This window comes from Hermetia illucens, chromosome 4 (assembly GCF_905115235.1).
Source record: "Hermetia illucens chromosome 4, iHerIll2.2.curated.20191125, whole genome shotgun sequence".
In the NCBI taxonomy this organism is placed as follows: Eukaryota; Metazoa; Arthropoda; class Insecta; order Diptera; family Stratiomyidae; genus Hermetia; species Hermetia illucens.
The window spans coordinates 156,235,938-156,524,295 of record NC_051852.1 but is presented as its reverse complement, the minus strand read 5'-3'; the positions used below and the strand labels follow the sequence as shown (position 1 = coordinate 156,524,295).

Here is a 288,358-nt window from a genome sequence, read left to right as displayed (position 1 = left end):
TGTTGTCCATATTCCAACAGTTTTTCCATCGCTTGCCGCAGAGAGAAAATCTGATCTGTTGCTGATTTCCCTGGAGTGAAGCCTCTTTGGTATGGGCCAATGATGTTCTGAGCGTATGGGGCTATCCGGCCTAGCAAGATAGTGGAGAATATCTTATAGATGGTACTCAGCACCGTGATACCTCTATAATTGCTGCACTGTGTGATATCTCCCTTTTTATGTATGAGAGAGCATTGAGTCGTTGTCCCATACCTTGAGCACAAGTTGATGAACCACTTGGTGGCACTGGACGCCTCCATATTTAACCAATTCGGCTGTAATTCCATCGGCTCCTGGCGACTTATGATTTTTTAGCCGATGAATTGTACGGACTGTTTCTCCTAAACTTGGTGGTGGCAGTATTTGTCCGTCGTCTTCAGTTGGCGGGACCTCCAACTCGCCGATGTTCTGGTTGTTCAGTAGCTCATCAAAGTACTCAACCCATCGCTCTAATATGCCCATTCTGTCGGAAATCAGATTTCCCTCTTTGTCTCGGCAGGATGAGCATCGAGGTGTATAAGGCTTCATCCTGTTGACTTGTTGGTAAAACTTCGTGTTTGGTACGGCTGCTTCCTGTACTTTTCGAGTTCACAGACTTTCTCCCAGGCTGTTAGCGGGCGACTTCTTATCCACGATGATGAGCAGCTGAAGACATGGAAAGAACAATTCACCACGATTCTTCTGTAACCGTATCACTTGGGCTGAAGATTCTTCCTTTGTGGATGAAATGGTTAGTCGACGTAACGGTTGCTCCCTGTACTTTTCTAGTTGTAGTTGTAGTTAGACTTGTTGATTCTCCCAGGCTTCTGTGAAGTGGCTTCTCCACTCGACGCGATAAGTCTCTGCGCGTGCCCGCGTTCTTTGAGAATGCAACATTACTCGGTATGCGGCATTCTTCCGTTCCGTTGCCAGCTTACATTGATCGTCAAACCAGCCGTTCCGACTCCTTTTACGGCTGGGGCCAAGTATGTTTGTGGCCGTATCCATCATAACGTTCTTCAGGTGATTGTGAAGATCATTTGTTGATGCTTCATCTCCAGGTGCGGTTATTGCGGCATCCATTTCCCTCTTATAGGTGTTGCGGAGGGTTGTGTTGTGGATGGCTTCAGTGTTCACTCTCACCTGATTGTCAGAGGGGATTCTAGGTGGTATTGTTATTCGAGCTCGGAGCACCATGCCAACGAGATAGTGATCCGAGTCTATATTGGCCCCCCTAAATGTTCTGACATTCATCAACGCTGAGAGGTGGTGGCGTTCGATCAACACGTGGTCAATTTGGTTGAAAGTGGTGCCGTCTGGAGAGGCCCACGTATGTTTGTGGACCGCTTTCCGCGCAAACCAGATACTTCCAACAACCATTTCGTGTGACCCTGCTAATTGAATAGTCCGCAGTCCGTTATCATTTGTTTTTTCGTGTAAGCTATGGGAGTCAACGTATCGCCTGAATACGGGCTCCTTCCCTACTTGGCTGTTAAAATCCCCAAGTACGATTTTTGAATATCATATCTGGGACAGGTTTCGAGGGTTCGTTCTACTGCCTCGTAGAAGGTATCCTTCTCCGACTCTGCAGTCTCCTCTGTAGGGGCGTGAACGTTTATGAGGCTTATATTTCTAAACTTGCCTCGCAAGCGCAGAGTGCATAGCCGTTCGCTTATGTTTTCAAACCTCTGCATACAGGTAAGCAGTAATAGACAGCCGACGAGTCACAAACTGCGAAGCCCTTCAGCGACGCATCCAGGAGTCACTTACGTATGGCGCTGGTGGATGGCAATTCCGCCAGCGGTAAACTAGCGCCGAAGGGGTGGACCAGTGTTTAGGCGAGGCTGATGGAGTCAGGAACGCAAAGGTCAAAAACCGGACGACGACCTAGATCGACGGGCTCTGATATCTCTTTCTACGCAAGCAGATCATGCTGAGGGTAGTGCAAATCAATCTGCAGTACCCGAGGTGCGCCTCATCGAATCTTTTGATATGTTATTCCTCCTTGAAAGCGACATCGACGTCACACTAATATAGGAGCCCTAGATCGCAGCCAACCGAACCATCAAAAGGCTCCAAAGTAAATATTATAATTTATTCCACAATACAAGAGACGCTGATCGGGACAGACGTATAGCATACATCCTAGCGAGAAAGAGTCTGCAAGGTTTTCTGTGTTCGCACCTGAGTTTCAGTGACTTAGTTGTGGTCAAAATAGAGTAGGCGAAAGCGGAAAACGGAAAAACCTGGCTCTCAACCGATCAGCTCCGCCAGAAAAATTGCAACATTTGACGTATCCTATAGCAGCAAAGAAGGACAACCTATTGATAGGCAACGATGCCAATGCAAAGCGTAGGCTTTGAGGCAGCTCGGAAATAAACGAAAGAGGTGAGTCATTTGTTGATTTTATTATTAATACAAACTTATTGCACTAACCTTCCGTTTTTCCAGCTCGGAGAACTGTGACGGTTGGATAAAGGTGCTTGATATCACCTTACTAACCGACAATGAGATTCTTAGGGGGTGGAGAACTGGTCTAACCAGACATCGTTCTCAGTTCCCAGTTGGACATTTTTCAGAATTGATCCCGCAGGGGTCTCCAAACCCTTCACAGACCTCAGGAGAATCATCTGGAGAAAGTTTGGTCAAATTATCAATAGCAAACTCACGGTGCGCAAATTAACTGCCGAATTTTCAACGGCGCAACAACCGTTATCGGATCTAGGCCAACCTTAATAAGGAACTCCAGACATCCCGGCATTACTCAGTGATCCACCAATTCGATATCCCTAAAAGCTGTCTGGTATCCTGGCCTACACCTGCCACGTCTACTTTTTCTACCATCAGATATTGCCATTATAAACTTTCCGCACTGCATCATTCTCACTCATACGGATCGGATGACCTGCTACAACCAAGCGGTCATGGTATCGCTCATCAATTTCATCGTTATCGTTAAAAATTCTCCAGAGGAAAGATGGCGATCAGAAGTTCGCACTTTTTCTTGTTAAGAACCCAGGTTTTCCAGGAATATATATAACGCTAAGAACACTTGTACACTAAGAGCTTTGATTCTGTGCTGAGACGTTTCGAGCGGAATAGTTCGTGATAGCTGCTATCGGTTGTAATTTTCGACCCTACTCTCAAAGTTATAGCCATCTATCATTATTATTGTCGTCTGACCAGTGCGATTCGATGTTGCTCGTTCTTTGGTTTTTGGCGCTGACGTTGTCACCATGACGTTCGCTCTGGATTTAGAAAGAGAGACAAGAAGAGTTGGACTTAAGAAAACACCAATAAAACTGATATTCTCATTCTGATGGGTCATCGCACTCTACCTATCTGCATTAATGGGCAGAGCATCGAAGGCGTCGATCAATTTGAATATCATGGAAGTATGGTTTCTGCCGACAGTGGAACCGAATTGGATGTTGCTTGACACATTTACAACGTCCACTTTTGAATAACGAGGGGTTTCAATCAATTTTCAAAAAATACAGTAATATACTATTATTAACTACATTTGAGCAATGTTGGTAGGAGATAGTATTTTGAGGACTAGATGTCGTATAGGGGCAACTTCGGGGTTTTTGTCAGATTTTTAGGCTGGCTCGAATGAATCCTTGAATAAGTGACCACTCTATTATACGCTTACTCCTGCCCCCTCTTTACTAGAGAGGGTGTTTGACCGTTTGACACGAACTCATTTGGCATCCTCTTCTTTTTCTTTAGCCTTTCACAAGCGGTTTCGGCTCGTCATGATCGGTTTCGCTATTTGCTTCTATCAAATGCCTCATCTGGCTTTTAAATCCCCATCCAGCGTATCAAGCTACCATTATTTCGGTCGGCCTTTTGGCCGCTTACTATCGACTTCCTGACAAATGAATTCTCGTTAGCGAAAATTACGTGACTATAACATCGAAGACGCCTCTCTCGCAGTTTTTCCACGCTCCGTGCAACTCTATATCGATAGCGAATATCCTTATTTCGGAGGTGATCAAAGCGTGTTACGCCACTAATCCAACGCAAAATCGTCGTCTTCATTACCGCAAGACGCCGTTTATTGCTTTCTATAGTCGGTCAACACTCAGAACCATTGAGAGCCACAAAACGCACGACATTTCGGCAAATTTTAAATTTGAGACATTCGCTGATAGGTCGATTACAAAGAACACCAGTTCTAGAATACAACTTCATCCAGGTTGCGTTAATGCCTGAAGCCATTTCATTACGCAGTTCTCCATTGGGCAGGTCACTGCCGCTAACAGAACTGAGCGATTTAAATATCTCGAGTCAATGCTATCTGCCAATGGAGAACTGCGTTATGGCCCATTCCATAAGAACCTTCCACAAGGTATTAGAAAACTTAAAAAAAGTTGAGTGAAATCCGTAGTCATTCCAAATTATGCCGTGATTAAGGGAAATAAGGGTCCGTTTGTACGTATATAGATTGGGTAAAGTTTGTAATAAACACACAGTTCCATCCCTCGGACCGGTATCCAACTTGATTACAGGCTAGGTATTCGTGGGTTGCCAGGGCTATATTTGTAACCGATGCACATCAACACGCGGTCGGCATTCAACCTGTTAATATTTTTGCAGCTTTTAGATGACTGTGCCCCTAGGATCATTTTCAACGAGGCTCCTGGGGAAGTTTTATGGCGAGTGCCGTGTATGGTAAAATTGCTAAAGAAATCATGTAGACCCACAAGAAAGACCTTTCGAAGATATCATAATGTTAGTAATTAAATTTAAAATAAATTACAACAAAATTTTCATGGCTTTATACCAATCTTACCGATACTGAGAATTATACCACAGAAAATGAATTCAAAGACCACAAATGAAGGGAAAACTATGGAAAAATTAATTTTTTCGGCTAAAATAAAAATTCCGAATTTATCTATTGTTTAGTAAGAAGCAATAAACGGCACAATGTGTATGTTCTAAATTGTATCGAAATTCTTATGACTAAATATGAAAGTGCATAGTGGATAGTCTCAAATCAGAAATTACGACTCACGCTTTTGTATTTGGAACAAAGCAGTAATTTCTTCGAATATACACAAAAGATGGCAGGGAAGTACCAAACAATCAAAAAAACACAGAACCCTCTAAATCAGCACCAAAGTATAGAATCCCCTCTCGGTGTGATTTTATTAGATGATGCAAATACGTACTATAAATTGCTGAAAATGTTTACTTCCAGTTGGATATACATTTTGAACAGAACTACAGAATTTTAGAATAAACTTTAATATTGTAGTTCATATACTTTCTCTCAGAAAGATATCTATTTTGGAAAAGAAAGTTCTTTTTCAATTGAAGAAAGATTACCGCGACTTCATATAACAATACTTTTGTTATTAATACTTGAGCGGTGGCACCCAGATGAAAATTGGAAATGCCCGCACCTCTTGAGTAGTTGCTTTTATCAATTTTGGTACACCAGATGACCCACTTTAACAGTGTTTTCCCCAAACACAATATTTCTTAGTTATCGTGGAAGATGACTGGAGGCCATGAAAATGTATGCGTCACTAACCCGCAAAAGTGCAAAGTAGCACAAAATAAAAATGGGTTGCCTGAAAATATTGGGTTCTAGAAAGTACCCCTTAATAGAGTCTTGGCTCATTTGAGCGAGGGTTGTGATTGTGACTCCAATTGAGAAATTTCTCTGAATTATTCGATATTGGGCATTGGTGATGGAAACTGAGTCCCTGTATTGATTTTGAAGGTTATATGGGTCAGTGATCCTTTCCGAAGGTATGTTGAATTGCTCTAGAATCCGTAGTGCAAAATCTCCAGTTTTGTGAAAATTGAGAACGAAATCACTGCAGGTAGTATATCGACTTTAAAGCTTGCACAAGCGGAATTTTGCATGGATGCCTGTTCAATATGAGCGAAATTGCCTACGGTGTCCTTCATGGTACCCCTATCTCTGACATACATTTTCTTGTTAAATTTGTATTTGCATTGGAAATTTTCATCCTTTTGCACCTCGCATCGTTTTCCGACACTAAAAAGCTCCATGATTGCTTTTTGCTTTTGTTAGATATTCCGTCGATATAGTCAAGGTTAGTTATTATTATTATTATTGTGTTAAGGGAAAGTCGCACCGCTTCCTTGAAGAACAATTGTGCCCCTTTTACTGGTTATAGTGTGACAGTTATACTATATTAACGGTACGGGCATGTCCCGTGGAACTTCCTGAGATCATAGTTGATTGTTCTGCGTCCGCATCTTGATCCTGGGAATAAATCTATGGGTCCATGGTCACTTTGCTGATCATTCTCATCGCTGCTGTTCACGTGCCGATAAGATGAGGGACGGACCCATTAAAGAGGCGCATCATCTCATCAACCAAAATGTTGGTTGGCATCATTCTGACTATCGCGACTATCAAGCAGGCCTATAACCGTTAGGAACTTTAGTATGTTCTCTACTTCCAGATTTTTCAGCTTTGCATCTGGTATTAAGTGTTCTCCCAGATGTCTCGACCTACTTTGCATAAGTGCCGGACACTGTCCCAGGACGTGTATAGAGGTTTCGTCCTCCTCCTCACAAAACATGCAGGCAGTGTCCGTAGATATCCCTAGCTGCCCTAGGTGATAGTTCAGCCGACAATGACCAGTGAGAATTCCCACTATGATTCGGAGGTTCTTTTTGGTTCAAGATTAGTTAAAGTCTGCTAACGTCAAAAGGGGGTGTGTTGATGTTTTAGTGGCTGTTAAGTAGCGCATACTACTTGGTTAGTAGACCAGATCCTTTTTATGGTTTTGTCTGAAACAAAACCTTATTAAAATGGATTCAATGTCTGTCCGTCCGTATGTACGCCTGTCCGTCTGTCCGCCTGTCTGGCTACCACACCCGATTTACTGGGAAATGGCTGAACGGATTGTCACGAAATTTGGTGAGAACATGTCGTCTGTGTGTCCTTTTATATGCAGTGAGCGACGCTATTCTGTGTTGAGTTTGAAGGCGGGCTTTCCATGCATGCAAAGGGGGCGTGATTTTTTTTACAGGATATAGTCATGTGGGCTACCAAATTAAAAGGCATTGCCCTCGCCCGAGAATATTATCCTGATATGACTCAGGTACTCATTCACAACTAAGTAGACTGGTGTCCAAATTCCAGTCACAATAACAAATACCTCTGCTCTTTGCCTCTGAGATTTGAATATTCAAACGAAAAATCAGAAAAGATTGTGTGGAGTTGCCAAATCTCCCATCAGGCGCGTCCCTTCCTGCGGATAAGGGAATGCTCGGCGAATGTGACATGAACATGCACATGCACGCATCCGGAGATGTGCATGTATGGGCATGCTTATGCGCAGGCCGGGTAGGTGGGAAGTAAACGCCCACCCGTGGATAAAAATTGGTTATGGGAAGGACACCCAGAAATTAAACCAAATATGGAAGAGGAGAAAAGTATTTTTTTTACGGTGCAGGGCTTCGGAAACCCAGTGCCGGCGGTTTTTGGGAGTGAGCAAGCGGGCTCCCGGCCGTCGATATCCAACGACCGCAGTGCCTCAGTAGTGGGAAACTTGGCTACTGTGGCATCTAATGCTACAAGAGATAATGGTGGAGTGGAAATTAGGTCCACACCGGATCCTTTTAGGAGGAGTTCGAAGCTTGGGAGATCACCACCGAGAACAATGGTTCTTTTTGGTAGTCGAGATTCGTCGGGGGACTCTGAAAGAAATACGAATAGTCCCTTAATCGAGATCATTCCTTGTGGCGCAAGGTGCGAAAGTAAACGGGAACATACCGGAATGGCGTTCGTTACACTCGGGGAACGAATAAATGAACCGTGCGAGTTCATCAAGGAGAGGCGGAATATCCACCAAAATATTCGAGTCTTGATAAGAGGCATTAAATTGTCTTATATCAAGGCACTCGAAGAAAAGAATTCCCAAGCATCAGTTGGCAAGGTCACAAGGGAAACGCAGGAGACGCCTCCCCGTGATAAAGCAGGCGGGAAGACAGGAAAACGGGCTAGAGACGGTACCAGCGAGCCTCTTGGACCACAGCAAGTCCCGAAGAAGAAAAAAGCCTCTTCACCAAAGAAGGCGGAGCCGGCGAGAGTACCCGCGAAAGTCGGTAATCTCACGATTGCAGCCACAACACCTACAAAAGTGGAAGAAACCAACGCCCGGAGGCCCGAACAATGGACTAAGGTGAGCAACAAGAGGAAAAAGGACAAAAAGAAGCTCCGCCCCGAAATAATAATTACTTCCAAGAAGGGAAATATGTCCTATGCCGACATCCTCCGAAAGGTAAAGTCAGACCCGGAATTGAAGGATTTGGGGATAGTGTGAGCCGTATCAAGCGAACACAGAGAGGGGATCTGATGCTGGAGTTAAGTAAATCCTCCGACAAGTCGGCCGATAACTTCCGCGGAAAGGTGGAAAGTGTACTTGGAGGGGAAGCTGAGGTAAGAGCTCGGAAACAGGAGATAGGGGTTGAATGCAAGGACCTAGATGAAGTCACCTCACGGGAGGACATCTGTGCTGCGCTAAAGCAGCAGTTCAACCTTGGCGATATAGACCAGAGTGCCATAAAAAGGATGAAGAAGGCGTATGGTGGCACACAGACCGCTATTATCAGTTTGCCGGCGGAATCAGCTATTAAGTTAATTACTGCGGGCAAGGTAAGAGTAGGTTGGGTCGTGTGCAGGCTCAGAGAGCAAATATCTCTAAACAGATGCTTCAGATGCCCCGATTTCGGCCATTTTGCGGCGGCATGCACTAGCCAGCATGATAGGTCGAGGAGTTGCAGGAAGTGTGGGGAAGAGGGCCATTTCATCAAAGATTGCACCGGAGATCCACGGTGTATGTTATGTAGTGGGAAAGAGGGCGTGGACGGCCGGCATATTGCGGGAAGCAGCAGATGTCCGGTATATAGGAAGGAGCTGAACCGCACAGGCAAATGAGATTGATACAAATCAATCTCAATCACTGTGACGCAGCTCAGGACTTACTCTCGCAAACCATTCGAGAGTCGAATGTCGATGTCGCGGTTATTTGCGAGCCGTACAGAAACTACGGCGGTGCGACTTGGGCGGTGGATGCGTCTGGCAACGCCGCAATCTGGGCGTGCGGAAGACAGGCCATTCAGGAAGTCATGGCCCCCCCCGGCAGCCGGTTTTATAAGGGCGAAGGTCAACGGCGTCCATATTTACAGCTGCTACGCTCCTCCTAGTGCAACCTTAGCACAATATGAGGAGATGTTAGACAGTCTGGTGTTGGACGCTAGAGACCGCAGCCCTAAAATCATTGCGGCCGATTTCAACGCGTGGGCCCTGGAGTGGGGAAGCCGATCGACGAACACCAGAGGTCAAATTCTGTTGGAGTCATTTGCGGAGCTGGACATCGTGCTGGCCAACGTTGGATGCGTGCCCACCTTTCGAGGAAGAGGGTCGGGTTCGATCGTTGACCTGACATTTGTTAGCACTTCACTGGTGGCAAGTGAGTGAGCACTACACCCACAGTGACCACCAGTCCATCTTCCTCCGCATTGGGAACCGGGGAAGCAGTCAACGACGCTCTGGAGGTGGAAAGGCTAAGGCGGTTCGGAGCTTTTGACGAGGAGACATTCCTGGTCGCATTGGAGGGAGCCCATGATCCGGATGGAACAGCGGTGGAAAGGGTCACACAGCTGTCTCAGCGTGTAACCGAAGCATGCGACGCTATGATGCCACGACGACGTTTGCACCACGGCAAGAGGCCAAACTACTGGTGGAACACGGAGATCGCTGCCTTGAGATCCTCTTGTCTCCGAGCGAGGAGACTTTCCCACAGGACAAGGGGAAGGCCGGAGCACCAGGAGCGTGAGGAGGAATACAGGGATCTGCGAAGCAACCTTAAGAAGGCCATTCGGAGAAGCAAGCGGGAATGCTACCAGAAGCTCTGCATGGAGGCTAATACGAATCCGTGGGGTACAGCCTACCAAGTTGTAATGAAGAAGATCCGCGGGCGAAAATCACCTCAGGTGACATGCCCACGGCTCTTGTTGCAAATAATTACAACTCTTTTCCCGCAGCAGGAGCAGGACGAAAGAGAACCCCAACTGGCAGCTCAGCAGGACGTCTTCTCGATCCCTGATGTTACCGAAGAGGAACTTTGGGAAATCTGCTGACGTATTGGGGGCAGCAAGGCTCCGGGATTGGACGGAATTCCGAACGGGGCTCTGAAGGTGGCGGTCAAGGCCAGACCAAGGTGGTTCGCAAGCACATTCGAATCGTGCATGGCGGAAGGAGTGTTTCCCGCCCAGTGGAAGAGGCAGAAGCTGGTCTTGTTACCGAAGCCCCGAAAACCACCCGGCGTGCCTTCTTCATATCGCCCTATTTGTCTCTTAGACACCATGGGGAAGATGTTGGAGAGGGTGATATACAACAGGCTGCTCCCGTTCATCGAGCTTGCGGGTGGTCTTTCAGAGCGGCAATATGGGTGTCGGCGAGCCCGTTCTACGGTCGATGCAATAGCAAAGGTCGTGGAACTGGCTCGAAATGCAATGGCCATGGGCAAATGCTGGCTCTGGTGACGCTGGACGTCAAAAATGCTTTTAACTCAGCCAACTGGGGTTGGATTAAGGGCACTTTGGCCAAACTGGGTGTTCCTAGCTATTTGGCTTGGCACATCGAGAGTTACTTTTCGGACAGACTTCTCTGGTACGAGACGGACGACGGGCCGAAGGAGTACATTGTGACAGCAGGTGTGCCTCAAGGTTCTGTATTGGGACCACTGCTGTGGAACATAATGTACGACGGAGTGCTTGGCCTTCGCGTGCCGGAGGAGACAACGCTGATTGGTTTTGCGGACGACTTGGCGGTAGTTGCAATTGCAAAGCAAAGACACGGTGGCTATAGGAAGTACTTGCATCGCTTCGAGTTGGACGAGTCTCCCAACTGTCCTGAATGCGGTGTTACACTCGAGGACCCGGAGCACGTTATGTTCCATTGTCCCAGATTTCTGCAGCAGAAAAGGAGGTTGAAAAACATCTTAGGGGCGGACATCGAGCCCTCCAACCTGGTGGAAGAGATGTTGAAGTCGGAGGAAAACTGGAAGGTGGTAAATGAGGCAGTAGCCGTGGTGCAGACAAAACTCCTGGAGTTGGATCGAGCTCGGAAGGCGGCGCGACGGAGACGTGACATGGACGAACTGGTATAGCGAACCAGAGCCTCCCCTACGAAGTAATACTTCACGGTGGTCCCGCGGAGAGCGGCGGAAGAGTGGGGGTAGTTTTAGTGGGTGTGAATCCCACATACTGCTGCAACCTGGCGCAGCAGCGTCTTTCTAAGATTTCCACCTCCATCCATAAAAAAAAAAAAAAATAGAGATAAATACAGGGTTAGTGATGCGTTCCCTACCCTATACATCACGTATTAAAAGTTTACGAATTGCTACCGAATATGTACGTTCGCACCTAAGTGAAACTCCATAAAAGCATCTGTGGATACATGTTCGCTTGCCAATTTGAGAAGCAGAGACCACTACGTGGTACTTCGGTCCCCCACATGTGACTAACAAAATTTAGGTAGTAAAATTTTTGGAGTAATGCATCAAAACTTGGAAGAGGAAGGAAGTCAGGGGTTGGAATAGGGAAGGGGAGTTGGGGGTGAAGGAAGTTGCGATGCGCTCCTGTATCTGAACGTTTTAGTTAGACGGGAAGACAGAAGATGGTAGTCTGTTCCACATTCGTATAGTTCGAGATAAGAACGATTCGTTGTATTTCACGATACGACTAGCACTGACCCTTAGAGTATGGGGATGGTAGCGGCTACTTAGCCAGATGGTATGTTTTTGAGATGCTGTACAAGGGATAAGACCTGATGTTTCCTGAGAACAGTGAACGTTATAAAAACGATAGAGGAGAGAAAGACATCCAACATTTCGTCTGTGCTCAAAGTGCCCAAATTGTAATGTAATGCTCATATCACCGATGAGTTTGAAAGCTCTTCGTTGAACTTTATCAAAAGCTGACAGTGCAGTTATACCTGTACCCGCCCAAATGTGGGAGTTGTATTCGGGTCTAGGTCTAACGTGAGTCTGGTAGATCTGCGCTAGGTCGAATGGTGGAAAATATTCTTTGCAACGATTCAGAAACTCCACCCCGCTCTCGGGGTGCAATACCACAGATGTGGTCGGTCCAGCTGACCTTACTAGAGATATTAATACCCTGTATGTTGAGTGATGGTGAGTCGCAATATTCCCACCATCAACAAGAATAGATTGTGAGAAGGGGGAGCACACAGATTCTTCGAAATGAGACAACATTGGGTTTTAGAAGCATTGAACCTAACACGATTTGCTTAGCCCCAAGCAATAATAGATGATGTGTCCTCATTCAATGACACAAACATACGCTCCAGGTCTACGACGAGAGTCAGCTAGCGAATCAAACGAATACGCGAGGAGACCATCAACGAATCCGAGGTAGAAATTGCCATCATTAGCAAACCTTATAGAAACCGTAGGTGGCGTATGGGTTACAGATTTGACGGGTGGAGCGACGATATGGGTATGCAGTCGACGGGCTATACAATGTACTGGGAGTCAGACAGATAGCGGGGTATATGTGTACAGCTGTTACGCCCCACCAAGTCTGACACTGTCCGAATTCAAGGAAATGCTTGACAGTTTTATTCTCGATGCAAGGGTTGGTAGTCCAACGGTGATTGCTGGCGACTTCACTGCTTGGGTGCGTGAGTGGGGTATTAGAGAGACAAATGAAAGGGGCCGCAGCCTATTAGACCCTTTGCCCAGTTGGATACAATTTTGGCCATCGAAGGTTATGTAAACACCTGGCGAGGGGTGGTCTGCCTCAATCATAAACTTTACCTTTGCAACCTTGCACTGGCACGTGGTATGTTTTCGTGCGTCAGAAAGGAATACACCCACAGCGATCACCAGGCAATATCCTTTTTGAGGTGTTTGTTGAGCCACAGGGCAGGAGACCATAATGCCCGAAATCGAGAAAGATGTCAGGTTGGTCTGTAAAAGCTCTGGATGGGCAGGCCTTCATAGACGTGTGGCCAGACCAACCTCATAAATGAATCGGAAATGGATCGAGCGACCTCACGGCGAAGTAGGTTTCGACCTAACTCAATTCTTGAGCGATTTGGGCGTGATGATTCGCCATATTGCCCACAGTGTGCAAACATTCCAGAGGGAGCAGAATACGTCTTTTTTCACTGCCCCAGATTCGAAACCCAAAGAGCTACATTAGAAGCTACAACCGGGGAGCACTTTACACCCGAAAATATCATGGAGCTTATGGTGAACGCCAAGGGGATATGGACCGAAATTGAAAAAGTGATTACAGCCATCGGAAAGAAGCTTAGGCAGGAGGAAGTCATTCGAAAGAATGAACGCGAGGGGAACACGAATGTTGACATGAGCGCAGAATTAATTTTGATCCAGCCCCGCGACGTAATACTAAATGGGAGTCCCGCGGGGAGAGTGGAAGGAGAAAGAGGTGGTTTTCGTGGGTAAGAGTCCCACATAACCGTGTGGCAGGAGCCTGCGGTAGCTTTTGAAGCTTCCATCGGGGAAAAAAAAACCAACCTAATAAAGCAGGCGCCTCTACGAAAAGAGCATTTCATTTGGCCCAACATTTCGCCAAAGCATGTGATGCGTCCATGTCTAGGAGGTTCTCATTCTCCAGTAGAAGGTCAAACTACTAGTGAATACTGAACTGGCCAACCTTTGATTAGCCTGCCACGGAGCCAGAAGAGTGGCTTAGAGGGCGGTAGGCAAAATGAACCAAGGGCAAAAAGAACGCGCCTGTAGGGGAGCCCGCAGAATCCTCAAGCTCGCCATCCAACGGTGCAAGAAGGAATGCTTTAAGGAGCTCTGTTCGGAAGCTGACGTAAACCCGTGGGAAAGCGCTTACAGAATTGTGATGGGGCGATCCAGAGGGCGCTTATCTCCGCAAATCACGTGCCCTTCACTCTTTTTAAAAATTATCCAGGAGTTATTCCCCCGGCAAGAGGAAGGTACTGACAGTTTCCAGTGACCTCTGAATGTGACGGCAATACCGCCAGTCATCAGTGACCAGTGAGTTGCTGGAGATCTGCAATTGAATGGGAGATAATAAAGCTCCGGGTCTGGATGGCGTGCCGAATACGGCCCTTAAGGTTGACGTGAAATCCAGACTGGGCATGTCCAGTGAGTTGTTCGAAGCGTTCATTTCCGAGGGGATATTTCCAGCGGCAGAAGTCGGTATTTATGCCTAAACTTGGTATACTTCCAGGTGAACCATCTTATACAGGCCCATATGTCTTTTGGACACTGTGGGGAAAATGTTAGAGGGCGTAATCAATAATAAATTACTCCCGATTGTTGAGAGCCATTGCGGGCTAAGAGTGTGTTTGGCATTCAGGACTGTTTTATATGATGCAGCATTCGTCGTCTCAGGAATGATGCTGGTTGACATCTTGACAGATGCGATGAAAAACATAAACAATACCAAGCCTATCTCTCTTTTATTGCATACGAAGAACGCCGAAAGGGAGAAATCTCGAAATAGATAGCAAGAGCATTGGGAACGCTCGGGAAAGGGTCAGTGGACACAGAAGCTCATCTCTGCCATCAAGGAGTGGTTGTAGAGACGGTACAGGGAGATTAACTATAATCTCACCCAGTTTCACACGCAGCATGAAGGATATCACCAGTACTTGTGCAGGTTTGAACTAGATACCTCACCCGATTGTCGAAACTGCAGTGAAGTCTCAGAAGAGAGCACTGTCCAAAATTTGCGGAAGAAAGGAAGAACCTAGAGAAGACTCTAGGAGAGGTGTTGGTACTGGAAAATCTGTTGCGAAGAATGCTAGCATGTTAGGAAGACTGGGATGCAATCAACTCCATGGTCGCATCTATCCAGAGCAAACTGCGAAAGGCAGAGGAGACTAGAAAAGCGCGATTACGTACGACGCGTAGAGACGAAAGATGACCAAGCTAAAGAGAGCTGACTCCGCTCCGTGATGTAATAACTTATGGTGGTTCCACGGGGTTTGGGGGAGTCGGGGGTGGTTTTAGTGGGTAAGAATCCCACATAATGACTTGTTCAGACCAGTATTTTTTTGAGATTTTGACCTCCCCAAAAAAAAAAGATAGACAAACCGACAGATATCGACTTGATTCTAATAAGGCCTTGTTTCACCTTAGAAGAACCTTAAAAATTCTCTAAGTGCCTTGTTCCGGAAAATACATATATACGTTGGTTTTTCCAACTGGCGCGGCTCTCAAACTATGTGCATCCCTAAAAATACACTTTAGCAGCAGCAACTTCAGAAATGCATCAATTTATTTCACTCAGCAATCTCAATATTACTCGTTCATCCATATCTGTTCACAAGGTAAAAGTATTTTTTCAAAACTCATTCAATATTCACCAACATTGCAAACAAATAAAAGCACATTCTACAGAAATACCGCGACACTTACCTTGGCAAAGGCATCAACTCTCAGCCTTAACAGTTGAGGTCATGAAAAGTTTTCTTGAAACCGCCGGGTAACTACCCAAACCTACGATAACGTCATGAAGTCACTCACGAATATCAACTTTCTAGTAAACTCGTTCATTCCGTCATCTATCTCCATTACTTCCGTTTTCCGGATCGGCAATTAAACATACATACATAGCGTCGATAAAGTTTTCTGCACTATTAGCTCAGCACATTCCGCAACTTGTAGGCATGTAGTCATCTTATTAGCTCATATGCGTATCAATCATGGGCATTTAGATACTCAGGTAATCGAAGGAAATAAAGTCGCTATCAGCCTTATCACGGGGAATACTCTAATGCCAATATCAGATATGTTTAGATTTCTGCTTGTAATGATGACGAGGAAAAGAACGGGATTTCAGCTTTTTTCAGTCGATAAGCGTGATAAGTAATAAAATACTAAAATGCACAAAAAGAGTGAATTACCGTCAGCGAACAGGTGACGCAAAAGCAATGAAGTGTCATTAATCGTAGCAAAGGTGACCAAGTAATAGCAGGTGGTAAGCTAACAGCACACATTACAATGTATGTGGTGCTTACCTGAGCGACAGATGTTAATTACAGGTGAGTTACAGAAAGGTTGTCATTTCAATGATTCCGTAATGACAGAATTTTTTCCAGAGAAAAGCGAAAAGCTATGCGACATTCACATTAATTCAATTAACGTTTATTAAGTTATGATGGCAGCAACGTTTTTTCGATTAGAAGAATTCAAAATAAATTTCTGTTTTTGCTTTAAATATGCTTTAGAGTGTTGATAGAGTATTTCGGAAAATGGTGGTGGTGGTTTTTGAATGACACGACCGAGAAGAAATAATTCAGAATAACTATCGTATGAGGGGGAGCGATCTAGCTTTTCTTGCCATTTTTAAGGTGGAGTTGCACTGTAGAACTCTAACCCAATAAAATCACTTCTCCTTACCCCCGATATGCCCAACGAAACTATCTGTAGATATTACATGGTGTGGACGGTTAAAGTCCTACCAGCTTACTTCTAGGGTGAGAATTGTTCCCTTCCTGTCGCTTTTTTGTAAGTGCTCTAACCTTCGAATCCCCTTCTGAATACAGCTTATGGTGGCATGGTACTTATTGGGATTCAATCATTTGCGGAATGAAAGTTTCCACTTGTAAGGGTCTCCTCAAGATGACTTCAAGGTGTTTATTCTCATTATTAAATCTCAGGCACAGGAAGAATATATGCTCCAGGTCCTCATATTCTATGGCATTCAGGACAGAAGGTGGAATTGTCGTCAAAACGATGTAAATACCGGTGGTATCCACCATGTCCTGTCAGAAAGTAAGTCAAGTGAAGTGCACATCTCCAAAACTATGCATAAACAATGGTGGATATTTATCGGAACGTTCCTGCCACACCCTGACTGTGCGTGTTCTCCCCTTGTCGCGTTTCGGCATTATAGTCACTGAATGCTTTCCAGTTGTACAATCTTCGCATCCCCCAGCCAAAATGTCAGTAAGTACCATTCCCATAGTTGCGGGAATTCGTTTACGTTGTTTGGAATACACTAGCGACTCTTAATGTGCTCAGACGATTTACTGTAGATGAGCCTTTATCTAAGCTGCGACTGCATACTTTAGAATGAATGAGGACAAGCTGGCCAGCAACAGCCTTGTTGGTGGTTCGTCCAATATTGAGCATGGTGCCAGTTAGTGTAACTAAATAGAGCTCTCCTGGCTTTCTCGCCCGCGTAAGTCAGCTGTCCTTTGAAGGCTAATCGATGATCTAGCATCACACTGAGATATTGACGGACGTGTACAATAAAATGCTGTTCTGTATGAAGAAAAGCTTTTTATTCACGAAATAGTCCCTGATGATTAGCTGAATATATGTCGACGCATGCTGCCCTTGCACTGAATAGATAGCATTCCCCACATCGACGCGGATGGTTGCGCAGTACCTTTTGGTACCGCCATGCAATTGCTTCCTCTGCCAGATGGAGCACCGCCTTGATAGTATCCATCGTTGACCGGCCAGCGAGAAAATCATAATGTTTTGGGAACATGCCTCCTACTCTCTCTACAGCAGCAGGGAGAATTTTGTTGCATAAAATATACTCCAACAGCTTTTGCAAACTATTCAGTAAATAAATGGAACAATATGGCAGTGGCTCACCAGGTTGGTCACTTTCCGACAGGAGCACCAGCATCTGCTTTTGCCAGTGAATCAGAAAAATGCTCTCTCCCCAACAGGAACCACATCGATCTTGGTTTTATCGCGCCCCCTTGAAGGCCACGTTCGGTATTCCATCCAGAGCGGGTACCTTTTTAGCCCCTGATTTTTCGCAGGCATTAGTAAACCCCTCTGGTATAGTTCTGATATCCTTTGGGTTTTTTTATCGCAATAGTGCTTTCCTGTGGAAGCAGAGTGGCCACTATCATTCACACTAAAACTAAGCACTTGATCTTCGGGACCGTACTTCCTTTCAGTTGAGACAATACCGTCCTATTGCTCTCCCTGCCGTCGCAAAGATGATACCGAATATAATTCTAAAAGCCTCAAGAAACATCTCGGAAGATTGATCGACAGATAGCAACTAGGTTCCGTTCCGGATCTTCCTACATTAACCATATCAACACCCAAAGGATCACTTTGGAACAGTGTGCGGAGCTTAGATCTTTGCTTCACCTGCTCTTCATCGATTTCAAGAAAGTTTTTGATAGCGTGAACAAGGAATATGTCTGCATTCTGAAGAAACTAATGGCTATTGTTAGAGTGAAAAGTGGAGTCCGCCGGGGTTACATTTTGTCACCGATATTATTTTTTCTTGTTAATGGTGGCGTTCTTCATGCTGCCTTGTCCGGAAGGCATGGAGGAGTTCAGTGGACTATGATGACTTTCCTCAAATACCTCGAATATGGTGATAACTTCTATCGCTCTCTCTTCGGATCATGGGTCTTAGCCAAAAAGCTCTGGATTTGGCAAGGCAGGCCAATAAAGTTGAACTGAAGATAAAAATCAACAAAATCAAAGTTTCCAGTGTGAAAGTCATCACAAAATCCCTATCTACATTATCGGACGGAGCATCGAAGACTTCGGTCAACTTGGATATCTAGGAAGGGTGGTTTCTGCCGATGGTGGCACCGGACTATATGTTACCCGACGCATTAACGGCGTTAGATTCGTCCTCGCTGCCTTGTCTAAAATTTGGAAATGTAGTTGGCTGTGTTGTGTGCTAATGTTCTTTCTGTGTTGCTAAATGGGGGTTGCATATGAAAAGTGACCACCATTGCTACTTGAATGCTCCAAGCCTTCGTCAGCACCTGTCTGCAACATATCATTGAAGTGCACTGGCCTGATACTATTTCGAACAAAGGACTTGGCCGGCGTACAGGCATGACACACCATGGTTTTACGTGAGTACCTGAAAAATTGGCTTGATTCCATGGTTTTCTTAAGATACGGACGTGACCATAATCAGAGGCCCATTGAGGCGATCAAAAAGGTACCAGTACTGGTGGATGCAAGACCTACCTTAAGCTTTACCGAACTTTGGTGTCCAGCAACCCTGTTGAAACACATCATCACGTTTGAAGCCCGAAGGTCTCATGTCCATTTAAACGTAACCTCAACCCTCATGAAGCTCCCGCAAGGTGACCAATCGTTACAGTCAAGCTAAAGGTACATGAATCAGGAATTCTCTTGAAACATGTAAGTTCACAGGGCTATCCCGGTTCCAGTATACCCCTGGTATACTGGTGGTGGTCATTACAAAATAAGCACTGAAGAAGGACACATGTTGTGTCCGAAACACGTGATTGCTACCGCAACATAAATAAAATTCAATAGTTTAATCGGAAACCTTTCATTTTAATTTTTTTTTTTACCTGGTAAGGTTTCGTGACCGAAGTCACTTCAGTCTCTGTGCAGGATCGGATCTGATGGCCTATATAGGCCTTGGACCAATCGCCTACCGCGTGACGACCAGCGGGTTAGAGCACCAATGTGATTGGAAGGCGGAAGTAGCAGCGGCATAACGAGAAGGGGCGACAATTGCATTGCTGAACGTGAGGAACGTACTGCTCCCGCCGCACATTTAATGGTGGCGATTCCGTGAGAAGAAAGAAGAAATGATCTCAATTACGCGATTATCAACCACTGCGAATATGGAAGAATCGTGGAATCAAATGGAAGACATGATCCACAAAGCGGCCTCTGCAACCCACGGGGTTACCAAGCCAGGTAAGCGGTACATCACCCGATATACTTGGTTGTTGAGTGACGATGTTGAAATGAAGGTCCATGGAAAGAAACGCCTCTACCACAAATTTCTCGACGATAAAACGCCTGCTAATTGGCAAATTTATAAGAATGCCAACCGTGAAGCAAAGAAAGCGGTCGCTGTCACCCGAGCGAACCATTTCAAAAATCTTTACGTTAAACTGGACACTCGGGATGGTGAGAGAGATCTGTATCGACTTGTTAAAAGCTGTAATGAACGCACACAGAATATCGAACACAAGAACGGTACTTTGCTTACCAACCGTCGAGCCGCAACGGATAGATGGCGAGAATACATCGGGCAGATTTCAACTGAAGAATTTGCTCATCCTCCACTTCCACAATCATTGCCGACATTTGGAGCAGTTCCACCAGTCAGCGCAACTGAAGTCGAGGAGGCAATAAAACAAATGAAATCGGGGAAAGCAACAGGACCTGACGACATCGCATCTGAGCTCTGGAAAGCGAAGAGCTGGGACTCAACACTGTGGCTCAGTGAATTCTTTAACCGAGTTATTCAGGAAGGAAGAACACCATCTGACTGGCAAGAAAGTACCACTGTTCCAATATGGAAAAAGAAAGGTAGCCCAGCAGAATGTTCAAATTACCGTCCGATCCGGTTACTTTCCCATACCATGAAGATTTTTGAATGCATTCTTGACAACCGTATTCGCGAAATCGTTGAAATAACCGTGAATCAAGCCGGATTTGTCAAGAACTGCGGAACTACTGACGCAATACACGCTTACTCATGGAGAAACACCGTGAAAAGCATCGTCCTCTTTACATTGCCTTTCTGGATCTAGGGAAAGCGTTTGACCGTATACTACACGAACTCATCTGGTATGCTTTACGACAACACTTCGTGCCAGAAAAACTCGTGCGCTGGGTTCAATTGCTCTACCACGATCCGAAAAGTAAAGTTCGAAGTATGGCGGGTGTATCAAAACCGCTTCGTGTCTCTGTTGGTGTCCATCAAGGAAGTGCCCTCTCACCACTCCTCTTTGTCCTTGTTATGGACACCGTCACACGGGATATCCAACGTCCAGCGCCCTACACACTGCTTTATGCAGATTATGTTTTCTTAGCATCTGATAGCAAAAATGATCTCAAGCAACTTGTCCAAAAATGGAATGATCGCCTCATGCACCACGGTCTCAGATTGAATCTAAACAAAACTAAATTTTTGACGATCCCCATGAAACAGGCACAATCACTGTCAGCGGCAGTGACCTGCCCAGAACTGAGGGATTTAAATACTTCGGGTCAACGCTATCAGTCAATGGAGAACTGCGTTATGAAATTGTTTGAAGCATTAACGCAACCTGAATGAAGAGGCTTTCCACAACTGGTGTTCTTTGGGATCGACGTATCAACGAATGTCCTGTTGCTCTCTATGGTTTTAAGTGTTGGCCGACTATAAAAAGAAGATGTCACGTTGGATTAGTGGCGTGGCACTTTTTGATCACATCCGAAATGATTATATTCGCGATCGATATGGGGTTGCACCGATGGTGGAAAAACTGCGAGAGGGGCATCTTCGATGGTATGGTCTCGTAATTCACGTCGAGGAGAATTGACTTGCCAAGATTGGTCTGAACATCGAAATCGATGGTAAACGATCAAAGGACCTGCCAAAACAACAGTGGCTTGATACGCTGGATGGGCATTTGAAAGACTCGCGACTGCATCCAGATTAGGCGTTCACTCTAGAACCCTGTTCGAGTCAAATTCAGATACTAAGTTATGTCAAAACTGCCAATTACATATAGATATAGCGTGGCATTATTAATAATTATCCAAGCAGCTTTACTTAGCCAAACTCGATTTTCACTAAATTAAGTTAAGCGTTCTTGGGAGTTGTTTGTATTTAGATGGGGGACCAGTAATATATTTTGTTTGTGAGCTTTTTTACACTTCTTTAGTAGTACTGAAGACTTCATGTTATTAATTAATTAAATTAATTTTGAGAACAGTTTAAAATGATGCGATTTAAACTAATTTTTTTCAAACGATTGATTTATCAAATCAAATGAGTTTCTGCTTAGCACTCTCAGTTCCGCCATAAATTAAATCCCTGCAGTAGGTTCACCCAAGTACTTGGAGAATTGTTTCTCTATTAGAGTACGTTAGAAAACTTAATCATTCTTATATTGAAAAATTCAAATCATGTATTCTCATTCCATATGAAAACTAATGTTTATAATTAAATCTATTTTGTTTACGAAGTACGCTTTTGCAGTGAAATCTATTACCTCAGATACCCATAACGTAACTGCAAGACATCATACAAATAAACATTTAGGGGATTCCACTATCGAACGAGAGCATCCACCGTATTTTTTCACGCCCCATTTAACATATATTTGTAAATTGTTGGAAGATTAGACATTCCAGAGTTTTAGACTTTTTGGAACCAATAATGCTTTTGATTTTTATACAAAAATTCGGAAATTCAATCTAAACAGATTTACTTTGAGAATATTTCAAATTTTAAATGTTTATAGTATTTCAGTGATTTTAAAGAATAATCAGAAAACTGAATAATGATTTCCTCTAATCTTCCCCATGGTTTCAAGACCTCGTTGCACCCTAATTTGATTGTCAAGGTTATACTACTAAATGATGAAATAATTACTAGTATTATGGGGCTAGAATCAGACATTCTATTGTCACTAGCATTACGTATTCAGTGAATTATAAGTATACCGTGCAATACTTTTATCTTTTTTCTTCAATTTTATGAAACAGTTATGTAATTCGATATATTGCAATAATTCTCACTGTACACGATCAGGGGATTTTTTTTTCATTCGAAAACAAAGAATTAGATGGAAAAAATTTTGATGGATTTGGTGAACGAACGTCAAAAGTGTGACTTCATGAAATCTCTAAAAAAACAAACAATCTCCGTGTTGTTGATCTTAAAGTGCGGGTAGATTCCCTGAATTGCAATTATCGAACATATCGTACTTTCGCCACTGGATTTGAACAAATAAGCTATAAATATTGGTCGATGAATGAGAAAGTCTAAATAAATCCGATATGATTATAATTCCAGTGAATATTAGAAAATCTGAGACGTAATGTTTGCATACAAGTGGATAAGAGTATTACGCAAATCCAACAAAAGTCCCCCGGCCAGAAAAACAGGGATGAAGGAAAATTTCATTGTGAAAATTCAGGGAAATATACAAAAATTCATATCTAAAATTTAGAAATGAAATAAGTCCTCAAAAACGAGGGGGGCTCTAAATATTTGTGTTTGTAGCAAATAGGGAACATTCTTTGTATTTTGGAAATTTAAAAAAATATTTGTGGAGAAGTTTTCAATTGGAATTTAAAATGAATCCGGCGATACTAGGTAGTATCCTTGAGAAAGCCTCTCGGTGAAACTAGCCGCGAATATTTGGTACACGCCGGGACACATTGGGAGTCCCCGGAGCAGTCGACAGCTTTCTGCTGACATCGATGGGGTGATGCTTGCCTAGCCCTGTCAAGGTGACAGTTGTGAGGTGTATCAGGGGCCAGCTCCTTGGGGGCGCTGGTCATGTAGTGTGCATTGAACCTAATTCGTCCGTAAATTCCGGGATCAGTTAAGCGTAGGTCAGGCTTCAAGTAATCGGGGAAGGGACTTTGTCCCTGAGGGTACATTCATCCCTGATCACTGCGGCCCGGTGAAATTCTTAAATCAAGATAAAAAACAAAAAGAAATCGGAAGAAGGAATAGCTGAGTACGTTTGGGCGCAGCATCAAAATGCGCGCTTCCTCACCCGATATGTCATCGGTGACACCCAGATAAAAAGCAAGCCTTTCAAAATGACGCAACAACCGGTGCGACGACGGAAACTCCAATACCTTACGGTGCTCTGGTTTCGGACAAAAAACCCAGTCAAAATCGCTAGACCTGAACAGGTGGTTTCAGACATTAATCGAGTGCAGTCTGCTGCCCTAGTTAGAGCCGATTAGGAAATGCGTGACAGTGGTGAAGTCTATGCGGTCGGCTACATTCCTCCAAAAGAACATCAGCAAAGACATCAAAAACGAGCTGCCTTCCAGGCAAACATGGACAACAGCGGAAAGCGCGCGTAGAGTAGAGTAGAAACAGTCACACTTCCCGCTGCGAACACTGTAAGCGACAAAGGGAATGCAAATAGCCCACTGCAAAGTGAACTGAGGAAAAGCAGAAAGAAGGAGACTTTATCGAAGTGGTTTACAGGGCCCAAAGAAAAAAGGCAAAGAAGTGCAAAATGGAAGAACACGCTACAGGTTCACAGACCCATCTATTCAAAGCCAAAGAGACTACAAATTGAAAACCAGTGACAGAAGAGGATACGAAGAAAGGCAAGACCATCAGTTCAGCTCATTAAGCAGACGAGAGACAAGACATTTGTGGAAGTCCTCATTGAAATCCGCTACAAGACGAAATGCAAAGACAATGGAGCAGAAGTGTCTTGCATGCAGAAAACGAAGGATGGCGGAGTCCTCGTTGAATTAGGCCCGAAGACGACTAGGGAAAAATGCTTTCGTTGCTGGTCTAAAACCTATGTGCTCTCTAGAAATCTGAAATCTTGATTGCTGCACAGAAAAGGTCGAAGTGGAAGAGACTATAAAGCTTGAATGTCCATAGGTGACCGACTCCCGGATAGGTATCACTTCTGTGAATGCTCGAGGCCAAAACTCCATGTAGTGAAGGTCGCTGAGCAATATGCGAGGAAACTCCTTAAAAGATGGAAAATCGAAATCTGGTTGGTAATATGCAGAGTACGAATGCGACTAACCTGCACCAAGTGCTACAGGTGTTTGGATTGTGGGTGCACGTCAGCAACTTGTAGGACATCCGACAGGGGGACAGCACCTGTTACGAAAGTGAAAATTTGCGTTCTCTTCAAGGATCGTAGCGAGGTACCGCTGCCATCTGGGTTCGGGACAGCGTTCGACTTCATACCCTTGCCCAATGCTGAGGAAATGGCTTTATTGCGATTCGGGGTTTAGAGATAACGTATTATAACACTTACCTAACGCCTAAGGAGACGATGCCGTAATATCGGCGCAGGGTCGATGATCTGGAGGACACCGCTTCCATGCTCCGGAAGGGCTCCAGCCGTGATGAACCAGCCATAGTGATGAACGACAGAAATTGGAAGGAAGTGTCATCAACTCCACCGTTTGGCATAACGTTTGCACACCCGAGAGGAGGCATGCACTGTAAAGGCAGAGTATGGATCAGCAAAAATGAGACCCCGCATGCAATAAATACGACCAAATTTTACAGCTAGCAGGACCTAGCTAACGAGGTAAGTAGGGACCGTGGGGGTTATAAACTTGTCATCCAGAAAATCATGCCCTTGCGAAAAGCCTGTATGCTAAGTATTGGCCACATGGACCGCATTGTACAGGCATGATTCGTTCGGGTTGATGTCACCAGCGCGAAAGGTGACGAACACTGCCTCCTTTTCACAATAAAAGGGCTCGAAGAAGTAGTTCTCCCCATGTCAAATAAGAAGGCACCAGGTCCTGACACTATCCCGGTTCTTGTAACGCTCGACATCAGAAATGCCTTCAATTCTGTAAGATGGATATATATGCTAGGCACATTAAAAACCGCATTCCACGTTTCGAGCTGTTTCCTGCGGATATTAAGGGATTATCTAAGAGACCACACCCTGCTCTATGGAATGCTAGAACACAGAGCTGGATTTAGATCACATCGGGAATAGCCCAGGGATTGATTCTACGGCCGAACTTCTGGACCGTTTCCTACAATAGTCTGCTAAGATTCGACATGCCAGAAGAGTCACGCCTAACCGGTTGTTGGACGTACTGTTGAAAGGTAAAACAGATTTAGCATGTTGATGCCACGGGTAAGCGGATGAATGGCCGCTCATGGTTTCAGCCTTGCGCTGGGAAAAAACCAAAGTAGTCATCTTGACCAGAAGGAGAATCCTGACCCTGCGTCCCATATCGATCGGCGAGTTGACAATGACTTGTCAAAACCAGCTGTTAAATACCTTGTTAAGATGCTCGGCTCGAAGATGAGCTTCTTTACGCAAACCAAAACAGCAGCGGACAGGGCTGCAGCTGGAGTCTTGGTCTTGAGTCGGCTAATGGCGAATTTTGGGGGCCCTATATCTACCAAGAGACGTCTTTTTATGGGAACAACGCAGTCTATTCTTCTCAATGGCGCGGAGGTATGGGCTGATGTCCTTGACAAGGAGGTCCATCATAAGCACCTTGCCGAAGTGCAGAGATTATGGCTGAACCGAAAACATAGTGATATTCATTATTTTCTTACCTAACTTCTAAGTGGGTATGGAGGTTTCCAGTCTAACCTATACAAGATTATTGGCAAGGCACGATCTACAGATTATGTGTTCTGCAATGAAACACACTTTTTTCTCTTTTGAAAGGTGGGATGGCTTTCATCAGCAGCTTTACGCAGCGAGAGGGAGCTTCAGACAACATTGTCAAATAGATTCTGAGAATTGCTTCGTTTGGCTTCTTGTTGTTGCGAAGAATTTTAAGCTCGACTAGTGGAAGGAATGGATAGAAAGTTTCTAGAAAAGTGCAAGGCGTGGAAAACCTTTGGAAAACGCTGGCGCCACGACTGCCAACAAGTATTTCGAACCAAGTAGGGGAGGCAGGACAGACTAGAAGCTAGCGACGAGAGAAGTAAGAAAGGTGAATCAAAGATTCGCTTCTAGTGCAAGAAACTCTCCAAGAAAATAGTGTAATGCAAAACCCTGAAAAGTACGAACCAGTCGAGAAATTGTCTTGAGAAGTATTCCTGAAAGCAAATTTCACAAAATTGCTGTACTGTTCTTATATCGTTTGTAGTACAAGAGCCATGATTTTAGTCTGAGAAAATATACCCTTTTTGATCAATGAGGTGAGGTGAGATTTAGCAGAATTAAATGGTTTAAAACTCTTAATAGATTGTGATGCGAAACAGATTCCTCGTATTGAGGAGTAAGTTCAGCAACGAACGAGTGAGATTAACTATTATCTGACCCAATACCTGCCAGGGTATGGTGGTTACAGGAGGTTTCGGTACCGATTCAAGTTGAATGATTCTCTTTTTTGCCCTTAGGCAAACCTAAGGATCGCTAGCACATCTTGTCCTACTGTCTACGATATGTCTCACAGAAATGAACCCTGGAATATTGGGATAAGCCTTGAGAATATCATCGGAGAAATGTCAGAGACAAGGTGGTGCTCGGTGAACTTCATAATAAAAAAAATCAGGTAGAACTTGGGATAGCGGAGGATGTAAAAATAGCGCGGAGGGCAAAAGGATTGGTCCCTTAAAACGCAGTCCACCTACTAAGTAAGGCTTTGTGACGGAGGGGGCGGGGCGTCGATGTCGTAGTGTCTACGATGTTCACTTCCAGCCAATAAAAAGAAATACAGAAAAAAGGACGGACAGACAAACAATTACGAATTATTCAATCAATGATGACAGTCCTTTATTGATTAACCGATTTCTTTCCGGCGAGTAGATACACGACAGAGCTTTGCGCTTTGAGAGCCACAGGATGTTATGAACATCGCTGAATTTTCAGCCAATATTGTCACTCGGAACAATTCGGTATACAATTAAATTATGACTGATGTAAAATTTTGATTGCTTTCTATACCTTTCAAAGAAAAAACGCGTGGAAATGGACATCACCACCTCAAAATCGTTTCAAACTTGCAACGAAAATCTCTAGGAATTGTTTATTTCTTAATTTTGCTCATTTCAAACCATTTCAGAATGGGAAGAGCCTTGAAAACCCATAACTTCTTTTTTAATGGATATCCTCACCAACTTTCAATTCTTCCTGTTCACTCGCAAAAAATAAGAGATCCGCAGCGGTACTTACATCAAGAGAGCCTTCCAAAATTATCCCCACAATCTCAGTCTGTATTGTCTACTTCTTTCCCAACAATCCTGACATGCATACATTTTTCGTAATTGCCCAAGATGTGCCGCAATACAAAATGCGCTTGCTAGTACATTTCATGGGCATGTATATGGCCGGACCATGCAATTCATGGGGAAAGTATATTTGAAAATTTCTGTATTATATTTTAATAGTACTTAAAGAGGTTTTAGGGTTTGGGAAAATTTATAGTTGAGAGGGTATTGTGATGGAAGTTTCGAATGGGAATTAAAGTGATTATTTATAAATGAATGCTGCCCAAAAGCAAATGGATCTTCTCAGTATCACGATGCCGAACAAAGGCGAAACGAGATTATCTGTATGTTGCGAAACCACGAATATTACAGGGTCTCCTAGACTCGCTCGGGGAAAGACAGCTCAGGAAGAAAGTAGTAAATACAGTTCTTTTGACTATTATGAACGAACAGAAAAAGAAAATGGATTGGGCAAAGTTCAATGAACTTCTAGGTAGTATAGTACGGCCTTCCCACCCCTCAGAGGAACTGGACTCCAAGCACCTGGAACGAATGGTGTCTAAGAAGCGGTGTTACATACAACGACTTCTAGGAACATTTTCTGATTTCTGATTCGCGTCTGGTGGTTTTGACAGAAATCTAGGGTAGTTTTCGAAACAAAGGAAGAAAGGATAACTATTCAAACCCAAAGCTCAACGCCATTCATGCTGAAGTTCCAGGAGTGACTGGCTGAGTGTTATATTCGTGAGAAAGCGCTTCTTCATTTCTTGGTTTTTAAGATAAAAAACACAATTCTGAAAGGCGAGTATGCGATAGTGGTGAATGTGGACTTTGAAAAGACCATTGACTGTGCTCCTTCCAAACACCTTACGATGCCACTTGAAAGTGTAGTGTTAATGGTTCTTTAGTTAAGTGGATCTATCTCATGCTAACGCAGAGATTGCTGTGTGCTAAAGTAGGTGTCAATCGCTACAGGGGTAGGTGTCGTCAGTTCGCTGGGGTATATTGACCTGCTCTGTAAACTGCAAGAATCGCCAATATTCGCTCAAAGGTATGCGGATAATGTGGTTTTGCAGGCTGTTGGTAGAAACGTCAGAATGGTGTGTGTATTCCTCAGGCGGAGACTTCACTACAGTGGATAAGGGAGGCACAGAGCAATGTTTATACAAGAACTGAACTTGGTTCTTGCAATGCCGTCAGATTTTTGGATCTCTATGCGTCTATACGGTATGGATATATAGTTAAACTGAGAGGAAACTTGGGTAGACCACAAAAATTTGTGGCAAATTATACTGATATCGCAGATCACTTAACAACAAAATAAGTTTCTGAGACAGGGATCTCACTCTGAAATAAAAAATAGACTGTTTTTTTTCAGTGGGACAATCTGCAATGGTCTTGCAGACTTCAGTATAGGCGATCCTAAGAATGACAACTTCGATAATTGACGAACCATGAGTGAATTTCCACCGCATATCATTATCTTTCTCCAAAAACATCTGTATATCGTCATTTCCCAAACCTAATCTCCAAGAATAGTTTTCTGAATTCATGGAATAGGGGTTTTTTCTAACGAAATAGTAAAGGATATAAAGAAATTCCCAAAAAAATGTATAAATTGGCTATCAATTAGAACATTGAATTCATAATTAAACCGTACTTTCAAACCAGTTTTACGATGCCAAAATCGAAATGGAATATACCTCCCCCAGACAGTTTTTTCATTCAGGTTCTCAGATATTCATTTGCACCTAAATTCTAATCCACGCATATAAGCAATCTTATAAAATTTATCCATTCTATCGAAAATCTATACCTCCAACTTGCGTGTAACTCTAACTGGCTTACCCAGCTTTGCTAATATATGCAATAAATTAACATATCTACAAATTTATTCAAATTCTGCTAAGTAAAACCTAACTTCCGTATTGATCTAAAAATTTAGATAAGACTGAGTTTCTTGCTCTTGACAAATAGCAACAAAATTTTAACATTTCGGGCGACTTTGACCGTCCTATGCATACATACCTATATACGTATTTTAAATAGGATACAAATTGAACCTATCACTCAAGTTGAAAAACAACAAAAAGATTTTGTTAATGAATTGCGCCGATCGATTATACACTTTTGCCAATCTAAGTATGCTTGGTTTACGAGCTTTGGAAGATTAGATATTTGACTGTCACAAAAAGATATTTATCATTGTTGATAGTAAAACTTTCGATGGTTTAAGTAGCAGGTTTAAGATTACCTGGGAAGTCCCTTGTGAAGCTTATCAATATTAATTTTGTATCTAAGGCTTAATCTTGATTATAACGATAATAAAAAAAAAAGTAAATTTTTACTCAAACTGAAAAGTATTGCAATGAACTTTTTTGGCTGATTAGATGTTATCTTAGATTTCCTTTATTCATCCATTAGAAATGTTGGTCAAAATATAAAAATAAAAAAAAAATACTAAAGGTTTTGAAAAGAATGAAGAGAAAATAATCGAAAATAGAAGGAAAGTTAGGCTAACCCTTCCCTGTATCTTAAGCGCTTTAGTTTAGATTTAGAAACGATAATTTTTCAAACATTCAAAATTTCCTGACTGTTCCCTCTTCTGATATTGATAGTGGGAACTGTGAACGCTCACGCATACAATGAGTTACATCCTTTTAGGTCGAATTTAAGGGGGGTCCCCATACATGCAAAACATCAAATATAGTCATGTGGGGTATCAAATTAAAGGTCTCGGTTAATACTTTTCGAAGCTGTCTTAGTTTTGACATTTTTAAGAAAGGTGTTGAGTGCGGGGGTTGAAAGTGATATTTTCTTTAAGGGGCCACTCTCAGAAACTACTCAACCGAAAATCTGAAAAAAAACAGGAGGCTGCCACTATATGGTGCATGGGCTCCGAAATACCTTCCATACCGATATCTGTTCAAATAAAGTTTATAATAGTATATTACTATAATTTTTAGTAATTGACTGCAAAACCCCCCTTAAATGCCTATTAACCCACGAAATTACACATATATAGGCTATAATATACACCATGATCTCACCAAGTTTGGTGGAAATTGCACTATTACTAACAAAGTTATAATACGTCAAATTGTTACTTCTTTGAAAATTCAAGACTATGAATGTCAATATCGAAAGTGGATATATTACCTGCTACGTACTAAGAAATTCACAAAACCTTTCGTACCTGAAGCGTCCAGCTTCCGGTCTCCCGCCTTATTAAAGCTTGACGGGCTCAATTTCAATCGTGTTGGTTCAGTGTACAATTTTAATTCAATGGTTGGTAAGTCAAAGACTGTGATCCTGAGCATTGACCAGCGTGTCTTTTGAAGATAGTCCTGTTATTCTGATCTCCTCTAAGGTAAGTATCTCTCGATGGATCCCGATATGAAAGAATCTATGATACATTTGGTGCGGTACACTAATGTACACCTTCGGAATAAGAAATGCTAAATACCCTATCTAAACCATGTACTCTCCATCTACCCAAAATTCTAAATAGACATGCATCTGTACCTATAATTCTCGCTGGAGAATGGTAGGCGATAAATATATCTACGTCCTCCTCTTTCCGGTTGATCGGGCTGATTGGAATTCTTGGCCTTTGAAAATTTGGTAAGACTTGAAAGAGACCATCATTTTGAGGAAGTTGTCATCAAGAATCTGCTTGGCCCTTCTGCTGCGGCGGCAATAGTAAGAGCAAACGATGCTAAGCGGATTCAGGCAGTTATCGTCTATATCAAATGTAATTCTCCGATTGGGGTAAAATCTAAAAGTCTTCGGCAATTTTCAGTCAAAATCCAAGCACTTAATTTCAGTCATGATTTCAGTTCAATACAGCAGAAATGAAAATAGGGAAAGTCCAATAGAATAGATTCAAGATCCTTATTCGCTAGCTTAACTTTACATGGCCTTACCACAGTTACGGATTAGACCCGAAAGTCAACCCATTATCGACTACCTCCTGCTATCTGGGAAAACCTCATTGCATTTCCGACTGATGTCATGTCGAATTAAGGCGCTTGAAAAAAAAGCTCGGAATTGGCCATCCATCGAGCACAAAAATTCACGAAGGTATAATTTTGGCTACACGCAGGAATACAAAGCCTCTAAAAGTCACTAAGTTTCAGTATATCTTCCCACGTGATATCATGTTTGGCAGATTTGGCACTGTAAATCCAAGCGGATTATCTGACAAAGGGTGTCGAATTCCCACAACGAAGAGCTTACTCCAAAATTTGCAAATATTAAACCTGGGTCAAATATGTTCCAAAATATGAATAGGCTGGCTGGAAAACGTAAATCCCCCAACTTCGTCTTTATCAAGAATCGAAAATCCATCTGTAATGACGCTAGCAAAGCGCACGTCCTTTCGAATTCTTTTAAGACTCACTTTAATATCCCTCTGTTTCAAAACAACCCGGCTATAGCTGTCATAATTGGATGAAAACCAGATGATCAAAACCTTTGCCCCTGAGCATTCCAGAATTCCAACTTCCTATGAAAGGTTGCGGTTCAAAGCTCACTGGTAGCAGGAAGGAATCTGTATCGTGACTTGAAGTCGGATACCAGTCGACTCAGCTGTGAATGAGCACCTGAGTAATTCTGTAGTCTACTGTTACGCTCTTGAACGAAGTGCTCTAACTCACTTCAAAGCCCTGATCCAAATGGATTGATGGCCAACGATTATTATTTCAATGAGCTCTCAACTGCGCCTTCATCGAACCTTTCGATTAAGCCGACGGATTCATAGCATTTTCTGACTTTATCCCAACTCACCAACAATTGTGCTGGTCTACCATTTCAATCAATGTACAATGTTCAAAAGCATTATTTCTGATAACCAATTCAGGTTCTGCTTCAAACATGGAACCCAAGACGTGCTAAGCCACTTGGTGACTGGGTCGGACTCCCGTAATGGAGAGCATGGCGTCGAAATCGGTAATCATGGGAATAGTTTCAGTACTCGCCGAGGCACCCTTCCTCACCGTCCAGTTGAAGTCTCCCCTGAGGTTCGGGACGAGCTCCAAAGAGCGTGTATAGAATTCTCGGAAATAAATCCTGTGCATTGACCAGGTATTCCTAGTCTCTATGTATCTCCAGCAACTCCGAGAATTCTATATCGAATCAATGGTGAGATTGCATCTCCATTGTGTGCTGGTATGTCGCTGCTGCAACTACAATTCCTTGTGCATTGTGGTGCAGTTACGGCTGTCAGATTGTACGGTCAAAAGATTCGCTTTCACATTATTGGTTGAGTGACCAAAGAGATCTACCGTGGAAAGTTCATCTGGAACGTGGGTGGGACTCTCTAAGTCAAAACATTGTTAAACGGACTGAAATTAACTCTGGCAATACTAGCAGAGGGGTGAAAAATAAAGCTCGCAGAAATGGATGTGCCCAGGTCTGCATCGGGTGCAAAACTTTTGGTACAAAAAGTACACCAGTATACACAATTGATGTTCACGTAACATACCTTAATCAGGTCATGAGTCGGACGGAGGAATACATAAGGCGACTACCTGGGCGTTCGAACCTGAACTCGAACAGCGAATTCTAGGAAAGCTGAGCTAACGATCTATCCTATAAAAAAGTCGCCTCTGAAACCCTCTTAATGTGATTTGCCCCCTTAATGGATAGTGAATTACCAATTTCTTTAATGATATGCCTTCTTTCGTCAACGTTGCAAATGAATTCTCCGATCTCTTGCCTATGATACGTTTACCTTTCCATTGAGCCTTCACATTGGTAGAACAGTCAGAGGGTTTGAGAACTTCGTGGCAGTTGATAGTTGGCAATTCAAGATAAATGAGGCGAATACGCAAAGCAAACACTTTTGGCAGAGAATTTTACTTAGATTCTGGAGCAAGAAGACTGTATATAGGAGGGCCTTCTTTCGTCAACGTTGCAAATGAATTCTCCGATCTCTTGCCTATGATACGTTTACCTTTCCATTGAGCCTTCACATTGGTAGAACAGTCAGAGGGTTTGAGAACTTCGTGGCAGTTGATAGTTGGCAATTCAAGATAAATGAGGCGAATACGCAAACCAAACACTTTTGGCAGAGAATTTTACTTAGATTCTGGAGCAAGAAGACTGTATATAGGAGGGCCTTCTTTCGTCAACGTTGCAAATGAATTCTCCGATCTCTTGCCTATGATACGTTTACCTTTCCATTGAGCCTTCACATTGGTAGAACAGTCAGAGGGTTTGAGAACTTCGTGGCAGTTGATAGTTGGCAATTCAAGATAAATGAGGCGAATACGCAAACCAAACACTTTTGGCAGAGAATTTTACTTAGATTCTGGAGCAAGAAGACTGTATATAGGAGGGCCTTCTTTCGTCAACGTTGCAAATGAATTCTCCGATCTCTTGCCTATGATACGTTTACCTTTCCATTGAGCCTTCACATTGGTAGAACAGTCAGAGGGTTTGAGAACTTCGTGGCAGTTGATAGTTGGCAATTCAAGATAAATGAGGCGAATACGCAAACCAAACACTTTTGGCAGAGAATTTTACTTAGATTCTGGAGCAAGAAGACTGTATATAGGAGGGCAAAGCCAGCGGCAAAGGGGCACGAAATGTGATTGTGAATCATTGGGAGAGGACCGAGGTAGAGATAGGTTGATCGTAGGCCCATGTGGTTAATGCGTTGGTGTGTCGGTGTGCCAAAGGCGCTTAGATGGTTTTCTTATATGTGCTCCCTCTTCCAAAGTGACAAGTCGTAAACAACTGTACAATGCCAAATATCCGCAACCATATGTGCTTGCAATAACGTGGGCGCACACTAAGCCACTGCATCTCATAGACGGCATTAACGCCGGACCTTATACGGAGAGTAGCGTTTCTAAGGCTCTGCCAAATTATGAGTACTAATTTAGTACCATGGATTATTGTAGGTGCTATTTGTATAGTAGCGTTAGGGTAAGGGTTATGGTTCTGAGTGTTGGCCGACCATAAAAGACAATGAACGGCGTCTTGCGGTAATGGAGACGAAGATGCTACGTTGGACTAGTGGCGTCACACGTTTAGATCACATCCGAAATGAGGATATCCGCGATCGTTATGGGGTTGCACCGATCGTGGAAAAGTTGCGAGAGAGGCGTCTTCGATGGTATGGTCACGCAATTCGTGCAAACGAGAATTCACTTGCCAAGATTGGTCTGAATATCGAAGTCGATGGTAAACGACCAAAAGGCAGACCTAAGCAACGGTGGCTTGATACGCTGGATGGGGATTTGAAAGCCTCGAGATTGCACCCAGATCAGGCATTCGATAGAGCCAAATGGCGAAACCGATCACGACGAGCCGACCCCGCTTGTGAACGGGACAAAGGCTGAAGAAAAACAAGAATAGCTTTAATTAACTTTAATTAATTTTTGGAAGCAAAATTAACCTTCTACGCCTTTGGTGTAGGAGCCTTTCGCAAAAGTTAGATTGTCTCGAAGTTGAAACTGTCAGGATTGATGTATATCTTTGAATATGCACAATAAAGTAGATGAAAAAGAAGGTTAGATTGGCTCGGCTTTTTCTTTGAGCTTGCTTATGCAAGGAAGCACTTGTTTTATTCAGATAAGAAGCCTAAACTCCGGGACAAAAGAAGCAGGCGGTAAAACAAAGTCATCTAGCCAACGTTGAGGTAATTGCCACATATTTGTTGATATTAGAAAACATAAATTGTCGCTCGGCGCATCCACTGAAAGAACAACTATTCGAACTAAAATTAAAAGTAGCCTCAGTTGATTCCGCCTCGATCGATTTGTCGAAGCTTTTCTTAAAACTGAGGCGCAGAAAGAAATGCAGCCAATAAGCACCAATAGCTTCCAAACTTTCACGCCCATTGAGAATGGGGGAGAAAGAGGAGGATCCACGTTGTCTTGAGCAACGTCAACCTCAGTCAAAAACTATTAGCGGTAAACGAAGAGACGATCTTCTTAATTTTAAACTTTGCCTGTCTCAGAGAGAGAATCAGGTTACCACTCACATTGTTGAATGACCTGTAAAATTAATGAATTAATTTTCCTCTGAAATATGCCCTTCATAATAATCTGATTAAATATTATAGTGTATTTGGCTCCTTTTCCCCTTCCACTTATCTATCAATAGAACTTTGAAAAAATGCATCTCAAATTTGTAAACGTGAGATCCCAAGAAAAAGTGAGAACATATATTTTCAGCTGCTTTACTAATCACCATTGTGGACAGAGGAACTTGCAAACTTTCACAGATGGAAGCAAGTGAAGTCGACTTATCGACTGCTGGCTTTGGGGCTTTAGAGCGCTTTTAGAGCCACATATGAAGCAATATTGTTGGTGGCGGGCAGGATCCCTGTCGACAGTCTGGCAAAAGAAATGAGTGTCCTGTACCACGCAAGACGTATGAAGGAGCACACAGAACGTTACCGAATGCGGCAAGGTCAGAGTCGCATAATCTCTGGCAACGCAGATGGGACAAGTCTACAAATATGGGCGCACAGGCTCATTCCGAACATTAAGGTGTGAATGGAATGGAAAGACGGGAAGACCAACTAACAGATTACCCAGTTCTTCACAGGACACGGTAGTTGCTATAGGCAGTATCAGCACCGCTTTGGGTTGGATGATTCTCCGAATTTTCGAAGATCCAGAGGGAGAGATGCGGAGTATGTCTTGTTTCACTGCCCAAGGTCAGCAATGGAAAGGAGTAAACCAAGTGTTAGCAGGGGTATGAGCCGGAGAACTTTGTTGCGAAGATGCTAAAGTCGAAGGAGATCTGGCTTCCGGTTTCCTTAGCAGTCATGAAAATACTGGAGGAGTTATTGAAGGAGGAAAGAAGAAGGAAAGCCAAAAGGAGGAGAATGACGAGTGCCTCAGGCCAAACCTACCCCATAAAGTAATACCCAAATGGTGGTCCCGCGGGAGTGAGGCTGGAGGCGCTAGTGCGCCGGAGCTGGAGCGGGTGTGTCTTTTTAAGATTTTCTACCCCCGTGTACGAACAAATCAGCTGAAACCTAAAGGGAGAATATGAGTTGTCGAGGATTTCAGCACCACGTCCGGGGACAAGCTGCTTATTTTTGATCCTTTGTTACGTTATTAAAGTTGGCCGCGGCGCATGTATATTGATAGTTTAAAATTTTTAATTGCATTCCGGTGGCCTCGAAACGTTGTTTCCCTAAAAGTCATATGCATTTTTCCAAAGGAGGGCCAATTACCCAGAATGAATAGACAAGGTAGTGTAGTGGTATAATTCAGCCCTCTTAGCAATAGCTGAGTAGGCTTAATCTTTTCACTATTCCCTAACTAATATATTTTTAAAAAAAATCGAATAAGTGACACAAGCGTATGAGATTCACATTGGGCACATCGGTGAGATTTGCCTATTTCTTCAAAATAGATTAAACGCTTATTTCTTTAAACATATTTATCAAATATCTGAAATTGCGGCTACTGCGTAGTAGGCGCATATATATATGTTTGTTTATATTCATTGCAAATAGCAAGTTAATATGCAAAACAACTTTGAACTTGATTTCAACAACAAATTTCTTTATCCTAATCGATTCGAAGAACTTCACATTCCTGTAGATATTATGCATCTATAATAGATATCAATGTAAACAAACACGAATAATATTTTCATTCATATCTACGTTGTTTTGATACTTAGAAATACGACATATTCATCTACACATCTGTGTTTATATATACTAATTTATAGTTACGAGTAGAGGCCACAAGATACAGATAACCAGCCACAATTTGAATTTGATACATTTCGTAGTAATATTTCACTCACTTGATTAGTTTAGATGTAAAATAAAGCGTTCTAGTTTCCTCTATCCGCTCGCATGGCCGGAAAAAGAAATCTGAAATAAATTAGCACTATAGGAAAATGTGCTGATGTATGGTCGCAATTAAGTATCAGATGTAGAATTATGTTATATAAATATTATAACGATTAATATGTAAACAAATAAGATCTGAATCTGACGCCATCTGAAGATATGTACTATGTAGATATATTATAAAAGTAATTTTTCATACAGAATGAACATACATATGGACATATATTAGAATATCGTCTGTTTATGTTTTTTCCTCTCCAAGTCATTTATAGTTAACAAAGATAAATCTCCTGCCAGATGCGAAATTTGGACCGGTTCCAAACGCCCCTTAAATTGGCATCTGCCTAGATACTCGTACATATATTCATCCATATTATGTTTCTATTTCGCATAATAAAAACCATGAATGAAATCAGAATAACAAAGCGTTAATTAACACGACTTCGGGGAAGCACCAGGAGAATTTTTTTGGCGGACTACATATTAAGCTCATACATACTAATGATACAGTAATTGTTGAGGAAATTAAAATTAGAAATGTGGAAGGTGGTCAAGTGCTCTTTCTCGATGATATTTCTTTTACTATATATTTTTATACGAGTTTGTATATAACGTACTTTGTATCTGAGTTTGGTAAACTTCTTTTCGTTTAAAGTAACGAAAAGAAAAGTAAAGTGAAATGTATATATATGTGGGCAACTTGTGTATATGTTATTTCCTGACAGCGATAATTGTATATGCGTACTCTCGAATTGAATCAACTTTTTGAAAGCATAAGATTCAATCTCAGATTCAAATTCAAAGAGGAGAAAATGGTGTAATCTAGTAAATGATAATTAATTAAGACATTAGATTTTTGTCTGCTGTTGGTAGTCTAGCCTAAAATTGATTAACAAGGGGTAGCTTCCTGCAAACTACAATTTTAAGTTTTCAATGTAAATATATATTTCGAGAGCAACTTACCACCTTCATCAGTACAAAGCTACTACTAACTTGAAAACAGATGCTTAATTATTCAATAATAATTGAGGAAAATGTAGTTCTGAATTTTAATGAAAATACATATAAAGAACTCTCTCACAGACGTCCCAATTCCGTTTGTGATAGAAGGAAGGAAGAGTCACTAAAGTGTGAATGGCCCTGTGGCACCTTGGCGTCTCAAGGAGTACGCGTGGGCTAACCTCACAATGACTAATAGTACTTTTTTTCAGACGGGAAGTCGGTCCTCCGTTGAGTTAGTAATTACCCTGTAAAATAGGGGTTTCCACAAATATCGTCAAGGATCCGCTGTTTTCGGTAAAGAGATTTGTGGGCTAGCAACATGCAAATCTCGCTTACTCTGCAGAAACGCCTCGAAATCGGACTGATAGTCCGGCAACGACCTTTTGCTTTCGTAAGTGTTATCGAGACTCTCCAGAATTTCAGCGATACAGGCTGGACATTCTGAGGTTAAGCGAGTAGGGCCATGGGACTCTGAGGAACACTTTTCCTCCTCCTGCATCACTTTGCTGTTGTATTCCTACATGTTTGGCCATGCTGCATACATCATACGCACCATCTTGTCTTGGTTACTGTGTTATACATCAACGAATACTTCTGATTTACGGAAAGGGATGCTTTTTATCAGAAACTGAATCAAGTCCAGGAGAGATTTCCGATCCGACAAGATCGTGATGGATCATCTGAATGCCAAGGGCTTTGGTAGCACCTTGCTCCAATATGCGATGTGCAAACACGGTCTTGAGAACTGCAACGATAACAGTGAGAGGTTTTCACCTTTCTGCAGTTTTCACCGATTCATGATACCGAAAGTGTTTTTACTCCAGTGTAGGCGAGGTTGTTGGCCAAAAGGGCTCTATGAGATCTGGCCAATTGGCGGGGCATGGAAGTTAAGCGTGGCGTGCACCGCGACAAAAGGGAATACATTATTGAGCTAGTCAGGAAAGCAAAATACCAGGTCACGAAAAAACTTGTAGGTGGTCACAAGTCTTTTGATGGTCCTGTGAGGGACGTCAACGGTAGACTCTTTATCTACGATATCGAATAGCCTAACGGCTGAAAGCACGATTTCACAATGGTTTACTGTCTGTCTGTATTTTCTTCACGGAGGTGGTAATTTCCTGGCATGCAAACATTTTCCCAATTATATTTTCCGTTGCTAGTGTTCCTTTCAATGTCTCCTCTAGACTCTTCCTTTCCTCAGCGAAAATAGGACAATAGAAGACAACATGCTCCGGGTCCTCCGGAATACCATCGCAGCTGGTACAATTGGGTTATCTGTTCAGTTTAAACCTATAGAGGTATTAACGGCAACCGCCATGTCCCGTGAGAAAATACGTTACATCTTAGCTTATCCCACCATGCGTTCTCTGCGTCCACACCTTGATGCTAGGAATGAATCTGTGGGTCCATCGGCCCGTTTTCGCCTGTCCCCACCGTTGCTGCTACTAGTTAAGGATTCCTCCCTTTCGGCGTTTTTCATTTCCCGATAATCGGCCATCTCATTGAACAAAATGTCGACCGACATGATTCCGGCTACTGTATAGGCCGTTTCGTCCGAGATGGTTCTATAGCCACAGCAAACTCTTAGGGCGGTCTTTATACACACCGCGCTTATCTTTTGAGCGTTGCATGCGGTATGCAGTTGACCAAATTGGCGCTGCCTAAAGCAGTATAGAGCTCACCACTCTAGCTATAAGGATCATCCTTGCCAGAATCACGCTAACATTGGACGCCTTGGTGGAAGTATTTTGTAAGTTCTGCTTGAAATTCAACCTCGCATTTATCATTGCTCCAAAGCATTTAATTGCTGGCTTTGAAGTGATGATATGCTTCCCCATTCTGATACGAGCAGTGGTTTCCTTACGCCGCTTCGTGATAAGCACAGTCTCTGTTTTATCCTCCGTGAGTGCAAGACTTGCATCTTGATGATTGCTTCGAATGAATATAATTATACATCCGCCAGATCTTTTGCAACAACAATCACCGCTATGTCATCAGCGTAACCCACTACTGTTACCTCGCTAGCAACTGGGACATTGAGGACATCATTATACATGTAGGAAGATGGCTCACCAGGAGGTTTACCGGGTTTAGGCAACAACACTAACCTCTATTTTTCCAGGTCTCAGGAAAGATCCCATCCGCGAAGTATGTTTAAAATAACTCTGCAAATATGTCTGGCATCGACTTAATGGGCAGCTTAGGGGGCTTGTTTGGTATGCTGTCGAGGCCGCGCGCTTTGTTGTCTGTCAGTCTACCGCAAATCACCAGCACTTCTTTCGCCGTTACTGGGGGTATTACAGACACATCTCAAGATGTCTGTTGACTGTAACCCCTTGTGTTCTCCTGAGGGAACAAACCCTGAACGATTTTCAGTAGGAGATCGGGACCTGTAACTTACGGCGCGGACTCACCACTAATCTAAATCTCCGCATCACAATCCCGTAGGCGCTTCGTCACGATTGCTTGAAGACCCTCTTGCTTCGTTGTACAGCTGGCTTGAGGTTTTTGTGAGTTCACTTATAAACACGCTGCTTCACGTCTTGGTGAATCCTACCAATTGCTTTCTGGGCCGAAGATCAGGCAACTTATTTTTCCACTAGCAGTTGGGCCTTCACTGGGGAAAGTATAACGTCTCGGTATCGACAAGTTGCATGCCTTCGTGATACACTCCGTGATATGGAGGGCGCTTTTCTTGTGTAGTGTCCTGGTCCAACCACATATCTATGAATGTTTGCTCGTCAATTGTTTTCGCAGACCAACCTGATGTTCTGCGCATTTTTGACGAGCAGATTTCCAACCACTTGACTTGCTCTTCAGGTCAAAGACTATTACCTGGTAATCACTGTGGGGGGTACTGTTTACTGACATTGCAGAACATATCGTGAGCTAGTGAAGGACTTACAAAAGTCAGATCCACAACCGAACCCCCCCTTTTCGGTAAGTATTAACCTGACCACCGTCAGCCAATATGATATTTAACTGCGCTGTCTCCAAGAGACAGCGCTCTCTAACATTTTCCAGTGAACTCTCCCATTCTGTGGCCCATACATTGAAATCACTGGCGATGACTTTTGGTTTCCGTCCTTTTACATCCAAAACCAACCTTTTACATCCAGCACGTCTTCGAATTGGGCCAACGTCAGGCTTGGACAAGCATAGTCTATTTTTGTTCATTCGAACCCACTTGTTAACTGGCTCATACGTTCCTGTATGGCTTGGTCCCCGCATGCCCACAAGGGCGTCTCATCTGTTAGATCGGCTACCCATATATTATTGTTAGGGTTTCTGTAGGTTTCGCTTATCATAGCCACTTGCACCTCCGACTCGTGGGTGGTCTCTGGTGGGAGACCAAGTCCTGTGCGCGTTTCACCACAATGTCTACATCGACTAGACCGATCAACCTTACTTGTGCACACTCTTGTTAGATGTCCGTACAAGAGACACTTGAAGCATCTCTTCAATGAGATTTACTCTTTAAGGTAACATACTACTCATCCAATGTGGACTTTCCCGACATCCAGCAGCTTGCGTGCTGCTTCTGCTGGCAGTCGGATGGTGGCCTTCTGTGTATCTCCATACGCCTTTCTAAGACTTACAATGGATGCCTCCGGTAAGTCGTGCAGCTTGAACTGCTCCGTTAAGGCAGAGCAGTCATCTAAGTTCTTGCACTATATAGCGATCTCATGCAGTACTTTCCCCAAGTAAATTTTTGACTTGGCTGCGGAACCTTCGGCTCTGCTCTCTTCAGTTCCAGTATGAGATCGCCCTTTTGGTTCTTCCAGATCGTGCTTAAATTCCCCCTCCTCCACCAAATCTTTGAGATCAGGGTCAGTTTTCACTCTTCTTAGTATGTCTGCATGGGACATACAACTCGTACTTGACATGATGATTGCCTTGGACGGATCCTCATTCTCTCCTTTTTCTTTTTTAGCTTCTTTTGTCCTACCTTATTCCAATCGTCGTGTACCTTTTGAGACATTGACCGTTCTTCAAAGTGGGAAGTACGCCTTTCTGTTTTTGGGAACTTGCTGATTTTCTGGATGTTCATCTTCCTTTTCCCGAATCCTCTTTTTCGTCTGCCCATCCGTGAGTATACGATTGAATGTAACCTGCGTTGGCTGCGGCACTATCGAAGAAGTAATTTTAGGGCTCTCCTTCAAATATTTCTCATCTTCCCGGGGTTTTTTATATAGAGCCTTGATGGCTCTCGCCATATGCTTGATTGCTTGGTACACATTGTGTTTATCTTTAATGAATTCCGACAAGTCAATAATTTCCAAGCAAAATGAAGTATGACTCTTGCAGCTCGGGCTTCTGTGTAAAGCTCACTCTTCTTTCCGCACATTTTCTGACATTAACGGGATTCCTGTGGCGCAGGTCCTTTTTCACCTTGGATATTGGGGGAAATCTCATAATCGTCGAGTTTCTTCTAAACGGATCCGGCTCTCGATACTGGGGAGCCTCTCTTGACTCTTTACGCTCGGATGCGGTTTGTGTCACTGCGACTTCTAACGACCAAAGGTCTTCCTTAAGCACCTGTGGGTACAAGTATGTATTCGGACGCATCCATTATCCGCACGAAGGGACGCCCCTGATGGAAGTTCTGGCAACTCCTCACACTATATGTCCGTTTTCTGTCTGTCTGTCTGTCACACTCGATTAATTCGGAAGCGGTTGGATCGATTGCCACGAAAGTTTGTGACAACATGTGGTCCCTTTACACATAGCAAGTGGCGTCATTTAATGTTGAGTTTAAGGGGGCTCCCCTGTGAAAAGGGGGTGCACATTTTTTTTCACAGTGTGAGGCTATGCGGGTATCAAATGAAAGGGCTCAATTAGTACTTTTCGAAACTGGTGCTTGGAACAGTTGGACTGGCGGGGGAGATAGAAAAGAGTTGAGGAGATTATACACTTTGTGCGGAACGAGTTGAAAAAAATAAGTTTTGTCTTTGATTGGCGCCGGGAACCACCTGAGATACGTTAGGCGGAATTAATTATGAATTAGGGAATCTCGTCCGTGCTGTTGGTTCGGGCAATCAAAAATCAAACCCAAGTTTCAGGGTTCTTGTGCTAGGAGAAAAATCGCTCGAGGCGGTTAACGGTTCGACGGTGTAGTTCGTTATTTGCGGAACAAGCAGCTAACCGCAAACCAAGTGAATTGTCGACGGTTCTAGTAATCTCCTAGAAGATTTCATTATGCAAAGGAGTTTACACTAATTAAGATGGACTACATTTAGGAACTCAAAATTGGAACTTAAAATGACTCATTCATTTTCACTTTGTCGCAATATTGTTGACGTAGTAGGATCGGACCGAGGAAAAGCGGCGACATTATCGAAAATGTTGCATTCTGAATAATTAAGAAATTTACACATTGAATACGTAATTATTTACAGCGAAACTAGTCGAGCAACTACACGCCACGTCGAGCTCGGAGTGAACCATCGCCCGAGTTTTATTTTTGATTTTAATTTCTTTTAATTTTGTTTCTTATTTTTGACCTGATTTCGTTTCTTGTTTTTTTTTTTATATATTTTTTCTTTTTCTTTTTTACTTTTGGATTTTTTTTTGCTCTTTTTTATATATTTTCTTATTTTCCATTTTTTTTTGCTTATATTTTTTTTCTATGATTTTTTTTTGAATGAATATAGAATATAAAATGAACTGTAATTAATTTTTTTTTATTTGAGGACCTCCTCCCTCTCTCTTCCTCCTTAACCTCGCAGAACTTTAATAGGGACATCTTCTGAAATAATGGCCTGAGGATGTCAAGGTTGGGAGGGAACCTCAGGGGCCGCGCCTGAATCACCATCTGAGACAGAATAAACTATGATCGGGATTGCGATCCGTCGTGGATCTTTCCTCTCGATCGCGGCACTCGGGTCCGGAGACTTACGGCTCCACGTGCGCGGTTGAGAGGTTTTTCTTTTTATTTTTCAATTTTAGCTCGCGTTCTGGTTGTTATTCGTTAGGCCGTCGCGAATTCCTTGTGTTGTCTACTTTGAAATCCGATGCGGACCTACGCATCGGAATCGACACGTTAATTTTGTATAATAGTAAAGAAGCTTGAGGGATAAAAGCGCTTAAAGGACCCCTCCACATTCCCGAGCCTGGTTAGCACAGAGGCGTGCAAGAACGTGTCGACCGAGCACTTTGATGGAGCTTCAATCTTTGTGGGCGAACTTTCACGGTCATTTTCGCCAATTTTTTTTTAGGTTTTTGGGATAGCTCTGCCCTCTAGGTCGTTATCGGCCACTTAGGTTGATCGTTTGATCATCCTATATCCATTAAGTTCATTACACATTCTACAACGTGTATGACGTCGTCATCTCTTATCAATTCATCAATACCACATCAAAGTGAGCTCTTATGAATGACGCTACTCGTCGCTTAGATGCCAGAATCAGATTTTTGTGATTTAGTCGCCTTCCCTTATTAGGCCGTTTTGCATTCTAGCTCCTTTGGAAATGAAATCTTCGGTGGTATTTCTCAGCCTCGAGACTGCACGTCTCTAGTAGAGTAGTTTACCCAGGGTGGGTTTAGTTTTGTTGACTCCTGATTCAAAGAACGTTATAAAATCTCTGTGTCCTGACAGGGAGGTAATATGTGAGAACGCCGGCCACATCTCGCCGAACTGTTAGCGTTCTGGTTAGCTCCAGCACGTGTCGTTCAGTTCCCTATATTGTCTCGCGTATTCGGTGTTCACGACTGGTAAACCTGTTAGGGGAGTTTGGTTTGTTGACAGCCTTGGTGACTGTGTTGGTGCCAAGGTGATGCAACTGGATTCTCATCGCAACAGAGTTGGCGCCCAACGTGGAGCCACGGTTGTTGGGTACGGAACAATTCCTAGTGTAGAAGAGAGGAAAAACCGAGGATGGGGTGGGAATTATGCGGCCTAATAGCCTAATTTAACTAATTTTATTAAGGTTTGTTAAGGAGAGAATCCCCCCCTCTATCCACGGATCATATTCTATATTCAGAATTCAAATGTTCTACAAAACAGGAACATATAGTGATTTGGTGGAAACCCCAATCGAAACGCTTGGTAAATATGTAGAATAATTATTTTTTTATGATACAATATAAAATGGTTACCTGGAAGATACAATTAAATTCTCAACAGATTCTTACAAAAAAAACTATTGCTCTTTCTTATCAATTTTCCACTATGACCCAGGAAATGTAAAAGTACATTTGCTAAATTTTCAAATAAATAAATGAAATGAAAATCCCATTTCACGTTCTTAACCCACATTTGCAAATTACGGGATTTTTTTCTGTTTACTTCAGTACCAATGCCATTTCTTGGCATATCTAATAAATATCTATTTATAATAAATTTATTAATGCTACCGTGCTGATGTTGTTATTAAGATAAACTGCAACTCCAACGGAACTCCCTAAGTTCAATAATTGTTTGTAATTGAGTAATCAGGAATGACGGCATTAAGGCAAAACTATTGAACTAACCAAGCTTCAGCTGGAAAATATATTCCAATAACAAGAGTCTGACGTACAACTGCTGACCACATCTGCTTATGGTAGCCCAGAGAGTAAGCTCATTCATTGATATAAATTGAAAACGCGAGTCGTAAGCAGAATCATCAATTACTCGCTCAGATCGTTACTGATTGGCATGCATGTTTGTATCTCGTCAACAATAACAATTCAAAACCTAATCCAAAACATGGATGACCAACTCAAAATTACTGGGAACAAATTACTAAACGGAAGTGGGATATGATTCTGTGTTTTGTTTTCGAAGAGAATTCAACAGAAATCACACGAGACCAACATTAATTGTTATAAAATTCTGAAAGAAATGTTTCATCATGCGCCAAAGGTGCTAAGTTATTCAAGTAATCAATCAAACCGAAAACTGCGTAGCGATAAATCACAAAAGATCCCCCTGAAACTTTCACATACATCAACAATTAGATTACTCGAAGTCACGCTTTGGAGTCGTATTCTGGGTGATTTATATTTCGACTTTGAATTTACGAGGCCAAATGTGCGCAAATTGATACCAAAAAACATCGACCTCTTCTTGATAATGAAATTATCAGTTTTTTGTTCTGCTCAATACGCTTTTATCTGTCGAAAGGTGCTAATCAAAATGGGAATTTATTGGGTCATATCTGGTAAATAGTCCACCCCTAGACAATCGAGCACATGTACACATACTCAATTTCTAATGTTTGTACTATTTATTGACTATCATTATATGCTCGTACATAAAAACGTGTTCATTATCTAATGATCGAATTGTAAATAATATTGTATGTTCGCTTGCAGATACATATGTGTGCACAACCTTACGGGCACCATATGCTTTCTGAGGGGTTCCCCGGAAGGTTATTCAACAACCCATTGCCAAAATTGCTAAAACAGATGGCCTTATAGCCCCCATGAGGAGTGCGTACGAAATTTTCCACACTAGAGATTTTTAGAAAGATAGAAGGCAACGGCAACTAACAGTTTAGATGAAACTAGTTTTTATCTTGTGAGTTTCTAATACTTGAACCCGGTAAGAGCAAAGCTTTCGAGTGGGTCTTCTGCTGTAACTATTTGAACTGCTGAAGTTTCGACAGATTGGATCATCCGTTCTTTATTTTGCTGATAATTCCGCATACTCAGTGTGAACTTCGGTTTTTAGTTTTTTCAGATACATTTTTGGAGAAGCGTGTGACTGATGGGAGCAGGTCTTTTACATGGGATTCTCTGCAAAAAAGCACAAATGAGTGTCACATACCATAGTTACTCACATTTTCATCTGAATTGTCTGATTCAAGTTATGCTGGTTAATAGATGATGTAGGTATGTACATCAGTTGTGTATAAAATTAATAATGGGTACATATGCCCTCAACATCTTGGGAAAATACTTCGTCGATGAACGAACGATCTAAAGACGAGAAGGTGTAATCACTAAGGTTTTAGCGGTTGAGAAGTATCTATAGGTCTCGGAGAGAAAACTCAATCGAATGTTTGACATTGGAAACCTAATCTTAGTGCAGGATACTACTATAAGGGGGGGGGATGTCGAAGGTATGACCCAGCTGTTAGGAAGCTCTAGACAGTAAATCGTTTTGATTAAAAGATTGAGTCAATCGATTGAATCAAGCATGATTGGCCGTTTAGAAATCCGTTTGAGGCTTGAGCCAAGCGTTGGCGGTGGTTGGTAGATAGTTTGATTGAGTCAATCGTTGAAGGGGCACTAGATCGTCTAGGACGGTTTTGATGAGTAATCCATCCATCGCTCAGCAGAAGCAAGGCGAGCATGTCATTTGCTTCCGTGAATATACTAACTTCAGCAGAAAATTCAAGTCGGGAGTTTACTAGCTTGTTCAGGGACTTGTACCGGGATTGCTTCAAGTGGTGGAACGGGAAAAGCACTAGTCTACTTTAATATAATAATAATAATAATCGTTGGCGCAACAATCCATATTGGATCAAGGCCTTGAAGTGTGTTAGAGCACTTCATTCAAGACCGTAACGGTACACCACAGTACACTGTGGGAGGCAATGTGGTCAGCATTGCGCTCGCCCGAGATTATTACCCTGATTTCACTCAGGTACTCATTCACAGCTGAGTCGACTGGTGTCCGACATCCAATCACGATAACAAATTCCTCTGCCCCCAGCGAGATTTGAACCGCGACCTTCCGCTACGACAGCCCAGCGCTCTAACCACTTGAGCCATCCGGACACACAGTCTACTTTAAGAGAAATAAAAGGAACCCAGCGGATTTATGAAATGAATTTGCCAGCTTGGCTTCTTCTGCGTAAATACCAGATCTAATCAGTATCAAACTGTACAAATTAAAGAAATGTGTCTCAATATTTGCGAGGAAGGAGCTCAAGTTTTGCAGCAGTTGCCGCCAAGATAGAGGCAATTTTTCAGGTGTTGTTTGTTAGGTATGCAGCAACAGTGGTCCCACGTTGGACGCCAACTCCGTTCCGATAAGATACGGTCACTAAGGTTGTCAACCAACCAAAATCCCCTAATAGGTTTGCCAATCGTGAACACCAATCACAGGAGATAATATATGGAACCGGACGGCATGTGCTGGTACTTACCCGAATACTAGCAGTTCAGCGAGATGTGGGCCGGGGTTCTTGGTTCCCACATATTATTTCCCTGTCAGGACACAGATTTAATCACGTGCCTTGGCTCAGGAGTCGACCAAACTAAACCTACCCGGGGTAAATTACCCTATTAGAGCGGTGAAGTCTCGAGGCGGAGTGATACCACCGTAATTTTCATTCACTGTTCGTGGAGTCATCGTGATTTTTGTTCTCTAAGTGTGAGGAATTATGTGTTTGCTACCCTAATCGACACAGCTTCTCATCTGCTCAGCACATTGAAAATTGTAGTGTAAACTTCGTCCTTTGGAACATATCTATAGTATGTTTGTATACAGTTGCTGAATGTTTCTCAGGTCTCTAGATATTTCTTCGGTGCTTAGTTCGATGTTGACCCTTGATTGCCCTCGTGAAAGTTGAACGTCTCTCAAATGTTCTACGAAGATTCCTCCGCTAAGCTGCTTGACAGAGTATGCAGCTGTTATGACGCCAAGGCACAGAAAGAGAGTTAATAGAGTGGCCATGGCCTTTGAAGAGGCCTTGACAGTACCCTTTCTCCCAAAGGGTGCCGTTCGCTGTTCTTGGTGGTCCTCACCTTGCTTGCACCGGGACTTTGGGTTGATCATCCTTTGGGAGCGGACATATCTTTGAAAATGGTCGATCAAGTGTTGCCCTTTCCAAAATGGATTGCGGCTATCCTGCTCAATGGCCAGTAGAGTGATGCCTGCTTCTCATGTTTTATTAACACTAAGTCTCCCACTTTTACTCGTCGATTTTTCATGATTAATTTATTTTTCTGCTGCATTTGCATCAAATATTTAGGACTCCATCGTTGCCAGAATACTCGTTTCATGCTTTAAACTATTTGCCACTTGTTTGACAGCTTGTCTACCGTATTGCCATCCGGAAGTTCGGAGAGATTTTGAGCGGTGAGAAAATGACCTGGAGTTAATACAGCGAGGTCGTTGAGGTCACTGGTTATTGCGGTTAAAGGTCGGGAGTTCATACACGTCTCAACTTGTGCAAGAAGCGTGTACATTTCTTCAACGTTGAGTAGTGTGCTACCGATGATCTTGAGTAAATGGCGCTTCATGGACTTGACAGCGGCCTCCACCAAAATGAGGGCTTCCAGTTGATGTTGTTAATCGCTAATGTTTCTTCTGTTGTGTTTTCAAAATCATGCTTGCTACTTCACGTCTTAATATTTTACCTGTGCTGACAAAATTTGTTCCGTTGTCGCTCATCAATGTTTGTTACATGCTCCGTCTTGCGATAAATCGTCTTATCACCGCGATGTAAGCCTTTGCGGTGAGATCACTGGCTACTTCTAAGTACACTGCTTTTGTCGATAACCAGATGAATACAAATACACCATAGTTCTTTTGGCCCCTCTTCCACTGCTCCACTTGATGGCTATATGACCTGCATAATCAATGCGGCTTTTTTCAAAGGGTTTTCCAAGAGTGACACGTTCACTAGGAAGCTGGCTCTAAACTGTTGTTCAGGTTTGGCTGTTGTCTTGAAACACTTCACACACTTTTTTGTTACTATTTTGATTGCCGCTAAGCCATTGATGATCCCCCGTGTAATGTTAAATGATGGTTGCGTTTTATGATCAAATTTGCGAAATTACCTCTGGGCAATATGATTGGATGATTTTTGTCTGGATCGCTGAAACTATGTTGAAGTCTTTCAGTCATCCTCAGTACATAGTTTCAATTGATAAATGGCGCTGATAAGCGTATCAGCGAACTTGATTTCGGCAATGAATGTCCCTTTGTTAGTGCCTTTATTTCATTTGAAAAGGTTTCCCTCTGAACATATTAGTTCGGCTTCACTTAACTCCTCCGCACTTAGAAAAGAAGTACTCGGACGTTTCATCTATCTCTTGCAATACGCTATAAGCCATACTAGTTTCGATAAGTTAAAAAACTTTTCAATTAGGTCCCTTTTTTCTGCTCCTTTGGTGGCGTGAAGTTAGATCATAGTTCCAGGTCAACTGCTGAGTTATTCTCGTAGCACTTATCATTTGGAAGACTCTTCTCGAAACCATGTTGGACGCTTCCGCGGGAGGCAATGTCTGCTGGGTTTGAGCCGCTTGGCACATGTTCTCATGGATAGAGGTCGGAATCAGTCTGAATTTGACTCACACGAGTGACCATTAAGGTTTTCTATTTAGCCGGTTGATTTTGAATCCACTGTGAGAGTCTGTCCAGTAATAATGTTTGACGTGAGACCAAACGTATGCCTTCAAAGGAGTACCACCAAAGTAGCTTTCATTAGCTGCGTTAACATAATTGCTCCACAGAGTTTCAGACGTGGAATGAACAATATCTTTAAGGGTGCCACCATTGATTTTGACGTTAATAGTCGTATAGGTACATAGGTCGTATAATACAACACTCGGATGGCAGAGTGTTGTATTCGAGAGTATAAAACGACGGCCTATGTTGATTCGAGAGACGAATCCTCCGAAGAATTTTTGGCTCCCTACATGACGACGAGCGTGAGATGGAGCGATGGCGAAGGTCAGGACGCTAGACTGTTTTTAGGGATATCGAATTGGTGGACCTCGGCGCAAAACTGGGGTGTCGGGAGTTGCTTATTAAGGCAGGCCTAGACCGGATACCATTCCACATCAAATACTGAAAATCAACCCAGCTAAACATTTTTTTGTTTTAGATAAATCTTCCTTGATTGAAAAAAAAGGAAAATCGCGGAAAATCATAGGCGCTCCTACCATTCGATGTGCATACGTTTTTACAGGACGTTAGCGGCTCCGATCCGTTCGGGCACCGTTCACCGCAAGCAGTTCTTCTATCGAGTTAAAATCAGAGTGCATCTCCAAGAAAAAAGTCATCGAGCTATATTTTTGAAGACTTTAATAACTTCACGACTCCTTGTCCCATGAAATACCAACGCCGTCCGACAGCAAATGTGATTCAAAAGAAAATGATCAGTTCTTCTACTGTCATTTTCCGAACCGCATCGATACCGCTCAGCTTTCCCTGACCGTGAACTCCAAAGTTCATGCCCTTTCAGTCGTCTCTATCGAGACAGCCTAACGGCTTTACATCTGAAAGTACTAACCGAGACCTTTCATTTGATGCATCACCGGACTATATTTGATGGAACAAAAATTCACTGTTTGAACCGTAGAACCGTCTCCGAGAAAACTGCATATGACGGACAGACAGACAATAAACCGACTGTAAATCGGCCCTTAAAAATGGGCTCGACTATTTCAGCAAGAAAGTGGCTCGGGTGGTCCAGTGACAGTAGTGACCGAAGAAAATGGTCAAAAAGTCGAAAAATTAGTACTGACTGACCGAAGAATTAAATTCTGACAGATAGTGGAGAAACTGCAAATTAGCAAAGAACAAGTTCGAGAGATTTTGCATGAAAATTTACACATAAGAAAAATTAATGCAAGTTGGGTACCACGAATGCTCCACCGCTCAACAAGTAAAGACGATTGGAGAGTTGTAAAGATTTTTCGGAGTTGTGTCAGAGAAATTTAGATGAAAATTGCAACCATATTATGACCGTTGATGAAATTTGGATTTGTCAACATGATCTGGAGTCCAAACGAGAGTCGTTGCAGTGGATGAAAAAGGGAGAAAGGCCACCAAAGAAATCCAAAGTGAAAAGTCGGCATCGAAGATGATGGCTACCCTTTTCTGGAACGGTGAGAGAATTTTACTAATTGATTACTTGCCTAAAGGAACTACAACTACGGTACCTAATTTAGTGGGTCAGGAACGTGAAGAAGTCGTACAGAAAAGACGTGGCAAGTTGGCGTAGGGAGTGTTGTTTCTGAAAGACAACGCGCCCGTTCACACCACTCATTTTGCGAGGGCTGCCCTAAAAGCTACAGGATTGACAGAATGTGATCACCTATCTTACAGTTCGGACCTAAGACAGTTAAACGAAGGCGGGATTGAAAAATGAAAAATGTGACATTATCCTTTTCTTTTACTAAGCACCTTAGGCCACAAACTTATCAATCGCTGCGCGGTTACTTATGGAGAAACATCGTGAGAAGCATCTAGAGAAAGCGTTTGACCGTGAGTCACACGAACTCATCTGGTATGCTCTGCGAAAACACCTGTTAGTGGCAGACGAACTCGTACGCTTGGTCCAATTTCAATACCTCGGGTTAATGCTATCAGCCAGTGGAGAATTGCGCTATGAAATTGTTTGACGCATTAACGCAACCTGGATGAAGTGGCGTTACACCACTGGTATTCCTTGTGATCGACGTATCAACGGTGGTTTGATGCGCTGGATGGAGACTTGAAAACCTAGCGATTGCATCCAGATCAGGCATTTGATAGAAGAAAAAGAAGAAGAACGAAGCCAGTTTTCTAGAAACAACATGAATTCCTATAATGTTATTCGCAGCTTAGCGTAACGGCTTAAAATCTTTTATTGACTGGGAGAATCCGTTCTCAGGGTATTTAGGTTGCCTGATATGTTTTCATACATCACAATAAAAACCCTTTTAGTGTTCGCTTACGGTAGGAATATTGATGTGGTTCTGGCTCAGGGAAGGGCAGGTCTTGGATAGCTCGACAATTATTCAGAGTTTATTAAATTAGCTGGGCGTTTACTTTATCATCTTCAATTGATTTTTTCACTGCTTTAATTGAAGGACTAATCTGTGTGTCACAGTATGATTTCCTAGGTCGTAACACTTTAGAATCGATCCCCAATTCTAGTCTTTATTGAGTCTAGAAAGCTTCACTTATCTCGGATTTAGAGGAGATTTCGTCCAAATCCATGCATGGGATCACTACCATCATTTTATTCGTCAATGCATCACCTAAAGGCACTTGTCAGATAGATTCCTGTTTTAATTCCGTGAAGGCAAGTCTGCGTTTTTTGCTATAATAAGTGGGTTGGGTGTGACTGTCTTTTGCATTCGTTTCTTAGGTTCTACTCTGGTCTGGCCTTTGGAAGCCGTTGAGGAATTGTATCTTCAGCCTTATTTACCTTTTTCACCTCAGGTCATTAAGAAGCGCAACCTTGGTGTTCTCGTCCTTCCTCGGAATTTCCGGGTCATTTTTTAACAGCTTTTGACAGCTTCTAGGAAGTAACAGCCGGAATTTTTTTCAAATCCCCTAGACCGCTTGTAGTTCTTCCTTCTTTGCCCCCGAATCGTAATAAAAGCATTCAATTTTTCAGAGTCCAGAGTCGTCTTAAAATCAGAATCTGCTGTGTCCAGCTCTGACCACTTTCTAGAGTAAAAAAGGGGAAACCTCCAAAATTTTTTGGTTTTCTTTTTATTTCATGCATTGTAACCTACAGATTTGGCCGAAGTTGTCCCACTTGACTCCACTGGAGAGAGATTCGGGTTGGTGCGTGCACTGTTCCAATGTCAAGTGCAGGCAGACCTGGTTTTGAAAAAAGATCGCGATTAGGGAAGCTAAATATTGTTATAAATTGCATATTACTTTATTTTATTCTTTTATTCAATATATTCTAAAACTAACTTTATAATGAGTTATCTTTTAATACTTTAATGTATCAATGAAGATCTTAATTACAATGCTTGTGCGGATAATCAGATATTCTGGAGATCCCGTCTCCAATTGCAAGAAATTAGTCAATTAGAGCATTGTCTCTTCTCTTAGTTCTTGTAATATCGACTCCGAAATTTAAATTATTGTCCACCACATTTCACCATAATTTCATTCCGTGACCCACATTTTACAGCATAAATTGTCCCATGAACATATGTTTCCTCAAAATATTTCACATGATTCATCTTCCCGATAAATAAGATATTGAAATCGGTATTTTTTAATGACTAAGATCTGCATCGTCCGGGTAGTTTTTCTAACGGCAAATGAACAATGTTGTATGAAAGTTTAACCGAATATTTTGATTAGATTAGTTGACGTTGCAATTAGAAATAGCAGAAAATCATGAAATTACATATTTAGCAGGAATACGCAGTGATTATTGATAGGAAAAGTGATTAAGAGACCATTTCAGGAAATTTTTTTATTTGCGCAATAGTACTAAGATTAGATATTAGATATTATCTATATATTCACAGATTAACGAAGTCTAACAATTAATATAATTGTATTTAGTCATAAATTTATGCTTCGTGAACGATTTATTAATAAATGGGATGAACCCAATAGTTTGGTGGTTTGTTTCTAGCAGGGATTCATTCATGAAAATGATTCGGTGAAAATTAGTTTTAACAAAATTTATTATTTTGCTTTGGTTAAATATCCTGTGAGCCACTGTAATGAGGTCGCAATTCAATGACTGAACACTACAAGATTAAGATTCTTATACTCTGAAGTTGATCAGTTAGATTTTTCTGAAGATCATCAGATAATATCTACTACTCGCAAATTTCTCACTCTAACAGTAAAGTAAGGTTGATGTTTCCTCCGGGACAGAGACCCATCAAATGCAGCCGAACCTCTGCCAAAGGAGCACTGTCACCAAAAGTAGTAGCCAGACGTTCGTTGCTATTGGGTGAAAATTGTCTGTCATCAAATGGACTCAGGACTCCTTCTACCTAAAACAAAATTAACATTGCGAAGAGCGTCCACCCGAATGAGGACCTGTCTACCTGCCTCAAGCTTCTTGGGGTGTCGCATGTCGCGAAGGTGGAGTCAGTCGCAGCTTCGAAACCGCGTTTCTGAGCAGACGCAGCATTCCAAAGTCGTTTAACTCCCTCCTGATGTTCAACACAGGATCGGCGGGGAGGCGTAGACTCTCTCTGTCTCTTTCGGCTGTACGGAGGCCGAAAAGAACAAAAAGCAAGAAAGAACTGTGACTACGACGGATCGTCGCGAGCCATTAAGACGGTTTTTAGCGTTCGGTGCCAACGTTCCAGTAAACGATTGGCCTGTGGATGGTATGCAGTAATCCAATGCCGTTTGATGCCCAGGAGTTTTCCTAACTCCGCGAAGAAAGTTAACTCGAATTGCATTCCTTGGTTCGTGATGATAATGGCTGGAACACCAAAGTGCGGAATCCGCTCTCGACAGAAGGCCTCGGCACTTGATTGTGCCGCAATATCAGTCAGAGGTATTGCTTCAGGCCACCGCGTAAACCTGTCGGTAATTGTGAGGCAATACTTGAATCCGTGCGAGTCTTGCAAAGGGCCGATGAGGTTGAAATTGATGGTGTGGAAGCGCTTGGTTGACTTAGGGAATACACCTACTTCCTTCTGAATGTGTTTGCTGATCTGGCACTTCTACCACGCGATGCACTGTCTGGACCAAGAGTTTACGTCCTTGTTCATGAACGGCCAGAAGTGTTTATCAGTGACTAACCGGTTGATGCGCAGGTGCGCAAGATCTTGTATGGCGTTAAATACCCCCCTGCAAACCGAAACCGGAATGAATGGCCTTTGTAATTGCTGTATAATCAACGGTGGCGGGGACTGTGACCTCCGATCTTCGGGACGAAGCATCTGTAAGAACATGGTCTTTTCCAGGCAGGTGATAGATATCAGAAATAAATTGGCTGATATAACTCAAGAGCCGAAACTGGCGAGGGAACCTTTTGTCTGGGTTTTGTCAACGCGCAAAAGTAAGGGGCTTGTGGTTCGTGAACACGGTGAACAGGCTACCCTCAAGGGAGAAACGGAAGTATTTTATACCGAGATGCGCGGCGAGTAACTCACGTTCGTAGTCACTGTAGTTGTGTTAAGCTGGGTTGAGCTGATTTGAAAAGAAGCTCAACGGTTGCCAGATTTTACTGAAGAGCGGCGGATATCGTTGTATCAGAGGCATCAACGAAGATAGCTAAGGGTGCATCTGGCTGAGGAAATGCGGGCAGAGTTGTGTTAACAAGCTGTTGTTTGACCGACTTAAACGCGCGCGACGATCTCAGCAGACCATAGAACCCTGTGGGAGTCTTTAGTTTTGGGTCCAGACAAGTAGGCGTTCAGGATTGCTTGGTGATGAGCGGCTTTGGACAAGAAACTACGATACAAGTTTAACATGTCCAGGAACCTTCTCAGATCCTTTACCGTGGTTAGTAGATAAAAGCTCTTTATCGCCTCAACCTTGTCTGAGTCAGGTTGGATACCGTCAGGGTTTATAAAGTGCCGGACAAATCTGCATTTTTCAATGTTTAGGACAAGTCCGGTCTCAAGGAGACGTTGAAAAATGCACTCTAGATGTTCCAAGTGCTCAGATTCTGAGCAAGAAGCGGCCAAAGCATCATCCATGTAGATAAAAAAAATGTTTAGGTTTCGAAAGACAGAGTGGATGAACCTCTGGAAAGTCATCCCGGTGAACTCGAAGAGTCCGAAAGGTGTGCAGCTAGCCCTTTTTGGAATGTCTTCGGGAGCGACAGGGATTTGGTGGTACGTCTTAGCTAGATTCAAGGTCGTAAAAACACGGCAGTCCATAAGTGATTGCGCAAAATCACGGATGAGTGGAATGGAGTATCGGTCTGGAACTGTCTGAGCATTCAGACGCCTATAATCTTCACATGGCCGCCATTCACCGTTTGACTTAGGGACCAAATGAAGTGGAGCGAATTTTCCCTGACGTTTATAACAAGGTTACAGGGTCTATCAAAGCCTTGTTCTGCAAGTCCACCAGCAGCCCATGGTGACATAAGAAGTCTACGCCTAATATGGGGATGTTAATGTCCGCCAGAACGAAACGCCACGGAAACGATCGGCGCAGTCCGAGAATCACGTCCACCTACCTGGTTAGAGTTTGCGGCTGCCAATCGTAGGTTTTGCGAAATTAGAGTGTTCGCATGGGGTACCTCAGCGCCCGTGTCAACCAGAAAGCAAAGTCTGCTTAGGGAGTCGAAGATTGCAAAAAGACGTGGTACCGCGCTTCGGGTAGCCGACGCGTTAAACTTGTATCCGTTGATACATTCAGCTCCGCATTTACGATCGTACCAGCAAATCGTCGAGACCGATGAGGGTCCCGGCGAGCGACTACCCGAATGCCCATTTCGGGTTATAACGAGGCTGTTCTTTTCTCTTGCGGTTGGATTCATCTTCAAGTGAAAGATGCTTTTTTATCAATTCAAATCATTTCATTGGCATTGGCGTTTGAATTGGACTGAAAGTATTTTTTCCCCAATTACTGTGAAGATTGAGATATCGATAGACAAACATGTTCATCAAAACACCAATGTAGTGATAAATTTCAGCAGCATCCGTTGTGAATTGTGTGTTGATGGTGTCTGCTATTCTGCTCTGTTGCTTTCTTCGGCAATCATTTTCACAACATTTACAGTAAAGAAATACAGAAAGAATTCCATTGGTGTCTCCAATTTTGTGATTGTCGGCCGCAGCTTCGATTTGCCACGGAATACAATGTCATTTACGGGCAAAGATATGTTTTTCTTTCTCATAAAATGTTCCTTTGAATCGGGCGAAATTGATGTAAGAGAGAAACAAGTCGGGAAACCGGAAGCTGGACGCTTCAGGTACGAAAGGTTTTGTGTATTTCTTAGTACGTAGCACGTAATATATGCATATATTATGTGAGAATATCCACTTTCGGATGATATTGACATTCATAGTCTTGAATTTACAAGGAAGCGACAACTTTGACGTATTATAATAGTGTTAGTTAGTAATAGTGCTATTTCGACCAAACTTGGTGAGATCATGCTCTATGTTATACCCTACCGTTTCCGAGAAAAATGCTTGTGACGGACAGACAGACAGACAGACAAACGGACAGAGAGACAGACAGACAGAAGATTGGAGCTGCGTATCGCATAAGTGTACTTCGAACATGCTGCGCTTACAGAACAATTTCTAATGAAGCAGCTTGCGTGATAGCAGGAATGATCCCGATTGAGATTCTGGCGAAAGAAATAAAACGACTTTACGATCGAACGTACCTCACCGGAGAATCTCCTGCCCGTCGGCGACAGTTCGCACGAGTTGAAACTGTCGCGGAATGGCAAGAGAAGTGGGACGAATCAGAAAAAGGCGGTTGGACTCACAAAATCATATGGGATATCCGGAAATGGATGGAGCGACCTCACGGCGAAGTAGGTTTCGACCTAACTCAATTCTTGAGCGGACACGGAGGCTATCGAGCATATCTGTATCGATTTGGGCGTGATGATTCGCCATATTGTCCACAGTGTGCAAACATTCCAGAGGACGCAGAACACGTCTTTTTTCACTGCCCCAGATTCGAAACCCAAAGGGCTACATTAGAAGCTACAACCGGGGAGCACTTTACACCCGAAAATATCATGGAGCTTATGGTGAAAGCCAAGGGGATATGGACCGAAGTTGAAAAAGTGATTACAGTCATCGGAAAGAAGCTTAGGCAGGAGGAAATCATCCGAAAGAATGAACGCGAGGGGAACACGAATGTTGACATGAGCGAAGAATAAATTCTGATCCAGCCCCGCGACGTAATACCAAATGGGAGTCCCGCGGGGAGAGTGGAAGGAGAAGGAGGTGGTTTTAGTGGGTAAGAGTCCCACATAACCGTGTGGCAGGAGCCTGCGGTAGCTTTTGAAGCTCTCCACCTTCCATCGAAAAAAAAAAGACAGACAGACAGACAGACAGTAAACCGATTTTAATAATAAAAATGGTAAAAATAGCTATCGAAACGATGAATTTTGATGACGGAAATGAAAATAACAGCGAAAATTCTTTCACCAATAAATCCATCAGCAGAAGGAAGCCTCTACTGTTGGCAGTGGCGATTGTGGTCTTTTAGATGGCTTTTCCCAACCAGCTGAAGTGGATGGCTGTGATTGTTCAACAGGAGTGTCAGTCGTTTTATCAATTGACAAATTTACAGACAAATTTATCGCATCAATCAATGCTGCTGTTGTATCACCACATTTATCAAGGTGTTGTGAAATGGCAATATCATCTTTTGGAGCGATTTCATCCCAATTTGGATCGAAATCTGGATCACGGACGCTATCATCACTGCTATAATCTTCTCTTTCCACTGAATTTAATAATTCTTCCACTTCTTCGGCGGTAAAATCTGGTAGTTTGATCTTTTTGCGTTTAGTCCAATCCATTTTCTAAGCTAAGGTATCAAAAAATAGCAAAAACGTGAGAAAAAAATGCACATACATGAAAAAGGTGCAACAAAAAAAAAAACAAAAAAAGCTTTGTGCGGCATAAGGTCCCTGAGAACACCATCAGTTTTACTCACTTGGCAGGTAAATTATAAGACCAGATCACAAAATTTTACTTTTATTTGTTTCTTCATCGAGCAGTCAGCGACATATAAATGTTTTGTTCCATTTGCAAAGTTAGAAACAATTATTTTAAAATTTGGTAAGTTTGATGGAAAGAGCAACAACTTATGGATGTTGTTTTATTGGCTGAAATGTAACCTAGGGAACTCAAATTCCTGTAAGCCAAAAAAATTCTTACCTGCGCGATAAATGTCATCTGCGCGGTAAGGTCCTTGAGGACCACTTACAATCAAGTAAAAATACAAAACCAACTCATAAGATGTTTCGGCATGGCCCCCTGTTTGTAGGTTTACCCCAACATTATTTAAGACAATAAAGCAGAAGCAAAAACTACCAAAGCTTTACTCAAACCCTCTATGTTTTGTTAAAAGGTGCCATCTATTGTTTATCAAGATTTGGAAACTTCAATGGGCAGGCCATTTAAAACGGACAAAGGCAAGATGAAAGGAAAACCAGATTTAATGGACAACTTAAGTTACACGCTGTTCTTTTTTCCAAATTGGTGGACGCGATCTCTCTTCCAACCATACTTATATTGAGGCTCTGACAAATATATCAGCGAATAATCGAGCACTAGTAAATCAATCACCATAAAATCACTGAACCATTGTTAAAGTCCAGCCCAGTTCAAACCAAATATTCAACGCCATTGGATCTCTCTGATCGACTCCTATAGATAAAATTAAAATAATTATGAATATCTTCTATCTGATATTATCAACATTGGACTCTACATCCCATGAGCATATAGAACTCATTCATTGAGGGGAACTTCTTCAACTATGTAAAAAGTTTTTGCACTACAGGTTCTAACTGAACCTAAAGAGTAGATTTCTCAGCTACCGCAAACCTGTTTTATCGGAATCTATCTTAGAATCTTTGTTTAATCTCACCACCCCCTGTTTGGGAGTCGAAAGATTATTGACTTGCTGACTACTATTCATTATTATGGTTTACATGATCGCCAAAAAATGCAGTTGTTGGACAACCTTCCTAAACTTATTCAGTGGAAAATTTTGGCAATTTGAAATAGAGTTGACAGGGTGTCGATGCCGTTAACTATTATAAAAAGTGATGTTAGAAGCTCGTAAGAATCAATTTTCGATATAAATGAAGTTCCTTCTTTTAAGTCTTTAAGTCTTTTTTAAGGTTTTGCGTAAAAAGAGGAAAATTTTCCTAAAATCGGTTTGCTGCCTTTCTATTGGCCTATCATGCGTGATTAAGGGGTGTTTTTCGATAAATTTTTAAAATATGGTAATATGCTATTGTTAATCTTATTTGAGCAGGTATCGGAATGGAGTGTATTTTAAGGCCTGGATTTTGTATGGATACAGCACTGTGATTTTTTTCTTGGATTTTTCGGTTGGATTGGTTTTGAGAATGAGACCTGTTACACTTTTCGGGCATATATTTTGAGCTCTCACTCCCCTATGTTTAACTCAATATCAGAAATAAGACCAGTTCCACGAGTCTTTTCTTTTGATACCCTACATGATTGAAACATATTTTGTGAAAAAAAATTTGACAACCCCTTTCACATGTATGGGGACATCCTCTTTAAATTCAACTCAAAATGGTGTCAGTTGCTGTATATAAAGGGATTCACAGACCACATGTTTTCTTCAAATTTCATGACAATAGCCTTAACCTGAATAAATTCTGAATAAAATGAGTGTGGCAGACAGACAAACAATCAGACTCACTGGTTGTCGGATAATAGACTTGTTTAAATGATTGTCTGTAGACAGAATATCATGCTGCAGAATGGAATGCAACGAACGTTCTAAACTCAGCATTCAGACGCCGGAAGATGTCGCAGTTTTGAATGCGTTGTCCACTAGTAAAATAGTTAATGGAGAATCACCTTTAGTAAATACTGATGTGAACGACGCCCTTACAGGTGATAGAGTGATTGCGAATGTCAGGGCACATTCACAAAACTAAGAACGAAGATCCGAGAACTAATCTCCGCCATAATGTACACAGAGCAATTAAGGGCTATGATGGCTACTTTTACCAAAGCGAGAGAACAGCTGGAAAATGGGAAGCATTAGCGGGATATGGTTATGGCTACCGCAACAAGAAAGTAGTTCCCTCTCTCAATAATATCAAGGGGGTAGCAAAAGGCCTGATAGCAGAGGATGCGAATCCAGTAGGGAGATCACTGAAGAAGCCTCGAAGAGAAACAGGAGCAAAGTGCCTCAAGGAAGAAACCAGAGCAAAGCGCCTCAAAAATAGGTAATCTACCTCAAGAAAGACCAGTCATCGTTGCAGTAAAACCTGATAGGAAATTGGAGGAACAAAAAACTTGTAAGAAGGTTGAAAACAAGAAAAGATTTAAAAAGAGGGCGCGACCCGATGCCCACCGTATTACTAGCAAAAGCGAACGTACTTATTCGGAGAATTTACGCACAATAAAAGCGAATTTTTCTTTGAAAGATCTAGGGGAGAACGTAACGCGTATTAGGTGAACGGAGAAAGCCGAATTATTGCTGGCGCTTAAACGCAATGAAAATAAGACGAGTGATCTCCACAAAAAAAATCGCGAAGTAAAGTTGGCGGACGTAAAAATAAATAGAAACTTTGTTACAATCGAGTGTAAAGATCTGGACGAGGTCAACAAAGCTGAGTTATTTGAAGCTCTACGGTTGCAACTGGATTTACAGCAAGGCAAATACTATGAGGATGAGAAAAGCTTATGGAGATACTCAAATTGCAATGATAAACGTATCGTCCGATGCTGCGAAAAAAGTCATCTTCGTAGGTACACTACGAGTCGGTTGGATTGTCTGTCGACTCCGCGAGCAAATATCGCTAAGACAATGCTTCAAATGTAGGACACAGCGAAAAATTGCAACATCCTATATGACAAATCTGACCTATGTCGAAAGTGTGGAGGGTTAGGACATTTTACCAGGGATTGCGAAAGGAACCTCATCTGTCTTCTTCTCTGTAGAAGCTCAAATAGTAATGACTGTGCTCATGTCACAGGTAGTGTCAAGTGTCTAGAATTTAAGAAGGCGCTATATACAATGCGGAAATAAAGTTCAAACAATTTAACCTTAATCATTATCAAGCGGGACAGGATTTGTTTAGCCAGAGCATATATGAAAACAAGGTCAACGTTACTACAGTATGTGAACCATATAAGGACCTGCTATTCGGCGCATGGACGCGCGGCAAGAGTTGAAAGGTTGCAATTTGGGCTTGTGGAAATCGTTCTACAAACGGAACAAATAGGAATGCGGAAAATGGATTTACTCGAGCTAAGATAGCGGGGATATATATATCTATAGTTGCTACGCCGCGCCAAACCTCATACAAGTACATATCGTTGATCGAAGGATTGGTTCGAGATGCAGAATTTCATCATCCGAAAATCATAGCAGGTGATATCAAAACTTGTGCTAAAGAATGGGGCGGCCGCGAAATAACTACAAGAGGATCAGAGTGAAATTATGCGGTGTTTCCAACGATTAATTAATTGAAATAATAAAACTTGTTGTTTCTTTTTCGTTGGTGTGGGTATTTATTCTTGCAAATACCGATATTTCGGGAACCACTTGTTCCCTTCATCAGTGCAAACAAGTTCAACAACTTGTTATATTGTTATTTGTAAGAATAAATACCCACACCAACGAAAAAGAAACAACAAGTTTTATTATTTCAATTACAAGAGGATGCATACTTCCTGAAGTTTTCTCGCCCTTGAACGTCATTTTGGCAAACACTAGAGGACCAATACATTCCAAAGAGAAGCAATAGGTTCTATAATATGCATAAAATTCGTCAGTGTTCCCCTAGCTAAGGATCTTCAACGGTTTGTTAGCGAGCGACTATCAAGTGATTGTCTTTCAAATGGGACGCACCATTAGACCAAAGGCGAACTCCATACATAGGCTGGACTTCCAAAAAGTTTGATGAAGAAGGATTTCTAGAGGAATCGCTGCAAGGTACACATTTGTCAGGAAATACAATGGACATGGCTGTACAGATTCTGAAGCGAATGCTTCCATGTCGTGGCAAAGGCGATCCTTGAAGCGAAGACCAAATTTCTGATAGAATGCTGAAATCAATGAATATCAAAAAGTTCATCTAAATGCGAGAAGGCGATGTCAACGCCGCAGAACCAGACCAGAATATAAGAAGCCAACGGTTGTCAGAAATAACTCCAAAAAGCTATCGCAAAGAGTAAAGCCATGCTTTTCAAGCAGGTCTGTAGAGGAGCAGACTCTGATCCTTGGGGTGGCGCATACAACACAGTTTAGACACCAATCAGGTATAAGTGAAGAAGAGGTATTGGAAGCGGTCAAGAACACCAAAGACTTAGATGGGGACTCAAAACAATACCGATCAACCTAAGCTATACCATAATGATCAGTTCTCGGCCCTTTATTGTGGAACATAATGTATAATGAAGCGCTAACGTTGCGTCTACCTGGCATTGGATTCGCAGCTGACGCCGGAAATGCAAATATGGCAAACCACGTTGACGGCATCGAAGTATAGGCCACCGAAACAACATGGGAGATAAAGTCGGTTTGAAAAATGCTGAATTGCTGGTCATGTGTTAAGGGCAAGTGAATCTGGCGGAGGATGAACCGAAGCAACAGCCCGGTGTTCGTCCTCCCTACACTGGAGTAGGTGCTAATATAAACCCAAACCAAAGAGGAACAGCAACGCCCAGGGCTGCGTGGCGAATGGGGAGCTTGGTATTTGTATACAAACTCTGAATACCTTGAGTACCTTCAGTTTCAGAGACAGAGTGGACATTCTTCTCAAACTACTCGTGGTACCATGACATGGATTCAATTAACAAAGAACAAAATAAACAGACGAGAGAAGAAAAGGTGGTGATGCCGGGCCGCATTATCGGAGGGTGAGCTGTTGGCATTCAGCCAGGAGACAGTAGTCGTCGAGAGCAGTGCAATGGGGAACAGCCGTAGCACCGCTGTGCTGAAACCAACCGCAGGGACCTCCTCCAAAGGCAAACTCACCGGATCCATCCCTTGGTTTGATTTCTCTCAGGTTGTCCGTGGGATCCACGTTACAGCGACTTTCTCGGGTCGTGCATCGCTAGTCAGCGACGCTTGGGCGTAAAGTTCAAAGTCATCCCCGACTGGGTTGTTATTGAGGAAGAGGAACCCCAGACAACCTTTCTATTCCCTTTTCTATTCCCTATAAATGGAGAGTGTCTGAAGATATTGGGAGAGGTCGATTATAAAGTACGGTTCGACGTGAGGAACCCAAAGGTGAAAGTATTCCGCTCTGGAAAACCGGATGGTCTGGATCCAATCGACGTTGCCAACGAGCTGATGGAGGCTCGACGTCAATGCAAGGCATAGGCTTTGGGGCAGCTCGGAAATAAACAAGAAAGGTGAGTCATTCTTTGATTTTATTATTACTACAAATCTATTGGCATGGAATATATTGGTATGGAACAGGGACAGTACACCAACCTTTTATTTCCCCAGATCGGAGAACTGTAACGGTTGGGAGAAGTCCTTGCTATCGCCCCACTAACCGACAACGGGATCCTTAGGGTGGAGAACTGGTGAGTGTCTGACTAGAGCTCGAGTAACAATCTCGGGCGACCGCAATGCTCATCACATTGCCTACTACAGGATTCTGTAAGCCTGTAATATACCGTTACGGTTTTGAATGAAGTGCCCTAACACACTTCAAGGCCCTGATCCAATATGGATTGTTCCGCCAACGATTATTATGGGCTGGCAAACTGCAAATTTTGAAACTTTGTTGCTACCGAAACGCCAAAAAAGCCTCGGATGGGAACTGATCTCAACGCAACGACCTTTGAGTATCGAAAACGAACTATGATTGATTTCTGGAATGTGCACACGCTCCTCGACAATGGTAATGAAGGTTCTCAGAATGCTCGCCTTTTCTAACTTGAGCGGAATTCCAGAGATATAAACGGGACATTCTGGACTTAAGGGAGATAAGATGGTGGGACTCTGTAGAGTACTCCCCTCTCTCTTGCGGCAATGTACTTTTGCACTCTGGAAAGTCAAGAGGCAGCAGACGCAAATTGTGTTGCTTCTGGGGGTTACCGCAAGGGGCGCTTTGGTGACCTGAGAGCCGGTTTCTGACAGACTTCTAACTGCAAAATTTCGGTCCAGGTTAAGGAGCATCACAATTGTATATTGCTGTGTACCGACGAAGACTTCCGATGTAATGCGGAACGATGCTTTCTACGAGCAACTAAATGCGATTCAGGGGAGGCTTCCTAAAGGTGACATTGTGATGGTGATGGGTGATCTGAATGCCAAGATCTTGCTTGGGTAGTAAAGGTAGGAGGTTCGTTGATTTCCGCAACTTCCACTACTTGGTCATTGGTAGCACATTGTTCGAGTACAGAGCCTGGCATAAGGTCAGTTGCGGTTCAACTGACCGATGCCTTACGAGCAATTAGATCGACCACTTCGCGATCGGCAGTAGATTTAGGAGATGTCTGCTGGATACGCACTGGCATCGGCTCGCTTACGTTCGCTTGCCTGTTGCATCCTCCATTTCTCTCAGGATTGGGCAGCTGCGCCCGCTTGTACCCAACAGTCGCTCGACAGTGGGAGATCCATTTTGCTGATCGAGCGGCAGATCTACTGGGTAACGTGCATGAGAATATCGGTGAGCTTTGGGTTACCATCAAAAATGCTTTTTTCTCGCTTGTTGGCCACGTCCCTGAGAGAACCGTAAGATCTGGCTAACTGCGGAATCGTGGAAGTGTATTGATAAACGGATGAGGTTGAATGTTCTATTGACTGAAGCAAGTCATGGTGGGCATGATACCCTCGAATTCCGATACCGAACGAAATCCAGAGATCAGTCTAGTGTACATCATGAAAATAGAGGGTTTACTATTGCACCGGTCATGGAAGCGGAAGATGCCGCAGGACGCAATGATTTCAGAAGTCTATACCGCTTCACGAAAGAACTGTGGTTCTGTGAAAAACATCAGCGGTCAACTTCTTATCCGCTATGACGAGTAACTGAAGAGGTGGAGAAAACACCACCACAGTTCTTAACCATATCACATTCGGTGAGGTTCTTCCTCTTGTGAATGAAATGGCCAGTCATCTTAACATGCTGATACAGACTGCTCCTTCAAGCAGAAAAGAATTGATTTCGACCATCAATGCACTCAAACGGGTTAAAGCCACTAGGGTTGACGGTCCCCCCGCAGAGTTATTTATCGCTGTACCTGGAGTTCCTGCAAGATTTGCTCCTTCCTCTCGTGCAGAAATCCTCGGAATATCAGACATTTTCCTGAGAGTGGGAGCTCGTTAAGGGTTTTGAGTGAGACAATTGTAGGGGTATCTACTGGTTTGCTCTCCGAATCCTTCTGCATTGACCACATCAACACCCTACGGAATATTTTGGAACAGTGCGCGAAGTTTAAATATTCGCTTCACCAGCTCTTCAACGATTTGGAGAAGGCTATCGTTAGTCTGAACAGGGAGTGTATCTGGAGTGCTGTACGCAGGAGGTGCATTTCGGAGAAATTAATAGGTATTACTAGAGTGGCATATGACGGTGCAAAATGTCACGTGCTGCACTGAGGTAAAATCTCGAAAGATGTTGAGGTCCAAAGCGTAGTATGCCAGGGTTGCATTCTGCCACTGATATTATTTCTTCTTGTTATCGGTGACGTTTTTCATATTGCCTTCTCCGGAGAACGTGGAGGAATTCAATGGACTATGCCTATTTCTTCAAATACCTTGACTACGTTGATTACATCGGTTTGCTGTCTCCCCGTTCTCACTGGGTCGTGGACCTTGACCAAATGGCTCGGAATTGGAAAAGAGAGGTGAGTCCAGTTGGATTGAATATAAACACCAATAAAATCAAGGTTCCCAGTGTGAAGAGTCATCGCAATCTCCTTTTCAATTTTAATGGGCAGAGCAGTGACAGCGACGATCAATTTGTGTATCTAGGAAAGGTGGCTTTTGCTTACAATTGCTTCGAACTGGGCTTTGCCCGACATACTAATACCGCTAGATCCGTTTTCGCTGTCTAAAAATTTGGAAATGCTGCTATCTCAATACCAAGATCAAGTTGAAACTGTTCTGTGCTGGTGTTCTTTCTGTGTTACTATATGAGAGTAGCACATGGAAAGTGAACCCCACTGACACTCAAAAGCTCCAAGCCTTCGCGAACACCTGTCCGCGCTATATCATCGGAGTACACTGGTCTGATTCTATCATAATTGGGATAGGATTATCATAATTGGGATAATCGACAAGTGGGTCGCCCCAAGGGTACTTGCCACAAAACAGTAGAGGAGGAATGCGGGCATCTCGGGAAGTCGTGGTGGGAGCTGAAGCTTACAACTACGAACGATGGCGTGTAGGTGTCGTTGACGTTCTACACCCCTAGAGGGGTAATTGGCAATCATATATATATTTTCTAATGCCGCTTCTATTCTACATGACATTCTGTACTACTATTTAGATATGAAAGATACAATTTCCAATTAAACTTATGTATCTTGGGTGAAACTCTTCATGATCACACATTGCTAACATTACTTGAATTAATTCGGGGTGCTCCTAACTTTCCCATTTTCTTTGACCCTGTAATGCCTCCGTTCTGCTTACTTCACCGGCGTCGATTACAAATAATGGCATTTAAATTATGGTTGATTACCATAAAAAAGTTTTTTCTTCTTATTCCTGTTTTGAAGTTTTTAGCAAGTGACTGGACAAGTTTTTGAATTATGAATGCGACAGCCAGATTAGAGAGAGATTGTATCTATAATTTTAGATATTTTTTGATATGTGTGTATATGCAGATGAATATATACTTGATCGAATGTACATATACTCACGATTTTTGAAGATGATTTGCAATTTGGTTTATTAGGTGATGGATGGATGACCGGTATTAGCAGATTATAGATACATCTAAGTTGTTCGTGACTGTCTAACTTATAGTCTTCTCTGGGTTTCTTGATCAATAGTATTTTGATTAAGATTAAGCATCAAATAGACTTATTCAAAAGAGAGTGATGAATACCTTCAAGTGTTCTGTTACAGATAAAGTACGGATTTCGGAAATCAGTTGTTCCCCCCTTTAGTGTTTTCCCCGAAAAAGGAAACAACTGATTCCCGAAATACACTTTTTTTTCGTTGAATAAATTCTTTTTGTAACCGAAAAAGGAAGGAAATTCTTTAAATTCACCAAATGATGAATACAATTTCTATTCGGTGAATCACTTTAAATCTCAAAGATGTATCTTCCAATAGAATTTGCCGGGATACCTATAGATGGGTCAGAGGCCTCTCAACTTTCAAATCGGCTAAAATTCGTACACCTCTTATATACTAGTATATTCTCGTACTATCTACAAAGTCATGCTCCCAAATGATGCTCGTGGATGCTGACTTGAGATACTGGCAAAGCTTGAATGGCTAGCGGATATAAAAGCGTTTTTGTTACTGTTCCGTCTGGTGAATTGGCGCTCGCGCGGTACCTTGCGGGAAAGAACCGTGATTTTCGCGTTTGGACAATCGTGGGACTCACACGGCTATTATCACTCAGCCAAATGAGGAAAACATTAGCTTTATGGGGAGATCGGTGTCAAAACGTTTGAGATTTGTTTGATGGTATCTTTTTGTTAATAATCAAAACTGTTGATTCGCAAAAAGGAATAGATTGATCCTGCTTGGTTTTCTTGGTAGTACTATATGAGGCGGGCTTAACTTGGGGCCGAAAATGAAATGCTTTACTGTTTTTGGAGTATCTTAAGGAAGGACAGATTCTATGCTTTAAAATTGATACTGATGATGTTGGCTTAGTTGGGTTCCTTTTATATGATATTATAAATACTTGCTAGATTTGGATGTCCAATTTGTACTAACGTTTTGGCACGGAACCTGGATCATAAAATCCGAATTCGTACAAAAATTATGCGAGAATTGCTTGGAAACTTCCATATTCTGATATACGACTTTATTCCCACTAAATTTCGTCACCACTTAGCCGATAGTCCCCCCATTCCCATTAATTTCTTCTGACCACGTATATATACCCACATGCTCAGCAAGCTTAGTCAGTCTTGAGAAACATAAGCTTCTGCTAGCTTCAGGCGCTAGTGGGGCTAGCAATCGTAACAAAATATTTACATTAGTAATACTTCGTAACTAGGAAATCTAATCCACAGTGAAAAAGAGTCTTCCGACTGAATTTCGTTATCTCGTGATAAGAGGCTCTAATCTACGAATACGCTTAATATCTATTAAATACATGAGTGTATAAAATCTAAAGTATCCGCCAGTTGTTGTGATATTTCGTGAAAATGGTTATTGCTGTTAAAACTAACCCCTTGAGGTTCATGATGGAGAAACCGGTCAATAGTGAAGAACCCAAGTCCCCTAAAAAACGTCCAGAAGATCAACAAAGCAGTGACCAAATATCAGTGACACCTACAACCACGGGAAAACAGGAATTCGTTGGGAACTGCAAGGAATTTCGAATCGGAAATAACAAGAACCATTTGAAAATCATTGGAAATTGTAACAAAATTCGATTAACACATAACAGTGGACACCTGGAAGTGATTGGAAATTCAACGCGTGTGAAAATAGTTAAAAATGATGGTACAATCAGCTATACCGGAAATTGTGGAAAAGTGTACCTCGGAAAAGGCTCCTCAAACAAACATGTGGATTATATTGGTAACAATGGAGTGCTCAAAGTGGTATCTGAGGAAAACCTGAATATCGGTTGCAAAACCAGGGCAAAGGATTGTGAAAAAGTACCATTAGGAAACGGAGGATCTTCAGTTCAAACCGAGCAGAATGAAAGCCCTCGTAGTTCAGTGAAAATTGAAGCTGGAACAACGGAAATCCATTTCAATCCTAGTGGAGGAATATGTCTACAACTAAAGAACAACATATCTATACCAAATTTGAACGCCAACTGTGCTAATGGAGGCAGTAATAGTATCACTAATTCAGTACGAATTGCAAGCGGTACTGGTAATATAGTGGTTAATAGTTCTTATCACGTTTAAAACCAAATCTTATAGCAAATTTGTCAAACGAAACCAAACCGTTTTTGAAACAGGACACATAGTTCTGGTATATCCAAAGAGTAGATGTGGTTCATACCATGACATAATCATCCCATCGATTCAGATTTAACTCTCTTTCGGGAGAGTATGTTCGCGGTTTTTCATTTCCTTCCAATACATGGTTGGTTTCGTTATATATTTATTGAAATGTAACAAAAAATCTAAACTTTAATCATTCTTATTTAAAAATCATATCTTCATTAACTATCAAGTGTATAGTTCTTGCCAGCAATAAAGCTAATTTAGAAAAGATTGTTCCTATACTACATACATATATCAATTTAGAGATCATTCAGATACTTTTATTTTCTCCCATAATTTATTTTAAAGACTAAATAGATATGAACGAGACATCTAATGATCTCCAAACCAATGTTGGATAGATTGCTATCCTTTATTTAAATATAAAGCAAAGCAAAAATGTTAAATTAATTTGTTATTTATTAAATTAAATCTTATTTGTTCTGCATTCTGTGAATGCTTCATTGGTAATTCTATACCATGAATTTATGTATATGATACTTATAAAAATGTAATAAATGTAAAAATGTTGCTATTTAATTGTTGGTCTTCTGTCTTTGCCACTCTCTTCATGTTTTGTGGTAATTTTCCAGGGGGATTTTGGATGTTTTGCTAGTTCATGTTTGTCTAGTTTTTGTCCCAAGCCACAGTTTAAATAGCAAACTCATGAGCATCAATTAGCGCTCAAAGCAACGGAAGTTCTTTGTTAGATACTTGGAGAAAAAGCTCGGGTTTTGCGGATAAAAGTTACTTGATTAGTTCCTCAGTAAAAATTACCCAACCAACCTAAAACAAGGATATGAACTGTTCATTTCAAAGAACATCCCACCCCCACAAGCTTGCACCATTCCCAAAAGATTTTTATCTAATCTCTTCAGAATTTATCTTCTTCGGCTCAATTTTGCCCGCGGTTCTGACAATTATCTTTTCCCGAAAGCTACCTCACTTCACGAAAATGGCATGCGCCTATACAAGTTCATAAACCCGCCGAGGTCACTTCAATGATAACTGGACCTATGATGATTCTAAAGACATCTCTGGGTGGATCTGGGTTTATTAAGCTTTTCCAAAAATCTTGGTATATATATGTTAGTGGACCAGGTCTCTCCTGGAAATATTCAAGGTAAATGTGCTGGAGTCGTACTTTGCTTAGTGACCGAGAGAGAGTAGCCTCAAAATTTTATAGTTGGCATACTTTTCCAACATCACCGACTTTTCCCAGTAGGTGACTCGGTAGTACCCAATTTTATAGAAACCTTACCACACTTTTCTGTTTTCAAAGTTCGTCTAACCTCATTAGAAATCAGGTCCCACTCTTCAGTTTAAATGTTGGGTGCTAAGTGGTCTGATCTGTTAGATATTTCTTAGAACTAACCATTGTCATCCTGGGGGGGACCATCTTTACTTAGAAACTGACTATGTAGACGTCGCTCAGTTACGTTGCTATGTAGTTACATAACACCATGTAGTCCCATTTCCCAGAGGTTTTCTCATTTTACCACTCGTTTTCGTGCTTGAATTTGTTGGTGTTTTTAACCATAAGACAATGGGTCGAGAAATTGGACGTTATTATCTCGGTAGTTTTATAAAAATGGGGAAAGATAAAACCAGTAACCAGCCGCTTGGGGGTCTGTTAGGAAAGGGCACAAACAATTTCATCGAACCTACAGTAACTTCTCTTTTTCAATAGTATGGACTTCTCGCTTTGCCTGGTAAACTCCCTGTTTTATGTGAACACTATAGTAGGTCACATTAGGTATTCCATTTTCCAGTCGAACTGGAACTGACTATAAGAATTCATAGATGTGAAGCAAACTATTTTCCTTATGATTGGGTTGCCTTATGTGTCTCCCCATCCAAGTCGCGCCTCTAAACACTTTATTCGCGCTTGCTCCTCCCACCAGTATGGAGATTGTTTAGCAGTTTGATGAGCTTCTTATTGTCAAGTTCGCTCCTTTCCCTTTCTTCCTCTGCAGCAATTTCAACCTAAACTGGCCTAAAGATCCCAGCTTTCTAATTTCTACCAACAACTGCTTCTACCCTCCCATTATATTTTCTCCTTTTATGAATGTGTGTGGTGGGGAAAAGCTACAGCTTCTAAACACTCAGGCCGTGTTGGCCTATTGTACTCGCCAGCCCCGTCTAACGGTATATTCCGGATTCGTTAACGTATCGCAGGATTTCCGTTAGTGGATGTGATGCTACTCGTCGCAATTGGAGAACATCGGCACCAAAGATCTGATACCTGATGCGCTCATAGACGAGGCATTCACATAGGAAATGCTCCGTGGATTCCGCTTCCTCATTACAGGAGGGACACGTATTATTTTGAATAATTCCTATTCTGAACATATGCCCAGCTAGTGAAATATGAGCTGTCAGAATGACTACATTACTCCTGCAAGTCCTCCTGCTTTTCGACAGGATAAATTTTGCGGTCCTGCTGGCAGGAAAAGTTTGGTGTGTCTAGCAGCATTTAGGCTCTGCTATATATGATATTCCAATTGCTGGTTCCGGTCCCGGCATAGGGGAGATTGACCACTCTTTCGCTAAAGCATCCGAGATTTCATTTCCCTCTACGCCACAGTGACCAGGTACCCAGAGTAGTTCCATCGTATTGAATCTAGAGATAGAATTCAAACGGTTTCTGCATTCCTAGTCGATTTTCGAGATGATCAAAGGACTACTCAACGCCCTCAATGCAGCTTGGCTATCACTGCAGATTGTGATGCGCTTGCCCTTCAACCGCTCGTCAATCACCCAGTTTGCCACCCTTAGGATCGCATAAACTTCGGCTTGAAAAACCGTTGCATATTGTCCCAAAGGAAAAGCCCACTTCTCGTTTTTATTCGAGAGGTAGACTCCGGCTCCAGAAGCCTCTTCTGTTTTTGAGCCATAGGTGTAGAAGACTTCCGTATATTCCGCCACACCTTCCTCTGGGACTTCCCAGTTCTCTCTACGCTTTAGGGTAACTTCATATCTTCTACCAAACAGATGTATGGGGACACGAGAATCGAAAGACATTGTAAGAACTGGGTTCAGTCCTCCCAGTAGCTCTTCCAAAGCTCTGTGCCCCTCACATCCGTTGCTTCCCCATAGATCTAATCGAATTAGTCTATGAGCTGCTCTCATTGCAGTGTTTTGAATAAATATATCCAGGGTCTGCAAATTGGGTAATTCATTTAGAGCTGCGCCGGATGTCGTGCTCGTGGCACCAGTGATACCCAGACACACATGAGGCCTGGGTCCTCATGTCGAGGCAAAGGTCCATCTGCACAGCCCATAAGCTGTGAAAGCTCGTTTCATCTTTACCTCTACATGTTTTTTCCAAAGAAGTTTTTTATCTAGAGAGACTCCCAGATATTTCACTTCTTCGGAGAGTTGAAGGGTAGTACCCCTCATCATAGGGAGGCATAGTCCTTCCAGTTTTCTCCTCTTTGTGAATAAAACCATTGTGGTTTTATTTGGATTAACTCAAAGACCATGTCTGAGGCACCAAATGGCTATCAAATCAACGGCACGTTATATATTTCTACACATCGTTCTAAGATCCCGATCAACAGCAAGGACAGCCACGTCATCAGCATAAGCTTGAGCGTGTATTAGCAAATTTTGAGTTCACATAGTAGTGAGTCGATCAACATACTCCACAGAAGTGGCAAAAGCACACCTCTTTGGAGGCAGTCTTTCGTTGCTTCTGCAGTCAGATAGCGATCGGCACCCACTTCAGCACCAGCAATCTCTGCGTTAGCATAGCATGGATCCACTTAATTAAAGCATCATCAACACCATGCGCTTTGGCGGCATTACAAAGTTTTTGAAAAGGTGCACAGTCAAAAGCCTCTTCAATGTCCACAAACACCACCATCGCGTACTCACCATTCAAAGTTGCATCCTCTATCTTTGTGACCAAACAATAAAGAGCAGACTCACAGGACTTGCCACGCTGGTAAGCATGTTGGTTTTCATTAAGTGGGTGCGACCTAAGTGCGTTTCCATGAATGTGACGCTCCTCCAGTCTCTCCAAACCTTTCAGCAAGAATGAAGTCAAACTGATCTGTCTGAAGTTTCGGTATGAAGACTACCTTAACCTTTTGCCAAGAGAAAGGCACGTAGCCCAGACAAGACATCCTCGAAAAATATTTCTTAGAGATTGCTTTAAGTGCGCTATACCCTCTCTCTCTCTCACCTTTTCATGGGTAAAATTGCGCAGTTTAGAGCTTTAAATTCATCTTCCATTGAACTTTACCCATTCCATTTTCCTAGGGTTCCGCCTTTGTAACTAAGTCCTGGGAACAGAGCTACCTCAGAATAGTTGCCTCTAATCGTTTTGACATCAGAACGCCAGCTCTCGTTCTTATGGATCTTTCATCGTAGAAGATCGTAGCCTCTTTTTCTGATCTAATGCCTGCAGAAGTCCTGCAGCTTTGTTAGTCTCGCTGCCAACAGGAGTATAGGATTTGACCAATGTTTATGTTTCTCGACATAAACTTAGTCTATTGTGTTATAGAAAACAGAAGCGTATGCGGCAGTCCGCGTATGACGGGGTTTCCCCCACACCGTACCACCAGAGACTCGACCCACTCGTGTTTGATTTCCCTTAGAAAAAACCGCATTTGGAGGTGCCGCAGTTCCCATGTCCTCATCCATGAAAAATCTCATCTCATCCTGCAGAGCATTCGTCTGTTTTCCCCTTAGCACCTTGATTGGTTTGCAGTGTCCGGTTTGCATAGATTCGATCACTCGAACTGACATCAAGTCAGTTCCGTTCACGTCTCTGGCTTCCCTTTCTTCCGCCTATTCCTTGGAAGGTGTAGGAGAAGTTACTAGCAGGTAGGATTCACTCTGTAGTCCCTTCACCAGCGCGAACCTCCATACGGAAATTCCGCTCCTGTATGCACTATCCTCCGCGCGCAGTTCCATAGTGAGAGAGCGCACCGAAGATGCTGCAATTTGCCCTATATTGTGTGAGTCGAAGACCATCATTGTTTTTCGCTCTCAAATGGAAATGATGCTCTACAGTTCCCTGATATGACTGAATTTCAGTCTAAAGTGGAGCACCATATGGTGACTTGTTCTGAACGCATTCAGACTCTTTTGGTCCAGTTCGAATATCAAGTTGAAACCCGTCACATTTGCAGATTTGTCCTTCCTGAACTTTACCCTCCAGTGTCCAAAGTCCATGCCCGCGTTCTGTTCACCCAACATGCGGATGATGTTTTCTGCCTTCCTTCGGGGGCCTGGTAACCAACATCCGATATGTTCTGTCCTGTTCACAACAGTGAACTTGGGCCGACCGCTGGAACTCAAAGCCGGGATTGCCTGCTGGAGCCACTTTAAGGCAGCCTCGTCAGTGCACTCCAAATGGGGAAACCCATCGCGAAAACCTTGATTGTTAAATCGTGGCTTCGTTCCAGGCTCCAGCATTTTTTTCTACAGGCATTCCCGGAGGATGGTAAATTGTCCCTCTGACATTTTGCCATCCTTGGAGGAAACTCCCACGGCAGCAGTCAGAACAGAGGCTGCAGCTTGCTATGGAAAGGACCAGCTTCATTGAGATCTCTCTCGCTAATTTGATCATCTCTCGGCACACCGGTCCTAATCCGCGCGAGATGCGTGGATGTAGGCCTTGGTGCGGGGCACAATAAAGTGTTGGCCACAGCAAATATGTTCGTCATATGCTTTTTGCGCGCATTACCGCTGACAGAAGAGTCAGGTGCGTCCAGTGTGGATCTTACCGGAGTTTCCAGTTTATCCCCACCTTCCGCCGGAGATTCCGCTTCCTTGCGTCCGATTTCTCTGGGCGTTACCGCGCCTAGTGGTACAGCCACGTCCATGTCCTCATTCCCAAGGTGCTTCATCTTCCTTTGCAGTGCTCTCTTCTGCCGTCGGCTTAGGGCCTTTCCAGGTTCACGGTGTCCGGACCGCTTGGATCCATTTCCACATACTGACGTTAAATCAGTAGCGTCCACGTCACCAGCTTCCCGTTCTTCCGGTCTTCCCGGTAAGGATGAAGGAGAAGGTTCTGACAGGCAGGATTCAGCCTGTAGTCCCCCTCCTTAGTGGCCGAAGTTCCCTTCTTCCGGGCCTTCCTCTTCCGCTTGCGGGTAGATTTGGGCTGTAGTACCGCGGACGGGCCGGCCGTAGTCGGATTTCCAGTTGAAAGTTACCGTACTTTCCTTTCTGGCTAACTTCGCGTTATACACTAAATGCAAACTTTCCGCTGAGTCGGAAAGCATGCCTTCTATATATTTGTCTATAGGGCCCGCCTCGGCCCCGGCATGATTGCGGGTGGATTCGAAGTCCGTGACGTCTTAACACTTGGAGAGTTTATGGTAAATACTTCGTTTCCATATTCATAGTAAAATACTACAGGCTCCACCACCACGACAAGGTGGTGTCCGAGGGGGAGGCAGGAGCCCGTTGTAGGCTTTGAACGTTCCCACCTTCCAACGACAAAAAAGACAGGCAGACAAACAGACGCACTGACAGATAAACAAACAAACAGACACACGGACAAAAACCGATTCCAATAAGGTTTTATTTTACGAAAAACCTTAAAATGGGGATATCGCGGGACGCTTGCAGAAGGCATACGCTAAGTTCAAACTGAAAATAAAGAAAACATACCAGGTGAGCCTACGTGGAATCGTGAAACTCTACAGCTGCGGGCCCTGATCGAAGGGGAAGGTCCGCGACGGCCCACATATCCAATTGATGTTGTCCCTGCCTCAGAATTTCAAGGCTTTTGGAGTTCCTCCATATAAGTCGGGAAACCAGATGCTGAATGCTTTAGATATGAAAGTGTTGCGCATATTTTATATAAAATTATTTGAGTGTTCGTTTGTCTGATATATCAGACATTGACAGCTTTGACCTATTATAACGTTGTTAGTAGTAGTACGATTTGTACTAAACTTGGTAAGTTCATGCCCTATACTACTCCACTTTCATGATTCTAGGGTGAACTGAAGGGGTTTTTAGTAATATAAGGGTTCAAACGAACCCCCACACATCCTTAAGCCTGACTAGCACAGAGGCGAGCAACTGCTTATCGATGGGATACTTCAGTGGAGCTGTAGCATTTTTGGGTAGACCTTCACAGTCACTTCCGCTTCCCTTTTAGGTATCTGGGATAATTCCTCCCTTTTGGCCGATTTAAACCCACTAGGATGCCTTTCTGGCCTCCAGTCCTTCTAGTCTCCATGTCCTTCCAAAGGAAAACTGCCATTCTCAAAAGTGGAATGATGATTCAATGAGGACCCGAAAATTGTAGATTTCCGTAATTCATATTTGAATAGAAAACCACGAATCTAAGAAAGTAGTAATACGTCTACATCTCCTATATTTTACGCTGCCTCAAATGAATCATTTTGAAAAAAATCACATTTTTTATTTTATGCTCCTCAATTATGAATGGTGTTTCATAAATTTTGGATTTCAGATATCTGTCCTAGGAATGTTAATAATTTCCGGACAAATTGTGTGCGGTCAATTGCCAGATATTTTCGAAACTGATTCCATTTATGATTTTTACTTCCCACAAAATATCCACATATGAATTGGGTAGAAACCAGGAGCTTGATGCTTCAGGTATTTATGTATGAAGCTTTAAACAACCTGAATCTAATCTGACATCGTAAAATTCACATAATAGATGCTAGTCCACATATGCTTGTTATTTCCTTCTTAAAAGTTTAATGAGTAATTTGAGTTCCGTTGAGATCGTGGCACTTGTGGTTACCGAACAAATATCCATTGAAATATAAGTTTGAAAGAAAATCCCCCGGTTGAGGTGGTGGACTTTGCTCCAAGTTCCATAGGTTGATGATGATGAAGATTTTCAAGATGGAATTTGGTTTCATAATTATGTATTACTGCTTATATACTCGTATTTGTTGCGGTGGAATATATCTGAAAAATTTCGAGTTTTTTCGGTACTGCCTTTCAAAAAAAAACAAATAGATTTGAGGTGGATAATTCATTTAGGTCAATAACGTCTTGGCCCATTTGAAAGAGACCTTCTGGAGGACAGTCGCTCTTGGGAATTCAAACACGAAATTTGTTGCATTACTTCGGGCTAGTTCCCGAACTCTCCCACGTTGCGAAGCCTTCATATCTGGGAATTCCTTTCACCAACGGGTGGGGAGAGGAGGAAGGGAACTATTAGTTCAAGGAACCCGCTGCTATCCGACTCTTCTACCGGTTGAGTTCTATCTTCTATGAAACAAGAAGGATCCGAATGTAATGGGGAACATGACTCCACCTGTCAGCGCTTCTTGTCTGGAGAGAGATCCCTTGCGTTTAAATAGAACAGCTGATGAATCCCATCCCATCCTCCACAAGAAAAAAGGTGTGATGGGCGTCGTCCAGAATTTCATCGTAAAACACATAATCCGGGGATCGTGCCTTTCCAATCTTGAACAGGTGAGATTGAAAACCTCCATGCCCACTTAAGAATTGGGTAAAGAAATTGTCCCACTATGTTTCCAATTCAACCATGCACATAAATTGCCAATGAGCCGCGCAGTCCATCTGCCTCTAGTTTTATTTTGCCAAGAAAGATGCCACTCATCTAGGGTGCGTTGTCGTTCTTTACGAACAACCATCTTCCTTGGCTTTTTTCCCTTGCACTGGTGTATGACTTTGCGCTCCTTAGCAGGAAAGGCAACGGGGATCACTCCCGCGATCACCATCATGGTCGGTTCAGAGACAGTGTGGTACGCAGACGTCACCCGCAAAGCTCCCTGTCTCTGCACCTGCGCGATACGTCTACGATATGCCTCCTTGCCAAGAGTGTCATCGCATACCTCTATGCCGTAAAGCAGCACAGACTCCGTTGAACTCATCAGGAGACGTCGCCTGCTGGACGTAGGACCCCAATATTTGCCATTAGCGTACTTAGCGCCGCAACTTCAACTGCAACCTTGCTCGCTGCTGCTTTGATTTGCTCAGAAAAGCTAATTTTTTTTGTCAAATGTCAGCCCAAGGTGATTTACCATTGGTTTTGACTAAATTATCAACTTCTGGAACGATATGAGACGCAGGGTCGGAATTTCCTTTTCAGTCAGGATGACTATTTCGGTTTTTTCCAGTGCAGATTGTGTCAAGCGACGGAGTCTGTGGCACTCCATCCGGAGCTTGCCACGTCTCGATGCCCTCCTGGCACCGCAGGTCGTCGTTATCAGGCTCATAACTGCGACAGTATCAGCTGCAGCGCCACCTCCCGGAGCACCCTCCAGTGCAGCCTCACCTGTTCCAAGAGTTTCAGAAAACTTTCGCGATGTTCAATGCACAGAAAGAGCGCCTGGGTGGCACACAAGGAGAGTTTGTGTCAACCATTCCGACAGCAATGAATTGATGGTCGCTTGCCGAGAATTCTTTCAGAACTCGCCACCCGTGCACCAGTGACTTCGACGCGAAGGTTACGTCTGGAATGCTTCCCTCGCAGCCTGAGCTGGATCCGGTGGCTAAAACGAAAATTCCTTTTCTCGCCGCTAATTCGAGAATTTGTTTTCCTCTGGAGCCTGAATGAGGCATGCCCCATTGAAGTGCCCTGGCATTGAAGACACCCCTAACCAGAATCCGAGTCTCTGTGCCCAAGATAGCATCCTCCAGAGCATCAAGCCTGCGTCGAGGCTCTGAGTCCGCAGTTTGCGCAACGTTCTTATTAGACGCGCCACTGTCCCTGCATAGGACACAACTTTCCTTTTGTAGAAGCTCGCTATATGGCTTACCTGACCGAAATTGAAGTATGTTGCTGTTCTGCCAGGTCCCCGGCAGGTTTCAGACGTGTGCTCATAATTCAATCATCTGTAATATTTGGTTAGGGCAGGCCGAATTCTTATCCTACAAACTACCCAACCAATTCAGTTACGAGTTTTTGGCCTCGGGAGTTAGCGGAAGGTATACCAATCAAGACATTGGTTACCCCCGAACAGTCGCGTTTAATGGCCTCTTCTACCTCGATCTTTTCTGTGAGGCAGTCAAGGGCTCGGATTTTCAGTAAACAAATGGGTTTCAGGCTAGAAACCAAAGACTTCTCTTCGAGAAACTCCTTGACTGCTTCTCAGAAGGCACCTTTATTTGTTGTCTTTGGGCCTAATTCAACTAGGACTCCATCACCCTTCGTTTTGCGAATGGAAGACAGTATTGTGTATATTATTAAGTAAGATTTTTTTGTAACATTTCTTGCAAAATGATTTTTTTTCGAAAACTGGAAAACTCGAAAAATCGAATAAATTAAAAGAGCTGACCCGATCATAACATTCTAGTCGGTCCTTACGAGATAGGAGTGGGAAAGGAGAGGGGTTCCCCCAAGGCCGGAGTTTTTTGGGATTAGAAATTTCAATGAAAAAATGAAAAGAGGGGCGAAGATGGATACGGTTTTTTACCAGGGCAGAAGCAAATCCTCAGACGCTGCCTCACCTCTGCCCTGGGAGCAGCGTGATCGAAGCGGCTCCCAGGTGTTGTACGCTCCCTTTTATAATTCCTAAAAGACAACAAGAGTAGGAATTATATTCAGCGTAAATCCGCCCATAGTTCGGACCAAAACTTGACCGGAGTTAGACAATTTCTTCTTAGGGATTGAGGAGTTCTAAGTCCGCATCCATTTAATGTCGGACCATACCAAATGGAGAACAACTTGCTCCCACTCTTTATGGTCCACGGACGCTTCTTTGTGGGTTAACATCCAAAATTCAAAAAAAAAAGAGGGACGAAGATGGCTACGGTTTGAGAGGACGAGGAGAGGATTTGCTTCTGCCCTGGTAAGAACCGTAGCCCGGAGCTTAGGGACTTGTTCACTCATTACTCACTTCTGGTGTCACTAATATCTCATTTCATCGATTTTAGTGCCTTATGTTCTCAGCTAATATAGTCAAGCTACGTCAACATTTTTGGAAACTCTTAATACTTTTCAACAAAAAAAATATGATGAATAAAATGGAAGCTAGGCCTCAGATGAGAAGTCATTTCAATATTTGTTCCAATGGTCAAGAGAGATAGTATAGAGTACGGGGGGAACTGATAATCATTCTTTAAAGCAGTGTAAATCTGAAAACTCATCTGCACCCCTGGGGATTACGTGACCTGTCCACCGCAATCAGTTGCTTTTATCTGGCCCCGCACATTGGTCAGGATTAGCCTAGTCAGTCTTATCAGCTTTGTCGGGATACCGAATTCTCTTATGTGCAATTTTACCTTGACTATGCTATCATTGGTGACCTTGAATTCGATGAAAAAATGGTGCATGGTCATATTCCAGCAGTTTCCCCATTGCTTGCCGCAGAGAGAAAAACTGTTGCTGATTTGCCTTGGGTGAAACCTCTTTGACATGGGTCTATGATGTTCCGGGGCCAAGTATGCTTGTGGCTGTATCAATGTTAAAGTTCTTTAGGTGGGTGTGAAAATCATTTATCGATGATTCATCTCTAGGACCTCTGTTGCATCCATCCCCCCTTATACGCATTATGTGACAATCGCCTGATTGTCAGAGAGGATCCTAAGTGGTACCAGCCCTATTTTGGGGTAGGGTATCGGCTAGCTGTACAGGGAGCGCACGGTCCTTGAGAAAATGCGCACGGACCATGAGAAAATGGGCAAATCGGTAGTCCGTTTTCGTTGCCGGATTTGTCGTTTTAACATCCATCCAGTCCGAGGCTTCTTTTGTGGCTCTGCAACAAGTTATTTTCCTTGTAGGGCTGTCATCCCTACCCAACCTCCAACCTGCAGGAAAATGCAAGGAATTTGCTGTCTTGCAGATTACTCACTGATGAAGCTATCGCTACATCTGGTAGTTAGATATAAAATGCATCACCAAAAAGAAGAAGGAGGATTTTAAGGTCCGGTGCGGATGATCGGCGGTAATCGTCTGACTTAGTGACTGGGTCGGGCTTCCGTAATGGACAATACGGCGTTGAAACCGCGAATCATGGGCGGTTCGTTTAGGCCCCATGATGCTCAGGAGTATTACTCCGCCTGATGAAACTGTTTCATCACAACCAGCGACACAATCTCGGTCATCATCAGAGAGCGTGTTCGACTTGAGGTCATCGCGGAAACTGGTGACCAAGAGTCGATGGGGGCAGAATTGGCGGCATCAACAACACGACATGCCACTGCAGGCAAGCGTTACAATATTCGCCGAAACACTTTCCTCTACCGTATGGCGAAAGTCACTCCAGACGTATCCAGAATGCAATGTACGCGAGGAACCAACGGAGTTTTTTCAGATTACTCAAAGAATCCCAGCAGAGTGTCCAGATAGTACAGTTTTCAGTTATGGAAGTGAAAGAATATTGGGGTGGACTTTGGGGGTTACTCGTCCCGCATGCTGAGCATACTGAGCGGATCACCGCCGAAGGCTCTCGCTATGCCACTACGGCTGGCATGAATTTTGCGGATATTACCAAAGAGGATATTCGATGAGCCATAAACAGCTCGAAGAACTGGACTTCTGGAACAAAAATTTCACCAGTAAACATGGTCGGTTGGCACACAGCATAAATCAGTTCATGAGTCGGCCGGAGGAATTTCCACCCTTCCTCCCTGCAGGGATTACTTACCTTATCCCTGAGAAGGACAGGGGACATAACCCCGCAGGCGCAAGATAGATTTCTTGATTACCAACCCTCTACAAATTCATAACGTTCATTATTAGTAGCAGGGTCAATGCGCACTTCGAAAATAACAACATTATGACCGAGGAGCAGAAGGGGTGCCGAGTAGGGTCAAGAGGCTGCAAAGAGCAACTCATTATCGGCTCGGTAGTTGTAAGACAAGTAACTAGAGGCCAAAGAAACCTCTTTAGTGTCTATATGGATTATGCCAAGGCTTTCAACAGCGTCCCGCATATCTGGCTAATCGATGTTCTACATCTGTATTGCATAGATCTGAAACTAATAAAGTTTTTGGCGAGAATCATGGAAGGATGGCATACATCTGAGGGTGCTAATATCTCAGAGCCTATCCATATACGGAGGATATTTTCCAGCGGGATTCATAGCTAGTGAATGTTGCAAGAGGGCATAGTTTCGCAAAAAAATATGGCATACGTGCTAAGTGCGAACTGACACACTTGATTTACTTAGATGACATCAAGTTGTATGCTGGTACGGACAACCACCTGCTGTCTGCTGTGAATAGCAGACATGTTCATTCGTGATATTTGGATTAGACAGGTGTCAAATCTAAGTCAATCGCAAAGATTATAACGGGCCGTATGTCGGACATAGCACTGGTGACCTCCACATCGAAGCTTTGACCTAGACAGATTTCTACAAATACCTAGGAATTCTATAAGGAACCCATGCTCGAGTAGGTGATCTGAAGGATCCTTTGTTCGAATTCTCGCGACGTGTAAATCTGGTACAAAAATCGCATCTCTTGGGGAATGTTTTGGATATTCTTTCTCTGGCCGAATGCATAACATTCGGAAGATTGTCGTGGACGAAAACCGATCTGGAAAACGTCCAGCGTGGATATGGTCTACTATGTCCAAATTCCGAAAGCATCATCCAAACTCTGCCGTGGAGCGGATGAACCTGCTTCGTGACATCGGAGGTAAGGGAGTGGCTCACGTGGTGGTACAACATCACCGTCAAGTCGACCCGCCGCGCGCTTATTTTTACAGTAAACAGCAGGCAAGCCTCTTGCATGCGGCTGTTTGCAAGGCAGACTGTGGATTGACTCCACTTAACTTGAAGTTCGATCTTTCAATCCTCTGAGTGCGTTGAAGTCGGGCAAAGAGCGATTCGATAGATGGAAGTCAAAGGCAATGCACGGTAAACCCGTGAATTGTCTTTGGCAGCCATTTGTGGATTTACATTTTTCGAACAGATGGCTGTGTGCTGGGGAGCTCTTTGCTGAGATGCGATTCAGGATGGAGTGGTCGCCACCCGAGCTTATAAAAAGCTCATCATGAAAGACCGGGTGAAGAACGACCAGTGTGTGGTTCGGCGTTCGAGACGTTGGAGCATCTCATTTCTGGCTACACTGTGATGACACCGATGCAATACATCATCAGGCATAATGCTGTATGTAAGGTGATCCATGGGTTGATCACGGGAACATGTCCGGTTTACCGATATGAGCCGCAAGCGGTACTTGATCGTTCTGCTTACAGCATGTGTTGGGACCGGCAATTTCTAACTGATCGTCATATTCCACCATTAGTCTGACGTGCTGTTAGTTGACAAGAGGGGTTGCTCCGCGTATATTGTTGATGTTGCTATTCCCCGTAATAGCAACATCCAACGGAAGTACCTGGAAAGGGATTTATTCACACATTCCTGCTGGGATGCTTATGGTGCAGCTAATATTGAAGAGCAATCGACGAAGCATCAATCCAGCGAAATGCCTTCCGGGAGTAATATCAACAGTTTTACTACCGAATCCTATCTCTCTTGAAAGTTGTTGAAAGTTTTGAGGATGCCAACCGCTTTCGCTCCTGTCAAGGTAATCATTATAGGATAGAATTCTACCATGGTTATTCTCGTTGGGTTAAGAGGTCTTAAGGTTCGAAGATTTTAATGATTTTGGCGTAAAGCGTAAAGTATCAGAGAAAAGTTTGGCAAGACTTCATCCAAACCGAACCTGGAAACTGAACCTTTAAAATTAGCATTTTGAGAAACGAACGAGTGTACATTTTTGGTTTCAAAATAAAAGGAATCGTCAAATGTTCTAGTTACGCTAATGGTAAAAGATAGAGTGAAGAACAAAAATTATAAATTGTACTACCAAATAAGGACTCTAAAATGTGATGGGTGTGGCAGTGTCAAAAAACTGATAATGAAAATGTGATCAATATAAACTCATGGAAACATAGTATCTCCATTCTAGACGCACGAGTTTGTCATAATATATCCAACTGAAGCATTTATTATATATGCACATTTACATTTTCCACACGTTTTCTTAATATCTTTTAAGACCATCAATCATAAGTGGTTGTCCCATTGTAAAAGTTCTAATATTTATCACATTCTCAATTCATATTGACGGGAAACTTTGAAAAAATAGTGCAAGGCACCGAAAACATAAAACGTTAATTAACAACAACCAATAGATAAAGTGACAAACTTATATACAAAAGCACACAATGAGTTATTAGTGCTAATATTTGTCAAGTAATGGGGACTTATTTCGATGAGTAGTTTACAATGTTTTATAGTTGAATAAGTGAAAACTACCTTTCCACAACTATCACGTGCTTTGTGGCATGATATTGAAAATGGAAAATTTAGGGGGAATTTTTTGTTATTTTATTATTTTTGTATCTAATTGAAATTAGTATTTATGATTGTTTTAGATTGGATTAGTTAACTGATAATAACAATTATGAATTCCGCGTGAAAATAATATATTTCTGACTAAGCAATCAATGTGTTAATACTAAGAGACATTCATTTCAAAAAGATATATCAAACTAACTAAAAAAAGCAACTAGAAAAAAAACAAATTGTTTTATTAAATTTCTGTACAAATTTTAATTTAAAACTTTTCGTCGAAAACTTTTTCACCACCATAATTCATTGACAAAAAGATTGTATACAGGAGATCCAGTATTCAGCGCATTGTTCGAAATTACGGTGAAGAAAAATCATTGCGCATCTTCGACCGGTTCTACGGTAACTGCTGGAGAAAAATTACGCTCATAAGGTCTGGGGTTAGTGCCGTGTATGTGATGCAGAGCATTGGTGTCCGCCCACGTGGTTGCAGGCAAGTCGCATTGCATAGTTGTTTATTACTAGTCACATCGGATGTGATAATTTGCTACTTCGTCCCGTCTCGACAGATATGCAAAGACATTTCGTTTCCCTTTGCCCTTGGATTTGCCTCTCTTGGATAAAATTATTGAAAAAAGCCTAGCCTTCAATTTCTTATTCCAGCCTTTTTGTTCCTTTTTTGTTATAATTACTATTCTAAACTAATTATATTAAGATCGCTTCCCATACGGAGTGCGCAGGGAATGGTGCCCTTACAATGCGGTCCATCTGCTCGACCTTAAATGAACAGGGTTTCCGCAGAACCCCGATTTTTCTGGTTACCAGTTTGTAACCGAGTCACCACGGATCTCCGTTCATCTCGTAAATGCCTCCTCACGGTCTTTTAGACATTGTGTTAAGCGGCGGTGCCTGTGACACTCCTCCCGGAGCGATTCCATTGTGCACCAAAACAAGGTTTGCCACGTCTCGATACCCTCCTGGGCATGGAGGCTCCGCAGCCCGATGTTTTCAGGTTCATAACTGAATTTACGACAGTTTCGGCTGCAGCGCCACCGCCCCCAGAAGTACCCTCCAGCACAGCCCCATCTCTTCCAACAGTTTCGACACATCTCCCAGTGTTCACTTTCGCAACGTTCCATACACAGAAAGAGCGCCGGGGTGGCGCACACCTTCAAAGGTCGCTTGCCGAGAAGTCTTCCAGAATTCGCCAACCGTCCACCAGCGACACCAGTGATTCCGACGCGAAGATTACTTTGGAATGCTTCCCTCACAGCCTTGGCGTTGGAACGTTGGAATGGATCCGGTGTTTAGAACTACCAGCCCTATCAGTCGTCGCCATTTTTAGAATTCGTTTCCCTCTGGAGTCAAGTGAGGCATGCTCCATCCAAGTGTCCTGGCATTGAGGTCACCCCCGACCAGGATCCGCTTAAGATAACGTCCTTGAAAGTATCAAGCCTGCGTCGAAAGTCCGGCATCGTCTCATTTGGTATTAGACAGACACTGAAAAACGTTATCCCTGAATCAAGGCAAAGCCGCCCCCTTGGCCTTGGGTAAGAACCAGAAGTAAGGTACCGCCCGAACCCATTTAGCAGCGACACCTGATACGTCAGGGTGCCATGAACCTGGGCTCTTGTTTTGATACTGCTCACTAATGAGTACTAAATCAGCTTTGGTCTCCGCAGCGAACTGCGCTAGCAACTCGTAAGAGGTTGCACTCCGGTGCATATTGATTTGTAGAATGCGAATTATGTTGACTGCGTCCTAGCTCTTTCCAATTCTTCTCTGGAGACTGGACACCGCCTCGAGCCCGCAGCTTTCCTTTTCATTACAGGTATTCGCTTTACAGCCTGACTGACCGCATTTACGGCATGTTGCCCTTCTGTCAGCTCCCCGACAAGTTACGGATGTGTGGCCATAATCCAAACATTTATAATATGGAGTTGGGGCTACCCAGTTTCGTATCCTACACACTACCTAACCAATTCTTATATTCCCACTGTTTAGAAACTTCCTCGCGTATTGCTTGGCAAGTTTTTAGCCTCGGGAGTTCGCAGAGGTGATACCAATCCGGGTATTGGTTACCTCCGGACATTCGCGTTTGATGGCCTTTTCTAGCTCGTTCTTTTCTGTAAGGCAGAGAAGGTCTCGGATTTCCAGGGAACACATGGGTTCCAGGCTGGAAACCAAAGCTTTCTCTCTCAGAAGCCTCTTAACTGCTTCACAGAGCGTAACTTTATTTGTTGTCCTCGGGCCTAGTTAGACTAGGACTCCATCACCCTTTGTTTTACGAATGGAAGACATTTCTGTTCCGCTATCTTCGAGTTTGGTCTTGTTATGGATTTCACTGAGGACTTCCGTAAAATTCTTGCTTTCCGTCGGCTTAATAAGTAAAACTGGCGGTCTAGTCCTTCTTCGCCTCCCCACCTTTTCTTTTGGTGATCCTTTCTTCGTATCCGCCTTAATTTTAGGCAGAGGTTTTTCTGATGGCGTGACATGTTGTTGTCTCTCTTCGCCTTCTTCTTTTGAGCCCTGGAGGTACTCGTAGTATTCTCGTTGGGAAGCGCAGTTGTTTCTGCTTCCCGCGGATTTTCTGTTATTCTCCATGTCCGCCTATAATATGAAATCCTGTCCAGGAGTTCCTCGAATTCCATTAGTTCGTTTTTCACCCTTTTCCCGACGCTGTGCGCTGGGGCGAGCATGGCATTTTCATGCTGCGTATAAACGCAGTTAGCTCACTCTTCATTTCCACTATCTTCTCGTTTGTTTTGTTGTTGTTCGCCATTTGTTTACCAGCGCATCGTGTGTAAGGGTTCGGGCCGCAATAGCCAGGAATGGATATACACTCGGGGAGAAAGCCCCTACCCCATTTCCCTGAGGCCTGACCTACGATTAGCTGATCAGCGCACGCTTGGGTTCAATGCACATTAACCAACGAGGGTCCCGAAGGGGCTGGCTCCTGATACACGCCACAACTACCACCTTTGCAGAGCTAGGCTCACATCACCTTATCGACTCCCAATGTGTCCCGAGGTGTGTCGGTCATTAGCAGTTCGCTCTTCAGGACGCAGGTATTATGCCAGCTAAAGAGTCAGAACTATTTGATCAGGCACCTCGGAGACGCCATTCTCCGTTGAAGATCGTTGACAACCCGGAGGGGAACGAAAATGTACTTGGAGCCAATAGTTCAGCACACTACCATATTCCCGCTGGAAATACACGCGACAGGCAGATGTGCCTCTTTCAACCTCCGAAGGAACTATAAGGGAGTGTCAGAACATTGCTATTCTGGCCGACAGTCAAGCGGCGGACAAGGCACTCAGGTCCAACCAGTTTTACTTTAAACTGGTATGGGAATGCCTTGGGAGCCTGAATATGATCGGCTCACACAATAAGGTCTAGATAGTCTGGAGTCCAGCCAGATGGCAATTAGGCCAGGAAGGGAGCAGGGGCGCCTCCACACGGACCAAAACTTTTCTGTCGAATCGAATCGAAGACGGATTTATGGTTATGGTATTAGAAAGTGAATAGGAACGACTGAGGCAACTATACTGGGCAAACCCACGAGGGATGGAGCAGCCCAGGGTATTTATGGGATACGAACCCAAGCGCACAAAGGACTGTTTAATCTTCACCAAGAAGAACCTTCGGATTGCAGTGGGAATTCTCACTGGTCACTACCGACTAAATGATCACCTGGGGCAGCTAGGAATATCTATGGACACTGCTTGCAGGTTTTGTGCGGATTGTGACAAAACTTCCATTCACGTTCTGGGACAGTGTCCGGCACTTCTGCAAAGGCACTTTGGAGAATACTTAATGTTAGACGATCCTGATATACTATATGTAATAGCTACACTATAACCAGTAAAAGGAGCATAATAGTTCTTTAAGGATACAGTGCAACTCGCCTTAACGGAGTAATAAATAAATAATAAATATCGTAAATATGGTCACGCTATCTGTACCTACACGATTATGGGTTTATTTTCTGTCCCGAAGTTTGATTGTAAACAATCGCCTAATTGATTGAAGCAGGAAGAAATTATTGATAAGGTATATTATAAAAAACGGGCAAGGTAAAGCCCGCTGATTATTGTATCGGGAAAAAAAGTATCTGATACTTTCATTTAGTAACAACTTCTGTGACTGTTTAAGTTTGGCCAGGTTGTTCCCCGAATAGATATCTAATGTCGCATGGTTTACGTGTTAATAAAATTTAATTTGTGCACCAGATAAATATAATTTTGTTATTGATTATTGTATCATAGTAATTGCAAATAATGGTCGTTACTGATTGATCTAACAAATGCTCTATCTGAAGATAAACTTCAACGAAATGAGTCATTGCAATGTGGGTTTTGTCTAACATAGCCAACTGTTATTTCTGATTAAAAGGGTATTAACTAATAATATATCAGAAGCTTGGTGAATTTTTAAAATAATATAGGAAGCATAGGCAAATCGCTTGGCCGGCTGGGATCCTTCTTTTTCGTCTCCACTTCCACCTTGTAAACAATTCCTTTCAAGTCCTCTTAAGGTGGTAAACTATCCTTATCCAACAGTCACCTCTATATTCCAAAAAACTAAAAACTAAACTAGCTTGACAAGGTTCTGCCAGCCGCGAGCTTTGCTTTTATTTATAACGCTGCGGAGTCTCCTTTTCCTGATCTATACTGTGTCTTTATGGCGCGTTCCTCCTCATTGGCGTGCGAACGTTATGCCAAATGGTGGAGCTTATGACACCCCCTCCGTAGGTCGGAAAGTCCACCAGTATATAGAAGGCTTGTCGCGACTGGGGCCCTTCTGGGGCATGGGAGCCTCACACGCCGTGGTTATCATCACTGTATTTACGGTGGTATCAGCTGCAACCATACACCATCGGAGCGTCCTCCAACGCGGCTCTACCTGCTCCAAGAGTTTCGACGAACTTCTTGATGTCCACCCTCGCGACATTTCGCAGGCAGGGGGAGCGTCGGTTTGGTGCTCACCTGCAAGAGGCGTCAACCACTTCGAACGCGATGTACTGGTGACCACTTGCCGAGAAGTCTCCTAGGACTCGCCACTCGTCCACCGATGATGCCAGAGATTCCGACGCAAAAGTGATGTCAGAATGCTTCCTTTGCAGCCTGGGTGCCAAAACGTTGGCGTGGATTCAGTGCTAAAAACTACGAGCCCAGTCCTCGCCGCCAGTTCCAGAAACCGTTTCCTTCTGGAGTCTGACTGAGGCATGCCCTATTCGAGAGCCCTGGCATTAAAATCACTGTCTACCAGGATTCGTCCCTCCGTGCTCGAAACGGCGTCCTCCAGAGCTTCAAGCCGATACCGAAAGTCAGACATCGTCTCGTTCGGCGTCAGGTAAACGCTAAAAAACGTTATCCCCAAACACTGGATCCAGACGAACTCATTCCCTCGGCCTTCGACAAGAACAAGAAGTCAAACGTCGTCCCTAATCCAGATGAGAGCGGTGCCCGAAAAGTCGAGATGCCATCAGGCCAGGTCGGTATTGCTCGCTAATTAGCATTAGATCAACATTTACCTCCGCAGCGTACTGTGCTAGCAACTGGTGAGCGGTTGCACTCCAGCGTCCTTTCCAATTCCGCAATGAAGATTGGACACTGTCCCGAGTTCACAGTGTGCGCGACGCTAACGCGCGCCGGGGGTCGTGGAAATTTTCAATTTTCCCCATTTTGGCTACCATTTTTGGTCTCGGATTTCTCACGACATCTCACCTCCCCGGCATCGCAGCTTGAAAATTCTTGAATTTCCCGTATCTGGGTCGCCTCCCCGTTCGAACGAGGTATTGCCGGTCGTAATCCGACGATTTTGCATTTTTGCCAATGTTTACGACCCAGGGTTCGTGGAAATTTTCAATTTTCCCCATTTTGGCCAGCCTCTCTGGTTTCGGATTTTTCGTGATATCTCGTGGCGTTGGCATCGCAGCTTGAAAATTCTTGAATTCCCCGAATCTGGGCGCCTCCCCGTTCGAACGAGGTATTGCCGGTCGTAATCCGACGATTTTGCATTTTTGCCAATTTTTACGACCCGGGGGTCGTGGAAATTTTCAATTTTCCCCATTTTGGCGAGCCTCTCTTGCCTCGGATTTTTCACAATATTTCGTGTTCCCGTCATCACAGCTTGAAAATTCTTGAATTCCCCGAATCTGGGCCGCCTCCGACAATTTTGTATTTTTGCAAATTTTTACGTCCCGGGGGTTGTGGAAATTTTCAATTTTCCCCATTTTGGCTAGCCTTTTTGGTCTCGGATTTTCCACGATGTCTCGTATCCCCGGCATCGCAGTTTGAAAATTCTTGAATTCCCCAAATTTGGGCCGCCTCCCCCTTCGAACGACGTATTGCCGGTCGTAATCTGACGATTTTGCATTTTTGCCAATTTTTACGACCCAGGGTTCGTGGAAATTTTCAATTTTCCCCATTTTGGCTAGCCTCTCTTCCCTCGGATTTTCTACAATATCTCGCGTCTCCGGCATCGCAACTTGAAAATTCTTGTATTCTGCGAATCTGGGCCGCCTCCTCGTTCGAACTAGGTATTGCCGGTCGTAATCCGACGATTTTGCATTTCTCCAATTTTTACGTCGTGGAAATTTTCTGTTTTCCCCATTTTGGCCAGCCTCTCTGGTCTCGGATTTTTCGCGATATTTCGCGCCCCCGGCATCGCAGCTTAAAAATTCTTGATCCTCCCATGTGGGCCGCCTCCCTGTTCGAACGAGGAATTGCCGGTCGTAATCCGACGATTTTGCATTTTTGCCAATTTGTACGACCACGGCGAGTTTTTGACCTCGAGCATTTACAGAGGTGATACGCTTTATCGCCTCCTCCACGTCGACCTATTCTGTGAGGCAGAAACAAGAGCCTTCTCCTAAAATACCCCTTGACCGCTTCACCGAACCTACTTTTGCTAGTCGTCTTCAAGCCCAGTTTGACGAGGACTCCACCACTCCTCGTTTTCAGCATGGAAGACACCTCTGCTCCATTGGCTTCGAGTTTCATTCTGTAGCGGATTTCACTATGGACTTCCGCAAATGTCTTCCCTTCCGTCTAGTCTAGTCCTTCTTCGTTTCCTTGTATTTTCTGCTCCTGGCTTTTTGGTTGTAGACCCCTTGTCTTTGGACAGACAGGTCTCTGGCGGCGTAGTCAGTTGTTTCCTTTTTCGCCTCTTTTTCGGAGCTCGGAAACTACTTTGATAAAGTCTTTTTCAGGCACGTCGCTTTTTCTCCAGTTCGCTTTGCAGTGGGCTATCTGCGGTCTGTTTGACGCAAGCAGCGTTCTCAGCGGGGAGTGCGGCTGTTTCTGCTCTCCAATCGTTTTCTACTGCTCTCCACGTTTGCCTATAGAAAAGAATGTGGTCCAATAGTTTCTCCAGTTCCATCAGCCCGTTTTTGATGCCTTTGCTGACGTTTCTCTGGAGGAACCTTGCCGACCACATACGCTTCACCACTGCTGCGCATTTCCTGATGAGCTTTTCCTCTTTGGCTCTAGCTAGGACGGTTGACTGCACTTCCACTCGGCTTGTGTCCGAATCATTCTGTTCAGGACTAGCGATTCTGACTGGGCTTTCTTTCGGGACAAGGGCACTACAAGGTATTGGAATTGTCATCTTCGCAAGGTCAGTCGCGCCACTTGATAAGTATTTTTTTGGTGCGCCCAAGCGTACTCAGCTATTCCTCCTTCCCTGGTGTTTCATCGATTTTTTTTATTATTATTTTTTTATTATGTACGTTTTTGAATGTAACTGGAAAGCCCAGTTGTCCAGTTTTAGGATTCCATTGAATGTAGACGGAGACTACCAAAGTCCGTCTACCATTGGTAGCACAACGGAAGAAAATTGCAAGTTTTCAATGGCGACTCTCTCAAAAGGGTAGTATTTTCAGAGTGAGAATGCAGGGCCTGAATTGTCATTGTTCCGTAAAATGTTATATCCGGTGAAGTTTACGTTATACCGGCTTTTAAGATGGGCCACGGAAATGCAGTAGAAGTCTGCCTGCAAAGTGTCAATTAACAATTAGGTGATGGCACATTGGCCGCGTGAGATCAGGGACGCGGAATTAAATGTGACAATACTTCACTCCATAAGTTAAGGATAAGTTTAATTGCAGCGAATTGACGCTGTTCTTGGCTAAGCGCAGAATTCACTTCCGGAAACTTCTGTAAAACTTGAGCCACTGTTTGCTGAACATTTCTCAGTTGCCTTCCGGGTTCTGGCAGCTTCCTGGTTGGCTATAAGTTGACACCAGCGATAACTTGTAGGATGTCCAGTGTGACCAAAGTTGCAGCAATGGGGAACTACAGTCATGAGTCTTTAATGTTCCCCACGCGGATGGGCACATCTGTGCACTATTGAGCAATTTTGGCTTCAGGTTTTGGTACCGGTAATATTGTACTTCCTCCACTGGTTTCACCTTTTCAAAAGTGATCTTTTGGCGGAGGATGTACTTCACCTTGAACACTTCACTAAGCTCTTGGGAAGGCTCAAAGTTGGCTATAAAAGCCAGACTGAAATGTGATAGGCTGCAAGAAATTCTCCCTGTGGAGAGCCTTATTTTTCCTGGCTACAAAATTTGAAACCGAGTGAACCTTCAGAAATATGTACTTTAAAGTGAGTTCTGAGTAATGAACGGATCCTTGTGCTGGCACTAAGCCCTTGCTCTTTGATGGGCAAACAAATTTCGGCGTGGTTCTATGACCCCGCGTATTCTAGGCTCTTGTCTTCTAGCGACCTCAGTTGCTGTGGGACATTAATATTATGTGTATGCCGTAATTGGAGGAATTATCTCCTTTTTGTGCTTTCAGGCACTGGAAGCAGAGAAGCCACTGACATTCGGCACTTGGGGAGCACTCGGCTGTTGTTTTTTGTTCTTATTCTTCGACAGAAAAGTTGAATGGTTCTTATATTTAAGTCGAGCAATTACCATTTGTTGTTACTTTCAGTCACGCTGCTCCCAGGGCAGAGGTGAGGCAGCGTCTGATGAGTTGTCTCTGCCCTGGACGAAACCGTCAGTCAACTTTTTCGTTCTTTTTTGAAAACTTGGGTGTTTAACTAAAAAAAGAGGAGTCCGTGGACTACAAAAGAGGAACTAAGCTCCTTCCCAAGTGGTCCGGTCCGTCACCAAGCGGGTGCGGACTCAGGACTCCCAGCATCCTCAACAAAAAAAAAAAAGAGTGATTCTTCTTGTTGTTTGTCCTCGATGACCTTAAGGAATATCTTTTCTGCTTCGGGTGCCTGCTTTGGTTCACCTCCGGGCACTTTCTCCGTTGGACGGGATAACGAAGCCGCTATTTGACGTGGCTCGCACTGTGGAGGATTTATGGAGTGGATTCAGCTGGTTCTTCTATTGGTTTCGCCAGGAGTGCAGTAAGCTGTTCCTCCTTTATAGCTGGAAATGCTGCCTCACTATAAATTCCAGCCACTTCCCGGTATCTCTAATCTTTCCAAACTTGCTTATCAGCATCTCGATTTGAGTACGAATCTCGGCGAGTTCGCTAATTTGACGCCAATATTAATTTCGTCATCGGATGACCCCCATGTCATCCTGGGAAACGTTGTTAATACGCTGGGCGTCATTGCTGGTTTTGCAGCGCTTAGGGCTGCTTCTCGCTGTATTCATTAATAAAAAGAAGCTTAATTTTGAAAAACGGTCTCCCACCGAGACTGGCCATAGTCAACCCGGATGGCGACTTTGGCAACCTTAAACATCAACACTCATTACAAAACCTACATTTTTATGATCAAACAAGAAGGACTTCATTTCGAACATTTCTGTTTATTTCGTATATCTCTTTCATAAATATTAAATTAAAATAATCTAAATGTATTGGAAATACATACATATTTGTTGTCTTTTCCATCAGGCATAATTTTTTAGGGCTTTTCAATAAGAACGAGTTGATTGATATGAGAGTCATATTTGCTAGGTCCAAAATTGAATTAATGATAACTCATCAAATTACGATGATGTCGTATTGTAACTGTCCAAAAGCACAGACCATGTGTTTGGTATATGCAAGTTTTTTTTAAAAAATAAGGCAGCAATATGAGCAACAACGAAGGAAGTTGATTTTGGCATGTAACTGAGAAAAAGTCGCCACTTTAGGTCACGTTGCTCCCAGGGCAGAGGTGAGGCAGCATCTGATGAGTTGCCTCTGCCCCGGATGAAACCGTCAGACAAGATTTTTTCTTTTCTTTTTGAGCAAAATTAGTTGATTTTGAAAAAAAATCAATACATCTCCATTGCACTATCTTAGACAGGCCCTTTAATGAAACTGAAACAGGACTAATTCAAATTGAATCCACAGAAGAGAGGCAATTGAGAAAACAAGAAACTTTGGCGTTTATATTTTGACCGGACCGACAAATTAGATACGCTTACGTTACCTCTGATGAAAGATGATTGTTAATAAACAGCGTCCTGGGTAGTTAGATAAGTCTCTTTGACATATCTTACATCGTCTAATATCAAGAGCAGGATCAGATGTGATTTGACCTCAAACAATTTTTTTGAGTTAATATGGTCCTTATTGGAAAACCCTATTCACTTTCAAAAAAAAAAATATATTTCTCACTAACCTAAGGAGTAATCACTGCTTACAAATATACACTCCTGAAATCTGTACTAAATCCTTGGCGTCAGAATGTTCTTAGGACTCTGGATGATTTCCATTGGCATCGGAGATCGATTCTCCTTACCCTTGAACGCAGGAAAAAGTGATTTTGGCGTGCGGGGTGTCTTTGGAGTTTTCGGCGTGGTTGGCTGCTTCTTAGCACTTGCTTTCCTTGGTGTACCAAAAGTGATTTTATCCTGGAGATCGGATATTATTGTCTCGTGCTCCTTGTTTGTGGCTTGGAGTAAGAGAATTCTCTAAAAGAGGAAGTAAAGATGTTTCGAATATGGTGTCAAAGGGGGTTCAATCAAGTATAATTGTTAGATAACTTACATTTTTTAAATTGGTATTAGTTTCGCGCAGATTCTCAAAGTTCTTTTCATTTTGAATATTCAGCGATTTACTTTTCAGCTCGTTATATTTCTCTGCTGCTTCGCGAGCTAATTTTTCGGCATTTTTTCGAGCTTTATCTGTTTCTTCGATCTAGAAGAAAAATTTCAAATGAAAAGTCAGTTTGTTTTTTGTACATCGCATTCTCTCAAAGATTTTGAAAGGAATTTACTCTGAGTTTTTTTTAACAATATCGTGGACTACAGGATGGATTGATGTCGAATATAGCTCCCTTGTAGCTTCTTATGCTTCTCCAGGCGGTTGATATGTGAATCTCTAGGAGCTAGGCTTCCTGTATAACAACATCGTAAGTGTGTGATGGTAGCATACCCTGTACGACTTGGTATCAAGAGATTCTTATGAACAAACACGGAACAACAACGGAACAAGACAGCAGATTCAAAAAACACCATTCCTCTTTGGATAGTTTGTAGTCGCAGGTAACTGAGGGTATTCAAACGATGTCTTACTGATACCTGTTCGTCTCAGTGCCAGAGAGAAAACATGCCTCAATGAAGCAAGCGCTAAATGGTATCTGAAGGAAGGTTTGGGAACAGAAAAAGCCCTTAATAAGGCTCAGGATAGATCTAAGCCTTGAACGGCGTAACCGAACAAGCGGAAAGTAAAAAAAATAAGCCTGAGGAAAGGGAATGCTCCTAAGCAACCCAAACCGAAATCCAAAAAGGGGGAAACTTCGATCGGTCAGGAATTAGTATAGAAGTCAGACGACCCGGCGTCAGCTGTGCTAGCTCGATGAAGAACATCCGACTGATTATTCTACGAAGCAAATACTTCCGTGTCAGGAAGACAAAACTATCGGAATACATATAGTATGTGTAAGGGATGGAGTGTCAAGTTTGTGTTCGGCATACGCTTTCGAGCAAGCCTGGTGATCGCGCTACTGAAGACATGGGGGGATGGCTTCAAGTCATAGCTGCTAAATTGTCAGATTCGATGGAAGGAGGGCAGTCGACAAGTGCTGGGGATTGTATATGGGAGACACACGTGCTGACTGTCTACCTTTCCAAGGTAGACGATAGAGACGGGACAATTTCTGAATCTAATTAACCATAAAAATGAGTGGAGTGTGGAGAGTTTTCAAAAGCAAAGTAGAGCGTAAAGGAAAATTGCTTATGATCGGGGTTGATGACCAACTCGTAGAGCCAATCACAGAAATCCCTAAAGGAATTGTGCAGGTTCTGCAGGCCAAAAAGGCAATGGTCGTGCAGATCATTGGAAAGGTGTCAAAGAACAACAACGAACGTTAATAGAGTTCTAATATAGCTCAGATCCGCCGCTTCCAGGAATAATATTCAACAGTGCTGAAGAAACCCCGGTGTACCAGGGGCGTATTAGTAGTTTGCAAGAAAGAAGTATACAGGTAATTCCAGATTCTTTGTGTGAAAAACCAACAGCTTTCATTATTCTTAAATCCAAATTCAAATACATTTGTTTTCCAGAATATCTGACTGGAGACCTCATGGATGACCAAGTTCCATTGGCAGCGGGCTGAAGAATTTGAAAGGTTGAAGGCAATGGATCGAACAAATCGTCAGACTGCAACAAATTGGAGCTGGAAGCAGTGATGGAAGATCCTAGCAGAGTCATCATGTACGCATTTAACGCAGGCTATTAAGTTAAGCCATTTCACCAAGGACGGTAGCCCGATGGAATATGAAAGTTTTGGGAGTTTAACGGGAGTAACCGTACCCAAGTTCCTCTTCGGACACGCATTGATTTGGAGACCACAATAAAAGTGCCATGACTAGCAGCGCGGTACGTGTTTATACTGAGTACATGCTCAGTATTCATATTAGGATGGAATGCGAGGCCTATCTAACACCTCTGCCGGAACCAAGGAATACGGCGCTCGAAATGTCCAACGCAAATCCACCCTTGAGTCTGCACAGGATGTGGGGGCAACTAGAACCATCACGAAGGTACTACAAGGTGCAGACTGCAAATACCGGCAGCAGACGTCTTTTCAACCTTACGGAATAAGCCCGGGGCTGGTGGGGATACGCTGACAGCGTACAGCAACCCGACTTCAAGAAGAAAATGAAAGAACTTCAGGAAATTCTGCGAAGGGATTGAAAAAACCTCAGACGGATTCAGGCTATCTGAGGTTGTAACTAAGGATCCTCTGTTTTCACGCCCTTTGATGAGATACGACATTTACCGAAAATGAGGATCCTATCGCAGTGGAGGACAGTTATATTTGGTCTGATATTCTAATAACGGATAAAAAGAGGAGGAAGCGAAATTGAAAAATAACAAAAGAGGTATTAATAATATTTTTTGTTGAGGATGCTGGGAGTCCTAAGTTAGTGACGGATCGAACCACTTGGGGAGCAGCTTACTCCCTTTTTTGGAGTTCCCGGACTCCTCTTTTTTTGAGTTAAACCCAAGTTTACAAAAAAAGGCAGAAAGTTGACTGACGGTTTTGTCCAGGGCAGAGGCAACTCATCAGACGCTGCCTCACCTCTGCCCTGGGAGCAGCATGACTGATGACGGATTTCACTTAAATATAATTCGTACTCATTACGTGTTTGCGATTATATTTAAGTGGAGCATTTTCCATCTATCGTTACTTTCGGGCACGCTGCTCCCAGGGCAGAGGTGAAGCAGCGCCTGATGAGTTGCCTCTGCCCTGAACGAAACCGTCAGTCAACTTTTTGCCTTTTTTGTAAAAGAGGTATTGTTGGAAGCCAAAGTAAGATGGGCAACGGAAACTTTTAAACCAATGAAATCACCCGAAATGGATAATATCTTGCTAAAACTAATCCAATGGGGCCTAGAAATCACTCCGGGATCTAATCTGCGAGTGGTAACGGGCAACATACTCTGAGCACATACCAAAGTTGTAGGCAAGTGAAAGCGGTTAAAAATGCCCTGTTCACTCTAAACCATTCAGTCAAATTTACCTGACATTCTTTGAATTGAATTCAATGGAACTGATCTAAATTGTAATCCCGAGATACTTTCGACTGCGTATCGCAGGCAAAAATATAATATGCTTTAAATCACAAGTGAGCCAGGAACGGCCTGGCCTTTTGGGTGGGCAAAAGGTTAGCATAAGCACATGTAGAAGTACCACATGAACAAATTCCATTGTCCTGAACACAACACAAGAAGGGTACTACTATCACCGCTTATGTGAAGCACAATAGTTGGCCAAGTTTTGGGGAAGGTTTCGACTGCCGGAATAAAGGTCCAAGGTTGCATTGATGATGTGGTATTAATCTGTAGGAATGAATACGAGGACATGCTATGTGACTGAATTGATTTGGGTTTCAGGATTGCTAATAACTGATGCAGGAGAGTAGACGAGAACGCCGTTCACTAGAAAGTGCAAGCCAGATCACCTGCGAGCCATTACACTCAGGGCTGTAGAGAGAATATTTTTGGCTAGGGTGAAAATATTGCGGAAAACCAGGGATCGAAATTTGTTATTGAAATTTCCATTCCCCCACAAAAGTCCCAGGCCCAGGAGAAAAACTCATCTCCCTCTTTTCTTGTCAGGCCTAATTAGATCGAATGGCATAGGTGGTAGACATGAGCAGAGAGCAATATCTATAGGGAGGCAATATGGGCAGACACAACCAAACTTGGCAAAATAGTCAGGGAGTTCCAAAAACTCCAAATAATGGCTTGTGTGCGCATCATTGACGCGATGAGAACATGGGGGACTAAGCGCAGGGTTCAATAGAAGGCAGGGAATTTCGATCCTAACCAATAACCATATCCAACCACGTAAACTCTGCACTGGTATGGGAGTGCCTTAAAAAATTGAATAATCTTGCCTTGCACAATAAAATCGGCTTAATCCGAGTTCCAGGCCATATTGGGTTAGAAGGCCTCATTGGCATTGAGTTAAGAAACAGAGACACTTGTATAAGAACCAGAGCCTTTCGGTAGAATTAGAAGGGGTTTCATACCCGTGACTATGAGAAGAGAAGAGGAATCGTTGAGGGAATTATACTAAGCGAACTTACCACGAGTGGAACAGGCCAGGGTGGTCATGGGGAATATACCGAAGCACTTGCAGAATTGTTTGAACATCACCAAGAAGAACCCCAGGATCATCATGCAAATACTTGCAGATCACTGCAGGGTGGGAGATAGGGACATCTGCGGGCATTGTCTGCAGGGAGAACAAAGAAGTCTCTGTACATATTCTGAGACAATGTCTGGCATTTGTGCAAAGTAGGCTATTACATCTGGGAGAATACTTGATACCACACTTGGGCTAAATCAGTTAGGAATCGGACACATTTCGGAATTCCTGACGGTTATAGCCCATCAAGGGGCACAATAGTTATTTTAGGTAGCAGTTCAACTACCCTTGATAGCATAGTAATTACTAACTGTTGAAAGAACAATGTCCTGTGGAAATTACAAAAAACATAAAATAAAGCCGAATTCTCCGCTCACCTTTCGCTTTAAATCCGAATTTTCCATCGCATGATCGCTTTCCATTTCAATCATTTCCTGCAATAAATCATTTCGTCGAATCTGTTCGGCTAGCTTAGCTTTCAGCTTCTGATTTTCTTCAATGATCTTATTGCTGTCAACAGAATTCGAGGACGAAATCACGAATGTTTTCTCTTGTTCAATATCGACATCGGCATCAAGCTCCGATAACAGATTCTCTATCACTTTGGTGCTAATCATATCGGCTTGATCGTCGAAGTCCCGTTCAGCTTGTTCAACCTTGCGTTCATACTCCTTTTCGCGTTTCTTTTCCTCCTCGTATTTTTCGAATTGTTCGCATCGGTACCGATAGGTCATATTTTCCACTTTGATATTCTTATTCTCTTGTTCGAGGCTCAGAATCTGCTTGTCTTTGCCATCGAGTTCCAATCGGGCTAACTCAATACCCGTTGCGAATTCGTCGAGAAGGGATTTCATATCCTTGATGTAGATTTCCCGTTCCTCGTACTTTCGTTTCAGGTCCGTATACATTTCGAAATATTTGTCGAGGTTTTCCTCAATACGATCATTGAATAATTTCCCGATCTTGTTAACTGCTTCAAGCGTTTCCTCTTCTGATGACATTAATTTCTCGAAAATGGTCTCCTTTTCTCTCATCTCGCGTTCCATGGCTTGCGAAGAGTTCCTTAGAGCGGTCAAAGCCACTTTGTACTCCTCCATTTCTTTACGAAGGCTTTTCATTTCATTTTCCAGAGCAGCATTTTTCAGCTCCATGTCAGTCTTTGCACGGTTTGCGGCTTCTAGGTCGTTTTTCAGGGTCTCGACATCTGTGTCTGACTTCTTAAGCCTTTCCATGAGTATGTTGACAGTGGAGCGAGTATTGTTCAAAGTCAATTGGTAATTGTACTTCTCGGTCATGAGTCGGTTGCATTCTTCCTTAACCTCGTTAATGTCAGCCTCCAACTGATCGTTGACACTTATGTAGTAATCAATACCGTTTGTAATGCGCGATTCGAGCTCCTTAATTCGGTCATCTTTTTCCCTTAACATTTCATTAGCACTTTGCAATAAGGTCTTGAGGTCCTGTTTTTCCAACTCGCCTTGGATTATCTCAGTCTCTGCGATCTTTTGGCATTTATCAAGTTCAGATTTCCAGAAGACCCTCTCCTTCTGAATACTCTCCTCTAGGCTTGCCTCCAAACTTTTAATCCTTTGCTCTTGTTGCACTCCTGCCAATCGAATCTTTTCTTCAATCGAATCATTGTTGCGTTCGAGATCCTCCTTTCGTCGACGTTCAGCGCTCTTCATTTTTTCCTGGTGGTCACGAGTCATCTTGGCTACCTCAAGAATGTGGATTGATTCAATTTCTTTGATTTTCATATCATTTATCTCCTTAAGGGTGGCAATCTGTTGCTCGTACTTTTTCGTGAGCGCCTGGGTTTCTTGCTGGAATATTTCCCGTACAGAGTCACGCTGGAGGTCCATTTCGACGTCCTTATCAGCGAGCTCTTCCTTCAGGGCGTTGAGGAGATTCTGTTTATTTTCAAGCTCTTCTTTGAGTTTCTCTTTTTCAATCTTAATATCGTCGATTTCCTTCAACATTTTTTGACTTTCTTGAGCGAATGAAAGCATGTCTTCCTGAATTTGCTTTTTCAAAGCTTCAATCTCTTCTAAAAGTATGAAATTTTCAGCATTGAGCTTTTCAATCTGAACTGACTGCTCTTGAATTTTGCCATCGCTTCCTTGTACGGCTAATTTTAAAACAGACAATTCATCACCTAATCCTTGGAGCTCCGCCTTCAAAACTGAGTTTTCTTCCAAAACCTTATTATTCTCTTCCTTCAAACGCTCCTTGGCGGTTTCCACCTCGGTATTTGTGTTTGTGAGGAAAGTAACTTCACTTTCATGGCTAGTTAAGAGCATTTTGATTTCGGATTCAAATTGCTTGATTGTGGCCGACAATCTTTCTTCTTGGTCCTGAGACTTTCTCAATGATTCTTTGCAACGGTCTAACTCCTCGCTAAGTTCTTTGATCACTTGCTCTTTCTCAGCGATGAGCAGATCACTTTCTGTCTTGATTCTAGCTTCATTCTCCCTAAGGACGAAGACTTCAGCCTTCAGTTCGTCTAGTTGGGACTGATAGTCATGGAGTACTTCAGTTTTGTTTTTAATTTCAACGTTAGCTGCCTCCAAAGCTTCCTTTCCCTTTGCCAAATCTTTTTGGAGTTCTTTCTTTGGTGTACTCTCAGAGTGTTGTTTGAAGCGTAGTCGACGGGGTAAGGATGGCTGTGGAAGAAGGACTGCTTAGAAATTTTCAACTTTTAATTAATTTATGTAGGTTACTTACTGTTCTAAATAAGCGTAAGGACCTGGAACTTTTAACTGATTCACTATCCGAGGCAGAAGGCGTAGCAGGCACTTTTGGTTCTTTTCCATCCTTTTCTTTGGTTTCTTTAGCTGCTTCCTTATCTTTGTAGCAATCTTTCACCTCTTTGAGAAATTTTTTAATATGGTCCTTCCTTTCTGAGCAAGGTGAATCTCCAACTGTACATGAAATGAAGAAAAAAGATTCATTAATATCTTTCAGGGTCTGAAAATAAGACCACAACGGTAGATCTGGAATGGCGGTCATGTTTATATTGAACGTAAGTTTCGACTAAATTGATCTAGAGCAGATGTTGCATCTGAGTTTATTGTTCTGAAATCAACTTTGCATTCTCAACCGACCTATTCTGGGAAGACTGTTGCCAACTACGAAGTTCATTTGCATCCTTACCACCCTCTGCACTTTAAACAGTGTCCAAAGAGGGACTAAGTAATTGTTGTGTATACGCAAATTTAGGCTTGATGGATACAGATGACATCAGTCCATCAGATTGCTTCTCAGCTAGGCCCAACATTTCCTCGCCTTCATCTTTGGATGTACAACCTTTCTGTATTTAGCAAGTGGTTCAGCACCGCATTCCGAACCCATCTTGCAAAATAGCGCTTTCTTTGCCTGTCCTTTGATAGTATACTAAGGAAAACTTACTATTTTTGTATCGTGCTGGGGGATTCCCAGAAGTCTCTGGAATGTAGGCCTTTTCAGCTGCAGTTGGCTGCTTGAAGTTGTTGATTGAAGTGACATTTAGGCACTGTTGACATTCTGTTGGACGTTGAGCAGATATAACCGGGAGCTAACCGACTTCTGACTACTTTCTCTGGTAGGATATCTTATAGACATCTGTCCATTTTAAAGCGTGCTTTGCACTTTTGGTGCCCTTGGACAAAATTCCGCGGGCTAGATTTTAAGAACAAGATTCGGTACCTCGTGAGATGATGCCAACTCCGTTGGAAATTTCTAATTTAGCGCCACCAGGACTATTCATTGTGTGGACACGTGGGATTTTTGTTTAACCAAACTATGTCTTTTGGCGACAAGCAATTCGATCACTTATGCTTTGTAACCCTCTTCAGGATGTCCTCGAAAAGAGTTGTTACCACCAGGTAAAAAATGAGGTTGGAGGTTTAGCATTATAAGGACACTAAGAGAGTTATAGAGAGAGTATCCCTAAAATTGATTGCTAGCCCTTAAAGCATTACAATTAAGAGGGAGTCATTTAACTTGATCCATAGATACAAATCTGCAATTTCTGGTGACAGAAGGATGAAGGGTCTAGCTTGCACATCCTTACAAGGGGGCTGGTACCATAAAGCTCGGTGTTGGGTGCTCTGCGGTAGGATGTAATATGCAGAAAACTTCGTTGTGATTGCTACAGGGAAGCATCTAAATGACCCTAGCCCTAAGGGATATTTAGAATATGATTGCCAAAAGATAGAACAAAAGGCATCCCTGCAACACTTGCTAGAATTTTGACGATATCCAATCACGGATTGCTCATAGCTGGACTAGTGGGATCCATTTTACTAGACGAGTCGTCTCTATGAACGAAGATTCTGGGAAACTCACATAGTCAGAATGGGGTGAGATCAGCTCACCAGACGACGGGTCTGAGTATCTGCAGCGCTTTCACGACCATATCAGATGAGGTAGTGCTGCTAGTGGTGGGCATGATTCCGATAGCCAACTTGCGCGGGAAATTAGTTTGCTGTTTCGAAAAGACTGCTGCTCCAAGATAGCAAGAAGGCAGACTGGTCATTTTTTTTTTGTTTGAGAATTGAAGGAGTCCTAAGCCCGCATCCAGTCGATTTTGGACCGGACCGTTGGGAAGAAACTTTCTGCTACATTTGTGGTCCACGGGCTCCGAATTTTTGAACTAACTACTAAAAAAATCGAAAAAGTGACTGACGGTTTCATCGAGGGCAGAGGCAACTCATCGGACGCTGCTTCAGCTCAGCCCTGGAAGCAGTGTAACCGAAAGTGGGTGCAGGAGGTAATCGCTCCTTTATGTATAATTTCAAACAGGACATCATGCGAATTATATCCAAGTGAAACATGCTTTACATATTCAGGCCCAAGCTAGACCGAAGCGAAATTATTTTTGTTTGAAGATTGAAGGTGTTCTAAGTCCACATTCATTTGATGCCGGATTGGACCATTGGGAAGAAACTTTCTTCCACATTTCATCGCACGAATACGACACAACCATGTCTCCTGAGCCAACACCAAGGGGCTAACGAGGACTTGCAGGTGGTAGCACTGGCAAACGCTGTATTCTCATTGCTGCTCGTGATACAGCAGGGCAATCTTCCTAGACCTACTTAGGGCGGTCAGTTCTGAGTCTGCCACGACCACGAAGCTCACAAAGCTCACAAGCCATGGGAACCGGTATGGCCCTCTGAGATCATGTGTTTCAGGAGAATTTGGGGTGATGTGTTCTCGGCTCGATTATTAGCAGTTGGTCCCCTAGTGAGAGTTTCATGGGAGCTATAGTTATACCCAAGCGGACAGAGGCCTTCAGGCTTCAAACGTGGAGCTGCGCTTACAACTCGGGTGCCGTAGTCCTTAGTTCAGTAGGTCTTGAATGATGAAGGAATGCTGAACTTGTACTCCGTATAAACCAGTACCGCTGAGCTAGTTGCAGCGGGTTCTGTTTGTGGTCTCTAAATTAATCCGCGTTCGAAGAGCATCTTGCATTTCGGCTTATACCATCCTTACTCACATTAAACCTTTTAGGACTTTATGTACCAAAAAGTACATATGAATATGGCAAGCATAGAGTCGTAAGATTTCTGGCAACACGAAAGTTGATGGATGCTGCAGTCATTACCTACACCGCTTTGGACTAGTTCATTCCTAGAATTGGTATGGATGCGTTGGCATGATTTTCACTACTCGGTGAAAAAGGAACGTAGCTTCGACATCTGCAAAGGTTGGAAGCGAACTGCTGAAGGAAGCATGTTGAGTGAGTTGGAACCATAAAGAACTCAAAACAAATTCCATAAGGGATTCTTAAATTGTGGTCTCTGCAGTGGGTACGAATCCTACTGGCGTCAACTCTACCTTTTCATGGGTTAGGCAGATCTGACCCCCCTACAGCTCGGTGCAGAATCCAAGAAGAGTCACAAAGTGGTGACCTAGATGAATGGAGAGAGAAACTTGGAAGGTGGAAATGTATCTAGAAACAGTTCACCTTGTAAATCTATATCAGTTACAGATTAACCAAGAAACATCATATCCTGGAACAATTTCAGAAGCCCGGAGACTTTGATAGATCAATTCGGGTGTCCTTCATCAGAACGTACATAATAAATTTCATTTTAAAGTTGGAGACATCGATTAGTGTCTGAGGTAGGAAGCGGCGTCACTGAAATAATTAGAACAGCATTATCCATAGCACTCGAACCTATCTTCAATCGACGAACGGGGGTTCGGGCTGGATGCCATTAATGCTACAAAAACCGGCTGATCATACGTTCATTTGCAATTCACTGGGAAAAGCAGGAGATACTTTCAATTTCTGCGAATCTTGTGAAACTCCGATTTTTTCTTTCGAGGAAACAAGTGACCATTTCAATCGGCGGATCAGTCATAGCTGGAAGATTGGACTTAAGGGTGCTTTCGGAAGATCCGATTATGGAACTGGACTAGCCCCTCTACAAAGTGACGCCCATGATGAGTGGTAATATATGCCCTTACTTACATAGGATCAGAGCCGGGGTCAAGTCTATTCTCAAGGTGTGGTGAAAGATGTTATTCATCGAGGAAAATGTGCACTTTCTGCTTTTGGAGGTATCCACAAATTGCGACGGTCCCAGACAGGAATTGTCTGAATAGATGCCTAAGAGGTAGGGGTGCTGATACAGTAGGTCTAAGGGCTTGGAGCTGCGAATCCCCTAGTTTTGTATCATGACTATTGATATTCATTGATTTGAGCTGCATTTTCCAGGCTTCCTCAGATCTCGAACAAAGATGCAACGAGAGGTCTCTTTAATAAGGAATTCGTACACGTTTGGGAGGTAGTAAAATCGGCCTAATAGTCTAGTCAGGAGCAGGGCAAGGCATGACAAAACGCTTCAGCCACCTTCTGAAGCTAAACTCAATCCAATTCAACCTTTATTAACGATCTCGGATTAAATGTGAAACTACTCGTTTTTATGGTCATATCCTTGATGCGTAAAGTAAGAAAGTAATCCCTGATATATCACTGAAGAAGGTTTTGATATCTTACTGCTACTTCATCCCCATCAATAGCGCGACAATCTACATTGCAGCAAAAAGGCCAAACTGTTGACAGGCTGTCTTTGTCGGGTATACACATTGGGGCAGTTCGAAAATCAACGAAAGAGGCCAGCCATTCTTTGATTTTATTATAAACAAAAAGCTATCTGTGTGTAACAGAGGCAATAGACCGACCTTCCGTTTTGGCAACTCGGAAAACTGTAACGGTTGGGAGGAAGAGGACCTTGATATCGCCCTACGAACCGACAATGGGACTTTTATGGTAGGAAATTGGAGATTGTCTGATAAGAGATCTTTCTGAGATCACAATTGGAAGCTTTTCAGTCTAGGAGGCATGTACGCAGTATTCATACCGAAAGCGGGCAGGCGTGGCCGTTGGTCCGCGGAAAACTTTCGACCAATCAGCCTCACCTCTTTCGTTGCGAAGATCGCTGAAGGCGATTGTGGAGAGAACACCTTTCTCTAAATACGAGTATGTCTACCTCAAAGGCAAATCCACAAAAACTGCTCTCCACGAGGTAATTGCTACGGTTGAGCGGTAACTGCAGGACACGCAATATACTCTACTTGCCTTCCTGGATATAGAGAGAGTATCCAACAACATTAGTACCTACGTCATCAAAGAAGCCCTGATCAGTATTGGATTGGAGGGTATCTTACGCATCGGCTAATATCCATGCAAGAACTAGGATAATATGGTCTGATTTGGGAAGAAGCCACTTCGCCAGAGCTGTGAATAGAGTTGCGCCCCGGAGTGGTGCCATCTCTTTGGTGTTCCAGTCGATGATGATGGACGAAATTTTACGGATATTGGGCAGAAGGGGGGTGAAGGTGGTGGTGCATGCCGACGACTTGGTTGGATTGGTATCAGGGATGTAACCCTGCGTCATGAAAGGAGCGAAAGATGCAGACTCGGCATAAATCCAACCAAAGTGATGGTATTCACCAACAAGGCAAGGGTAAATGAAAAAGGATTGATTGTTTCCTCTAATGTAAAGTATCTGGGTGTAATCCTGGATCCGAAGCTAAATTGGAGATGGAACACAGAGCTGCGGGTTAGAAGGGCCTGTTTAGCTTTTTATGTCGCCAATAGGACCTTCGCAAAGAAATAGGGTGTCCAGTGGAAGATGGTTCTCTCAGCCGTGGTATGTACCATCCTAACGTACGGTTCTATTTTAGGCGCTGAGCAAAAAGCACAATAGAATGAAGCTTAATAGGATTCAAGGAACCGCATGTGCAAGCGCCACCAGAGCTCTGTAGTCTTGTCCGGCCGATACTCTCAATGTACTCCTACACCTCCTCCCCTTAGAGCGGGCTAACGGACTGGCCAAACGGGATTTGTTCTTGGCAATCCTCCAGTGGGCACAGTCTGTGTCTGGTTGGCGATGGAATTTATTCGCACTGCTTAACAGCTGCAGCGCTCAGATAGCAAAAGATACTTTGATCTGAAAGAAGTGAATACCATGGTAAATATAACTTTCCGAATGGTGTGACATTTAGGCTTGGAAAAGTATAAAATGTTGCCAGTCAATTCTTGAATCTAATTTTATACTAAATGGGTTGCTTTTGTATTCTATGTTGATATGAATCACGACCAGTTTGCATTCAGAAGGTTTCAAATAAACATAGCTGCAACTCCAGCCCTTATTCACTTGTATTCTATTTTATTATTTATTTCAACTATAAATAATAAAGATAACACGTCAGGCTCTATAATCTAAAACCCGAGGAAAGGCGATGATTGGAAGGAAGTTCTTAACACCATTCTGTGGAGTTCCTGGGGCAAGGAGCTGAAGAATATTCAATTTGAAACGTCATTCACTTCAATAGGGATCTTATTCTAGAGGATGCAACATTTTTGGGATGCTTTTGGTAATCGTACTTGGAAACGTTTTCCAGGTCATTAAGCTTGAGCTCTCGTAAGTGAAAAGATTTCAGGAAACGCTATGAAAGTCACTTTTGCAGGTTTATAAAAATTAATGTTCTGCCGGAGTCTTCAGTTTTCTTTCTGTTTTGAGAGCAGGAATAGTTTTGAAGTGAATCACAAATGGGATACGGAATACATATGCATATGTGTGATTATATGTCTAAATAGAGAAAAATTCAAGTGTTACAACAACTTCTTCATATGTTTAAAATTCATGAAAACATGTATTTAGATAGCGGAAATACGGCTCTGGAATAGAAGCTAGCCCTCCTTCCGTTTTCACTGTAGGAGTTTCTCCGGAAAATTCCAAAGAAAGATACCATTAAATTATATTCAAATTGGAGATACATCATTCTATCTTCTGAACAATACACCTTTCGTCACAGACCATAATCAGCAAACAAAACCAGCAGGAAATGTGTCGAAAGGACTACGTTATTCAATACACAGTAGAAAAGCAGCCAACACCTGGATCTGAGACCTGATTATTACTTGTGACCGTCGTCTAGAGAAGAAAAAATATTACACAATAGAAACATTCTCTACAATATCCATTATTATCCTGTCTCAACTGCTACGCTCAAATCAAAAAGGATGTCCCTATATTCTTCCAAGATACCGGTATACCATCATCCATATAAAAAAGTCTATCGTGCAACTGTATCTTTAATGGCAAATGCAGCAACAACTACCACTATCACTGCTTATAATCTATGGGAACTTGAATAGAAAGGAAAAGTAGCGTAACTTTAGGTCCTACGTGGGAAAAAAATCTGGTTATAGTTTTATATATGGTAGACGTTTGACTATGAAGGAGAAGGGAATGTGAAACCGGAAAGGTACCTCCTCTACGTAAGATGATTTGTGGGACAATACCGTTTAGAGAGAAGTCTTTTCATCAGAGCCGAACAGGAATTCGAATAAGGTTCCTTGAACTCATGAAAGTGTCCTGTTCGTTGGGACTCATACCCATGAATATTGTTCAGATTGATCTTGAGTGACGTTGTGTAATTCCTTCTTATGAATTCATGTGTACAAATGTGCAAAATATATTAAAAAATTAATTGAATGGAACTTCTGAGCAACCTGGCTTGATTTTTCTCTAAGCATTATATACTGGAGAGTCAATGTGGATAATTACCATACAATTATGGAATTAAGGTAGTCGTTGTTTTTCTAAAGGTTAAGTAGTTAACCAAACATTGAAAAAGTTTACACGTGCCTTTTTGCTGAAATAGGCCATCGTCACCTATCAGGGTTCTAACTGACAAATGCCCTTAATCACCTTTAAGAAACGATCAATGGTAGGGAGGTTTAACAGAAAGAAATTGCCAATTTTTTACCCCAAAACATTATCCAATAGGTAATCCTAGTTCATATACCTTCTACTAGCCACCGATGTTGCTTATTTCCCATGTAGTTGCAGGACATGAGGTCGCCAATTTTCTCCTAGATGGTGCCACCAGTATAGAGTTCCCATCGCTTAGCGAGGGGAGTGCTGTTGTTGAAAAGCCCAGCCATCAGACAAAGACAGACCACGGTGACTTCAAATGCTTAAATATATGCATTAGGGAATGAATATAAACAGTGGCTCGCTTGCTTGAGCTTGACAATAATCATGAGTAATCTAGACAAAAATGAGGAAAGCTGCCCACTAAATCTGGAGGGCATAGACACAAATTCTTCTTGGATTTTGAAACGAAATTGTGCTTCAATCACAAGCCTGCAGCAGCGGGACTAGCACGAAGATGACCACAAGCATCTATAACAGAAATTTGAACCGGGGACAACTAGATTGGGAATGATGATTATACTCAACCAACAGGTCCATCGAACGGTTAAAGATACGTTTTGAAGAAAATTGGCCAGTCCAACATTTTTAATATGTTTGTTTTATGTTCAAAGGGAATACGCTTTTTAAAGTATGATACCTTTATTGAGGCGGAAATTCGAGCTGAGAAAAGAGTTCCCATTTCATTAACAGGTTTGAATAGTTACTGAATGAAGGTCGTTCGGAAAAGTTAGTAGCCTGGTGTTTAGGATTGTCATGACTGTTGATTTTAGGTTTGAAGTTTCGCTTTTGAAAGTATAGCGACGACGCATAGGAATATTGACTTGCTATACGACCTCTCCGCTAACTACAAGATAAAGTGGTAGCGAGCTGAAACACAGAAAAGGAGCTTCTGTAACCCTGCCTCAACCAATCCCACCAATAAAGCCTCATATGATCCCAACGCTATCATTCATTCAGCTACCAATTTTATTTATGGTAACCTTCGGTACAAGAAGACGCCGTGAAGACATTATTAACAAATAGGTACTCTCCGTAGTAATCCTGCTTCAACACTACTACTTGGAAACCTCAACCCGCGAGAGGATACCTATGCAACATTCCAAATACCTCAACCGTTTGGCCAATATTTTCTTGAATCCGAATAAGTGTAAGGAAAAATTTCCTCGCAATTTGACCAACCCACCAATTGTAATATTATCCTACCGCGAAATATATTTCTTTCCCGAAAAGTTTATTAACCATTTTCCGCTTTGTCTCCACATGATTGACCGGAGTTTTGAAACTAAAGTCAATGCTACTATTACTGCCCTCCAACAATTACTATCGCTATCACCATCCATGCTTGTATCATCTGCTACTTGACATGGGGCTTAAACCAGCAACTGATCGTTTGGTACACTGACGGATTCCTCACAGCAGAAGGAGCGGGTGCTGGAGTCATTGTTTATTAATTAATCTCCAAAGAACTACAGGTAGCAGAGCATTGCTATTCTGACTGGCAGCCAAGCGGTGATCAAAGCACTTAGGACCAACTAGGTGAACTCTAAACTGGTATGGAAATGCCTTGAGAGACTGAGTACGCTCGGCTCGTTGAACAAAGTCTGAATACTCTGGGTTCCAGGCCATATTTGGTTGGAAGGCAATGAGACAGCTGACGAACTAGCTAAGAAGGGAGCGGGGACGCTTTTACACGGGCCAGAACCCTTCTATGGAATCGGGAACGGGTTCATACCTATAACATTAAACAATTAAGGGGAACGGCTTGGGGAAATATACTGGGTGAGCTGATAAGGAATGGAGCAGTCTAGAAGGCTTATTGGGGGATACGAACCAGTACGCAAGGATTGCTTAAACTTCACCAAGCAGAAGCTCCGAATCATAGTGGAAATTCTCACTGTTCACTGCTGGCTAAACGATTACCTAGGGAAACTAGGGATATCTTCGGGTACTGCCTGCGTGTGCGGAGTGTGTTGAAACCTCTATACACGTCCTAAGATAGTGGATGGCCCAAAATTTCAATTGTTGCTGTAAAAAAATGAAAACATCTTCGCAAATGAATTGAAAGGCAAGGAACCCGCATATTTAAAAAAGCTCCCATTCTTGCTGCTAAACAGGTCGTCCATCTCTGGTTCACAAACAAGGCCCGAAACTATATAGACAGTGTATTCAAATCCTTTATTCAATTCTTTACTGCAGCTAATCTATCGCATTAGAGTTTCTGACAGATACCCCCAACTCCTAATGAACACTGTACCCACATATTTAAAAACGACTTAAGGGGACAGTCTATCTCGATCCAAACCGTGCATGAAACATTCCCTCATTGAAGACCCACTGAAGACTGACTGAAAAGAACGTAAGGAGTAAAGCAAAGTAGTCAATAAGAAGATACTCATTGGCTTCCTTCTTTACTCCTCAAAATGATCTATCATAGGGGAGGTGGGGTCGGTTTCGCCTTCTTTCATCCTCTCGCATTAAAAACATAGTTGTCGGTTTGTCGCAATGTGCTTCAACTTTTTCCATGACTATTCGAGAAGCGTCCTCTACTGTTCTGTGTCATGTAACTCTCGAGCCACCAACTCGTCAGGAATTCCTGGATAGTGGGTTCCTTTGAACGAGAGAATTATCGTGCTTTCCCTATGTGCGACCTACCCACTGGCATTTCCGTCTCCTAATCAACGCCACTACAGGTATTATTTATTGCCATCTCAAGTCAGAGTATTCTGACGATACAACGCAAATTTCGGTTGATGAGCGGTTTGTGGTTTGGAGCGACCTGCCCTGTTGGTCACTAGGCTATTCCCACATAACAATATAACGCAGATGTCTTTAGCGCAGTCAAGGTGTTAGAAGAAAGATATCATCTACCATTGAATCCATCCGCGTCCTCCGGACAAGACAGCATGAAGAACGTCACCGATAACATGAAGAAATAATACCGGTGATAGGATGCAACCCTGGTGGACTTCGCTTTGGAATTTAAAATCCCCCGAGAATTCACCTCGGTGCAGCACGTGACATTTTGCGTCTTCATATGTCGTTCTTATAAGAGCCAGCTCCTCTTGAATGCCCTCCCCCCCCTCTGCGTAGACAATCCAGATACACTCCCTGTTCACGCTATCGAAAACATTCTCGAAATTGATGAACAGCAGGTGTAACGAAGATCTAAACTGCGCGTAGGGTATTGATACGGTTAATTCAGGCAGATACAGAGAGGAAACTAGCTAGCTCTCTGTCGTTCGAGCTGTTGGGATTTTCTTTGATGCGCTCCTCCAATTGTCACACTCAAAACGGGCCCCCCTCTTTGGAATCTTAACGATCACCCCCATTTTTCACACTCTAGGAAAAGTCTCGGATTGCCATGATTTCCGGTGCAGTGATAAATAACTCTGCGGGAGACCGTGAAGCCCAATTATTTCTCTTCTGTTAGGAGGAACATTCTCTATCCGCGTGTTACGGTGACTAGCTATTTCATCCAGAAGAGAAGGAACTTCACAGGATGTGATACGGTTAAGAACCGTGGTGAAGTGTTCTTTCCATCTCTGCAGTTGTTCACCATCGTGGATGAGAAGTCGAACGTTAACATCCTTCACAGGATCATTGAAAGATTTGCGATCACATGCAAGCTCTTTCGTGATGCGGTATACATTCCTGAAAAAAGTGCGATCTGCAGCATCCTCCACCTCTCTGATCAGCGAATACCAAATTCTCCCTTGTCGACGACGCAGATTACGCCGAACTTCCTGGGATTTCGCTCGGTATCGGAGCGTATCACGCCCGCTATCATTCGCAGCAATCAGTGGAACTTTCAACCCCTTCCATTCATCGGTCCGCTTCCACAATTCTACAGTCAACTGGGTCTTATAACGCCTCTTCAAGAGGTGGCAGACGAGCTGTGAATACCCGAGAAGAGAACATTTTTGATGGCAGTCCAATCCTCATCAATATTCTCAGGTGGGTTATTCAGTATATTTCCCATCCGAACAACAAGATAGCTCTCCCCCTGTCGAGTGACAGCTGGATCATACAAGCGGTCGGTGATGAACTTGGTGGTTCGCAGCTGCCCAACCGTGCGAGAAATGCCGGACGCAACACGCAAGTGAACGAAAGTGACCATCAATCCCAAGATTTTCTTCTAGGATGTAGATGTCCTTGCTCATCGGAAAATAGTCAAGATGGGATTTTCTAACCAAAAGCTGTGTCCGTCGTTGAACTGAACTCTTACGATTGAAGACCACGGTTTGCCACTTGGGTGGCTTGTCATGCAACGAACCGATTACGTAGACACTCCACCCGTAATTGAACCTTCATTAGCACCTCCATTCTATTTCCTCATTTGGTCGGTATAAAGTCTAAAATTAGTAACGATTATCAAAGGAAAAAGCATGTCTTTTATGTACTTTACCAACTTTACATGGAACTGGTTTGGTTTGTCAAACGGACAGAGCAGCTATGTTTAAAATCTTGATCTCCTTGAAGCGGATCCCGCGCTCATCAAAATTTTCGAGAGGGCTGCTTATAGTGCGTGCCGCTTGTGCAGGGACAACATTTTTTCACGGCAATATGCTGTATTGAGTTTGCGGAAGCGACGCCATCGGGTGAGGGCTTCTTTTCAGGCCTATATCATTCGTTCATTCTTCCTGTTGCACACATTTAGATGACGACTCCTAAATATGCTATTGATCATTGCTCGATCTGATCAGATGCGCGTTGCTGGTGAGTCAGAGTCCAACAAAGCTTGTGACAGGCTCTGCGTTTAAGCAGTGTACCGCCGATGACGAGGCGATGAAAGATGCAGAGGTTTTCAAAGCTTGCACCGATTTCGCTATGGTTTAGAAATCCATGTTTCCTCACCACATGCTCAAACAAGGGGTTTCCAAAACCCTCCTTGTCATTTAGACCATCTATCACGACCCTAGTGTGGTCTTCAGGAAGACCCTCCTGAACTACGTACAATTGCTCATAGCAAGCATCCTCCTCCTTTCGCTGTATATTAGAAGTCTCCGTTGGTGCATAGCACCGAACAATTATGATGCTCCTTAACTTACACCAAAATTTTGCAATGAAGATCGTGTTACGAGCAGCCATCTCAGGAAATGAGAGCCTTACGAAGGTCGTCAGCAAGAGTTCGACACCGGATTTGCATCTACTAGCCCATTCGGTTTTCGGGAGTACAGTGCCGAAAAAGGGAGAGGAAAGTTCCCTAGAGTCCCACCATTTCACTTTACTTATAATAAGTGGCTACTGTTTATTCAGATAGATGTGATAAATGCCTCAGTAAGTAGGTTTTCAAATTAGTTGTCAAATCTTCCTCCCTAAGTAGGATATGAAGCTTTAATTGCTTGTAAAACTATCAAATGCTCTCTTTACTAAGAAGTAATGCTGCATCATGGAGCATGTGAAAAATTAAGTCAGGTCACCTCACCTTGAACCGATAAATCATCTGCAATTACCTTCCGCTTCACGTCTTAAACCCTCAAATATCAACTCCCTTCTTTCTTGAAGTACACCAAAAGATTCTGATGTTCTTGGTAGGAAGTCAGTCTCCCTTCAACTTATTCAACCGTAGCAGAGTGCACACGTGTACCAAGTCGTCCTCGAAAAACGTTTGCAGTTGATAACTGTGAGAGCAATCATATAACCTCGGTGTAAGGGAATTTTGAATAACGTCACGACATATCGTAAAAATTTGAAAGTCATAAAAGAAGAGCGCTCCCTTTAGGGGAGAAACCTAAAGGAACTACACTTCATTGTATCTTTACGTCATTGTTGTTATTTAATGAATAGTTGTCCCTCATGCTCATTGCTTCGGTTTGGGGAAGTTGAGGAAGCTCTTTATTGTATGATTGGATAGGCTGCATTGAGTGTCTTCTTTGTGGTACGTTGATGACAACTCCTTTCGTTTATGAATATGGCAATAGACGCTTCGCTCTTTTAAATGAGTAGAGCCATAAGAAAATCTAATTAATTTAAATCAGAATTGACAGGATATATTGCGAATCCTTTTGAAAAAAAAAAAATAATAACTGTCAAAAAATTAAATTCTTTGCCCAAAAATGAGTATCTGCGACATTGAAGACCATTCCTTCACCTCAAGATGGTCATCTATAGCACACGTCGTATTTGTCCCCAAGGAGTCATTTTCCAAAAAATCCCTGCTGGTCAGTTTCTTTCGCAATCTCAAGGTGCTATAATGATGATTTTCCTTTGAAAATAATAAAGGACAATAGTAACAGTATCAACAAAATCCCAAACAGATGACACAGGAAAACATCCGCTGTTCAACAATTGACCGGCCAAGAGGGATAGTCTGTACGTGGTTATCTACGGCACTACATGATCGAAAGATAATAGCAAGGCATATAGTCAAACGTAGCAAGCCATGCGTGTGGCTCACTTTTCTTAAGTTGATTCTTATGCATACATACAAACATAAGAATAGCTACTTAAAAGTACACATCCCAGTATGCCTTCATATCTAGATGCATATTTATGTGAGTCCACCGACCCCTTAGCACTCTGGGGGTTAATTAGCCCGACTGATTTGTTTTTTGCTTGAGAGCCTTTTGTTCCCTTTCTACGGTTGAGCTGAATGTATTATAAAATAGTTCAGAACAATGTGCCCTCCAAGACATCTGTCTTCGAAGAGTTTAAAAAGATACTTTTTTCTAGTAGATGAAAATGAAAAAGAAATTTCGACTCTTCTGTGAGACACTTATTGGAATGCGATGAACTCATGTCATTGAAAGAATAATTAATTATCACTTTCGCAGATGAATATGAGTGTCAAGAAAAAAGAAACTAAAATCCGGTCTCCAAGCCAAAAGATACTTTACTCTGTACGTAGAGTAAATAGAAAACGTGCAGTAGCTGAAGATAGCAGATGTCGTTTGAAATGGATAAGGATTTTTTCTGAAGACCAAGAAATGAATATTCTTACCTTTGGTGTGTCCCCTAAGCCGGTTATGGCACGGAACATCTGAGTCTATCAAAAGCAAATATAGACGTTTCGCCTTGAGCCGATGTTTGAAGAAGATTAGTGCCGGATTATGTATGAACGAATATTGACTTAAGACGATGAGTGATTTATTGCTAGACCGTATAATTCGTACATTATTAGCTTAGGACATCGTTTGGCATGGTACTAGCACCCTCCTTTAAGAGAAAGGTATGGACATAGTGAAGGAGTGCATGTAAAGGAATGCAGAGGGTGGTAGATGTTTCCGACCGAACTTATAGAGTAAATAAGGAAACGAAGAAAAAGGGTAATGATAACCTGAGAATTAGCAACGGTTATAATTGAATAGATACAAAAAATAAGCAGCTTTAAGGGAAAAAGTAAAGAATTGTCGGGTCTTTGTGTTACGTATGAAGAAATATCATATGACAATCGGTTACATCTTTTTTAGAAAGATACACATATAAAAAGCAATGTGTGTATATTTGCAACAACCAGGAACAAATTCTTTTACGAAGGGCGAAACAAGACTAATAAATCCTTTTTGAGGTCTAGAAGTAGACAGGCTGGAAGAAGAATTTTTTACTCAAAGTATTTAAATTGCTCAGTTCTGTCAATGGCAGTAACCGGCGCAGAACTGAACGATTTAAATACCTCGGGTCAACACTATCAGCCAATGGAGAACTGCGTTGTGAAATTGGTTCACGCATTAACGCAACCTGGATGAAGTGGTGTGCCACAACTGCTGTTCTTTGTGATCGACGTATCAGCGAACGTCTCAAATCTAAAATTTTCCGCAATGTCGTCCGTCTGCCGTTCTCTATAGTTCTGAGTGTTGGCCGACTATAAAAGACAATGAACGGCGTCTTGCTGTAATGGGGACGATGACGTTGAATTGGACTAGTTGCGTGACACGTTTTGATCACATCCGAAATGAGGATACCCGGTATCGACATGTGGTTGCACCGATCGTGGAGAAACTCCGAGGAAGGCGTCTTCGATGGTATGGTCACCTAGTTCGCGCTAACGAGAATTCACTTACCAAGATTGCTCTGAACATCGAAGCCGATGGCAAGCGACCAAAAGGCCCGCCGAAATAATGGTGGCTTAATACGTTGGATAGGGATTTAAAGGCCCCGCGATTACATCCTGATCAGGTATTTAATAAAATAAAAAGGCGAAACCAATCACAACGAGCCAAACTTGCTTGTGAACGGGACAAAGGTTGAAGAAAAAGAAGAATGTGTGAGGAGCGACGAGTGCACGCCAGCTCCGTGTCACATAGTTAAAAAGATATCGGAATGGGGTATATTTTGAGGCCTAGATTTCATCCAAGTGCACCACTATGATTTTTTTTCGAATTTTTGGGTTGGGTAATTTTCGAAAATGAGTCCTCTTTCACTTTGAGTGTGTACATTTTGACTCCTTACTCGCGCACTTTCCAATTCATATCAAAACTAATATCAAACTCGGAAAGTACTAACTGAGACCTTTCATGTGATATCCCAGATGACTATATTGGATGAAAAAGAAATTTACATCTCTCTTTACATGTATGGGGAGCCCCCCCTTAAACTGTAAGTAAATTTATACCACTCACTGTATGCCTATTCATAGTTCCCATATCTCCACCAAATTTCATTGGGATCGGTTTAGCCGTTTTAGAGAAAAGTGCGTATGACAAACAGACAGGCAAACAAGTAGACAGATAGACAGGCAGTGAATTGATTTTAATAAGGTTCTGTTTTACACAAAACCTTAGAAGGGAAAAAAAAGATGCAACGTTTATAGGGCGACTCGTTGGCATCTTCTATTTTATTATTTGACAATTCTAGCTTCAACTATTGCAACTTTAAAAATGAGAAGCCACGGGAGACACCAAATTTGGTCACAGGACCATCAAAACTAGGAACAAGTTTATGATAAGACCTCAAGACTTTTCGGGTATCAAAAGACATCACAACCGGTGCTCAGTCTACATATATCTGCCGTACTCAAACGTTTTAGACGTCCCGATCTCTGCCAAGGTCCTGACATACTTCAAGACTCCGAAGGTAGGGTCCGCCATGTATCGTTTACCATAGATATTGCCGTGATTGATATAATCACGGATAAGGTATTCCATGTCCATTCAGGTCAATTGACGGTTCATCATAAACTGTTCAACCTGATTTCATCCATAGCTATAAAGGGACGATTGCATACAGATTTTGGAGAACAAAATTAAAGGTAAGGATCGCCACTAGAGCAAATCGGGGTGCTAGTTTCTTTTAAATGTAGCTAATATGATAAAGTGAAGGAGATGGCCCTGATTTTGTCTGCAGTTACCAGGCTTCCGCAAGCTTCAGATGATTATATCTCAGAAGACCATTTTCAACATGAAATATCTGCCCTTGCTCCCAACCGTGCTCAAATCTACCAAAGACTCCCAGCTAATATAATAGATTTTGTAAAAAAAATTATCTCGTCCTGGTACAAAATTTAGATTCTAGACACAACCCAGACGGACATTTTTATTTTTCGCGAGGTACTTTATATAATACTGTATTACGTGCAAGCCATTTATGGGGACACTATTGGGGAATGGCGGTTTTCAGAAGTTTAAATAACTGAGGATGTCAACATAGTGAAAATTAATGCTGTCGAATGCTATGCCGAAATCTCTATAAGGGAGATTAATGGAAGGATGCTGGTCATCCAAGTAATAAATAGGTATCGGGGTAGGAGTGTTCAGGGAAAACTAAAGTGAAACTTTTCCAAGCATTAATGACCAACTTATTCCCCTCCAATGAGACAGAGTTCCGAGGTTTGATTGTAGGTGATTAAGTTCTGCAGACGAGTCAATAGAAAATAATTTCAAATCGTCTGCACACAAAGGATAAGGTCAAGTAAATAAGGAAAAAAGATCATTCATAAAGAAAGAGTTTTTAAATGGACCAAGGATGGAACTCTGTGGTACACCAGATGCGGAAGGCCTTGTGATATGGCACAACTGCTGAAGGAGATCCTATAAGCTCTACAGCATATGTAAACCTCAAACAGGAGAGAAGAAATAGTGGCCAAATGAACTGGGCCTCTTGGGAAGCAGGGTATGGTCCACGGACTCAAAAGCTTTGGAGCAGTCATTGTTTACATTTTTTCAAAAAAATATTAGGAAAACCGTGAGAACCGCAATCGCCATTAATATTAAGACTGTCTATAAAAAAAGTCGATAATGGGAGGGGTCAGAAGAGAAGTGGAAGAGCCATAGGATGAAAGAATATCGGATTTATCGCGGGTGGAAAAAAAGATGAGCTAGATGTAAACATTTATGAGAAGCTCACATGCCGAATTAGGGGAGAACGAAATCTAATCATCGAATTTTATAGTGGCATGGGGCCAGAAGTGCTTAAATCCATGTCGTTCGTGAATGCTTTCAATATTCAATGGGTATACGGAATAAGCGTTATTGAAAGCTAAAGGATCAACTTCATTGACTGTGCGCCGAGATTTTAGCCGAGATTGGTATTTCGGCCGTAAAGCATCACGAGTTTGTGAAGTAAAAGCTATAGAAGAACTGTTGTCGAATGACTGAGCTATTGCCGCAAAAGTATCACCGGCTCGATGTGTGGCAGGTGAGGAATTACATTAGAAAGTGGAGCCCCACTCCAGGTATCACGCGGCTCTGCAGAAATACAACAGGTATATCCATGCGATTTACATGGACCGATTTTTGCTATCCTCATGTTTCTTAGGATAGCGAATAAACCAAAGGAATGGATTTGATTTTGGATTTGTATTCATGGAAACCAATGCGATCAAGCTTCCCTATATATTTTTAAAATTTTCGTGGAGCTTGGTCAGATTGAAATTATATAAGCACACAATTTTTCAATTGGCTAGTCTTGCACAGCATCCTTTAGTCCGTCAGGAAATAGATTTCAGTTAAATTTTCAGGCAGACTAAGGAATGTTATGCAAGACTAACGAAGGTGAGCCCCGTTCCTAGACAGCTTTAGGGTCTAAATATGAAATTTACTTTTTAAAACAAATAAAAAAGATGCATTTTAACAAATATGCAAGGAATAGGGAGACTGATATAGATAATGAGCCGGTGAACAGCGGGCACACGTCGAAGCTTCCTAGTAAGGCAGCGAGGCGACATTTACAGGTAGTGATAGATACCACCGAACTAATCTCATGAGGAGATAGACAATTCCGGTAAAATAAACAGAATTTTTAAGGCTAACCACATCAAATAGGCTCACTAGGAGTTAATCTGGGAAAGCCAATCAACAGCGGATACTCATCTAAGCTTCCTAGTGACGCAGCGTGGCAACATTTATAGGTAATTTTGGCGGATGGTAACTCCACTAGTTGCGAACTGTTTGTCGGAGTTATGGGACAAAACTGGCTGAAATCGATACCGAATAACTCGTTGGCAATGGGTGGAATATAGGGGCTCAGATGCAGTCTGTGAATACTGCTCAGTTCATATGCCGCTTAAGTCAGCAACGCCTGAGTGAGCATAAAGTTTAAATTAATTCCATGCCAAGAAATTGTTTGGAGACATGTCTGCGCCCTAAAACGCTGCGATCCTAATGGATGAAAAGACGGTCTTAATGAAGAGGAATGTTCCAAAAAGTACCTCGTATTTGCTCAACCCTTCAGGAGTGAAGAGGCGTGGAAATGACAACCATATAACCCGCTTTGGGGTTAGGCTCGGAAAGCTTGAAGTCTTATTTTCGGAACAGAATAATGACAAATACAGTTCGGACCGTTAATGAAGTATCAGAAAATGTAAAAATTGAGGTTTTGATGATGACATTTGCCCTTACGTAGCCAGGCATTGCTGTGGGCAAAGCGAATTAATTTACAGTACCCTAAGTTGCTAATCTGTTCCTTTCCTCAGGGAGGAAAACATGACTGTTATATTAATAACGGGGCCTTGGATTGAACATGTTTTGATTAAAATATTGTTCCGAGATAATAGTGCAATTAAATTTACAACCTAAAAGTCATTGGTTGTATCATCTCCAGGAAGAGCTTAACTTAATTTAGGTTTCAGCAAACTAGAGTCGATTAGAGCGGAGAACTTGTATGTCTCATTAGTTCACACGGCTAACGACCGATCGTTACCGCTACAGGAGTTACAAATTCAACGACAATCAGCACGATGTGAGTTTCCATTTGATTTTATTATTAGTACTATTAGTACAGACTTAATAAAGGCAGTGAACCAGCTTTCTACATTTACAATTGAGAAATGTTTGATGGCTAGAAGGCGGCCCTTTATATTTGACCATAGCATTTTCATGGTAGAGAACTCGACAGCATCCAACAGCGGTCATTCCCATAATTGAGTACTAGCAGATGGATAGCATGGTGCAGTCTCATCAAATATTCAGAGATACTAAACGGATCGACTGAAGGTAGTTTGGCCGGATTATTAGTGTGGAAAGAAAACTGCACCGAATCTGCCCATTAAAATAAAAAAAACAATTATTTGATTTAAGATTTTCAGAAGTGAACTTTCATGAATTTTTAATGGTAGCTTTTGCACTATAGACGAATTGGATTCAAAGATTGAGGAGTTAGAAAAGGCCATGGAAAACCCCTTCTTCCCCCGTCTTCAATATCTGTGGCAAGGATAAAAACTAGCAGCAATGAATTGGATCTCTGTTGGTATACAAGAGGACCATCTGGACTACCTGGACCGACCAATTACACGAAATGGTTCATCAAATAATGCTCAAGGTGTGGGACAGCGAAACAATGCCTGACGACTGGGAAAGAGGCATTATCTATCTCATACGTAAAAAGGGAGATCTCACACAGTGCAGCAATTATAGAGGTATCACGTTGCTGAGTTCCATCTATAAGACATTCTCTGCTATCTTGCTAGGCCAGATAGCCCCATACGCCCAGAACATCATTGGCCCATACCAAACAGGCTTCACTCCAGACAAATAAGCAACATATCAGGTTTTCTTTGGGCGGCAAGCGATGGAAAAACTGTTGGAATATTAACATCAGTTGCAGCATTTTTTCATAGACTTTAAAGCCGCCTGTGACAGCAATTTTTTTTTTTTTTGGGAGTAGGGTAGGTGAATGCGTTTACGCACAGAGTGTTGGACTCCCGCAACAGCACGCTGGCGGACTACCAACTAAACACCTCCCTGTCATCAGGGCCTATGGCAGCATAACCAGAGTAAAGCTGTACATGGCCATGAAAGAATTCAGTATCCCGACGAAATTGACTACTCAGACCCTGATCAATGTGCGAGGCCAGATAAAAGCAGCAGGATCACTCTCAAGACAATTCAACACCAACAACGGTCTACGACAAGGGGATGCGCTATCATGGATCCTCTTCAATCTGGCCCTGAAGAAAGTGATTTGTAATATTGCGGTAAATGCGGGGGGGGGGGGTACGATGCTCTTTAAATCCACGCAACTACCTACCTATGCTGACTATATCGACATCATAGGGAGAACGACCCGAGATGTAAAAACGGCCTTCATCCAGATCGAACAGGCGGCGCGTGATCTTGTTCTGCACATCAATGATGCTAAGACAAAATATATGGTGGTAACGATAGCACCGAAAACCAACCAACCAACAACATCAAACTGCACTGGTCAAATCGGAAGAATAAAGATAGGAGACTACAACTTTGAGATCGTTGATAATTTCTCCTATTTAGGGTCGAAAATCACAACCGATAACAGCTATGACGATGAAATCCACGCCTGGTTGTTGGCTGCTAATAGAACCTTTTTTAGTTTACAAAAACTGTTCCGCTCGAAACGTCTCACCATAGGGTCAAAGCTCTTGCTGTACAAGCCAATGATCTTATCAGTCCTCATGTATTCCTTGAAGATCTGGGTTCTTAGCAAGAAAAATTGCGAATTCTTGGCCGCGTTCAAGAGAAGAATGCTCCTGCTGAGGATGGACGATTCCATAACCAACATAACGTCGAAATCTAAGGGCGATACCGTGACCGTCTAGTGGTGGATAAAACTCGGTTCAAAAGATTGCGATGGGGTAGGTCACCTAATCCGTATGGATGAAGATGATCCTGTTCAATATGTGTATAAGGCAATATTTATGGTAGAAAAAGAGGAAGAGGCAGACCCTACCTGAGATGGCACGATGACGTCGGCCAGGACGCCAGACAGCTTTTAGGGATATCGAATTGGTGAACCTCGGCGAAAGAGTTCCTTAATAAGGCAGGCCTAGGTCGGATACCGGTTGTTGCACCGTTGATGATGATGACAGTTTTGAGTTTTTCTTCAACTCGTGGCATTAGTATATGTAATGTAAAGGTTGTCTATTGCGCAGTAAAGCGTGTCCGCATAGTCTTAGTTTTCAGTTTAATAGCTTCAGTTTCATTGTCACATCCAATGTTATGAAAGTGATAAGCTTAAAGAAGCGGGACGATACATAGACGAACATAAACGAACATAAACATCCATGACAAACCAGAACTCGAACCCAGAGCAACGAAATCAGGAGGCTGGCGCTCAACTATCTCGGCCATTGTATCGTTAACGTAACGACTCCTCAATTGAAGTTGAGATGATAGACTAATCGTTTTTCGAAAAGGTATTGGATAGCAGGGTCATCATCTAATCATCTATTCCAAATAGGGACGGTGAAATCTGAAGAATTAATCACTTCCTTCGAAAATTCATATTTCGACGAAGGTTTCGGAACTATTTCTTTCAATTTCACAGTCAGAAAATTTCAGAGAGGAACAACATAGTTGCTCCTAAACATTTCACAAAACCAAATAAACGACATGTCCGGATCGTTGGTGGTTAGGGCACTAAGCTATTCCAGGGTAAAGTCGCGTTTGAAATCTTCCTAATGGCAGAAGGATATCATAGGCTGAACATTATACGTCAGTCGAGCCAGCTGTGAATGAGATCTTTATTTAAATCAGGATAATAGTTCCGGGAGAGCGCAATGCTGACCACGTTGCCCTTGGCACAACATTATGACTTCAAAACGAAGGGCTCTCACGCAGATGAAGGCCCACATTTAAATTGAACTGTTGCGCTATAAAGAAAGGAAATAAACAGCTGGACATATGTAAATACATCAAAGCCACAATGGGTCATACCCTTTTTCACCATTCGATATTCAACTACGTGTCCTGTTTATTAAAAATTTAAGGTAAGGCCACTTTGGGTTGGATAACTCCAAAGAAATACTTTAAATTCACCAGAACGTTACCGGAATTTTCAAAACATTTCGAACCATTTGAATAACATTATGTTTAGCACACAACCCTCCTAATGTTTGAAGCGATGCATACTGGATAGATAAAACTTCATATCTAATTGTATATTAGATAGATATATAGATATCGCGTAACAAGTTGCTGTTAGGTGAGTATCTTTTCGTTCCGAGTATAAGGAGCAAAGTTACTATTTCTCTAGTCTATGAGGCCCTTGTACATATTTTGAAGAATTCGAGAGAAGCCATCGTAGACATTGTTGCGCTTTTTAATGAAGAACACCCTTCCCCAGTTCTGGTTCCGGTTAGTGAGTTTCATTTCGCCCTCATATAAAGCATAATTAACGTGCGTTTCATGGTTCCATTTCTAATGTCACCATGTGCTCTCAAACGGACCCGCATTATTTCTAATTTTGGGTCATTCTTTGCTACATACCAGTAACGAACCATTATTTGAATTCAAATTTCAATAGAATAATTACCTGCAATTTCGTTAAATCTCTTCAATTTGGCTTTTGAAAACGACATTTTGAGTGAAATTTTTGGGATGAATAACAAACAAATTAAAATATAACTTTCACTTTCACAGATTTTAAAGTTCAAAAAATATAAAATAAATAAATAACGTCAAAATAAAACTCAAAAGTCCTTTTTGCAATTTCTACGTTGATCAACACTTGTACATAATGAAAATTTGGTCAACAAATGCTATTAACACCCCCGAAAACAATCAAAAACACACAAAAAATTAATATGAATAAGATAAAAGATTTTATTTAAAATATTATAACGGAAAAATAATCTACGCGGGCACTCCATACAAAGGTTCCCTGGAATCCCCTAATGTGTCGCGCAACAAGCCCTAACCGATACTATGCCGGGAGTTTGCGTAGTTGACTTGTGAACGTCTGGGAATCATTTCGGATTTCGAGAAATAGAGCGGGGACAGGTATTCCGGTCAGGTAACTCAGTGAGGAGGGGTAGCAATCAATGCGAAGGAAGAAAAAAAAATAACCGAACTCATATGTAAGACATTTCCCTCCGTTTTCTTTGCATTACTTCTTATTGCAGGCTGAGGTCAAAACATACGCAGCGTGTGCTGCCGTAACTTTTCTCAAAGGGAGGATTGAAGAACCGTTGAAAAATTTTAATAAGGAGGGTATGCGCAGGGTTGCAGAATGAGGTCTAGGCAGCTGCAGCGTCTTATTGGTAGTTACGGATAATGTCTTCGTATTTAATTTGTTCTCTTCTTATTTTAGCGCTATTGAAGGTCCAGTTAAGTGGGTTAGTTTGAGACAAGGATATAAGAGACAGACAAAGAGAATACGAGGAAAGGTTTCTTAGGAAGGATCAGCTGTTTTAAGTCCTTATTGAGAATGTCCTATAGAGTCGGATATGTATATGAGATTTGGCATAGGTTCAATCTGGTTTGAGGACATTGTTTTTTCATTTTTTCGTAGATTGTATTCGTCCTAAAAAATATATATGAAGTTTAGATTAAGGCAAGGACAAAACAACCCTTTGATTCAATAGTGAGAGCGGGAAACATGAGGTCCGAAGTAAAAAGTAGTTTTTGAAGGTATTGTTGTAGTGATTGGAGAAATACCAAAGTGCATAAGTAGCAATATAATATTCCTCCGTATTTCAGGATGCAATATATGTATATACATATGTAAGGCGATCCCTTATTTACTTGGAAAAACGAGAGGATTTATTTAGTATCCTTGGGGAGTGCACTGCGTACTTTTGATTTTAGTAATCCGGAAATCCAGTTACTTGAATATAGTATTTCTACGTGCCATCGAGCACTGATTATTTCACTTTTCTGAATTTTTTTCCCGGTTTTCCAAAAAAGGGGCCAAATTTCTGTTTGCTTGGTCAAATATAATGTAGTCTTCTTTTTGATATTCCCAATGACGAATTATGTAATAAAGAATTTGAAACATGAGTTGTCTTGGGAATCAAATGAATGTCTCCACCGACTTATTAGTCGCTGATGAATATACAGAGGAAAAAGTTTAATGAATGTGGCCTGGTATTTCTTTGGGTTTCGTAATGAACTAAGATGCTGGAAATTCTCATTCTCTCTCGGTTGACTGATGTAAATCATTGAGGGCAGATTTTCAAACGTGCTAGTTTATTACAAATGGCGCCCAACGTAAGATATGATAAATACTCAAATCACGGAAGTGGAGATACGCTCAACTAATAACGTGGTATCAGGTTAATAGCAAGAGGAGAAACGTTATAGTTGCCCCTGCTTACTTACCCTACGATTTTTCGATTATGCAGAATCAAATGATCTTGAACTCTTAATAGGTTGTGGTGCGATGTTGGGGTGGTAGTATATGCAATTCTAGAGGAGAAAATTTGCTTAATTTCAACGCTTCAGCTGATTTGATGGGGCGTAGGGCCAAGAAGAGGTGAAGTAATTGACCTAACAATCTTCATTTCAAAGTTGCTAGAGTTGATTATAGACTGGTTGTTAGATGAAGTCTCACTGTCAGATTATTGTCACTTAGAATTTAATTTAACTATGGTAGACGATCAGTCGGCAAAGCTGAAACGGAGTCCTATGAAAACGGATTGGACAAAGTTCAATGGGCTTCTTGGCAATAAAAGTTGACTAAAGGCTCCTTTGGCAATAAAAGATCAATTGAAAATTTTCAATCGCACTTTTTTAGAGTGTTTGAAGAGACTTGTCATATTACCCGAATCGTACTTGCAAAAACAACAAGAATGAAGATTGGTTAAACTTCCGGAATCCGCAGCGTGAATATTAGAGACGATCGAAGAGAAACTCTCTTCAGAACATACTGTAAGGAAGTGGAAGAAGAAGCTATGTTATGCTCCAGAGTTGAGCAGTGGGATGGAGAAAATCAGCTGTTTTTACAAACCTTTCACTATGAAAGTGTTGCATGGGGAATGCAAACACTGCAAGAGTAGTGATTACAAATGAAAGACAAGAGGTGCTATAATATCTCAAAGTAGCTGGCATAGAGCGATGCTAAAGAGAGTACAAACATTTTAGAGTAACTTCTAAAGTATATGTGATCATCACTTTCGCTAGAAGACAATAAAGACGCACCAATTAAATGAAAATCAACATGCTTACCCTCGTGAAAAACCTTGTGAGTCTGCTTTCCATTCTTTGTAAAGATAGGGGACGCAACACTGACAGGCAAGTACAGGGTGCGGGTGTTCGTCAACATTGAAGAGGCCTTTGGCTGTGCGCCTTTCTAGAAGTTTTGTGATGCCACCAGAGAGGTAGTATTAAATAAATGTATGCTATGCTAATGCGGAGATTGCTCTGTATGCAAGTTGATTGTTGCAGTATATTGATCGCCTCACTACTATGCGAACTATAATACTAATTCTGCCAATACATGCTCAAGTTTATGCTAATGACCTGGTTGTTGGTTGGTATCTCAGAATGGTGTGCAAAAATATCATTGGCGTCGTTGCTTTAATTGATAGTTGCTCCTTAGGCATGCACTTTCATTAAATCCAAATCAAACCACCATGCTATTATTTACAAAAAACAGGAAACTAAAAACGTAACCTTCCAGAGATGAGAGGTACTCTAAGAAGAAGTGAAATCTCTTGGAGTTATTCTGAACAAGAAAGTTCTTTCGAATGAACAAGTAGAAGTAAAGATGAAGCGACCTCTCATAGTTTATAGGCTGTATAGTTGGTGGTTTACCTCTACATGGGGACTTAAGGGGTCATCCCGTGTGTCGGATGCGAGGAGTCGATTTTTTGGCATCAATTAAGAAAAGGGTTTTACGAAATTTTCCAGGCTGGTATTTGTTTGCTACAATTTTTTTAATAAAATGTCAAAAATTGACGGCGTGGGTGATTTTGAGTCACTGAGCCGTGCAAAAAAAAAAAACAAAAAATGGAGTTTTAATCAGCATGAAATTCTCCTAATTCTCCTTAGCATGAAGCACAATAAAACAATTTCGTCAAAAAATAACAAAATGCCGGTGATTTTTCAAATTTTTCGGTTTTGTTAATCAAAATATTTAGAACCTCTCTCCGTGTCCGGTTCATTCTATTGCTTTGAATGTGTATAATAGCATATTAAAATTTCAAAGCGAATGGTCAATTGTTTTTTTAATCACCCACGCGAACCCAAAAAATATTTTTAATAATCCTAGTTTACAGACTGTGGTTAAGCCCGCACGCCGTTTACATTTTTTCTTTAGGATAATCACAGCGTCCTTTAGCGTAGCATCAGAAAACTCCTTTTTTGGAGATGGCTGTATAAGTTGCTCTGTATTTCAATAATAAACTACGCTATCGGGCTAGAAAAATTACGACACATGCTCAACATATTACTAAATATATGGTGAAAAATTCATATTTGTACTTTTATTCAGTTCTTCACAAAAAAATTCAAAAGAAGCGAACGAAAACGTCCTTCACACGGGATAACCCCCTTAAACTTCAGATAGTCTCTAGTACTATCATTACGTTCGGTTTTTGTCAGCCAACCAAGCCTATTTCAGCTTACAAAAACTGTTCCGCTCGAAACGTTTCACCATAGGGTCGAAGTTCTTACTGTACAAGACAATGATTCTGCCAGTCCTCATGTGTTCTCGGAGACTTGGGTTCTTCGCAAGAAGAATTGCGAACTCTTGGCCGCGTTCGAGAGAAGAATCCCCCGAAGAATTTTTGGTCCCCTACATGAGGATGGACACTTCCGTAGCCTACATAACGACGAAATCTATGAGCGATACCATGATCTTCAGGTTGTGGATAAAATCCGGCTCTTAATCCGTTTGGGTGAGAATGATTCAGCCCGGAACGTCTATAAGGGCAATATCTATGGTAGAAAAAGAAGACGAGGCAGACCATGTCTGAGATAGAAAGACGATGTAGGCCAGGACACCAGACAGCTTTTAGGGGATGTCTGGAGTTCCTTATTAAGGCAGGCCTAGACGGGATACCGGTTGTTGCGCCGTTGATGATGATGACTATCATTATGCCGATGTTCTCTTATGCATGCGTAGTGTGATGGGTTTAGGTGAAATTAAAGGGTTTTTTCACTGTGACCTAGCCGCACTGCCGAAAACCATGTGCCTGAGTATTACTGGTGCCATGAATATAACATCCAGCACTGCTCTAAATACATGATTTAATTTATAGTCCTTTACAAATTCAACTAGATCTATGAGGAAAGAGAGCAGTGGGGAAATTATTGGGGGAACTGAGTCCAGTTCTCGCAATGCCTTCTAATGCTCGGATGCCATACATATGTTTGTTAGAAGGTATGAAGTTTCAAATGTAAAGAATGCGTGCCGGGATATACTGACGTCTTCAACACCGATGGCTTAAAAACAGAACCGGATTCTCGAACATCAATCTACTTTGTCAATAAGAATGAAAAGTGGGCTTCTGTCTTCGGACAATATGCAACGGTCTCTCAGGATGGAGTGTATCCGATCCTAAGAGTCACAACCTGGGTGGTTGGCAAGCTGTACAGAGTCCGTTGAGCAGCCCTTTAATTACTTCAAAAATCGTTTATTCATGTAGAAACCGATTGAATCGTATTTCTGGTTTCAGTATGATTGCACTACTCTGGGTGAAATCTTAGGTGTTTTAGCAAAAAGGGGTTCAGTTCCCCCTACGCCCGCACCGGAACCAGCAATTGGATTATCAGTAACATTGGCTAATGTTGCTATCAAAAATTGGGGACAAGCTTCCTATAATGGCAAGCAGCAGAGCCTTAATGTTGCTAAACACACCAAACTTTTCCTATCAGAACCAAACAAACATACTGCAAAGTTTATCCTGTTCAAAAGCAGGAAATTTGCAGGAGTTTGTGGGTATTCTAACTGGCCATAATTCACTAGCTGAGCAGATGTTCAGAATAGGGATTCAAGAAGATACATGCACATCCTTTCCCTTTTCTTTGTGAGTGCTCCGCCTATAGACGCCTATAGTGTAAAGTTTTCTGGCAGGGTTATTAATAAGAAAGTTGTAGCCTCCTGATCTCTCAAACGACTGCCTTCTAGTAGTCTTTGGAAATGCACACTTTTGTGGGTATATAGGCTGGAATTTGTTCCTGTCTGAGCTCGTTGCTGATGTCGTTTCTAGCTATTCTACTGAATTTTCAGTAATTAAAATTAGCTGATTGGGTAGGATTAGTTTTGAAAGGTAAAAAGGTAATTTATCTGCTTAGGCCTTTCTCCTCATCCATTTCGTTTTTTTGGGACCAATCAAAGAAGATTGAACTTTCACGGTTATAATAACAGTATATAACTGTTGACTTTATTTATTTTCTCAAATCGTTTCGCTTCTCTTTCCTTTGAGTTTTCAGGTTAGTCTGCCAACAATATGGTTGAAACGGCTCACATGATGATCCGTAAAAAAACGCAGACTTGAAAGGAACACTTTTATAACTCTATATAACTCTAATGTTCCACCAAAAGAAGCAGGTATCATCCATTCTAACCTGGAAAATTTTGAAAATTTGGTAATTACTGGTTATGCCAGGATCTTGAAATCACCCTAGGGCAAGAAAGACCTAAAACTTTATCCTAAATGAGTGGTATATATGAGGTCTCTCAAAGCTTCTAAAAGGGTACATTGGATGAACCAAACACGATTCATCAAGCACATAAGAAAAGCTGAGATTGCAATCAGGCTACAAAATCGGCGGCGGATGGTCATCGAATAATCAAGCAGCTGGAAAAGGCAATTCAACTCAACATTTATGGATTATTAGGTCACACACTACTTTAGCTGTTTGACTAGATTTTTTGTTGAGGATGTTGGGAGTTCTGAGTCCGCACCCACTTACTTCCTCTTTTATAGTCCACGGACTCCTCCTTTTTGAGTTAAACACCCAAGTTTTCAAAAAAGAACGAAAAAGTTGACTGAAGGTTTCGTCCAGGGCAGAGGCAACTCATCAGACGCTGCCTCACCTCTGCCCTGGGAGCAGCGTCTGATGATTTGCCTCTTCCCTGGATGAAACCGTCAATCAACTTTTTCGTTCTTAACTAGATTTTTCATATGGGAACCTAAGGAAAGAACAATACATTGGTACCCCCCGCGGAAAGTATCTTATTCTCAATTTGGCTTCAGAATATTGCTCAGCAATTTCAAAGCATATCCAAGTGGAACTAGTTTTTTCCCCACCACCTCATAAACTGACATGGTGTAACCTGGTACAATGGGAATATTATTATAGGCGATGTTTAAAGGAAGTACTATTGCAGGAGAGAAAAAAGCCTTAAAAGTTTCCTGTCTGTGCGATAAAAATACACCTCCCACGTTACTTACTAGCTAGACTACACTAGTCAATTATAACATTAGAAAAAACCGCTTCTTACGAAGACAATATACAACGAAAGCACACAGCCAAACGTCCCCATAAATCACTGCTACCGTTGTCGATAATTAGCTCCTTTTCGCAACCCATGGATCCGATTCGACCGACCTTCTGCTCGTGGAACAAAATCTTATTGGCCTCGTAGCGCGTATTAGCCCTTGCTTTTAAATTTGCAGGGTCCAGTATCGTGTTCCTTGTTGGAAGCGGGTGGGTAACCTCCGCTATGAAAAATTATGGAAATTCGAAATTTTGCCCGTGATCAATGCTTGAGTCCTTCTAATTCTTCGAGTTATTTATGAGTCCCCGAGCCACCTTTTCAGTAACATCCGCAGCATGGTACGTGCCTTCGGTATCAATCCAACTTAATAAGTCCGACGGTGAACCACCAAAATCCTCGCCAAAACCTCTTCATTTTAAATTTAGCCAGAATTTAGACTTCTGTTATTTTAGTGGACATAGTATATTGTAATTTCAGTAAAGAGAGTTATTTATTAGTCAGTTGTTCAAGAAAGGAAACCAATTCGGTGTCAGTTTTTCCTTATTCTGTACTGTATTTCGGAAACCAGCTGTCCTGTGTCAGGTCAAGGTCTTTCTTCACTGGTTTCCGTTGACCTTATGTGTTGGTGGTTATTCACCTTTGCTAAACCAGCGTTTCTTAATGTGTTACATAATCCGCACGTGAGATAATCCTTCGGTTCGCCATGCCACATTCTGTTCAAAAGATCTTGCAGAATATGCTTTTCTGGGTAGTTTCTTATCTACTCTTAACGGATTGTGCCTATGTCCACAGGAGAAGTATATGCTGGTTAATCTCTAATCCCTGTTCCCTCGATTCTTGATATTATGTGCTGTTTATGAGTAAGTCAATGTTACCAATTTACCTGTTTCCTTTTTGAAGAATGTGGAATGCTGTAATCTTGAAGTTTAACGCAACTTGTTTTTATTCGCTTCACAATGGTGCCACTGTCTTGAAGTTATCTAACATATCGACCACTTATATAATTTAAATTTTGGAAGTATACCTATATTCACAAATTCATTCTCTAGGTTCTTCGTAAATATTTGACATAAAAACGACCCATCAAGATCCACCTATATATGTAAATGCCAGTATTCTGCGTAGTTCGCGCTCATTTTCAACCCGGCTGAGCTTTTACGAGTCTTAACCTACTTTTCCAGAAGGAACAGTTAAGTCCTGATGGTTTAACGTCAAGTACTAGTCGTTTAGACATAGTTTCACGGTCTTCTTAAAACACGGATTGATTTTTGTGACCACAATCAGAACCATGACATAACAGGCGAGAGCGGTACCAGTCGATACTGAGTATTACGGTAAGAATCCACAATTTGAGCTAACTCCTCGGCAAACATTTAAAAGGTGGAACTCCGGAATTTCAAATGAGCAAGTGACTGGACATGGTCCATATTTCTTCTTTCTACATCCTCCACTCAGGCACTTTGGCAATAGTTTCAGCCGACTATGCAGAGGAATGGGCTGAAGTGCCCTGTTTTGAGCGTCAGGCTCAAACTTACAGGATGGTGTTCACCTGATGAACAAAATCCTCCTAAGGTTGTTTAGGCATAGGAGTATTTGCAAGCGAAGGAACCTATGATCCTAATACTAACAAGCCCAGTGGATGTAAACCCCAAAAGATAGCAGAAATGCCACCTTTCAGGCCACACATTGGGTGCCTACTCTGTTACGATGAGATTCTAGCGTGGCACTGACACAGTCACCAAGGCTGTCAACCAAAGAAAGTCCCCTAACGTAAATTGCAAAGTTTCTTGAGGAGGTTTAGTCCCTAGAAAGGAAAACTTGAAAGAGGAAAATAAATAGGAAGGGAAACGTTCTATTTATCTGTGGCTACTTATTTACAGAATTAAACTGCGGTATTCGTATATTGACTGAAACCAGAGCTGAAGAACGCATTGCAATCTACTAGTCTTCTTGGCAAATCGTCAAATATATCGTATAATGTGGACATTCCTACAAACACGGAAATAATGCATTAAATTAATGTATCGAACCTTGATATTTGCCTATTATTATTCATCAAAAACTGAGCTGACATACAGCTATGATTCCAATCCAAAGCTTATCTTCGGAACTAGCTCAGTGTATCTCAAAACCAAAGAAAAGTATCTTTGAAGTTGTTTTTCTAACCAATTGCTCCGCGCATGGCAGCGTTCCTCTCAAAAGTACAAAACATCTCAGCTGACATGTTCTACCTACCCCGGTATACCTGACACACTGGAAATTTCTTATCAGGCTAATAAGAAAGTGCCGGTTACAACCACATATCCATAGCCAAGAAATGTATCTTTTATACCGGGATCGTCTTGGGTTCATTCTCAACCCGGAAAGGAGCGGAATTCTAGGGGTAGATTTCGGATAACAACTTTTCGTACGTGACCGAGGAAATGTTTTCCAACAGACTGGCTTACATAAACGCTTATTTATCTGAATATTTGGGGTATTATACGTTAATAGTGCGTTACGAGCAGCGTGTGTAGTAAGCTGAAAGCTCTTCTAATAGTAAGTTGGATTTAACGAAAAAATCTGTTTTCTAGATTGTTGTTTCCATAGAGAGAGAGTGAAGGGGAAACTTGGAAACACCACACACGCTCACTAGAAAATTTTCCTAAACATCTTTCCGATCTCAGATTGGGGGTACGAAAATGTTTTCTGATGTTCGAAATGCATTCCGGTCATTTCCTCGTACTCGTCTAGTCGCAAAAATTATGTAAAAGTGAGGTGCCTGTAGAAAAGATATATTTTTAAAAATTTCTTTTTATTTTTTATTTTATTAAGAAAGGAAATCGAAAACAAGTAAAGCCTTTTTCTTACACTTTTCAACAATTGTCCTTTTTAATATAATTGTCGTTAAAACTGATAAATGTTGTCGTTTATTGTTAATGATAATCGGGTGGTACTCTCGGGAGCTGTGCAAAGTGTCGGCACGGGGATGATATAATACTTGCTCGTCATGATCTGCTGAAAGGACCATGAAATCCTTGACGGAACGGAAAGACTGAGTAAAAGTTTGATGAATCGAACAATGTGGATAATTGGGTGTTACTAAAGTTTAATAAAGGACTTGTCTGTTTAATATATTAAATGAATGTGATGAAGAGTATTCAACCCCCAATCGATATATTAGTTCAGACGGTTTGATTTATTAATGGAAGTGATTGTGAGACGAGCATTATGACGAACATCAAGAGTTACATGAGGAACATATCTTTTTTTTTTAACTGAATTTGTACCGGAATCAATGGTGCTCGGCCCTTGTATAATTTTGCGGAGATTTGCGACTAGTAGCGCCGCTTTGTGAGACTTCTGTACGCATGGAGGAGGTCAAGGATTTGCCAAAAATAAATTAAAAAATTAGAAATTAGACGAGAACAAATTCGATTATATCATAACACATTGGTGCTCTTTAACAAGCAACATACTCGTACATTGTAAGCGGTGCCATCTGACCGAATGAGTCCCAACATAACCTTATACGACTAGAGAGAGAGGAGTTCCGCGCTAATCGGGAGTTGTGTTTACGTTTAAAAATAAGTTTCTAATTGCCGGCTCTGTAATTCGAGCTAAAAACACAGAATCCACCCCATACACCCTAAGAGCAGACACACATTATAATACAAAACATTAATTAACGCGATTGAAGTATCTACTTCGATGGATTTCGTACTGCAAAATTCGATTATGTAACCCTTGGCTTATATTGGCAACGAGGAGAAGTCGAAGTAGAATTTTCCACTCACTTGCTATACACCTGACTGTGGAGCAACCCCCGAAAGCTCCCCATCACTTCCCGAAGAGAAAACACCGCGAAAAGAAAAACACTCAACCACACTCCAACCTCTGCAGAAAATTGCATTAAAGGTGAATAACCTCTGAAGTCTAGAAAAAAGCTTCGCTACTCTAGGACATTTGTAAGAGAAGTGCAATAAGTTACAAACATTGATTTGCCTACCCTTTGCATGGCTCTTCCCAATGTTGTTACTACCACTAACACGGGCGCGATAACCACCCATCATAAAACAGTTTTCACCCACGTGCGCAAGCTTTCGTTGAGTTTCACGCACCTGACGAAATCTTAACGAAGAAAGCTACAACCGGCGTGCGGAGGAGACCCCCTAATGAATCATAATAGAGACTGGTCCGGCTCCAATACAGACTAGCATTTGTGGGTGGGAAAATCGTATTGGAGATTTTCTTGGCCGCTCTCTTATGCTTTTACGTGGGGATGACGACAAAAAAGGATTGTTCTGCCGCAAGCACGTGATGGCTTAGCCGGTTCGTGCGTAATTATGCAATCGTCAGAACACATTGACGGCTTAATAAATCTCACCCTCTTTGCTATGTCGAGTGCCGGAACAAGTTCCTTCCGATAGCAAGCGCTGACAATTTCCCGTCAATTTTCATTTTAATAATAAATTTTATCTTAATCGGAATAAAAAAAGCTCCAACCCTTCTCGCAAGTAAAATTCAAAAGAAGTGCTGTTCAGAAGCGCGTTACCAAACTACCGGTGCAGGCAAGCTCATTCCACGAGGTGGACTCTAGTTGTAGGTGATCACCTGGTTCGTGTTCGAAGAACGTTAGGTCGGTCATTGGATCAAGGTGCAAGGACATCTCCTACAAAGGTCGCTACTAGAAACCACCAGCGGAAGGGGTAAAAGCAGCACGAGTGACGTAAGCGGGCGCACACCCCCTAGAAGCTTGCGACAGTCCAAGGAATTTCCTAAACGTGAATCAAAATTTCATCAGTCGAATGCACCTCCGAAGCGCTTTTATTGTGGAATAGCTTTTCATCTTTCGGTTAAACGATTGCATTGCGGGAAACTGGAAGATACATTACTATCTTTTAATTATCGCAAAATCCGACCTACGCTTTTAAGCCCCGGGCAGTTGAAATGTGTGTCGTCCCTCCAATTCTTAGCGTGTAACTCGGCATCTTTCAATACTTGGTGGAAGCCTACTAGTTCTGTGGTTTTAAAACATTCAAAAGACGTTTTATACAAAATTTTAAATTTCGTGGAAACAACTGATTTTTTATCTATTTTCCTAAATCTGTTTTTTTTTCACATAATTCGCGGGTGTCCTAGAGAGTAGTTCCATATGGGCAAGAAGGGTACTAAACGAAAGACCCAATGGCGTACACTTGCAATTACGGAATGTCCTCAGCAACATTCAAAAAGTGCATTGATAAAAAAGTATTCGCTGGAGAACAACAGCAACAGTGTGAATTTAACAAACACCACCGAAACGAACAATGTCGACAAAGGTGAGTAGAATAAATGTTTAAAAGATTTTATTTATTATTTTTTAGATTATAAATTATACTTGGAAACTCTTTTTTTTATCCAAAAATCCCCTTGAATTTACTATTCTAAGATTGTGTAAATGCACATAGAGATATTTTGTAGGCCTCCCCCCTTAAAGGGTATATCCCCTAAAACTGGGGCTACCTTGAAGTGGTAGGAAGAGTATTAAGACAGAAGGGAAAGGGTACATCCTCTTCATCACTGTAAAAAATTTGCGAGGTCTCTCCGTAAATAGTTATGGCGCTTTAATAGGGGGTATTTTGTTATCTTCATGATAAAGTTTGATTTTCCAACCACACTTGCAGAAGAGGAGGGGATAACGGTGGTGTCTGGGAAGGAGGGACAGCCCCTCTGTAGCCCTATTGAATAATTATGACGATCGTTCTCCCTTAGGGGAGTCATCTTGTTTATCGGATCCGAGTAATTGCTTTTTTTTAAAGGTTTCATGCGAAACAAAACGTTATTAGAACCGATTCGATGTCTGTTTGTCCGCCTGTCTGCTTGTCTTTTTTTTGTCGATGGAAAGTAAAAAGTTTCAAAAGCTACCGCTGACTCTTGCCACATGGTTATGTGGGACTCCTGTCGACTAAAATTACCCCCTACCCCTTCCACTCCCCCGTGGGACTCCCATATGGTATTCCGTCGCGAGGCTCGATCAGAATTTTTGCCTGCACTAGTATTAATAATCGTGTTTCTCTCTTGTCCATTTTCCCGCTGACTTCTCCCTGCCTTAGTTTCTTGTGGGGTGGCTGCCATCACTATTTCAGCTCCAGTCCCTATTGCCTTTGATTTCACCATATATTCCATATGTTTTCGGGTGTACAACCGGGGAATACGTATGTGACTTCCAATGAAGCCCTCTGGGCTGCGAATCTCGTGCAATGAAATAAAACATGTTCTGCGTTCTCTGCCTTTTAGGCAATATTGTCCCCATAAACAAATTGAATCATCAGGATCAACATCAATGGCCCAGCAACCGGTACCCGTTCTAGGCCTGCCTTAGAGAAAAAAGAACTCCAAACACCCCGGTTTGGCACTGAGGTCTACCAATTCGATCCGACCTACGCCATTGCTCTATCTGAGGAGGGATTAAGTGACCCGGCCACCGCAAATTGTTCAGCCGGATTTCATCGCTCATAGATTTCGTTGTTATGTAGACTACGGAATCGTCCATCCTCATGTAGAGGCCAAACAACAACAACAACCATGCGCGGATTTCACCATCATAGCCGTTATTGGTTGTGATTTTCGACCCAAGATAAGAGAAATTTCCAACGGTCACGAAGTTGTAGTCTCCCATCTTTATTGTTTTCGTTTGACCAGTGCGATTCGATGTTCTTTGTTCTTTGTTTTTTTTTTCCGCTGACGTTGCCACCATGTACTTCGTCTTGTCTTCATTAATATGCAGCCCAAGATCTCGCGCTGCCTACTCGATCTATCATAGATGAAGGTAGACTGTAAATCTCGGTGTCTCCCGCATTTACCTCAGCATTACGGATTACTTTCTCCAGGGCCAGGTTGAAGAGGATGCATGATAGGGCATCCCTTTATCTTAGACCCTTGTTGATGTTGAATGGTCTCGAGAGTGATCCTACTGCTTTTATTTGGACTCGTACATAGGTCAGAGTCAGCCTAGTCATTCTTATCAATTTCGTCGATATACCGAATACTTTCATAGCCGCGTAGAGTTTTATCTTATCTATGCTCTTATAGGCGGCTTCCATGTCAATGAAAATATGGCGCAGCAGTTTTTCAATCGCTTGCCGCACAGACAAAATCTGATCTGTTGCTGATTTGCCTGGAGTGAAGCCTCTTTGGGCCAATGATGTTATGGGCAAATGGGGCTATCCAGCCAGAATATCTTATAGATGGTACTCAGCAACGTGATACCTCTATAATTCTTGCATTCTGTGATATCTCCCTTTTTATGTATGAGACAGATAATGCCTCTTTGCCAATCGTCAGGCATTGATTCGCTGTTCCATACCTTGAGCACAAGTTGATGAACCACTTGGTGTAATTGGTCGCCTCCATATTTAACCAATTCAGCTGTAATTCTATCGGCTCCTGGCGAATTATGATTTTTAAGCCGATGAATTGCACGAACTATTTCTCCTATACTTGGTGGTGGTAGAATTTCTCCGCCGTCTTCAGTTGGCAGGACCTCCAACTCGCTGATGTTCCCGAACATTGACGTTCGGGTTGTTCAGTAGTTCATCAAAGTATTCAACCCATCGCTCTAATATGCCCATTCTGTCGGAAATCAGATTTCCCTCTTTGTTTCGACAGGATGAGCATCAGGATGTATAAAGCTTCATCCGGCTGATTTGTTGGTGAAAGTTCCGCGCTTGGTACGGTTGCTCCCTGTATTTTAGAGTTCACAGACCTGTTGGTTCTCCCAGGCTTCTTTATTCCATCTGTGAAGTCCATGCGTCCATATGAAGTGCATGCCCGCGCTCTTTAAGAATGCAACATAACTCGGTATGGAGCACCCTTCCGTTCCGTTGCTTGCTTAGATTCATCGTCGATGACATTTGTATCTTTATTTAGTTCTTCGCAAAAAAATCCTAAAAAAGCGAAAAAAAAGCCCTTCACACTGTATGATCGCCTTAAGGAGCCACGGCACTCCAAACAGGAGCTATTTTCCATTAACTTATTCCTAATATAGCCGTGCGGGACAAAGAGGGCAAAGAGGACGATACCCACTCTACTTCTCGGGCAAATCGCGGTGGTAATTGCCTTACCAATAAGCCGAAGAAAGGAGGGATCTCTCTTCTCCCTCCTGCATAACTTTTTTCCTCCCTACTCCTCCCGAGGGTTTGGTTGGCAAGGTAAATTTTATCATTAAACACAAAAACCTCCCTCTCAATCTTGAAGTCCCAAACGTAATTTTTCAACGTTGAAGGGAGAAGACCCTCGGCTTCACTCCTCATACGCTTCTAAAAATTACCTCAAAGTAGCCCCATTTTGAAGTGTCATCATTTTTAGAGTTTGAGGAACTGTCTAGATTCTTTTACGGTACGAGAAAGGAGGGACATTCCTCATCGTCTCTCTCTTTTCCTATCGCACCCTCTCTCCCAGGGTATGGTTAAAAATTTAAATTTCACCATGGTGATATAAAAGACAAATCAAACAACCAGAAGCTCGGCGCTTCAGGTACGAAAGGTTTTGGTATTTCTTATATACCAATATTTAAGTTGACATTTCGCCGTTCTGCCGTTCTGTTTGCCTCTTTGGGGAAAAGTATTATAACTGCATAGCACCGTGCATATTACGTGGTAGTTGCCGAGTGCCACGATAGCGACGCCGAAAATCGCTTAAAATCATTTAAAAAGGTTGACTGACGGTGTTGTTCAGGGTACAAGCAACTCATCAGATGCTGCCTCACCTCCGTCCTGGGAGCGGCGTCACCGAAAGTAACGACAGGTGGTAATCGTTCCATGCAAATTCGTTGTCATCAAGTCGATGCGGACCCAGGACTCTCTGCATCCACAAACAAAAATTTCACTGCGGCCTAGTTTAGCTCTGAACATACAACAGATTTCAGTTCAATATAAATCGCACTCTTATTGTGTTTGTGATTATATATAAATGAGGCTTGTTGCCACTTTCGGTCACGCTGCTTCCAGGACGAAGGTGAGGCAGCGCGTGATGAGTTACCTCTGCCCCCAGGACGGAGGTGAGGCAGCGCCTGATGAGTTACCTCTGCCACGTCAGTCAACTTTTTTGAAAAACGTGGATGTTTAACCCAAAAAAAGAGAGGCCCGTGGGCTACAAGAGGGTAAGTAAGTTGCTTCCTATGTCGTCCAACCGACATCAAGTGGATGTGGACTCAGGACCCCCCGGGATTGTCAAATAAAAACCTGTAAATATTTGTTATTATAATTGCCGGCTAGCTTTAAACTGAATTCTAGCAGACTTCGGACTGGTTTTTAGGCGGCCTTCGGACTGGCTTTGGACGAGAAAATGTGTGTGAATTGATACGTAATGTTTTCACTTGACGACCAATGTCGGCTGTTGCTTATGGTGTGTATACTAGTGGAAAACGTCATCCTCTATTTTTATGGCCTGGCCCTTCTGGTTGGCATCAATGATTGGACGCGTTCAGTTTTGCATAATGGCAGGTGGGGGACTCTAGCCTGCAAAAGGATGTCTCCACCACCAAATTCAGTGAAGCTTCAATATTTACCGTGGACCCCAATTCGAGAACCTTTTTAGATTTTTGAGGTAGCTCGTCCCTCCTGGTTGACTTCGACCAATCGCGATAATCGTTTGGCAATCACTCGATCTTATATCAGATCTGTTTTTTCCTTTAACTTCTCTATTTTGTTCTCTTCTTCAATATTAGAATTCGTATCAAAAAAGAAATTCAAGATCATAATCTGGTTGGCTAGAGACTTGACATGTAACTAAATCCACTTCAACCTTCACCCTGATTTCTATCTGTACATCCTTTATCTTGCCCTAGTAGGTATTGGAAAACATTAACATCAGATGAATTTTATTGTTGAAAGAGTCGATATATTGGAAATGTTTCATTTGGTAACTCGTTAGTTTCTTCAGTTCTAAAGTTCTCTGTTTCCACCTCAATGGAGCTTCGTGTATTGTTTCACCTTACCTTACCATTATCGACCACTTTGTTGCTAATGTAGCCAATCTTCTACTGAACTGGCCGCTCATTTGGTCGGAATTCTTGGGGGAAGAACCATAAGGTCAAAGTACACCAAGACTTCATCTTCTTCGAGTTGCTTTCACAACTGAAGTGTTGGATAATTTCAAACCGTTCTTGATCGTTTTTGAATTCCTTCACTAATAGCAAGCTCTGCCAAATAAGCAAATCTAGCTGTGTAGTAGCGCTATGTTCCGATGGAGATTTACAATTCAGAGGAGTGTCTGCTGACAGTCCTACAGAAGGTTATCTAAAGGTAACGTTTCCCTCATGATGGTTGATCTAAATGTCAAGGTGACCTTTGATAACCCCGAGCAACGGGGGGTGATGGGAAAAAAGGTCTTAGGGACTGTAAAGACAACGGTGAGAGGCCTCTGTGTTTTTCCAGTTTCCACCACTATATCATTGATAACTCATTGTTCGTTATTGGGTTTCCATAGCAATGTAGGAGTAATCAGATTGGCAAGATCTGGGAATTGTTTTTTTAACCGATAAGCGTGCTGACATTGGTTTTGGGAGAGATCATCGTTTGGTGGTCACTTGACTTCGCTTACGTGTTTTGTCTACAGGTCTCTAGAGCTTCAATTCCTCAAGTTCAATACTGAATACTTGCTTGATCTAGCTGCATATCAAGAGAGGAAAAATTTGAAAATTGGTAGAACAGAGACAGGAAGTGGTTTTGATACGCCCGCCACACTTCGAACTTTACTTTTCGGATCGTAGTAGAGCAGTTGGACCCAGCACACGAATTCTTCTGGCACTAAGTGTTGTCGTAGAGCATACCAGATGAGTTCGTGCGGCACACGGTCAAACGCTTCCTCTAGATCCAGAAATGCAATGTGAAGAGGGCGGTGCTTCTCACGATGTTTCTCCATGTGTAACCACGCAGCGTATATTGCGGTTGTTAAGAATGTGTTCAAAAATCTTCTTGGTATGGGAAAGTAACCAGATCGGACGATAAGTTGAACATTCTGCTAGACTACGTTTCTTTCTTCATATTGGAACTGAGGTACTTTCTTGGTAGTCAGATGGTGTTCTACCTTCCTGAATAACCCGCTTAAAGAATTCACTGCGTCACACCACTGCGTCCCAGCTCCTCGCTTTCCAGAGCTCAGATGCGATGCCGTCAGGTCCGGTTGCTTTCTCTGATTTCATTCGTTTTATTGCCTCCTCGATTTCAGTTGCGGTGACAGTTAAGTCTTTGAGTGTTTAATCCTATGGTCTTCTTAAGACGCGGATTGATTGTGTGACCACAATCAGAGCCCCGCTGTGGCAAGCAACAACGGTGCCAGTCTATTCCAAGTGCATGGCTTCGCATTCATACTAGTGGTTGCAAGACCGGCCTAAATCTCTACCGAACTAAGGAGTACGGCACCCGTGTTGAAACGTAACACCACGCCGAGGCCCGAAGGTCTCTTCTCGCTTGAGCATAACCACAGCTCCCACTAGGGGGCCAACCGCAAACAACCGAGCTGTACTCTTATATAACAGGAATTCTCTCGAAGTGTATGAGTCCAAGGGCTATCTCGGTTCCCATGGTACCAGTATACCCCTGGTAAGGTTTCGTGGCTATTGCCACTTCAGATGAGTCCCCGTGCAGACTCGGGTCTGATCGCCCTACTTAAGCCTTGGAGCATTCGCCTATTGTATCACGGCCGGCAAGTCAATGCGATACAGCGTTTCCCGGTGTCACCACGTGGAGGTTCTCCTCAGCCACTTGGTTGTGGTTCAGCCGACAGGGTTGCCGCCCCGTCTTCCTCACCGCCACCTCTGAGCACCAGTTGTGGTGACAGGTGGAACTGCTCCAGATGTCGGTAATGACTGTGGAAGTGGACAGTGAGCAAATTCTTCAGTTAAAATCTTTTCGAAATATTCTCGCCATCTATCCGTCGCGGCTTGACGGTTGGTAAGCAAAGTACCGTTCTTGTCATTAATGCAATAGAAGTGTTCGATATCCTGTGAGCGTTCGTTTCGGCTTTTGGCAAGTCGATACAGTTCTCTCTCGCCATCCCAAGTGTCCAGTTTATCGTAAATATTTTTGTAATGGGCTGCTCGGTGTGACAGCGATTGCTTTCTTTGCTTCCCGGTTGACATTCTTATAAATTTGCCAGTTGGCGGGCGTTTTATCGTCGAGAAGCTTATAGTAGAGGCGTTTCTTTTCATGGAGCTCCATTTCAACATCATCATTCCAAAGCCAAGTATCTCGGTTGATGCTCTTACCTGCCTTGGTGATCCCGAAGGTTGCAGAGGCCCCTTTGTGGAGCGTGTGCTTCGTTTGATTCCACGATTCTTGCCCATTCGTGATGGTTGGTAATCGCGTAAGTGAGATCATTTCTTCTTTTTTCTCACGAAATCGTCATCATTTAATATGCGACGGGCCAGTGCGTTCTTCAGGCTGTTTTATCGGTGACTTGAAAAAGGACGCTAGTGGCACGTTCGGTAGTCTATTTTGAGGGTTTGCGACGAAAGCCTCGCAACATGTTACAGGTATGCAGAATCCTCTATTCCTACATCATTAATCATGCCATTTCTTGCATGCTTGGGATTTTATAGTCAATAAACTCCACTAAATTTTCAGCCAATATTGCAAGTGTTTCCGAAAAGTGCATGTGGCAGAGTATCTTAAACAGCCAAAAATTTAAATGCAATTTTAGGTAGTTATATAAGATTTCATCAATTTGATATTTCTCCGTGCCTCATCTTCAAAGGTTATAGCAATTTTTTTGTAGTTTGTTTAGACATTATGGGTTACTTCTAAAAGATCATCGATACTGTGGCTGGGGATTTGGAAGCCTCGCAACTGCATTCAGAACAAAACGATGCAACCGATCACGACCAGTCGACCCCGCTTGTGAACGGGACAAAGGTTAAAGAAAAGAAGATCCCCCACAAAAACGATTTCCCTTTTCCCGGAAAGCCCCAAGGTTCTAAAAGAATTTTTTTCTAAACAATTTGAGAGTTCGCTACCAAGGACATTTATATAAGGAACTGAGTAAATTAGAGATACTTAAGCTGACTTTGTAATAAAATCTGTTCTGTAATAGAATCAAATTTTGCCGTTTGACATTGCTTTATTAGAAAAAATAGGTGATTACCAGCCTGATGCCTCGCATTATCTCATGCTTTTCTGACCTTTTGATTCCTAGCTTCGATTAATTATTCTGTCGATCTATTAAACTTCAATTTTTCTAGGTCAAGAATCGTCGAAGATAACAGTTAACACTTTGCGTAGAACCTGTATTTAAGAATAAAATTTTGTTATATGCTACCGACCATGGTCTGGCGCAACATTATCTATATTTAGCTCAGAATATTCGTGTAGTTATGTAAGGAGAATATCGTAGAAACATCAATTCCATAAAATCAGAAAAATTTCTTTTTAAAAGGCGAACTATCGTCTCAGACAAATGTCTGCGTACATTTATTTTAGGTTGTAACCATACTGTTCCAATAAATTTGTATTCTGGTGTTAGCTCAAGGACACTCAACGATTCTGTATGGTCTTTAAATTCTGATAATCTGTCGCGTTTGAAATGACAATTTTTGATCTTTCAATTTAAAATGTTCAATCAAGAAGTGGACAAAGAGTTTAAGGTTAAGGATTTTAAGTTAATTAAATGATAATATAAAGAATCATTATCGTGTAATCAAAGCCAATAAACACTATAGTACAGAAGGAAAGAGGAATGCATTTCCCTGCCGATTGGCGGGCGAATGGCAATACTATTGGGTATTTGACGTCAGTGTGACATGTGTTGAAAATTTTTCCGGATGTAGATTGACGCAAGTTTTTCGATGGTCCAATAACAAACAATTTGAGGTGGAAAACAAAATTCATAATATTATAATGCATTAAATCTGCTAAAATTCAACCTACCCTGTTCTTTTTAAGGTTTTATTTTCAACAAATTATTGAAATCGTCTGCCTGTCCGTCTGTCACATTCACTTTTCTTAGAAACAGTTGGAACAGTTTGAAAGGTTCGAACTGTGAACCCCCACGCATGCTGTGAATTACATTGCTGTACGTTGAACTTAAGGGGGTGTCCCCATACACCAGCAAGAGGGGTGACATTTTGTTTCAACAGGGTTTAGTACTTTCCGAAGCTGGTATTAGTTTTGAAATTGCTTGCAAATGGGAGGAGTATGGGGGTCCGAAAAGTATCAATTACTCCAATGACCCAACCTCAGAAACTATCCAACCGAAAAATTTGAAAAAAAAATTGTGATAATCTGTGCACATGGTATGTAGGCTCCAAAATAGTCTACAATATTTGCTCAGGTAAAGTTCATCTTAGTATAGTAGTATATTTTGAAAATATACTGTGAACCCCCCTAGCTCATCCTATATAAATTACTTTCAATTAAAATGACAGTAATATGCGCTTTAATATAAGGCAACATATTGGAAAGTTTCGTGGGAATCCTAATAGTATTGACAAGGTTATTATGGGTCAAAGTCAAAGTCAAAGTGTTGGTGTTTCGCATCAAATTACTACTCCCTACTGGATAAAATGTCGGTACTACACTACGAGCTTTATATAAGTGGAATCATATCGTATAGCCAAATATTCTTTCATAAAAGAGAGAGAGCGCAGAGAGATATACAGTATTACAGTAGTAAGTTTGACAGTATATTTTTTTAAAAAGATTGAGTAAACTATTAAAATTTCAGAATATTGGGGGTTGGAATTAATTCTAAGCGCTTTACTCTAAAGTATGCTGATTACTCAAAGTATTTTCCATAATTTTCCACTACCTTTTTCCATATTTTTCCAGAAAGCGTGAATGCCACGTTGGAAGAATTGTTCATTCTTAGATTCGATGAATGAGCCGATCTAATTTTTGGTATTTTTGTCTTTATCGAGGTACAACCGGAAATCAGATAGTACGAGATCTGCTAAATTTTGCGGGTGGAACATAATTTTCCATTCTGGCAATTGCAAATAAATTTTATGATCTTCTCAGCAGAAAAGGATTACCTTGTCCTGTTGATCCTCATATTCCCGGTGTTTTATCTTAATGTTTAATTCAGACGGATTAAATGACATTTATAGAGGTTTCTAGTGATGATAATGCCCGGTTGGAGTAGCTCTTAATATATTACACTCACCTGATCCCACCATAAGCACAACATGATTTTTTTCCTAAGAATATTCTGCTTCTGGTCGTAAAGCACCACCTTTCGTCTGCAGAGACTATTCCTTGCCTGCCATTGGAATAACCGCTAATATATGACTTAACGCCGATGTCCCTTGGGTTCAACTTATGTTATACCCATGCTCCCTGCTTTTGTATCATTTCAATGGCTCCGAATGGTATTTCATTCTTCGTTAAGCTTCAAGCGATTTGGACTACTCTAGAAGTGTTTGACCTGACCTTTATGGAGCATCAATGCTACATGCCAACAAATCCTCATCTTCGAATTTCGACGTTCCTTGTTTTGCAAGTTGAAATTCTCATTTTTGAACTTGGCAAACCACTCTTGACACATTTGCGGTGTCTAGGGTCATATTCAGTCTCTCCATTTAACGTGAAGAGACCTCAGTTCAGAAGATGAATCCGAAACTGATTAAAGGTGTAATTAACTGCCCTGTTGACGTGTGGGAAATCGAACAGATTGGAGTTAATTACAACACCGAAGTTAACAACTTCTTTAACGGTGGTGATAGCAGTTGTTGATGGGAGTAACATTAAGGGAAAGTTTCTTATTATCGACTGACTGACTGACACTTCTGAGGATTAAGGGCAAGCTTCCATTTGATAAGGTATCCGTAGAGTTCATTCAAGCATGAATTTTGACAATCTTGACCGCGTACAATACCTTTTCAGGAGGGATGAATGAAGTCATCTGGCACAGGAACGTCTGCAATAAATAGTGAAAAAAGGGTGGTAGAAAGAGGCTTGTAGAGCCGCAGTAGCAGGACTATGATATGGTGAGGATAGTTGTTGAACTTTCACCTGGGATTGTCGCACATCTAGGAAACTACGGATTAGCTTTACCGAGGCGAGAGTTGAAATCAAGGATGTTTTACATTTGTAGACGGAATCCTTATTGTCATCGGGGGTCGAAAACTTGTCTTATATTAAGGAAACAGTCTTTTGTTTGTGTCTTGTGATTAATTACGAGCAAGGCTTTACCGATGAGAAGTGGCGGGTTCATCCAAGCAATTTGTTCGGTTGGCAAACTGAAAGTCTGGCATAGAACTCCTGTTATCAGAGAGCTCAGCAATAATTATTTTGGTGGTCTGCTTGAAGATTTTGGCGGAGGTCGAGAAAATGCAGATAGATTTGTCGCTATCAAGAAAGAGATGATTTTTTGTTTTTCTTTGGGATGGGAGTGATCTGAGTACAATTTCAGCTTACGGGAAAGTGGCCATTCAGTACGCAATGGTTAATGAGCGAGGACACGAATGGACTAATGGTTGTATTTCATATTTCTTTGGATGATGATTGGTTGGTTTAAGTTTAGATTTATGTTCATGTTACTGCTATTCGAAAAGTAGTTAAAGTATTAGTGGCAGTTCCTTACATTGTAGGTAGGGCTGAAGTGTAAAACGTTTCATGCAGCGGAACTTGTTGTTGGCCAGCGGTATAGTTGGCGCCTATTAGTGTTTCGATTGGAGTCAAACGAAGAGGTCTGGGATCCAAGTCACCACCTAAAACTAAGGATCACGATTTTCCAGCTGAGCGGATTTAATCCGCGAAGAAAAGAGAGATCATTTGGGTTAAAGATTTGTTTGAGACAGTAGACGGGGACGGTGTATAAGAAGCTGGATGTAGTTTCGATTGACTTAGGTAGAAAGCGCTGCGTAGTAAGGAATTTGCGGATACCTCCGGCCGGGAGGGGGGGGGCTTTAATTTGAATAGTATTGGTCGGTTCCGAAGAAGGGCCTCTGGCGATAGTGCAATCTATAATAGTTTCACACAAGGGGGTTGAGATTGGGCTATACTCACCGAGGAACGGCTCGAATTCATTCCTACAAACCCGACCAACTAAGGAGTTAATATTTAATAGGATGATTATAACATCCATATTTTGATGCTAGAAAGTTGTTCATAGTATAATAACATAAATTGCCACAAATTTGGGTTCGTTTGCCTCATTGGTCTTTGAGATGACGGTGTGACGACTGGTCGCGTAGCGAACGACGTTGAAATTACGCGATTTGGTGACTTTAGTTAGATTAGTATGGGATGGACGTGAACGTTTTTAAGCGTTCCTCCTCGCTATAAATTTGGCAAATTGAAGCACTTACGATAGCTGGCGAGGTGGTCGCTTGTCTGGCAGTTCAATCGTTTGGAGCTTTCGTCTGGCATCTTGGAGCAATCGCTCAGGCCTGTTTGTGCCGTCACATTTGATACAGTGATACTAAAGAGTTGGTTCGGTGCTGATAGTTTTCGCACTGCGGAATTTGTTTACTGATCTTTCGCTCGAATCGAACAAGGTACATATTATCGCCTTTAAATGTGTGATATCGTCTATCTCGAATGACTCATTCGACAGTCCTATTGCGTTGCCTTTGTAGTGATAAAGGGCTTAATGGAAGCACGCTGGAGATGCATTGCGCCTTTGGGTTCACGACGATCTCCTATGCGAACCAAGCGTGGTCAAGGCTACGAATCATCAGGGAGGTTGATTTCTCTGGTGAGAACATACAAGTGAAGAACTCCATCCGGTTTCTGGTTACCGTGTACCTTCTTTGTTTTCCAGAAAGATTGGATGATTGGATTAATTTCATAACCAAGAAGTTCTTGGCGGGAGAAATGGAAATTATGGGTCTGGTAAGCTCAAAATTTTCCACGGGTTCTACCGCCATGATTGTAGAATTTTTCGCATCTACCTGTCTGTTGTTTCTGGTGCTCAGAGGTGGCGGGGAAGAAGACGGGGCGGCAACCCTGTCGGGTGAACCAAAACCAAGTGATCGAGGAGAACCTCCACGTGGTGTCACCGGCAAACGCTGTACCGCATTGGCTCGTCGGCCGTGATGCAGTAGGCGAATGCTCCAAGGCTTAATTAGTGCGATCAGACCCCCCGTGCAGACGCACGGGGACTCATCTGAAGTGGCTTTGGCCACGAAACCTTACCAGGGGTATACTGGTACCATGCGAACTGATGTTCGGGAGAATTCCTGTCGTACAGCTCGGTTGGTTGCGGGTGGCCCCCTAGTGGGGGGGGGGGCTATCAGACCCGAGTCTGCAAGGGACTCATCTGAAGTGGCTCTGCCACGAAGCCTCACCGGAGGTTATCTGGTACCATGGGAACCGGGATGGCCCTCTGAGAGCATATGCTCCAGGAGAATTCCTGGAGGATATGTTCTCGGCCCGATTATTTGCAGTTGGCCCCCTACTGGGAGTTTTATGGTGGTTGTGGTTACGCCTACATTGCGGGCAGAGCTCCCCGGAGCTCAAGCGAGGAGTTGCGCTGTACAACTCGGGTGCCGTACCCCTTAGTTGCGGCAGAGATGTTAGATAGGCCTCGCATCCACTGGTATGAATGCTGAGCCCCTGCACTCAGTATAAACCAGGACGGCTGTGCTTGGACGGCGGGGCTCTGCTTGTTATTTCAAAATCAATCCGTGTCCGAAGAGGACCGTGGGATTATGCCTCCACGGCAGGTACTCACGTTAACCCCCCCCCCCAGGGGTAGCGTCCATGTTCGATACTTGCTTTTTCATTTGTGGCGTGTGGGGTTGTTGGAATCCCTGTAAGGGCTGTGGCTTCTGACGAGACTGTGGTAACAATGAGTTGCGGGTTGCCATGGAGCTCGATCGCCCGAAAATATTTCGCACCATACCCTTCAGTAACCGTACAAGTTTCTTCACTTGTTTATGGCCAAAACCTCCCCCAGTTTTTCAAGGCGGCTCGCGTTATACTTTTTAAAGCAAATATTTCTTAGATTTCGCAGACGTTGATGTGCGCTGCTGCACTCTTTAACTGAGTGTGTGCCTTGAGCCATCCGTTATCAAGATTTTTAATTAACTGTTGACCCTACTATAGTACACTTCTTTACACAGCGATTTTTGAAATTTAGTTTCGCTAATAATATACCTGCCCGGGAATTGTGAGTTTAATTTAATAAAAATATTTACGAAAATATCAAAGGACATATCTCTGACGCTCTCTTTAAATAAAGTGATTCGAACTTGATAGCAAAAAAAATGTTAACCAAGTCCGCCAAGTGGATACTGGATACCTTTAATTTTTCCCCGACAGAAAAGAGCAGGGATCCCGTTTCATTCTTTGAAAGCCTGTAAGGAAGGCTGAATGAGGGGACTGCCTGATTCGTATTTGCTATATTCATGATGTCAAGTCTCTTGTTTTGCTTTCGTAGTGAGGGCTTAACGGAAATACGCTGGATATACCTTGGGCCTTTAGGTTGTTGGCAAACTCCTGTGCGGAGTAAGAGTAGTCAGGGCTACAAGCTCTCAGAGAGGTTTTCTCCGATGGGAGCGTATAAGTGAAGAATTTCATCCTGTTCTTGGTTACGGTGTAGTCTTCTTTGTTTTTAAGAACTTTAACCAGGAAGTATTTGGCGGCAGAATTTGAATGAATGAGTTGAGTGACCTTAAAGTTTTCGACAAGTTCTATGGCAATGAATGAAGGAATTTTCGCATCTACTTGCTTGTTGTTTCTCTGATGTCGATGGCTGCTGCTATGGGGGCTTGACCAAGGCCAGTTTTGATAGTTGCTTTTGCATTTGCGGCGATTACCACGGTTGACATCCTTGTTGGAGTTATGGTTGTTGACGAGGCTGTGGCGACAGTGAGTTGCTGATTACCGTGGAGTTCGATCCTCTGAAAGTATTCTGCCCGAGAATATGGCTATGGTAACTTGGAGCAACCGGATAAGCTTCTTCACTTGTTCTTGTCGAAACCTTCCTTCAGTTTGTAGAAGGGGCTTGCGCTCCGCGTTTCAGAATAGCTTTTCCTTGGATTTCGCTAATGCTCATTCCCATCGGTTCATCTTTAATTGTGTTATCAAATTTGTGGCTTGGGCCATCCATTATCAAGTATTCTAATTAACTATTCACCTCACTGTAATAAAGATTTTGCGCCCGTGTTAATTACACAATTCTGAATTTAGATTGATATGACTTTTGTCTTAATTAATTTGCAAATTATAAAGTTTTGACTAATAATATATCTTCCGAGTATTGTGAGTCTAATTTAATAAAAATATTTATGAAAATATCAAAGGCCGTATCTCTGTCGCTCTCTTCACATAGTGTGATTCGTACTTGATAGCAAAAAAATGTTAGCCAATTCGACCAAGTGAAGAAATTTTCCAGATATTTCTTAAAGATTGCCTTTTTTCGTGGCAGAAAAGAGGAGGGACCGCATTTTATCTGCTGGAAATATGTAAGGAAGGCTGAATGAAGAGAAGCCATTTCCTCAAATGGTCAGGAAATTTTCAAATGATTTACTTTTTCGGTAGATTCTTAAATCTTCTTGATCACCTGATCAATGGCTGTTTGAAGAATGGAATCCCAATCCATAACGGACTGATTCGCCGACATTATCTTAAACTTCAGGGTTTCCATTTTGACCTATGTTCCATTAAACGCTTACATGTGGATTCTGAAGGTCTCAAGCTCACACATGGAAAAAATTGAATAACACGATCACATTCTATGGAATAGAAAATACTAGTCATTAGCTAAAGTGTCACTTTAAAGTAAATATAATAAATCATATCTTAACTAAAAGATAATCTTCTTTCACACGCGATTAAATTCTGGTGAAATGTAACTACATATGAGGTGTGATAGTTCACATGACCAAGTCACCATACTCTATCCCTTCCTATTCATACAATCTTGTAGATAAGTGTGTACTTCAAATAAAATCAAGTAACATATCTATATGTAGAAAAGATAGGACTTTTTCTCGTATTTCTATTCGTTGGTGTTAGGTTACAAAAATGAATAACTTCGTGGGTATAATGTTTGATTTTTTTAGCCCGTTTTTTTTCAAAGATACCTGATACGGTTGCAGATACGAGGGTGGTAAGCAAATGGTTTAAATCGGTCATTAGAATACCGGAAAAATCTCAAAAATCTTAGATGAAAAATTTGAAATGGTTGAAGGAAAATTTCATACAAATGAATTAAGTGTATCTGGGTATCTTCAAAAATAAAGGACTTGAGGATTCCTCTGAAGTCGCTTGTGCTATCTATGTACGTGTATATTGACTTTGTTTCCTATAAAAATATAAATTCCCGTTTTCGTTATAAAATTGAAGAATTGGAAAATTGTTTGCTAACACAAACGAGGAGACTGAAGTATCTGTTCTTCAATTTTAAAGGTGACAAAAATTTTAGGTAATCTAAAATATTCATTCGATATGTGCATACTATGTCTAAGCATGTCTACATATATCTATCGTACCTATCTACTTATGTATCTATTTAAATAAGCAAGTCATCCTAGTCGCTCCACTTTTCAATTTTTGATGAAGTCAAGTGGATGCAATGATAATTAGAAGAGATAACGTGTGCAAACATATGTAAGGTGGCACCTGGGTGCTAAGTGGTATTTCTCAACACCCGGAAGAGATGTAATGCATATCGTGCTGTATCTGAGCGTTTGTGCTTCAGTTCAGGGTACAGTAAAAGATTATTCAAAAATCAGTAAAAAAAAAGATGCATTGGTAATTTTCTGTGTATGCAGAGCCGGTAGGGATGGCAATGAATGGGAATAGGTACAGTTTCTAGAATTATTCATTCGATATTAACATACGTACACATAGAGTCTTACTGCAAACGATATCCAAAGCATATACTTCAGATTTTTAAGGTTTCATAATCGGATATCATCACCATTTTCCATTCAGTTCTTTTCGAACCTGCTCTTTATAATGAAGGTATTAAAAATTGTCTAGAACAAAAGTCATTCCCAATAAATTCCATTCTTCAAGCATAGATAATTTAGTAGATTCTACATGTGTATCTTTAACTATATGGACCTATAGACAGCCCCAGAAATGCCATTACATTGAGCTCCATTTCTGAACTAATGAATTCGAGAAAAAGAAGTTTGTCTGAATATCTCGTCTAGACGGCATACCATACCTATTTACGTCTAAGATATATCTTCAAAGTTTTTTCTTTCTCTCGAAAAAAAGGAAAACCAGGGGGAAATACTTCAAGGCTCATTTATCCAAATTTATATCTAAAGAGTGCTCATTACTAGTACTTACGTATGTACTTGGCCTTGAATATTCTACGAACTTTTATTATTTACCTATCATAATAAATGAGCATAAATTTTATTTAATTTTTTTGGAGCGTTCAGAAATTTCACTGTGAAGCACAAGCATGGGGTTATTTATTGGCCACGAGGGGAGGAATAAAGATGACTTGGATGATTGTGTTGATTTTTATTTTTTTCCTCCTAATTTTTTCCATTTTCTCCGGACGTTGAACGCGATAATTCTTCTGAATTCCCTGAAATAGATACAAGGCCGGAAAAAGATTTTTGATATTTTTAAAAATAAAATAAGTTTATAGAGAGTGTGCGAGAAAGGTTCACATTTTTTTTCTTTATAGGTGAAGGCTTTTTCTATTCATTGCTAGAATTCGTCTTGCGTGGGATGAATTTACAAATCATAAATAAATTATTTTTCAAGACAATAATGTAATAATTGTGATCACGACCCAGATGATTAATGCTTAGGAATTCGTTTATTACAATAATAAATATAAAACTTATATAATTCCGCAGTTCTCAATGGGTGCAGTTCTGAGGGTCGAAACCAATATGGAATTAATTTGTGAAGAGCATGTTTTAGATAATATTAGTTTTACAATGCGGGTTTTTTTATAGATCCCAGCTCCTTCCAAGTGCTTTTTTGCAAGCCCGCAGTCACCTTGAACGTACTCGCCCTTCTTCTCTGGTGGAGACGGTGACTCATTTACTAGAAGGTACAAGAGGACCTTTCGCGATGATGCACTCTGCCTCACCCGATGCTGCAAACCCCTAGTGTGATTGACTGGTATGCCTCTTATGAGATTCACGGTGTTATCCGATGTTAACACTCAGACAGAAGCCGCGGATTTTAGGATGGGTTTCACTACTCCTGAGATAAGCAGACTACGACGTGTTTTCGGGCTGCCCGATATTAGGAATCATCCTTGCAAGAAATGGACTAGCCCTTTCTGCCCTTTTCACCGAATAATTCAATTGATGCTTAAGGCTTACCTTCGATTGATCGATTTTAAAACGACCTCATAATTACCCATCCGGATTTTGACAGGACTGTAAAAATCGCCTCCGTGTTTTGGTGTCACTGGTGTGGTTTAGCCAGTAAAAACCATTTCACTTCTATAAAATGCCATTTTCTCCGGGTGTTTTGTAAATACCACCGCCACCAGGTCTTCTGTAAAACTAATCAACGTTACCTCTTCTGACAAGCGAAGGCCTAGGCATCCATCATACATGAATTCCTACAGCAGCACTCCCAATATAGGACCTTCGGGATCATCTGCTTTCATGATATACTCTTTCTGTGCGTCATCTGTCTCGAAGAAGCTTCTCTGTAGCTTCTTAGAGAGATAGCACTCGATCAGGCGAGCCCAATAATCAGTCACCAGTTTAATCAAGACACCCTCAATCCAACCCCAATCGAGCAAATTAATTGCATTCCTGACATATAACCTCACTACTATGCAGCACTTACCAACAGATAATGCTTCCCGACTTATATCCAACACTATTGCTACCGCATCAATCATAGAACGAGCTCGCCGGAACTTTCACTGCACTTCCCATAGACTACTCGCTAGACTGATGAATGGAAGCAGCCTGTTGTGCATTATCTTCCCCAATATTCTTCCTATAATGTCTAAAAGACAGGGCGACATGAATAAGTTACGCCAGGTGATTTTTAGGGGCTGCGGAAGCAAAACGAACTAATGCTTCTTACTCTGGCTGAAAAACTCTCCTTTAAGCACAATTCAAATGTGCTTATGAACTACTAAGATCTGGTGTTAACAGCCAGATTAGGGGCTTCGTTCGGAAACCACTAATCCTAGAACCTCTTTATTTTCGATATATCCACAGGTCTCTCGTAATTCTCCCTCGGTAACGGCAGGGATCGAAAAAATGATCCGTCGAGCTGTTGGCCGGGACTCATTTTCCTTCTGTTACGGAAAAAAGTTGTAATTATTTTATACCAGAGCCGCGGGCCCGTTACTTCGAGTAATTTTTGCCCATGCATCTTGTTCATTATAACCTTGTAGGCTGGGGCTGCATAGGTTTAAGTTCGCCTAAAAGCATAACTGCCAGAAGGAATTCCGTTTGCTTCCTCGAGATAGCATAGTAGGTTTGGAAATACTACTAAGATAATATCGAGTTTCTTCCTCTGGCTTCTGCTCTTCTGGCTTCTCCTTACCCTCGGGCACCTAACTCGCAGATAAGATGATCTTAATATTAGAATTTTCACATTCCACCAGTTGTTTGATTTCCTTTCCCGGAACAGCCGAATACCTCCGGTACACGCTGACACAACTGATTCACCTTTTGCCCCACTCCTCCTAGAACCGTCAGAAATATCTCCTCCTAAAAAGCCTCAATGAATTAGCCAACTAATTTTCCTTTTCCAATGCGCTTTTAATTATTGCTTCCTCTGTTTCCAATATCGAGAAAGATGGTCTGATGGGTCAATATATGTAGGTGTAGTGTTTATTCACCTCCTAAATCATCCCTTTCGAGAATGAGGCACTGAGGTATGCCAGATCGACGAGTTTCAAGCCGGATTCGGCTCCCTATTTGAAGGTCGGCGGCGATTATCTTTGAGCTATGGTTTCTAGCACCCAATCCCAGCCTAGGATTTTCTCACATTGTGTCTTTATTACACTAAGAAAAGCCTAGCCATTTTTTATATAGGCGTTGTTGACTTTTGCCCTTACAAAACTTGTCTTCTATATACCTAAATCACCGCATTGCTAAACGTGCGCCTCACCCATATTGTGATATCTATCTTCGTTTTGCGAATGGTTTGTAAGAGCAGGTCTTGAGCTGCCTCGCAGTGAATCAACTTAGTTTGTATCAATTTCATTTGCTATTCAGCTCTTTTCAATATGTAGGCCATCCGCCTGCATCGTATAAACATCCCATTCTCTCTTTCTCCTTGCACAACATGCATTTTGGATCTCCAATGTAGCCTTTGATGAAATTTCCCTCTTCTGCATACCCCTGGTACTCTTTAAATATAACGTACTGGTTGGTACTGATTGCTCGCAACATCTCAAGCATCTTTTCAGAGTTGATTGCTTATTGCTTCCTGAGCCGGCACAGATGCAGCCTCCTCTAGGTTCTTGAATTCGATTGTTATATCCAGATTTATGCCTTTAATCTCCGCTTGAACACTAAGCATTTATTGCTGTTCACACTATCGCCCAATTGTGTCAATTCCGGTTCCACTTCCACTTTTCAAAAGATATCAGCGGAGGACATATCCCCTTTTTTTGGAAATAATTATTATTTCGGAATGGCCTTCTTTTTGCCGTTTTCTGCTGCTCACCTTTGTCTAGTGATCGGGTTTACGAGTTTGCGAATCCTCCCTTTTGTTAGTGCTGATTCTGCAATCGAGGTATTACCGCCTTTCCCGTGCGTTTTCTCCGACTCAGTTTTCCTTGTGGACGACTCTTTTTGCTTATTCCCTGCTCATTTGATCCCCACTAACGCCGTCCCGTGGGTAGCTGTCACATTTACCACGTGACTTTACCATTTGACACTCTGATGTTTTTCTCCTCCAGTGCTCGCATATAGGACAATTTAATGCCCCCCATCAAAGACCTTCAATATTTGGGTGAATATTCTGCCCCTCCTTAATGAACTCACATAGTTAACTACTGGGTCCTCCCAGTGAAAGAGACGTTGTTTCGGTTTACTACCTTCTACTTTCAGCTTTTGCATCACCAGCGTTATTATCAATCCGAGGATTATTGTATTTTTTCTGAATCTCGGCTGGAGCAACGTTTTCTTTGATAGTGGCCTTTCAAGCTTCGAGCTGCTACAAAAAGGATCGGAAGTGTATCCATATTTCCATATAGAACATTCAAGAATAAAGCAAATACCAATGAATTCCTCTCTGTTATACATAACTGGTGGATATTATATTTTTGACTAACATAAAGGTGGAGAACTTTCATTCTATATATAGGACATAACGTCAAGGAATACTTACTGGGCCCGATATTCGTCTGAAGAGCTCAACCTTTAACGGCTTACGCTGCTATTCTTTAGTATAGACAATACGAGGTAATAACATCATTCACCTATCCATTTCGTCTATTTAATTTTGATCGTTCATTGTCGGCGGCCCTAAGTTACCGAAAGGCACTTGCTTGACCCCAGAGTATTCTTCGGTGATCACAGTGGTCTATTCCATCACCATCAAGTCTACATGTTAGCACGGTCTCCCAATTAGGTACACATTGTAGTTGTGCTTAGGGTGACAACAATAATGCTCAGCATAATCAGCAGTACAACAACTGGGTTTCCTCCTCTAGTGCTCTGATATAGGTGTATTTAATGCCCTCCATATGAATGCCCTGATATTTGAGTCGATATTCCACCTCTCTTTGATTGAACTTACGCAGTTTACTTATGCGTAAAACAGATGTTATTGCGATTTGTTATCTTCTACTTCCATCATCCGGGGACTATCCGTCTTCCTTTCCTACTCCTGAGACGAATCTCGACTGCGAAGTGTAAGGTTGTTTTCAATAGTGGCCTCGACACAGATACAATTCAGTCCTAAGAAACCCTTTATTGTACGGAGACAGTCTCCAATGCCACATTCCTTATTTTTACACAGTACATCTCAAGAATAAAGCAGCAATGGTTAATAGTACATTTTGGACTAACATAAAGATAGTGACAAAATTTTGTTTAGGAATTGAGGGATTGCTAAGTCCGCCATCCACTTAATGGCGGAGTGGATCAGTTGGAAAGCAACATGCTTTCGCGGTTGTGGTCCATGGAACCCTCATTGTTGGGTCAGCACCCAAGATGCAAAATTTAAGACTTGCGGTTTCATCCAGGGCAGAGGCAACTCATCAGACGCTGCTTCACCTCTGCCCTAGGAGCAGCGTGACCAATGTGGAGAAAACCACTTCATTCTAAATATGGAAGATAATATCATGGAATACTTACTGGGCCCGACATTCGTCAGAAATTTATCCTGCTACTATTTAATATAGACGACACGAGGTGATAGACTTTATTCGCCTATCGATTTCCTCTATTCAATTCTTATTGTTTGCTGACAGGCCCCAGGACATCCCAAGACACTTTTGCTCGCTTGCAATGCCCCATGTTGACCCCAGAGTATCCATCGATGGTGAATTTTCTCAAGTCTACATGTCCGAATGGCAACAACAACGTTGCTAGATTTGAAAATGGCCCCAGGTTGAGGTTTTGAAGTTTCCTGACGATACTAGTTTGTTGTGCTTCAACCAAATGCTGTGCCAAAACAGTGTCTCCCGACTGAAAAAAAATTTTTTTATCTATTTTTCGCGTTATAGCTTTCGACGAAGATAAAACAACAATTAATAAATTCGAAGCTTCGGATTGAAGACTACTCGTATTCGCATTTATGATCTGAACCCGCAATAGTCTAGTCTAGTACTTGTCCTTAGAGACCATAGTCGACTTCGATTTTAACCTTTCGATTACTGAAACTGCATCTATAAAGGAAGTATGCCATGTTGGTTGATAGGTAACTACTAAATAGCGCAGTTGGCGGATTTTAGCCTTGCGGTATAAGAAGTTCAATACCATCAAGATTTTTGATTTTTTCCTTGACTCATATGGAGGTATGCGGTTTGGTGTTATGCTGCTGCAAAATCCTCGCTTCTGAGTGATCAAAAGAATTTTTTTTTGCCTGATGCCGCATATAACATATTCGATCACGTTATGCGTCAATTGTCCGACCATTTGGAAACAAACAAACATGAAGTATGCCTTCAAGATTCAAGATATATTAATGCCTTTTTTGAAAAACGGTCCCCCAGGATTAAATCATAGATTTTGTTTATCCGGATTGTAGGTCACAATTCCGCGAATAAAGAAGAAGTCACGTGCATTTTCCAGCAATTATGAGGGTTTTCTCTACAGTATTTGTCAGAATGGTGGTGTGATATAATTGATATTTAAGGAATATCGAGTTCAGTGTGAAGCCTGCGGCTAATGAGTGCTGAGTTAGTCCAAGCGGCGACAATTACTTAGCCAACAGTACTAGATATAGAGATCTGGTATTTGTTAGGAGCACGATTTAGTTCCTCGTCTTCTTAGTCGCGCGACAGTCGATTTCGAACCTTCAACTGGCTTGGTCCAGTGATTTCGTCATCCCATTTCTTACATCTAACACCCTTTCACCGATGCTCCACTCATTTTCCACCGAATTCATCTTTACATTCGGTGCACAACCTATCCTATCCTATCAAAGGCGTTCAGCATTTTTAGTGCTGGCTGAGTTAGGTTCCATGAGGTAGTGAAGCGCAACATAGCACAGGTTTAATGATTACTTTATAGATTGTGCAGTTTTGCCTTCCTTGTATCCATTTTGACCTTGGAATGGGGAGAACGGGGTAGTAAATTTTATATGCCAGCTGGATTCTTGTCGAACAATTTCTTCTTCCTCTTACTTCTTATGTATGTAAAATTGCCAAAATTGTATTCACCAGTAGCAATATCCTGTTTAACTGGCGTCCTTTTCCTGGTTTGAGTGATAACATTCGGTTTGGTTTCGTCCAACATCCTTCGCTGTCATCTCAAGGCCTAGCAGTGTTTCTTTTCCACCGAAGAAAGATCGGGACAAAACGTTAATATTGTCGATGTATGCCACTGTCTGGTGGAGTTTAAACCCCCGAGGGCTAAATTGAAGAACATAAAGGCCAGCCCGTCTATTTGTTTTAACCCTATTTGAGCTTCAAATGGATCAGTTAGCATATTCTGAAGTTTCAGCTGTCATGCCTGATACAGTCGTATGTCGTAAACTCGCTTGAAGTCTACAAGTATTTGGTAGGTGCCACCATTATACTCCCAGTATTTTTCTAAAACTTGCTTCACCGTAAATGGTTGTAGATCGCTTAGGTTTAAAGCTACTTTGATATTCGTTAATTAGGTTTTCAGCTTAAGGTCCAGATCTTATTTCCAAAATTGTTTTGGTCCACCATTGGGCTTTGAGAGAAGCGTGATCAAAGCGGTTCGCAGGTGTTAACACTCCTTTTTCTAAGTGCGAGTGTGAATTATAACGAACCTAAATCTGCCAAACTTCAGACCAAAGCTTGGTCCAAGCTAGATTTTTTTGTTTAGGGATAGAGTCCATATCCACGTCCCCAGACCAGAGGTGAGTCAGCATCCGATGAGTTATATTTGGGTAATAAACCCAAAAAACGACCTATGGACAAAAAAAACTGAGAGTAAGTGGAGCTGATCTACCATGGCATTCCTCAATTCCTTAGAAATAAATGTAAGTTACTGGCTTATTAAGAAGATGGAAGCAGACGGCGGTTGAATGCATTGGAATTACAATCATTCATTCATGAATTGCATTTGAAGAAGCAGTTTTCCCAATGGCATACTGATTGTCACTGAGCAAAGGTAATATAGGCAGGTTTCATAGTACAAACAAGGAAGACATGTATGTACATTACTTCCTCATTTTAACCACAAATGTTCTGCTTTATGGTTTTTATATTGACCCATTAAAATTAATTATCCAATAAATTCTTAAACACTCTACAAATCGGTCTATCTGAAACACGTTCTTGAGGCGTAAATCACTTGCTCAGTGTGAGGTAGAATACATTTTTACAAGATGTCAAATCCAAAAAAAAAAAAAAACGGAGAAGAAAACTGACGAGAAAACTCTTTAAAGTATTCCTGGAAAATATATCTGAAGCCATTTTCTGAAATTATTCAAGCATAAAGTCTGTCATAGATAATAATATATAGTCAGGGTCTATACAGTATTCTGGCTATCACCTATGCAAAGTTCTATGCTTCGAGGCGCTGTACATCAGTAGCTATCAACGCTGAGGATATACTTGAAGAAAAAAAACTGTCTCTATTTTAAGTTGGACATCATAAGACAAGGCGGCAAATAGAACAAACTGACAATTGGAAACTATTCTCTAAAAAGCGCCAAAGCAGCTAAGAAAAGATTCATCTTTTTTTTTTTGTGTGTGAAAAGATAGAACAAAATCAGACAAGGCGAGAAGAAAACGCAGCAGCGGTACAAAATTGAAATCTAAATGCTAACTAACAAGAAGATACATTTTAAATTTAGACGCGCCTTTAAGATTATCTCATTAAAAAGGAACCAAAACATTTTGAACGGTGGAAAGCAATGGCAACAGCACGTATCTAAAGTTAAACGATCATTGATTTTCGTTTTTGAGTTAAGTTACATGTCACCTATAAGTAGATTCTAAGTGAGCGTATTCAGATACGCTTGCACAATATAGTGTGATACGAGACACTTGGAAGCTTGAAAAATTCAAATGAGTTAACCAAGAAGATACCACTGACAGATACTGAATTTCCGGGAAAGATTTATAGTATACCTTGTGCAGTGGGTCATTTTCCTTGTAGGCAGATAATTCCTGGATTATCAAGGAAGAATAACTTTTGAGTTCCTCGGAGCATATCAATGCGCTTCCAATGTCAACATAAATTCTACACACACGTGTCATAGATGTCCTTCATTATTATTTTTGAAAACCAATGTTAGCAGCCATTGGTGGCGATTGTTATTAGAGTGCGCTAGAAACGACTTCGCAGTAGGAAAAATCCACGCTTGTACGATATTTATATAACCTTTGGAGCAATGTACGCAATAATTAGGTCACGAAAAATATAAACGATTACATATGTACAATATGTTCGCACATCACAATTTTATTACTATGTTCCTGATAACAGACAACATTCGACCAAACTTCTGATTTCTGTTAAATTACTACCAAACACCATCAGATGTTTTGTTATCAGTAGAAGACACTGCGGTAATGAAAATTTCAGCCCCTCCTAAAGCCTTCATAAAATTGTAATAAACTAGAAAGCTCATTTCGTGCTACTGGTAAAGCATTAACATCTAGGTTGGAGATAGATGGTAAAATTTTGGCAAGTTACTTAGGAAGGAATGCAACAATTTTCTTTCAAATAGAACTCTCTTAATACTCTTAAAAGATAAATCGTTACTTGTCAGACGTGTTGCCCTGGAATATTAACATTTTTTTTTTATTTTTTTGAAAATTGGGGGAGTGCTGAGTCCGTATATACTTTTTGGTTTAGAGATTGTGAAGTCCTAAGTGCGCATCTTGCTGATGTCAGACCGGACCAAATGAAGAGCAACTTACCCTCACTCTTTATGGTCCACGGATTCCTCCTTTTGGGCTTAACACCCAAAGTCCAAAAAACAAAAGAGGGAGGAAGGCGGCTACGGTTTCGTATCACGGCAGAGGTAACTCATCAGACGCTGCCTCACCTCTGCTCTGGGAGCAGCGTAAACTTACCCCCACTCTTTATGGTCCACGGACTCCTCCTTTTGAGTTTAACACCCAAAGTTCAAAAAACAAAAGAGAGAGGAAGACGGCTACGGTTTCGTATCAGGGCAGAGGCAACTCATCAAACGCTGCCTCACCTCTGCTCTGGGAGCAGCGTAGAGTTACCCCCACTCTTTATGGTCCACGGACTCCTCTTTTTGGGTTTAACACCCAAAGCTCAAAAAACAAAAGAGGGAGGAAGACGGCTACGGTTTCGTATCAGGGCAGAGGCAACTCATCAAACGCTGCCTCACCTCTGCTCTGGGAGCAGCGTAAACGTAGCCAATAAGTATAATGCGTCTTATCAAATTTTCAAATGAATAGCGATTTTCGTAGGTTTGAGAGCTGATGATAAATATCTTCCATTCAAAATTTCCTGAACTTTGGACTAAAGTGAACGGTCAAAATTTGTAGTTCCAAACCTTCAAAAGTGACACAGAAATTTCACTTTTTTGGCATGAAGGTTTCTGTTACCTAATCACTATTTATTGAATGTAAAATCAGCCAATGTGATTTATAGGATATGTACATTGACCTGCAGTTGATAATTCGATTTATTGAATGGATAGATAACATATTTGAACATAAAGCTTTGGATTTGCGGATGAAATTTTGGCAAATGGTTCCTTAAATCGTGATAACAAACTCTTATCAAGATATTCAGATCGGGTAAGCAATGCGATAGGTGATACATTAGGTCATTGGCATATTTACTTGCCATTCCGGCTCCATTGTTACAATTTTTTGTTCGTCTGATTTGGCTTCTTATGATTTTTGTCTGTTCGGTTAAGTTAAAAAAATCATTATGGGGAGCGCGAAATCATCCAATCCAAAGCTCCGCAGGTACTGTTTGTAGCACCTACTACTAGTTGGTCTCACCGTGTTTTCGCATGTGCGTCCACCAAGAATTCTTATACTCATGGCCAGCAACTATGCAATTCCACTACCACCAACACTGCCGGATCTGATGTTTTTTTTTTTTGGGAGTAGGGTCGGTGAAGGCGTTTACGCACAGAGTGTTGGACTCCCGCAACAGCACGCTGGCGGACTACCAACTAAACACCTCCCTGTCATCAGAGAACTAGCCTGGAACCGTTTGACACATTACTTCGCGCTAGCCCTCCCGCCCTCCCGGCTTTGGGAGCCTTCAAGTCAGGAAATTCCTTTCACCAACGGGAGGGGAGGGGGGAAGGGAGCTGTTAGTTCAGGGGACCCCTTACCGTCCGATCCCTCTGCCGGTCTAGTTGAATCTTCTTCGTAGTAAAAAGAGCCCGAACATAATGCGTAATACGATTCCAGCTGCCAGCGCTCTTCAGCATCTCTCTGACAATGTTGTCTGGAGAGAGCTCCCCTGTGTCTGCATAAAGCTGCTGGCGGAGGCCGTTCCACCTCTCGCAAGAGAAAAAGGTGTGTTCAGCGTCATCCGCCACTCTATTGCAGAACACACAATCAGGAGATCGCGCCTTCCCAACCCTGTGCAGGTAAGACTGAAAACCTCCATGCCCACTTAGAAGTTGGATAAGGAAGTAATCAATCTCACCGTGCTTTCTGTTCAACCATGGGTCTAATTTGTCGATTAGCCGCGCAGTCCACTTGCCCCTTGGCTCATTTTGCCATGAAAGTTGCCATTCGTTAAGGGTGTGTTGACGTTCTTCACGGGCAACCACTTCTCTTAAGTTTTCGCCCTTACGGCGATAGATAGCTTTGCGTTTCTTGGCAAGGAGGGCAACGGGGATCACTCCCGCAATCACCATCACAGCTGGTTCGGAGACGGTGCGATAAGCAGACGCCACTCGCAAAGCTCCCCGCCTCTGCACTTGAGCGAGGCGTTTACGATGCACCAGCCCATACCTCCGCCGCATCTGATGTGGTTCTTACAGCAATGTACTACGTGAAAACCATAAGAGTCTGCATACGTCTCCGACTACATAGGCGGGCCCTACAATGCAACGGATCACAAAATCCAGCCGCATCCAGCTATAAGCAATCTCCGACTGTATTTTGGCCCGGCATAATAATACAACATTTTTGTAAGTGACGTGATTAGACCGGCTGCCTTTTAGCAAAGATACTTTATTTAGACAATATACAAAAAAAATTACATATTGTCCTCAGAGGGAGGAGCAAGTAAATGCTTACCACATCTATAGGGCGTTGTTGGATCGGCATAGCCTCGGGATCGGGGAGTCAGAGTAAATCTCGAGGTCTGCAAGGGGTACTTAAAAACTGTCTGTACTACGTGTGTTATTAGAGGCGGTACGCAAAATAATATCCAAATTGTCAGAGCAGTCCATCAGGCATTTGCAGAGTTTGAAAAGAGTACACATATCAAGGAAAATACAGCGTTCCTGCAAAGGGGAGGAGATTAAGGGTGTGGAGTTGTGATGGATAGTCAATCCGTGGAAGGTTCTTTTTGTAAAAAAGGATCCGGTGGAATTTGCGTTGTACAACTTCAAAAGCGCGACCGTCACGGATGCGGAAGGGGGACCAGACTACACAGCAATATTCAAGGATGTCGCTGACAAGGGAATTGAAGAGTGCTAAGGAGGGCTGAATTGAGGTAAAGTCGGAGGAGGAACGTAGGATAAAAGCAGACATTTTGGAAGTATAATAATAATAATCGTTGGCGCAACAATCCATGTTGGATCAGGGCCTTGAAGTGTGTTAGAGCACTTCATTCAAGACCGTAGCGGTACACTAGGAGGCAATGTGGTCAGCATTGCGCTCGCCCGAGATTATTACTCTGATTTGACTCAGGTACTCATTCACAGCTGAGTCGACTGGTATCCGACGTCAAATCACGATACAAATTCCACTGCCACCAGTGAGATTTGAACCGCGACCTTCCGTACGACAGCCTTGCGCTCTAACCACTCAGCTATCCGGACGGCTATTGGAAGTTTGTCGTCGAATATTACACCTAGGCCTTGAAAGTAGGTCAGCAGTGAAGGGGGTTGTCCACTAAAAGAGTAGGAAAAGGATGTGGGGGAGGGTTTAAGCGAACAGCATATCCAGTGGCATTTGCTGACATTCAGTGTTAGCTTGTTGACCGAACACGAACACACTAAATTATCAAGGTTGTATTGCAAGAGAGCATTGTCTAGCGAAGACGAAACAGGAGCGATTTTGGAGCAAGGAGAGAGAAAAGAGATGCGGCGGTAGTTCACAGCAAGAGAAGGGTTTCCGCTCTTGAGCATAGGGATGATAAGGGCCTCTTTCCAGAGATGAGAAAAGTAGCATTCTTCTAGACTAGAAGGTCGCAGGATTTTTGCGGGGAGTTGGCAGTTGAGATGGCAAAACTAATAGAAGAAGGGAGAGATGAGTAGGATTACGTGAATTGCAAGCGTGAGACCAAAAGGATTTGAAATTACCTCGGACAAGGACGGCTTCGGCACTACACTTTGTGCCCTTTTTTAATCATTGACTTCACAGTAGAGCGCATGGTCTTAAATTGAGCAAGGTTGTCGTCAATTCTTCCGTATTTCACGCGAATGTTATTAAGAATCTCCGTTGTAAACCAAGTTGGGTGCGAACGTAGGTAAGCAAGGGGGGAAGGGACGTAACAGGAGAGAAGACAGGATGGGACAGGATATTGTAAAAGGTGCTTAGAGCTTGATCGCATGTTGAGTTGCTTAATATATGTACCCAGTTGAAATATATACACTCGGTTTTGGAGTTTAAACGAAGGAGCTCCGCTTCAGATTCAAGCTCGGGGTGATAAGCGTCAGTTTTGACATATGGAGATGTGCAAGGAAATTAAGAGAGGTGACGCTCGGGGAGGTTAGGAAAGGATAGATCTTGAGGGCGACCCAAGGAGTTTTTGGTGGTATCAAAGCAGAGCTAACAGGAAAGTAGAAGGGAAGAATGGGAAAGGTTGTTGGAAGTAAGTGGAAGGCTAGGATGATTACGGCAGTGGAGCATGGGGAGGTTAAAATCTCCGCAAAGGAAGAAAGGGAGGGAAGGGAATCTGACAGTGAGGAGTTCAGACAAACTGTCAAATAATTCTTCATGCAGTTGAGAAGGGCAAGCACAGGGGACGTTTATACAAGATACAAAGAACGGGAAGGAGTTAAGCGGGTAGGCTCGAAGTGCAGCCCAGTCAAAAGGAAGGTCAGAAGAGGGGAAGCCGGGTTCGACGGGGACTGTATCTTTTATTGCAATTAGGACTTCATCGTCGGTGGACTTACGAGGTTGATCCCGGTCCCTGTCACAGAGGAGTAGAGAGAGAGGTACCTTTCGGGGAGCTCGCAGTTTAATATGGCATCCTCCAGCCAGCTTTCGGAGATATAGAGGGCATGGTGTTGTTGAGCCAACGCGGACAAATTGGAGACCCCCAGCTTGGTTCTTCAATCTCTAACATTCTCATAAAACAGACGGACATTAAACATGGATCCAGTTATATTGCTCGGCGAAGCAGGCGGGCTGTCCTGAAATTGTCCGCGAATGGTTTGATCAATTCACCTTCAGGCCAGAAAAAAGGATTGCCGAGGATGTCATTTTCGTGAGGATAAGTAACCTTGAAATATTCAACCACGTGGTCGGTGTTGTTGTTTTTCGTCAGTTTGACGCAGGACAGAGGTTAAAGTGAACCAAGTTTGCTTCTTATGTACTCCAGTACCTCGTCCGTAGAAATTGCGAACGCTGGCCTGGAGATAAACAGCTACTACTTAAAAACCTCTTTATAAAATCGCACATTATGTCTACCTCCATCAGGATAGGAGTACCAAAGAGGGGAAGATTTCAGGTCATTACAGACAATTTTAATTTTTTTAATTTTATTAAAACTCCGGACCTGAATGCCGCGATCGAAAGGGAGGATCCACGACAGATCACATCCAAGAGTAATGTTCCTCTTGGCTCAGATGTATGATAAGGCGCGAGCTTAGTGGTTTTCATCCTGCCGTTGCATCCTCAGGTTATTCTATTGGTGGACGCCCCTTATTTATAATGACATAATGCGTTGAGCCATGAATCTAGAAAACGTTGGGTCTTCCGTTGGGTGTCATTTGGGTAATCAAATCAAATAAAAGGGATAGCGAGAATTTAGTTTTTTTCATTTGAAATTCGAGAATAAAATAAGGATGAATCAATGGGGACGGGATTGAATTGTAATGACATAATGTGTTGGTTCATAAATTTAGGAAACGTTGCACCCCATGGTGGGCGCTATTTATGTCATTACACTATCATCGGCATTACCCAATATCTCGGTACCGGTGCCAGGAGCGGGACTGTCAGCCGTGGAAATGTAACATAAGACAGATTCGGTAGGGTCCGGCAAGTTCACGTTGACGTTGACAATGATAACCTACCCCAAATAAAGTGATCACGTAGGGCAGGACATCAGACAGTTTTTAGGGACATCTAGTTGGTGGACCTCGGCGCAAAACCGGGTTGTATGAAGTTTCTTATTAAGGTAAACTTTGATCAGATACCGGTTGTTGCTCCGTTGATGAGGATGCTGTTAGAACAGGAGCAGAGGGAGCAAATAGGCCGGCTATTTACAGCGAGTGTTTGATCACCGCGTTTTGACACTTTTGTTGGAAATTATACAGAGGTAGATAAAGTTCGCAATCGTTGATATATCTCTCAAGCTTTTGAGAACAGGAGGAGAGAAGGATAGTTAGCATTGTTTGGTTTTTAGTAAAAAGAGTTTAGAAAAACTCATTGGTAACCTTGACCCTGATATTTGCCCCGGCATTGGAGTCAAGATTACCAATAAGCTACTGTACTAAGAAAGTGGTGGGGGAGGTTTCGCATAAGATACGAGGCATACTGCACCAAATGGAAAGATTAAAGAAGAAGAGGAGTTATACTCTGAGGAAAGTAAGTTACATAATTGCGGCGAATTAACAACTTGATACAACTGTGTGAAGGCTTGACGAATTCGGGTGTTACTGATGTGAGACCAAAACTGCTTGAAGTTTCCCAACGGGATTAACACTAGCCAGACACTCCTTCCCTGACTTAAATATTGGTGACCTTACTCAATCTCGCAAAGCCTTAAAATGATGGGTATGACTTCCGGAGGTCTTCCATTTTTCTCTTGCATGTTTCACGCAGAGCTTCTCATGAATCCCAGCAGTGTAGAGGTGGGAGATAAGAAGAAAATAGATTGTTGAGAATAATATAAAATGATGGCTTCGTCACAATTTCAAAAAGTGAAAATAAATAATCAAGGTCCTAACTGATGGTTGAATTCAAACCTCCGAATTTGGCCTTTAGAAAGAGGGGCTAAAATGGAGGAAATGCTCCGTCGAAAGACCAAGTAGTTTTGGCGAGCTCAGAATTTATTCAGTCAGAGTTCATGAATACGGATAGTGTGTGGTGGTGATACGCCAGGTTATATAGATAGAAACGCATCAAATTGGTTCTTAGACCTCTCACATAAAAGAGGTTAAACCCAATCAATGATTTGCTTATGTTAGCCGGCGAAGTAAGGGGGCGGCAGGGAAATTTCATTTTGGTTTGTTCCTCTGGTAGGACTCAATGAAAACCCCCTGAGGTCACCACCTGTTGAAAAGTTTTACTAATCGTATTCTCTTGACCACCATAGGGTCAAAGTTCTTACTGTACAAGACTATGATCTTGCCAGTCCTCATGTATTCCTCGGAAACTTGGGTTCTTAGCAAGAAAAATTGCGGACTCTTCGGCCGCGTTCGAGAGAAGAATCCTCCGAAGTATTTTTGGCAACCTACATGAGGATGAACGATTCCGTAGCCTACACAATGACGAAATCAATGAGCGATACCATGACCGTCCGGTTGTGGATAAAATCGGGATCAATAGGTTACGGTGGGCGGGTCACTTAATCCGTGTGGATGAGGATGATCCCACCCGGAAAGTCTATAAGGGCAATATCTATGGTAGAAAAAGAAGACGAGGCAGACCCTGCCTAAAATGGAGCGATGGCGTAGGTCAGGACGCCAGATAGCTTTTAGGGATATCGAATTGGTGGATGTCGGCGCAAAACCGTTGATGATGATGATGATTCCCGATTTGTGCACTGAGGAGATTCTGCACCGATATGTTGCCTTCACCAAGTGATTGTCTGAATCGCAGTTTGCTTCTTGGTAGGATCGTACATCCAATACACTGGACGCATCTTAGTTAGATACCAATGAAGACAAGGTCAATTCAGTTGACGGTATGTGTCTGGTGATTTCCAGGTCTGTTAGTGAATGCGCCGGTGCGGGAAGCATGTGGAGTGTACGAAGAGATTTCTACTGCTGGCGAAGTGAATTAATCGTTGGCCATTCCCCATGGAGGCTGATCCTCCAGTGGTTCCCCTAACAAGATTTTGACATCGCTTGTTGAGAGTTAGCCAAACAGTGTCTCCAGGCGTACTTAAAGCCCATTTTTCACTGCATCTTCCTTGATTTCAATAGGGGCGGGCAAGTTGATGAGCCAGCGGTTGAAAAAACGAGTCCTGATATAAATCGCACACAATCTTTCGTTGATAGGTTTGAAGTCGGTGATGTGCGGCTTGAATTGTTCACTCGCTATAAATGCAACTCCAAATTCCATGTGACCCGATGGTTGGCCACTATTTCGGTAATAATGCAATTTATTTCCTGGACTGCAATCATGCTTAATTTGTAAATTTCAACCTGTTGAAGGAGGGCTTTGACGGTTCCTAGTTTGTTCAGGGAGCGTACATTCCAAGATCCGAAAGAATAGTCCGTTAGACGTTTGCTTGGTCGTCCAAATGATCCAGGTTTTTTGACATGGAGTAGTTTTTAGATGGATGGGTTTTCGGCCCATCGCAAAACCCTATCCAGGGATGGGCTCAGTAATATCTGCTTCAGGTGGTTCGAAAGGTGCCAGAGTTCCTACATTAAATATATGATAAACAACCTGATTGCGAGTTGTTTATCACTGAATTTGACCTGAATTTCAATTGCCCTAAAATTTTTACATTAGTTGATTAGTCACATGACGTATTTGTCAATTCGTAAGTGGATTTGACAATACTGAACAAAAAATACTTAAATCACATCCAAAGTTCGTGAAGATAAGAGAATGAAATATGAATTTCGCACGCGTATTTCTAATGATAATCAAAAATTGTCCACTCGAGACTTCTTTGTTTCTTGATCTACACCCCGAATTTCATAACAATTAATTATTTCGTAATGTAAAACTTTCCACAATCATACAAATATTTATATAAAAAAATTCGCTTATTTCACCCAGAAAACCTGCAATTACTATATATTCTCAATTAGATTAAAAAAACAAACAAATTCGAGATCAAAATCCATTTCTTCTTCTTAGAAGGAAACTTTGTATTCAGTAATTTATTAAATTAAACATCAGATGATCAAATTTGTTGCATCTTAAAGGCTATTGCATCAGCTGAAATTATACAAAACAAGAGAATAAATCTAATGAACAAATCCCGCAGCATTAATTCGGAATAAACTTAAACCACAGAGAATTGTATCTGAAACCATTCATCGATTATAGGATAATAGCATAATATGCAATTAAGTGATTTCGGGGATATTGTTATGAAGATTACACCTAAGCCTATGAGCTATCGACTAATATTATAACTCCAACATATCTGATTAGATTTATCATAAAAAGATTATGATTTGGTTAGAACAAGGTTGCACTTGGCTGGCGACTACCGACGTGATTACATATGACAGACATGAATGATTCGTTGCTTAATCTAGATACTCCACATAGGTACAAAATTGTTCAGATGAATCTTGTTATTATCACAACAATTTCCCTGTTTCAAGCTTATCAGTGTGGTGTTATCAGAGAAGTAAATAAATGTAGTATTTATATTTGAGGAAGTTCGAAATTCAGATTAAGTTGATTCAACGTAGTCGTACTATCCCTTTTAGATATTATTATTATTATTATTCTGTTAAGGGAAAGTCGCACCGCGTCCTTAAAGAACTGTTGTGCCCCTTTTACTGGTCATAGTGTACCTATTGGTCATAGTATCTCAAGCTTTGTATCTGGTATTAAGTGCTCTGCCAGATGCAGTGCCCGTAGATATCCCTAGCTTCCCTAGGTGATAGTTCAGCCGACAATGACCAGTGAGAATTCCCACTATGATTCGGAGGTTCTTTTTGGTGAGGGTTAAGCAATCCTTTGTCTGCATGGGCTCGTATCCCCCAATAAGCACCCTTGACTGCTCCATAGCTGGTAGGCCCGCCCAGTATAGTTCCTTCAACCGCCCCTCTTCATTTCTTAGAGTTCCCGATTCCACAGAAGGGTTCTGGCCCATGTAAAGGCGTCCCTTCTCCCTTCTTGGCTAGTTCGTCCGCTGCCTCGTTACCTTTCAACCCAGCATGGCCTGGAACCCAAAGTATCCAGACCTTGCTGGACGAGGCGAATGTATTCAGTCTCTCAAGGCATTCCCACACCAGTTTAGAGTTCACCTGGTTGGACCTAAGTGCCTTGATCGCCGCTTGGCTATCGGTGAGAATAGCTATGTTGTGTCCCCTGTAGTTCCTTTGCAGATTAAAGGAGGCACATCTGTCTATGGCGTATATTTCCGCGTGGAATATGCTAGTGTACCTGCCCATTGGCTCAAAGTATATTTTCCTTGGACCAATGACACCGGAACCCGCTCCCTCTGCTGTGAGGGATCCATCAGTGTACCAAGTAATCAGTTGCTGGTTCAAGCCATGTGTCTCAGCCACACTCTCCCAGTTTGGCTTGTTACTCCAACGTGTTTCAAATTTCTTATTGAAGTGAAACCTCGTTGTCATGTTATCCCTTGGTATCAGTAATTCGGGATACCGCCTAGAAAGAATATCAATCTTCCTTCGGTTTAGGCAGCTCCCCGCCTCGCTGATACTACCGGCCATCCTGAATATTGCCTTCTTTGCCTGCATCTGTATGTGCAGATGTAGAGGGGTTAATCCCAGAAGGACCTCCAGGGATGCCGTTGGGCATGTCCTCATTGCCCACTGATATACACGCAAGCCAGTCTTTGTAGCTTATGCAATTGCCTGGGTTGTGTGCTGAGTTCGGTTCTTTCTGCCCAGATTACCGCTCCATAGGTAATGATTGGCCTTACTACTGCAGTATATATCCAAAGTAGTATCTTCGGGCTGCAAACCCATTTTTTCCTGCTATGGGTCTACAAGTCATCAGTCATGCTTCCGACATGTCTCTTCCAAAGTAATTTTTGGTCTAGCGTATTTCCCAGATGTAATGGTATGACTCTAAGGTGATCAAGCTTACGCCTCCTAGTGAATGGTGCTATGGTGGTTTTGGTTGGGTTGATCCGCAGTCCCACCTTCCTGCACCAGGCTAGTTATCCTTAGTTCAGTTTGGATTCTATCACATAGGGTATCTTCATATTTGCCCCTACAGATTAAAACAATGTCGTCCGGATAATCCTGGACCTGTACTCCAGTATTTGTTAGCACGTCCAGGATTTATCCACTTCCATACTCCACATCAGCGGCGATAGTACCCCACCCTGTGGACAGCCTTGAGTGGTGTTCATGACAATAGAATTTGTACCTGTCGGTACTTCTACTTGAATGCTTTCTATCATTTTGCCCATCCAGAATACCAGGGTGTTTCCCGCTCCCTGGCGGCTCAGGACATCTTGAATCTCTTTGTGCGATGTGCTGCCGAATGCTCCTTCGATATCCGAAAACGCGCACAGTGCAATTTCTCTTGTTTCTATGACATCCCGTAGTACCTCTGTCAGCTGATACAGAGCAGATTCAGTTGACCGTCCTGCCCAGTAAGCGTGTTGACAGTGATGTAGGGGATAACGCTTTAGAACGTTAGTTCTAATATAGTTGTCTTTGACCATCTCTACCGTTTTGAGTATGAACGATGTTAAGCAAATTGGTCTGTAAGATTTAGGGTGGAAAGGATCCTTTTTACAAGCTTTCGAAATAAAGACCACTTTTGCCCGTCTCCATGCCTTTGGTAGGTATCCCAGTGCTATGCTTCACCTTACCGCCCTCAGAAGAGACTCTAAGATAATTCCTAGTCCTCTCTGGATTAGTGCTGTTAAAATGCCATCTACTCCTAGCTTCTGAGCATACCTATTTTGATAGTTTCCAGTCCTCCTTTTATTCGTTATTGGGGTATCAGGCAGAATGTTGTCGCCTGCCACTGTGAGGTAGGACCCCGGGAAATGAGTTCTGAGAAGCAGGTGTACCCTGTCCTCCTCATTCTCAGTAAATGTCCCATCTGCCTTTTTCAAGCAGACAGAGGATATTCCGCCGTCTTTATCTACAGCCTTGTACAGCATGGTTGCTTGTATGATCTGTTTGATCCCTTCACAGAATTCGATTAAGCTGTTCTGTTTTGCTTCCCTGATCGCGTTGCTGTACATATTCAGTCCATTTTTGTACCTCTGTCAATCCCCGTTTTGCCGTTTTGCCCGGTTGAAGAGTTTCCGTGCCTCTGTTCTCATTCTGCCCAGGTTCTTGTTACACCATGGTACATGATGACTTGACTGTCTTTGCCGGACAGCTGGCCTCATATGCGTTAATGACGATTGCGTTGAGGTATTCCACCACTGTTTCTAGTTCCAGCCCGCTCTTAATGTCACCGCCCCCTTGAAGGTGGGCAATGTTGTTGCTCAAGTGCGTTGCGTAGGATTCCCAATCCGTTCTCCTGGAATTCCTTATTATTCTTTTTATTTGGGAGTTACCCTGAATGTTGAATCTGATTATCCTGTGGTCAAACATAGAGGCTTCATCTGTCACCCTCCAATTCCTGACCATCCCGTTCAATAGAGTATTTCCTAGAGTTATGTCTGGTACCTCCTGTCTAGTGCTGGTCAAAAATGTTGGAGTGTTCCCTAAGTTATATATTTCTAACTTATTGCTAAGAATAAATTCAAGAAGGTACTCACCTCTACGATTGGTGTCACTGCCTCCCCAGACTTCATGGTGGACGTTGGCACAGCAGCCGAGGAGAAGTGGTAACGCCCTCTTCTCACAATACTTCACCAGTTTTGCGACTTGTGCCGGTAGAGCCCGGATTTCATCTCCTGGGAAACATCCCGATGCCACGACTGCCTCTCGAGTGGTCCTCCCGGCTTCCAGTGAGAATTAGATAGCCGCAAGGTCCCCGGTTAAGCACTCTGAAAGACATAGGTATTTTAAATTACGCTTAAGAGTAATGCAAGCTCTTGGTTTTTCACAACAGGAGTCCCAAATTACCTGCATGCTTCCTCCTTGCAGACCGCGGATCTGCCCTCGGTACACCCAGGGCTCCTGATCCAGCAATGTTCTCTTTGGAACTTTCCCTTGCAATTACCGCAGATGCAGCTTTCGAATGGTGGAGGTTTATCTGGGCTCTGTTATTGTTTGGTGCTCTTTTTCACTGTCGGAATATCGCCCTCCTCCTCCGACATGGCGCTTTCCTGTGCGTCGTTGTCCACCCTGAGCCCTAGGAGTCATAGATCTAGTTCGTCCAGCTTCTGCTCTTGACTGGGCAGCAGATCAACTTCCAACTTTCATCCAGTCCTTTCCTCCTCTATGGCTTTCAAGACTTCTTCGGGGACCTCGGTATGCTTTTCACCCGGTGTCTCCTGCGAGGTATCTTTCCTCGGCTTTTCCCTGTGCACATGCACGGGCATGTTGCCAGATCGGTAGTTGATATGGCAACTCCGACGTTTGATTGCCTCCAGGGATCGGTCATCTACACCGATCGTGAGGAGTTTACCCTTGCCCACCACCTTGCTTCTGTAGATTCTTCATAGTTGGGTATGGAGATCTTCATTCTGAGCGATTAGGAAGCCCATAAGGTCTTCCGTTTCTATTTTCGCGGCTTTTGGCAGAAAAATTGTCACTATGTGGGTTCTCGGTATATCATCCCCAGCACATGTTGAGAGTTCCACCCCTTCCCAGCCTGACAATCTAGGAATTATGGTTTTAATGCACTCTGCAGTGTATTCCGTCGCGCAGTCCACCAGTATAAGGGCTGGTCGAAAGCATATCCCGGTGAACACAAGTTTCGAAGTCCATCTCTTGCACATCTGCCTGACGACAAGGTCCTCAATGATTTCCTGCTCCTCACGAGTGAGCATTTACTCGGGAAACATTTTTGGTAGTATGGCCAGTCGAATGCCCTTGACCACACTAGCATAGCTAATGGTCGGCTTTCTGAGTCCTGTCTTCACCCCTGACCTGCCCGGATTTTCTTCCCCTTGGGTTCAAATTTGGATTTTTTGGAAGCATTCCCTTTATGCGAGCTGATATTTGCTGCTCCCCGCTTTCTCGGCTCCGGTAGAGATGGCCAGTATACCAATGTTAACCTTGGATCCACTGCTTGACGTCCCAACTTCTCCTTTCTTGGGTGTAATCATCTGGTTCTCAGTATTTCGGAGATGTGCCTCCGCCTGATTAACCAGTTTTTGTGCGGTACGGGGCCCCGCTTTGTTGGTTTTCGTTTTCTTTTCTTTGTTGCTTGTGCTATAGCCCTCGTAGCAGGGTAAAGTGTAACTTACTCACTGAAGCGACTAGGTGTCAGTGAGGCTCCGTTAGAATGCAGTCAGTTACTCCCGACTGCAAACTATCCAATGGGCACGGTTCGCACAACACCTTGGATTGGAGGAGGTGTTTTTCGACTCCCCAGTCTAGGTCCGTAGCGTTTTGTGAATAGTAGGGTCACCTCGTACCTCGTAGCCACGCCGGCTATCACCACTCACTAACGGTCTTGGTAGACAAGAGGCTTGACCTCTGATATTGTACATGTGTGTATCTATTTCAATATGCAGATTGAAATATTGTGAAGTTGACATTGGAAGGTGTAAATTAGAGTGAATTCGATTGAACTGCTAGTTCATAAGGTCTGATGTATCTAAAACTTTTTACTTTGTCCTAAAAGCTCTATAGAAAATCCGGCTCAACCCTGAGGAGTCAGTGACTTATCAGTTTCCCATGGATACCAAACCAAGTTGATGATTATCTTCATGGAATCTTTTCAATCTTATCTTATCACCCAGCCAGTCTTTCAAAATCAAGAATGTTTATATAAATAATTATATCTCGCATCCACGTTTTGAGTACACCCAACAATAATCGATTACCATCTGAAAAGCAGATATCGATTTAACATTTTAAACGCTCAACAATGCTATCGGTGTGACCTGTATATTCGGTGCCTTGTTTATCATTTCATTTAGACATTTTTCTCATTCTGGGTTGGTTAGTAACCAAATTAAATAGTCGTACCAAGAAGAGTATAATAAATGGATTGTTTGCATTATTTTTAGCTATGGTTATCGGAGCACATGCATAGTAGCTACCATAGTAATTGTCACGTTGCGTGATGAAATACGCCGGTAGTACTTACGCAACATAGCTTGGCGTTTAGAATGGAAGGGTATGTTTTACGTGAAAAAATTCGAGACAGTCACGTAATCTATTTTTGGAGGTTTTGGGGCCCGTCCAAAAATCGCGCATGATTGTAACAATGCGTTATTTTTCTTTATCTCTCGCTAAAATAATATAAGTTTGAGAGGTCGCGGGAAAATTTATGTTGAATGGCTTAGTTAATGTCGGCCAGAGAGGAGAAATTTGGTCACAAGCTCTTGTTGATCTACACGTGAAGTTTTTGAATAGATACATCGACGCAATTTAGTATTTACTCTTAGAATCTTCCCACTCACTTAAGAGGTCTATTATTTAGATAATTTCATTTCAAACGGTTGAAAAGTGGAAAAGAGAATTGCATGCTATGTGATTAAAATCATAGCATAGTCAATATTGGCCGGGAGTTTCTCGTCTCATGCCAAACTCGAACGTGAGGATTGACGTATGTGCGAGCACATGATTAGTATGAAAATTACTATAGAATTACGGAAAATATGAATCTGAAATGTAAGATTTTTTTATGATAATCAAATCGAGTTCTGTGAAGCAATTTATATGGTATTTGATGAAATATTTAACACTGACTGTGTTTCTTTTATATATACTATGAATTGCTATTCACGACCAAGTAAACTATGTGGTATTCATGCAGTCCTTTATTTATGTTTATAATTTAGACGACGTTTTGGTGACACTATCCTTTAGTTCAGTTATTTTTGCAATTATCACCTTGTAATAAACCTAGATTACCGCGGTAAGCATAAAGGCTCTCGTACTTTGCCATGTGGCATAGAAGCTGAATGGAAAGCAAAGGTCAAATATTTAGCAATTACATTAGACCAAAAACAACTCTGGAGGACGCACACGTCTGGAACATTTTTCGGGAAGTTTCAAGGGTTTTGATGATTTTCAGGGAAGGCATAGAGATGCTCCCAGAAAATATTATACTACGCTGGATATATACTGCAATAGTAAGACCAATGATTGTTTATGAGACGATAAGGGAGAGTAACGCAAAGTTCAAAGACTGGCTTATGTATGTATCACTGGGGCGATCAGGACATATTGATCGTTATCCCTGGAGGCTTTTCTGCGCTTGGCTTCTCTCCGTTTTGACATTCAGAATCAGGCAAGGAGGATAATCCTAATAATGTCCTGAAGTATCAGCGGGACGGAGAGCTATCTAAATTGAAAGAAGATTGAAATTCTTTCTGGGTGGTATCCCGAATTACTAAGATCGAGAGATGGCTAATTTTTAGGTGAAACTTACTGCTTCATCGTATTGCCCCGGCCACTGTTTTTTAGGATGAATACCTAACTTTTGAAAGAAGTTTTTTGTTCAGTCATGGTATCATTCTACAGAGCAGAGGTAACCTCATCATATGATGTTTCCCCGTTTTGTTCTGCGGAGCATCGAAAAGATGGTGGATTCAGAACCATTCTATTATCAAACAAAAAAAAATTGCTACCTAGACTCAGACAAGCCAGGATTGCAAACCGATGGCTTTAGGTCAATATATTATAATTCGTATCCATGTCGCGTTTCTGTATACCAGTAAATGCAAGGTGGAAGTATACGCTATAGATAAGTTTGCCTACCTTAACCTCCAATGTATTCATAAATTTTAATATGTTGGGGTCGGAGAATAAGGTTTGATTACTCTGGCCTCCAGGCCATATTGGGCTATATGGATCAGAAACCTTTTGTAGAATCGGAGCGGAGTTCGTGCTCACTACATTAAGGATTCAAGAGAAACGGCTTAGGGAACTATAATGAATGGAATATGTACCAAAATGCCCGTAGGATCAAGAAAAGCCTTTGAGTCAGTGGAAACGTTTACGGGTCACTCCAAGTTAAATTTCCACCGGTTGAAGATAGAGATATCTGTGGACATTGCCTACAGATTCTCTGTGGAGGATGATGAAACCTGCATACATATTCTGAGAAATTCATTAACCTTACGAGCTTCCTTATATAAACAATACACAAAACCTTTCTTACCTAAAGCATTCAGCTTCCGGTTTTTCGCCTTGTTTTTAATCGAATGACACTAGGGAACTGTAGCATTGCTAAGGGCTGGCTAAGGTGTTAGGACGGGAAACTAACCTGCCTTTGTACTTCGTCACCTGCAATAAGATCTCCTCTCTTACTGTGGTAATTTTACGGTCGGCATCGGTGATCATCCGTAGTATCCGGGACTGGGCTGTCTGTAGCAACTCTAGATTATATGTGCACGCTGATCACCACTGCTGAATTTCTTAAGTCCATATTGACATCGGTTTTGTAGAACAGGCGCTTTTAGTAAAGTCCCAGTTTCGAGTTTTTATTTAGAAGACAATAAATATATACTTTGCTCTTAGCTTCATTTGCAATTCTTTGTGTTTTCTCCATGGTAGATCCTAGGTATAGATAAGGCAGGGTGTCGGTCTGATGGCGCCGCCTTGTAAGATTTCAGCTTGGAACACCCTGAATTTGTGTTCCAAGAGAAAAAATTCCAAAATTCTATACAACTGTACTGGAAGCAGCTTCTTTATTTTAAAAATCCGACCTTCGTGACGCACTTTGTCAACGGCCTGCGTCACATCCAAAAATACCGATGAACAATACTTTCTATCCTCTAGTGCACTCTTTATCTCAAAGATGATCTTGTGAACTTATTCGATTGTATCATGCTTCTCTCGAAAGCCAAAGTGGTGCTGAAGAATCACTTTGTTTTCCATTAGGTGTGGTGAGATTTTCTATAGTAGTAATTTTTCGAACACCTTTGAGAGGACGGGTAATAGACTTATGCATTTGGGCCTTCCCACATTTACCAATCATTGTAATTTCTGAAACCTTTCAAACCTCGAGAAATAGGCGAGACATAGGATTACATTGAAAATGTCGGTCACGTGAGCGATTCGGCGAGGTTCATTAAACAGTTTTCCCATGGTTTGACCATATCCTGAAGGATCCACTTGTTATTTAAAAGCTTGAGCAACTTGTTGGACTCTGAATGAGAAGCTACCCTTCGGCGTGGCCATAGATATTTTTGAAAGTCTTGACTACAGTAGAAGGGTGGGGGGGGGGGAGGGTGGAATACTTTTTCTGACCAAATGTGCCCGAAACGGGGGGTTCGTGGACTTAAAAAAAGAGGGAGTAAGTTGCTCACTATTTGGTCCGGTCGGGCATCAAGTGGATACGGACTTAGGACCCCGCGATCCTTAAAAAAATAGGTTGATACTCTCTGGTGGTTCATAGTTTCATCTATCCCGCTAAATTTCAAGGCAATAGCTTTGGCCGTTTCTGAGACAAATGTGTATGATAGACAGACAGTCGACTGGGGACACAGGTTGATTCCTACCATCTTGAAGTGGTTGGAGAGATAACAAGGTGAGATCAAACTTCATTCTATTTCCCAAGGCAGCATAAAGAATATTACTATTAATAAGCCAAGCTTTTCTATCCATCCAAAAAATGAGACCTGCTTTTGTTGGCGCTGAAAGTTTGACTAATACATAGTTCAGCATTCTGAAGCCATATTCACTCCGATATTATTTACTGCAGTAACTCTAGAGGTAAAACATGACTGCAATGATTCTAGAAGTATCGCGTTGCTGAGTAACGTCTTTAAAATATTAAATATATTATAATAGTAGCAAACCTTGATAGTCCCTTATGTCCAGAATATCATGGATCGATTCTAATAGGAGAGTTCATCCTTAGAAAATCAGCAAGAGATCAGATTTTCGTTTCGCGGTAGCCAATTGAAAAAGAATTGGAATGTGGCCACCCATTGCACAGTCTTTGCCTTTTTAAGGGCGCCTGTGATAGTATGGCCAAACAGAACTTCGGACAGAAAATTCGGTATGTCCGATAAATTAGTTAGACTTACAAAGCCGTATTCGAAGATATATATGTATGGTTGTTTTGCAACTTCAACTACAGTCCTACCTCCGACACTTCATCCGCTCCACTGCAAAATTTGGGTGGGGCATTTCAAAGCTTCAGGATTGGCCTTTGCCTACAGGAATATTCTGGATATATATGCAAGTAAAGGCTCGCCGGACACAAATAATATGTCTATTTTATTTTTCTTGAGAGATACACTTCCAAAATGAGGCAGGGGATTCTTCGTCTGTCTTGGTCATCCCCTAAATATACTGGTCACCAATGTTAGGTCATTATGGGCAACTAAACACATTCCTTTTCTTCAAGTTGCTTATCTTAAACTACCAATACGATCATGACACATCATGACAACTGCTCCCTTTACTCCTTTAATGCTTCTATTCCTTAGACAAAATTTTGTTGATCTCCAGGTGCAAACTGATATTTCCACTAGTAACAGATATTGTGAATTTTTAGAATATCACTGGCGATTTATCGATTGTAGGCCTACAAAGTTCTGTGCCATGTTCGTGCGCTCACTAAAAAGCTAGGCAATCTCCCCAACATGGAACTGTTCATTACCTGAATTAATACAATGTACGAATCGACCATGCATACTGGTAAGTTTGTATATGTACAAATATTATATCCGATTCAGGCCCGCAGCTATCCAGTTGTTTGAGCTGTTTATGGCTTTAGTAGTTTTTACAAAACTCATGCGCGGATCAACGGTATGGTGTGGAAATTCTCACTGATCACTGTCGGTTCTACTATCACTTAGGGAAGCTAAGGATATCTAAGGACACTGCGTGCAGGTGATGAAACCTCTATACACGTCCTGGGACAGTGTCCGGCACTTGTGCAAAGTAAGTCGAGGCATCTGGGAGATGCCATATGCAAAGGGATGGGTGATACCAGATGCAAAGTTGAAAGATCTGGAAATAGGGAATATATATAGGGAATATACTAAAGTCCCTGACAGTTATAGGCTTGCTTGAGATACTATGATTAATAGGTTCGCTATAACCAGTAAAAGGGACACAATGGTTCTTTAAGGACGCGGTGCGACTTTGCCTTAACAGAATAATGATAATAACGGTATGGTGGACCTTAAATAGTGTTCTATCACGGGGGATGACTTAGTTTCGGCAGACCCTCTGCGTTGCCAACGCTGATTTCAATCAGCCTAAGTGGAACGCATCAGTCACTCAAACCAGCAACATGAAAGCCGGTTTTCTGACAGCGAACACTAAGAGTTGTAAGTCAACCAGGATGTCACGACCACGATTGCCTCCATGCAACTCCCGCTAGAAGGCTAAAATCAACAACCAAGCTGCACGCACATGAGTTAGGAATTTCCATATTACCAGTACCCCCTCGTAAGGTTTCGTGACCTATTGTCACTTTAGATGAGTCCTCGTGCAGACTTAGGTCTGATATCCCTGGTTAGGCCTTTGGATCATTTGCCTACAGCATCGTGGCAGCAAACAATAATGAATACAGCAATTCCCGGTGCCACCACATGGAGATTCTTCTCAGCCTCTGGTTTTGGTTTGGCAGACGGTGTTGCTGCCTCGTCTTCCTCACTACCACCTCAGAGCACCACTCGTTGCCAATAAACATAAGTCACATGCTCATATAGCAGTAAACGCTCAATAAATTTGAGTGCAGCAAGGTTCGATTATGTTTTAGCTACTCCCGGTGTTTTGATTCGGTAATAGAAGCGGATGATAAAAAAGCCCATTTTGCCACTTCATTTCATTCGGCGCCTACACAAATCTGCTGAAGTGATTGCGTGCAGCAAGCGAAACCATGTTTTTGGTCATCGAGTCGCTTAACATCGAACCACGTCACAGGCAGGGATTTAGACGCTGATTTAATTAGCAAATGGAATTACTTCCGCCAAATATGCGTACCGGACTGGTAGTGAACTTTCGACCCAACTGCCAGGCTATGATAGTTTCTAAGTAAATAACCAGCAAGACTGCTTAGATTTGCCATAATATAGGAAATTCATTGGCAGCCTCTAGTTTGACAAATATTGACTCCATTTATTTTTGTTGCTCGGCATTTTTCTAAATGATTATCTAGATATTTATCTTCAGATGTAGCCTAGATAGAAAATTTTACTTTGCTGTCCACTGGGCATGAGCTTGACTTCATGCCAAGTAGATCTTTTAGAGTATGCCCCCATAAGTAGAGAAGCATTACCAAATTAGTCAGGTATTAGCTAGACTTTCCTAAGCAATGGCCTTAAGGAATCTTGATCCGAGTTCCAGTTAAGTGGTCGCTTTATACAAACTGATTTGGCCTCCGTATTCAATATGATGTGATGAGTTGAAATCTGTAAGAAACAGTTCTTTCTAGTTCTGTTTTTGACGTTCAATTGGTAGCGTTCAAGTAAATTACAAGTTCCGAGATCCGCTCTACATCTCTAGGATTGTCAAAGAATGCCTTGCCCGAACTCCGTTGATTGATTTTGCTAGAGTCTTACGAGTTAGCCCGATTTGAACGATTTATGGACCGACGTCTTGGGCGTATAAGCATGTTTCGATATATAGCATTTCCACTTCTATGAAATTAACATTTTTCCAAATCAAATTACCACCGTTCCACACCAAATTCAGGTCTGCGCAAATCAATTTCACAATTTTCTAAATGAAATTGACTTTTTTCCAAATCAAATTACCGACTTCCCAAATAAATTTAACATTTTTGAAAATTGAATTTGCATAAACTATGTATGAATGGGGACCATTTTCCAATTTTTCAGAGATAGTTTTTCTTTTAGATTACTCAATAATTTTCTGTAAATTTAAATTGGGAGAAATGCTAATTTTGTTCGGAAAAGCGTTAATTTGATTTGAAAAAAAATATTAATTTCATTTGGAAATTTCATTTCAAAAGGCGTGAATTTAATATCGACAGCCATTAATTTGATTGAAATGTCACTAACTTGATTTGAAATGCTATATATTCTTACATGATAAATGTAGCACATCTCGCATGCAGCTCACCAACCTTACCGTGCAGCATTGACTATCGTAAGGAAGTATGAAAAAATGTCACTCCCCTTGTCATCCAATGATGTTTTAATTTGGACGACAATCATATTTTACTCCGCTGAACCTTTTGTTCATCCTGACTCTCGCAGTCGATGTGATGTGGCACATGCTGCTGTCTTCTGTATTCTGTCGAGCCCTGCCGCATCGTAGATTTCTTTACAGCAGACCACAACTATACAGGGTCATAAAGTATGACTGAACCTACTATGACCGAGTACACCCAAAGTCCATCTTTGGTTACAGCCCCATTTTCTGTAGAAAGTAGTTAAGTAGGTATGGAATGCTGGCTTCCTTTCTCAGAAAGTCTTTGTTTTACGTCCTGTGAAGTTCTGTAACTAGCATTTTATCAGGATACTTGGTATGAAAACAGTGTTAATCTCTGGCTCTCTAGTTAGTGTGGACTGAAATTCGGTATTTTTGTTTTCGTGGTCGTTCCTTGAACCTCGTAGAAGACTGCCTCCATGGATCTTCCTTTCAAAAATGGAAGCTTCGGTTGCTTAAATGACAATCCATCTAATTGTTCTCAAATGCAAATCTAAGAGATGTTCTATGGTATTCAATGGGAAGGGGGTGAAGGTAAATACTTAGGTATGAACTTTTTCGCAGACTCGGGGCTGGTATGTATGTATGAAAAAATATTACGATGAACATCACCATATATAGAACCTCTGGGAACTATTATATAATCGATTGTTAGCTTTTGGTGGAGATAAAAGAAGTCTAGATACCGCCTAAATAAATGTCAAATATGACGTGATGTCACTCTAAAGAGCAAAGAGTTACCCTCTAGACTTATCACTAGCTTTGCTTTTATATAAGAAATTCTTTCGTCGGTATATACCCATTCTCCCTCCTGTCATTGTTCCTCCTGGGTTTGAATGGAGTTCCAGGAGGATCTGATTTGACTAGTTTGAGAGACTCGGAAAATATAACGTCTGAAGTACATCCTGTATGGTATGTTAATGAAGCATGACTTGAATATTATTATATCGTTTAATTTGGGAAAGGATGTCAATCATATGATAGAGAACATGATGACCATCCACAATTTTGAAAAAAATTCTTAATTTAATCCCACGAAAAATTTTTCATCTCATTCGAATTTATTTAATATTCCAGTGTTCCTTCGTATAGAAAATTATAGTGGACAAAACTCATTCTGGCGAATATAAAAAGGCAGCAAAACACAAATCGATTTAATTACTTTTCCGCCGATCAGTTCCAAATCGCTCTAGAATTAGAACTACAACCGTTTATTATATGTCTTCGTGACTTGATGATAAAAACATAAAACGGTGCCTCATGATTTATCGATTTGCAATTAATATTAAGCAAATTAGATACAAGATTGGAGTGGGAGCGTTTGTATCTATTCAAGGCCGGCACTTTCCGCGAAGTAGTTAGTGTGCCAGTTCTGGAGTAAATAATTTAAAGCTTAAATTGTAAGAATATGAACACTCAACGAAGTCTTGAACTGAAAGATACTTTGCACTTTGGACAATCTATTTCTATTCATTCGAAATGTCTTTAAACCGCGAAAATGCTCATTCTTTCTTTTGCGAAACCATATCACAGCAGACTGTCTGGCAGAAACACTTAAATAAATATTCAATGTAAGCCTTATGGGATTATTCTGAAATTTAAATATTTTGAACAATGATTAAATGCCTTTAAAGACCTGATGGACAATTGAAGTTCACCTGATATTATTGCCTATCTTTACTCAACTGAATACTCTCTGGATATTTGGATAATATGGGAAAAAGTTCGCAGCCCTACATTGTGTATTACATACAAATTGTGTTATGTATTATTTACATCACTCCTGAAGTCTCAAGATTACTAAAATATCTCATTACTGGGAGATTCCCTCTTGCAATCATGAAGAAAACTCTGAGGAACCATGTGATTGTCAATTAAATCAAATACCAAAAAACAGAAAAGAAAAGCTGTCCAATGCGTTCATTTTCTTTCGTATTTCTTTGGCACCATGCCGAGCTGAAACAGCACCTCTGGCTTTTCGAAATGGTAATTTATACCCTTGATTACAGTCAAATTGAAATTCAATTAAACTCACGGGACACTAGGAATTTGGCACTTAAGAAGTACAAATGCAGGCGAGAAGAAATCATTATGTTATGCATTACTTGCGCCAGTACTTTGATGCTTTTAATTAGGCTCAATCAGGCATTTTGGCGTTTACACATGCATTGTAGATGTGTGGATCGTTAACATGTGATTCTACGAGTATGACGGATTTTTAGATTCAGATTATATATTGAGTGCAGGAGACATTGTATTTTCGACATCGTAACCGCATTGACTTGTGCACGCTTAGCGCAGCATTAGATATTATAATTCATCTATGCACGATAGTGATTGATAGAAATTTTGAACTTTGAAAAGATACTTCGATCTTTAATATAAATATATTGAACATTTTGATACCATGCCAAATCGACCTCTAATCCCAACATTTTCTTTTATCTTTCAGCTATATCACAAGATGATGATTACAGTAATCACAAGTCATATACAGATCCCTCATACTTCAAACGAAAACTGTCTACATCCTCCGATTATCGAAACGATTATCGACATAATTATAGTTATAGTTACAGTAGTAAGCATAATAGTACTTCATCGACATCATCACTGTATTCATCGTCACGTTACCCATCATATCGACGCCGGCCATTCTCATCGCTTCAGAATGGTTCCTCGAGATATTCTAGCTTTGGTGCTGAAAGGACAACTAGCCGAGGCCATCGAACTTCAATATCAAATCGAACTGGGGGCAATACAACGATAAAACACCCTTTTAATGAAGGTAAGTTATTCTAAGTCGTTTTTAACGTTGAACTTTTTGGTTGTCCTCAGTGTTTGAGTGAAACGTACTTATTGACAGATATCGATATTCCGGGAACCAGTTACTCCCTTCTTCAGTACTTCAGATTCTAATCTGAAGATTGTAAGCACTGAGGAATGAGGAAGGGAGCAACTATAATAGAGTTGTAACTACTCAAAAAACAAAAAAGCGCCCTCTCACCACTCCTCTTTGTTCTTGTTATGGACACTGTCAAACGAGACACACTGCTTTTGTAAGTGATGTTTTCTTGGCGTCCGATTGCAAAAATTATCTAGAGAAACTTCTCTAAAAATGGATTGATCGCCTCATGTAACACGATCTCAGATTGAATCTGAATAAAACTGAATTTCGGACGACCGGTCCTTCACGTATAAGCGCAGAGCCTGGATGAAGTGCTGACCCAGAACTGGTGTTCTTTCTGATCGATGTATCAACGAAGGTCTCAAATCCAAAATTTATTGCAATTTCGTACATCCTGTCCTCCTCTAGGGTTCTGAGTGTTGGCCGGCTATAGAAGAAAATGAACGCCGCCTCGCGGTAATCGAAGGGAAGATGTTGCTTTGGAATAGTGGCGTGACACGCTTTGACCACATCCGAAATGAGAATATCCGCGATCGATATGGGATTGCACCGATCGTGTAAAAATTGCGAGAGAGGCGTCTTCGATGGTATGATCACGTAATTCGCGCTAACGTGAATTTGCTTGTCAAGATTGTTCTGAACATTGAAGTCGATGGTAAGCGACCAACGGAACGGCCGAAACAACGTTGGATTGATAAGCTAGATGGGGATTTGAAAGCCTCGCGAGTGCATCTAGATCAGACTCTCGGTAAAACAAAGTAGCAAAACCGACCACGACAAGCCAACCTAGCTCTTGAACGAGGAAAACGCTGAAGAAAAATAATAAGTACTACCATAATTAATTTGGTCCAAAATATGAGCTCCTGAACACGATACTTAAACGGTCCTAATGATAGTCATATTTCAGATTCCCAGAAAAATTTGAAGACCCCTTGAACTAGAATCACCTCCCTCTATTATTTAGCATCATTTTCTGGTGCAATTCATCAAGTCCACGATACTTACTAAGCAGAATTGCGAGAAATATTTGAAAGGATTGGTAACAATAAGACAATAAGTTTGGTTGATATTGCAAACAAAGTTTTGAAGATTTCGGTGATGTTAGAGAACCTGATGAAAAACATCTTGGATGTTGACAGGCGTTGGACACCGGAAATGCATTCAATTCTACTAATTGAAGTTGAAATATATATTCTTGAGTGCTTAGCGTTCTTTGATACTTGTCAAATTTAGCCGAGAATTTCCTCTCTGTTACATGACGGATGGGAGCGCCAAACAACATCATCACAGTAAAGGCATCACACTGGTGGGTACTGAGTCTTCTGCTCTATAATATATACAGAGCTCCCTGCTTGCCACCTTGGAATAAGCAAAGAATGTGCCGTATGGAATGACTTCACCGCGCTTGTTACAAGGAAGCACCCAGACGACGCGGAGGTGTACGTGACGAACACAGTGAAAGTAGCAAATTTCTGGCTAAAAAGAACCGGACACGTGTTGAGCGTAAGAAAAACCCCTCACCAAAACTTGGCCGGAGATTGATTTTTTGTTTGAGGGTTTATGGTTGCTAAGTCCGCATCCACTTAATATCGGACTGGACCAAGTGGAGAGCAACTTTCTCCCACTTTTTTGTTCCACGGACTCTTTGTTTTGAGCTTAACCCCCAAAATTTGAAAATTAGAGACGAGGACATCTAGCTCAGGGCAAGCTTCAGTCGAACTATGGCGAATCTAGCGTAGGAGAATGTTAATACCTTCGAACCGGTTCGGTCACGCTATTCCCAAGCCAGAGGTGAGGCACCGTCTAGTGAATTGCCTCTGCCCTAACCTGTAAACCGTGTTTGTCACTAATTTTTGAGCTGGATGCTAAATCCAATGTGGACCGAAAAAGTGGGGGTAAGTTAGTCTCCAATGCGGACTTAGGATCCTTCAATCTCCAGACAAAAAAATTAAACCAAACCGTCAGTCAATAAACAAACTAATCTGAGATTGTTTCTTGTTAGAATGGAGCGATCCATTTCACTGTACGAATCGATTCTATAGGCGAAAGCGTTTGTAAACTCGAACCAACAAAGGCAAATTGATTTGGTTTATCATCTGATGGCTCCAAGTGTCTGCATCGCTTTTAGGACTATAGCAAATGAGATGGTGGTAGCAGTTAATATGTCCACGCGAGAACTGACTTTATAACACCAAAAAAGGCTGAGCTACTAAGAAAGGCAACAAATAAAAAATCTGAAAAGGCAGGAAGCGTCAATGTCAAAGCAAATTTACCGCACAAACTAATACCTAAATAGTGGTGGCATACTTACCTTCAGCACAAGGAAATTGCGTATATGAGGAGAAGGAGCAAATCTAGTTTCTAGGCGACACGGAATATCATTGCATCTACTTGGGTTAAGTACGAAGTAATGATGCCTAGATGGTTTTATTTTTTATATTTCGCCATCCTATGTGTCACATGCACGACACCAACCGCGTCAAGACGATGGACGGAATTCTTCACGCCCAAGTAATTGAAAAACGTCCAATGTGTGCAATGCTTTTCGCCCACCGTAAAAATTCAAGCAATGCACCAGGAGACTACTGCATGTAGTCGCGCATGACGCAACCGGCAATGGATTTGTAACCCGTAATATATGACCTGTCTGTCTCAACTTCGACCTTCTAGTCGACGCGTCCACGAATTTTCGACCCATATTTCGACGTTATCCTGGTTTGTATCACTAAAGGAAGATAGGAGCGGTGAAATAGGGGAGCCTTGTCGGACTCCGCCTTACTATCTATCAGCACGTGGTGTGTGGGGATTTACAATACGTCAATCCTTAAACAAAATATGCTATTAGCTATTAGTTTTATCGGGATTACCCTCCTGCGTTGAGCACTCTTAATATACTACTTGTTGGTATTGTTCTAAGTTTCCTCGAACACGAGGAAATCCAGGTGAAGTAGTGGTTTACATTCCAGAAGGGCCCAGAGGGTTCACTGCCTTTTTTCGGCCTTCTTCTCACTCTTCTCAGATTCCGTAGATTTCTGAATAAGTGAAGTCTCTTCAGGGACTTTAGTGGCTGTTGGGGTCAATTTCGCGGGAAAGCTATCAAGGACTTTACTCTGCTTGAGGATACTGATAACAACGATGATTTCATTTCTACTTGATTGAGTTATCCGCGAGTGTTCGAATTTCATGCGTTGTACTGCGAACGTCACTACCTCCCAGCTTTGATAAATGTCAGAGCATATAGGAGAGAATAAGAACACCACCTCGAACCCTCTCCATCCATAACAAAATTCTCCGTAACATGGTTATCGTTCCGATGCTCAGTAGCTTAAGTACAGACGAAGAGAGTAAGTAGCTCTCGAAATACGTATTTACTAACTAATAAAATATATTGTAGTAGGAGAAAGCTACCTAGTTTTATTTTTATCTCCGTAACATCTATAAAGAAAAATGAATGCTGCAATACCCGCAGCTGACGGAGGTTTTGGAGGCAAAACATCGGCAAATTTTCACAGTCACCTGACAAACTCATTTGGTCCCAGTCACCAAAAGAGTCTGAACGACTGGTTCGAGGAAGATTATCGTCTAGCATCGGAACGGAAAACACTGCATATCGGGTAATGCAGGAATCCCAAAGAGCTCGGGTGCGCACAGGACCTACCACGAACTCCACCGACCGGAAAGCGATTTCACAGCCTGGGAGAACAAACAGGTCTGTGAACTCGAAAAGAACAGGGAGCAACCGCACCAGACGCGGAAGTTTTACCAACAAGTCACCAGGATGAAGCCTTATTCAACTCGATGCTCATCCTGCCGGAACCAGCGACGATCGGTTGAAAATTTTAATGAAGAGCTCCATAACCGGAATATATTGAAGGTGCCATCAACTATGGCCACCAACCATAGAAAATAAGTCGTTCCTGCCTGTCGTAAGAGGTGACTAAAAGGGATAGAAATTGGGCTAACAACCTGCAAATTTTGAAACTTTACTGCCATTAAAACGTCAATAATGCCTCGAATAGGGACTGGCCTCACGACGAAGACCTGTGGCTCTCGAAAATGGACTACAATGGGTTTATCGAATATGTGCCTGCTCCTCGACAACGGTAACGAATGTCCTCAGAATGTTCGCTTCCTCCAACTCGAGCGGAAATTTCAACGATATAGACTCGACCTTCTGCCCCTAATCGAAGCAAGATGGTGACACTCTGGAGCTACTCCTGTCACTCTTGCAACAATGAGTTTTTATATTCTAGAAAGCCAAGCGGTAACAGACGCCAACACAATGACGGCTTGTCTCTGATGGTTACCGCTAGACGGGCTCTTTTCATCTAGGGGGGAAGGGGGAAATTACACGCAGTTCAGGGGAGACTTCCTAAAGGTGACATTGTGATCGTGATGGGTGATCTGAATGCCAATATTGGCTCTGATAACATCTTGCTCGGACATGTAATGGGGAGACAAGATCTTGGCGACCTTAATCATAATGGTGGGAGCTTTGTGGATTGATGTTGTTGGTGTTGTGTTCACCACTTTTCACAGGGATGGAAAAGTGCGACCCCCAAGTTCAACATCGACTGCTTTTCTAAGCTGGTACCCAACTCGTTGGCCACGTCCCGAAGATGTTTCTTAAAATCCGGCTGACTGCAGAATCGTGGAATCGGATCGATGAACGGAAGGGATTGGAGGCTCTATTGACTGCTGCGAGTAATGGTGAACGTGACGCAATCAAACGCCGATACTATTTCTCCTTGTTATCGATTTATTTTCATACTACGAAATTGGCAGTGGATAGGTCACACATCAAGGAGAAGCGACCATTGCTGCACCATGCAGTGGAAGCCACTCTCCCAAAATGGCCGAGGTTTGGGTCATCCTTAGGGAACTTGGCGCGGAAGAGTAGAGCAAGCGTGCGAGCGTATAGGCGAGAAGTTCTGGGGAAACTAAAGCGTATTTCGCTTAACCGCGAGCGATGACATATAGATTTGGTTGACGCGCCATACTCCACCAAGGGATAAATGGCAATCCTATAGAGGAAAATTGACGATCTCGTAGTCTATATTAACCATGAAACTAAGGATCGACATTTCAACCGTCTGGTCGTAAATAATGTAGGACCCAATAGGCTACGATGGACGAGCCACCTAATCCTCATCGGTTAGGAAAATTCGACCCGGAAAAGCTATGCGTGGAATTCTATACCAGAAAAGTAAGGCTTGGTACACCCTGCCTCAGATGGAGTGCGTTCTAGAATCAGTTGATTTCCTTCATTCATTCATTCCTTCCTTTTTGTGTCAACGCAAGAGTAGCTAGATGATGACTGATGGCCTCGCAAGAAATATCATCCTGTTCTGTTTGATCAATAGCCCAGCTAGTTGAAAGTAAGGCAAGCGAAAGGACTACTTATCCCTAGTTCCTAACGCTTATTTGAGCGTGCAATCATGGTGAGTATAACTGAGTATCAACTGGTAGGGAGGCTCTGCTCGAGCTGCGTCGTGAGCTCAACTGGTTGCTGAAGGAACCTCCCGAATAGAGTAGAAGCTGTTACACAATTTCAAGTATAACGTCTCTTAAAAATCTTTAGGAAATTGGAAGGACAGCAGGTTATGTCAAACGTTGAGTCCAGAATACAGAAATTCTAGGCTTTCGCTTCAGCAGAATTCGGTCTAGAGAAATGCCACCTAAGTCGCTAGTTGGTATCAAAGCAAATTTCTCGGTGATCTCGCAATAGCTCAAACTTTCACGTTTACCCAGTTCGTATCCTTTTTCGGCGTCACATGACTGATATTTTTTTTTCGTAATTTCAGATGATTATACTCGAATAAGTACGCCACGACAAGATGTGATCTTTAAAAAGGGTTATTTTTCACAACCAAAGAAGTATATGTCTTCAACTGATACAAATACAACATCATCGGCAGCGGCTAGTATTGTTTCAGGAGAAGAATCCGTGTCCGCCTTAAGTGTACCTTCATTAAGCCCCGAGCAATGCTCATCACTAGGCGATCCTCTTGATCCGGAACAGGGTTTTGTCTACAGTTTTATTGATCAAAATGGTGTTGTGTATTGTAAGTACCCTTCAGATGATTTCCGGTTCTCTTGGACTCATGACAGCTTTGTTTTTTGTCGTCCCTCCAGCATGTGTTCCAAATGGTTTTGACCAATATAACAGCCAAATGATGATGTTGCCTTATGGTTTTCCGCCTTATATGTGCTCACCAGAAGATGTTGTAAGTCCTACAGGTTTGAATGAAGAAGAAAGCGAACAAAATCGAACGTCAGTTGAATCCCATGAGGTAACTTTAAACGGTTTTTCTATTGTAGAAACAGGACTCCCTCCGCCATGATTCAAAAATGTTTCAATTTTTCCAACAGATTCCTTCAAGTGATCTCAACGAAACGAAAGTGATAGATGAAGTGCCTAAGGACGCTTCAAGCTCAATAGAGGAAACTCTGAGTGCGCAAGAAAACGATGACAATAAAAATGGTGAAGAAGTTAAGGAAGCAACATCAGACGAAGCAGAGACATCAGAAGTCACTGTAACTCCATCAGGAGATGCAGAAAATACAGAAGAAATTATGGAAAATGAAGAAATTCCGGTAAGAAGTCATTGCAAATCATAGGCATAAAGGAGATTTCATTGTAAGTTTGTATTACTTTCAGGACGCTGTACAAAATATCCCTGAACAATTTTATAATTATGGATATCCGCCATACTATTCTCCTCAGATTTTGTATCCATACATGATCCCTCAACAATTTGTTCCCGTATTTGGTAGGTTTTGGGCTTGCGGCTATGAATCCTTGGAATTGTTTTATATTTTCCTTTTATATTAGGAAATGAATTTGATGTTCCGAATGAGGAAGAGTATACTGAGGATCTCGCAGACCAGGATGGCGTACAGTACAAGTGTCGGAAGAAGAGACGAGATACTGCAGGAAATTCTACAGGAGTTAGTGTAAGATGGTTTTGGATCACCTAAAAAAGACCATAAATAAACGGGGTTTGATCATTGCAGGCTGCTACAACCGACTACTCAGATGATGAGGATGTGCAGGACGAAAACAGCAACCCGAAAGAAGAAAGCATGGAAACTGAAGAAAGTGAAGACAACGACATGAAAGAAAGCGTAACGCAATCTAACGAGACTGTAAGAGGATGCACAAATATTTTATAGTAACAAAACCTTACTAATTCCTTTGTCCTTGCAGGAACACAAACAAGTAACACTTAATGTAAACGTGAAAGAATTCGTCCCACGTGGCATCGTGAAATCAACCCTTAATGTGAACGTTGAAGAGTTTCATCCTAGAAGCCGAAAGAACTCGACGAGTACACACGATGCATCAGAACATCAAGGACAGCTCCCATCACTGTCAGAAACAACACAAGTGCATCCTATACCAGATGAGAGCAGAGAGCGAGCCAAGCCGGTCCAGAATAGGGTAGAGAAGAGATCAACAGAGCTCACATTAGCAGAGAAAATCAAACAAAGACTCGCTGAGGAGTCGAAGGAACAAAAACGAGAGACTCTGCAGAAGTCATTGCCTCAACGCCGGAGTGCTAAGAAATACTTATCAAGAAAACTTGAAGGCACACAAAAACGTAGCTCACGGATCGCAAAGAAACCTGAAAATCCTAGCAATGAGAAAACCCAACCGTCGCAAACTCAAAATTCGCCTCCAGCCCAGCCAAGTTATGCCCAAATTGCCAATAGTAGGTTGTCAACAAATGATAAGATTATAACCGACGCGGTTCCAACGTCTAAAGAAAATGTCGTGAATCAGTCCACGACTGAGAATTTGGTAGACCCTAAAATAAAAGCAGAGTCGGTTAACAAACCCACTGCGGTTTATCCAGAAACATCGGCTGAAGTGAATACCAATGCGGTTGTTTTATCAGTTGACACATGGCAGACGGTGAAACCTCGCGGAAAGCGCGGAAAACATATTAAGGAACGAACTCTTGACGAGAATTATAACGAGGAAGTTACGGAGGAATCAATTGAACAAGTAGAAACAAAAGCGGAGGAGGTTGTTTCCCTGGATTCGTCTATGGAGGAATCATCTGACACAAGGGACGAACCAGAAGAACTGGAAGAACCAGAAAAACCGAAGGAATCTGAAGAACATATTCCAGTACCCAATTCTACTAGTGAGACAGTCTCTGCAGCCGAAGCGAAGTCAGAGGAAACTGTCCCTTCCACACCAAAGAAGAAAACTCCAAAAGCAAAAGGCCGCAAAGGATCGAAGAAAACTAAAGAGGGATCAGCGAAAAAACAAAAGAAACTTGAATTGGTCGAACCTATTTTTGAATTGCCTAATAAGACTGAAACATCTCATGATAACGAAGAACTTAGTCATGACGTGATAGATTCAAAGGACGACGCAATACTCGAAGAGGTTGAAACGTACGAAGTTAACGCTGATGATATTGATTCAAGTCAAAGTAGACTCTCTCCGCCAAAATCAGACTTTTCGTTTGATCGATTATTCCTTACTAAAGGGTTTGTTAAAAATCCTTTGGATATATTAAAAGGATTCGATTATAAATATAAAAACAACTCGATTTTAAGAGAGGAAGAAGAAATGGTGCTCAGTGTTATCAAATCTATTAGTAACAATGCATCCAGTCCCCCTAGAGTGAGTCCTTCGACGTCGATGATTGAAGAGGATGACGACGAAGACAAGACCATTGTTGATAATCAGGACGGTCAGGATAATTTTTCTGAGACGGACACTGTCTCAGAATTATCATCTGGTGGTGATGTTGAAGAAAATAATGTTGATATTCAATTAAAGTCAGGGGGCAGTGGTATTTCTGGAGACATGACAGAGACTAAAGCTGAAGATTTGAACCAAATATCCAAGAATGACTCTGACAGTTCCTGCGAAATATTAGCTGATGATCTAAGCAAGGAATCGAGTGATACTAGCTGTTGTGCAGAAGTCAATCGCAATCGTCTGCCTACTATTGAAACCACAGCAGATACGCCTATTGAGAATGGTCCACAAGTAAACGCAGGCGAAGATTCAAAGGAAAGCGAGGATGCAGTTGACGATTTCCCGTCAACTGAAAATACAGAAGCCACTGACAATGCTCCGGAACAAAAGGACTCGATTGAATTGCCTGATGTTCAGGTTTCGGCGGATTTGGAAGCGCAGGATGTGCACCCAATAACTGAAGAAATTCGCGTAGTCCTTAATGATGAATTGAAGGACAATTCCGCTTCAAATCAAGTGGGTGATGATCAACAAGTTGGAAATGATAAAACCGAAGAAGTTACCCCAGAAATTACAGAGGTGTCGCCAAAGGAACGCTTGGATGCTGGTGACATCGACATTCTAGAGAATGAGATTGTTTCTGACAATAATATATTACATGAAACTCAAAAGGAGTCTAGTGCTATCCCAGGAGAAAATCATTTAACGAATGGTCAATGCGATGATCAAATTTCGGAGAAACTAGCTGAAGGTGACTTAGATGTAACTTCAGATGATGAAGGACGCAAGACTACAGAAGTTGATATAAGTGTTGAAAACACGGATCCAGCTAAACTGCAGAAATCTCCCTATGTTAACCACAATGGTCTTGTCAATGATAAAGAGAATATCTCAAACAATCTCTTGGAGAATAAATCCCTTGATGGCATATCAGAATTCATCACATCTCCACCAAAAAAAGTAGAGTTGACAAGTAGGTTACCCAACCTTTTATTTGATAATTCAGATACAAATGAAGTACTTAAATCAACTGCCGAACAGATCAGAATTATAACCAATGGAGACCTCGACACATCCTCTCACAGTAGCCTAGAAAACTTGAACGAATCATTTACGCCTCTCTCTGAGCTCTCAAATGAAGACGTTACCAATGAGGTGCGCAGGTCCCTGACAGGTTCACCTTTCGAGCACAAGGAACGAATACTTGAAGATCTTGATGAAATTATTGTTCCGAAACTTGATACGAAGGACCATAATGGCTCCACTGATTTCACAGTATGCTTAAATGTTCTCAGCACAATTATTCAAAGCAGAGAATGCTCGCTTGAACCTGAAAAAAGTTCCGTAAATTTAACACATCGAAAATATTCCCTCCAGCAAAAAGTAAGTAGGGAGTGCTCCATTGAGCCTGCCATGGACAGAAAATGCTCCTTGGAACCAGGGTGCAAACCAACGGAGGATTACTTAACATGTGTAAATGTCCTCAGCAATCTAATTAGGAGCAGAGAATGTTCAATTGAACCAGAATCTGCAGGCAAAGGAATAGGTTTGAATGGTTGGAGTGACTTCACTGACAAGGAGACTGAAGCAGCGGTGAATGGACTTGATATTAAGAATTTTCCAACCATGGACAGAAAACAGAAGACTCAACATGCAAGTTCCGAACGGAAAGGAACAAATAAAGGAACTGTCATTTCTAATGGTTCTGATTCCTCTGAATCAATTGCAGATTCAGGAACATCAGATGATATGGTTAACAAAGATTCATCACGCATACTGAATGCAAGCATTTCATGTGACCGTAGCTCTGGCATTGGATCCGATTGCGAAGACAATCAACCTTCTAGTCCGGGATGTAATGAAACCAAACATCACTCATCAACGGTAGTCGATTCAAATCTAGTTTCACCGAATGGCCGCATCACTCGTAAGCTATTCCCCTGCAACACTGCCGCACCAGATGATGTTTGTTCAATACAAACCGAAAATATGCCTACATTTGTGCTTCCTAATTTATCTCAATCGAATTCCGTTAATTGTGATAACCAATTTGTGTCTTATACCTCGTCGAAAAGTTACTTGGGCTCTACCGCAAATACTGACCTGACATCGTTGAGGGAATCCAAATGTGAGGATCTAGCGTTAAGTACGAGTTCGAAATTCCCCTCTTCAAGTGAGAATCAGTCAAATCAGTTTCCACTTACGGAAGCTGTGAAACTGTGGCTTGTTCAGGAATCAAAAGAACCCACCCCAGAACCTCTCTTACGTATTCCGGATGATCCATGCTTAAAGAGTTTCCTTGCGAAGCGACTCCAACCAGCTGATGCAGATGAGGAGGATGATTATTCATCTACGGATGGTAGTGAGTCGGAGAGTGATCCAGATAACCTTGACCGTTACGAGCCTGAAGAAAAAGAGACAGACTATTTACAGAAACATAAATCGAATCCAAAAAACTTGGTAAGCAACCCCTTGCATGTGTCATCTTGTAATGAGGTTACCATCGATAGCGATAGTGACTACAACAGCGACAGTAACGACCACCATCTTACTGATCGTAGTGATGACAATACGTGCAAGAGGGTTGCTGAAATCTTCTCGGATAATTCAGAAAGCCAATCAGATAAAAATGATCTCCTTGAATATTGGGACGATGAGTTTATACGTAATCCTAAGAAATGGCTAGGACCACGTCAATCAACCGCATCGTCCTTACCAACAGCCGAAATACACAGCCGGAGTACAAGTGCAATTCGGGACTCCAGACGGTCACCCTCGGCCGAAGTGGAGCCCTACGAGAGTGTCTACGGCAAAACAATCGACTACAATCAGCTACTAGCGAATAATTGTGAATTCCTAAGCAGTAATATCCTTAGCTTTAATAAAAACGACAGGAATGAGAAACCTGACAACAAACACCAGACAACAAACATGCAAATCAAGACTAGCGAAATTTATCGTGAAAGCAAAAAATCGCTTGGTAGTAATAATAATTTTTATAACAAAACCCCTAACAATAATACAGTGAATAACCTCAGTGCAAGCTCCGCCGGCTCCCCCGCCTCCCCTAGCAAATCTAGCTCACGATTGAATCCTAACGACGAGAATTGTCTCAAGCCACCAGAAGTTTGTTGCGTACTAATGTAGATATTTATATAATGAAGTCCACAAATCCGCAACTGCACCCCCTACTCCCCTATCCGCGTAATTTATGGCGCCTGCTTCCCAAACGCCTGTATCTTACTTATACATACATATATAATTATTATTACTACATTATTTTTATTTACACGTGGATAATTCTTATAAAAGACGCGAATCTATTTGAATAAAAAAAAAATTGTGAAAAAAATCTACAAAAACTTATCCAAACACAACGTTAAAGATAGATATGTATAACTTTTTAATGAAGCGTAAACACATTGTTGTATTTCATTTAATATTTCCTTGTCATTTGTCATTTTGTGTTTTATCATTTTAGATGTACATTCTACCTTGGTTTCGATTTAGTTCTTTTCTTATTTTTTATCTGCTTCGTTGAAGTGAAATGTTAAAATGCTAACGTTAAAATTTAACTTAAATTGTTACTGAAGTTGAAGAGGAAAATTAGGAGAACAACCCAATCCACACGAATACGAAATTGAGTATTTCGAGATATTGTTGCTTACTATGAAAGTCTAAAATTATCACGTAGACAATTGCATATTATATACATACATACAATGCAAATACAATTCAATGTACTACACTCGAATCAGAGTGCCAATTAAATGAAGCAATATTGTTATACATATGTAACACATGAAAAAAGAAAGGAAACCAATGAAAAACTCAAATATAAAAATAAAGTATAAAAACAGAATTGAAGGTCCTCTTTCTTTATGTTCCAATACTTTATTCATCCTATGTACTGGTAGAAATTGCCTACCTACAGGAGAAGTGTCATAAGCTCCGCCTTTTGGTATAACGTTTCGTGCCCGCGAGGGGGTGGGGTATGCGCCTTAAAGGCAGTGTAAAGATCAGCGACTGGCAGAGCCTGGTCAACGCGGCAAATGGGGACCCTTGGGGACTTGGCTATAAACTTGTTACCAGGAAAATTAAAGCTCTGCGAAAACCTTGCACCTCCTTCAAACAAATGACCATTGAAGGTCCTGAGGGTTTAAGGTGAATATCAGTCGTGTAGACATAATCCCTCGGTCCTTTTCGGACACGGATTAATTTGGAGGCAACAATCAGAGCCCCGCCATGACTGCACTGCTTTATTCTTGGTGCAGGTACAATTTTTTTTTTTTGTGCATACACGGAGGTGGAAAATCTTAGAAAGACACGTCCGCCGCCCAAACGGCGGAACTACAGCGGGCGCGTGTGGGATTCACACCCACTAAAAACCACCCCCGGTCGCTCCAGCCCCAGCCCCGCGAACCACCATTGAGGTATTACTTCGCGGGGTAGGTTTGCCCTTAGGCACTCATCCTTCTCCTATTTCCGGCTTTCCTCCTTCTTTGTTCCTTCAGCAACTCCTCCTGCATTTGGATGATTGCGGAGTCAACCGCAAGCCACTTCTCCTCGGACTCCAGCATCTCAGTAACCAAGCTCTCCGGGGTCCCGCTCCTGCCCAGCACCTGGTTTAAGCTCCTTCTCTCCATCGCAAATCGTGGGCAGTGAAACATCACATGCTCTGGATCCTCCGGTATGCCATCGCATCTGGGACAGTTCGGAGAATCATCCAACCCAAAGCGGTGCAGATACTGCCTGTAGCAACCACCGTGTCCCGTGAGGAACTGGGTAATGTCCCATCTGCGTTGCCAGAGATCAAGCGACTCTGACCTTGCCGCATTTCTACGCTGTGCATGCCCCTCCATATGTCTTGCATTGTACAGGACACTCATTTCTTTGGTCAGAATGTCAACCGGGATCATGCCTACCACCACCAATACTGCCTCATCTGATGTGGTTCTAAAAGCACTGCAAACCCTCAAAGCCATCCGCCGGTAAACCGAGTTCGCCTGCTTCCGTCTCTGAGAGTTTGCAAGCGCTTCTGCCCACACAGGCGACCACTCCGGCTAGCACCAACCTCCGGCAATGTTTCGGCCCACCAATATTTGGCAACATTTTTGTAAGTGCCGTGGTGTCACTGGCTGCCTTTTGGCATGCATACTCTAGGTGTTCCCTAAAACTCAATTTAGTGTCAATTATTACCCCCAGGTATTTAATAGCCGGCTTTGATACGACCGTATGTCCACCGACCTCCACTTTTACAGTGTTATTTTTCCTGCGTTTCGTTATCAAGACCGCTTCCGTTTTCGCGTCCCCCAAGGTCAGCTCGGCGTTTTCTAGCCAGGACTTTACCGCTCTCACTGTTTCTGTTGCGTAAACCTCCACATTTTCTGGGTTTTTTGCTGCAACAACCACAGCTAGGTCATCAGCAAAGCCGACAATCGTAGTCCCCTCTGGGGCGGGAAGAGCAAACACCCCATTATACATGATATTCCACAACAGGGGACCAAGTACCGATCCCTGTGGTACCCCGGCTGTGACAATGTACTCTTTGGGCCCTTATCCGTCCCGTACCAGAGATTCCTCTCTGAGAGGTAGTTTTCCACTTAATTCGCAAAGTATCCGGGGACACCTATGTCAGCCAACGCCCCTTTAATTCTATTCGAGTTGGCCGAGTTGAATGCGTTTTTGACATCCAACGCCACCACGGCACAGCAGCCGCCAGAAATCAGTGCACCTTTTGCCAGGTTTACCACCATGCCAATTGCGTCCACCGTAGAGTGGGCGCGTCGGAAACCAAACTGGCGTTCCGACAAACCATTGCTGGCTTCGACAATGGGTAGGAGTCTATTGTAGATGACTCTCTCCATCATCTTCCCCATTGTATCCAACAGGCAGATAGGACGATAAGACGCTGGGTTTCCAGGTGGCTTGCCAGGCTTCGGAAGCAACACCAACTCTTGCTTTTTCCACTGGGCAGGGAATATTCCTTCTTTTAGGCACGCCTCGAAGGTGTTGGCGAAAAGGTCGGGCCTAGTCTTCACTGCCAGTTTCAAAGCTCGGTTGGAGATGCTATCCAAACCTGGGGCCTTGTTGTCACCGAACCTACCACATATTTCCCGCAGCTCCTCCACAGTTACAGGCGGTATTATGCCGTCATTTAGCTGGACAAAAATTTGCCTTCCCCTATTTTCGTGGTGAGGGAACAGAGTGGTAACAATCTGTTTCAGGAGGCGTGGACAGGTCACCTGGGGTGATTTCCGCAGCCTTTTCATCCCCACTCTGTAAGCCTCGCCCCAAGGGTTTATGTCGGCATGGTCGCATAGCTGTTTGAAGCAGTTCCTTTGGTCCTCCGAATGGCTTCCTTTAGGCGGCCACGCAATTGCTTGTGTGCCTCCTCTCGACCGTCGCCACCGGGTTTTCCCCTGAGCCTCTGGCAAAACCTCCTTGCCCGAAAACATGCGGCTCGCAAACTTGCTATTTCGTTGTTCCACCAGTAGTTGGGTTGCCTACTGGGGAGCAATCGCCTTCTGGGCATAGTAGCATCGCATGCTTCCGTCAACCATCGAATGATCTGGGTGGCTTTCTCTCTAGCCGTACCATTCAGGGATATGTCGGATCTGAGCACCGCGGAAAACGTGTCCCCCTCCAAAGCTTTCACAGTCCGGCCAAGCATACCACCCGCCATTCTGCGAAAACTCTTTTTCGAGCTCGATCCGCCCTTGATCTCTATGCAGATTGTCTGGTGGTCGCTGTGAGTATAGTCCTCACTGACATGCCAAGCGATTCTACTGGCTAAAGTGGCACCCACGTATGTCAGGTCCACTATAGACCCCAGGCCCCATCCCCAGAAAGTGTACGAAGACCCAACATTCGCCAGTACCACGTCCAGCTCCGCGAATGCTTCGAGGAGAACACGTCCCCTGACATTAGTTATCCGGCAGCCCCATTCAAGAGCCCACGCATAGAAATCGCCTCCTATTATGATCGGCCAACGTCCTCTTGCATCCAAAACAAGAGCAGCAAGCATCCGCTCATACATGTCCGGTGTAGCGCTGGGTGGAGTATAGCAACTGTAGATGTGAATGCCCTTCACCTTCACTCTGATGAAGCCCTCCTCCGGGTGCTCCATTATTTCCTGGAAGGCTTGTTCTCCACAAGTCCACAGCGCTGCTTGGCCCGTTTGGTCTTTGACCCAAACGCTACCACCAAGGTTTCGGTATGGTTCACTTAGTATGGCCACATCGATGTTTTTCTCGTGGATGGTTTGCGCGAGTAGATCCTGCGCCGCCTCGCAGTAGTTGAGGCTGATTTGTATCAACCTCATCTGCGATTTGTGCTAAGGGCTCTCCTGTATTCCGGGCATCTGCTGCTGCCCCCAATGTGCCGATGGTCCACACCCTCCTTTCCTTTGCACAGTAGACAATTTGGGTCAGCTCCGCAGTCCTTGCTGATATGGCCTTCCACTCCGCATCTCCTGCATTGCTTTGACCTGTCATTTGGGTTAGTGCATGACTTCGCAATGTGACCAAAGCCAAGGCAGCTAAAGCACCGTTTTAACGCCACCTGTTCCCTAAGGCGACACATAACCCAGCCTATTCTCATTCTCCCTGCTGCTAACAGTTTGAGTGCGTTCTCCACTGGTAGGCTGATGATGGCGGTTTGTCTTCCCCCATAGGCTTTCCTTAGCGTTTTCATCACTGACTCTTGTAGTCCGGCAAGATCGAACTGTTTCTCCAACGCTTCGCGAACCTTCTCCTTTGTCGTGATTTCATCTATATCTTTGCAGATTATAGTGATCTCCGGCCTGCTAGCTGTTATGTCGGCTTCCTGCCCTAAAGTCTTCCCGATTTGGCTTAAGAATTTGTCCGCGGTTACGTCCTTGGATTTCTTAAGTTCCAACATAAGATCTCCCTTCTGCGACCGTCTAATGCGGCTGACGTTGTCTCCCAAATTGGTGAGTTCGGGGTCTGCCTTCACTTTCCTGAGAATGTCGGCGTATGACCCTTCGCCCCGTTGGGAAATGAAAATCACCTCCGATCTAATCTTCCTCCGATAATTTCTTTTCCGCGGTTCCACCTTCCTCCAAGCTTCCGCATCCGCCTTTGAAGTTTCGATCCCTTTTCTCGAGGTAGCCACTGCAGTATTTTCACTGGCAGCTTCAGACGAACTTTTCATGAACTCCGCCTTTTTGGGAGTTGAGTCCTTTTTTCTTTTCGGGGTTTGCTGGCCTGTTGAGTCATTCAGCTTCTCGCGCAGCCTCTTCCCCGGTTTCTCCCCTTTTGTGTTTTGAACCGGCGTTACTTGAGTTACCTGGTTCATTTTTCCAATCGGCGACTTCCCTACTGGTTCATCCTGGGCCTTGCCATACGTCAAACGGATGCCTCTTATCATGGCCCTTATATTTTGGTGAATGTTCCTGCGCTCCTTTATAAACTCACACAGTTCCATGATCTTTTTACCGAGGGCAGTAAAGGCAGCTCCAGACTGATCATTGCCCAAAACATCGCTCGGGTGAATCGGCGTCAGTGATTCTTCCTCATCAAAGACTCCCGCTATACGCTTCCCACTGGGGGTAGCGATCGTGGGGGCTTGTGCCCGTGTGGGAGGGGATCTGCGAAAAATCGAGCTCCTTCTGAACGGATCCATCACTGGAGCCAGTTCAAGTTCCTCCCGTACTCTTGTAACATTAGATGCCACAGTAGCCAAGGTTCCCACTACTGAGGCACTGCGGTCGTTGGATATCGACGGCCGGGAGCCTGCTTGCTCACTCCCAAAAACCGCCGGCATTGGGTTTCCGAAGCCCTGCACCGTAACTTCATTCTTCTTCTGCTCCTCCATGTTTGGTTTTATTTCTGGGTATCCTTCCCATAGCCAATTTTTATCCACGGGTGGGTATTTACTTCCCACCTACCTGGCCTGCGCATAAACATGCCCATACACGCACATTTCCGGATGCGTGCATGTGCATGGCCATGACACATTCGCCGAGCATTCCCTTATCCGCACGAAGGGACGCGCCTGATGGGAGATTTGGCAACTCCACACAGGTAGTGCAGGTACAATATTCGTCCTAGTGAATGCAAGGCTTATCTAACACCTTTGTCGCAACTAAGGGATACGCCGCCCGAGTTGTACGTGCGCAACTAAACACTTAAACTTACGAACAGCTGGCTGGCAAGATATAGGGACAATCGAAACTACCATTGAACTCCCATAAGGGAGTCAACGGCAAATAACCAGGGCGAGAACACATTTCCCAGGAAATCTCCTGGAATATACGCTCTCAGAGCGCCGTCATGGTTCCCAGGGTACCAGATAGCCTCTGATGTGACAAAAGCCACCTAAGGTATGTTCATTGCAGGCTCTGCTCTGATCCCCCTCCTCGACTATGTGGGTACGGTACTCCCCAACGGGTTGACTGGAATCAGCTCGGTGCGGAGGACCAATACCGCCAGTCAATTCAGCCAGCTTTGCAAGACATCACAAGACATTGTGGCGGAGCAATACCAGGCGCACTGAAAGGACACAACCTGCCGCAAGTCCGGCTAGAATAATCGTGAAAAGTAGACCTTTTGGTATGTAAAAATCTTAGAAAAGTAATTAAATGGACATTAGGTATCAATTAGGGAGTGTTTTTATATTTTTAATTGAATTGGAAAGTTTTGTTATAAATAAATAAAATAAAAAGTTAAGATATAATAACCAAAAATAGAAACATTGTTGTTAAAACTGTAAGTCTGCCACTAGTGAGATTTGAACCGCGACCTTTCGTACGACAGCCTTGTGCTCTAACCACTCAGTTATCCGGACACACCATTTAAAATACTAAGTTTTAATTATTTAAAAAACAAAAACAAAAAACCTAACAACTGGTCGCTTTCCCTTAAATTTAAAAAATCCCAATTCATTTGAACAAATTTCAAATTGGCTTAACTAACAATTCTTGATTACATTGAACATTGGCCGGGGTAAATGAACGTTGACTTTTTTTGTGTTAGTCCTTAAACTAGCCCCGGTTACGCTTTGTTGAATGTACCTAGACGCAGAATGCGTGCATTTAGCCATGGAAAAATATAAGCTAATTTTTTGTTTTCGCTCAGCCGACTTGAATTTGAAGTTCAAGGCCAGTGTCAATGAAATGAAGCAATATTGTTATACATATGTAACACATGAAAAAAGAAAGGAAACCAATGAAAAACTCAAATATAAAAATAAAGTATAAAAACAGAATTGAAGGTCATTTTTCTTTATTCCTCACTTTAGAGGGATTTAAGATAGTTCAATCTGAAAAGATGTTTCTTGTACTGAATTTCCCTTCTCTAAGTTGCGACGCTGTTACATGCTGCATCCCTAATTATTTATTTCCTGAATAAGGTTTCACATGGTGCTCTGAGGATCAAGATCATTCTTTCTTCAGTAGAGTTTCAGGAACTTAAATTTCGGGACGTTCCTTCCATGACCGTTTGAGTGACATCTCCAGGATTTGGACGGCTTGTTGTTTTTACAAGAACAGTGAGAAACTATGAAACAAGACTAAAATTCAATTCTATTTATTTGAAAAATATACTTAAAACAAAATCACTGCAAATTAGTTTAATGCACATTACTGTTATCACTTTTTGTGGGTCGACGGACAAGACTGAGGATGAGGAAATTTATAAATGCCATTGTTGACATTTGTCACCCCGTCTCATGTCAGTCCGTCAGCTGTTTCTGCGGCCATTGAATGCAGCGGCGGAGGCGAATTCATAATGATGCCTAGGTTCGCGCCTCCGATGTGCCGCCACATCACTCCGCCCTCAGCTGAAACCACGCAGGTTCAACGAAGCAAACCCACCACATGATCTCGCCAATGAAGGTCACTGGCTTCGGGGACGCTTTTTTGAAACGACTCCCGGAACCGCGACCAGACCGATCGTCGCGAGCCATTAGAGTGGTGCCAATGTTCCAGCATACGATTGGACTGTGGATAGTATGCATGGAGAGAAGTGGAGAAATAATATTAAAAAAAAATGGTTTTCGATGCTTGGTGATGGTAATAGTTTGAAGTCAACAATTTTTTCCATCAGTCAGAGGAGCTAGAATATCGAATCAAATAGCATAATGAAGAACAAGTCGGGAAACCGGAAGATGGACGCTTCAGGTGTGTATTTCTTTTATAAAGCGATTTGAGTGTGCATTTGTCGCATTAGAACCTAGCACGTAATATATGCATATTTTATGTGAGAATATCCACTTTCGCGTGGTATTTACATTCAAAGTCTTAAATTTGCACAGAAACCTGTTATAGCTTTGTTAGATTTCTACCAAACTTGGCTGAATCATGGTCCATACTATAGCCTACATTGTTGCAATTTCGTAATTTTAGGATGAAGTTAAGGGGAGTTTCGCAGCAAATTACTAAAAATTACAGTAATATCGGTATGGAAGGTATTTCGGAGCCTAGGCACCATATAGTTGCAACTTCTTGATTTTTTTCAGATTTTTAGGTTGGACAGTTTCTGAGAATGGGCCCGTCAAAGAAATGACAGCTTTCGACCCCCCGCACTCCCCACTTGTGCAACAACAAAACTTCGGAAAGTACTAACCGAAACCTTTCATTTGATACCCCACATGACTATGTTTGGTGAAGAAAAATGTATACCCCACTTTTGCATGTATTGGAACCCCCCTTAAAATCGACGTAGAAGAATGTAAGTTACTGCATGCACGTGTGTTCACAGTTTCCACCTTTCCACCAAATTTGGTGTTAACCGCTATAGCCATCTCCAAGAAAAATGAGTGTGACGGACAGATAGACAGACAGACAGTGAACCGATTTTAATAAGGTTTTGTGTAAACACAAGTCGAGAAAACAAAAAGTCACAGAACAAGTCGGCAAACCGAAAGCTCGGCGCTTCAGGTAGGAAAGGTTTTGTTTGTTTCTTCTGTGAGTATATTTACTGAACTATCCCATTTCCACGTAGCCCGTTATGTATACGCATTTAGTCAGGCCCATCTCACATTAGTGTGTAGAGTTTCTGAGAATGGGTACGTTAAAGAAATCATTACTTTCGATTCCTCCCACTCCCCACCTTTCTAACAAATGTTAAAATTAAGACAGGCATTAAAATGTACTAATTGAAACCTTTCATTTGATAACCAACATAACTAAGCCCCCTCCCCCCCCCCGACTTAATCCCAACGTATATAGAAAAATGTCACTCACTGCATATCTTGACCTTCACAATTCCCACTTGCTCAACGAATTTCGTGTCAATCGGTTTGACCTTTCTGAGAAAAGTGCGTGTAACAGACAAACAGATCGAATATGGGCCAGGGCTGGTCCGTGAAAAAGTTTGAAGATGATCCATTCATAAAGGTGGTACTCGGAGGCCACAATCCCGGTGGGTCGGCTACAGAAAGGTGCAACAAATGATGGGACGCATAACGAGAGCATGGGAAACTGCTATGCCGAGGCGGCGAGTCCTTGCAAAAAGGCGGTCAAACTATTAGTGGAATGAAGAGATCGCGGAGTTGCGGGCTGCATGTTTTCAAGTAAGAAGGATCTACCAACGATCTAGAGGAAGACCGGACTTCGACGAGAAACGGTGCACAGACTAGCAAGCAAGAATGCTTCAAGGAACTTTGCGCAGATGCAGACCAAAGTCCCTGGGGAACAGCGTAATGGGTGGTTATGAAAAAGATGAGAAGGCGAACACCACAACTGACCTGCCGGCATCTGCTGATCGATATCGTGATGACACTCCTCCCCCTGGATAAAGGGGAGCGCAAACAACAGAAGCAAGCATTAGACGTCTACAGCATACCTACGGGAACTGGGGAGGAACTTTGCCGGAGAATTGGTAATAACAGAACTCTCAGTCTGGATGCTGTTCCCAATAGAGCTCTTAAACTCACTGTTAAGACCAGACCCGACTGGTTTATCAGCGTATTCGAAACGTGCATGGTCGAAGGAATTTTTCCCGACTGGTCGAAAATGCTTAAACTAGTTTTGCTCCCACCCAGGACATACATCATCATATCGCCCGATTCGTTTCATCTGGCGGCGGTCTCAATAGGACAGATGCTCGAAAAGGCCATCTATAAGAGACTGCTCCCTATTATTAAATATAAGGATGGATTATCAGAGCGACAATTTGGATTTCAACAACCCGACTCAACCAGCGACGCCGTCGACGTTGTTTTGAAGCTGGCTCGAGACGCGATGTCGTCTAATAAATGTTGTGCCGAGGTGGCGTTGGACGTCAAAAATGCGTCCAATTCCTGGTCTCTAGTTATTTAACTAACCTCCTCGAAAGTTACCTCTCAGAGAGGATACTATACGATACTGATGAAGGATGGATGCAGTACACAGTCACCGCAGGAGTACCACAGGGCTCAGTGTTGGGTCCTCTCCTGTGGAACGTCATGTACAATGAGGTCCTTGTTCTTCCCGTGCCAAAGAAGGCCACAATAATCGGTTTCGCAGATGATCTAGCTGTGGTTGTCGTCGCGAAACAACCTGAAGACGTTGAAATGTACGCCAACGAACGCCAACGCGTGGCTGGAGATGGTTCAGCTTGCCCTTGCGGAACAAAAGACGCAGGCGGTCTTGATTACAAATCGTAGGAAGAGGAATACGGTTAATATTCGTGTTGGTGGTCACGTCATCACTTCGAAACCGGTTATCAAATACCTGGGGGTGATGATTGACGCTACAATTAATTTCAAGGGATGCTAGGACTATGCCTGTGAGAAAGCGGGAAATACCAGCTTATCATTAGCGCAGATGACGCCTAACATTGGAAACCCAATGCTGTAGTCTGAGGGAAATTGGTGTACCGTGAACTCGGCAATCAAAAGTTTATAGGAGGAACTTGGAAAGGCGGAGAGCAGAAGGAGGACGCGAAGAACGGAAGGTTTGGCCGTTTAAAGCGCAGTCCTCCCCATGAAATAATGCTTTGCGGCGGCTCCGCGGGGAAGGAAGAAGTAGAAAGTGGGGGTGGCTCTAGTGGGGGAAAAGCCCACACACTGCTGCAACCTGGTGCGGTAGGGTCTTTGTAAGATTTCCACCTCCATCCATAAAACAAGTCAGAGAATCGGAAGCTGGACGCTTCAGGTATGAAAGGTTTTGTGTATTTCTATAATAAAGACATTTGTGTGTGCATTTCTCCCATTAGTACCCTAGCAGGTAATATATGCATATGTTATGTGAGAATGTCCACATTCAGGTGATGATGCTGATATTCAGAGTCTTGAATTCGCAAAAAAGCGGCAACTTTGACCTATTATAACTATGTTAGTAATAGTGCGATTTCCACGAAACTTGGTAGGATTATGCTCTATATTATAGCATATATTGCGTGGTGCTAGGATGAATTAAGGGGGGTTTTGCAGCCGATTACTGAAAATTACAGTAATATACTACTATTAACTTTATTTGAGTAGATATTGGTATGGAGGGTATTTCGGACCCTAGGCACCATATAGTAGCCGCCTCTTGATCTTTTTCAGATTTTCTGGTTGATTAGTTTCGGAGAATGGGTCCGTTAAAAAATAAACCCCCTGACTATGCAGGCTTCGGAAAGTACTAACCGAGACCTTTCATTTGACACTCAACATGATTATATTAATTTTACAGGCCCTTAAAGTAAATGTAGAATTATGTAACTCACTGTATGCGTTCACAGTTCCCACCTTTCCAGCAAACTTGGTGTGAATCGCTGCAACCATCTCTGAAAAAAATGCTTGCGACGGACAGACAGGCAGGTAGATAGACAGTAAACCGATTTTAATAAGTTTTACAGAAAACCGTAAAAAGATCTGGGGAAAAGTAACTTCCTCATATAGGAGGCTTTAGCATTTCACTTATTTATCAATTAACCTCGTTAATTATAATGTCAGCACTTTATTTCCATGACATAAGATGCAGTAAGTTCACGCGAAATTGATAATTTCAAAATCCTATAACTTTGCTACCAACAGCTGGATTTCCGCGAAACCTTCCAGTATCATGTACGATACCATCCTCTATGCTTCTGCATGGTTCATTCGGTACCACAAGGATGAATTTAAGGTACTAGTACCGTGCAAATTTTTTGAAAAATCGATCGATCGATTTTTTTATATTTTTTATTCTATATACCTTGAGCAATCAGGTGCACATTTTTATAAAGAAATTCAAAAAAAATATAAAAGTTACAGTAGTTTTGGTACGCGCACATCTTTGGCTTTGTGCAGGTGGCAGTAGCCAGGGTGCCGCAACACGTGAACTGTAACACTGAGTGGTGTAAAAATCTACGCGAAGGTCTTTAGTCGAGCAAGGGCCCTCGGTTGACTGTGCCCCCGACGTTGAGGCTACAATAATGCCGGTTCACTCAAGGATTTCGAAGAGCCCCTCATAATTAGGACATGCGTACAGAATTCGAGACACTGGGCGGTTTTCACTGGTTGGTAGGTGATGGTGACTTCAGCTTTGGCATTGCGTCCTTCAGAAGACGCAAGAGACCGGTAGCGTTGAGTCCCGAGCTGATGTCGAGAACAGAGTCACTGGGGAATCTCAGGTTCTCTCCGTATACCAGCTCCACGGGACTTCCAGCAAATTCTTCGGTATTGGCTGTCCGGCGGCCAAGTAAAACGAGTGGCAGGACCTGCGACGAAGAAGGATCGTCTTTTATGACACCTTTTGAGCATCCCATTAGACTGCGGGGGGAAGTTTGTTCAACTCTGAGAAAAGAGAGGGCTCAATTTTCATTAACTGCTCGGTGATTATGATCACCTGCATACCAAAGCGTGGAATCCATTCTCGACAGAGGGCCTTTACGAAATATTGAGCAGCAATGTCTTTCAGATGTATCTCCTTAGGCTACTGCGAGAACCTCTCGATGATTGTGAGGCAATACCTGAAACCGTGCGAATACTGGAACACTCCTACCTCTGTCCTCACATGCTTTGTAGTTTTGCACTTCTGGCATGTGATGGACTGTCTGGCCCAAGAATTAACGTCCTTGTTTATGGATGTCTAAAGTTCTTCGCAGTGACTAGCTGATTCGTTGTCTGAATGCCTGGGTGCGTCAGATCGTGGACGGCGTGAAATATCTCCTTTCGGAAATCGTCCGGAATATATGGCATTGGTCCCTTGTCTGAAGTCTTGCAGTATATTCTGGATGTTAAGCCGAAGATAGAAAGCTCTCTAGATGTGTATTTGGAATTAGTCCTCAAGCTCTGAAGGACTGCGTCGTCCTGCTGCACCTTGGCGATTGCCGGAAAATCGACGGATCTTGACCACTGCAACACGTAATAAAGTGTTAGAAACCACGTTATCTTTTCCAAACACGTTTGAATGTCGGAAGTGAACTGGCTGATAACACCCAAGTACCCAAGTTAGCGAGGGGACACTTTGTCGGACTTGAAGGTAAGAGGCTTATGGTCCGTGAACAATGCGAATGACATGCCTTGAAGGGAATACCGGAAGTATTTAATTGCGAGGTACGCGGCGAGCAACCCCCGATCATAGGTGCTCTAGTTCCACTGTGCGCGTGAAATTTCATAGTTCCCATATGGCCACTAAGTCTCATATTTTTCTTGAGTGAGTCCTGTTCCACATCAAATTTGTACTTCGTAACCCCTCACTTCCTACTTTACAACTGATTTCTAACATGTTTCCAGAAGTATCAATCGGGACCTTTTTCTTATTGAAATATAAAAGTTTTCAATTGCTGCAGAAATTACGGGCCACCCCCCAAATTCCGCCAGACAAAATCAGCAAACCATCTGAAGTCCGGAGGTGTTAGCTGGTAGTCAGTTATTGGTAACCGGTAATTGCTGTAACAAATGTCTACTTTAAACTCCTCCCTTTTGAAAACTGAGAAGCGGACTAGATTATCAGCTTAAATTTGGTAAAAAATCGACTTTTCCTTCAAATCCGGAAATCTTCGAAAACCAATCTTATTTCATCGTTTTGGCAGAATTCAGTGTGATCATACTGTCTATCTTTCTCTCAGCAACTAACATTTAAGCAACTCTACATTCTACGCTTCATTGATTTTGATTATTTTGATCATTAATCAATCTTTTGCGCCTATCTTAAGTAAGTATACAGTGGGCATATAATTCGTGTTTGCTTCTTTAAGTAATGGCGTGACCTAGTCTAATTCTGTTCAGTTTAGAGCTTCGGGAGTAAAAGTTTTTATGATTAGGTGGCTGTCCTATGAGTATAATTGGACTTGAAATATTGGACTTTATTTGCTAGATCTGCTTTATCTGTAATTTCACAATTTTGGATTTGTTTTCTATTCACCCTCTCTTCTTATCTTCTTAATGGTGAAATTATTCTTCGGTTCTCTGATTATAGATCTATTATATTTTATTATCATTAATGATGCACTTAGAGCAAGAGGTGCATAAGCGTATTAGTGAATATGATTCTCCGTGACCGAATTGGAATCGAATTCCAGACAAAGTGGGTTAGCCATTGAATTGTTATATTCATATAAATATATTTTCGTTCACTATCAGACTGGACAATAATTTGTATTAAAGGGTGAGAAATTGGGGAGTGGTGGCTTTAAAAATGCAAGTTGCATGCGGCCTGGCGGGTGGGGTAGGTAATAAAATGATCCATCGGGTTAGCTACGAATATCGACATTTGTCATCTTTTACGAATTGAGGACTGTATATTTAGAATCGATGGTCAAAAGTTAGTATAGGTCCCAGAGCGAAACGTGGATTGGAACCCACGATGGAGCATAAAACCTGGGCAACACCTGCTGAACCAACAAACACAGCTCTACTACTGAAACCTATCTCCGCCTCAACGTGGTGACCGCTGGAAGCTCTTTCTTAACAAAAAGCTGCAGACGGAGAGAGATGAAGGCGAGTCTCCCGCGCCTAAAAATGGGACTAGGCTGACGACCCTACACGGAAAACCGAAGTTACGAAGCCACAACAGGAGCTTCGGACTGGACGGATAATACAACGACGAACCAGGCAACGACAAAGGAATAACGATTTGCACATTTTTTCATGGAACGTGCGTTCCCTGTACAGAGATGAAGTTGCCAAGCAGCTAGCCGATACCTTATTCCAATATAGGGCTGATGTAACAGCGTTACAGGAAATGCGTTGGACAGGGGCCGGTTTCCAGCAGAAGAGTCACTACACCATATATTATAGCGACCATCCAGTTAACTATGTGCTCGGAATAGGTTTCTTAGTCAGCCTAAAAATGAAACTTGCTCTTCTTGGCTTTGAAAACATAAGCGAACGGCTATGCACTCTGAGCTTGTGAGGCAAATTTAGAAATATAAGTCTCATTAACGCCCCTACAGAGGAGACTGCAGAGTCGGACAAGGATACCTTCTACGAGACAGTTGTGCGGACCCTCGAAGCCGAAGCCAAGTATGATATCAAAATCATACTTGGAAATTTTAACAGTCAAGTAGGGACGGAGCCCGTATTCAGGTGATACATTCGCTACCATAGCGTACATAGGGATACCAATGATAAGGGACTGCGGATTATTCATTGAGCAATATCGCAAGAACTAGACCGCTTTCAACCAAATTGACCACGTGCTGATTGAACACCGCCACCTCTCAGCGTTGATAAATGTCAGAACATATACGGGGGCCAATATAGACTCGGACCACTATCTCATTGGAGGGAAATGGATGCCGCAATAACCGCAGTCAACAGAGATCCTGGATATAATGCATCAACAAATGATCTTCGCAACCACCTGAAGAACGTTGCCATTGATACGGACGCAAAGATACTTCGCCCCAGCCGCAAAAAAAAAATGGTAACGGCTGGTTTGACGATGAATATAAGCTAGCTACGGAACGGAAGAATGCCGCATACCGAATAATGTTGCATTCTCAATGAACGGGGGCACGCACAGACACTTATCACGAACTCCGTCGAGCGGAGAAGCGACTTCAAAAACGGAAAAAGCAAGCCTGGGAGAACCAACAAGTCTGTGAACTCAAAAAGTACAGGCAGCAACCGCACCATTCGCGCAAGTTATACAAATCGATACTCATCCTGCCAAAATGACCCAGACAAAGAGGGAAATCTGATTTCCGACAGAATAGGCATATTGGAGCGATGAGTTGAGTACTTTGATGAGCTACTGAACAACCAGGACATCGGCGAGTTGGAGCTCCCGCGGACAAATACGGCTACCACCAAGTGAAGGAAAAATAGTCCGTGCAATTCATCGGCTTAAAAATCATAAGTCGCCAGGAGCCGATGGAATTACAGCCGAATTGGTTAAATATGGAGGCGACCAGTTACACCAAGCAGTTCATCAACTTGTGCTCAAGGAATGGGACAGCGAATCAATGCCTGACGATTGGCAACGAGGCATTATCTGTCTTATACATAAAAGGGAGATATCACACAGTGCAGCAATTATAGACGTATTACGTTGCTGAGTACCATTTATACGATATTCTCCGCTATCCTAGGCCGGATAGTGCCATACGTCTAGAACATCATTCGCCCATACCAAAGAGGCTTCACTCCTGGTAAATTAGCAACAGATCAGATTTTCTCTTTGCGGCAAGTGATGGAAAAACTGTTGGAATATGGACATCAGTGGCACCATCTATTCATCGATTTCAAAGCCGCCTATGATCGCATAGTCAGGGTAAAACTGTACACGGCCATGAGAGAATTTGGTATCCTAACGAAATTAATAAGACTGACTAGGCTGACCCTGACCAATGTGCGAGGCCATATAAAAGCAGCAGGATCACTCTCAAGACCATTCGACATCAACTACGGTCTACGACAAGGGGATACCCTATCATGCGTCCTCTTTAACCTGGCCCTCGAGAAAGACATCCGTGATGCTGAGGTAAATGCAAGCGGTACGATCCTCTTTAAGTCCATCCATCTACTGGCCTGTGCTGACGATATCGACATCACGGGAAGAACAACCCGAGACGTACAAACTGTCTTCATCCAGATAGAGCAAGCGGCGATGGGGGCGAGATCTTGGGTTGCACATCAATGAAGGCAAGACGAAGTATATGGTGGGAACGTCAGCACCAAAAACCAACCAATCAACAACATCAAACCGCACTGGTCAAACAGGAAGAATAAAGATAGGAGAATACAACTTTGAGACCGTTGATAATTTCTGCTATCTAGGGTCAAGGTGGTCTAGGTGATCAAATCCGCGCGCGGTTGTTGTCAGCCAACAGAGCCTATTTCAGCTTACAAACACTGTTCCGCTCGAAACGTCTCACCATAGGGGCAGAGCTCTCTATACAAGACAATGATCTTGCCAGTCCTCATGTATTCCTCGGAGACTTGGGTTCTTAGTAAGAAAAATTGCAGCTCTTGGCCGCGTTCGAGAGAAGAATCCTCCGAAGGATTTTTGGCCCCCTACATGAGGATGGACGATTCCGTAGCATACATAACGACGAAATCTCTGAGCGACACCATGACCGTCAGGTTGTAGATAAAATCCGGCTCAATAGGTTACGGTGGGCGGGTCACTTAATCCGTATGGATGAGGATGATCCCACCCGAAAAGTCTGTAAGGGCAATATCTATGGTAGAAAAAGAAGACGAGGTAGACCCTGCCTAAGAGGGAGCGATGGCGTAGGCCAGGAAGCTAGACAGCTTTTAGGGATATCGAATTGGTGGGCCTCAGCGCAAAACCGGGATGTCTGGAGTTCCTTATTAAGGCAGGCCTAGATCGGATACCGGTTGTTGCGCCGTTGATGATGATGAATGATTAAATTTAATCAGATTTTAGCTTGAGCGAAGTGTCCACCCTTAGGTTTTATTATCGCGGTGCTTATTTTAGATATTCTTTTCGTTAATTTCTTAAAATAATCTTATTCCCTTCTTTTCCTAATAGTTCTTATAAATGTCCTGAGCACGTAGGAGATTTATTTTCACTCTTCTCTTGAGTTCATCTTATACAAGTTCAATTGAAAGAAAGTCAGGTGATTGCGATGGCCATTGTATTTAGGCGTTTTATCAATATCTGGCACAATTAGGACGAGTGGTTAGGATCGTTTTCCTGTTGAAAAATTAATTGTGGACTGAGGATTAATTGAGGAGGCTGAATTCACACTAGGAAATGTACATGCTTCAGAAACCCTTTCCACTTAGAGGGAACTGTGATGAAGTTATCCTCTTGCTTGGTTGTAGTCTTTTTTTTCCGGTTTTGAGTTAGGGTGTGGTCAACACTTTTAAGGGAAATTCCGGGATTTGCTGCGATTTGACTTGATACTGTATCCTTAATCCTATCCTAAGATTCCTATAGCCACGGTTTCAGCGATGAAATCTGAAATGTGGCTCCTATTTAATGTGTTTGGCGAAAAGGACATGTTGTGTTCCCGGTGCTGCCCGCTACCGCGTAAGCGGCTTGATTCTGGACAGGGAGACCCACTTCGGCCTGCTCCGCACGTTGAGTTTGTACGAATGAGTCCTTCGCTCCAGGACTTTGAAGAGGCCCGAACGGAATCCATTTTGATGAGAACCCGCGAGCACGTCTAGAGATCACTTCGGGTGGGGACCGTGGTAGCCGGGTTTCGCGTAGGTAGAAGCGGACGCAGTTTGAAAACTGCGAGCCTACGCAGGTGCAGCGCACCAGTCTCGATTAAGCTCAGCCTGGTGTTCGAGCACAGGGCCGGCGGAAAATTTTAGGTTCTCCCCGTACATTGCGGGGCTGTTCAGTAATTCGGAGGCAGCGTCCGCGACAAAGATGGATTGTCACGAGCCGTTGAAGCGGCCTTCAGTCATCTCATTGGACTGTGAGTGACATGCGGATATCTTGCGGCGTGTTGTCGTTTGAGCTTGCCTAACTCTAAGAAAAGAGCAGACTCGAATTGTATTCCCTGGCCTATCACGATAACGGCTGGTACACCAAAGTGCGGGATCCACTCTCGACAGAGGGCCTCAGTACATGATTGTGCAGTAATATCAGTCCATCGTGTAAACCTGTCGATGACAATGAGGCAATACTTTAATCCGTGCAATTCTCGCAAAGGGTCAATGATGTCGAGGTAAATGGTGTGAAAGCGTTTGGTCGACCGATGAAATACACCTACTTCTTTCCTTACATGCTTTTTGAAATTGTACTTCTGGATGTTAGTGTACAATACGAACTAAACCCGCGTACAAAGGGATCTGCCTAGCATCCTAATTTCTTTATGTAGGAAAACTATCAAACTACCAATACTTAAAGGCTCGATCTAGTCGATTTTGAAGGTTTTATGTAAAACGAAACCTTATTAAAATCGGTCTACTGTCTGTCTGTCAAACGCATTTTTCTTGGAAACGGTTATAGCGATTGATATTAAATTTGGTGGAAAGGTGGGAACTGTGAACGCTCATGCATACAGTGAGTTACATACTTCTACGTCGAATTTAAGGGGGGGGGGGGCGGCAGAGGTCCTCATACATGCAAAAGGGGGCTGTAATTTTTTGTCTCTCCAAATATAGCCATGTGGGGTACCAAATGAAAGGTCTCGGCTAGTACTTTCCGAAGCCCGTCTTAGTTTTGAAATTTATTAGAAAAGGTGGGGAATGAGGGGGGTCGAAAGTGATCATTTCTTTTTTATATTACCATAATTTTTAGTAATTGGCTGAAATGAAATTTTACAGTAATGTAGGCTATGGCATCGAGCATGATCCTACCAAATGTCCACCCAAATATTTCTATAAAAGGAAAACACAAAACCTTTCATATCTGAAGCGTCCAGCTTCCGGTGTCCCGACTTGTTTCTCGTTTCGAAGTAAGATCTCAGTATAGCAACTCTGCAGCATTTTGCTTTCTTTCGAGTTAATTTTTTATATAATTTTCTTGTTAGTTATATTTTTCACGGCTTTGCCCTCCTTGTATATTTAGAGGTGGTTCCGTAGCCTCATTTCTTCAATGGTACTTAAAAATCTGCATGGTATGAAGATAAATAATTCTAATTTTCGTTGAGTTAAATCAGTTTTTCCTGCAACGATGAAAATAACTTAAGGGTCATGGAAGATGCCAATCAAATGATAACAATGGACAAAAGATACGCATGAATAGACGCAATTATAATTCATATAGTAATTTATTTTCTAAACAAATAAATATCATTATACATAATTCAACTGAATACTGCTGAACCATTCCATTCAAGCTTTCAAAATAAGGGCAGCGGATTCAATCAATGGCGGAGAACTCATCGTAGTGAATGTTTGTAATTGCATATACATCTACTTCACAGATCTACTGGAAACACGAATTTCAACAGTTTTTCTTGATACAATCTAATAGTATATCAAATTATGAGTTGTTCTGGTTTAAATTCTTAAAGGTGCAATTATCTGGTTGCATTAGTTGTCTGAAATCTGTCACATAATATTGGGCGCGTGTTTGTACCTCATTTCGAACGACATTTCCACCATATCCTGGAAAATCCAGCTTGATTAGTTTTTTTTTCCAGTTAATAAAATTTATAATAATCTTACCAATAAAATTATTTGCTGGTGGGGAAGCTTCTAGATCTGTAGCTCCATCCCCAACCATTGTGATATTTGATTCTGGATGTATTTGTCTAATTTGTAATATAGCATCACCCTTACCGCCTGATCGTGATGTTGGTTGATTTGTGTCGAAACCAGCATATTCGCCTGAAATGATAAGATAAGGTTTTCAGATGGAAAAGCAAAAGTCCCGAAAGATCGGTTTAGGCCGGTTTTCACATGAAGAAGAGTCAAAGTTCACAAGAACACTATCAACAAGCGGATTGAGTTTGCTCGATAGCGGCTGTAGACTTACCATTAAAATAGAACAGTAGTTTATTGGCAAAAACATTCGTCAAGGGTATTCCTAATTCGATGGCGACTGGCTCTATGAGGCAGTCAAATCCGCCTGATATCAAGTAAACCGATGACCCATTATTTCTGACGTAATTGACTAAATCTCTGAAAAAGAGGAATTTTGAGTGTTATTTTAGATACGAATAGCGTGATTTTTTGTTTGATAAGGTTGAATATGTTGGAAAAGACAAAAAAAACAGGAAAAGATTGTAAACAGATGTGGATGTAACTCTTTTGCTATGACTTAAAAACAGGGTACAGCAATCACTTGGACATACTGTACATAGAAACAAACTGAAAAAGATCTTAATTAAAATGTTTAGAAAGAATAAAAGAAGAATTTGCCGTTTTTGCGGAAAAAAAAGATATTAGAAAAAGATACTTTAAAGGCAACAGCTGGTTCCCGAAATATGGTATACGCAAAATAAAAACAACTCGGAAAACCGAAAGCTTAACGCTTCAGGTATAAAAGGTTTTGTATTTTCTTATTGCGGAACATAACCCAGTTCTCCATTGGCCGATAGCATTGACTCGAGATATTTAAATCGCTCAGTTCTATCAACGACGGTGACCTGCCCAGAACTAAACGATTCAAATATCTCGGGTCAATGCATCAGTCAATGGAAAACTGCGTAATGAAATTGCTTCACGCATTAACGCAATCTGAATGAAGTGGCATTCCAAAACCGCTGTTCTTTGCAATCGACGTATCTCTATACTTCTGAGTGTCGGCCGACTATAAAAGACAATGAACGACGTTTTGAGGTAATGGGGACTAAGATATTCCATTGGACTAGTGGCGTGACACGTTTTGATCACATCCGAAATGAGGATATCCGCGATCGATATGGGGTTGCATTGATCGTCAAAAAACTGCTCTCGATTATTAAAAAAACATTTTTCGATCTTAGTATTTAGATATTCATTTTGTAAATTATGCTTATCGCAGCTCAGCAATATGGTCCTGCTCCTTTTACCGTGACTGTTTGTGAAGTAATTCAAATTTTTCCGTAAAAGAATTATTCAAAATATTGCTACAAAGTTCAGAAATGTTTGGTATACTCCCCTCGACCAGTTCAAAATTTTTTCTAGTGATTTTATTTCGAGGAAAGGTTTCGGTGAAAATCTTTTTCCGGATAGTGATCCCTGGTTTTAATCGCCTCGATGATGCGGAAAACACAAGAAAAAATAGCCGAAAGCATATTAAAACTCTCTGCTGAAATAAAATCCGAATTTTGAGGGACTGGAACCAAGCCCAGTTACATTTTACGTGGGACTTCCAGAGGACATGGCTATGAGCAATGTTATGATGGAAGATCTAGATAGAAGCGATCTGCTTTCACACACAAAGGATACTTTTCCTGAATATCCTAGGGGATTCCACATGGAAGGCAACATGATCGTTCGTCCTACAATTACAAACTTATGAACTTTAACTTCCAAAAGGACAATCACGGACGTAGTCGCTTTTTGGTTAGTCATTCTTATCTGTTTTGCTTGGAGACATCAGGTGTGTCATTTGGCTCTCATTTAATTTCTCTCCAGGTTGATCTCAAATGCTCGTATTTGATGGTAGTTAATTGGTAATCGACTAGGTTCTGTTGATTTGGCTTAAGGTCCATGAAAAAATGACCAACAATTGTAGCTGTTAACGGCCATCAATCGTCGAAAATGTAACTCGTCTGTCTCATTTGTTGAGCTCTTAGCTGTTGAATATGCTTTAATTTGCCCTTTATGGATTTGACTATTAAGCATTGATGCTGTGTGATGTGTCGCATTTTGCAAAATGGAAAAAAATCATCGAGGCACTCGAAAAGATACAGACCCCGAAGTACATTTACGCATTGTGGTTGAATTTCTCCTTGGGAGAAGACTTTACTGCGAATCGGACGATGGGCTAAAAATATTCCCGACAACTTGCGGAGTGCCACAGGGTTCTGTCTTGGGTCCCTTGTTAGTTATGTATGATGGAGTGTTGACCCTAAGCCTACCGGACAATGTGACAACTATTGGCTTTGCCGATGATATCGGAATAACAGTGGTTGCAAAGCACCAAGACGAGATCGAGATCTATACAAATGAAGCGATATGGGAGATCAATTCCTGGTTGAGAAATTCTGGCCTTAAACTTGCTGAACATAAAACAGAACTAGCTCTCATTACCAAGAGAAGAAAGAACACAACTGTGGAAATGAAATTTGGCGAAAAAACAATTTACTCCCAACCATCGCTCAAATATTTGGGGGTAATTATTGACAGAAGAATCAGCTTCAAAAGACATATTGAGTACGCCGCAACTAAAGCGTCTTCCATGGCTGCAACGACCTCGAGGATACTACCGAACATTGGTGGGCCAAGACAAAGTCGACGTCTTCTGCTCACTAGGGTAGTCAGCTCCGTGCTACTCTACACAGCTCCAGTTTGGGCAACTGTTCTGAATAACAAAGTGAACTGCCGGAAATTGGGAATGGTGTATCGGGTAAGTGTACTCCGGGTATGCAGTGCGTATCGGACAATATCAGGAGAAGCAGCATATGTACTAGCAGGGATGCTCCCCATAGACATCTTGGCGAATGAAGGCCGGCGACTCTACGACAAAACGTATGGAGCTGGAGAGTCTGGCACATTTCGACGGCAACTGGCACGGTGGGAATCTATCGAAGGGTGGTAAAAGCGATGGGACGAGTCATAAACTGGTCGTTGGACCTACCGCATCATTCCGGATATTCGGAGATGGTTTGAACGAAACCATGGGGAATTAAGGTACGAGTTAACACAGTTCTTTAGTGGACATCGAGGTTATCGTCCTTGTTTACATCGATTTGGTCACGACGAATTACCATGCTTCCCAAGATGTGGTAACGTGGCTGAGAATGCGGAGCATGTCATATTTGATTGCCCCAGGTTCACCGCGCAACAAACAAGAATGGAAGCGGTCGCAGACAGGCGTTTAACACCCGAAAACATTGTGGAGTTCATGCTGGAGTCAACGAATGCTTGGAACCAGATTGTAAGAGAACTGCAAGCTATTCACCAACAGCTTAGGCAGGAAGAACTACGGCGAAAACAAGGAAGGGAGAGAACAATAATGAGCCGCAGTTAGAAGCTGATCCAGCTTCGCGGCGCAATACTTTACAGAAGTTCCGTGGGGAGAGTGGAATGAGGAGGTGGTTTTAGTGATAATAACTGCTTGGCAGGAGCCAGCAGTAGGTTTTGAACCTTTCCACCTTCCAAAGCCGCAAAAAAAAGACAGACAGACAAACATTGAACCGATTTTAATAAGGTTTTGTTTTGCAAACAAAATTCGGAAGTCCTAGGATGAACTTAAGGGGGGTTTTTCAGTAAATTTCTAAAACTTAGTAATATACTATTAATAAGTTTATTGGAGCAGATATCGGAATGGGACATATTTTGAGGCCTAGATTTCATCTAAGCGCACCACCCTGATTTTTTTCGGATTTTTAGGTTGGGTAGTTTCCGAAAATGAGGCCTACCTCACTTTACTTTTTTTGTCTCATTCCTCACTCGCGCACTTTACAATTCACGACTAAACTAATATCAACTGCGGAAAGTACTATTCGAGTCCTTTCATTTTAGACTCTACACCTACACTCTTTTAAACCCCCCTTCGCATATATGGAGAGCCCTCCTTTAAACTCCACCTAAATTTATGCCACTCGCTATATGCGTGAGATCTCATAGTTCCCATCTGTCCACTAAATTTCGTTCGGATCGGTTCTGCCGTTTTGGAGAGAAGTGCGTGTGACAGACAGACAGACATTGAATCGATTTTAATAAGGTTTTGATTTACACAAAACCTTAATAAAAATATTTCAACCAAAATCGGAATTTACTTCTTTTAATTTTTCTCGAAAATCTCTCCAAATTTCAACTAAGATCTTAATTAATTTAATTTAAAAAAAAAAATCCTGAAGAGCTGTTACTTACTTTATTCCAGGTGATAGAGTGCTAGGATGTGATTTGATGAATTCACGAATTTGTCTTTGTGTTGGCCGTATAATATCTAATCTCAATTTCAATGCATCTTGGAACGTCACAGATCCTTTCATAGCTTCTTTAGTTAGACGGGCTACCTCCGTACCCTTACCACAGTATCTTGCTAATTCATCAATTCCTTCTTCTCTTATCACAGTTGAATCGACATCGAAGCAAACAATGTCTGAATTATTCAGGATTTCCGCTGCCTGAGCAACACGTTTATTTTTATCTGAAAGATATAAAATGTTTGGGTTATCTTTTGTATATTTAAACTTAAGGAAGTATATTAAGTGTTAAATGGACAAGTGCATAGCAGGGCAACAAAAAATTATTCTGCAAATTAGCTGTCTCTCCTCTGGGGCGCTGCTTGGCTTTTCAGGGGTCAAGACCGTTAGTGACTGGTTAAAACCACACCCTGTATGAGGTGACCCTACTATTAACAAAATGCCACGGATCTAGACTGGGGAGTCGAAAAACACCTCCCCCAATCCAGGGTGTTATGCGAACCGTGCCCATTGGATAGTTTGCAGTCGGGGGTAAGTGACTGTATTCGAACGGAGCCTCACTGATACCTGGTCGCTTCAAGTGAGTAGGTTAGACCTTACCATGCTACGAGGGGCTATGGCACGGTGGACCTCCTAAGCCCTATATTCGTGGAAATCAAATGAGTACAAACAACAAAGAAAAGAAAATGAAAACCAACGGAGCAGGGCCCCGTACCGCACAAAAACTGGTTAATCAGGAGGAGGCACATCTCAGAAATACTGAGAACCAGGTGATTACATCCAAGAAGGGAGAAGTTGGGACGTCAAGCAGTGGATCCAAGGTTAACATTGGTATATTGCGTGGACAACAACCAACGAACGCCACTGCTCAAAGGGCAGGGACCAGGAAAAGCACGTCTGGGATAAATATATCAGACGTCTGGAAGGAGAGGTGTGAAATGGTACCTGCGCTATCTGAAGGAAGGCCTCAAACCAGAAGAAGGCTCAGGACAGACCTAAGCCATCTCTACCGGAGCTGAGAAAGCGGGGAGCAGCAGAAATTAGCCTGTATGAAGGGAATGCCTTTTTGTTAGAAAGAGCTCGCGACACAACAACTCGCAATCAGGAAGTTAAAGAAATTCAATAACAAGATTTAGAAAAACCTGAACTAGTTAATGATTCTAAGCCAATTCAAGACGCGAAGGGCACCATGTTAGCAGTCTGCCCTTTCTCATTTGTACTAACTTCGTTGCGAGATTCAGATACTCTATGTATTGTAGTAGCTCAGCAACTGATATTGACATTTAAATTTTGAATTTATCAACAAAATATACGAAAAGATATTCACTAAAAAACAATAAAACTCACCTTGATTTGTCATGCTAGTATCTGGAGTGACTATAACCGTGGTACCGGATGCTGCTCGTGCTCCACACGCTCCACTATCAACGGCTGCAACCGCCACCAGACTAAGTAACGATCTGTTCAGAGTAAAGTAAGGAGAACGTCCAAATAAGATAAATACAAAAATAATTTTGAAAATCATTGTTCAGATTCATCAAGCAAATTGTGATTAGAGGTAGCTATTCCCCGCCGACTACTAACACTCATCTAACAATCGAGAACGCAACCTTCACTCCACTAGTGCACATAGGAATCAATTGAATCCAAGGCTTTCCAAACAATCTCAATTACACTCGATTAATTTATTTTAAGCTTTCCGAACTCAATTTCAGAAGAAAGTGCTTTGCCCTTTCAGCTCTCACTTAATCACTATCTATAAAATTTTTGCAGCAACGACGGAGCCGTTGATCGCACTTGGCCCCAAAAACTTACCGGTTCATGGTGTTTTTATTTGGCTGTTCAGGCCCTCTTTTTGAAGATACAAAGCGAACGTCTTGGAAGATTGAATATCTTAAGTCGCAAGAAAAGAACTAAAAATTTGGCAGTCGAATCGCGATCATGCACTTGATACCTGCATCACATACGCGAAAAAAAAGGCGAAACTTGAATGGAAAATTACGCCCAATGTGGGATACTACGGGTCTCCACGTTGAAAGTTAACAACTCCAAAGAGAATAATTTTAATTTGTTCAAACCAGAGGAATTGGCACTTGATCGGATTAAAGACTCATTTAAAACTGATCGATCCGCTGTCGGGGGCTACTCTTTTAAACCAGTTGCTTCCTTTTCCCGAGCCGATCATCCGATGATAGTGAGGTTTTTTTTTCAAAATACAATATTATAATATTTAGTCTGTAGTAGCAGCTGTTTGCGCCAATATACAGTGACTTGATAACATTCACTTGAGGCACCTACTATGGGCTTCCATAGTACACATGGGTTTGCAGTACAGACAACCCACACTGCCATATACTGGACGCAACCATATTATCATAATTGCTGCGATCAAGTTGCCAAGAAAACATGTTTTCATGAGTTATAGGAACGAGACCAGTGTTACTGAACGTTTTACAGTTCACTCTCGCTAATGGCTAAGCTATCTACCAGTCTTTTAGCCTTGTATCTTGCCGCATGACAACGGAAAGTTACTCTTGTTAGAACTCTTTGTGAGTTGTGGATTCCAAGAACCGCATTCAATGCAGAGTCAGGCGTCAGTTCTTGACTGAATGGACAAGCAAGAAATGGTGATCATTGTTCTAATATCGCATGTATCGCAAATTAAAACAAATCGAGAACCGGAAAGTCGACGCATCAAGCATGAAAGATTTTGTGTATTGCTTGTACAAAAACATTTGAGCGTGTGAAACTATAATTACACGGAAGAGACAATTGTGCTCTACTATAGCTTTGTCAGCAACAATAGGATTTTCATCAGCCTTCATAGTATCGTGAATTTATGATTCTGAGATAAAATTAATGAGGTCACCAACTTTATTTTGGTAGATATCAGTATGGAAGGATATTTTGAGCCTTAAGCATTTTGTAAGGACAGTTACTTGAATTTTTCACTTTTTTGGTTGATAATCACTTTCTAGCCTCTGCAGTCTCCACCTTTCTAACAAATGCCAAAACTAACATCGATTTCGGAAAGCCCTAGTCGAGACCTTTCATTTGATTCCCCACATGCCTATATTTGCCCAAAAAATGTGCACCCCCCCCCCCCCCCCCCTTTTGCGCACTTACACTGGAACGTTTCTTTTTGGGAGTAGGGTAGGTGAATGCGTTTACGCACAGAGTGTTGGACTCCCGCAACAACACGCTGGCGAACTACCAACTAAACACCTCCCTGTCATCAGAGAACTAGCCTGGAGCCGTTTGACACATTACTTCGGGCTAGCCCTCCCGCTCTCCCGGTTTTGGGAGCCTTCAAGTCAGGGAATTCCTTTCACCAACGGGAGGGGAGGAAGGGAGTTGTTAGTTCAGGAAACCCCTTACCGTCCAATCCCTCTGCCGGTCGAGTTCAATCTTCTTCGTAATAAGAAGAGCCCGAACATAATGCGCAATACGGTTCCAGCTGCCAGCGCTCTTCAGCATCTCTCTGACAATGTTGTCTGGAGAGAGCTCCCCTGTGTCTGCATAAAGCTGCTGGCGGAGGCCGTCCCACCTCTCGCAAGAGAAAAAGGTGTGTTCAGCGTCATCCGCCACTCTATTGCAGAACACACAATCAGCAGATCGCGCCTTCCCAACTCTGTGCAGGTAAGACTGAAAACTTCCATGCCCACTTAGAAGTTGGGTAAGGAAGTAATCAATCTCACCATGCTTTCTGTTCAACCATGGGTTTAATTTGTCGATGAGCCGCGCAGTCCACTTACCCCTTGGCTCATTTTGCCAAAAAAGTTGCCACTCGTTAAGGGTGCGTTGAAGTTCTTCACGGGCAACCACTTCTCTTAAGTTTTCGCCCTTACGGCGATAGATAGCTTTGCGCTCCTTGGCAAGGAGGGCAACGGGGATCACTCCCGCAATCACCATCACAGCCGGTTCGGAGACGGTGCGATAAGCAGACGCCACTCGCAAAGCTCCCCGCCTCTGCACTTGAGCGAGGCGTTTACGATGCACCTCCTTGTCAAGGGCATCAGCCCATACCTCCGCACCATAGATAAGGATGGACTGCGTTGCTCCCATGAGGAGACGTCTCCTAGTTGATATAGGGCCACCGACATTCGCCATTAGCCGACTCAAGGCCGCGACTCCTGCTGCAGCCCTGTCCGCGGCTGCTTTGATTTGCTCGAAGAAGTTCATCTTCGAGTCGAGCATTAAACCAAGGTATTTAATCGCTGGTTTTGACTCATAGTCAACTCGTCGATGGATATGGGACGCAAGGTCGGGGTTCTCCTCCTGGTCAGGATGACTACTTCGGTTCTTTCCAGCGCAAGGTTGAAACCGTGAGCAGTCATCCATCCGCTTACTCGTCGCATCAATATGCCAAGTCTGCTTTGCGCCTGTTCAACAGTGCGTCCGGCAACAAGTGCCGCAACGTCGTCTGCATAACCGACCAGGCGCGACTCTTCGGGCATATCGAGTCTCAGCAGGCTATCGTAGGAAGCGTTCCAGAGGTCCGGCCCTAGGACGGATCCCTGCGCTACTCCCGACGTGATTTCCATCCTCCTCTGGCCCTCTAGCGTCTCATAGAACAGGGTGCGGTCTTTCAGATAATCCCTCAATATCCGCAAGAGATAGCTTGGCACGTGAAAGTTCTCTAGTGTGCCTAGCATATCTGTTCATCTTACGGAATTGAAGGCATTTCTGACATCAAGCGTTATGAGGAGCACTATCCGTCGAGATCGGCGGCTGTGTGCCCCGGCTCGATTAAACGCGTCTATGACCTCAATAACAGCATCCACTGTAGATTTCCCTGTTCTAAACCCGAACTGCCTTGCGGATAAGTCCCCGGCGGCACGGATCGCTTCAGCGAGTCTACCCCTGACGAGCTTCTCGAGCACTTTTCCGGCCGTGTCAAGCATACACAGCGGTCGGTATGCAGACGGGAGCTCCGGGTCTCCTTTACCCTTACTGATCAACGCGAGTCTGGCCACTTTCTAGCGACAAGGAAAAATGCCCTTCTTCAAGCACGCGTTGAACGCTTCGAGTAGCAATTCTGGCCGTTAGCGGAACACCAGTTTGTAAACTTTCGCCGGGATGCCATCAGGACCTGGCGCCTTCCTGTTTTTCATAGGGAGAACCGCTTCTTCGAGTTCTCCCATTGTGAAAAGGGGGCAATCCACGACGCTTTCCGCGCTATTTACATCAACCCGTACAGGGTGTCTGGGGAACAATGCCCGCACAATACGGTCCATCTGGTCGGCGCTTAATATGCAAGGCTTCCGCAGAGCCCCGATTTTCCGAGTGACAAGCCAAGTCCCCACGGGTCATCATTCACCTCATTAACAAGATTTTGCCAGCGGCGAGCTTTGCTTTTATTTATAGCGTTGCGGAGTCTCCTTTTTGCTGATCTATATTGTGCCTTTATGACACATGCCTCCTCGTTGGCGTACAAACGTTGTACCAAACGGCGGAGCCGTAGGTCGGCAATTTCCCCCGTCCACCAGTACACTGGAACGTTAGTTATGTTTTGATGGTCCTTATTCATATTTTGTATCTTGAAATCCACCTCTATCTTTCATTCTCCTCAAATGGTCTAGATAGTCTAAGTTTTTGGGCTTGATACCTCACCTCAGATTTGCGCATCTGATACTCATCCGTCAAAGCATTCTTTGCGAACAAGGCCCTGACCGGAAGGAAAAATATGACAACATTGAAGAAGTTACCGAAGAGTAGGTTCGACGAGCCATTAACACCTCGAAAAATTGAAGGAGGCCTGGATCGTGTGCTGAATTTCTGGAATAAAAAATTTACCAGTATACACGGTCGGTTTGAACATAACATTAATCAGGTCATTAGTCGCCCTTCCTCAATGTGGGAATTACCTGTCTTGCTCCTAAAAAGGACCCCGCGGATACAAGACCGATTACTTGCTTACCAACTCTCTACAAACTTATAAAGTCCATTATTAGTGGAAGAGTTAATGCGCACCTCGAGACCAATGGCATTTTGACCGAGGACCAGAGGGGTTGCCGAGTCCGATAAAGGGGTTGCAAAGAGCACCTCATTACCGACTCAGTGGTTGTAGGACAAGCAAGTAGAGGCCATACATATCCCTTAAGTTGCTATATCGATTATAACAATGCTTTAGACAAAGTCCCGCACACCTGGCTAATCGAAACCCTACGTCTGTACCGCATCTTAAACTAATAAAGTTTTTGGCGACGGTCATGGAAGGATGGCATACCACCTTCTCAGTGCGTTCATATGAGAGTACCAACATCACAGAGCCCATCGTATACGCAGGGGCATCTTCCAGCGCTTCCAGCTTTGATTTTTCATAGTACGGAACATCCTCTCATGGCTATGAATGATACTAGAGGGCATGGTTTTGTAATAAATTATGTCCAGCATGCTAAATGCCAGTTGATACACTTGACACTTACTTACATGAAATGAAGTTGTATGTCAGTACTGATGACCATCTTAGGAGTCTGTTGCGAATAGTAGACATGTTTAGCTGTGATATTGGAAGATCAACACGAGCCGCATGCCGGACGTAGCATTGGTGACCTCCACAGTCAAGCTATGACCGAGAGAGACTTCGGTAAATACATAGGAATTCTGCAAAGAGCCCATGCTTGCGTTGGTAATCTGAAGGATGGTCTGCTGTCCGAATTCCACCGACGTGTGAAGTCGATGCGGGGGCGGATATGGACTCCTATGTCTAAATTCCGAGTGCATCATTGAAACTCTGCCGCGGACGAACCTGCTTCGTGATTAAAACAGTGTGCCACATTATCGCCGCCAAGTCGACTCACTACGCTACTGCAAAGAGCACGCGGGTCCCTTGCATGCGGCTGCCTGTAACACGGACTGTAGGCTGACTCCGCTTAACTTAAAGGATCGATATTTCAATTCTCTCAATGGGGTGAGGTCGGGCCATGAGTGGTTCGATGAATGGAAGACGGAGGTACGTGAATTGTCTTTGGTAGCCATTTGTCGAACAGATTGTTATGTGCTGAGGAGCCCTTTGCTGAGACGGAGGGATTCATGTGTGCTATTCAGGACGGCGTAGTCGCCACCCGAGCTTATAAAAAACTCACACTGAAAGAGAGAGTGGAGAACGACCAGTGAAGAATGTGGGGTTTGGCGTTAGAGACGTTGGACCATCTTATTTCTGGCTGCACTGTTATGGTACCTGCGCAAAACACGAACAGGCATAATGCTGTATATAAGGTGATTCATTAAAACCTTGCATACAAGCATGGACTGATCACGGGAACAAGTCCGGTTTACCGATATGAGCCGCAAGCAGCACTTGATAGTTCTGCTTAAGGCATGTATTGGGACTGGCAAGTTCTAACTGATCGTCATATACTACATAACAAATCTGATGTGCTGTTAGTTGACAAGATCGGTTGCTTTGCGTATACTATTGATGTTGGTATCACCCGTAATTTTAGCATTGACCGAAAATACATGGAGAAGAAGGCGAACTCTGAGCCATTGGCTCGGGAAATCAAAGAAATTTGGAGTCTCAAGTGAATGCTTGTAGTTCCCATAATATTGTCAGCTACAGGTATTGTACCTAAATCTCTTATGCCTTCCCTTGATGGCTTGGGACTTTCACTCAGTCAGATTCAAACCATCCAGAAATACACCATTCTTCATACGTGCTCGATGTTGCGGGGAGTTCTCGACGGATTCTCCCATTAGCCTATCACCGGCCACCACCGCGAAAGTTCCTTTATCTTTTACGTAGGTTAGGTAAAATTCGGCATCTGCCGAGATTGTGACAACTCGAAAAAGAAGAAGAAGAAGTAAGAGAAAAGAAAAATAAATACCGATTAAGTTTAAGAAAGTTAGCTATCTATAAGTTTAAGGACTGTTATCATGCCCCAACGTTATATTGGTGCATAACTTTCAAAATGTCTGAAAAATGCAAGTAACAACATTCCTTGGTCGTAACTATAAGAACTGAAATAATAAGGCAATTTTTTTAAGAGGTGGAAATCTTCGAAAGGCTTGCCCCACAGTGAGAGTCTGGAATTTTTACCCACTAAAGCAACGCCTTGCCAAACTACGATTGAGTTTTCCCCCTCCAACATCTTTTTTGCATATTTAAGTTTCGTTGTGATTGGGAGAAGACCTCAGCACTTTGATTGCTTCGTTTGCTGGTTGTTCCTCGGTAGCATAGATCATTAGGCATCCTTTATGTTAGCAAGTCATTTGGCTTTACTCTTTTCAATCGTCTCATTATATTAGAGGTATCAGTCAATTTTGGGATCCGATGGCTATGCTTAATTGCTGGGTCTTTACAAACTTCACTAACCAACTAAACTTTCAGCTCCCCATGCTCATCATCATTACGAATGAACCAGGGAGTGTCTACTATGCTTCTAAGCACTTTATTTCGGAACGTTTGTATAACCTTCAGGTTTGATTTTTTGGCACAGCCCTAGAGCTGGTTGCCGTACGTCCATATGAGCCTTTGGATCTGCTTATAAATTAGCAGCTGGTAGTCGATGGTCAGCTAGGAACTCCTCCCCAATAGCCAGTAGATCTGTCTGTAACTGGCATTTAGCTCGTCCTGCTTTCTTAGTATGTCTCTTTTCAAGTTGAGCTTAGCATGGAGTGTCATACCTAAATAAATGACCTCACTCGCCTGTGGCACATCTTGTCCGTTTATGATGACTTTAGCTGGATTCTCTTTTTTGTTTGTGAAGCTACGTTGATTTGCCATCGTTCAATTTTATTTCCCATTGCTTGGTCCGTTCTACAATGTTGTCAATAGCTACTTCTAACTTTATTTTTGCTTCTTCCGTAGTTTTACCGCGGTAAGGACCGCAGTGTCGTCTGCAAATGGCGCTTTTTTGGCTACCTCACAGCAGGGTATAGCATTGGTATGTATCAGAAACAGTATTGACAGACCCTGCCTAAAATGGAGCGATGACGTAGGTCAGGACGCCAAACAGCTTTTATAGATATCGAATTGGTGGACCTCGGCGCAAAACCGGGATGTCTGGAGTTCCTTATTAAGACAGGCCTAGACCTCAGCTTATTTAGTTTTAAATGGGATATTGGGTAACGGTTCACATCTCTGACTGACATTAAGCATGTTGACACTTGCATATCTAGAGACTGGAAGGTCTGGAACAGATCTGCCTTATCCTGTACAGAACGAACCCATTGGTCGTTTTCCTGTCTGTTAGGTGGAATTTGTTTTCTGGGTCTTTTTATCTCTTTCGCGCCGTAAGATTTGAGATATATCTACTGAAGGAGTCGTTTTTATTTCTATTTGTTAATTACCGCCTTTAGTTTGTTTGTCAGAAAGTTTTCCTTTCCGTTGCGATTTTTTGTCATAGTTTGCGAGCTCATATATTTGTCTGCAACTAGTTATTTAACCTCTGCAGGGCGGTCACATTATTTTTTTTATCAGTCCATTATGAGCAGGAGGGCTTTTTCACGTCGCCTCTTGAATCTTCATCGTTAGCAAGTCGATCTCCTCCTCTAGTGGATAAGGAGTGTTGATTTAGACATTTATGCAAACTTTTTCTTGGATGTACTTTTTAAATACTGCTCATTTGGTTTGTCTATTAATCCGCTTGGGAGGATAGTCTTCTCTCCTCACTTTTTTCGCTGACAGGTGAGTGACCGGACATTATGTTTTCATTATTGACAACATGGATGTGTTCATCCGAGTCCCCTTAGTTACGAAGAAATCAACGACAGCGGGTGTTTTTGTTATGTCAGGCGGCCAATATGTCGGCTTACCACCGGAGTTTCCACTTGTGCTCTTCTTGCTTCAAATAATGCTCCGCCTCTGGACGTTGTTAACGTAGATCCCCAGAATTTGCGTTAAAGTCACCTCGTAAGGAGACCTGAAGGAGCTTTTGATGAACTGGAAGAATCGAGAGAAATCTTCATTTTTAACACCATTCTGTCACTAGTGTATGCTTCTTCATAATGCGAATGTTAAGAGTCTTCTTATCCCACTTGGCTCGAGTTTGCAATCATCATCTGTTTGTCTGTCACACCCATTATCTCAGAAACGATTAGGAGTAATCGTTGATACGAAATTTGGTAGAAAAGTGGGACCTGTGAATCCCATTGCATGCAGTGAGTAACATAGTTGTTAAGTTTGAGTTTCACCGAGTATAGTAGTTTGGGGTATTAAATAAGAAATAGAAAAATAAGATCTCAAAAAAAAAGGAGCTTGAAAACCAAATAATTAGATGATAGAATACGGACTAAGAGCCCTCAAATAAAGGAAGTCTGCTAAGACAACTCTCTCGCGACATCACAAATATTCCGTTTATGCCGTGGATCATGTCACATTTTACACGTTCTCCAAATAACGCTGATGAAGTTTTGTTTCACCAAAAGCGGTTAATTTTTATTGTCACATATTTGTACTAATTAATAAGAGAATAATAAAGTTTTATTTATTAAATAAGTGGGAACTATGAGAACCTCCATATTTACTGTTCATGGGCTGCCACTGACAGCGCACATTCCAAAAACCCAATGGACGTTAAATTTACTTAGAAAAACTTACAATTGCTTGCCTTCTAATTGGTCAGGGAAAGAAGCGAATGATGCAATCCACATTTGATTCTCAACTACTTTGCATCATTTTGGTGCTTATTAGAATTCTTATCTCCAGTGTTGAAGTCGCGAGACATTCAGGCATGGTACGCATCGGAAAAACTAGTCTTCAGTGGCGATGATTTACGTAACATTTGGATTATAATCGACGGTGGCTATTTATAAATTTTGCACATCCAATTTTATATTTTTTCGGAATAAATTACGTAAAGGTTTGCTGAATTAGGCAAGGCTATATGGAGAGGAGAACTTTGAATCTTTTTAAAAATATCAGACATGCTGTAAATGATATTCCGCATATGTATGGCAAGGATCGGCACATATTTTTCCTGGAATATTTTAATGGAGGTTATCCAGTAGAAGCACGTCTTGTTTACTATTTTCTAATTCCAAACTACCAATTCATTATGTTCGAACTGCGGGTGATCATGAAATATTTTCCTTGCATTTAACTCCGCCAAAAAATTTAATTTAATTTTAATTTATTTTGAATGAATAGAGGTGATGGTCAGAATGCAAAGCTGAGTGACTCTAAGTTCTAAAATGCGGCTTTGAGGCAAGAAAAGAAGTTGAATATTTGGTATCCCATAATATGGACCAAAAATTGCTCTGGAAGATTAATGTCACCGGGAGACAACATGACTATCTCGTTTCAGAATTTTGTCGATCAGAATGTTCTTCATTTAATAAGGAAGGGAAATGTAAAGGGTCCTTGGCATGCAGTTAATGGTTAAGATGGATTTGATCTGTTTATTACTACAATGCCAAATTTGTTATTGTGTTCTTCTTCTTTTTCTGCAGCCTTTGTCCTGTTTACAAGCGGGATCGGCTCGTTGGGATGGGTTTCGCCATTTGGTTCTATCAAATACCTGATGTGGATACAATCGCGGGACTTTTAAATCTCCATCCAGCGTATCAAACCGTCATTGGTTCTTCCAGCCTTTTGGTCGCTTACCATCGACTTCGATGTTTAGACCAATTTTGGGAAGTGAATTCTCCGAAATAATAATAACTTGTTTTTTCTATTCGATAGTATTGATTTATATTTTGCGAATACCGATATTTCAGGAACCACTTGTTCCCTTCATCAGTGCTAACAAGTCTGCCCGTCAGTGGGTTTATTAGCTATTTTTTTACTAATCTAAATCTATAATATTATTCTAATTAATTATATGGCTAAATTAGTTTTTAAAAACTTTTACACTCAGAAGAGAATTCTCGTTAGCGCGAACTAAGAGACCACACCATCGAAGACGCCTCTCTCGCAGTTTTTATACGATCGGTACAACTCTATATCAATTGCGGATATCTTCATTTCGGAGGTGATCAAAACGTATCATGCCGCTAGTCCAACGCAACATCTTTGTCTCCATTGCCGCAAGACGCCGTTCATTGCCTTTCATAGTCAGCCGACACTCAGAACCATAGAAAGGGACACGATGGACGACATTGCGGTAAATTTTAGATTTAAGACGTTTGTTGATCCGTCGATTACAAAGAACACCAGTTGTGGAACGCTACTTCATCCGGGTTGCAAATGAAGCTATTTCATAACGCAGTTCTCTTTTGGCTGATATCATCAATCCGAGATACTTAAATCGCTCAGTTCTGGACAGGTCACTGCCGCTGACAGTGACTGTGCTTGTTTCATGGGGATCGGTCGTCAAAAATTCTGTCTTATTCAGATTCAATCTGAGACCGTGTTGCATGAGGTAATTATTGCATTTTTGTATTGCGTCCGTAGTTCCCCAGTTTTTGACAAATTCGGTTTGATTCACGGTTATTTCAATGACTTCACGAATACGGTTGTCAGGAATGCGTTCAAAAATCTTCATGGTATGGGAAAGTAACCGGATCGGACGGTAATTTGAACATTTTGCTGGATTACCTTCCTTTTTCAATTTTGGAACTGTTTTACTTTCTTGCCAGTCTGAGGGTTCTTCCTTCCTGGATAACCCAATTAAAGAATTCACTGGGCCACACTGTTGGGTCCTAACTCTTCGTTTTTCAGATCTTAGATGCGAGGTCGTCATGTCCTGTGGCTTTCCCCCATTTCATTCATTTTGTTGCTTCCAAAACTTCAGTTGCGCTAACAGATGGAACTGGAGGAGGAGGATGGGTCCTTAAGTAAAGTACCGTTCTTGTCATTAACGCAACAGAAGTGTTCGATGTTCTGTGTGCGTTCGTTTCGGCTTTTGGCAAGTCGATACAGATATCTCTCTCCATCCCGAGTGTCCACTGTACCGTAAAGATTTTTGTAATGGATCGCTCGGGTGATAACGATAGCTTTCTTTGCTTCCCGGTTGGTATTCTCAAAAATTTGCCAATTGGCGAGCGTGTTATCATCGAGAAACTTGTGGTAGAGGTATTTCTTTTCACAGACCTTCATTTCAGCATCGTCATTCCATAGCCAAGTATCTCGGTTGATGTACTACTTACCTGGTTTGGTGACCCCGAGGATTGCAGAGGCCGCTTTGTGGATCGTATCTTCCATTTGGTTCCACGATTCTTACACATTCGTAATGGTAGGCAGTCGCGTAAGTGAGATCATTTCTTTTTTCTTCTCACGAAATCGCAACCATTTAAGACGCGGCTTGCCAGTGCGTTCCTTACGATGTTTTATCGGTGGCAATCAGCGACGGTCGTAAAATGTTGGCGTCTTATGAGAATATAGAGAATATAGATTTGCGTTTTACTGTTCCAATTAAAAAATATAAAAGGATGAGACAATCTTTTGATGAACCATGTATTCATAAGTACAAGGTCATGGGTGTTCGCAAAATCGATTATACGCACGCAACCCAAATTCCTCGCTCTGAACCCCTTTCCCCGATGGCACCTGTTACGGTCTGCCTTTTCACCCAGATGACCATTAAGGTCGCCGGCAATGATGATATAGTCGTCAGCAGGCACGAGACAAGTCTTTCATTGAGAAGTTGCCAGAAGGTATCTTTCTCGGCATCAGGTCGATCTGTCTGTGATGCGTACGCGGTGAAGAAGTGAATAGTGCGATCAGCTGATATTAAGGTGAGCTTCCTCAGCCGATCATCAAATCGTTCGACTTTTTAATCGCATCACGGAAACCCTCTGAGATGGCAATGCCGACACCATATTGAGTGTGCGGGCGACCAAAATAGAGAAATTTATAGCCCTGTTTACCGCGTTCAATGTCGCAGCTTTTGGGACCAGACCATCGGGTTTATTGCAGAGCGCGGAAATCAATGCGCCTTTTCCGAAGGGCTCTTGTGGGTTTCTCGATCTTTTCCTTAGGGTGCCAAAATTTAGCGTGCAGACATGTATTTGTTTTGTTCGGATTAACTTGCTTACGTCCTGGCGCCATTTCTCGGCAGGACCGGGGCCCGTGCTGCTGCTGGGACCAGCATACTATGTTAATAGCATCTGTTGATGTATTACAACTGCAGCGGGTAGCATAACATTCACTAACGGAAATCCGATACATAAACGAATCCAAGATATTCCGTTAGACGGGAGAAGCGGGTGCAATGGACCACTGGAGTCTGGGTGCTCAGAAGCTTTGCCTCCCACCACTCCACTCCACTCGTGGCTTTGATAATTCCTTGGTCAAGAAGCTCATCGATCCCTTTGTCTCTAATTTGTACAATGTGTGCCTTTGCCTACACTTTGTTTCGCGACTTCGTTTAAACTCCAGTACCAAGTGATGGCTCGTGTATTTATCTGGAGCAATGGTTCAAGTGGAGGGACAATAAAAATATCTAAAAAGGAAAATACCGTGAGAGTAGTGTTGGCTGTGATAGGGTCATTATACAGTTCTTTCCAATATATCTAAGACTTTCGTAACCGTAGCAACTAACACACATACCTATTTGCATCTTAAACGTAATCTTTGTTTTACTGTGCCAACAATATGATAAGATCTACCTAGCTCGGAATCAGATAAGGAGATAGACAAAAGAAACTAAGAAGCTTCGAGAGATATGTGTTTCAAAGCTTAAGTAAAATGAGCGGTGGGAATTTTTAAAGAAACATTTTTAAACGTTCTCCCAGCACTACTCTGAATAGGTATTGAGATCATTCCAATTCCTCTGTTGAAAATAGAGGAGGGAGCTTTAGGAGACATATCAAGAACACGAACGTCAAGTACGTCAACAGGTCCCTGTGCTTCTTCTCTTTCAGATAAATTTGCCTAATCGTTTTTATATTGAAGGCACTGGAAAAAGTCCTACATTAGAACCGTTGTTCTGACATTTAACACTATTCAAATCAGATGAAAATTTGTTTTTTTAAATCATGAATTGAATTTTCATCCGTACCACGTGGAGGGAAGTGAATGGAGAGGATATGTAGAAAAAAGAAAAGTTTCCCCCTTTCTAATCCCATTAAGAAAATTTGTTCGTCAAAAAGTAAAAGTGAAAGTAGCTCCAGTTTGAGGCGCTAAGAGGGACCAGCTGCTACAATTTTTTAACTTGACCTACCCACTTCTTCGACATGTCCCCCCATACTTACCCCCTCACGGAGTAGGTAGGGTAGGTATCAGTGGCCACTCTGAGGAGCCCAATTAGCGCTTTGTTGCGCCGTTTTGATGCCACAAACTCCTAAGACTGTGACTGTTGTTATGGGAGCAAGGAGGCAGAGTTCAGCCGGCTCGGATCTTCAGAGCCAGCCCGTAGCATTCACGAAAGAAAGCAGCTCTCCCACCCTGCACCTAGAAATCTCTCTCTCCCAAAAGAATGGTTTACCCAGTGTCCGCAGCTTGACTCTGGCCAGAGCTGGGCAATCGCAGAGAAAGTGTATGAGGGTTACCCTTCCTTCTTCGCAGCTTCGCCAATGCGAATTGCAGGGTATGCCGACCCCAGCGGCATGGTCCCCTATGGGCCAGTGCCCCGTGCAGACCGCCGTAATCTTGAATGAATTTGCACGCGTCTGGCACAGGAGCTCTCGTGATCGGGCTATGTTATAAGCGGGTCAAATTCTCCTTCACTTGGCACAGCTCGTAAGCCTTCGCCATCTTAGTCCTGCGGCTGCTAGGTAGTGCGAGTAGACTCGGCCCCCGACAGCCGCCAGCGCCGTATCCGCCGAAGGACTGCCAAGAGCAGAGCCTTGCCTGGCCAATTCCGCTCACTCCCCCCAATGTTCCTATGCCCGGGAACCAAGAGGAGAGTGACTTTGACCGTGCCGCCCAGACGGTTCAACGCGTCTATGCACTCCCCACCAGCCGGGAAGATATCGCCAGTACTTCCGCCTGTGTATTCGAGAAAACCCCCGCGCCGACTCCACAGGCCATCTTTGATCCGTGCGTAAAGAACACTGCGTCATAATCTTGCAACACGCCGCCGGTCTTCCACTTTGCCCTGGTTGGAAGGTCCACAGCAAAGTTTCTCATGAAGTTCAGCTCGCGTGAAGCATAGTCCGTGGGGGATGCCTAGATTTTCCGAAATATTTAATCTAGGATGTTGCTGTGGCCGTAGGAGTTCGCTACCCAGCATTCGGACTCACGTAGTCTGACGGCACAGCATGCTGCAACATATTTAATGTCGAGGTCTAGGGGGAGGAGATGCAGGAGTACATTGAGAGCATCTGCCGGGCAGGACTGCAGAGTTCCAGTAGCACCTACACACGCGGTTCTTTGAATCCTATTAAGCTTCATCCTATTGTTTTTTTTTTCTTCAAAGCCTGCCAACATCAATAGAGCCATACGTTAGGATCGGACGCACTACAGCGGTGTACATCCAGAGAACCATCCTCGGGTCTTGCAGGCATAGAACCTCACGGAGTAGGGTTGAAAATTTAAACTTGACCATGATGACATCGAAAAAATCTCACTTTGAGGGGCTACCACTTTTCAAAGGCGGGATGACCGTTACAAGTTTTCATTCGCTTTAAAGAAGGAGTACCTCCTCCTTCTTCCTCGACAAACTTTCCATCTTCTTCGGGGATAGGGTTGAAAATTTAACCATTACCCAATGCACAATTTTTGATTGCGTTGATGATTCAAAAGGATGCAGTAAGAAGGGGGAGCGTAATGTCTAAAAGCGTCCCCATCATAGTAGGCAGTGGGTGAGAAAAGGGGGTTTTTCTGATTAAAATAAAATCTTTGATTTGGTCTATCTTATTTTTGCTTAATAATCTTTTCATGTGTCTATAACTGTGAACGAATGTGGTTTACTATATTCCATCAGCAAAATTTCCGTAGCAAGTGGTCCAAGCACTCAAAATGGTTGGGAAACCCAGAAATATTGATAAGAGCTTGTTACATTTTCACGCATACAATCTAAAATTCGTCTTCAATTAAAGTTCGTCGTATTGAAGTAGGTTTATCTCGTGCTAATGACACTCGCGTGACTTGAACAGATTGTATATATGTATGTAGAAGCGAAGTAACATTTTACATAGTCATACTGATGGCGTCACAACCAAATAGTTCCCTTGGAAACTAAATGAATCTATCTTACTATCAGCTGAATATATGCGAAAAACAATATTTCCTATAACATAGTGACAATGAAAAGCATGTGTAAGCACCCATTATCTCCCAGACATTTAGTCTATGAAGTTATAAAACATCAATTAAGCCCATCAAGGCTCGGATGAAGTCAGTACAAATATGGACAATGGATTTGCGGATAATCTACTTAGATAACATCATAAAAGCAGCCGAACCAATGTCGATGGCTTTTATTCTGGTCATAACTGGAAATAATTATTATTATTTACTCCATTTGGACAGCATCGAAAAATACTAAAAACAATTTTTTTATGTCAAACATAATCTATCGCAGAATCCAGTGGAGACTGGTAATTACCATTAGCTTTATGAAGTATCTTTTCTTGGCAAGAGGCCAAAGAAGCACGCTCCTATCTGTTCCAAATTTGATTGAAGCGTGGAGTGTTGAGTGTTCTCTATGAATATTATGGCCTTGCAAGGATGTGCGCAGTGAATTTGGAGTTTTTGCTGGAAGTCCACATCTGGTCAATCTTTCAAGAAATAAAATCCGGAATGTGCGTATTTTGATTTAGAGGATCTTTTCTGGTATATTTACTTTGAATTTGTAGTGGAACTTGAAGCGTGGAGTTTAGTTTGGGTGAATGTTGCGCCCTTGCAAGGATGAATGCAGTGAACTTGGTGTTTTCGTTGAAAGCTCAGATTTCATCTGCCTCGTACCTCTCAAAAACAATCTTCTCTGGCTGCGTATTTTGATCCAAGGGGTCACCTCTATCTACTCCAAATTTAATTATAGCAGAGTGGAGCAATGCGAGTTGTACTGTTGCGTTGAATCCAATATGGTGGCATAGGTACTCTTGTTGAAACTCAACGTTTAATGTAACTCTGAAAAAGGATCTCTGGGGCATTCGCATGAATTATGCCAACAAGTTTCATTATCTAATTGAAACGTAATGCATCCATAATGGAAAACCTTTTGCATGCGTAATAACTTGTTTTTATGAAACTTCCATTCAAGCGCATTCAATAAAATCAGCATGCACCGTGTCTCGCTCTCTGCGTAAATATGTAAAATGCATAAACAAATTGATAGAGTTGTTTGTTCGTTGATGATAAGTGAAAATTATTGTTTTGTTGATTGGCCAAGGCTGACACAATTTATCCGCCTCTCAATGTTGATCAATGGAATGTGGGAAGTTGGGTAATGCAAAACAGATTGGGGCATACCAATGTGAAATGTTTTTGTTCTTTGGAAAAGGGGATGGGATAGGACGAAAGTTGAGGGGTTTTTTTTGGGAGTAGGGTAGGTGAATGCGGTTACGCACAGAGTGTTGGATTGCCGCAACAGCACGCTGTAGGACTACCAACTAAACGCCTCCCTGTCATCAGAGAACTAGCCTGGCACCGTTTGACGCATTACTGCGGGCTAGCCCTTCCGCTCTCCCGGCGTTGGGAGCCTTCAAGTCAGGGAATTCCTTTCACCAACGGGAGGGGAGGGGAGGAAGGGAGTTGTCAGTTCGGTTCAACCGTTCGCAGTCCATCTGCCCCTTGGTTCATTTTGCCACTCGGTAAGGGTGTGTTGACGTTTTTCACGGGCATCCACTTCCCTTGAGTTCTCGCCCTTAAGGCGGTAGATAGCTTTGCGCTCCTTGGCAAGGAGGGCAAGCGAGGGGGGGGGGGGTCACTCCCGCGATCACCATCACAGCCGGCTAGGAGACGGTGCGATAAGCAGACGCCACTTGCAAAGCTCCCCGACTCTGTACTTGAGCAAGGCGTTTACGATGCACCTCCTTGTCAAGGGCATCGACCTATACCTACGCATAGAGCAGAACTGACTGCGTTGCTCCCATAAGAAGACGTCTCCTGGTTGATATAGGGCCCCCAACATTCGCCATTAGCCGACTCAAGGCCGCGACTCCAGCTATAGCCCTGTTCGGTGCTGCTTTGATTTGTTCGAAGAAGCTCCTCTTCGAGTCGAACATTAAACCAAAGTATTTAACCACAGGTTTTATAATCATCTCGCGGATTGATATGGGATGCAGCGTGGGGATTCTCCTTCTGGTCAAGACGACGACTTTGGTTTTTTCCAGCGCAAGGCTGAAACCGTGAGCAGTCATCCATCCGTTTACCCGTGGCATCAATATGCCAAGTCTACTTTGCGCCTGTTCAACAGTGCGTCAGGCAACAAGTGCCGGAACGTCGTCTGTATAACCGACCAGGCGCGACTCTTCGGGCATATCGAGTCTGAGCAGACTATCAAAAGAAGCGTTCCCGAAATCCGGCCCTAGAAGAGATCCCTATGCTACTCTCGGCGTGACTTCCATCCTCCTTTGGCGCTCTAGTGTCTCATAGAGCAGGGAGTAGTTTTGCAGATAATCTCTCAATATCCGCCAGAGATAGCTTGGCACGTGAAATGAGTTTTCTAGTGTGCCTAGCATTCGATGAATCGCATCTACGACCTCCATAACAGCATCCACTGTATATGTCCGTTCTGAACCCGAACTGCCTTGGGGATAAGTCCCCGGCAGTGCGAATCGCTTCAGCGAGTCTCGAGCAATTTTCCGGCCGTCTCAAGCATACACAGCGGCCGGTATGCAGACGGGAGCTCCGCGCCTCCTTTACACTTACTGATCAACGCGAGTCTGGCCACTTTCCAGCGACAATGAAAAATGCCCTCCTTGAAGCAAACGTTGTACGCTTCAAGCAGCAATTCTGGCCGTTGGCGGAATACCAGTTTGTAAACTGCCGCCGGGATGCCATCAGGGCCTGGCGCCCTCTTGTTCTTCATAGTGAGAACCGCTTCTTCGAGCTCTCTCATTGTGAAAAAGGGACCAATTCTGGACGCTTTCCGCGCTATTTACATCCACCGGTACAAGGTGTCTGGGGAACAATGCCCGCACAATGCGGTCCATCTGGACCCAAACTAATATCCGAGTTGGCGGAGCAGTTCATCAGACAATTGCAGAGTTTGAAAAGAGTACACATATCAAGGAAGATACGGCGTTGCTTTAGGGAGGGGAGATAGGAGGTGGGGAGTCGTGACGGATAATCAACCCTTGGAAGGTTCATTTTGTAAAAAAGGGTCCGAGTGAATTTGCGTTGTTTAACTTCAAGAGCGCGGCCGTCACGAATGCGGAAGGGGGACCAGACTATACAGCAATATTCAAGGATGTTTCTGACAAGGGCATTGAAAAGTGTTAAGGAGGGCTGGATTCAGGTCAAGTCGGAGGAGGAACGTAGGATAACACCAGACATTTAGGAAGCTCTATTGATGATGTCAAAGAAGTGGGAATTGAAATGAAGTTTGTCGTCGAATATTACACCCAGGTCTTTGAAGGAAGTCAGTAGTAAAAGGAGTTGTCCACTGAGAGAATAGGAAAAGGATGTTGGGGAGGGTTGAAGCGAATAGCACATCAAGTGGCATTTGTTGACATTCAGTGTTAGCTCGTTGATCGAACACCAACGGACTAAAGAGAGCACAGTCCAACGGAGGCGAAAGAAAGACAAACAATTTAAGGTCGTCTGCGTAAAGTAAATACGGACAGGTGAGGATGGAGGCGAGGTCATTGATAAAAAACAGGAAGAGTAGCGGGCCAAGTATAGAGCCTTGGCGAACACCAGAGGGGGGAGAGAAGGAGCGAGATGATTAATGTGAAACGAAAGTGCGCGGTCAACCAGTCGTTGACGTATCTTTCGCGGATTTTGGAGCAAGAGGAGAGAAGATAAATGGGTAGTTCACAGCAGGAGAAGGGTCTCCGCTCTTGAGGATAGGGATGATAAGGGCCTCTTTCCAGAGACGGGGAAAGTAGCATTTATCTAGGAAAGTAGCATTCATCTAGACTTTTGATTATACTCAGGGGGAGGGAAATGTGTTTTCTACAGTTAAGGAGGAAGAGGCTAGGAAGCGCATCGGGGCCAGGTCCAACATTGAGGTCAAGATTACCAATGAGAAACTCAACCCTGGAAGGCATAAGGAGAGAAAGGGCCAGAGATTCGGGGCAATCTGCAATTATGAGAGGTATAGAGGGTGGAGGGCTCGAGGGAGAAAACACTGAAGAGAATTGCAGAAAAGGTGGCAAAATTGTTGTGGGGAGTTGGCAGTGGAGTCAGCGAAACGGATAGAAGAAGGGAGAAATTGAGTGGGATTACGAGAATTGCGAGCGTGAGACCAAAAGGGTTTTAAGTTACCGCGGGCAAGGGCGGCTTTGACGCTCAATAAGTAGCTTTTACGCGCTTTTCTGACCATTGACTTCACAGTAGAGCGTATAGCCTTAAAGTGAACAAGGTCGGCGTCATTCTTAGAAGTCCGAAACTTCTTCCGCACTGTGTATTTCAAGCGAAAGTTAATAAGAATTTCCATCGTGAACCAAGTTGGGTACGAGCATAAGCAGCGAGGGGAAGAAGGGACATAACAGGGGAGGAGATCGGACAGGATATTGTAAAAGGTGTTCAGAGCTTGATCACACGATAAGTTGCTTATTATAAGTAACCAGTTGAAAGACGCTAAAGCTTAGTTCAGACCGTCAAAATTGGCTTTGCGGAAGTTGAATTTAGTGGATTTACACTTGCTTTTGGGTTTTGAACGAGGGAGTTCCGCTTCAAATTCAACGGCGGGGTGGTGAGCGCCAGATTTGACATGTGAGGAGGTGCAAGGAAATAAAGAGAGGTGGCGCTCGGGTAGGTTGGAAAGGAAGAGATTGAGAGGGCAGCCCAAGGAGTTTTTGGTGGTATTGAAATTCAGGGCAGAGCAAGTGTTCATAAAGGAAGAAAGTGGAAGGGAAGAATGGGAGAGGTTGTTGGAAGGAATTGGAAGGCTAGAATGATTAAGCCAGTGGAGCATGGGGAGGTTAAAATCTCCGGAAGGGAATAAAGGGAGGGAAGAGAGTCTGACAGTAAGGGGTTTCAGACAAACTGTCAAATAATTCTTCAGATAGGTAAGAAGGGCCAGCACAGGAGACATATACACAAGATACAATGAACAACGGGAGGAAGTTGGGCGGGGAGACACGAAGAGTAACACAATCAAAAGGAAAGCCCTAGTTCGGCGGGGAGTGTATTTTTATTGCAATAAGGATCCCACCGCCGGTTGACTTACGAGATGCATCTCTCTCCCTGTCACAGCGGAAAGGGGAGTACTCTTCGGGGAGCTCGGAGTTAAATATGACATTGTCCAGCCAGGCTTCGGAGATACAGATGGCATGGTGTTGCTGAGCCAGCGCGGATAAATTGAAGGCCCCCAGCTTGGTTCTTAAACTCCTAACGTTCTGATAAAAGAGGCAGACAGTAAACATGGTTCCAGTTATATAGCTCGGCGAGGTAGGCGGGTTGCCCTGAAATTTATCGGCGAATTGCGGCGCTTGCATGGCTTCATGAATACACCTTCAGGCCAAAAAGAAGGGTTGCCGAATACGTCAACTTCGTGTGGATAAGTCACCATGAAAGATGCATTCACCCGGTCAGTGTTGTTGTCTTTTGTCACAGGGCAGAGGAGAAAGTAAACCAACTTTGTTCTTTATATACTCCAGAACATCGTCCGTAGAAGTTGCGAACGCTAGCCTGGAGATAAAGAGCTGTTTAGGTGGGGACGCCACCTTTAGCTTGTGGCCACTAGTATGGGTGGAAGAAGTGCCAGGATATATGGCAGTGACGGGAGCGGGAGTCGAGCTTCGTTGGCGACGGGAACGATATCAAAAAGTGGGGCGGCCATGATTTGATTCGTGACTTGCTGAGGAGGCGAATATTGCCCCGTTGTAGGCGCGATGGAGCGAGACAGGATCGTAGGGTCGGTGGACCGTAACTCGTCGCTTAGGGGCCGCTGGATCAGGGGCGTAGAGCCAGTGGAAGCAACCCTGATGCAAGAAGGCATTGCAGACGAAGTTAACTCAGATTGGGAGACCTGGTGCATAGACTCCTGAGATGATGTTGAGGCTACACTGTTAGGCACAGTAGGAAGCGCCATTTCGGAAGTCAAAGTCTCATTTAACGAATTCTTAAGCCGCCGGGAATACGTAGATAATGACGACTTAGTAGATCACTGCATTTTTGGCACTGCACCAGTGTTGCGATTCACGTTTTCGGAGGAATTCAGTGATTCTGCTGAATCGGTGGGCTTGGAATGGTCATCCTTGGTAGAAGAAGAAGTAGACAATGCTAAAGATACAGTAGATACGGTACAGGGAGTCCATTCGACTTCGGTACCAAACGGCGCGCTGAATGGCTGCCAAGGTCGGGGACTGTTTATTAAGCAGCTGTATTGCATCTGACAGCGTGGAGCCATGACAAGTGTTGCTGCGATAAGATATGTTTTTGGCCAACTTTGCGCGAATCTCTAAGAATAGTACGGGAATACCTAGTCATTTTATGTGGTAAGATTTCCCGCAGTAACCGTCGCAATCGAGGAACTTAGAGCGCATGAATTCAGGTTTGTTACACTGCGCGCATCGGATGTCATAAATTGGAGGAGACGTCACATAGTTCCTCCGTTGGCGGAAAGAATTTAAAAGAACAGGCGAGATTGCACCCAGATCAGGCATTCGATAGAGCCAAATGGCGAAGCCGACCCCGCTTGTGAACGGGACAAAGACTGAAGAAAAAGAAGAAGAAGGCGATAACTTTTCCCATGTTTCATGGAAATGGCATATGGAAATTCATACCTACGACATAGGATGTTAGTTCTGCGTCTTTTCGAAATAAAATCTGAGTTGGTGTACAGATATGTATCAGAGGAGTTTAGTTTCTTGAGGCATTTCATCAGTTGCTTCATAGGATTTTGTGAATGATTTTCGTACAGAAAAGAAGGGTTAGAGTATGTACATCATCCATTTTGCGGATTCTTTCCTATAGTTTGCTAGAATTTTGTTTATCTATTGGTTGCATAGGTTCAGTAAGTAGACTATACTAGTTGGTCTGACGTTCCCTACTGACCTGACATTCTAAGTTTTAATATCAATTAAGAAAATCCGGATGAAGGAAAAACCTGCATTGCCTTGACATTTCGGTACACGCAGGGGGAAAAGCTTGAATCGTTTTTGCAAGACATGAAGAAGGAAAGGAGATTTCTGGATTGAATAGAATTTTCACCCCATTAAAACTGAGTTTATTCGAACGTGAAGTTTTCGTTTATGCAAACGTTAGATGTCAAAGCTAAGATTGGAATTTATATCGCAAAATGTTGTTGGTCCATCTGAAGCAAGAATACTTCTGGATTGCATATTTATTCCAGATAACAGCGGCAAATATTCTCAAATAACATTGAAACCAGAAAAAAGATACTTTCAACTGATTGTAAATAAAATTCGCTATTAGATATTTTATTTTGTTTTGAAACTCTATCCTGATGTTTTCCACTTTGCGGATTGTGACAAGCGGTTCATGTGGGGTCTAAACAAGCAAGTTTATTGAAAATGAGTAGTTGCGTAATCTGTATACAGAATATTCTCATTGGACGCACTGGTGGTTTCCACTTATAGTTCCAACTAGCAACAAGACAGAACACAAAACACTGTAAACAATTGATGTGAGCTTGTAAATTAATCGACCCATTGCATCATAAGGGGTTGAGATTTGCTTCGAAAAATAAGCCGGGCAAATACTATTTGCACTGACACGCCTGACAACAATTCCTAATTAATCGAGGCCAGAATACGCTTTATCATCTCTCGGTAGTACGGATACGGCAATTGATTAAACAAAGCAACTTTACACAAGTTGTATGCAGTCAAATAACCTTAATTACTCACCTGTTGATAAAGATGTGCTGAATAATGCACTTTGTTGTTGCTTTTAGAAAAATCATACGACGGACTTCCTAATCACAGTGACGACAATGTTCATTCGGCTATCAAAATCAGCTTGACCTCAACATATTTGATGATGACAATTCAAAATTCACTGTATCAAAACAATTTCACAAATCTTACAATCATTATTCACTTGAATGTCAGTTTCAGCCAGACCACGTGCCAATGCGAAAATAGATACTCTTCATATGTATGAGAGAAGATACTTCGAAACTTTCACTAGCACTTTTTAGACACAATGTATAGTATCAATCACACCAAACACACGTTCTACTCCCGTCAAGAAAATACGATGGACTGTCGGAAAAGTCGGAAAATCGATATAGAAACTTACATCTTGAGAAAAGCGGAGAGTGAGAGAAAAGTGCGTATCTTCATGGTTTCAAGGTTCTCTATGAACATGACACTGAAATTATAAATACATACGTATCTACATGATATAGGGTACGATACCTGCCTCTGCTCTCTGTTTACCTTAAAAAAGATAACAAATTAGCTTTTGATTATAGTGCTCATACCATCTTTAGCTATCTACGAGTATGTATCTAAGGAATGAATGCAACCCATCTGCATACTCTGCTGCTTTGTTTCTACCTGTTGCATTTTAATTAGAAAACCTGTGTCAGGTGGTAGCTTCTAAACTTTTAAGAGGCTAGAATTGTATGTACTCTCAGTGTTTTCTCGAATTATTTAATTAAGTGTAGCTAAGTATCTTATCAACTTTACGACAAGAATCTTTAGCAAGCATGAACAGTTAAGATAAAAATAATAATATACAGTATAGGCACGCATGTTCAGATTAGAATGTCTGCTAGGAAACTTTAAAAGAACAATTAAAGGGTGTATTTTTGAACTGACGACTGATTAATTTCAATAAATCAACATCCTTTATTTCCACGCAATTTTATTTTTGACAAACCCGATTTCAAATTGAAAAATGCTGAGCTGCATTCTGAACAGGTAAGTGAAACTAAAATATCATTATATCCATTCAAACAGGTAAGACATAGATGCCATAAAATTAACCCTAAATTTTCAAAGCGCTTAACAGCCGTGTTGAACTAAGAGTGGCTAATGTAACAGTAATGTAAATGGCCCCCTACATGAGGATGGGCGATTTCGTAGCCTACATAACGAAGAAATCTATCAGCGATACCATGACTGTCAGGTTGTGGATAAAATCCGGCTCAATAGGTTACGGTGGGCGGGTCACTTGATACGTATGGATGAAGAAGATCCAGCCCGGAAAGTCTATAAGGGCAATATCTATGGTAGAAACTGAAGACGAGGCAGACCCTGCCTGAGATGGAGGGATGGCGTAGGTCAGGACGCCAGACAGCTTTTAGGGATGTCGAATTGGTGGATCTCGGCGCAAAACCGGGATGTCTGGAGTTCCTTATTAAGGCAGGCCTAGACCGGATACCGATTGTTGCGCCGTTAATGATGATGATTTGTAGGTAAGACATACACATTATTATTATTATGTTAAGGGAAAGTCGCACCGCGTCCTTGAAGAACTATTGTGCCCCTTTTACTGGTTATAGTGTACCTGTTGATCATAGTATCTCAAGCAGGCCTGTAACCGTTAGGAACTTTAGTATGTTCCCCACTTCCAGAAGTTTCAGCTTTGCATCTGGTATTAAGTGTTCTCCCAGATGTATCGACCTACTTTGCACAAGTGCCGGACACTGTCCCAGGACGTGCATAGAGGTTTCGTTCTCCTCCTCACAGAACCTGCAGGCAATGTCCGTAGATATCCCTAGGTGGTAGTTCAGCCGACAATGACCAGTGAGAATTCCCACTATGATTCGGAGGTTCTTTTTGGTGAGGTTTAAGCAATCCTTTGTGCGCATGGGTTCGTATCCCCTAATAAGCACCCTGGACTGCTCCATCCCTGGTAGGCCCGCCAATATAGTTCCCTCAACCGTTTCTCTTCGTTTCTTAGATTCATAGCCATGAAACCGTTTCCGATTCCACAGAAGGGTTCTGGACCGTGTAAAGGCATCCCTGCTCCCTTCTTGGCTAGTTCATCCGCTGCCTCATTGCCTTCCAGCCCAGCATGGCCTGGAACCCAAAGTATCCAGACCTTGTTGGACGAGCCGAGTGTATTCAGTCTCTCAAGGCATTCCCATACCAGTTTAGAGTTCACCTGGTTGGACCTAAGTGCCTTGATCGCTGCTTGGCTATCGGTGAGAATAGCTATGTCCCGCCCCCTGTAGTTCCTTTGCAGATTAAAGGAGGCACATTTGTGTATGGCGTAAATTTCCTCCTGGAATATGCTAGTGTACCTGCCCATTGGCTCAAAGTACATTTTCCTTGGACCAATGACACCGGCACCCGCTCCCTCTGCTGTGAGGGATCCGTCAGTGTACCAAGTAATCAGTTGCTGGTTTAAGCCGTATGTCGCAGCCACGCTCTCCCAGTTTGCCTTGTTACTCCAACGTGTTTCAAACTTCTTATCGAAGTGAAACCTCGTTGTCATGTTGTCCCTCGGTATCATTAATTCGGGATACCGCCTAGAAAGGATTTCAATCTTCTTTCGATTTAGGCAGCTTGCCGCCTCACTCATGCTACCGGCCATCCTGAATATTGATCTCCTTGCCTGCATCTGTATGTGCAGATGGAGAGGGGTTAATCCCAGAAGGACCTCCAGGGATGCCGTTGGGCATGTCCTCATTGCCCCACTGATACACACGCAAGCCAGCCTTTGGAGCTTATGTAATTCCCTGGCTTGTGTGCTGAGTTGGGTTCTTTCTGCCCAGATTACCGCTCCATAGGTAATCATTGGTCTTACTATTTCAGTATATATCCAAAGTAGTATCTTCGGGCTGCAACCCCATTTTTTTCCTGCTATGAATCTGCAAGTCATCAGAGCCCTCGTGGCTTTCCGATATGTGTCTTCCAGAGTAATTTTTGGTCTAGCGTGATTCCCAAATATTTGACCTCTGTTTCTCGTTTCACCTCCATATCATGTAATGTTATGGCTCTCAGGTGATCAAGCTTACGCCTCCTAGTGAATGGTACTATGGTGGTTTTGGTTGGGTTGATCCGCAGTCCCAGCTTCCTGCACCAGGCACTAGTAACCCTTAATCCAGTTTGGATTCTATCACATACGGTATCTTCATATTTGCCCCTACAGATTAGAACAATGTCGTCCGCGTAGCCCTGGACTTGTATTCCAGTATTATAATAGTTAACACGTCCAGGAGTTCATCCACTACCGTACTCCACATCAGCGGCGATAGTACTCCGCCCTGTGGACAGCCTTGAGTGGTGTTCATGATAATAGAATTTGTACCTGTTTGTACCTCTATTTGCCTGCTTTCTATCATTTTGCCCATCCAGAATGCCAGGGTGTTTCCCACTCCTTTGCGGCTCAGGGCATCCTGTATATCTGTGTGCGATGTGTTGTCGAATGCTCCTTCGATATCCAAAAACGCGCACAGTGCAATTTCTTTTGTTTCTATGGCGTCCCGTAGTACCTCTGTCAGCTGATACAGAGCAGTTTCAGTTGACCTTCCTGCCCGGTAAGCGTGTTGACAGTAATGTAAGGGATTACGCTTTAGAACGTTAGTTCTAATATAGTTGTCTATGACCTTCTCCACCGTTTTGAGTACGAACGATGTTAGGCAGATTGGTCTGAAAGATTTAGGGTGAAAAGAATCCTTTTTACCCGCCTTTGGAATAAAGACCACTTTTGCCCGTCTCCATGCCCTTGGTATGTAACCCAGTGCTATGCTCCCCCTTACCACCCTCAGAAGAGACTCTAAGATAATTCCTAGGCCTCTCTGGATAAGTGCTGGGAAAATGCCATCTGCTCCGGGAGATTTCATTGGTTGAAAGGTTCCCACTGCCCATCTTAGCCTAGCTTCTGAGCATACCTCTTTTCCTAGTTTCCAACTCTCTTTCCTTCCCCTTTTATTCGTTGTTGGGGTGTCAGGCAGATTATTGTGGCCTGCCGCCGAGGGGTAGGACCCCGGGAAATAAGTTCTGAGGAGCAGGTGTACCCTGTCCGTTCTCTTGGGATTCCTTATTATTCTTTTTATTTTGGAGTTACCCTCAATGTCGGATCTGATTATCCTGTGATCAGACATTGAGGGTTCATCCGACACCCTCCAATTCCTGACCATCCCATTCATTAGGGTATTTCCTAGAGTTATATCTAGTACCTCTTGTCTGGTGCTGGTCACAAATGTTGGAGTGTTCCCTACGTTGTATATTTCAAACTTATTACTAAGAATAAATTCGAGAAGGTACTCACCTCTACGATTAGTATCACTGCTTCCCCACACTTCGTGGTGGGCGTTGGCATCGCAGCCGAGAAGAAGTGGTAACGCCCTCTCCTCGCAATACTCCGTCAGCTTTGTGACTTGTTCCGGTGGAGCCCGGCTCTCGTCTCCTGGGAAGTATCCCGATGCTACAACTACCTCTCGAGTGCTCCTCCCGGCTTCCAATGAGACTTGGATAGCCACAAGGTCCCCGGTTAAGAACTCTGAAAGACATATGTATTTTAAATTACGTTTGAGAATTATGCAAGCTCTTGGTTTTTCACAAGAGGAGTCCCAGATTACCTGCATGTCTCCTCCTTGCAGACCGCGAATCTGCCCCCGCTACACCCAGGGCTCCTGAGCCAGCACTATTCCAATGTTCTCCTTGGAATTGCACTTGCAATCACTGCAGATGCAGCTCTCGCATGGTGGAGGTTTATCTGGGCTATCCTAGTGCTGGCCATTGTCTCCGTTATTGTTTGGAGCTCTTCTCCACTGTCGGAGTGTCACCTTCCTCTTCCGACTTGGCGCTTTCCTGCGCGTCGCTGTCCACCCCGAGCCCTAGGAGTCCTAGGTCTAGGTCGTCCAGCTTCTGCTCTTCACTGGGCAGCAGGTCTATTTCCCTGGTTGATCCCGTTCTTTCCGCCTCTATGGCTTCCGCGACTTCTTCAGGGACCTCGGTAAGTTTTCCACTCGATGCCTCCTCCGAGGTCCCTTTCCTTGGCTTTTCCTTGTGCACATGCACGGGTATGTTGCCAAATCGGTAGTTGATATGACAATTCCGACGTTTAATTGCCTCTAGGGATCGGTCATCTACCCCGATCGTGAGGAGTTTACCCTTTTCCTCCACCTTGCTTCTGAAGACTCTCCATAGTCGAGTATGGAGATCTTCGTTCTGAGCAATTAGGAGTCGCATAAGGTCTTCTGTTACTATTGCCGCGGCCTTTGGGAGAAAAACTGTCACCATGTGGGCTCCTGGTATATCATCTCCAGCACATGTTGACAGTTCCACCCCTTCCCAGCCTGGCAATCTAGGAATTATGGTTCCAACCCATTCTGCGGTACCTTCCGTAGCGCAGTCCACCAGTATAAGGCCTGGTCGAAAGCGTATCCCGGTGAACACCAGTTTCGACGTCCAACCCTTGATCATCTGCTTGACGACAAGTTCTTCAATGATTTCCTGTTCCTCCCGAGTGAGTATTTGCTCGGGAAACCTTTTTGGCAGTATGGCCAGTCGAATGCCCTTGACCGCACTAGCATAGCTAATGCCGGGCTTCCTGGGTCCTGCCTTCACTCCTGACCTGCCCGGGTTTTCTCCTCCCGTGGGTTCAGGTCTGGGTTTTTTGGGAGCATTCCCTTCATGCGGGCTGATCTGCTGCTCCCCGCTTTCTCGGCTCCGGTAGAGATGGCTTAGGTCTGTCCTGAGCCTTCTTAACGGCCTCTTCTGGTTTCAGGCCTTCCTTCAGATAGCGCAGGTACCATTTAACCCCGGCGCCACTGAGACCTGTCTCCTTCCTGACGTCTGTTATATTTATCTCAGACGTGCTTTTGCTGGTCCCTGCTCTTTGAGCAGTGGTGTTCGTTGGCTGTAGTCCACGCAGTATACCAATGCTCACCTTGGATCCACTGCTTGACGTCCCAACTTCTCCCTTCTTGGGTGTAGTCACCTGGCTTTCAGTAATTCGGAGACGTGCCTCCGCCTGATTAACCAGTTTTGGTGCGGTACGGGGCCCGGCTTTTTTGGTTTTCGTTTTCTTTTCTAGTTTTGTACTCATTTGATTCCCACGAGTATGGGGGTTAAGAGGTCCGCCGTGCCATAGCCCCCCGTAGCACGGTAAGATCTAACTTACTCACTGAGGCGACCAGGTATCAGTGAGGCTCCGTTCGAATACAGTCAGTTACCCCCGACTGCAAACTATCCAATGGGCACGGTTCGCATGACACCCTGGATTGGGGGAGGTGTTTTTCGACTCCCCAGTCTAGATCCGTAGCGTTTTGTTAATAGTAGGGTCACCTCGTACAGGGTGTGGCTATCACCACTCGCTAACGGTCTTGGTAGACGAGAGGCTTGGCCCCTGAAAAGGCACACACCGTCCCAGAGGAGAGACAACTCATCCTTAGAGAAAGATAGGTTGGCCTCGGGGAGCTATGTTCCGCATCAGTCTATCCTGCAGTACACTGCTTGACCCCAAGACATACACATAGATTAACCCTAAATTTTCGAAGCACTTACCAGGTTGCCACATAAAAGGTTTGTTAAGAAAAAGTGGTGTTGAAGCAAGAATACACAATGTAATGGAATCTCGGATTGCAAGTATACGAAGTTATTGCCTTGGCCAAAAGAATCATGGAAAACTTAACCCTAGGGTATGCAATGCTAAGTTAGGGCTCGACGGCATATGCTCTCTACCAGGTCTGATACTAGTCGACTGCGTGAAGGGCAACACGGTAGAACGGCTAAAAACCATAATCCCTAAACAGACAAGCTAGAAGCGAGCTGAACTGAGGATACTATAATAGGAGCACACATGATGTAGTTTACATACCATCCCAAAACGATGGAGACATAGGAGCTTCTTAACTCCATAACCGACCAAAATGAAGCCTCCGTACACGGTGCAGAGTGTTTGTGAAGTAAAGCGATGTTAAAAGGCAAAATCGGGGTAGACGGCCGATCCCTGGAAGTAAGTAAAAGTATGAAGTGCCGTGTCAATTACATATTTGGTAATATTACCGTGCACGAGCATACAGAGAAACCGAATAGGGATACTCAAGAGGACACATCATGTTGCATTAGTAGCTTAGCTTTGACGGTTACCGGAGCTAGCCGTTGAAGCGGATCATAAATCGTCGCTATTTTAGACAGCAACCGCCCCTTTGTTAATTTCCTTGATTTGCCCAATTCCGTTATCTTAAACTGGAATTCGTCTCTGTCACCCAAAGCTTGGCCTAGGTATCTTCTTGTATCTCAAGAGGTACAAATTCCTTATCCTTAAGCGGAATCTTACAAAGATCTCACTTGCGTAGATTGAAACCAGCAGATTGAAGAAGCCCTTTTCTTTCTTGATGGAGCTGAACCGCAGCTTCTTTGGTGTTATAAAATCTCTACAGCAATCGGATGTCTTCTACCTCCGTTCTTGGCAGGCTGCATCATTTTTTGTACTGCTAGAAATGTGGCTATTATACAGAGTGTGGCAGCATAACTTCCTTTTTTCAAAACTCAATAAAAACTATTGTATGCATCGGAAAATATTTATTTATTTTTTATAATGTAGGTACATGTCTAAAGTTTTTATTTACATTGTTTTGAAGATCAAATCTGTTAGGTGACGTCCCCCATTCTCCATATATTGCGTAAACCGATTTCTGGCGTTTGTCATGACTCTTGTTAGCATAGCAGGTGTTATGTTGGCAGTTTCTTCATGGATGTCTTCAAATCTTGTAGGGTTCTTGGACAGATCGGGAGAGCGTGTCGACCATTCCAAATCGCCTCTAATTGAGATAAGGCGCTCTGGAAAGTGTTCCCTCAAAACAGCCATCGCTGCTCTTGAAGTGTGTGCTGTTGCACCGTCTTGTTGGAACCAAGTGTCCCCCAAATCCAAATTTTCTAGCCGTGGGAAAAAAAATTCTGTAGCATGTTTACATACCGGTCCGAATTCACTGTCACTGTAACCTCATTTTCCTCAAAAAACCAGGGACCAATAATTCCAGCTGAGGAAATTGCACACCACACTGTGACTTTGGGTGAATGCAAAGGCTTTTGATGCAATTCTCGAGGGTTGGTGTCAGCCCAGTAGAGCATGTTTTGTTTGTTAACCGACCCACACAAATGAAAATGGGCTTCATCGCTAAAAAAAACAATAGCACCCTCGGGAACGACATCAAGAAGAAGCTCACACGCGTTCATCCGAGAATTGAAGTCACGTTCTGAAAGTTCCTGCACTATCGCCATCTTATCGGGATGAAAATGAAGATCATCACGAAGAATTCTTTTCACAGAACGATCGGATAGTCCAAGGGCAGATGCGTGTTTGCACGCAGAACGCCGTGGCGATCGCAACATTGACGCTCTCACTGCTTCAATGTTCTCAGGTAATCTAACGGGCCGAGGGACTCCAGTTCTACCTCTTGTCGCACTTGCAGTTTGTCTGAATGTAGTGACCCATGTAACAATTGATATGCGGTCTGGGACGGGAGCCAACGGGGCTAAATTAAAGCGATTCCGAAATGCACGCTGTGTTGCAATAACCGAACATCCACTTGAAAAGTAAACCTCAACGGCAAAGGCACTCTCCTCACTATTTCAACGCATGATGGCGATTGAACCGTGTCGGGACAAAACTTTACAGTATCCTCTCTTGAACGAGACCACTAGCGCTCCGCTATGACATCAACTAACTGAGTGGCGCGCATTTTAAAAAAGGAAGTTATGCTGCCGCACCCTGTAGATTACAGTATTCAAGCGATATTCTCCCGTGGGATCGTCTTCGTTTTTCCACCGGAGGATTCGTTGATAATCCCGATCCTAGTCGATCCTTCTCGATGTCGGCAGTGTACACATACTGGTATTTTCTCTATCTGCAGAAAATTCGGAATAAATCCGGCTGCGGGAAACTTCCCGCCTGTATGAAGATGATCATTTAAACTGGCACTATCCGATTTCTTGGCGGCGGCATCGAGCAGGGATGGTGAGGTAAATAGAAAACATTTCTTTCGTCTTCAACATATGGCAGTGCTTTTCCATATGACCCAGTTCGACATATTCCTCCAGAAATTCATGATAGGTTCTAGTCAGCCTTTTATCTTTTTTAAACCATTTTTCTAGCGGTTTGTATTTGCATACTGTCATGCCTTGGGAATTTTCTAGGGGTTTCAGATTTGCTTCATCCTTAAATGGTGGCTTCACTTCCGTGTGGTTTTCGTTGGAATGTTTTCTGATAACCGTCGTTCCATCTTGCTTCTGCTGGACTCGTTCCCTTTTGGCTTCTTTCGCGTCGATTTCGGAGAATCGTTTAATTTGAAATTTTTTTTTTAAATCGAAGGATTCCTAAGTCCGCCATCCAATCCCATTTCAACTGGTCCGGTCCGCCATTAAATGGATGGTGGACACAAGAATCTTTGGATTGTTAAACAAAATTTTAGTCTAGCCTCAGTCGGTTTAGGCCTGAATTATACAAGGCGGTTTTGCCTTCAATATAATTCATTTACATGTAGTGTTTTTGAATTAATATAAGGGAGCAAATACCAACTTGTAACCACTTCGGTCACGCTGCTCCCAGGGCAGAGGTGAGACAGCGTCTGATGAGTTGCCTCTACCATGGACGAAACCGTCAGTCAAATTTTTCCTTCTTCTTTGAAAACTTGGGTGTTTAGCCCAAGAAAGAGTAGTTCGGGGACTACAAAGAGGAATTAAGTTGTTTCCCGAATGGTCCGGTCCGCCACCAAGTGGGTGCAGACTCAGGTCTCCCAGCATCCTCAAAAATAAATTATCCAACCAAGTTTAATTTTCTGAACTAGTAAAGGATGCTATTTCCATAGCCCCTCTTAATTGGCCCCAGCCGCAAAAAGAGTCGGAACGGCTGGTTTGACGATGACTGTAAGCTAGCAACGGAACGGAAGAGTGTTGCACTCCAAGTAATGTTGCATTCTCAAAGGATGCGGGCACGCGCGGAGACTTATCACGAACTCCGGCAAGCGAACTACATCGCCGGAAAAGGAAGCCTGGGACAACCAACAGACCTGTGAACTCAAAAAGTACAGGCAAAGAGGGAACCACGTCCTCCGGTCAAGGTAGCATGAAGGACGTCACCGATAACGAGAAGAAATAATATCGGTGACAGAATGCAATCTTGGCGGACTCCGCTTTGAACCTCAAAATCCACTGAGATTTTATAGCGGTGCTGCACTTACCCTGATGGTAGTTATTAGTTTCTCCAGAATGCCCCTCCTACGTGGAGCACTCCAGATACATGCTATCAAAAGCTTTCTCGAAATCAATGAAGAGCAGGTGCAGTGAAGATCTAAGTTCTGCGCATCCTTCCAAAATGATCCGTAGGGTGCTGATGTGGTCAATGCAGAAAGATGCATAGCGGAAACCAGCCTGCTCTCTGTCGGACAAGCTTTCGAGCTGTTCTTTGATGCGTTCCAGGATTATTTAAGCTATTATTTTTGCGACGGCAGGGAGCACGCAGATACACCTCCAATTATCACAATCAAAACGGATGCATTTTTTTGGAATTTTAACAATCATCCCCTTCTCTCACTACCTGGGAAAGATTTCGGATTCTAAAGATTTCCGTACGATTGGGGGCAAAAAATCAGCAGTAACTGCAGGTGCAGTGGTAAATTATTCTACAGGGGAATCCTTGAGTCCAGCGGCTTTACTTCGTTTGAGTGCATTGAAGGCTGAAATGATTTTCCTATTGCTTGGAGGAACAATCCGTATCGCAGGTTACTGTGACTAGGTGACATACCATCCACCAGAGGGGGGACTTCACCAGACGTGATAATGTTAAGAATTGTAGGGAAGTGTTCTTTTCACCAATTCAGTTGCTCATCATCGTAGATGAGAAGTCGACCTTTGATCTTTAAAGGACAATCGAAAGCTCTGTGACAACATGCAAGCTCTTCCGTGATGCGGTGTACGCTTCTGAAATCATTACGTTTTGCGGGATCATCCGCCTCCCTGACCAACACAATAGTAAATTCTCCCTTGTCATGGCGCACACTACCTTAAACTTCTCAGGATTTTGCTTAATATCGGAGTTTGAGCATATCATCGGACGGTGATCCCTTTCGAGGCCTCTCTTGCTACCCACATCCAGGAGACAACTCCTAAATCTACTGCTGATCGCGTAGAGGTCGATCTGATTGATCATACGGTGTCGCTCAGTTGAAACCCAACTGAAATTATGGTAGGCTCTGTGCTCGAACAATGTGCAACCAATGACGAGGCGTGGAAGTTGCTGAAATCCTACCACTATTGTTAAGCCTGCTCTGAACTGCCTTTAATTGCTCGTAGAAAGTATTCTTCTCCACTTTATCGAAAGTCCCCGATGGTGCATAGCATTGTACAATTGTGATGCTCCTTGATCTGGATCAGAGTCTTGCAGTTAGAAGTCTGTCAGAAACCGGCTATCAGAACAAGAGAGCGCGCTTAGCGGTAGTCGTCAGAAGCAACCCGAGACTAGGTTCGCATCTACTACCACTTGGCTTTCCGGAGTACAAAAGCACATTGACGTAAGTGGCGCAAGAGGGAGTGGAGTCTCTTCCAGCACCCCACCATCATACTTCGCTTAGGCCTAGAATGTCCAGCTTTTGTCGTTGGAATTGCCGCTCAAGTTGGGGAAAGCAAAAATGCTGAGGACGTTGCCTACCGTTTCCGAGGATCGTGCCCACATTCCAGAAAGCAATCATGGTCTGTTTTTGATAGCCAAAGTTGTTTGACGTGAGGTCAGTCCTTATCCGAGGTGTTGTTGACGTTTCGTTTAGTCGCTTCTTACGAGGGGGATGGGAAGGAGAAAAGACTTTGAGTGTGGTTAGTTTTGCAAGGCATTGACCCAAAGTATCTTACTTTCTTTTAGTTTTGACATGACAGCTCTGGTCTTGAATACAGATTGATAACGCTTTGCTTAATTGTATCAATGAGTGTCGTTTACTCTTGCTTGACAATTTCCTCAGCTTACGCCATTGAATATAAATTGTCTTTAAGGGGATCAGACTTATTTGCGGAGTGTTGCAGTCTTTTTTTTCACCTGCAGATATTCTGAGACAAGCTGCCTAATTTTTTGATGATGTTAGGCTTTCGGTAGTCTCTAGAGAGAGAGAGAGAGAGAGAGAGCAATAGCTCTGACCGTTATGGTGGTAATTTGCCCAGTTTTGTTCTCTGTGGTCCGTAGAGCCGCGGAGTTGTATTCGAAGACCTGCAAAACCACCTTTCGGTCACGCTGCTTCCAGGGCAGAGGTGAGGCAGCGTCTGATGAGTTGCCTGTGTCCTGGACGAAACTGTTAGTCAACTTTTTTTGTTTTTCTGCAAAACCATGTTTTTGACATATATTTTTGATGTTTTATTGCACATTATGTTATGTTGCTTGAGTATTTTATCTTTCGATTTTCCAATATAGTTGCTCCTTGTCTCGCCAGATGGTATCTGTCTACAGTGTTATATATATGTAGGTTATGTCCATCACTGAGTTTATTTTTCCCTTTTCGAATAGTAAGTGAGCTAAATATCTAGTGATGAAAAAGCTTTTAGCGGATGAAAGATAAGGATAAGTCCCGGAAGGATCTGGGCCTCCTACATGGAAACGCGATCCTGACAGCTATTGAGTGGAACGCATACAAACGAGTGGCTTGCATGGGGCTCTTGACTATAGGGGACTAGGAGAGAGGGAGACCTTCAGATAGTTCCTGAATGAATGCCCAGCTTTGAAGTAGTGAGCTCGTTTTGGGCGCGTTTGCGAATGCATCAGTCAATACCACGTGGTAGCTACTACCGGTCATGCGGCTGCTAAAGCAGAAGTGATGCAACGTCTAATGAGTTGGACGATAAATTCATTTTTGAATAGGACAATGATCCAAAGTAGAGTTCAAAATGCAGGTGATATCTACAAGATAAGAGTGACTTGGAAGGTATGCCTCAACGTATGACTTGAAGGTTACAAGGCCTTGACCTAAACTCGCAGAACTTCTGCCGAAAAGCTGAATAGAATGGTTCTTTAAAATGATTGCAGGAAGGCCAGTTTTGAAACCGATTTTATCCTGCGCATTTCCTGAAGACGGTTAGTCATATTTGAAAAATTTAATAGTCTATCGATGTAGCAGTCAATATTTACGGTTTCATTGACAAGGAGCAAATAAAAATCGGTATTGTATGTATTTTTTTCAATTTAGTTTCATTCATTTTCATTTTGAAAGCAACAAAATAAGTCAATTTCTTTTATCAAAATTACGTCTAGTGTTTGGTATTTTTCTGGCCTTCCCTTCGTTCTTTATGATTTCTCAATTTTCCGCCAGATGGTTCGACTTTTCTTTCCATATTTCAAATGAACTTTTTGCAATTTTCCCAGATTATGATTTTCAGCGCTGGAATATCCGGAACCAAAGTCCAGGGAAGATAAGTTGCCTATTTTCTTAATTTGGTCCTGGGACGATACACTTTCATTATAACTGAGTGGCTGAAAACTCTGACTCGTCTCGTTAGTAGAGGTCACATTTGCTTTCCGGACCAATTTTTGCAGTTGCAATACCGAAGAGTTACAATCTGAATTACTTTGCGTCGCTTTTGGATAATTACTGTTCTGGAAATTAAATGCTCTTCTTCTCATTGGGAAAGTTAAATGACCAGTCTCAATCTCATATGTCCTTGCAGACAACTTATTGTGAGTATTTACAGGACAAGTTTGAGCATATCCTGAAGCAATGCTTTCGATTAATGGAGTCACTGAAATATAGCTCCGAATGTCGGTGAGCGGAGTATAACGATAGAATTCACTCAAGTTTGATACAGCTGACGGAGTACACGGTAAGGTCCTTAATGCGTCCTTGGAGTCATCACATCCCAGCCTTCTTACGAGACTATGGAAGGAGAGGTCGAGCAGGTTAGTCCTTTCAATAGTAAAAGTACTTTTATCGCCCGAAATTGCTTCTGCATTGCATATAGAGCACGAAGTCAGGTCGTCGAAATCCTGTTTTTTGATTTGATAAATTGCATCCAACAACTCGGCAGGCTGCCGCTTAATAAAGTTTTCCACTAAATCCTTACATTTTTCCTGGCATTCTGGTAATTTATCACGTAGTGTGGATGCTATCTGAGCAAACACATCGTAGAATTCAGCGTTCAGTTCGAGTAATCCGCTCTTGTTTTCTAAGCAGGACGAATCGTTCTGAGATCCATTTGGAACAGATTTGTTGAGAAAGCTGGGAACTGTTTTCAATATAGGAGCTGTTTGGTGATGCATAGGCTGTGTTATGTTTCTAATTGATTCTTCAAGGTTAACTATGATTGGATGACTGGTGTTTCTGGGTGGAAAGCCGTTTTCTGTTTGAAGGTTATCCTGTAAATTAAATCAGAATTTTAAAACGCTGTAAATTTTTATTATTAGGAATACGGCAGAGGATTATGAAAAAAGTTCTTATATTGTTGAATTCTTTGCGAGACCTTTGAGTGATTTTACGAACTCAGTTTGAAAGCTAATACGTAGTAGTACTAATAGGTACATGCATGCTTTTGGTTATGATTTATGGGACTGGGTAAATATAATAGTCCAGCAAAGTATGATATTACAAAGAGAAGGAGGAAGGTTGGTATCAGCGGCCATTCCGAGGAGCCTAATGAGCGCGGTTTGGATGCCACAAACTCCTAATGCTATGATCGTTGTGATAAGAGCAAGGGAACAGAGTCCAACCGGCTCGGATTTTGGAAGAATGGTTTACTTAGTGTTTGTTTCTTAGCTCTAGCTCGAATTCTTGGATCGTGGGACTTGGATAAACTGTATGTACTCGAGGAGACCCCTGCGACGACTACACAGACCATATTTGCCCCTTCGGTAAAGTGCATTGTGCCATAGCCTGCAATATGAGGCTGATCTTCCACTCTGCCCTGGTTGGGAAGGCCATGTTCTCATGTAGTCCGGCTTGCGTTTGTCGTAGTCAGTAGGGAATACCGAGAGTTCCCGAGGTACTTCATCTTGGATGTTACTATGGCCATAAGACTTCGTTGTCAAGCATCCGGACGCACATAGTTTGACAACACTTCATGCTATTGTGTATTTTAAAATGGAGGTCAAGCGTGAGTAGGTGTACGAATACATTGAGGGCATTTAAGGGCTGGACTGCAGAGAATCGGTAGCAGCGGCACATGCATTTCTTTGAATCCTATTAAGTTTCGTTCGATTGTGCTTTCTGTTCAGCGCCTGCCACCACACATCGGAACGGTACGTTAAGATGGGACGAACCACGGTTGTGTAGATTCAGAGAACCATCCTCGGCCGGAGATCCCATTTTCTTACACAGACATAGAAGACTATACAAACCTTGTTAATCTTTAGTTCTATGTTCAATGTCCAATTTAGCCGCCTTGGGGCGTACTTCCGCTCACACTTCTAGTTAAGTGGCTACCTCTGAGGTCAGATTGGATCATCCCAGTTTTTAGCATGGATATTATCTAATGCGTAAGATATTCCTCCAATCCCATGCTGGTTAAGGCTTCCTTGAAGTCGATGGTACTAATGTTTTTAAAGGCTCCCGGTATATTCAGAAAGGCAACTACAGTATACTGCATGCACTGTAGTGATGGATCAAACCATTATTCCGTAGAGTAATTTATGGGGATTTGCATTTGAGGTATGCATGTCGAGATGCCTCTTAGAGATACTCACGTGTGAGTTTCATACCGAAAGCGACAGGCGCGGCTATGCGTCCGCAAAGGACTCTCGATCAAACAGCCTCACCTCTTTCGTGAGGCCGTAGGCGTCACCCTAGGCCTCGAAATCATCATCATCAATGGTGCAACAACCGGTATCTGGTCTAGGCTTGCCTTAATAAGGAACTTCGGACATACCGGTTTTGCGCCGAGATCTACCAATTCGATATCCCTAAAAGCTGTCTGGTTACGACATCGTCTTCTTTTTCTACCATAGATATTGCCCTTAAGTGTGATGGTCATGGTATCGCTCATAGATTTCGTCTTTGCGTAGGCCATGGAGTCGTCCATCTTCATGTAGGAGGTCAAACATTTTTCGGAGGATTCTTCTCTCGAACGCGGCCAAGAGTTCGCAATTCTTCTTGCTAAGAACCCAAGTCTCCGAGGAATACATGAGGGCTGGCAAGATCATTGTCTTGTACAGTAAGAGCTTTGACCCTATGGTGAGACGAGGGGAACAGAATTTGTTGGCGGCCAACAACCATGGGTGGATATCATGGTCGTAGCTGTTATCGGTTGTGATTTTCGACCCTAGATAGGAGAAATTATCAACGGCCTCAAAGTCGTAGTCTCCTAATAAATTCCCGTTTGACCAGATCGGTTTGATGGTTTAACTGCTGACGTCTGCACCATATATTTTGTCTTGCCTTCATTGATGTGCAGCCCAAGATCTCGCGCCGCCTGTTCGATCTGGATGAAGGCAATTTGTACGTCTCGGGTCTATAACGGCAGCGCCAGTAGTTAGATAGACTTAAAGAGGATCGTACCCCTCGCATTTACCTCAGCAACACGGATCACTTTCTCCAGGGTCAGGTTAAAGAGGATGCATGATAGCGCATCCCCTTGTCGTAGACCGTTGTTGACGTCGAATGGTCTTGAGAGTGATCCTGCTACATTTATCTGGCCTCGCACATTGGTTAGGGTCAACGTAGTCAGTCTTATCAATTTCATCGGGATACCGAATTCTCTAATGGCCGTGTACAGTTTTACCCTGGCTATGCCATCATAGGCGGCTTTAAAGTCGATGAACAGATGGTGCAACTGTTGTCCATATTCCAACAGTTTTTCCATCGTTCGCCGCAGAAAGAAAATCTGACCTGTTGCTGATTCGCCTGGAGTGAAGCCTCTTTGGTATGGACTAATGATGTTCCGGGCGTACGGAGCTAACCGGCCTAGCAAGATAGTGGCGAATATCTTATAAATGACACTCAGCAACGTGATACCTCTATAATTGCTGCACTGTGTGATATCTCCCTTGTTATGCATGAGACAGATAATGCCTCTTTGCAAGTCGTCAGGCATTGGATTCGTTATCCCACATCTGGAGCACAAGTTGATGAACCACTTAATGTAATTGGTCACCTCCATATTTAACCAATTCGGCTGTAATTCCATCGGCTCTTGGCGACTTATGATTTTTAAGCCGATGTTTTTCGCGGACTGCTTCTTCTATACTTGGTGGTGGCAGTATTTGTCCGTCGACTTCAGCTGGTAGGACGTTCAACTCGCCGATGTTCTGGTAGTTGAGCAATTCATCAAAGTACTCAACCCATCGCTCCAATATGCCCATTCTGTGGAAATCAGGTTTCCTTCTTTGTCTCAGCAGGATTCGCATAGACATATATACGACTTCATCCTGCTGACTTGTTGGTAAAACTTGCGCGCCTGGTGCGGTTGTTTCCTGTAATTTTCGAGTTCACACACTTGGTAGTTCTCGCAGGCTTCCTTTTTCCGTCTGTAAAGTCGCCTCTCGGTTCGCCGGAGTTCGAGATAAGTCTCCGCTCGTGCCCGCGTCCTTTGAGAATGCAACATTACTCGGTGTGCAGCATTCTTTTGTTCCGTTGCTAGCTTACATTCATCGTCAAACCAGCCGTTCCGACTCTTTTTGTGGCTGGGGCCAAGTATGTTTGTGGCCGTATTTATGATAATGTTCTTCAGGTGATTGTGAAGATCAATTTTTGATGCTTTATTTCCAGGATTGTTGACAGCAGTTATTACGACATCCATTCTCCTCTTATAGGGGTTAGGGAGGGTTGTGTTGTGGAAGGTTTCAGGGTTAACTCTCACCTGATTTTCAGGGGGGATTCTGGATGGAGTTGTAATTCGAGCTCGGAGCACCATGCCAGCGAGGTAATGGTCCGAGTCTATATTGACCCCCGCTCTATATCAAGGCTGAGAAGTGGCGGCGTTCAATCAATACGGTCAATTTGGTTGAAAGTGGTCCCGCCTGGAGAGGCCCACGTTTGTTTGTGGACAGCTTTCCACACAAAGGATGTGCTTCCAACAACTATTGAGTGTGACACTGCTAATTAAATAATCCGCAATCGGTTATCATTTGTGTTTTTATGTAAATCGAATGAATACGGCTGCATCCCAACTTGGCTGTTAAAATCCCAAGTATGATTTTGATATCATGGCTGGGACAGGCTTCCAGGGTTCGATCTTCTCCGACTCTACAGTCTCCTCTGTAGGGGCGTGAACGTTAATGAGGCTTATGTTTCTAAATTTGCCTCGCAAGCGCACAGCATAGCCGTTCGCTTATGTTTTCAAAGCCGAGAAAAGCAGGTTTCATTTTATAGCTGACTAAGGGACCTATTGCGAACACATGGTTTACTGGATGGCCACTATAATATATGGTGTAGCGACTTTTCTCCAGGAAACCGATCCATGTCCAAGGCATCTCCTGCAATGTTGTTACATCAGCCCTGTATTGGAACAGGGTATCGGCAAGCTACTTGGCAGTTCTATCTTTGTACGGGGAGCGCGCGTTCCATAAGAATGTGCACAAATCTATATTCCGTTTTCGTTGCTGGGTTCGTGGTTGAGTAGTCAATCCAGTCCGAGGCTCTTTTTATGGCTTCGTAACAGTTTGTGTTAAGTGTAGGCTTGTCAGCTCTACCCAACCCCCAACCTGGAGGACCATTTGATACAATTTGTCCCGTATTTAGGCGCGGGAGACTCGCTTTCATCCTTTTCCGTTTGCAGCTTTTCGTTTAGAAAGAGCTCCCAGCGATCACCACGTGGAGGTGGAGATAGGGTTTGGTAGTAAAGCTGTTGGGATTGGTTCAACAGGTGTTTTCCATTAGTTCAAAAGCAGTAAGGTCAGAAGTTGCAAATTACCCAGCTGCGACGCGTAAATAAAGCAATTCAGTTGAAGAGACCACTCCGACAAGGTCAAATCATACTGCTTCACGGCAGCTCTAGGCCAGCAGAAGTGATCAAACGCGGACTGAAAGAACTCGAATAGAAGGTTCCTCACCATCCACCATATTCCTCAGATCTTGCGCCAATCCTTCCCTGTCCCTGTCAAATGAGATAGATTTTGATAACGAAAAGGACTCCAAAAATATTTTTTCCGATAATGTCTCAAAATATGGTTATTTGATAAATAAAAAAACCCTCTTTGGTATTATTGAAAAAATCAGCCTTTTAAGGTTTTGTGTGGGACAAAATTTTACTAAAAATCGATACAATGTCTGTTTGTCAGTCTGTCCTTAAGTTTGTCTCTCTGCCGCGCGAAATCTACTCGGAAATGGCCTGCCTATTTTCATAAAATTTGGTGAGATGGCGTGGTTTACTTATAGTGAATACAGGTGCGAGGAGAGGGGGTGCAGCAAGGGAGAGAGGTTTCTTACTTTTTTCGCATAATTTTCGCCTCAGGCCTGGATTTCCTTTCTGCGGCCTTGAGTGAATGGTGCCATTTTCAGTTGAGTTTCAGGAAGGTTCCCCCATACATAGGACAGGAGGGTGATTTTTTTTTACAAAAGGTTAATAATTGTATATTACTATATTTTAGCTTTAGCGTCGGTGATAATATAAAGACATAATTTTGGAAAGTTTGAAGAAAATTAAAGTATTATTAGCAAAATTATAGAAGATCAAATTTTGTATTTCAAATGAATAGATTTTACTTTAAATGTGGAAATAAATACCTTAATTTATTATATTATGATAGCATAGGAGAGTTTCCTTAAGTTTTTTTTATGCAGCCATAAAAAGGCTTTTTTATTTATTTTTTATTTAAATAAGTGATTTAGTTTTCAAGAATGTTATCCGAAAATTTTCCATAGTATCTTTTTTGCATGAATGCATGTTTTTCAGTAATTTTGGTGAAATTTTAAAAAGAACTTCTTCAGAAAAGTTATAAATAATGTGATTCTCTACAAAAAAACATAGTTCGTCACATTCACCATTGACGAAATATAGACAAAAAATCGGTATTTAATGTCGGCGAGTGACGATACCATACATGAAGAGCGGATCAATTAATCTTTTGGAGCACTAGATTTATATATATAGATATAACAGTTTTAGGTAGGGAAAAAGCAAAGACATCTTGCTTTTGATTCGACAACTAACAATGAATAAAAGTTTATATTCATTCGGAAAATTACTCGTAAATAAAGTTGCATACGTATTTTATGTCAAAATACACTTTTGATAAGAATATATAATACATAAATATGTAAATTTTTTTCGAATCAATCTCATAAAACCAAAGTCGAAATAAAAATGCCAAAGTCCTTAACCGAATATTTCCGGTTTAGTTTATTTTTATATTTGTATAAGGGAAGTGGACCAGACAAATTGTGACCGGTAAATGCAGTTGGAATACTTTTTGGTGGCTTCAAAATCTTTAGATAGGAATACTAGTTCAATTTTTGAAGTATATTAAGTGAAATTATGGTTTTTAATAAGTTTCTTGATTGAAAGCTCTTCCTTTCTTAGAACCATATTAGACTAAAATTATATTTGGTAATCCATACATATATCCCCGATTAAATTGATTGGGGCACATACCTTATGTTTTTGTAGACGCGGATTTAAATATTTGATAATAAAAAAAATTGTATCTTTTTTTGGTTTTAATGACGCTTATCAAAAAATAACCATAACTTGACCTCTTCTAATTATCAAATCAATATGGAAAACCAGATTCCACAATCAATCGAACCGGTATAAACTGGAATACTGACCCAGTCATGCCCAGATTTTTACGAAAAATTAAATGCATCGTCACATTTGCTGATATAATAAATTAAGTGGAACATGTTTGTTGAATGAATCTTGAAATGAAACGAAATATTTAATGATAAATTTGGTGATGAGACAGTATAATTTTTGACAGAGTCACATAAAAGGTCTTTGAAAGATGCGACTGAATTTGGCAATGTTATGAGCGTCATACGATAATGCTAAGTACAGTAGAACTCTTCATAATGAATTAGATTGAAGCCATCTTTAAAACGTAAATAGTGAGTTTTACAGATGGTTTCCATCAACTGGTTGGTTTTGGATATTTCATGTGAAAACTATAAGATGCGATTACTTTTTTTTGCAGAAGATTGTTACAATTTTCACAAAGTTTCTCGCCCTACGCTAGTTGCTAACTTATTTCAAACAAGTCGGGAAACAGGAAGTTATACGCTTCAGGTATGAACGGTTTTGTGTATTTCTTTTATAAAAACACATCAGTGTGCCATCAGTGCCCCATTAGTACCTAGCACGTAATACATGTGTATATATTATATTATATTATATTATATTATATTATATTATATTATATTATATTATATTATATTATATTATATTATATTATATTATATTATATTATATTATATTATATTATATTATATTATATTATATTATATTATATTATATTATATTATATTATATTATATTATATTATATTATATTATATTATATTATATTATATTATATTATATTATATTATATTATATTATATTATATTATATTATATTATATTATATTATATTATATTATATTATATTATATTATATTATATTATATTATATTATATTATATTATATTATATTATATTATATTATATTATATTATATTATATTATATTATATTATATTATATTATATTATATTATATTATATTATATTATATTATATTATATTATATTATATTATATTATATTATATTATATTATATTATATTATATTATATTATATTATATTATATTATATTATATTATATTATATTATATTATATTATATTATATTATATTATATTATATTATATTATATTATATTATATTATATTATATTACTATATATAACTTTGTTATTATAATAATAGTGCAAGCATGGTGGAACCACCACCTATTTTATAGCCTACATTTCTGCAAATTTCGTGATTCTAGGATGAAACTTAAGGGGGGTTTTTATAGAAATATAATGATACTATAATAATATTAACTTTATTTGAACAGGTATTGGTATGGAGGGTATTTCGGAGCCAAGGGACCAAATAGTGGCCGCTTCTTGATTTTTCTTTTCATTTTTTTCGGTTAGATAGTTTTGGAGAATGGGTCCCTGAAAAAAATGATCAATTTCGACCTCCCACACTCCCCACCTTTCTAACAAATGCCAAAACTAAGACCGGCTTCGGAAAGTACTAACCGAGACCTTTCACTTGATACCCCATATTTGATGAAAAAAATTACACTTCTATTTTGCATATATGGGAACCTATATATCATTTTGAAGCTCAGACCTTCGCCCAGCAGTAATGATCACGAATGAAGCCCCTTTTCTCGAAATTTTTAATATGAACGGATATATAAGCGTTTAAAGCTTTTGCCAGGATCCCCCCCCCCCCCCGTAACGTAAAATGATGCAATTCACTGTATGCGTGAGCGTTCATAGTTCCCACCTTTCCACTAAATTTTGTGTCAATCGCTACAACCGTTTCTGAGAAAAATGCGTGTGACAGACAAACAGACAGACAGTAAACCGATTTTAATAAATTTTGCTTTACACAAAACCTTAGAAAAAATGATTCCCCAAGTTTCGCCATTATTATCGACTTAATAAAAAGTGTAAATAACGGTGTATTCGAGTTACCAAATAGTAAAACACTTGTCAAACTATATTTCTATTTTTGTCCACTGGACGATACACTGTGCGATAGTTTGAGGGGTCAAGTTGATTTAGCCCGGAAAATCTATTTAGGTAATATCTGAGGTAGGAGCGAAGACTGCGATAGACCCTGTTGGGTGAGGGGGGAAAGATGGCGTAGGGCGGAGTGCCGGGCAACTGCCTAGGGTATCAAATTAGTAAACGTCGGTCAAGATGTTCAGCGATCCTTACTAAGGTTGGCCTAGACTAGACACAGGCTGTTGCTTCGATTAATGATGATGAAAGCTACCAAAGGTGAACTTCGCCCTGACGTTAGGCAATTATCATAGTTAACGGTATAATGTTGAACTATGGATTGAGGCGTAGCACTTGGTAGCTCCATCTTGTTGAAACCAAAAGTCACAAAAACCAGGGGCTTCCGTTTTAGGTAGCAAGCAATCCATTGTCATGGCTCGCTAACGATCACCATTGACAATTACGTTCTGGATGGCCTAAATTTTGAAGGAGTATGAAGCGACGATTCCTATGGCTCATAAATCACATCAAACATTTGTTTCCTGTCGATCTAGATGTAGTTATTGAAACTCTTCGGGTTGTTCGCCAGCCCAAAAGGACAATTTTTTTTACTGATGCATCTATTGAATCAGAAATGCGCCGATGATGGTTGCTTGAAATACCTCTAAGTACACAAAATCACTTTTAACCAACAGTTGAACATTTTGGAGACTCTGCTGCTGAATAGGAGCGCCATGGTAGTTTGACGCAAGTCATGTGTGACCTGTTAAAAACCCTACTCTAAAAAAGCGCCCAAATGAATACGTTATAGTAACCTGCTTTCGGTCATAAGATGCTGATGGCTTTTAACTTTCGAGACTATATTTAAACCTTTTTCTTTGCACTTTTTAATTTGTTGAAATCAAAGTATAATATCTCAACAATATTGTGTCAAAATATTGTATTGAACCAGTGGGAATTGAAATGGTCAAACCACCCTCCTCAGTGGCCTAGGATGACCTGAAGGGAAGAACTACCACGAAAACCTAAAAAGTTGATGAAATTTACCGTGAAAGTCCATAAATACTACTCCAATGGAGCACTGGGTCGACACTTGCACGCCTCTGTGCTAGCCAGGCTCGGAAATGTGGGGGGTGGGGCCTTTGAGCGCTACGAACCCTCACGTGTCGTTATTATAAAATTCACGTGTCTACATCAGTGCGAGGGTCCCCATCGGATTTTGAAAATAATCGCACAAACATAACGCGAGCTAAAACCTGAAAAATGAAAATAAAAAAAATGACGGCTCGACCACGCGAGTGGAGCCAAGAATCTCCAGAACCGAGTGCAGCGATCGAGGGGGTGGGAGTTATCCACCACGGATCCCAGTCTTGATCCATCTGATGTTTATTGAGCCGCGGTCTCTGAGGTCCCCCCCCTGCTTTGACGTCATCAGGCCATTATTCTTGAGGACTTCTCTACGCTAAAATTTCGCGCGGTTTAGGAGGAGGAGACTGACAAGAGAGTTAACTCATTAAACTAAAACGTCCCTATCAACCCCGTCGTTCATATAAGTTCACTTTATATGTCTCGGGTGCCGTAAATTTACCTGAAATGTGAAACTTTGACTTTTTATAACTTTGTTAATAATAGTCGGGTTGCCTTCAAACTTTCCAGAATTATGTCCTACATTATCGTCTATCCTGATGTCAACTCCTGGAATGAACTTAAGATGGGCCTTTTGGTAAATTTCCAAAAAATATTGTAATATACTAGTATTACCTTGAGGGGTGGGATGTATTTTGAGCCCTAGATTTCATATAGCTGCATCACTGTGTATTTTTCAGTTTTTTCTGTTGGGTAGGTTCTGAGAACGAGACCTGTTTCACTTTTTGGGACCCACATTTTGTGCCCTATCTCCTCTATGTTTCACAATATCAGAAGTAAGGTCAGTTTCGAAAAGTACTAATTAATGATTTCATTTGATACCTTACCTGACCACATTCTGAGAAAAAAAAATGTACACCTCACTTTCGCATATGTGGGGAGCCCCCCCTAAAATTTAACACAAAATGGTGCGATTCGCTCCCACATGTTTTCAACAAATTTCGTAACCCAATGTCGTTCTGGCAAATGCTGGTGGCTTCAATACTTTTCAGAGACGGGATATGAGATCAATGATAGACCTTACGTTTGTGAGAGACAAATTACCTAAGGATCTCTAATGGAAGGTGAGCGGGGAATATACGCCCAGCGACCACCAGGCTAGTATCTTCCAGTAACGGGTTGGACATCCAAGAAGCTTGACAAGGGGATGTTCGAGGAAGCACTTCTGCATGAAGCGATGTCGATGGGAAACGCAGAGGAAAAGGCAACGCAGGTTCTTGAACGGGCACAAAAAGCATGCGAAAAACAAAAAACAAATGTCCAACTTCTGGTGGAATGCCGACCTTAAACCTAGGAGACACAGTCAACGTAGCAAACCCCGCCCCGAGTGTGAAGAATTGCACAACCGATATAAGAAGCCGAGGAAAATACTACTAGCAGTCATCTCTAGAGTTAATACTGAACATTTCAGGAGGTTATGCAAGGAAGCGGACTCCGTCCTATGGGGAGGTGCATACAAGGCAGCCATGACATCAATTAAGGGTGAACGCTCGCCACCGATTACCAATCCTAATTTGCTGCTGGATATCATTAGTACCCTCTTTCCAACAGATTCAAGTGGATCGAACTTGCCCACTGTCCAGATAAATTCCGATAAAACTCCCGAGATAACCACCGAAGAAGTCCTGGAAGCTACAAAGAAAATTGTGGAAAATAATGCCCCAGGCTTATATGGCATTCCAAATAGAGCTCTGCTAGTGGCCGTTAAAACAGTTCCAAGTTGGTTCGCTGAGATATTTAGCACGTGCCTCAAAGAAGGGGTATTCCCGGAAAAGTGGAGAAAGCAGAAAAGGAGAGTGGCCTTTCAGATAGGCCGTTCGGATTCTGAAAGGCAAGATCTACTGTCAGTGCGATCACTATGGTGACCAAAATTGCTGGGGAAGCAGTAGAGGCCAATAAATCTTGCGTGATAGTTACTCTCGACGTGAAGAAATGCCTTCAATACTGCAAAATGGACCAAATAATTGCCGGTTTAGACAGATTGGGCACTCCCAACCACCTGGTGCGCATAGTCATTGAATTCCTCCGGGAGAGGCAATTATGTTACCTTTCGGATGATGGATCTAAGACATATTGAACAACCTGCGGAGTTCCACAAGGATCTATCCTCGGTCCTCTCCTCTGGATAATAATGTATGATGGAATTTTAAAGTTGCAACTGCCCAAGGGACAGATAATCATTGGCTTCGCAGACGACATCGGAGTGACTATCGTGGCACAAGATATTGAGGAGATCGAGGTCTGCACGAGTGAGGCAATTTTTGAAATAAAGTCTTGGCTAGAAGACGTTGGTCAGGCGTTAGTTTTGATCACCAAGCGAAGGAAGCAAACGCCGATAAAGATCAATACATTCACAACTAACGCTCAAACTTCTGGGAGTCATGGTTGGTTAGAGGCCTCATCTTGAGGACTTAGCAACCAAGGCTTCCGGTGTCTCTACATTGTTGGGAAGAATGTTACCAAATGTAGGTGGTCAAGGCAAAGTCGGAGGAGCTTCGGAGGAAAGTAGCAAAGGAGACGAGCCGCAGCCGAAATGGCAGTCCCGCAGGGTAAGCGCTGGAGAAGGGGTGGTTTTAGTGAGTAAAAGTCTCACATAACCGTATGGCAGGCGCCAGCGGTAGGTTTTGAATCTTTCCACCTTCCAACGCCAAAAAAAGGCAGACGGACAGACACACTTTAAACCGATTTTAATAAGGTGTTGTTTCACACAAAACCTTAAAAAGGGCTCGGGAAAAGTGGATTCTTCCTGAATGGAATTTTAATATTTGACTCTAAAATCAATTATTCTCGTTAATTATGACGCCAGCGGGTTTTCATTAAACTTGGCGTGCATATGCGTGATGCTGTCCTCTATGCCGGTTTTTCTGTCAAGTTCTAAAAGATGGTAGTATACTATTTAGGTTTATTTGAGCAGATATCGGAATGGGACATATTTTGAGGATTAGATTCCATATAAGTGTTATACAAAACCTGATAAGGGCTGGGGACAAGTAAATTCTTCTTTAATTATGGCGCCAGTAACTCATTTGTGACTATATTCGATGAAAAAAATGTACATCCCCCCTTTGAACGTATGGGGAGCCCCTCTAAACTGCACGTAAATGAATGCCTTTTACTGCATACGTAGGATTTCATAATCTCCATATGTCCACCAAATTTCGTTCGGATCGCTTCAGCCGTTTTGGAGAAAAGTGCGTGTGACAGACAGACAGTGTATTGATTTTAATTAGAAAATAAAAAATAAAGAAAAGACACCATTTCCGTGGCAGATAAAATGTCAATATATACCCGGAATTTCAGGAACCGTTTGTTGCCTTCTTCAATGAACAGAAATTTAACTTGTTGTCAAAAATTTAATTTCATCGCTTCTGGGAGCCAGTTTGGAACCCAATATTATAAATTATAGTTTCTGTAGTAATTTACAGATTTCCAGAAAATTTCAGATAGTTTTAGTTTACATAACTTTGAAACACATTTACCTTATCATTGATCAATAACTGTTGGTAAATTTCTTCGGCTCGTTCAATAACTCCTGGAGGGAAACGGACAGTTCTTGCTAAAGCCAACCCATATCCTCGAATAGGTGTGACACCTTCCTAATAAGTTTCAAATATTATAAAAAAAAGGATTCAAATACCTTTAAATACTGACCATAACTTTATGGGTGTAGGTGAGATGAAGTCTATCTTCTACGACATTTTGTTCAGCATGAAGAAACAAACTTTACGAAATAATTATCAGATGAGAGATGAGAAGTATCTGAGAGGATAATAATTCATCTTACTTGGAGATATTTAGGAAATCATCAGCTGACTTTGTTAATTCCAGGAAATGAGTTGTTAAATAAATGAATGGTAGAGTTGCGTCCAGAAGATTTGTAGTCTGTTCAGATTTCTGTGAGAAATGAATTATTATTATGAAATTTGGGATATTATTTACTGTTGGGAGAGTATCTTTAATGTTTGTATGTAGATTTATATTCTATCTTGGCATACGTGCTATCAATAAGTGCATTTACCTTTTCATTTGTTTTCTTGTTTGCTTGATTTATTTGTTGTATTCCAATAGAAGCAAGGCTTTTGCAAATTTTAAGTGCAATAAGTTTACCCTCTTCGGGGTTTGTGTTTCTGCATAGGACACAAGGTGTTAATTAGCAATGGCAATCTTTAAATCTAGCCTTAGTTGAAAATTAATTTTCGAATGATAGATTTACCTGCAAATTTCATCGATGAAAACCAAGCTATTTGGCGTAATTTTTGCAAATATATATTGAAATTCTTTCATCTGAAAGGAACAGAATGGACAATCCTATAGAAGCGAATGACAGGGAACTACGTAGATTACAATTTGAAAAATAAGCACTTGCCTCTTTAACGTAGCTCGATGAATCCTTTTCAACTTTTTCTTCGAAACCGATCCTGGTGAAAATTCGATCACAGATTCTGAATATAGCATCTTGAGCGGGCACATAGCATCCCAACTAGATTAAAGATATTGGGTGTACAGATTAATTCGGCCCGTTTTTAAGAGATGGCTCTAGTGGTCATTAATGTGTAGAAACATGAAAAGGTACGTTTTTAGGTTCTACCCATTTATTCAAATTCGAAAACAATTAAGTTACAAACACCGAGAAGGTCGAGAGAAAGAGTGCGTAAAAGAGTCGGATGGCGTCGAATTTATATCCTTGCCGATCCATATAGTGACGTTACTTTGTTGAGCATATCAGCTGTTGAGAGGCGTTGCCATGTTGGTGCTGTCATGTCATTACCATGTCGTTACACTGCTCCCTCCGGAGTAGTTTTGACGGTTAACGGCTGGAAAACTACGTATCGAATATTACTCGCCTCTCACCCGCTGGTTTCGCTCTTGGTCCTACATACGTTTTGGGAGCCAAACTTATTGGTCGTTGGGCTGCTTCCGTTGGATCAGATGTTACTTCGAAATAGGCAGGTTTTAGTTGCTCGACGTTGATATTTGTTGCTTTGCCCTGAATTTCCATTTTAAAAACGTCGGAAAGTCTTTCTAACACCTTATATGGCCCTTCGTACGGATGCTCTAGCGGCTTCTTCACTCGATCAATCCGCACGAACACGTGTGGGCATGTAGAAAGATCCTCGTGGACGAACACCTTCCTTCTATTATGTCGAGAGATTGGCGTTGCACGAACTTGCGTCATATGGTGACGAAATTTTTCAACGAAAAATTACGGATCGGGAGGCATTTCCTCGTCAAGAAAGAACTCTCCAGGAATGCGAATCGTTGTCCCATAGACTAGCTCAGCAGCTGTTGCGCCAATATCCTCCTTAACGCTTTTACGAAGACCGAGCAAAACCGTTGGCAACACTTCGACCCATTCACGGTTGTTGTGGCACATAATAGCTGCTTTCATCGATCGGTGCCATCGCTCAATCAATCTGTTAGAAGCAGGATGGTATGCAGTGGTTCGAATCTTTTTGCAACCCACTAAGTGCGTCAGCGACTGGAAGATCAAGGATTCGAACTGGGATCCTTGGTCCGATGTTAATATAGTAGGTGCTCCAAATCGTGAAATCCAGTTGGTGTAGAATACGTCTGCGATAACATCTGCCGTAATTGATCGTATCGGAACCGCTTCAGGCCATCTCGTAAATCTATCGATCATAGTCAATACATACGAGTGACCTTGTGATTGCGTTAGCGGTCCGACAATATCGATATGTACGTGACTGAATCTCGTGTCCGGCATATCGATTTGGCCATGCGATGGTTTTGCATGTTGTCCAATCTTACTTCGTTGGCACGCTAGACATGTTCGTGCCCACTCGAGAATGTCCTTGGACATACTAGGCCAGACATATTTTCGGCAAATCAGCTTCTTCGTGACGCATCCGCTTGGATGAGATAGTCGGTGAGTAATCTCAAATATTCTCCTCCTGAGAAGTATTGGGATATACGGCCGTATTTGGGAAGTTGACACGTCGCAGTACAACATTGTATCCTTGTCGTCAACTCGCAACTTTTTCAAATCCAAGGTCGTTTCAGAACGCAGTAGATGTTGGAGTTCCTCATCGTTTCGTTGCGCTGTAGCTAATTTTTCGGGCGTTATGGCAACCGGCAATGTAACAGCCCTAATTCGGGAGAAGGCGTCTGCTGTAACGTTTTCTTCGCCAGTGACGTATATGATATTGATCGAGAATTGGCCGATATAGTCCAGTTGCCTTAATTGCCGTGGACTAGCTTTATCGGCTTTCTGTTGGAAGGCAAACGTTATCGGCTTATGATCGGTTTTGATTAATAACGGACGACCTTCGACCATGTAGCGAAAAAAATTGACTGCACTGTAGATTGCTTGGAGTTCTCGATCGTAAGTGCTGTACCTACGTTGTGTATCGGAGAACTTTTTCGAAAAGAAACCGAGCGGTTCCCAAACATCGTTGTTCCACTGTTCGAGAACTGCTCCCATAGCCGTGTCCGATGCGTCTGATTTGATGGCCAATGTTGCATTCTCAATGGGATGTCGTAGTAACGCAGCGTTGACAATTTGCTGTTTGCACTTTTCAAATGAGACATCTGCTCGTGGATTCCATTCGATTTTGCGTTTATCCCGTTTCCTTGCACCAATGAGATACTCGTGAAGAGGTGCTTGAATTTCGGCTGCATTCTGCAACGATTTTCTATAAAAATTAACAGCTCCCAGAAATCGTCGCAGATCGGCAATCGTTGACGGTTTTCCGAAATTCAAAATGGTTTCCACTCGTCCTGGAAGGGGCTTGATGCCATTTTCGCTCACCAAATATCCTAAATATTCTGCAGAAGATGTTCCGAAGCTGCATTTATCGATATTGATGGATAATCCGTATTCACGGAGTCGATTAAATATCGTCAATAAGTGCTTCCGATGCTCCTCGTTCGATTTAGAAGCGATAAGAATGTCATCGATGTATGCATAGCAAAAGTCCAATCCGCGGAGTGCATGATCAATGTACCGCTGGAAAGTTTGTGCGGCATTACGTAGACCGAACGTCATTACTCGGAACTCAAAAAGCCCAAAAGGAGTAATGACAGCTGTTTTGGAAATGTCCTCGGGTGCTACAGGAATCTGGTGGTATGCTTTTGTCAGATCAATCGTGGAAAATACCTTGCATCCACTCAGTTTGTGCACAAAGTCACCAATGTGAGCGATGGGGTACTTATCTGGGACGTTGATAGCGTTCAAACGCCGATAATCTCCACATGGTCTCTATTGCCCGTTTTTCTTCTTCGATGGTTGGCAAACTCCCTGTTGTAGCATGTAGTCAAATTCGGCCTTTGCTTCGCGCAGTTTTTCGGGCGTTAATCGTCTGAGTCGGTCAAAAACAGGCGGTCCTTTAGTCAGGATATGGTGGTAGATATCATGAGCCATCACTTTCGCTCCGTCAGATGGAATTGTGATGTCGACAAAATCTCTCAGAATGTCATGATAACTTTCGCTAGACTTCAGCGTTGTCATACCACAAGTTATGGTACCGGTGAGCTTTGCGATGCAGGATAAGTTGGTCTTTTCGTCGATTATCTTCCTCCTGCGTAGGTCCACTAATAAGCCATAATGGTGCAGCAAATCGACACTGATTATTGGTTGTCGAACATCCGCTAAAACGAACCTCCAGGTAAACGGTCGTCGTAAGCCGAGGTCCAGCGTTATGATGCGATGTCCATATGTTTTGATCGGCGTATTGTTGGCGGCATAAAGCTGAAATCGCATTGGCGTGTGCTGATTTTTGTCTTTAGGCAAAACTGAAATATCAGCACCGGTATCCACCAGTAAATGTATGCCGCTTTTCCGATCGAGTACTAATAATCGGCTGGGTTTACTGTGAGAGGGGTCGTCCTCGACCGCCGAAATTCGGGACGACGAATTTAGTTTTCTGAAGTCGCGGAATTATTTTGCCACTTATATGGCGGTCGGCAATTACGCGCTTGTTTCCCAAACCGTTGATGAAAGAAGCAAAAACCCTCGATTCCGTGAACCTGATCTTTGCCTTCTGGTGCTCCGTTGTTTGGATCGGGACCGGTTGTGTGTCGTGATTTCCAATCGGTCAATTCGGCTCAATATTTGCTCCAAGACATCATTTTCCGTGGATGCCTTCTGAACGGTGGAAATGCAAGGCAGTTGTTGCATCTCGATCATTAAATCCGGCATTTTCGCCAATTTATCGACGTCTGCTTCATTAGAAATCGCTAACCCATTCGAATATTTTCGGGCAATTACTCAAGTAGCAACGATCTTAGCATGGCGTCAGTTACCTGCTCCCCGCCAGTGTTTCGCAAGTCCTGCAGGTAATGCGATGGTCTCTTTCCTTCCAAATTCTTCCCTTGGAAAAGTCGTCGCAGCTTGGATGCGGCGGACTCTGCAAATGCTGCCAATATCCTCTCCTTCACGGCTTCGTACTTATTTGTTGCCGGAGGATTGCGTGCTATCGAGATCACATGCGGAAGGATTTCCGGCTCGGCAAATTGTATCACGTACTTAAATCTTGTTTCGTCCGACGTGATGTGATTGGTGTGGAACGCAGCCTCTACCTGCTCAAACCAAAATGCCGGGTCAGGTCGATAAAATGACGGAAATTTTTGTATGCGTGCCGCTTCCACGAATACGCCTGCTGGTCGATTAGCTGTCGGCGGCAGGAAATCACTCTGAAGGGATGTTTTCGGCGTCTGTGGCGATTTGGCTTCAGTGGCCATTTTGAAACTCGCGCTTGGTGTCGATTAAACCTATGGAAATTTAAGATCACTGCACTTTTTATTTTAACTCTAGTCGTCGGGGTCACCGATGTAGAAACATGAGAAAGTATGTTTTTAAGGTTCTACCCATTTATTCAACAAACACCGAGAAGGTCGAGAGAAAGAGTGTGTAGAAGAGTCGGATGGCGTCGAATTTATATCCTTGCCGATCCATATAGTGACGTTACTTTGTTGAGCATATTAGCTGTTGAAAGGCGTTGCCATGTTGGTGCTGTCATGTCATTACCATGTCGTTACAAATGTTTCATATTGACAGCTGATGTCGATTGTGTTAGAGAGAGTATATATCCGTCAACAGTAGACCATGGATATTGCTTCAAGTTTTACGCAAAATACCGAATTTTGCGGTAATTAGGCAGCATTTGCGGGAAGTCTTACTTTTCTGCTTTAATTGGAAAAAAAGTGCAACTGAAGCGCATAGAATGCTTGTGGAAGTGTATGGTGACAACGCTGCAAGTGATAAATTTTGTTGGAAATGATTTTGATGATTCAAGGATGGTGATTTTAGCGTTTACAAGTCTCGTCCTGGACAACCGAAAAAATTCGAGGACGAAGGGAGAATTGGATGCGTTACACGATGAAGTCGATGATGAGTCTAACGCAAGATGAACTTGCAAAATCGTTGGGAGTGACACAGCAAGCAATTTCAGTACGATAAAGACCCATGGTATTGATCCACAAGCAAGGAAACTGGGTACCTTATCAACTTAAACCAAGAAATGTGGAAAGACGGTTGTGCATTTGCAAACAGGTACTTGAAAGGCAAAAGAGGATGGGTTTTTGATCGGATTGTGACTTGCGATGAGAAGTGGATATTTTATAATAATTCAAAGAAGAAAAAATACTACGCTGGGCCCGGTCAACCGTTGCCATCGACCTCAACATCAACACCAAAACCAAATATCCATGGTACGAAGGTCAAGTTGTATATTTGGTGGGACCAAAGGGAATTGTGTATTATGAGCTTCTGAAACCTGGTGATTCCACTACGGGCAATTGGTATAGACTGCGGTTGATTGATTTGAATCAAGCGTTACGAGCAAAAAATGCCAGAATACGAGAAAAGTCACGACAAAGTCATTCTTTTGCATAACATTCGGTCTCATGTCGTAAACGAAGGGATACAGCACGGTTTGAGAGGTCATCGGTTCGTTTCTTTCGAATAAGTTGAAAAGTGGTTTCAAACTTGGGTCGCCTCGAAAGACAAGGAATTTTTTCTCGATGAAATTCGAAAACTACCTGAGAGATGGGCAAATGTTGTAGCCAACGATGGATAATATTGTAATCGGAAAAGACAGTTAGCAATACAAGATACTTCGGAGGCAGTTCAGGGTTTTCCTCTATTCATATAATACCTCTGAAACATTTTTCACATGGTCAGTTTTATCTCGAGATACCAGATTATTGCTGTCTAGTCAATTAAGAGCTTTGCAGGTAAGGTTCGCGTTCGGTGCTCCTACTGACATTCGCATTCGGAAAATTTAATAGAGGTTAAAGTGAGACGTCACACTCAAAGCATACTTTTATGAACCCTTTTCACTTCCTTGTAGATTAGAGGATATGCATACTCTTTTTGTCGCTCTTTTATTGTTGTCTCTTTTATTTTCAATAAGAATGTGCTCCAGTTAGATTTCCATCATAAACTAGCATGGTGCAACTAATAGGCTTACAGCAGTGGCATAATCACAAAAAAAAAAACGCAATCATCCATGACAAATCGGAGTTCGAACCTGGCCCACGATATTGAGGCGCTAGCGTTCAATGAACTAGGCAACCATATCATTAAAGTAGGAAAGGTTAATTTTTGCTTCCGCTGATTAGACTTGAATTTGAAGTTTAAGGCCGGCGTCAGTGGAATCAAAAATGAACGAAACCGGGGCCCGGCTAGTCGGGGAGACAGCTGGTGAGCAGGAAATGGGATGGGGAAATGGTTTTTTTGTCGGAAGGAGGAAATGGGACGCTTGGGGAAAAATCAGAAAATTGGAAGTCGAATGCCGGGGTCCAGCTGATCGAGGAGACAGCTAGATGAGAGGGAGATGGGATGGGGAAATCGTTTTTTTTTGACGGAAGGAGGAGATGGGTCGTTTGGAGAAAAATCAGAAAATTGGTGATCGAATTCGAATGGTTTCGAATTTCGGGTTTTTTTTTCAAAATCAAGGCGGAGGAAGAGTTTTAGCAAGGATTTCAACGGATGTGGGATAAATTTAATAACAAAGATAATTGTATAGTGTAGAAAAAATAGTGAAATTAAATTAAATTAATTAATTTAAAGTGAATATGTTAGCTAAATCAAAAGAGCGGAAAACAAAGGAAACAATTAAAAGTTAACAAATGCAGGCGTTCATTTTGTGAAGGAATAGGATATACACATTGTGATAGAGAAATATATTATTTGTTATTTTTATATAAAAAAAAATAAGAAAGAACTTTCATTGAAAATCATCAGAAGGAGCTACGGAAAATTCCGCGAAAACCTCAAGCACGTATTAAAACTCCACCGTAGCGATTTCCAAGCCCGGTTGTGAAAGTTATCACAACACCTGGCAGTTAGGTATAAAATGCAAACCCAGAAATGAGAAGGAGAAACTTGTGGTCCGGTACGATAACCAGCGGGAGTCGTCTGGCTTGATGACTGGGTCGGGCCCCCATAATGGACAGCACGGCGTCGAAACCGCTACTCGTGAGGCTGTTCGACGTCTAGGCGCCATGACGACCAGGAGCATTACCCCGCCTGCTGTAGCTGTTTCGCCACAATCTATGGCAATCACTTCAGCAGGTTTGCGTAGGCACAGATAAAGTGGCCTGAAGAAATAAACCTCTTTATCATCCGCTCCTGATACAAAATAGCGGCGGGAGCGTGTACAACATCTTACCGCCCCTTGTTGCTTCAGAGGTACGCCGAGCGTTTGCAACAATTCGCCCACGTGACTGTGCAGCGAGTCGCAGACCAGTACCGCTTTATTACGCGTAGCGATACAATTCCGACCACCATCAGGGAGCATGTTCGACTTGAGGTCATCGGGGAAACTGGTGACCGAGAGTCGATGGGGGCAGAGGCGGCGGCATAAACAACACCACGCCGCACTGCAGGCAACAGGTTCAGTACTCGCCGAAGTACTCTTCTCCACCGTCCAGCTGAGGTTTCCGCTGACGTTCGGGACGAATTCCAAAGAGCGTGTATAGAATTCTCGGATATGGATCCTTTGCATAGACCAGGTATTCCCAGGCTCTATGCATCTCCAGCAACTCCGGGAATTCTATCTCAAATCAATGATGAGATTGCATCTCGACTGTGTGCTGATATGTCGCTGCTGCAACTACAATCACTTGTGTATTGTGGTGCAGTTACGGCTATCAGATTGCACGGTCAGAAGATTCGCTTTCATGTCATTGGTTTGAGTGACCAAAGAGATCCACCATGGAAAATTCGTCTGGAACGTTGGCGGGACTCACTAAGGCAGGACATTGCTAGACTGATTTAGATCAGCACTGGCAATGCCAGCAGATGGTGAGAAATAAAGTGCAGAGGGTTTACCGGAACTATGCCATCCCCAGTGAGACACCCGTAGTTGAAATTCTGAATACACTCAAACAGAAACTTTCCGTCATATGCAGTCGGTTACGACGGTATGGCGAAAGTTATTCCAGACGTGTCAGAATGCAACATACGCGAGGAACCAGCGGAGTTTTTTTCAGATCTCTCAACGAATCCCAACAGAGCGTCCAGACAATACAGTTCTCGGTGACGGAAGTGAAATAGTATTGGTTTGGACTTTGGGGGTTACCAGCATGCTGAGTGGATCACCGCCGAAGGCACTCGCCATGCCAATACGCCTGGCATGAATTTTGCGGATGTTACCGAAGAGGAAGTTCGACGAGCCCTAAACAGTTCGAAGAACTGGAGGGGCCCAGGTGTGGATCGGGTGCAGAATTTCTGGTATAAGAAATTTACCAGCGTACACAGTCGGTTGGCACGCAGTATAAATGAGGTCATGAGTCGGCCGAAGGAATTTCCACCTTTCCTCACTGCGGGGATTACCTATCTTATCCCTAAGAAGGACACGGTGCAGGACCCCGCAGACACATGACGGATTACTTGCTTACCAACCCGTTACAAATTTATAACCTCCATCATTAGTGGAAGCGTCAATGCGCACCTCGCGACCAACAATATTCTGCCCAAGGAGCAGAAGAGCTCCCGAGTTGGGTCAAGGGGTTGCAAAAAGCAGCTAATAATCGACTCGGTAGTTGTAGGACAAGCAATTAGAGACCAAAGAAATCTCTTTAGTTACTATATCGATTATGCCAAGGCTTTCGATAGCGTTCCGGATACCTAGCTGATCGATGTTCTACATCTGTATCGCATTGATCCGAAATTAATGAAGTTTTTGGTGACAGTCATGGAAGGGTGGAATATCACCTTATTAGTGCCTTCATCTGAAGGTGACAATACTTCAGAACCTATCTATGTATGGAGTGGCATCTTCTAGGGGGATTTGTTGGGTCCCCTTTGGTTTTGCAAGGCACTGATTCTCCTTTCATGGCTAATGAATGATGCTAGAGGGCATGGTTTTGCAATAAAGTATGATCTACGTGTGATCTAAGTGCGAACTGATACATGTATGATATTTAGATGACATCAAGTTGTATGCTGGTACTGACGACCATCTTCGAAGTCTCTTGCGAACAGCTGACATGTTTAGCCGTGATATTCGGATGGAGTTTGGATTAGACAAATGTCGAATGTCGTGTTTTGTAGATAAAATTGTAAAAATAGAAAATAATAATGATCATTTTTGAAATATTATT

At 42.6% G+C, this 288,358-nt stretch overlaps 4 protein-coding genes and 1 long non-coding RNA gene across 9 annotated transcripts; 2 read left to right on the top strand and 3 right to left on the bottom strand.

Annotated features, from left to right (window-relative positions):
- The first annotated feature begins 69,861 nt into the window (after positions 1 to 69,861).
- On the top strand, positions 69,862 to 71,437 carry LOC119655700. The gene has a single exon (XM_038061714.1). It carries the CDS (start codon positions 70,100 to 70,102, stop codon positions 70,814 to 70,816), a length of 717 nt encoding a protein of 238 aa, XP_037917642.1. The 5' UTR covers positions 69,862 to 70,099; the 3' UTR covers positions 70,817 to 71,437.
- Positions 71,438 to 96,751: 25,314 nt separating this feature from the next.
- Positions 96,752 to 127,453, bottom strand: LOC119654132 (golgin subfamily A member 4). Its single transcript, XM_038059294.1, has 5 exons — positions 127,071 to 127,453; positions 103,912 to 104,108; positions 101,565 to 103,850; positions 97,074 to 97,223; positions 96,752 to 96,997 (listed from the first exon to the last, which is right to left on the bottom strand). The coding sequence occupies exons 1-5, from the start codon at positions 127,114 to 127,116 to the stop codon at positions 96,752 to 96,754; spliced, it is 2,925 nt and encodes a 974-aa protein (XP_037915222.1). The 5' UTR covers positions 127,117 to 127,453.
- An 8,911-nt stretch (positions 127,454 to 136,364) lies between these two features.
- LOC119656136 lies at positions 136,365 to 137,524 on the bottom strand. 2 transcript variants are annotated; one of them, XR_005250002.1, is made up of 3 exons: positions 137,390 to 137,524; positions 136,776 to 137,267; positions 136,365 to 136,686 (listed from the first exon to the last, which is right to left on the bottom strand). It is a non-coding gene; the product is annotated as an uncharacterized LOC119656136 (long non-coding RNA). The 2 variants fall into 2 exon arrangements; XR_005250003.1 differs by having other exon boundaries at positions 137,384 to 137,522.
- Positions 136,517 to 202,285, top strand: LOC119656134. 3 transcript variants are annotated; one of them, XM_038062468.1, is made up of 10 exons: positions 136,517 to 136,677; positions 139,047 to 139,225; positions 189,246 to 189,581; positions 195,506 to 195,766; positions 195,837 to 195,994; positions 196,074 to 196,298; positions 196,363 to 196,474; positions 196,537 to 196,658; positions 196,719 to 196,850; positions 196,912 to 202,285. In XM_038062468.1, exons 2-10 carry the CDS (start codon positions 139,060 to 139,062, stop codon positions 201,568 to 201,570), a joined length of 6,171 nt encoding a protein of 2,056 aa, XP_037918396.1. In that variant the 5' UTR covers positions 136,517 to 136,677; positions 139,047 to 139,059; the 3' UTR covers positions 201,571 to 202,285. The 3 variants fall into 3 exon arrangements, with proteins under 3 accessions (XP_037918396.1, XP_037918395.1, XP_037918394.1); XM_038062467.1 differs by having other exon boundaries at positions 136,541 to 136,757; XM_038062466.1 differs by lacking the exon at positions 136,517 to 136,677 and adding an exon at positions 137,684 to 137,822.
- A 19,176-nt stretch (positions 202,286 to 221,461) lies between these two features.
- LOC119654842 (phosphoserine phosphatase) lies at positions 221,462 to 251,331 on the bottom strand. 2 transcript variants are annotated; one of them, XM_038060420.1, is made up of 6 exons: positions 250,989 to 251,331; positions 227,583 to 227,695; positions 226,180 to 226,459; positions 222,191 to 222,336; positions 221,881 to 222,042; positions 221,462 to 221,820 (listed from the first exon to the last, which is right to left on the bottom strand). In XM_038060420.1, exons 1-6 carry the CDS (start codon positions 251,042 to 251,044, stop codon positions 221,696 to 221,698), a joined length of 882 nt encoding a protein of 293 aa, XP_037916348.1. In that variant the 5' UTR covers positions 251,045 to 251,331; the 3' UTR covers positions 221,462 to 221,695. The 2 variants fall into 2 exon arrangements, with proteins under 2 accessions (XP_037916348.1, XP_037916349.1); XM_038060421.1 differs by lacking the exon at positions 250,989 to 251,331 and adding an exon at positions 228,051 to 228,373.
- Positions 251,332 to 288,358: the final 37,027 nt, after the last annotated feature.

Bases quoted from the DNA above. Each gene is read 5' to 3' on its own strand.
- LOC119654842 (XM_038060420.1), bottom strand. From the start codon at position 251,044: ATGATTTTTCTAAAAGCAACAACAAAGTGCATTATTCAGCACATCTTT. The intron at 226,460-227,582 runs GTGAGTTTTATT...TATATCTTTCAG, and splicing joins TACTAGCATGACAAATCAAG to ATAAAAATAAACGTGTTGCT. The intron at 222,337-226,179 runs GTAAGTAACAGC...CCTCTTTTTCAG, and splicing joins ACTCTATCACCTGGAATAAA to AGATTTAGTCAATTACGTCA.
- LOC119656134 (XM_038062468.1), top strand. From the start codon at position 139,060: ATGGGCAAGAAGGGTACTAAACGAAAGACCCAATGGCGTACACTTGCA. The intron at 189,582-195,505 runs GTAAGTTATTCT...TCGTAATTTCAG, and splicing joins AAAACACCCTTTTAATGAAG to ATGATTATACTCGAATAAGT. The intron at 195,995-196,073 runs GTAACTTTAAAC...TTTTTCCAACAG, and splicing joins CGTCAGTTGAATCCCATGAG to ATTCCTTCAAGTGATCTCAA.
- LOC119654132 (XM_038059294.1), bottom strand. From the start codon at position 127,116: ATGTCGTTTTCAAAAGCCAAATTGAAGAGATTTAACGAAATTGCAG. The intron at 97,224-101,564 runs GTGAGCGGAGAA...TTTTTCTTCTAG, and splicing joins ATTCGGATTTAAAGCGAAAG to ATCGAAGAAACAGATAAAGC. The intron at 96,998-97,073 runs GTAAGTTATCTA...TTCCTCTTTTAG, and splicing joins CTAATACCAATTTAAAAAAT to AGAATTCTCTTACTCCAAGC.
- LOC119655700 (XM_038061714.1), top strand. From the start codon at position 70,100: ATGGTTATTGCTGTTAAAACTAACCCCTTGAGGTTCATGATGGAGAAA.